General features: G+C 42.2%; 2 protein-coding genes and 1 non-coding gene across 6 annotated transcripts; 1 reads left to right on the top strand and 2 right to left on the bottom strand.

Annotated features, from left to right (window-relative positions):
- Positions 1 to 115841: 115841 nt before the first annotated feature.
- On the bottom strand, positions 115842 to 245049 carry LOC149306417 (transformation/transcription domain-associated protein). Of its 4 annotated transcripts, XM_089476959.1 has the most exons (73): positions 244951 to 245049; positions 241567 to 241730; positions 240800 to 240849; positions 239664 to 239774; positions 239159 to 239263; positions 238103 to 238186; positions 237682 to 237738; positions 237197 to 237322; positions 236311 to 236388; positions 235674 to 235762; positions 234567 to 234663; positions 233662 to 233800; positions 233356 to 233434; positions 232368 to 232602; positions 231391 to 231718; positions 230929 to 231026; positions 230390 to 230584; positions 230104 to 230295; positions 226900 to 227065; positions 225550 to 225806; positions 224566 to 224766; positions 221987 to 222138; positions 220249 to 220448; positions 218703 to 218920; positions 218226 to 218423; positions 216871 to 217131; positions 215695 to 215856; positions 214951 to 215047; positions 213212 to 213333; positions 211986 to 212156; positions 211338 to 211406; positions 206828 to 206881; positions 206658 to 206678; positions 205570 to 205689; positions 203687 to 203806; positions 202600 to 202764; positions 201603 to 201784; positions 200640 to 200838; positions 200147 to 200275; positions 199228 to 199494; positions 197837 to 198043; positions 195850 to 196008; positions 194678 to 194812; positions 194429 to 194539; positions 193793 to 193939; positions 188363 to 188576; positions 187448 to 187573; positions 184827 to 184973; positions 183726 to 183928; positions 183375 to 183496; positions 181166 to 181379; positions 177732 to 177911; positions 176791 to 176937; positions 175724 to 175843; positions 175051 to 175338; positions 173868 to 174005; positions 172314 to 172426; positions 171667 to 171802; positions 165777 to 165968; positions 163216 to 163411; positions 161910 to 162175; positions 160061 to 160161; positions 156046 to 156247; positions 152000 to 152164; positions 148564 to 148654; positions 146651 to 146850; positions 145559 to 145820; positions 131985 to 132210; positions 129476 to 129693; positions 125865 to 126049; positions 123179 to 123382; positions 121551 to 121745; positions 115842 to 117069 (listed from the first exon to the last, which is right to left on the bottom strand). In XM_089476959.1, exons 2-73 carry the CDS (start codon positions 241664 to 241666, stop codon positions 116785 to 116787), a joined length of 11589 nt encoding a protein of 3862 aa, XP_089333085.1. In that variant the 5' UTR covers positions 241667 to 241730; positions 244951 to 245049; the 3' UTR covers positions 115842 to 116784. The 4 variants fall into 4 exon arrangements, with proteins under 4 accessions (XP_089333085.1, XP_089333082.1, XP_089333083.1 ...); XM_089476956.1 differs by lacking the exon at positions 206828 to 206881; XM_089476957.1 differs by lacking the exon at positions 206828 to 206881 and having other exon boundaries at positions 200640 to 200835.
- Positions 240924 to 241094, bottom strand: LOC149306418 (small nucleolar RNA ZL1). Its single transcript, XR_016271746.1, has one exon. It is a non-coding gene; the product is annotated as a small nucleolar RNA ZL1 (small nucleolar RNA).
- On the top strand, positions 244907 to 256440 carry LOC149306416 (transmembrane protein 130-like). Its single transcript, XM_089476960.1, has 6 exons — positions 244907 to 244967; positions 246275 to 246466; positions 248937 to 249021; positions 253602 to 253807; positions 254832 to 254944; positions 255786 to 256440. The coding sequence occupies exons 2-6, from the start codon at positions 246385 to 246387 to the stop codon at positions 255966 to 255968; spliced, it is 669 nt and encodes a 222-aa protein (XP_089333086.1). The 5' UTR covers positions 244907 to 244967; positions 246275 to 246384; the 3' UTR covers positions 255969 to 256440.
- Positions 256441 to 288358: the final 31918 nt, after the last annotated feature.

The following is a 288358-nucleotide window of genomic DNA, read 5'->3' as shown; positions in this document are numbered from 1 at the left end:
TGTTCAGGAAGAACCTTTATGATCAGACTGTATGAATAGCCATAGAAATACAAAACGTATGGGTATGGTGATGAGGTGACAAGTTCAGTTTTGACAACAGTCATTGAGGGATAAAGCCAGGAGGAAAGATGTTGCCTTAGGCCAGGGGTGGGGGGATGACCAGCAAGTCAACCAACCAACCAACCAACCAACCAACCAACCAACCAACCAACCAACCAACCAACCAGTTAGAACTAGCAATGTAAAACTTGTTAAGTCAGAATGTATATGCATTCCAGCAATCCAGTTTCTCTACTCCACCAGGATTCACTATTGAATTTAGGCCATTGATTGCCTTCCATACCAATCACATGCGCCTCCATGTTTTCTGCTCGGTCATCCTCAGCAGTTAAGAGAATATTCTCTATAGACTCACTATGCTTATAGAATGCATTACTGCTTGCAATTCACTGCCTACAAGAGCTCAGCTTATTTCGATGGCCCATTAAAAACCTTCTTTTGAAGCACACTTTCAACCTCCAAGAGTAACCGAGTTTAGTTTGCTTTGTGAAATTCCCCTTGCTGTTAAGATAATGCTGCTGATCAAACCTGCGTTTTCCCTCAGAGGCTTTTGGGTCTGAATTTTGGTTCTGTATATATATATATATATATATATATATATATACTCCCAACCTTAAGAATGTATGTTGAGCTGGAAACCAAATCCAATGAGGAATGGTTGAAAGAGCTGGAGACGTTTAGCCCAGTGAAGAGAAAATGATGGGGAGAAATAACTATCTCCAAATATCTGCAAGCCTCTAATGCAAATAAAATAAAATGCTACAAATTTGCTCTCCGTTGCTCCAGGTTTTGCCTTCAAATCATTTCCAGCTTATGGAAACCCAGAGGTGAACCTATCACTGGGTTTTCTTGCCCAGATTTGTTCAGAGGGGCTTTGGCTTTGCCTTCCTCTAAGGATGAAAGAGCATGACTTTCCCCAGATCATCCAGGGTTTCCATGGGGATGCATGGGGATTCATGTTCTGGTCTCCAGAGTCATAGTCCACCGCTCAAACCATTACACCACATCAGCTCTTAGGATTAGAACTGGAAAATTAATAATGGAAAGGTAGTCAATTTAAACTAAACATCAGGATGACTTTCCAAATTGTAAAAACTATTAACTATTATTATTATTATTATTATTATTATTATTATTATTATTATTATATACACAGATGTGAGGAAGTGTCATATTGTTAGACAAGATCGGGATGATGCTTAGACTGTGTCATATTCCTTGGCCTCCATTTCACATACCCTCATGGTATGGAAAAGAGCTAGCACTCAAGAATTCATCATCCCCTCCATTGGAACCTTCCAGGTTAAAGGATTTTATGCTTTGCTAGACTCCTTGGATTGTTAGACAATTTTAAGGGGTCAAGATCTTTTGCTCTTCCTTTTAATTGAGAAATTGATTAGTCCGTACTAAGTGATCAGTTTATATTACTCTTACAGTCTAAAGCAAGTGTCAGGCCTAGACCACACTTCCATCGAATGATTTGCTGACGCTTGTAGAAACTTTCCGGGGCTCTAGTTTTGAGCTTTTGATAGGAGAAGAAATTATGTCAAGGTTCAAGGCAGACAGGATTGGGAGAAATAAAAGAGAAAATGTTTTTGAGGCCAGATTTGCTGTGCAAGCTCAACGACAGGCATCTGAAGGGAACAAAAATGATGACATAGTGAGTCGCTGGCAGAATAGTTGACAGCTGGGCCAACGTTTGGATCAGACCCTACAAAACAACCGAAGCCAACGGAGGAGGTGGCCTTTTTCCTGGAATGCATTGGTCCATTGGGAACAGTCGAGCAATTTCAGTTTATATTCTAACATAGTTATATAGTTTTTGGCATGTCATTTTGGAAACAGGATGTGGAATTAAGAATTTTACAAAAATCATTATTCTGGAGACATGGGCTGAGATCTTACATCAAGCTGGTGGAGCGTAATGCTTCAGCTTCACAGTTCCATGTCCATCCATTCCCATAAGTACATCTTTTTTTTTTGGATGGGCCGCAAGCCATTATCTTCTAGCTAGCCCTTAGCACCAAGTCCAAAGCCTACCATCACCACAGCTGTCCAGTGCTTCTGTTAATGCTTCCATGGGGAGACTGGTGCATGAAGGTCTCCAAGTAAGATGATAAAAAGTTGGCTGACCTCAACTCAGGGAAGAATCAAATGGGAGTGCACCTCCAGTATCCTTTCCCTTAGAGCTACATTGTCTGCCTTCCACCTTCCTCCCCTCTCCACCAGTAAACACCAGCAGTGGTGGCCTTCCCAAAGTTTGAGAGATGCAAGGCGGAGGCTTTAAACATTTCATAAAGGGCCACAGACTAGCACTTTGCACGCCTTCCAAAAAGAGACCTATGTGTGCATGGGACACACTCACATGTGCATATGTCACCAACAGGATTCCAGTCACTTGGAGTCAGTTCCTAAGAACTATGAATCATTGGCTGAGATGACTGTGTGGTGCATAATGCTCTACCTGCATCCATGTTTGTGCAGTATAATGTTCCACCTACACATTGCATGGGACTGCTAACTTCCATCCCTGCAGATCATGTCTATAGTAGCCAGGGGAGGATGCAGGGCATTTCTGGGGAATATTCAACTGCATGACTGCAGCCAGGACAAAACAGCAGTTGTAATCCTAGTGGATTTCACATGCTAGGTTGGTTAGGGCTGCTGGCAGATATCACCAAAGAATCTCACAGAAGGCCTTCTCTTCCTCTTCTCAAATCAGCTTCTGCACTGTGTTGTCCAAGGTCCTGACTATCTTCAATTAGTCTTTCTTTACCTGATATGACATGGGACAATTGGTAAATGCCTCTGTGACTGTGACAGCTTCCCTTGAGCCTCAACACAGGACTGATCAGTTCAGATGACTTTCAATATGATTAGCCAAATAGATGGAGGAAGGATTTTTCAGGCTGCTCATTTAAAGACACATATACAAAACCTATCAATATCATGTGTAAGGATCAATCATGCTTTTCTTGAGTATTCCTTAGTTGACCATTGTGAGATCCAGAATGCTGGGTTGGTGGCACTTTGGCCTGATCAAAGCGTTGTTTGACATTTCTTTCGAAATACTTGACAAATATCACACCAACAGCAGGCAACATCACGCCGAATTGGAAGCAATTCAGGTTCAAGCTGCCCACGTTGTCCGTAACGACCGTGGTCATTAAACCACCACCGTGAAAACCAGAAGGGAAGGCTGCTGAATAGGCAGAGTTAGCTGGCAGTAGATGAGAATCAAGACAGTCGCAGTTGTGTAGCAAAATGCATTTAAGAGGGAGGCCTCCTTTGAAATTGACCTTCAGTGTTCCCCTGCCGTTTCCCTACGATACACCAAAGTCCTCTTCCTTTTCCCTTTGTACAACAAGAAACCCGTTTTCTGTTTTATGTGCAAATCTCCCTCCCTTGCTAGCTCCTGCTGCCTTTTTCTTTCCCGGTCTCCCCAAATGCACTAACGTTCCACTTCGCCTTTGAAACAAAGGCTATTTTTATTTATACTCCTCTTTTTGGATTTAAGAAAAGCTCAGTTGGGGCAGGGAGGGGGTTGAAGTAATCTTGCTAAGCCTTATTTTTTCCCACTTCTTAAAGATTAGGCTTTCATTCCCCCCCCCCCCCCCCCCCCAATTTCCATTCCATTCTGGAGATAACTACAGCAGAGGGCGACAAGAAAATGAGCCCATGCTTGGCTGCGTTTGTCATTAGCGAGGACATGCTGGTATCTGTGGGATCATGCACCTTTGTGTGCTGTTGCCAAAGGGGAAGGACACACAACGACAGGCATGAAAGGGCCCTTTTGGTAGCTGCTTTCAAATAAATATTTGGGAAGCCACTGTTGTCACTATTTGTGTCTCTATTAGGGACGCCTCTTTCCTGTTAATGTTAAAGCCACTGCTTAGGAATGGTTGTGATTTGGACCCAGCTTCTCTCTGTTTGTGTCACAGAATCATAGGATTGTACAGTCCTAGAGCTGGAAGAGACACAAGGGTCATCCAGTCCAAGCCCCTGCCATGCAGGAAGACACAATCGATCTAAGTGTGGATGGTCTAAGCATGAAACATTCAAAGAAATGTGGTGGGGATCATAGTTCTGCCACAAATATTGCACAGCTCATTTCTACAATGCAAATTTTGCCAGAGTCTAAAAGGGATCAAAGGCCTAGAATCAGTATCATAGAATCATAGAGATCAAAGATATCTTTAGGCCCATCCAGACCAACCCTCTTCCATGCAGTCACACATTACAGGTTTGCAGTCATACATTACAAATTTGTTTGCCAAACAAGCTTGTTTTCCAAGCTAAATACCACAGGCAATGGGATGGCTTCCATGTCCATAGCAAATCTACTCTGGATCTTAGTCTGATCATTCGAGGGGCTATCTAAAGCTCTGAAACTATTTGGTGCAGATGGTGCAGCACTTTGGACTCATTCAGTTTAAACAAGGAGTGAATTCATTGTCTCGCTGGCATGGAGGCCACCAGCTTCCATTCTCAAATATTAATACACTTAAAGTGGCATCCTTCGGGGTCATTTGCGTATGTAGTTTTCTGCTTGCTTGCTTTGATCGGGTGCTGTCATTTCCCGGGTGCTTCCCATCTCTCTGCACACTGTGGATATGGAGCACTGAAAACATCATGAGCAAACCCGTCTGGAGCTGGGAGTCCTCCAGGTCCAATGGCTTTCTGCTATAAACCAGTGAAAAACCTGTTCTGCCACCTGTTCCTTCCCCCTTGCTATACCTCACACATGCCTTGTGACTCCTTAGAGTGGTGTTTACATGCGCACAAAAGCCAATCATTATCTTCCTATGCTCAGAACGTGTGGGACTCTGCCCCTAGCTACAATCTGTCTGCCTATAAAGCTGCAAGCAAGCAGAATTTATACCCTGCCAGAGGGGGGATGAATCAGGTTCATAGAGCATGTGATTTCCAGCTGGGATCTTATACATACTATTTTCAAGGAGCAGCAGGAGCTGTTTACTTTCCCTTTACCGATGCCTTGCTCCGCACCAAAAGGGCTTGAGCACCTGAAGGAACACAAGAAGGAAGGATATTTTGCCAGGGGAGAAAGGGGAGTGTTGCTCAGTGGTCGGAAGAGACAGATTAAAAAGAAATGTGGAATTACCTTTTAATGCAAATCTACCAAATGCGTTCCTTCTTCTGCAAAACCCAGAATACAGTTATACAAGCACAATTTCCACTTGTCTGCATATTATAAGGGATGTTGCAAGGCAAATCTTGCCATAAATGTGTATACCAGGCAAACATATGTACATTGCACTTTGCAAGGCCAAACATGCCGTAAAGGTGTACACTAGGTAAACGTATGTACAAAAAATGCACATATGTGCACATGATTGTGCATTATATTGGGGGAAATCTATATATTCATTTATTATCTAGAATTTATTTCAGACCAAGAAAGCTCCCAAAGCCACGTACCGGATGGAAAAATGTGGGTTTGCATCCCATTAGGCTGTTATGTCACCGTAAACTGACTTGTGATCACGTAATGTTGAACTGCACCATTGTGCAACATTTAGATTCTCAAGAGGAGAGCAGAGACATAGCTACGTGTTCCAGACCATGGCACAAGCCACAGGGATCCCATTGAACAGTCCGTTCCATTGTGCAACAGACATCATGGTACTATGAGACCCACCTCACAACAGGGAGCGCATTGCCTAACAGGGCATCTTGTGCAGTGTCCCATCGCTCAACAGGGCCTTCCATTGTACAATGGGACACCACACAGGATGCACTGATGTGCACCGGATTGTGAAATTGTTTCATATTTTCCTCTCTCTGCTCCCAGGATCTGTAAAAATATTGTTCAGACCCATAAGTAAGATCTGGTCTTTTCAATCCTCTTTTAGTTATACTATCATTATTATTATTATTATTATTATTATTATTATTATTATTATGTGTTTTGCATGATGGATCTTTCATGTTCCAATGGTCAGCAATGCAGTGCACTCAAAGGGCTATGCATCATGTCAGAAATGTAGCCTGCATCTGCACTTCAGAAATAATCCAGTTTAATCTCACTTTAACTGATATTGCTCAATGCTATGGAATTCTGGAAACTGTAGTTTTGTGAGACAGTCAGCCTTCTCTGTCAGAGAGATCTGGTACCACAACAAACTACAATACCCAGAATTCTCTTGCATTGATCCATGGCAATTAAAGTGGTGTCAACTTGGATTATTTCTTCAATGTGGATACAACTGTGGCTGCATCATCATAAAGTTACAAATCACGGCCTCTGATGTAGGATCTCAACCATTCTTTAAAAACAGATTTAACATAATTTTTAAAAGCCAGACTGTAATTCTATATTGTGGTCCACATGTTATTACTTTGTATATACTTCACTATGGAACCCTGCTAGTGACTTGTATCAGGGCATAGACAAGAGTGTCTGAATGCACAATGTACTCTGCTGATGCACATTGGCATTGTCTATCTGGTGTCAATCTAGACTGGTTTGTTAAAGGTCAGAGTAAAACCCAGAGTTGATTCACCACTCCACTGACATTGAGGCCTCCAATTGTCATTGATTTTATGTGTATAATGGGGAAAATGGGAATGGGAGTGTCCAATATGCATCATATTTAATATCCATTGATTCTGATGTACATTGATAACTTCACTCACTTCCCTGTGTAGTAGTGTTACAGCAGCCCCTTGCTGAATATGGACACTGTGAAACTTCTCAATTCTGTTTCACACAGATGTAGACGTAAATCCTATACCAAATTCCAGCTCCAGTTTTTTAAAATGCTTTAAAAACCAAAGGACTATGGAATAGTCCTATTTTGGGCCACCCCAGAAGCTGAACAAGGATAGAGTCGGCCTGAGTTCCCTTGAGAGGCAATTCCATAAGAAGGGTTCTGCTGCAAAGAAAGCCCTGCCTTATATACTTGCTAATCTAGCCACTCAGGATGCCAAGTCACACAACAAGACAGAGGTTGAAGATCTCAAATTTTGGATAGGCTCCAATGCAAAACATGTGTACACTATGAGATGTTTGTATAGCAATATCAGAGGCAATGGCTATTCTCCATGCCATTGGGAATCTGCGCTGCCTCTTCCTTCTAATTTTAAAGGGACTATCCAAGGTACTGAACCTTATCCACAAAACAGATCAATCTCTGGACTGCTTTGGTAAATGTCAGACTAAACCCCAAAGCAGATTCATCACCCCGCTGGCATAGGTGCCACCAACTTCCACTGATATGGGCACTGGGCATTTTTGTCTGAAATGGAAGGTCTGCATTCAATTCAAGGTTTATGAAGCTGTTTATGGAGTAGCCTTGCGTATGCACATCCACATTTGACTGTGCATTCTGCACATCCAGGTGTGCATTCAGTTCCGCAATGTGGCCATTCAATACAAAGGCTGTGTAGCACAATCACTGTGTAGCTCCACATAAGCTACACAATCCCAATGTAGCAGCTTTGTCATAATTCAGCCACCCATTGAGTAGACTATTATGTAGCCTATTGATTTTCTCACACCCCATCCTCTGGTTTATTTGTTTTTATTTGTTTTAATTAATCTTTTTAGTATGATTTTTTAATATAACTGTGATTTAATTGTTATTTTAAGGGGGGAGGCTAGAACTTGGGACTATTGTATATTGTTATTTTACTATGTTCTGACTGTTTTACTGTCATCGGAGTAGTCAGGATATAAATAAAAGACGGTGAAGATGATGGTGGTGATGATGATGATGATGATGATGATGATGATGATGATTCACAATAAAATGACCCCACTCACCCAACCAAGTGATCCCGCTAAAGCAAAGAAACGTTTACGTAACCCAGAATGGATTTTTGCATGGATGGACAATGTGTGCTATTCAGTTCTAGAATGCAAAGCAAATTCACAGGCTAAGCATATAGGCTTTAGCACTAAACTTTGTTTGTTGTACCTCGGGATATTAATGAATAACTAAAAATTAAAAGGAGACTCCGACAGGCCCAAGGTCTGCCCAGAAGCCATGCCTGAAGTCGCTGCTATCCACACCGGGACCGATGCAAATCCATGCCCATTCTCTGATCATCTGCTACTGAAACATGGAACAGAAGCTGAACCCAGCTGAGAATTTTGGCTGGAGTATGTGCATCTGTCCACCCAAGAATGGAGAGTGAAATTATACCCTTTGTTGGTCTTTTCAAGCAGCAGCGCCAAAGACAGTCTCCTTTCTGCATCTTCGCTCCCAGCTGTTCCATCAAGCAGCCAAAATAAAGTTCCTTTCTGTACAACTTTATTAACTCTTTGGATGATTTTTTTTTCTTTTTAAAAGATTCTTTTCCAGGCTTCAAGCTGAAGCTTTATAAAATATCCATTTGCTTTCCCGCACCTACAGTACTCCCATGGCTAAATGTTTAAGCAAATAACCATCCGCTTGGCTCCAAATGTCAGCTAAGCCGCCGGATGTGCTGTGCATCCAAAGGCAGGCAGAGAGAGATGGAACAAAAGAAGGCAAAGGCCAGAATGAATATTTGGTATTGATAATAAGATGTGAGTCTAGAGGCAGACAGAGAGAGATGGAATAAAAGGAGGCCAAAAGAATATTTGGTATTGATATTAACTCGAAGGCATCAGATCCTGCCTGGTCTTGGAAGCAAAGCAGGGCCATGCCTGGCTAGTAGTTGGAAGAGTGACCTCCAGGGAATCTCTGGTGCTGTTAGCTATACTCAGTGTTGTATATACATATACATATACATATACATATGTATATGTGATGATTCTGCCCACCATTATTGTATTATTGTTTTTAGATGTTATTGCTTGTAGTTTTAATCTTTAGAACTGCTTAATCCTTTTTTAAGGGGAGGAGATTGTATATATTGTTGTATCATTTTAATGTTGTACGCCACTATGATTGTTTTTACAAAAAGCGGGATATATATAAAATTATTATTATTATTATTATTATTATTATTATTATTAATCTGTTGCTGTTCCTCACCTCAATCCATGGAGAGGGGTGGCTAAAATTATTATTATTATTATTATTATTATTATTATTATTATTATTAATCTGTTGCTGTTCCTCACCTCAATCCATGGAGAAAGGTGGCTAAAAATTATTATTATTATTATTATTATTATTATTATTAATCTGTTGCTGTTCCTCACCTCAATCCATGGGGAAAGGTGGCTAAAAATTATTATTATTATTATTATTATTATTATCATCATCATCATCATCATCATTATTCAACACCCTTTACCCCAAAATCCCATTTTTAAAATGCACTCTGTGCCTTTTCCTCTGAGCCACAAACTGCATTGCAAAACTTGCAGAGCTGTGAAATCTCGAGGATAATGATGTTCTGACCCATGCATTAGTCCAGAAAGTGTGGAACAGGTCAGTTCACACAGGAATTCTCAAAGATCAAATTCCCCAAGCATCCTTGCACTTCGCAACTGTTAAAGAAGCAAGGGAGCAGTGAAACACCTCTCTGACCTTTAAGGCTCTTCTGCTTGATCTTTACCTAATATCTTATTATTTGAAAAATATAAAAGCTCTCCTTTGGTTTAGGATTCAGCATCCCTAATAAAGAGAAGCAAGTAAGGAGGAGAGAAAGCAAACGTGCTCAAAAATGTGATGTAGAAACAGTCTCTGCTGATGGTAGCACTGCCAAGGAACCGGAATAAGTGTGCTAAAATGCTGCTGGGCTGCAGTGTTAGTGGCAGAGGATCTCTCAGAGACAATGGCAATGGCACCCTAGCAAAGACTTATTAGTAGAGCTTATTAGTAATATTTATTGCTTTAAAATCGGCTTTTTAAAATAAGAGAGTTATTCCTTTGCTAAAGTCCAGAAGAAGAAATGCACTCCGGCCTTTTGTGTGTTGTAGGCCTTCGAGTCATTTCCAACTCACAGCAACCCTATAGTGGGGTTTTCTTGGCAAGATCTGTTCAGAAAAGGTTTGCCATTGCCTTCCCCTGAGGCTGAGAGAGTGTGTCTCGCCCAAGGTCTCCCTTTGGGTTTCATGGCAGAGTGGGAATCGAACCCTGGTCCCCAGAGTCATAGGCCAACATTCAAACCACTGTGCCATGCTGGCTCTTATGACATGGAATTAATTTGTCCTGAAATTCCCCTTATGCTTTTTTAATTGGCAGTTCCCAGAATCCTCTGGAAGTTGTCATTCATAAAAGCCACTACTGGCATCCTGTCGGTGAATCCTAATGCAACTTGGATATACATCTTCATAACTCACATATCTGGGGGTTTGTGCCATTACACATTACTATGATTCTCTCTCTCTCTCTCTCTCTCTCTCTCTCTCTCTCTCTCTCTCTGTGTGTGTGTGTGTGTGTGTGTGTGTGTGTGGATAGATAGATAGATAGATAGATAGATAGATAGATAGATAGATAGAGATTGGGGGGGCTACAATGAGCATGGTGTAGTGGTTTGAGCATTGGATCTTGACTCTGGAGAACAGGGTTCGAATCCCCTCTCAGCCATGAAGACCCACAGAATAACCTGGGGCAAGTCACACTCTCTCATCCTCAAAGACAGCTGGCACAAGATGGTGCACAGGCACCGAAAGTAGGGCTGGGCACGTATGGACACCCAGCCCTACAGAGCCCTGAAATCAGCCCCAGGCCGGTGCAAAGCGCCAGTCTATACCAGGCCTTTGTGAACAGATTTGAACTGGTTTTAACTCTATAGTGATTGTATTATAAATATACAGTATTATGGCTCTGTTTGTACGCTTTTACATCTGTACTGGTTCTAATAATTTGCAGGAGGAGCGGGAGAAGGAGGGGAATGCATTTGGATTTTTTTAAACACAAACACATAAGCAGTGCAGGTACAACGGATGCTAAATCCCAAGGCTTTTTGTCAGTCTAGATGAGCCCACAATTCACTTTAAGGAGGAATGAGACTAATTATATGGTTTACATGAATGCTTAAGAAAAGTTTAGGCACAACAAGGAAGGGAAGATAGTGGGCTCTTATTGCCTCTTTAAGGAGCTGTGTTTTGCATAACAAAGAAAAGCAAGTGTCCCCCACTTTTTTAACTCAAAAAAAATGGCCCTTTTAGCATAATGCAAAATAACATCAATAGGTTCCTTTTAATATATATGATAATGAGTTTGTAGGCAGGGCAGGGGGAAAAATTATAAGCCAAGCAAACAGATGCCTTGTCAACAAGGTTTAGAATTTAGAATCATTGGGGCCTTTTAAAGAAACAGACTTACTGTGACATAAAACTGAAGCGTATTATAATATTTCACATTCACACTGTTCGATGTGACACGTTTGCCTCATTAAAATGAAGAATGACACAGCCGGGGAGACAGTCCCGTTTCCCCAGCTTTGTATCCGGAGTTCAAAAGATGGCTCTGGCAAATTGTTCCAAAGAGACGAAAACATAAAGCACCTTGAACACCGTCCCGCACGCAATTAATTCCGTCGCTTTTTGGGAACGTTGTCAATGTGGCGCAGTGGTGGCCAGAGGAAGAAGACGCGGCAATGGCTCTCTGTGTGCCTTCTCTGGTGCCTATTTAATAGGCACAATACTGATTTTTCTCATGGTGTGTAATAGTCGGCAGTTCGTGATAAATCTGTCCTGGGGCACATATTCTTCCCAGGCTTTGTTGAATGAAAATAGATACACTTGTTTTACATTTATTCAGGGGTGGCGGACAGATTCCCGACTGGTTGTGGGAAGGTATTTCAGCCACAGTAGTTTCTTCTCCCTGTTTGGCTCCAGGAACATTTGACTTCTCCTCCCTTGATGTCTTCAGGAACATCCAAAGGGGTCACTCATGCATTCTGGGTTTTGTTATTCACACCACAGAATGGCATCAATCTGTACCTCTTTGTGTTTGCTGGGCCTTTGCTTGGCCTCCATGGTCTGGGTGGGGAAAGATGCTCCTTTCCTCCCAAGAAGCTGCCAAAAGCCAGTATGGAGCAATGGCTGTGGAAGGAAAGAAGAAAAGAAGGAAGGTCTGCGCATAAAGCCAGCCGCAAGGAGCCTCATCCCCCCAAGGAGTCAACAATGCTAGTCCTGGGTTACTGCTGGCTGGGGATTCAGGGGTCTGTAGTCTTCAAAAGCATCTTCATTAAGCTCTGTTCATTCTTCAAAAGTCTTTAAGAGGCTGTGTAGACTGCCCTCCAGCTGCGCCGGTTGGGGGCCGCGCCAACCGCACACCGTGGCCCCAAGCTAGCCTTTCCAGGGTGCAAAAAGGAGCTGCAAAAAGGGTGCAATAACCGTGGCGCTGCAGCTTTAAGGTGCTCCTTTAGTGCTGCATCATGTGGATGCAGTGCCAGAGGAGCACCGTGACACCGCGCACCATGTGAAGTGACGTGTGGCATTACGCTGCCGTGGGAACAGAGTTGGGCACGTGCCGTATGGACACCACACCACAACTCTTTCCCCAGGCCAGCATTAATAGCCAGTCTGCACAGCCCCTAAGATGCCAATGAGTGTTTTATAGGACCTTCCACTGTCTTAACTATGGAGGAAGAAGAGGACTGAAAATAAAGAGGCAGGGGAGGCAGTGAAAGGCATGGGAATAGGTCAACGGAAAACTCTGGCAGCCAAAGGAAGCTGCAACATGTGGAAAATGAGAGCTGACCTTCCATAAAAGTGAGGCCAGAAATCTTTAGCTGGGTTTATGAGCTATGCTGTTATTAAGTCAAATACGTCGGCATTTTTAACAGCTAGGTAAATGTTATGGCTAAGCTTTTAAAATTAATGGAAAAGTCTCCTTTCTGTGGGTTCTTACATTAAAGCATAAATCTAGTTCTCACCTCCAAAAGCCCAGTCTTTTCTAGCATGTGGGGTGGAGGGAGGGGGTCAGAGAGGCCTTGGATGGTGGGAAAGTTCCTTTTTAGAGCCAAGACGCACGGAACATGGCAGATAGATGCAAAAGCCTGTTTTCTAGATAGAAAAGAAGAAAGGTAGAGGGGAGGGAAAGCAAGAGGAGGGAAAGCTACCATATGAGGAGGCTGTGAATTTGATTGGAATGGTATAAGCAAAAATGGTACTCCACTTTTCCTTGTTGGACAGAGGTGATTTCTGGACAGAGGTGACTTAAATTCCTTGTCTCCTGCACAGAGGTGTTTGCATGCATGCGTTTGTGTTTTGAAGCCATGAAACACATGAATCTGGGGTACAGTGTCTAGTTTTTCTCCCCAGTATGTACACCCTTGTACAAATCAAGTTGCTAATATTTTATATATTACATTTATATTGCACCATTCTTCCAATGAGATCAAGACAGTACCCATGGTTCCCCTAGACCCTAGTTTTTAACTTGCAAGACCCCTGTAAGGAAGGTCAGGCACAGAGAGGACCATAGTGGCCAAAGATGAGTTTTATGGCATAGTGGGAATTCGAACTTAACTCTCTCAAATCCCAGTCTAGCACGCTAATGTCTAACAACTATAGCGCAGTGCTGGATATGCTGGTCTGATATCACCAATGTAACTTCTCTAATTGTAAGGGCAGAACAAATCTCCTTGTTGCCACTGTCCCTCTAGAGTGTCACCCTGGGTCACTGTCTGTATTCATTGGGGTCTTAGTAAATCACCCGCTAAACATGAGCCAACAATGTAATGCAGCGCCCAAAAAAATCTAGTACAACTCTAGGCTGCTTCAACAGGAATATAGTATCCAGATCTCAGAAAATAATGCTACCGCTCTGTTCTGCTTTCTTTAGACCTCACCTGGAATGCTGCGTCCAGTTCTGAAGAAAATGTCCAAGAAGGATATTGATAAGCTGGACCATGTCCAGAGGAGGGTAACCAGAATAGTTGAAGGTCTGGAAACCAAAGAATGGCTTAGGGAGCTGAGTATGTTCAGTTTGGAGAAGAGAAGACTTCAAGGTAATATGATAGCCATCATTGAATGTCTGAAGGGATGCCATGCAGAAGATGGACCAAGGTTGTTTTCTGCATGGAACAATGGAACGGTTCAATGGATTCAAATTACGAGAACAGAGATGCCTCCTAATTCTCAAGAGGAAGAGCCATTTGACAGGAAAATGGATACCTCAGAAGGTGCTGGACTCTCCATCTTTAGAAGTTTTTAAACATTTTGGGCAATTCTCAAGATCGCTTTAGTTCAGTGTTCCTACATGGATAGGGGTGGATGCAATTACCTTTGTGGTTTCTCAAGCTCTCTGGTTGTATGATTCTATGATATGATTCAGTGAGGAAAGCAGGTTGCTTTGGGACCAGAGAGGCATAAGCATTTTGATTCATTGGTTTGCTTTTCCATTCAGCAAAGAGAAGAGGAAGATGCTAGAGGTCTATAAACCTATGGCCAGTTTGGAGAGAAATATCCCACTCATAACACCAGATCTTTGGGTCACAACACTAGTTGTTAAATTTGGAGTGCGCAAAAGATGACATAGCTTCATGCTGCACCCAGTTAACTTGTGGAATTCTGTGCCGTAGATCTAGCAAGGTCTGGGAGACTGGACATGACAGAAGGTAGCATCTTCTAACATGGGAAATATAGGATGAAATCCTATGTCTGCTTGCAAACAAAGAAAAATAAACACAGTCAATTAAACAGACAGCTTGCAGCTACAATCCTGTTTTCCTTAATGAGCAAATGCAAGCATTTTTAGCCTATTCTTCAGCCAAAAAGCTTCCAAAGATGAAAAATAGTCCCTGCCCTGAAGCTTACAATCAAGAAAGCCTAGCGTAAAAGAGAAAGGAACAGGGAGGAAGGAGGCAAAACAAAGTAACACAGGCAAGGAAGTCTTAATAAGAAAGGTAATAAGAATGTTCAGATATCAAGAAATCATACTCCAACATTTTATTAATGAAAACCTGGATACATGTGGCCAAGCAACATCAGAGTGTGGTCCAGACAGCAAAAGCTATTAAGGAAGACTAGACAAGTTAGGGGTCACTGCAGCAGTTTGACAATGACAATGAGTGCAAACTACTTTTGCTCTTTGGATTCAGTTTACAGCATTTGGAGTAAGCTGAAGACAAAAGGTGAACATGGGAGAGAAAAGCTAGGACATTTGAAGAAGTGGGATGACGGAGGATTAATTGGAACTGTCCCTGCCAAAATGGACAGTTGGAAAGTATGGGGAATCAGCAACAATGTGCCATGAGATCAGGGTTTGGCTAATTTGGGAATCTCGGGGGGGGGGGGTATATTTGGCCTAAGGTCCTGATGTACCCGATCTCTGGTCTATAAAGCAAAAAGAAGGGACAGGATGGTCTAGGAAAACTCTAGCTAGTGTTTTGCCTTTCCCATATCTCCCTATCCAGATTCAGGGAGGGGAGAGAAAGCTGAAGGAAAAGGGGGGGAATAACACCTTGTCTTCATTTTTCACAGTTACAGAAGAGCACATCCTCTTGCATTCTTTCCTGTTCATTTTCCCTTATGGAGCCGGTTCTAGCATGGAGCAGCCTGTGAAGATCCCAACAGTTTTGCAAAAGAAGAAAAAATCCAATGCATACAGACCCAGTAGGATTCCCCCCTCATTTTTCTTAGAAAAGCCATTGTGAAGAAAATCTCTTAGAGGAAGGATTGGTTTCCAACAACACGCAAAGCTTTTCTAAGGACCCTGTTCAAAACCAATGCACCGGGATGGAAATCTCTCTATTCAGCAGGTTTTAGATCCTTTCCTAAGCAGACAATTGTCCCGGGCGATAAAAGCCGTACAATCAAACAAGTCTGGGAAAGACTGAATGGGATTTATCTGCCCTCCCGAGAGGACAATGCTTCCCCCCGCCTTGGTGGCAGAGCCAGCTCCATCTTGGCTGCTCAGCGAGATTAATTTCGCAAAGCGTTCAGGTTGGCGGAGGAACTCCATTTGATGGCAGCCTTTAAATAAAGCTTGTGGACTCAAAGCCATGCCAGGAGATTACGGCTTGGTGGCGGACACAGGTACCGAATCAGCTGCAAGGTTGAATTATTCCCTCTGAATAAATTTCTAGTGTCTTTTTACATATATATATATATATATATATATATACGGAATAAAGAAAAAATAAAATGGCTGGAATTCACTATTGCACTTACAAATGCATGACATACAGTTGTGCATCCTTCTTTCCATCTTTCCTTCTTTCTAGTGGCATGATGGCTGGATAGAAATTGAGTAAAGCAAAGCTTGGAAACCCTTTCAAAAGTTATCTGTGTGAGTATGTCCACACTGAATGGAAAATACACTGTCCAAATAGACAGGCCAAAATAAAGCTGCTTCAGGTCACTTTGGAGGCAAGCATGTTTAAATGCTGCATGCGTCCTAAGAGGCCAGAAGCTGTGCCAAAGCCATGCTTCAGTCCTAAGGTCATTGAAGTACCTTCCAACTCAGGCTTGACAATTCCATGATTTCCTAGTAATTTTCATAACCAAATACCATTTCACAATACTTTCATGAATTTGTATATGCTCTTCTCTAAGCATACACCTTTTTGCATGCACTTACTCCTAATAAACACTGCATTTGCACCATCAGAAAAGTGCACATTCTGAAGGATTTGCTCCTTTTGGTTTGGCTCTTGGTTCAAAGTGTGAAAATGAGGTGTGCTCCCTTAACTGTATGCAAAGCTTCCTCATAGACCTGCTTTATGCAGATTTGTCAGAAGGCATTCCGTTCAAGGGAACGAAATATTATAAGAGACACCGCTGCATTACACAAATAAACAGATAACCTGAAATTAAATGAGTTCCTGTGTTGGGTCTCCCACAGACTTAATAAAACCAGTTTCACTCCAGCACATCCCATTATATAACATCCACTGAGATTCAGATTTCTATTTGGGATTATATATGTTGCGTATAGACTGAAACCAAGCAAAACGTTCTCCCTGCTGTGAATGAACAATGTGAAAACCACAGCTACTTCTGCACAGAGATAGCTGTTTCCATGCTGCCATTGAAGCCGGGAAGTTAGCATCAGTTTACAAAGACAGGGAAGGGACCCACGGTTATTAATAAAATGGCAAAAATGAACATTTCCATGGAAATTGGCGATACCTTCAAAGCACTATATTGACTATACCTTCAAAGCACTCTTCCAAGGATGGAGAATATGTGGCCTTCCAGATATTGTTGGACTTCTACTCCTATTATCCTTCACCATTGCCAATGCTGGCTAGGCTGGATGGGAGTTACAGTCCAACAGCATCCGAATGGCCACATGTTCCTCCTTAATTCTGCTTTTTCTTTCTCTCTCTTTCATGCACACACAGTTCTGACAGAGTATTTTTCCATCCCGAACAAGAAAAGATCTCTCTTTTTGCTTCTTTCCCTTTCTTTGTTTTCCACCTCAAACAGGGAGCAGGCATCGATTAGAAACTCTCCATCATTTTGTCATGATCGGGCGCAAGTATTTCGGCTGCTAAAGAGATCAACAAGGGTAAGGCAAAGCGAGAACTGCGCTTGAAACAATATTTTACAAACCAACCCAGCTCATAAATCAAAAGAACCTTAATGGCTTCCTCTGACCTTAATGTACGCCAGGCGGGTATTGTGTCTTGGGCAAGCAAATAAAGGCCATTAGTTCCACCTGTGGAAGCAAATTACAATTAATGCCCCCATGGAGAATCCAGGCCAGAAGCCTCAGACAGGGGTCATCTGTTCAGCCAAGTTAGCACCACTTCCAAGTAGATGGACCTCCAAAAGTTCTCCGATGAAAACTGGGACACATGTGACCAAGCAACATCAGAGTGCAGCTAAGATGATGATGATGGTGATGATGATGATGATGATTGATGATGATGATGATGATGATGATTGAGGAGGAGGAACAAATAGGGTAGGAGAGGCTGCAGCAGTTTGCTTTTGCCTGAGCCTGCAGGGAACGACTTGATTTCACCCTCTCCTCTCCAAGTTTACTACTTTTGCACTTTTGCACTTTTAATCCATTTTCCAGCCATGAAAATAAAGCTGAGAATGAAGTGGAAAAGTAGGGAGGAGGAGAGAGAAACTTGGGACTTTCTAAAAGCAGCTGAAAAAGAGGAACAAGAGAAGATTAACTGGGGCATTCTTTGCAACATCAGGTTAGTTGAAGGTGTGGGTATTTACTGCAAAGGTTGGAAAGGAATCTGCCTGGTTGTTTGCTTTCTACTCTCCACCTTCTTTCAGAAAGAAAGAAAGAAAGAAAGAAAGAAAGAAAGAAAGAAAGAAAGAGCTCCATAAGGACCTAAAAATAATAATAATGGTAAAGTCAGAGGATCAATAGTTGAAGGACTAGGCAGTTAATATAAATTTCAGATTAGTCGTTTATTGCTGGAATGCAATAGTGGTTACAAACCTGCTCTTCACTTGTCTCTAATAAAATTCCCAGGACCAAAGCTAGACTTCTGAGATCTCAGGGCCTGCACCATTGTTATGAATCACACTCCACACACAAACACACACAAAAATATTCACATTTTTCCACTCAAAACCAGGATAAATCTGTATGTTTTCCCCTCCAGATAAAAGCCTTGAGGTGCTGAAAAGGCCCAGATTCGAACCCAATCACACCGTAAACATTTGAACAGTTTGCTGTGAAAACTCCAACTGTTGGATCTGGCTTATGTTGTTTTATTTAGGTGCGGAGGGAGATATAGGTCACCGGGTATAAATAGGTTCCTTCTCAAAACACAACGAAAGCTCTATCTTGTGCCAAGGGCACAAGAACAACACTTCTCAAAAGCGCTGCTCACCACCTTGTCATCATATCTGAATATTTAGCAAAGGAAATGGCTAATTATATGTCTATGAGGATTTGTTTTAGGAAAGCCCCCAAACTCAATAATGTTTTGGAAAAGGGTTTCATGCGCTTCCCTGTCCCTGATTAAATATATATATGCAACTTATAAAAATATACAATGCACAACATACAACTCAATAAATATAGCACAGAGGACCCAACTCAGGTGTTGCTGTATTTAGGTAGCCTCTGAAGCTTTCCCATAAAGTCCATGCTACATCAGTTTCAGTCAATATCATTCACCTTGGCCTTGTCTTCATGGGCCAAAAGGCCAATCCCCCCACCACCGCATGTTCTAGCATCATCTTGTTTGTACAATGCATGTCCCAAACCCTGGTCCTGGTGCAAGCAGTCTAGACCATGTCCAGCAGCCAGAACTAGCCCATACCATACCTGGACTCTAGACAGAGAAGGCTAAATGGAGAGCAAAACTACAGTCTCCAGAATCCCATACCATTGAACCATGGAAGTTAAAGCAGTGTCCAACTGGATTATTTCTTCAGTGCAGATGGAACCTCAGTCTCCTTCCAGTTAGCCCAGTTTGAGGATACTGTATGCTTAAGAAGGGCTGTTGTTCCTAAGACATCTGGTTCTTCTAGACGTGAAGGTAGACAATCTATTAATGGGTGACCACTTCTAACTGTACCTTCTGATGCCAGCATTCCTTGGTCCTTGGGCAATAACAATCCTTTCTGATTTTCTAGGCAAACCAAGGACCCCATACATGGGTCCTGCCATTCCTCTATTATAGATGGGCCTCTACTAGACTCTCTTGGCAGAATGGGTTTAGGAGGTCCAATGAGGACTTTGAAGTTCATAACATCAATCTCTTCTTCAGGGAATGAGTCTAAAGCAAGACAGGTTTCGACTTTAGAATTAACTTGAGAAGGGCACCTTGTGAAATAGAATCCAGGAGGAAAAGGATGGCATGCAGACTGAGTTCATTTTAGGTCTGCAATATGGACACCTGCTTAACTATAGATGGGAAGAACCAACCAAGTTCTTAGCTACCTCAGCCCATTTTGGACCAAATCTTAGTTAAAGACATCCCTTAGCAAAGCACTCCAATGCCCTATGTCTGCTGATAGAGCCCTCTGCAATCTCTAGCACTCACCAGCTCATTTCTTGTGCTTTGTACTCATTGGAGGCATCATCTGCTTCTGAGGAGCTACCTTCCATTTTGATTTCATCACAGCACCTTGAAGTGTGATGGAGCCTCCTTCTTTGGAGGCTTTTAAACAGAGGCTGGATGGCCACCTGCCAGAAGTCCTTTGATTGTGTATTCCTGCATGGCAGGGTGTTGGACTGGATGGCCCTTGAGATCTTTTCCATTACTATGATTCTATTATTATTCTTCATTTGCAATGCTAATTCACACTGAGTATTATGAGGAGGAAAGCAAGTCAGCGGCTGCTTGACTATTTAGTGAAGCTCAAACACTTGCAACAGAAGGTGTGTAGGGAGTGGGAGAGAAAATGCTCAGGTACTTCACGAGAATTAACCTCCGTTCACCAGTTCAAATCCACTTTCTCCAAGGACCATAATAAGGCAGTGGAGAAAATGAATACATTCAGCAAGAGAAGGCAACCTTTCGTTCGGCATACGCCAACCTTAAATTTTGCTCGGCAGGAGAGGAACCTCCTGCTGTGATGCCATGTGGGCTTCCCTGCCTCACCAGCTTTTTCCGTCAAGACGAGGGAAGAGGAGAAGAGGCAGCCGTGACTTGGAAACTAGAATAACAACTGAGTATTTTGGCTGTTCACAGGTGGAGTTTAAGAATATGCAACCTCCCCAACTGCAAGGAGATCTTCTGGCGGTAAACAGGCTGTTGGGAGGGCAATTACAATTTGCATCAGATAGCAAAGGTGAGCATAAGGACCACTGACATGACACCTTTTATTAGAACAACATTGGAGGGGAAATGAAGGGAGGAGGTCAGGGCATGCTTTAGGAAATCTATTACATTGTTAGTTCTGTGAGAAATCCTTCTCCATGGAACTGATCAGGCCATAACATAGTGGGAAAGCACATGCTTTGCATGCAAAAGGTCTCAGCCTCAGTCCTTGATATTTCAACATCAGACAGGCAGCTGGGATTGCAGGTTGTTTAAATTATGGACATGGCCTGGTACAAACTGGCATAAAGTGCTGGCCTGGGGCTGCTTTTAGAGCTTGGAAGAGCAGAGCACCTGCACGCTCCTGAGCCCTACCACACTGTCTGGGTGCCATCATGGCTCACTGCATGGCACAGCTTCCAAACAGCACCACAATGCACATATATCATCGTGGTGCACGAGAGTGGCAATGGTGCCCCATGTGTGGTGCAAAAAGAACCCGCTAAGAGCGGGTTCTTGTTAAGCCTCACGGAGGCTGCAGCATTTGTTTGCTGCAGCCTCCATCTGGGGGAGAAAGGGGCAGCGTCTCCCCATCCATCGAACCCCTTTGTCACACCAGCCTGCTGTACCACCATAATGGTGCTATTTTAAGAATAGAAGCACACCAGAATGGAAGCATCATTTCATAGCAAACTTTCCACCACCATATTCATGATCCCTACATATTCAATACTGTGGGGAATGCATATGGGTCATAAAAGTCCCTCAGTCCAGACTTACCAGGCAGGAACTGCTGCAAGCAACAGGGGTTTATTTTCCTGTCCATCAAGAGGCAACAGACTAACATTTCCATCCTCTTCCTATGCTCAGTCTCTGGTGTGAGGAGGAATTGTGACAAGTAACTTGCTTCTGACTGTTACACTGGAAATCGCTGGAAGGAGAAAAGTGGAAACATCAGTTTGTTGTGTCTTGATTGATAGGAGAACAGACCCCTGTCACTCACAGTGGCTGCTGTCCATTAAGTCCAGATTTGGGGGGAGCGGTATTGCAGGAGATGCTATTTAGTTTATTAACTATGCTAGTTGTGTATTTAAACACCTAATCTGGAATTGTAGTCCTTGTCTCTTATGGTGCAATCCTTGCCATGTCTAGATGGAAGTCACAATTGAGTTCAGTGGAGCCTCCCTCTGAGACTGCGGCTATAAGACAGCAAGTGGCATTGTGTTATTACAATGTAATCGCCTCCTTCAAGTTCTCATTTCCTGGTTGGCCTTTGCATATAATCAATTAAAGAATTGGAGCATCTTCGGTCAATGCCAAGTATCATTAATAAATTAACTCCAATTATCCCAGATGGTCTCTAACCTCTCCAGGCCAAATCCTACTCACCCTTGTTCATTTGAGTAACTCCAACGGATCAGAGGTAATCTGATCTTGTTATCAAAGCGGGCAGAATGAGGCACACTGTCTCTGCTTCATTTGTTAATTACGAACACAAATGCCCCAAACCCAGACATACATTTACATACATTTGGCAATCGCCTTGCAAATTACCATATTTCACTTAATAGCTTTCCTTCACACCCGCGTCAGACCTAAGCGCCAGCATGCGGATGAATATTTCATGAGTCTGCTTCACGCAGCAAGCCCCCTCCCTTCCCCAACAGGTCTTTATTAGCAATTCAAGTTAGCTTTACCATCCTTTTGGGCTGCCTTTTTCTCCCAGCCTGAACTTTCACAGCTTCACTACAAGTGACAGATGATTTATTCTCACAGCTAGGGGCTGCAAGAATTGCTCATTAACTATTATTGATACTATAGCACTTTCTGATACAACACATCCAAGACTTTCCAGCAAGTTATTAAGACTTTTTTTCCCCTGCATCCTTTCTTTAAAAACTTGGACAGAGTTTATTTTCTCCATATTTTGGATAGGTAAATTGGGATGGTCCTGGTTTCAATGGTAGCAGTTAGCAATAATAAGTCACGAAGTTGTGTGTGTTTGCGTTGTGTGCCTTCAAGTCATTTCTGACATGGTGACCTCTCCCTAAACTGCCAGGTACAGGATTCGGTATGTTGGAACTAAATGGGATAATAGTGCTATAATTTTGTTGTGTGAATGGTCCTCTGGTCTCAGTGCAAGGAGAAGCCCTGTGTTTCCAAGAAAGTGGTTTAAGTGTTGGGTATAACTCTGGGAGATGAAGGTTCAAATCCCTCCTTAGCTATGGAAACCCATTGGGTAACCCAGGTTAAGTCACACTCTCCCAGCCTAAGAAGAAGGCAATGGCAAACCTCCTTTGAATAAATCTTGGCAAGAAAATCCCTTCAAGGTGGTTGCTTCTTGAAAGAAGCCACAGTTGATTTGAAGGCACACAACAACAGCAGCAAATAATTGTGTTTCCATTTAAACCGTAGCATTACGTATATGTTTGCATGCATACCTATAACTTTGACACATGGACTTTTTCTACAAGGCTGTGTTTTCTTTTTTGGGAGATGCATAGGTGTCCATCCAATTGCACATTTTGTACATATCAAGCACTGGTAGCAAATTTCCAGACTCTGGCATGGAACCCAAATGTTTAGCTTTCCATTGGTATCAAACATCTTTCCAGTGCTGCAAAACCAGGGCTGCATAGACCTCTGCATCAGCAGAACCAGAATGTTTGTTCACCTGAAAGTACCTAGTGCCTTGCAGAAAGTGTCAGCTACGTGACAGAACTGAAGAAGGTTCCTGGGTCTTGTTGTTGTTCCTTCTTTGGAAGAGTTGCTTGCTTCAGTCCTTATTTACCACATGGACGTAAAGCATTTGTAAACTGCCAAAATAGATTTTACAAGGCGAGCTGTTTTGACCCTGGAGTCTCCCAGACTGCAAGACTAATACATTCATCCCCCAAAATGCACTCTTTGTGGCAAGCTACAGACTAGGTATGTATGCACATCTTTATAGCATGAAATACTGGTGTTGGCTTGCTACCAAAGAGCAAGGCTGAAGCTTGGCTCCGGGACATTTGTGTAACTTAAAGCGATAATTCATGGTGCCCAAGATGCATAGGTCTTCATTTAAACCAAGGCACAGATCTATAACCCGATGTTAACATCAGGGGATGAGGCACCCCTGAGGAAGAGGTGAAATAATGTTATTGTCATTGATATTAATGGCAATGACATTATTCAACCCATTCCTGATATTTATTCCTTGCTCATTTCTCTCCCTCTCTCTGTGATAAAATCTGTAACCTCTTTCATTCTCCCTACAGATGTCAAATACATGTCACACACATTCTGACTTCAAAGTGAGCACCACCAATGGTGGCAAGCCACAGATGTCATGGGACATACTGGCCAATATCCCATTAGTGTCATACAGATGTTGTATAGTCACACACGTGAGGTTGCACTTTTCTGCCCATGATGAAATGGACATATTAGTGGTTGCATTGGATGAGTTCCACAAGTATAACCATTTCACATTGGCCTAAATCCTATCCTTAATCCTCACTAGAGCAGACCTATTGAATCAATGGGATTTATCTATGTGTTGAGTTATCAGGCAGCCATTGAATCAATGGCTCTACTTTAGTTGGAACGAACACACAGAATCCCAGCTATGCGGTCATGCATTTTTAGGGTGTATTCATACTGCGTAGCTGTAGCAGTTTGATCCCACTTCAACTACAATGGTTGCATCCTATGGAATCCTGGGATCTGTGATTCTCTAGTCCAATCCCCTGAACTACAGGAATGGAGCGGTTTTCTGAGAAGGGGATGAAAACTACAAGATCCTACAGGATGGAGCCATGACTGTTAAATGGTATCAAAGTGGTGTGATTACACAGTATGGATGCATCCACAGATAGTGCATAACTAATGAAAGTGTCTTAATTTACCACTTTATTCCTGGTGGTACAAAAACAGTTCCATTTGCACAAGGGGACAATGGTCAGCACATTGACAGATGCAAAATTAACTGCACAATATTGGTGTTCAGCAGAAGGGCATAGCATAACCAGCTTGTAACTACTTAAATGCAGAAGTACACTACACAAGGACAACATAAAGCCTTGGTGTTTTTGTCTTGGTTTTAAAATACATATACATGGCAAGTGGCTGAAGCAGGGAGAAAGGGTATACAACTCTTCAAGTGGCAATGCAACACAATGCCTGTATTGTGTTGGATGTATTCTTCCACAGTATATTACTCTGGGGACTATTTCGTGAAGTTTAAACATTGGAATGTCTTGGTCCATCTCTGGGGAAGTATATAATGCTATTTGGCGTATACTGCAACATGTAGGATGTTCTTCCCTTAAACACACATACACATAGCTCTGAAAAACCAGAGGGTGGATTCTTTCCACCCACTTTCCACATACAGCCATTTGACCACAGACACACACACACACAAATATATATATATATATATATATATATATATGCAGAAAATAAGCAGGCAATAAGAAATGACATTCTTGATATATCACCACTGCTTGAGCATTACCCAGGAGGTAGACAACAAGACTATATTTAAATATGCTGATGAAATCCAATCTTGTTCAGGGCTCTGCAAGATTAAATTATTGCCCTGGCACATGCTCCATAGAATTGTACCTATGCTCCATGCATTTGCTGGGGAAATGCAATTATTAGAAAAGCTGTGAGATCACCGTCAGATTTAAAAGGAGCTCTACTGTGGCCAAGTGGTCCCTCTCTAACGCTTGAAAACTGGACATCATTCCCAACAGGTTTCATCATTAAGGTCTTATTATCGGTTGAATGATACGACTGTTGTGCTGGTCTGGGAACTGAGACTTATTTAATTAGTTACTTGGAGTGTTTCTGCCCTGCTCTTGAAAAGAAACAATCTCCAAAATGCCTTATATACAATCAGATGAAACAAGGTGGTTTCCACCGCAACAGGGACAAACTAGATACTTAGCACATGGTTGAAAGAACGTCTCCCTCAAGTGGTGAAAGATGCATGTTTCTCATGCTTTTCCTTACCTCTGCAATCCTGCATTTAGCATGCTTTGTTTTGTCATTGGTCTTGGGAAGTAAACATGGGCTTCATACGCAAATCAAAGTGTAGTGACCAATATCAATGAGAAAGTCCTGTCTTGGGCGAGGAACGTGAGGGATCACCAGGAAGATGCATTCCCCTAACATCTAGTTTGACCCTAATGGACATGGCACAAAAAGAATAATAATGGATCATTATTGTAGTGACCAGCTAGGAACCATCCAGGCGGAGAAGAAGCCCAAGGAAGTCCATCTTTCAGCAGAGCTAATGGAATGGTTCTTTCCTGTCTCCTTCTGCTGAAGCTTGATGGAAGTATGGCTGTGTGATGACAGTTGAGAGATAAGCCTGATGATCTTTCCACAGAGCCCTTAGAGTATGCACCCACCTCTCTGATGCTACTGCCACATTGCCTGACATGAGATAAATTGCCCGGAGGAGAGAGATGTGGTGGTGATGACAAGCATTAGCAACACCTACAAGCCTTTTGGAAGCAGCCAGGGTTAAGCACCTTCACAACTTTGCTCTTCAGCATCAGAACCTGAGTTGAGGCAATGAACAGAGAAAATCTTCTGAGGCCATTTCTGAGATTTTTCTTCATAGGCCATGAAAGAACATCTTGGAAACATGAATTGAATTTCATCTCAGATACGTTGTTCCAACAAATATCCTGACATGCCAGCTCAAAGAAAACCAGTGAAGAACAGAAGATCACCTGGCAGAATTTCCTCTGAATATTTTGCTTTATTTTTTTCTCCATGTATAAATCTCACTCCACATTTATGCCCTAGAATGACACTAGCTCAGAGATCCTATATCTAGGAGAAGGGGTGTAACTTTACACCACAGATAAAGTAAAGCCACTGAGATGTGTATAGCCCCAAGGGAAACATGGTAAAAATGCCCCCCAGATCCCCCAGAAACTATCTGGGGACAAAAGGACTTGGTGTTTTTCTCAGGACTATGGTGCCGGTGTGGCCTTTCCATGTCCCTGGGAGGAGGTTAATGTGGCCCTTTAGTCTCCCACAGTTTCCCACATCTATTTTGCAATCCGGGAATTATGGATTTTGCATTAGTGAATTACAAAACTGCCCAACTGAATGTGCATACAAATGTGAAGTGCATGATTGCCATGTATAATGCACATCTACAGGCGCAATGCACAATAGCGGCACATGCACAATGGTGCTACATATGCAAGCGTGAACCTTTTACCTTTATCTGAACGTGGACCTCCACAACAGATGAAAATGTTCAACTGCTTCTATAGGGGAATTTACAAATGTATAAGTCTCTAACTGGATTAAGATCTGGAGCTTTGTGGAGCAAACCAAATGGTGTCCAGGCTCCGGTTGTATGCAATGGCACCAAACAAAACAAAAAAGTCCCCCAAATGATTCCCTACCACCACTTTTGGGGAAATAAATGTCTAACAAACTGAAAAAACAGTTTCTCCTTGCCCCTGGAAAACCTTCATGAAATGTCCCCATATATTTTCTCTGCTCGCAAATGAGATGGGCAATTTGGAGAACCTCCCCACCCAACATGCATAAAGACAGTTGTGCTTCTCTGTAAAAGGAGAGTTTGGAAAAGTTACTCTTCTGGACTATTGCTTTGAGAATCTCCAGCCAACATGACCAGCAGCTGTGAACTGTAACTGCTGACTGCAATCCAAAACTCTAGTTTTTCCAACCTTTGCCTAAGAGCATGCATTTGATTTGCAGTTGGACAAAACTGTCCTCCCTTTGGGGCAAATGTTTTGGTAACATCCTTGGTTCCAACTCAGTTACACTACATTAAGGATGAGAACCTCCCCTCCCCATCATTTAATTATATTGTAAGCTTTGTATCTCTTAATGATGTGGACTTCTTATACAGTGATCACTTAGTATCTGCTGGGGTTTGGTTCCAGGATCCCTGAGGATACCAAAATCCATGGATGCTCACTTCCCATTAAATACCATGGCATATTAAATTGGTGTTCTTTATACAAAATGGCAAAATCAAGGTTTGCTTTTTGGAATTTATATATTTTAAAAACATTTTCAAGGCGCGGCTGCTCAATTCCATGAATAAAAAACCCATGGCCATGGAGGGTTGACTGTACTTGTTTTAACTTTGTAAGTCACCTTGGGTATCAAAGCTATGGAAAAGGAAGGAGGAAAAGAAAAGAGAAAAGAAAAGAAACAACATTTTGGGAGGGATGTTTGCTCCAGCCTCCAAAACAGATTCCTGCCATTTTCAGCACCGTGCCAAATCTCATGTAGTAATATTTGTTTTCCAATTGTGGAACTGCTGCAGGACACATCTGCGGTATTGATCAATGGAAACAGAATGCTACAGTAATTTGCCAGAACAGTGCTGGTTATATTCTGTTCTTTTGAGTCCCCCCCCCCTTCTGCCCCACTCTTGTCCAAATATAGGACTAACACGGCACTTTTATCATAGACAACATTGTTTGCTTTCCGAATTACACAGAAGATTTGACTGGTCTTGCATTGAAAATCTGGTCCTGTCTATGAAGCTGCCAGGAATTTTAATACGTGCAGATTTGAAAGATGTGTGTGTGTGTGTCATTAACAACAGAGCCAGACAGCCAATGTTATTTTGGTTCAATCTAACTTGCAACCAGCTTTTCATGTAAAGCATGGCTATTCTTCCTGAGCAAGACATTTGCATACATACGAGGCTGTCCAAAGTTCAGTCCTGGAAGAGAGATGCAAAGAAAGTATTTGTGCTTGTTTTTTGGAATTACACTTTCATGGAGAGCTTGTTAAGGCACCAAAGACCGTTCAGAATGAAGGCCTCTAGTAAGTACTCTTTGGGCCCATACAGACAGGCCAAAACAAAGCTGCTTCGGGTCACTTTGGAGGTATGCTGTTTAAATGATGCATGCATCTTAAGAGTCCAGAAGCTGCGCCAAAACTGTGGGATTGGAGCGTGACTTTGGCATGGCTTCTGGACACTTAGGATGCATGCATCATTTAAACAACATACCTCCAAAGTGACCCAAAGCAGCTTTATTTTGGCCTTTCTGTACAGGATCTTTGATACTTTAGCCCAGAAATGTGATCCTGCAAGGAACTGCACTGTTCATGCTCTATAGCCAAGGGTTCCCTCTAGGATGGAGTCCTAGCCAGAATATAGTCAGCTGAATTTAACTGCCCAATGGGAACTCATGAGGAAAGGTCAGGGATAGACTGTAAGGCAGGAGATGATGACCAAGATCCACCATCACACAAATCTGCTGCAACAAAATCCTTTTGGTGAATTATGGAGGTGCATATCCAGGCAAGGATGCTCCAATGTTCATCAAGCACTTCTGGAGCACACCATATGCTCCCGCTGTGTTCTAGCACTTCCTAGCTGTTGTCTCAAAGTTCATTAGAGAAGGCACATGTGGCCATGGGACCTCAGTCCATTGCACAACAGACACCTGCACATTGTAACATCACAGCAGCTGCTAGGTGAATACAGACATGCCAAACATTAATTCAATTTTGCATACACATTAGGCCATTTGAAAAAATATAAGTCCCAACATCAATTTGAAATGTACAGGAAAGGTTCAGTGTGAAGTGCCTTTGGTACTTGCTTATTCATTTTTGCATCACGGATAGGGACTGCTGTTTCGTGATTGGATAAAATATACCCAGTATGCTCTGGTGTTTTGCTATGTGTTCTCATACCCAGGAACCCCCAAAATTCAGACCCTAAAAAAAGCATATATAAAAGCACATAGCTTCCATCTTACCAATCCTTGAAATATGAACATCAGGTTTCACCATTAAGGTGTGCCAGCAAGCCAGTGGCATCACCAGAACTTTGTGAAACCAGACACTGCCCTTCAAAATTTGCTCCCCGTTGTTTGCACAAGAACAGCCACACAGAGAGTTAACACTCCTAGATCCAGGCTCATCCTTCAGCAAACTGCAAGATGCTTAAAACCGCTCATGGATGAAGGTTAGCACACCTGAACTAATTCATTTAAATGTGTCACTCATAAGAGGCTTCGCTACAGGTTGGTGGCATTAGAAACAGAGAGTGGTAACTCAACCTGTACAACAAGGATGCCCAAAGCATTATCTCTGGGACACATGCACCCCGAGGGCCATTTTTTGGTCCCCAGATCCATCAATGCATCCAAGGATGACTTTCTTCTTTCACCAGCTTCCATTTTTTTCTATGATTTCCATTTTGATGACCAAGTCTGTGCTTTGTAAAAATCTTAGGAGGAGTTGATCTGCTCTCCCCTTTTCTTTCTGTTTAGATGTTCATATTAGAGGCAAATACTGTTCACCTTACCTTTAATATGCAGGCTATACTAGAATAAGCTCTATTAGGATCAGGTAGAGCAGATTCCTATTCTTTCCACTCAAGCTTTATTGCACTGCTTTCTAGAGACACACTGCTGCAAACCAACACTGAAAGTCTGCATTTCTCCAGCTTTACTCTAGCTTTACTAGCAGTGCATAGGCAAAGGAGTTGCCTTCACAACGATCCCCTTGTTTTTGAGTGGCATTTCAGAGGTTCACTGAGTTTATTCTGCTGTGAAAATACAGATTGGATGCCAAGGTGTTTATGTGACCAATAACTCAAAAGACACACATTTCACCGGCTAATCACTACTTTATATATCTCTCTCCTGAAAACCTAAAAATATAACAGAACTTCCCTTATTTTTCACGTACTCAACCAACATCTTCAACTCTTAAAATTATCCAGAGTTTTCTTATGTATTGACATAATCGACTTATGTTATTTCTGCTAAGACGTATAATTTCAACAACCAATCTTCTCATGAAGGGATTGTCAGCTCTTTCCATCTTTGTGCGTACATCATTCTAGCCGCCATTATCATATAGTTCAATATTCTTCCATACGTCTTCCCCATCTAAAAGTCATAATAGAAATAGGCTGGGATCCAGCTGAAGTTTAATTTTCAAAATGTCCTCTGTCAAAATGTGAATTTCAATCCAACTTAGTAAAGCTTATCCCTGTTCCAATTACTTGGTCCCTCAGCCAAGGAGAATGGAGCTTCCTCTATTTGTTAGAACCATAGATTCAGTTTCTTGGTTGCAACTAGCTTACTCTTCTTTTTACAAACAAAAAGAAAGACTGTGATTATTTTAAAGTCTAGCCCTCATTTTTGACTCCCATGGAGCTCGAAGGCAATTCGTGGAGTGCCAAACGTCTGCAATTGTTTGGAGCACAAAAGGTTGCATTGAAGGTTCTTGGCTTTAAAAATGTTTGAAGTACATGCTAGAAATCTCCCAACATAATTCTGAATTGTGACTTTGTCAACAAAGTCTTAACATCGCTAAGATGATGATACTGATCGTGGCAATAAGAATAAGAATAGCAACCTTGTTGACAAAGCTAGAGACTTTTGCTCGTGTTCCAGATGGCTGTTTGTCTTTATGGGTAGCTGAAGGGGAGAAATGTTGATGTTATATATATGGATAATCCATCCTCATTATTCAGCTAATATGCATTGCTTCATCTACTCAGAAACAACCTCCTTGGAGACTCTGCCAGCAGCTCATGGTTCAGAGAAGGGGAAATCTTCAAGGTTAAGATAACTGTATTTTGCTGATGTCTCTATTTTCGGTGTTGCTGTTCCCCGAAGTCCCAAACTTGTCAACCCTCAAAAGTTTTTCACGACAGCATTCATAGGCCGCAAATAGACTTTGGAACTGCAGGGGAGTAAAAGTTCCAGGGAGCTCCAGAAACCTCCCCCAGCCTCTTCTGCAACATGCAACCAATGTTCAAAACCACAATCAAATATACATGTGTAAGAAGAGATGCAAGGAAGGAATACAATGCAGACAAGCAACATACCAGTCTGCCAGAGGAGAATAAAGCAAATATCCAGTGTGTGTGGGGGGGGGGGGGGGGGAATGTGTTGCTATCTTGTACTTTTTCCAGCATCCTCAGTTTCTCAGCCACAATTCTCCAGTGCCTCACCAAACAACAAACTCCAGGATTATATAGAATGCAGCCATGGAAGTTCAAGTGGAATCAGAATGTTGTAATTGTGTGAAGAAGCCTCAAAAGATAGAATGCAAGCTTCGAAAAGATAACCTCATCCTATTGCTTCATAGGGACATTGACTCTATGGTTGAGTGGTGCGTCAACGTTCTACTGATTCAATAAACTTATGCTGTTTGGGATTAACAATATGATTCAGGCCCTCATCAAATGCTTAAACAAGAATAAGATAAACTGAGAAAATGAGAATCAGAGAAAATGCCCTTCCCGAAACCGCAAATCCTGGGATTCCATCAGTTGCTGATGGCATTTCAGGTAGAATCATAATGTTATAACTGTGTCATGGGACCCAAGCTACAGCAGGGATGAGGGAAGAGCAGAATGGTGGTTGGTGGCTCCCACATCAGTGATAAGCTGTATCCACTCTGGGTTTTAGTTTGAACTTTAAAGGTGTGATTTGAAGTTGCTTGACCTATTCCAGGGAGGTTTCAACACTTTGGGTAGCTCCTTCAAATCTTAGACTTAAACCCAAAATGGGTTCACTGCCATACTGACACTAAGAGGCACCAGCCACCATTGAAAGAGCACCATCTTATACATCCTTCCTGTCCACTGCCTAAAAAAGCTTGTGGGCTTCTCTTCTAAGGGTTCACTCAAAGATCAGAAAGATGCAGAAAGAGGGAGGAAAGTTCTGTAGGTCCCATATGTGGACACATGCCATGTCAGCACTACACAATCCCCATGCAGAGTAGCAACATGGTGCAATGCATGCCAACAACTGGATGTCACTGCATAATGCACAGCGCACAATATGGGATTACGACCACAATGTAAAGTATAAGATGCACAGCCACAATACATAATCACAATGTAAAGTATAGGATGCACAGCCACAATACATAACCACAATACAAAGTGTAGGATGAGAAACCAAAGGAACCCAAGTATAGACGGCACAATGGAAAGTGTAAGTGTACAACCACAATACAAAATATGGGATGTGCAACAACAATGCAGAGCATAGAATTCCCACATGTGGACATATCCAATGCACAACTCCATATCCAATGCACAACTCCACATATTCTAAAGACAAGGCATATATTAATACACCGTCTTTGTATCTATGCATCTGCTGTTATCAGCAGAATACATCCATTGTGCAATCATGATTTTTCAGCCTTGCATGCATAGCTAGACTTATATGTATGTATATCCCTGATTGATTTTCCACCAATTGCTATAAGCACAAGCCTCCTCACTGTTCTCATTCCACAGCCAGTAGCTGCTGGAGTGGAAGGATCAGATGAGCATCTGGTGATGTTGGATGCACTGGAGGCAGACCAGTGACATTGTTCACTGAGATCTGCCAGGGTGCTCCAGAGGTCTCAGCACCTGGCAATGGAGACATACATACACAGGCACCTCTCCAATCCCTCTTGCTCTCCACCAGCCATTGAACAGCTGGGGAGGGAGGATACAGCAGCAAGCCCATGTTTAATAACTGCAAAGAGATAAGCACTTGAGTTTGAGATTTGACTTCCTCCCTCCCAGCCCATGCTGTCATATCCACACTCCTGCATTCTGCCATGGGAAATAAATATTTAGGTATCTCTGCCGACACAAATCTTTTAATTATAATACTCCGAAGGAGACACAAACAACACACACGCACTCCACAACTGCAGAGGACGGTGCTGCTAGCATCGAGAAGCTGCTGTCTCCATGGAAACTCGCCACGCCACCCAAGAGCATTGCAATTGCTCCGAGACGGCTTCTCCCTTGTGGTGAGCCGTATTGTGAAAGCAAAAAAATCGTTCCTCATGCTTTTCACTGACACATGCATGCACACAGAGTCGCCTGTTTGCTATCAGTTTTTGAAAATAAAGATTCTGGAGTTCAAGATTTAAAAAAAAAAAAAAGCACATGACAAGTTTATTAGAGCCGTTGCAGCATCTCAGTGGTAAAGGAAAGGTATACCTGTGCACAAAAGTACACTTTGGCCTGGTACACACAGGCTCTTTATGGCATGGCAGCAGCGATTTTAAGGTTCAGGAGCATGCAGCAACCGCACACTCCCGAGCCCTAATAAGTACGGAGACTGGCATCATGGCAACCTCCCATCCATACAGGGGCTGCCATGATGCTGCCACCGTAAATCGACCAGACATCGCTGGCAGGAAGTGGCGTCATGGCAGTGCCCCTTCCTGCTTCTGGCGTCACAAAAAAGAAGCCACTATCACAAGGGCTGAATGGTACATGATACATAATGGGAGGGGATTCATTTTTGGCTGAGTGGTTCTATTCCGGAAAGGCCTACTGGAAAAGATCCATCTTGATAGGATGTCCATAAACAGCAAGGACAATATGAGTTTTAGTTCCAAAAACCTGGAGGGTACCCTGTTGCCTACCTCTGGTCTAAGCACTGGCAAAGCTCCCTCTTTATTTATTTCTCTCTCTCTACATAGGCTTAAAACCCACAGTGATTGAAACAAATTGGTGTTGAGTGACTGGGATGTTCACAAGCTTTCCATAACACCATCACAATAGAGACAGAAGAGCTTATTTCAATATACTGATGTTGGCGCTCTCATGTTTTATTTTATTTTATTTGCAACTCTTGTCACACAAACATAAACTTTTCCAAACAGCTTACGCTAAGTATAAACACAATTTAAATAGATAATCAACCATGAAAGCAAGTGGGGAAAACAATAGGAATCAAACGACAGAAAACTAAACTGACAGCAACCTTCGTACCAATCCATAGAGTTTAAAACGGAGAGGCTACACAAATTATTTAAGGGATGGTGATACACAGAAAGGTCTTCTCCTGACCCTGAAAAGACCACAGAGATGGCACCTGGTGAACTTCTCAGAGGAGAGCTATCGTGATGATGGAAAACAAACCTGGTGAGAAATGGTTGAGGGGAAAGGGTATGTTTAGCTTGGAGGAAAGAAGACCGAGAGCTGGGAAAGATACCCTGAAGCGCTAAAAAGACAAATAAATTGGTTGTAGAGCAAATCAAGTCTGAATTCTCCCTAGAAGCCAAGATGACTAAACTAGACTTCCATACTTTGGGCATATCATGAGAATACATGACTCACTAGAAAAGACTATGATGTTTGGAAAGATAGAAGGCAGTAGGAAAAGAGGAAGAACATATTCCAGATGAATGGAGTCTATCAAAGAAGCCACAGGCCTGAGTCTGCAAGACCTGAGCAGACGGAGCAGAGGATAGGGTGAGTTGGAGGTCTCTCATTCAAAGAGTCACTGTAAACTGAAGTCGACTTAAGGGTAGTTAGCAACAATAAATGGTAGCTATCTTCTTTCTAAAGGGCTGTTATTTAGAAGAGGGAGCAACTTTGTTTTCTGTTGCTCCAGAGAACCCATGGATTCAAATTACAAGCGCTGAACTTCAGGGGGACTTTCTTGATGGTGAGATATGCTTGAAAGTAGAACAGACTGCCTTAGTGGAGTCTCCTTCTTTGGAAGTCTTTGAACAGAGGTTAGGTGGCCATCTCTCAGGAGCTCTTTAGATGTTGCAGGGGATTGGACTACATGGTCCTTATGGCCTCTTACAACTCAAATATTCTACTGCTCTAACCACGTTTATGCCTATGTGTTTTGTTCTCCTTTGTTCTCCTTCCACTATTTACTGTTAGGACTGAAAAATCACTTTCCAAGCCTGCCGTGTCAAGCATCATCTAAACAAACTGTGCTTTTCTTACAACTCTTGTCTGAAGTAACCATACTATTGGGATGGATCCTTGAACTTTTGCTATAGGCTTGTTTGGTTTCTTTCAGTATGAGTCAAATTGCTTCAGGCAAACGTGAATGGGGCCTTTGAGATATGATATGGAGTCATCTTCAAATATATAAAGGGCTGTTATGTAGAAGATGGAGCCGGCTTGTTTTCTGCTGCTCCAGAGACTAAGATGTGAACCCATGGAGTCACATTACAAGAAAGGAAATTCTGACTAAACATCGGGAAGAAAGTTTTGACAGTGCAAGCTGTTTTACAAAGGAATGGAGTAATTCAGAGGATGGTGACTCTCCTTCAGTGGAAATTATAAAGCAGAGATTGGGTAGTCACTGTGAAGGGAGAAGCTGGGCAAGCCTGATCTGTGTCTGGATGTTCCTATTATGTTTTGATAGAGTTTAGAAATCACTTACTACAGCAAGCCCACAGAACAACATATCTGCTGGTCCAGATCGTGATTACCTTGAGGCTCAAGTACCTGATTCAGGGAGAGGAGGCAGGTAAGTGATAGGAGCCCAAGGGCTGGAACTGCAGGGCCACCACCTTGGAGATGGGATCTATCACAGTTAGGGATGCTTTAGCTGTGGATTTCCACACTGGTGGATGGTTAGAGTAGATACTCCTGGGTTCCCTTTCCAACTTTATGATTGTCCAGGAAGTCAAGTAATAAGGGTTCAGCTACCAAAAAGCCTTGTAGTCCTTCTCCTCTCCTTATTTGTTCCAGACATTCAGAAGATCCCTCTGAAGATCTTTGTCATGGACTGCCCTGGGCCTGAGTTAGAGGCACAGTCAGAGGACTCAGACTCTGAAGACATGGAGAAGGCTGAGATAGGAGCAGATCTGGGTCCCAGATGAGGCTCAGGAAGCTGCAGAGGGAGAAGCAGACTCTATGGACTCTAGGCTGCAGGTTCTAGGACTTGTGGAGCAAAGACAGGTCAAGGAATCTTTGAGGCATTCTTCCAGGCTTAAAAGCCAAGATGAGAGCTAATAGGTTTCAGAGAAGCAGAGGTCTTTTAAAAGACTTGCAGCTGCAGAGGTTCTTTGCAGCCAACAACCAGTCTTGCAGCCTTGTTGTGCCTGTGTTCCTTGCTCTTTGATTCATGACTCTGGTTATCTGACCTCTGGACTTGCCTTGTGACTACATTCTTACCTCTGCCCTTTGCTGTGACTGACTGGTATTGTGGGACCTTTGGACTGGTCTCTGGGCTATTCCTTTTTATACTCCCATGCTGTTCTGACCTCAGTAGAGGTAAGCAGGACAATCTTAAGGTTCAGATAGGTGGAGCTTCAACAAATTATTTGGACCTACCTCTTAGGTTATTTTCTATGGTGGAGATTATTTGATTAGTATTGGGTGCAGAGTGAGGTATTGACTAGCCTACAACAACTGTTGTTATGCTTCTGTGTGCCTTTACGTTTTTCCAACTTATGGTGATCTTATGGTGAACTTATCATGGGGGTTTCTTGGCAAAATTTGATCAGAACAGGGTTGCTTTTGACTTCCCATGAAGGTTTGACTTGCCCAGGGTTACCCACTGGGTTTCCATGGCTAAGTAGGGATTTGAACCCTGGTCTCCAGAGTCATAATCCAGTGCTTGAACCACTACATCATGGTGGCTCCCACCTACGTCCAACCTACATGTTCTTTACTTCTGTCCAGTACAGGGTTGAGGAACCTTTGGATGCCAGATGCTTTGACCTAAAACATGCCATCAGTGCTATGCTTCAGGGCCAAGGATACTGGAAACGTTTGGAAATAAAGTTCTAGATCTGGGCAAACTGTAGAAATGTTATTCCCATGATGGCTGGAAGATTCTGAGAGTGGTTCTTTTTAAAAAGCAAGTTTTCCAGTGTCTGCCTGGAGTGTTTCATGTCGTTCTTCACAAGGAGAAATGTGCTACCTTTCCCTCTTACAGGATTGACCTTCCTCCAGCAGAGGCCCTTTCATGCTCATTTAATGGCTGTTGGAAAACAGTGATGTCAGAGACGTATCTGGCTATGTGCTTGTAACCAGATGCAGAACAATAGTGTCATCCCCCAAGATCTCTAAAAGACTAGGTAGGTGCCTTTTTCATTCTGCGTCTGGGTGTAGTTACAAAGCCAGACACCTTTCTAATATTTTCCCATTCTATAACAGCTACTACCTGGATGCCCCCATGCAACAACCCTCAGTCGTTCAATACATAAGTGTAATTTTTAGTTAAGAAGCAGTATAATGTATAGGCTTGAGTCTTGGACTAGGACTTTAGGACACCAGGGTTCAAAACCCTGCTTGACCATGAAAAACCAATGGGTGATCTTAGGCAAACCACAGTGTCTCAGCCACAAGATCGGAGTGAGAGGGGAGGATTGGGACTACCATCTCTAAAGTTGACCCTAACTTTAAAGATAGATTCATATCACCAAAAAATTGTAAGGCTTAAACAAAAACCAACCTGATATGATGCCAAAATAAGCATTCAGATTTACAAGTATACAGACCTCTGTAACGTTACAGATTTGGAACACCCATGCGTACCTTCAGAGATAATCCTACGCACCCTACTTTTCCTGACCTCAAAACATGTTTTAAAATTCACCCACACATTCATCCATCCGCTCATCCCAAATCACTATAATCCTTTGGATGTCTTCCCAATAGTTAAGCCTCAGGCTTTAAGGTTTGTCTTGTATGTGTTTTAAAGTGAAGTCAGTTTTTCCCCCTATAGTTTAGATTTGTTCACTGATGTTCGGTTGTTGCTGTAGTGAAGAATTCAATAAAGAGGTCCTAGAAAAGAGGGCATATTCTCCAACTGTACATCATTAACGGTCATCCCATTTTTCTCCACTATTTGTCTCAGTCGGCGGTGAGTATTGATGTTGTCCTTTATGAGTTCTGAAGGATGATCTGGTGTCACTCAATACCTAGGAAATTGTAAGGAGCCAAAGTAAAAGATCTAAACAATAGGCTTTCTATAAAAGAATGCATCTCCATCTTTGCTGCTAAGCTAAATCTGTCTCATCTCTGCCAGATGGAAAAACATTTGAGGCATAAACACTAATGCTTCCAAAAAAATTGGAAAGCTTGCCAAATGGTCCAGCCAAATTTTCAACTTCTCTATTTTAGTTCGGAAGCTGAATTAGGGTGTGTGAATGCTTTGCTTTTATTGTGATGCTGTGTCCTCTATGATGACAAGATTTGGGGACAGAAGGTTGTATGACTTGTGATCATGAAGCGCTATGCAGAAAAAGTCCAAGATGTCAAAAGGTTTAGGCCAAGATCTTGCACTGTCAGATGTAACTACAATACTGGAACTCAGTCATCATAGTTACATCGGATGATGCCTACGTTCCCAAATGCAACACAACTGCTTCTGCCTGGCAGTGTCTCAATGGAAGCGTGGCATGCCCACTTTATGTTTATTACATCAGGTATTTTTATATTAGAGAAGAAATGTATTTCTTTCAATAAAAACCAGGTTTAGCCTTGATGCAACCATTTTCTTCTTCTCTTTTTCACATTAACGTTCCGCCGAATTAATTTGTTTTGTTTGTCTTTTGTAGATGAGTTCTCTTTAATCACATCTGAAGGTAAAAAAAGTAAAATGAGCATCGCATTTGCTCATGTATTTGCTAGGTCTTGCAAAAGCACATTCTGGAAATGCAGCATTGAGTGAACGTTGGGAGGCAGGTGCAAAAGACATTAGAGGATGCTCTGGCCAGACTGTTCCATCTCACATAGAAGGACATTTTGAACCCATCTCAGCTTAGTGGAACATGCAGAGCTTATTTTCTTCTGAGAGCCTTCTAGATGCGTTGGCAGAGTAGGATTTTGTGCAAAGTCTGTATTTTTTCTTTAAAAACAAGAAACTGATAATTAGAAATACCAGCCCCTTCTTTCTTCGACCGTGCCGGCCTTTAGGGAGAAACTCTTAAAATAGTGCGCACTGTTTTCACAAATGTCTTCCTGCGCAGCCCCTGGGTATCATGTGTGGTGACTGAAACAGTGACTCCTCAGAAAAATTTGAGATGACTGTGAAACTTATGAACTGGATCTGATGTGCTGGTTCCGTTTCAGTGCTTTTAATGAATCTCGGGAAGGGATCCCTCCCCTCTCCCTTCCTGCTTCCATCTTATAATGTGCACCTGCATAACATGCCTACAGAAAAATGTTGCACAGGGCAGAGATGTGCAGGGAGAAGAATACAAACTGAGGCCTGATACAGACAGGCCAAAATAAAGCTGCTTCGAGTCACTTTGGAGGTATGATGTTTCAATGATGCATGCATCCTAAGAGTCTGGAAGCTGCACCAAAGCTGCACTCCAGTACTTAGGACTGAAGTGTGGCTTTGGTGCAGCTTCTGGACACCATACCTCCAAAGTGACTCGAAGCAGCTTTATTTTGGCCTGTCTGTATAGGGCCATAGTCATGTTTATTTGCACTTGAACATGAAGTTAAAACCTTTCTCTCTGTGGGTGTGTTCTACCTAAGGATATGAAAATCTCTCCATCCTGTCTTCACTCAGAAACCTACTTGCATTTTCTTCCAAACTTGTTTTGAAGAGATCCTTGTTTATCACCTGGCATCACTGCTATGGTCACAATTAGGTGCCCATCCATATTACTGATGCTGGGCACCTTGTTCTGACCTCAGAGTGATGATTTGCACCCACAGCGCTGGCACATAAATATATGCATTTAACTATTTATTTATTTATTTATTTATTTATTTATTTATTTCACTTGAAAAATTGCTGTTTAGGGGAGTGTTCCTGGGCCTTACATGATAGTTAGCCTATGCTGTTTTAACCTGTGTTGCTTATTTTATTGCTTCTAATTTAATATATGTATTAATCTCCATTGTTCTTTGCAGAGCGTATGCCATTGGCAGCTCTTTATTTTATTTTATTTTATTTTATTTTAATTGATTGTACATACAGCGCTGTGTAAACCTACAGCGCTTTACATATACAGTCCTCTCTCTGAGCTTTATCACACTAGCGAGATCCTGCGGGAAAACAGGATTTAAACAAGAGTTAAATCCGAATTTAAACAGAACCCGCAAATTTGGAAAGTTTATCATACCAAATTGCTGCTAAAGTGAAATGACATGAAGTTAAACTGAAGTTAAAGTGGTGAAAAAGTAAAAAGCTGCCATTTTTCTTCAGTTTAACTTCATGACATTTCACTGTAGCAGCAATTCGGTGTGATAAACTTCCCAAATTTCCATGACAAATTTGCTGTCGTGGGATAAACTTCGGGTATTTCTGGATTTTCTCTAATTTAACTCTTGTTTAAATCCCGTATCTCACTAGTGTGATAAACTCCTCTGTTCTTGTGGTCTTCAGACTTGCATCCCTCGCTTATGTGCGAGGGATGGACGGAGGGGGAAAGAATAGAGCTCATACCTGCGGCTTGCCCCCACATGTTCCCATGTGCCCATGCATGCCCATGCCAAAATTCAAGCCAATGAAGCGTGAATATATGTGAAACTCCATTTTCACAAGGGAATCCAGAACGGATCCCCACGAAAAAGGAGGGGCAATTGTAAATAATAATAATAATAATAATAATAATAATAATAATATCATCTTGACATTTGTATGGAAGTCCAAAAAATGCATCCTGGTTCATGTACATGTATTAGATCATTTTATAGCAAAATGCAAACCTAACAAATTTCACCCCATTCATTCTCACCTGAAGGCTCCCGTGTCATTGGTCAGTCAATTCACCCCAGTATTTCCCCTAGACTTTAAAGGAGATGTCAGAGGTTCTAATTCCTCCCTTCAATAGACTCAACACATGAAAAAGCTCCTTCAAAATTAAGGCCTGTTACAGACTGCCAAAATAAAGCCGGTCTGCCAAAGGTCACACCAAAGCCACACTCCATTCCTAAGCACTGGAGTGCAGCTTTGGTGCAGCTTCCGGATTCTTAGGGTACATGCATCATTTAAATAGCATACCTCCAAAGAGACCCGAAGCAGCTTTATTTTGGCAGTCTGTAACAGGCCTAAGACTCATATGTGCAGTGGGTAATGGCAGCCATGCCCCTGGCCTCCAGTGGTTTACTGGTTTGCAGCCTACAGCTTTCCATTCTGGAAGTCAAAAACACTTAAGTACTGTCTGTATACTATAATACTATGAACTCGTCTCATCTGGAATTACAAGTAAAGCCTTCATCCAGCGTTAAAGTCCAAAAGCCTCCAACGAGGTTGGCAGAGAGAAAGAGCCGAAGCCTTGGAAGGTATCTCTCCTGCGTAACCTGAGCTTTCAGCCCTCCTCGTTCCTATCTTTCAAGGAGAGGTGGGATTATATTTCTTCCATCTTCTGAAAGGTGATTTCATGCTTCAGGAAGTAAAGTAAGTTTGGTCCTTGACAATATAAATGCAGATGGCTCGCGGTAATGATTGACACCGGAGGTCGTGCGCGAGGAGTTGTGTTCTGCCTCGGAGTCGATCAGGCAGCCGTGCGAATTAACGGCTGTTCGGGAATTAGGAAGTCAAAGTTTTGACAGGTCCATCTTCCGTCTTGTCTCTCTTCAGAGGCTGAGGGTGGAATTGCGCAGGCGACCAACGTGAGGTTAGATCTTTTCCTCCCAATTATCTCTTTTAATAGATAACATGAAAGGAAGCTGACAATTCTCCCAAGCATGCCGTCCCATCATGCAAAGAGAGATAGGATATATCTGGCAATGCAGGAGAAGGCGGCGGCGGGGATGCAATAACTGACTTGCATATATAGTGGAGAAAGCAAGGTTCCCAACAGAGCTGTTAATTTTGGGGGGCCCTCGAAAACCAACCCAGTGAAAACTAACCATTTCAGAATAAGGATAACCTTCTAACCTCAGAATCACTAAGAGCACTAAAAGGTGCTTAGTAGGTCTTTGGAAAGCAGGACAGAAACTGTGATCTTCAAAGAAATGGCTCTGTTAAATAGACTGCCTTATAATATGAAACAACATCCTCATCAGATGGGGAGCAGTAGGCTGTTTAAATGTCCATTGAAGAAAGCTCTAGCAAAGCAATGCCTCCCACCAAAAAGAAAAAAACTCTACAACAGGTATTTTTATATTTTAAGGTTTGTTTTAATATTAATAATACTACTAATAATAATAATACATTTTATTTATATGCCGCCTCTCCCGCAGGATCGAGGCAGCATACAATGTCGAGTCAAACACAGTATGAAATACAACATACAGTTAAAATGCATCCCATTAATTCCCTCCCCCTCGTCCATATTATAATAAAATATCATTAAACAATCATTATTTATTTAATTTATGCTATTGTTTTGTTTTCTTAGATTCTACGCCTTAGGCAGGTTTTAAATTTTGGTTTTAATTTTCGTAGACACAGTATGTACAGAGACAAAATTTGCAGTGCTTTATAAATAAAATTTAATACTAATATTATTACTAATAATAATAATAATAATAAGGCACAGCTAGTGGGCTGGAGAAAAGCAAGATCTATACCAGAGATATAGATACAGTGGTAAAATGGCAAAATGGGTTCATTGCTCCCCAAATTCTTTCCCTGACTTTGAGGCGCCACTCCTCTGCTTGCCTTCCCTTTGACTGATGGTGACATTGCAGCTAAGAAAACCCCTGCAGGCATTTCAATATTGCATCCATATTTCAGACTACATCCCTAAATGGATCCTAAAAGCAAAAAGATGTTTTACGCCGCCATGAGAGGAAAAAGCTGAGCCACAAATTGAAATCTTTATTCTCCTGATTGGTAAAGTGGATGCTATGGGCTTCCTGTTAGGTTTCTTCACAGAAAGGAGCTCGGGTCTTGAGTGTCCTGCCATGGCTCCATCCTATGGAATCCTGGGATTTGTAGTCTGTTGTGGCACCAGACTGAGAAGGCTAAATATCTCACAAAACTACCAATCCCAAAATTCTATAGCCTTGAGCCATGGCAGTTAAAGTGGTGTCAAACTGCGTTGTTTCTGCAGTTCAGACGCATCCGGTTCAGACGCAGCCAGAGAAGGGCTTTTCCTGAAGAGCAGCTGTAATGAAACCTTGTTTTAAAAGATAGGAGACTTCTTCTTGGGGCTGGGAATGGGAGCAAGAGACTTGATTTGAAGGACCATACCTGACCCTTATGATCCAGCCATGCTTTGAGATCTGATAGGTTGATCCTTCTCTCTGTTGAACCACCAGTGGTTACTGGTGGATACTGGTGGGAAGACAATAGAGGGTCTCTCAGTTGCTTTCCCAGGATCTGGAACTCCCTCCCTACTTTCTTTTTGCAGACAAGTAAAGAGTTTTCTGTTTCGACAGACATTTGACAATTACCTATATAAGGCCCGTCCTATCATAATAATGCGCTGAATCTTGCTTACTGTTGTGCCGGTGTATGTGTGTGTGTGCATTTGAATGATAAAGATGTCCACCCAACATCTTGGAGGCTTTCTTTTGTATACCACAGTATAATATCCTAGCACACCTCGCTCAATCAATACTCTGCCTTCTTGCATGTGCGTATATGTGTACAAGGAATAGTACTGATGGAGGTATAATTTGGTTATGGGCATAATAGATAAATGGTGGTGTTAGCAAACATTTTTATACAAGCCACGGGGGGATTGTTTGGCAGAGGTTCAGTGAAGCACTCATTGAAGCTTCTTCTTTTTTAATAATAAAAGAAGGAAGAGGAAAAATAAATTCCCTCGTCCTTAGGGGATCTTTGCAAAATTTGATGTTTGCACTTAGTCTGCTTGAATGAGGCTTGCTTTAAATTATGGTTTCTTCTAAGCTACAGAATATACAGGGGCTTTGAAATGAATGCAACGATGCTGTCTCAGCACTGTCATAAAGAGATGCAACAATTTGGGTCACAAAGTGGTTGCACTTAAATATTAAATGATAGTCTCCTCCTCCTCCTCTTTCTCATCTTCCTCCTTCTTTTGTGCTTTAGTTGTGCAATGCTCAGTGACATTGTCCTTGTTATTCCTTCCAGCTCTATAACCCTATTATTGGCCCCATACAGACAGGCCCAAATAAAGCTGTTTTGGGTCACTTTGGAGGTGTGCTATTTAAATGATGCATGCGTACTAAGAGTCTGGAAGCTGCGCCAAAGCCATGCTCCAGTCCTAAGGACTGGAGTGCAGCTTTGGCACAGCTTCTGGCCCCTTAAGATGCATATGTCATTTAAACAGCATACCTCCAAAGTGACCCAAAGCAGCTTTATTTTGGCTTGTCTGTACAGGCCCTTCATTCTGATAAAAGGAATGCAGCTTTCTCAGTTCAAAAGTCATAGGCCAGCATCCCATCCCATATCAAAGAGGAGTACATTTGCAACCATGTCAGTGGTTCTCAACCTTTGGCTCTCCTAATGTTTTGGACTTCAACTCCCAGAAGTCACAGCCAGCTTGCCCAAATGATCATGGATTCTGAGAGTTGAAGTCTAAAATGCCTGGAGGACCAACGGTTGAGAACCACTGATGGAGTTGCTCGGCGGTTGTATAATGTTGCCTCCTTAGAGAATTGTGATGTTGCACAATCAAAAGTGCAACCCAATGTACATATGCATCTGCATGCAACCTGTGTGGTGCACCATGCTCATCAGTGTGGTTAGTGCATAAGGCACAATGGCCCTACATGCACAAACTCCACTCCTGGAAACGTAAACACTAAATCTAGATGCTTTCAGACAAAAATGTCCAGCTGCTTCTTCAGGGGAACTTTATACATTTATACAGGGTTCAAGCCATGATCTTGGGTTTAGTGAGCATACTGAAACACTACAGTGGCCGTGGGCAACTCTTTCAGTTCACTGTTGGCAGCGGGGAGCAAATCTACATGTAGTTGATAAGAGTTGCATGCACAGTGTCTTCCCAACATTTAAGTTAATGGAGTAGTCTCTGCTCATGAGGACCTCCTTCTTTGGAGGTCTTTAAACAGAGGCTGGATGGCCATCTGTCAAGGATGCTTTGATTGTGAGTTCCTGCATGGCAGAATAGGGTTGGACTGGATGGCCCTTTGGGGTCTCTTCCAATTCTATGATTCTATGGGGATTATCACACAGAGGCACTTACATAGACGAAACAGCAGAACTGTTTCAGAAGCTCGAAGGTGGGATCATCCCTCGCACTTCTAAAACGTAACTGAGGCTTCCCACTTTCCCTCTGTCAATGAAGCGTTCGCAAAGGAGCCATTTTTTGAATAATGAGATATCCTCCGCAAACACTTCATTGACGGAAGGAAAGCAGGAAGCCTCAAGTACGTTTCAGAATCATGACGGACAGTCCAACCTTTGCATTTCTGAAACAGTTCTGAACATTTCACCCATGTTAACTGCCTCCGTGTGATAACCCCCTACGATTCCATAAACGCCCATATGGCCTGCCAATGCATTGCATGTTAAAACAGGGATGGATAAGGTATGGCCCCCAATGTTGTTTTGTGGTACTTGACCCCTGAAGAATCATTTACTTCACCAGGAGCAGCAATTCACCTTTTAAATAAGCCGCAGGTCCCTCTGCACTGTTTAAAAACAAATGGGTCCTTGAACAGATCAAGCCTGAACTCTCCCTGGAAGCCAAGATTATCAAATTGAAGTTGTCGTATTTTGGCCGCATCATGAGAAAGCATGACTCACTAGAAAAGACAATAATGCTGGGGAAGGTAGAGGGCAGTAGAAAGAGAGGAAGACTGCATGCCAGATGGATGGACTCAACGAGGGAGATCATGGGCCTGAATTTAAAGGATCTAAGCAAACCAATTGAGGATAGGGCATCATGGCAGTCTATAGGGTCACCCTAAGATGGGGTTGACTCAAGGGCCGTTAACAACATCAATGTACATGGTGCCTTACAAGTAAAACAACCAAAAACAGTGGGTCCTGTCAATGGCATATAGTCTAAAATATTTGTACACACAAACACACACACACACACATAAAGAGGGAAAGAAGGAGTTATAAAAATATAAAACTCTGCAATACATTTGTAAAACAAATTATCCAGATAAAATACAAAAGAATATAAAGCAAACTGACAAATACATATAATCAAAATGTACAAGATTACAAAAGAATATTGAACTAAAATTACGAAATTATTATGAAAGTAAAATTAAGGACATGAAGGAGGGAACGTAAACAGATTTGAAAAGGGCTGCCTCTATAGAGTCCCCTAAATGACCTGACACTCGTCTTCATCAAGAGGAGAAAGCAATGCGCCAGATCATGCTGCAAACTCTCAATTAAAAGTGCGACTTCTCAATAATGATTGGCTTGGCATTATTTCTAAATACAGCAAAGGGAAAAGTTCTTTGAAAAGTAATGTGCAATTTTGTCCATGTTACTCTGTAATCTTCTTTGATTGAAAGCTAGGATGAATACAGGGTTGGAACGTCTCTGCTTCAAAAGCAAAGGAAGGAGGATTAGAAATATATATAGCATTAACTCTAATAAACAGTTGGAGACAATACAAATTAAAGTTGTATACCAGCCCATTCATTGGCTTGCCAAATATAGACATGTGAAGCTGATGGGAAAGTAATCCAACGCTTGCAGTAGTGTCCCCATTGCCGAATTTGTCCCCAAGGGCTTGCATTTGGCATTGGCGGAGGGCTATGCTTAGTCATGTGCATGTCAACAACACATGCACATATTGGTACATGCTTCCCCATTTCAGTTTGAGGCGATAGGGAGCTTTAATCAATGGTGGCTGGTAGCTCTCCTTTCAATGTGTTGGAGAATCCACTCTATATTGTTGTGCAAACTTTGAAATAGCTTTCCAAAATCCTGAACCTACTTGGAGGGGGGTAAAGAGCACAAAATATCATACAAAAACAGGCTCAGAATCAGTAGATAGAGGAGTGACATTCAGAGGAAGTAACATCAACAATGTAAGATATGCAGACAACACCATACTACTAGCAAAAAGCATAATAGGCTTGGAACAATTACTAAATAAAACGAAAGAAGAAGATGAAAAGGCAGGCCTACTGCTGAATATAAAGAAAAGAAGCCCAGAATTGAGAGAGCAAAGCAGTGAGGGATGGATGTATGTTTGCGTGTGTCAGAGCTTGGAAATATTAGCCAAGGTTCTGCATCATGGTCATTTCCAAGCTGGCCAATGGTTCTATACCATTTCATAATTTTATGAATCCACGGCTACATTGCAGAAACAAAACCCGGTTAGTGAATTCCCAAGATGATGCGCACTACAATGCGCACTACTTCTGTAATGTGCCAGGCACTCCTGCTGACCACTGAGTACTCTTGTTGTGCTCCAGCACTTCCTAGATAGTGTCTGGATGTATATCAAAGTGGGCACATTGGTGTCCATTGTTCACTATGACATGCCTTATCAGTCAATCCACTGGCTGCCATTGTGAAACTGATGTCTGTGTGTTGTAACGTCATGGCACCTCCTAGATGACTATGGATGTTGCAAAATTACTCAGTTTTTATTTTGCAGACATATAAGGCCATTTACAAAGGTGCAAATCCCAAGCAGAAGGCCAAGCGTTGTTTTTTCGGAGTCCAGCCAATAAAATACTCCAGTGAATTGCTTATGGATTCTGGGAACAGTATGCATTTTTTTAAAAAATCATAATAAATATTTCCAAGCCCCTCTGTTTTCCATAAGACATAAATGGAGTGACAAATCTACGTCCCTACAGATCAAGGATTCTAACAGCCTGTCACCGCACAAATAAATCAGCAATAGCAAATGAATGCCAAGTGTCCAGGATTAAAATTAAGTGGGTTTGGAGTGCAACAGCAGTTTTGCTTCCAACGGCTTTGACCCATTTGTCTTTCAGATGAGACATTCCCCCCCCCCTTCCTGGTTTTCAAAATTGGTAGGCACACCCTTATGGTTTAATAGCAGTCTCCTTTGGGGAAAAATGAATACAACACCCGCAGCATATGCTCCCTCTTCTTGAATTGAAATGACTACTGTATGATTAGCCTGGGAATATATTTCTGCAATGGAAATGAGACCAGACGTATTTGGACAGGAGAACTAATTCCCAGTAGTAGTTGGTGGCTCTCACCTCTGTGGAGAAGCGGATCTGTTCTAGGATTTAGTCCAAATGCTGAAGGAGCTGTCCCAGGTGCTGGTGCATTGGAAGGGAAGGGGTCAGGACCGTAGCTTGCTGCTAGGAAGTGCATAATAAACGCAACCAGGGCTCCACCGCCCCACACACAGAACCAGAGGGTTGAAAGGTGACACAAGGGCCATATAGTCCATCTTCCTGCCAGGCATGAATGCAGAGCTAAAGCACTCCTGAGAGACATCAAACAACATGAATTTCAACAGGGAGAAATGCATAGATATAGGATGAAAGTTGGGAGGGGGGGCACCTGGCTTAACAAGATTATGTGTGCTAGGGATCTAGGAGTCCTAGAAGACCACAGGTTGAACGTGGGGAAGAGAAGGTTAAGAGGTGATATGATAGCCCTGTTTAAGTATCTGAAGGGGTGTTACATTGAGGTCGGAGCAAGCTTGTTTTCTGCTGCTCCAGAGAAATAAGCAGTCGTGGCTGCCAACTGCCTCCCAAAGCTGGCTGCTGTGTGAATGGGGGGCACCACTGCTATGAAAGGGATTGGGAGAAGGAGAGAATCATGCCCACTCCTGGTGCGATTGCTTGAGAAGCAGAACTGCAGCAAAAGGGAGGTATTGCACAAACGCAGCAATGGAATAGCAGTGGTATTGAGAGCCTATTGACAGGTTTTGCCCATCAATGAAAAGGTGCACTGCCATAATGAATGGACAAGGTGGCATCAGGATGGACGCAACATTGTGCGATAAACACCAGCCAATGACACTTTTATACTGTTAAAATTCCCCTTTTATAGGCTGGTGTGATAAAGTCCTGGCAATCTTTAAACACACCAGGCAGATCTCTACCAAACAACTCTTCCTCATATCTCATAGTAGCTGGTGGCTTCCATGTCCCTCATGCTATGAATCTATTCCCAGGAATAGTAATCTAATAATAATAATAATACATTTTATTTGTATTTTCCCGCTTCTCCTGATGGATCGATTAATGGTACTGAATTTATTGGGAAGGGATGATATGTTCCAGCACCTTGGAAATCTCCTTTTAAGCCTGGCTTGAATCCTGAATTCACCACACACTGACATGGGAACCACCAGCAGCCATTGCTCAGGCATTAAGAGCTTTTTAAATTAAAGATCTCTCTCTCTCTTTTTTCCAGACCGATCAATGAAAAGATACAGTCCATGTCTTCAAGCAGACTCCACATGCCTTCCTGATGGAAAATAAACTCTCCCCATCCCACTGCCTTTCTCTTTGATACATCCAGAAAATACCACACCTAGTGCTAAAACAGAAGTCAAATTGTGCAATTTCATGTGTATTCAGGGGCTACTTTTCTAACTTTTGGGCACTGTTATTTCACTATTGATTTCTCCCCTTTGTTGTTTCCGCCTCTCCACACAAACCTCCAGGGCCAGTATCCTGTATATAAGTAAGAATGGCAATTTCATTATTGTTATTGTTATTGTTACTATTTAATTTAAAGAGAGAAAGAAGGGCATGTTAGATCAACGGCAACACTCCATCAACTTGGCGATGCCACCTTTGGTGTCAATAGGAAAATAACTCACAATAGCAAAGCTCTTGCCCACTGTACAGGGGAATGACAGAGCATTTGTGACCCTGTTAATGATCCATTCATATCCAGGAGCATTGCAATTGATTTTCTTTCTCGAGATTACATTACTGCAAATCTTAGCATGGTTTCTTTTTGGAAGAAAGAAAGAAAGAAAGAAAGAAAGAAAGGGTATAATAAGAAAATTCCCATAGCATATGCATGTGCATGTATGAGGGGGGCAGAGGTGTATCTTTGGGGCAGAAAAATGAGGATATTGCCTCTTCCTAAGATTGCTGCCCCAATGTAATTTTGCATCAGTCCCCAAATTTCCAGCACTGCAGAGAGCAAAAGACTGAAAATGGTTCTCACCTTGTTGTTGCTGTGTGCCTTCAAGTCATTTCCAATCTATGGCAACCCTAAGGCGAATGTATCAGGGGGGTTTCTTGCCAAGATTTGTTCACAGAAGGTTTGCCATTGCCTTCCCCTGAGGCTGAGAGAGTGTGACTTGCCCAAGGTCACCCAGTGGGTTTTATGGCTGAGCCGGGAATCGAACCCTGGTCTCCAAAGTTGTAGTCCAATGCTCAAACCACTACACCACCCTGGCTCTCACCTAGTACTCTTCTATTTGCAGTGTTCCTTTTCCCCTTGCTAACTCTGCCCTTTCGTTTGGATGCTTAAACTCTATTTCCAAATGTTTCATTGAAGCTTGAAGTTGATGCTGTGCTAGAAATTTGGGGACTGATGGAAACATTCATTTGGAAGGGACAGAATTCATATGTGTTGCGGGGAGACAATGCCCTCATTTTGCCCACCCCATAGCTACAACCCCAAATGCATGTCGGGCTAGTAGGTTGCAGAGAAGATTCAACAAAAGACAAAGCAATTTTCCTGATCTCTTCTCCTGGGATCACAGTCTCCTCCATTCTCCTTTCTTTCTTTTTCCCCCCACTTTGAGCATGGGGCAGATGTGTTCTCTGTGGCTCATCAGAAGAGGATATCCTGATCCATTTAATGCAATTGTGGATTTTCATCCAAGCTGGTGAAAAATTCAACTTGTCCTTTTCATTCAGCCTCTAGTGGTTTCTGTGTTGGATTAGAATTCCAGGAAACAAGGGTTCGAATCCCAGCTCAGCCATGGAAACCCACTAGGTGGCCATAGTAGCTTCCATAGTAGCCTTTGAGGAAACTACACTTCCCAGGCCTAGCTGTCCCTGGCAGAGTGCATAAGAAGTTAACAATAATAGGGGTATACTTATTTAAAACCAAGATGGTGGAGGCAGGAATCAATTCTTCCTCTGGTCTCCCTTTTCTCCCCACTTCCACAAACTACATTTCCCAGGTCTGCTTGCAACTGGCAGGCTGCATCAACAAGATAGCAAAAAGACAGGACATGGCCTTATCGAAAACAAGAACCCAGATAACACAGTCTATCCCTGATAAGAAATCAGGAACCAGCCTTGCAACTTCAAGCGGATGCTCTCCACCTGAATCAAGGGTACAAGATTGATGTGTGTAAGAGGAGAAAAGAGAGGGAAGTGAAAAACCACAGGGAGCCTTTACAGTTGAGCTGCCATTAAGCACAGAAAGCAAATGATCCAGCAAGCTGTGTGTGTTTGTGTTTGCTCTGTGGAGGAGGAACAGGAGAGAGATTGTGCCGGAGGTCAGCGCTTCCCTCCCCGCCTTTCCCCTAAGTGATCTTGAAATGAAATGAGATTGATGCCACATACATTATGCAAAAGTGGATGGATTGATTTTGTAGGTCACGCACTTCCAAAGACCCATTACATGGCTTCCGTTAAATAATTAAGCGGGGCACACACAGCCCTTACCTCTGCAAAGCTAATCAGCAGAATTTGGCCTGTTCCATGCAAAAACTCTACAATCCCTAATTGCACAAGATGCGGCCATGTCTTTCTGCAAAGTTCGCTATCCCCTGAAGAAAAGTTGATTTGTGATTTCCAGATTTCTTCCTTGGCCGGCTCTTGAAACAACGGACCCACACGTTCCCATCTGGAGCTCCGACGCAATCGTTGCTTGCACCAGAGTTAATTGTGAGACTGGGGTGGACAAGTTTGGTCTTCCGGATGGACTGGAGTTCCCTGGTGGTACAGGGGTTAAATGCCGGTACTGCAGCCACAAGGTTGTGAGTTCGATCCCAGGGGCTTCAAGGTTGACTCAGCCTTCCATCCTTTTGTACGTCGGTAAAAGGAGTACCCAGTTTGTTGGAGGCAATTGACTTGCATGTAAACTACTTAGAGAATGCTCAGTTCATGATGAAGCAGTAGAGAAACGCTATTGCTATTGCTATCATCCTTCACCATCCCTTGCCACAATCCTGACAAAAATTCCTGCCACCATAACCACTTTGCAGTGATGGCTGCCAGTTCAGAACAAACCACAGCCCTCCAGATGAGCCATTTAGGATCCTGGCACCATTTGAGCCTCTGTCACAAAAGCGGGAGTTAAGGGACTGCATCACTTTTGCACCTCTCTCACCGCAAAACAAATTAAACAATGAAAAAATAGGTCATATGTATCAAGCTGTTTTAATAGGCACAATATCTAAAGCACGGCTGGAAACCATGCAGCTAGCCAGACTGCAACACCCAGCATTCCTTACCACTGACTGTGCTGTTTAGGGTTGCTAGCAGATGCAGTCTAACAACATCTGGAAAACTGCGTGATTCCAGCACTGATCTGATAGTGACACAACTGAGCTTTCTGGGGGGGAAATTGATTCTTCCAAGCCCAGTGCAAAGTTGGCCCAGTCCTTTACTGGAAGCACAGAAGCCAAGGGAAAAGATCTCAACCAGAGCTTGGAAAGGATCCTTTGCAGACTACAAGACTCAGAGGAAAACCAGAATTTGGAAATGTTATTTTGCACTGCAACAACCAGAATCCATTGGCCAAGCATGCTGGAGCATTCTGAGAGTCACAATCCAAAAAAGGAACTTTTCCAAGCTCTGGTTTAACCCCATCTGTTTGCCCCTAGAAGCTGGTCATAATGAGCTTTCCCTCATTAAAGAAAACAACTGTTCAAGTCTCCCTGAGCATAACTAAAGGCAAAACAAAAGCAGATGGTTTGCCCACAAGTGCTTGAACTGGGGACAGGCTGCTTCCACTCTCCAGTTCTTTTGAAAATATTTTTGCTTGAGCAATTAGAAGGTAGCAGGGGCTTGCAGAAAACCCAAAACAAAAATAGTCGACAATTTTGCCTCATTGATTCCTTCCGATCAATTGCAGTCACTGCAGGCCACGGAGCACTGTTCAGGAGTGAGCAGACGCCAGAGTTGGAGGATCAACTTTTGTTTTCTTAACTACAAACTAGAAGTCCATGAGCCAGAGCCTGGTGCAAAAGAGGCACACTTGAAAACTGAAGAACTCGAGGCCTGGGAATTCTGGAGCAGCTGTCGGCTCCCAAGTCAACACAAGCAGCCAATTCAATTCAGGTTTTCATCCAGGCTTGAGTGGCACTAGCAAAGATGGTGAAGCTGTTTTGCAGGTATGGATTAGCACCTTGGATAGCTCTTTCACCGCTTAAATTAAACCATGGAGAAGATTCACCATCTTGCTGATTGGACTGTGACTCTGGAGACCAGGGTTCGATTCCTAGCTCAGCCATGAAATCCATTGGGTGACTTTGGTCAGGTCACATGCGCTCAGCCTCAGAGGAAGGCAATGATTAATGTGGCCCTAGACCGACTAACATTTACACACTCATATTGTAATCTAAAACTAGCTTTTTAAAGTTATACAACAATTGTGATTCAAGGGAACTATAGAGCCCAAAGCAGAACTGGGGTTGTTTACAAGGAAGGAGACAGAAGGTCATATAAGCACCGATGTCCAGAACCATGGCTTGACTGTGATACTTGAACCCGGCAAGAGGGCTCTGTCTGTTTTCCTTGCCCCAGCACAACTTGAATCGAGCTGTTTCTGAACCTTTGAAATTGCCCTTCAGTTCCTGACAATGCTAATAAGATTAAAAGATTAATATATGAACAGCGTCGAGCAAGGCTCAAAAGAAATGAGATCTTTGTGATGCATCTGCTCCTGCAACCTTACAACGGGGTTTGGCTGTCCTTGTCAATGCCTTTTGATGCCACACTGGAGTTCACTTCCTGAGTGGAAGTTAAATTAGTCACGATGACAACTTTCTTCTCCCGTTAAAAAATCCCCTAGTTCCAACAAGTGATCGTGCAACTGGTCTTTGGAAACTGGCGGCCATGAGGACATAACAAGATCATTCCTGTATCAAACCATGTAGCCCAGTATCTCTGCTCCCAATAGTGGCTAGCCAAGTGCTCCTGGGAATCATGTAATTCAAGGGTCCTTAGAGGTCATCTAGTCCAGTACTCTGCTCAGTGCAGGATACAGCCACAACATCCCTGTCTAGCATCTACTTAAGACCCTCCAGCAAAGGCGACTTTGACATTTCCCAAGGCAGTCTGTTCTACTGAACAGCTCTTACCATTAGAAAGTTCCTCCAGAACAGCGGTTCCCAAGCTTTGGTCTTCCAGGTGTTTTGAACTTCAACTCCCAGAATCCCAATGAGCTTGGCCAACTGCCGGGAATCCTGGGAGCTGAAGTCCAAAACATCTGGAAGACATAGTGTGGGAATCACTGCTCTAGAAATTTAAGCTAAGATGTGTCCCCCTGTCATTTCTTCATTTCATCTTCTCCATCTTTGTATAACAGCCCTTCAGAGCTCTGAAGATAGCTGTCAAGTGCCTCTTTGAGCTTCTCTTCTCAGGAGAATTTTAGTATGTCCTCACTACCCAGGGGTTATCTCTCTTCTAAGCAACAATAATATCATCATACTTTGCCTTTTGGAGGGCCCTCCAAGATGTTTTGTTGTCTAAAGCAAAGGTAGTGCCCTCTTTCCCAGTCCCACTTAGGCTTTTCTAACTGCATCTGAAAAAGTAGACTAAAGTCTACGAAAGCTCATGCTGCCAACTTCTTTCTTTCACTTACTCTCAAAGGTGCTACAAGATCTCTCTACATACTAATGAGATAGCTGTCTCTGGTTTTTGCTTTACTAGAACTGTTGTTGCTGTTGTTAACTGCCGTCAAGTCAACTTCCATTCATGGTGGTCCTATGAATGGGGAACCTCCAGGTTATCCTGTTATCAATAGGTCTTGCAGATTCAGAGCTGTGGTTTCCTTGATTAAATCTATCCATCTGGAATGCACTAGTCTCCATCTCTGCTTTCCACCTTACCAAGCATTATTGCCTTTCCCATTCCAATACAGGTGAGGCACTGTACAGAAGCCAGCCTTATTATCCAATGATGCCTTCGGTGCAAACTGATGCCAAACGCACAGAAGTAAAGACTGTTCAAGAAAGCTGGAAACCATTTTTTTAAAAATCCATATCCATAGTACCTTTCTGACCACCCTACTTTCTGCTCTGAAATGTTTCTTCCCATATAGATATATGCCCCCTCCCCCTTCAAAAGTTGCACATGCCATTTAACTTTAGAAGTTGTTTTTATTCTCAGACTTGTTTGTATGTCAGGCCAGAAATTACCGGTGGCAAAGTGCAGGGATGGATCCTTGGCTGGAACATATCTGTTTGGCTGTGCTGAGTTGAAAGGAGCAAAGCTAATTTACCCGGCGAGAATCCAGGGCCTAAGTAGCAATTTATGGCAGGAAAACTCTTCCTCCACTATAGAAGAGAAGGAAAATAGATTTCCTCTTTTGCAGGCCTGCTGTGGGAGGCATAAGGCACTCAGCAGTGATTCTGGAAAGAGCGAGACAGACTATCATTTCAGCCAAGCACAGGGAGATTTTTCAAAAACCAAATGTACAAAAACCTTGCCTTCCTCCCCCTCTCCTCTTCTCCATTTGGGCAACAGAGTGCTTGCACTGAGAGTTAAAGGCAACCAATCACTTCCTCAAACAAACCCAGCTGCGAAAAGCCATCTGCATTCACCTTCCCGGGATGACATGTTCCATTTTTGAGGAGGAGATGTGTGACGGAGTGGAGGGGAGCAGGAACACAACCCAGGGGAAGATATTCCCACTCAAATTCCATTTTTAGGGCCTTTTTTGTATCCATAGCAGGAGTGGAACATTGTGTTGGTGTTGGTGCACTCCCTGCAGGGATTAGAGCTCTGTGTCTGAAAAATCGAGGTGGCTCCTGATGCTTCAAAAGTTGTCTAGAATCATAGACTCATAGGACCTTATCTGGCGCAGGGCGAAACATCATCCAAATGTCATGCAAATGTGGCAGAAATGTTGCAGAAGTGCCAGGGATGTGATCATCTGTGGCGCTTCTAAAGTGTAATTGAGGCTTCCCGCTATGTTCCCGTCATGGAATCATTCTTGGGGAAGCCATTTTCTGAATAACGGGATATCCATGATGGGAACATAGCGGGATGCCTCAATTACACTTTAGAAGCGCCACGGATTATCACATCCCTGGTGCCTCCACAATGTTTCTGCCATGTTTGCATGATGTTTGGATGACGTTTTGCCCTGTGTCTGACAAGCTCCATAGAGTTGGAAGGGACCACAAGGGCCATCCAGTTGAACCCCATTCTGCCATGCAGGAACTCACAATGAAAGCATCCCTGACTCTCTTTAAAGACCTCCAAGGAAGGAGACTTTATCACACTCCGAAGGAGTGTGTTCCACTGTTGAACATCTCTTACTGTCAGGAACTTATTCCTAGGATTTTCTTAGGCAAGAAATACTCATAGATGGTTTTGCCAATTCCTTCCTCTGACATCTGCCTAGTCTTTTAAACATCCCTTCAAACAAACAACCAGTCCAGTCACTCCCAACATTCTTTACTCTTACACCTTCCTAACAGATCCTTACCTTATTACTATTACTATATCTCACACATTATTGTTGCTGTGTGCCTTCAAGTCATTTCCAACTTATGCAACCCTAAGATGAACCTATCATGGTTTTGTTGTTGTTGTTGTTGTTAGTTTCTTCAGAGGGGTTTACCATTGCCATCCTCTGAGGCTGAGAGAGTGTGACTTGCCCAAGGTCACTCAATGGATTTACATGGCCGAACCACTATTCAAACCTTGATCTCCATAGTCATAGTCCAACACTCAAACCACTACATGCTTATTTTTACCTTAATTTTCTAAAAGCACAACATTTTTACACAAGCCTACAGCGGCACAGAAGCATCAACAGACATAACTACAATGTTATAGCTCCATCATTGTAGTGATGTCTGCCGATGAAGGATCTTGGCTGTAATTTTGGAAAAGAGCATGTTGGAATGAGGAAAAACTTGCCTTATCGTTAACAGTCATAATTTTAAATGCGTACATACCCAAGTACGCGTGCATCCGCACATGATCAGCGAGGAAGGCATTAAATCTTAAGTGGTTTGGAAATGCTCTCCAGCCTATTCCTACAGGAATAAATAAAAATCTCCCTTTGCTGAAGCCTTCAAATTGCAGCTGCATAATCTGATGTCTCCTGCTTTTAAAAAGGCAATTTGGCTCATTGGATTCAGTGTGACAATCCCAATTTATCATTCCCCTAATAAGAGCCTTCAGCAATTGTGTGGCTCATGAATTATCATAGCTAGAATAGCAATCGAGGCAAAGGGGGTCTAAAACCAGCTCTCTAGCCGACTTCACACCCTGCGAAATCGAGGGAGTGACCATAGCTCAGTGGTATAACACTGCTATGTTTACACCTAGTGATCATTTTTCCATTTAATCCATTTATGAGGTTGTGTTTTGCTTGTTATTGCTTTATTGGCATTAACAATAGGGGAAATTACTAATGTTGACTGGCATCCTGCTCATGATATATGGATGTATAAGTCAGGCTACGCATGTGGGGTGAATTATTCACCATGGCGTGGTAGATGTATTCTGCTGACAGTGGTGGAAGTAGAGTAGCATATATCATAATGTTGTGCATTGCACAATGGCATCCAGTCATTGGTATAATGTGGCTCTTCTGCATAGTACAGGCGTAGCATTTCTCTTGCATAAGAATATTGTTGCTATGATCAGGGGATGTTGGAATGCATTCTATGGGTATATCCACACAACAGCATTATAAGTAGTTTGATAACACAATCACTGTCATGGAGGCTTCCTACAGAATCCTGGGATTTGTAGATTTGTGAAGCATTTCAAAGAGAGAGCTTTGCTGCTATCATTCAGTGGAGTACATCTGAGCTATCTAGATGAGAATATGAAGTAATTCACCAGACACTCATCCCAGAATTCTACAGGATGGAGGCGATTAAAGTGGTATCAAACAGCTCTAGTTCTGTAGTGTGGATGCAACTAATCAAGGACTCTTGAAAACTTGGAAGGAACTTGATAACAGAATGGATACTTTGCATACAGAAGCTGGAATCTTGCTGGTGCACTAGTCTAGTGCAACAATGGTTTTGCCAGTGATTTCATTTTCTCAGAGACTGAGTAAGAGTTGTGCATAGTGCAGCTGATCAAGACTGCATCAATAGAAATGCAGTATCTAAATCATTGGAAGTAATAGCGCCACTCTATTCACTCTATTTTGTCAGGCCTCACTTGGAATACTATGCCAAGTTCTGGGCACCATGGTTCAAAAAGGATGTCGACAAGATGGAGTGTGTCCAGAAGATGCAACTAAAATGGTGAAGGGTCAGGAGACCACCTCTGAAGAGCAACTTATGGAGCTGAGTATGTTTAGCCTGGAGAAGAGAAGGTCAAGAGGTGATATGATAGCCCTGTTTAAATATGTGAAGAGATGTCATATTGAGGATGGAGTGAGCTTGTTTTCTACTGCTCTAGAGAATAGGACCTGGAGCAATGGATTTGAACTACAGGAAAAGAAATTCCACCTGAGCATTAGGAAGAACTTTCTGACAGTGAGAGCTGTTTGACAGTGAAACACACTCCCTTGGAGAGCAGTGGAGTCTTCTTCTTTGGAGGTTTTTAAAAGAGTCTGGATGGCTTTGATCCTACATTGCAGGGGGTTGGACTGGATAGTCCTTATGGTCTCTTCCAACTGTATGATTCCATGATTCTCTAACTGTAGGAACACAGCCAGACACTTCTCTGATCCCCTCCAATCTCCACCACAACAGAACTGCCATTAAAGATAGCAATCATAGTGACACAGTCTTGGGGCAGACCTTTGGTCATTGTGAAGGGAGGAAGGGAATACCTACACCACCACCACCAACAACAACAACAACCATAAATGCATAGGCAAAAGGTGGAATCATGCTTGTGTGTCAGTCACAGGATGCCAGCCTTTTCATTAAGTATTAACAAATTCAAGTGACTTCCCCATAGCCCATCACTTAGACAGAATAAATGTATTTCTATCTGTTAAAAAGATAATTGATTTATTTTTAAATCACTGAGTTCCTTTTTATTCCATTCAACATTTTTTTTGAAATGTATTTCTATTTCCTTAAATGTAAGAAACTAATTCTAAAATAAATTGCTCCATCAAAACTGATTAATTTTGAGCCTTTACATTTCATTCAATTGCACTGTCATCTGGATGGAAGCCGCTGGAACTTGGTGTTTGCTGGCGGAGTGATCATCCCAGGATCATAAAGGCTTGGAGATGGCTATTCAAGAAGCTGGCATTTCAGGGAGACTAGGAAGCATTTCCTCCTCATTTCCTTGTTTAATGAAGGCTTGCTTGTTACACAAAGGCAAAGGCTCCATTGCTTCCTTGGTGGTAATTGCTCAATACAATTGATTGTTTGTGAAAGTAATTGCTTCACTTTTAGCCTTTAGCTTACACTTTAGCACAGTTTCCAGCCACTGACTGCTTGCTTTTGGGGCACGCCATGGGCACAAGTGCCATTCATTCTATTGCAGCACAGCTTCAGTGTAAGTTGAAAGCCACCTATAGTGTGCCCACATATGGCATGGGCACACTGTACTAGGTTAGGTTGACTAAAAGTCTGACCTAAAGCCTTGGCAAACCTCTTCTGAAGAAATCTTCCCAAGAAAACCCATGGAATAATCACCTTATGGTTGCCGTAGGTCAGAAATGACAGCCAGCAGCTGCAATGATTGAAGGAGGTACATTCATCGGGCAACTGGGCACAAGGAGGAGGGTGTTTCTAGCAATCTCCCTCCAGCAAGCAAGGCGACAATGAGGAATTGCAGTGGAGGTGCTTCTTCTGATTTGATAAGAAGCCCAAATGGTGCAGTGGTTAAATACCTGTACTGCAACCACTCACTCATAAAACAACAAGGTTGTGAGTTCATTACCAGCCAGGGGCTCCAGGTCAACTCAGCCGGGCATCCTTCAAAGGTTGCTAAAATGAGTACCCAACTTGTTTGGGACAATAAGCTTACACATTGTAAACTGCTTAAGGAGTCCTTAAGTGCAGTGATAAGCGGTACAGAAATATACTTGCTACTTGCTTGAGGACAGGAGGTGGGTAGAAATATCATCCTCCTTAATGCCCCAATCACCAGCTGAAGAGACTTCTTTCAACTGATGTCGTTGCTGGCTGTTAAAGTGGGTTGGGCATGCAACACCGTTATGTGTGCAAAGGTGTGCGTGAGTGTGCCTGGACACTTGGCTTTGTTTTCGGTTGCCCAGCTTCACCACTGAACATCTATGTAGCACAATCAGTGCATAATTCCAGATGGCAAGATTTACACAACCTTAAGGTTAAATTTTGGCCCAAGTGAAAAATTCCTCCTACCTCTTCTCCATCAGGGATGTTCCATTTGAGGAGGAAAAAAAGATCTGGATCCATCCCGTCTGTGGGGTGTATTTGTGTGTGAAAGATATATGTAACCATACAAGGGACAACCTTGAGAAGGAAGGCTGTCTTGACTGAAAAAATATCCAACATCTCTCCTGTTCATCCCCAGCTCTTCACCTAATGAGCAGTGCAAGTTCTTTGTTTGCTAATGCTTTCTAGATGATGCTCCACTGTTGTTTCAGCTGCAAAACTCACTCTGTGACTTGGTAGCTGTCACCAAACAGATTGAGACAACTTGGTTCAAAGGCTTTAAAAAATAACTACTTTATCTGCCAGGCTGCTATGTCCTGCTCTGCGCTGTGAATTCAGCAACAGGCAAATATTTGCTCTCCGCCAATTTGTCTGATCAACCAACAACAACCCAAAGTCACCATCACTTCACTGGACTTTTATCACTCTCCATTTTTTAAACCCTGTTTCTCAAATGATTGCATAAACTCACGCAAATGCACATGGCTGATATGCATTTGGAGCTCATGCTGCCGAGAAAGGGGCTTTGAGGAGAAGGGTGCATTTCAAAATGGGTTTTCGTTCCATTGTGCTTTAAATCCATAATTTGTGTTTTAACCTCACAACTTTTTATGGTTTTGTTTGGAATAACAGTCCCCACAATATACTGCTAGTCACCATTACAACATTTGAAAGTGAATACTTTTTTGTTGCTGTTTCAAAAGTGCATAACGCATCTACGGCTTAGTTACTTTCTATAAAAACATGAAAATACTATGAAGCATATCCTTACTACAAAAAGATCCCCCCAAAATGGCACATGTAGTTATGCCACAAAAGGACTGAGGTTACCCATCATTGTATTATAATAATGATACAATCCTTAGGTATTACAAATAGACACTTTTTTTAACCTTGGAGTTTTTACTTCTTCTTTCCTCCCCATTAATCTTTACAGTTACAGAGGAAACCCAATGTACAGCGCATTGCAAAAGTCCAACCTTGAGGTTACCAGAACATGCACCCCATCTTTAGGCCCTCCAGCATTTGGTTTTAAATGTTGTGCAGAAAATGCATTTACTGCACAAGAAGCTGCTGCTCAGAGCCCTCAAAGGACTGTTTATATCTCCCTTGGCCAGATCTTTCACTTCAAGGTCTGGAAGAGTGAAATCTGCACTCCGCTCCCCAGATTCTCACTTGTCTTCTTGAGAAGACCACAAAATGTTATGTGAGCTTCTGAGAAGGAGACAGGCTCACGTCGCAACAAAATGGTGCCCTCCTTATTTCCCAGGACCTCACCACAGTCCACAAATGGGCTTTACTGGTAAATCAGGGCCCTCGCCGTTTGTGGATCTCATTAAAAAACTTTTGTGTTTTACTTTTTGAGCAGCGGAAAGCCAAAGAGTTAGAGGCTCGATAGGCCACTTGCAGGGCACCACCAATCCCACACTATGTAATTAGGGCAATCTGTTAGAAAAGTAGTTGAAAGTATCATTAGGTGTCTGATTAATGTAGTTTCCCCGCACACGCACACACACACCTACACACACACACTGCTTTCACGAACCCCTTGCGTTTCCAACAATGCGCGGCATTTCTCCTCCTTGCCCCCACAGCGCCAGATTATTAAGCTTAATTGGATTTCTCTGGACACAACTCATTTCTCAACATTTCTTGCAATTATACAATACCCATAGCTCATTTATTTTTTGTTTCCTGGTGATTAACATTTAAGACACTGAAAAATGCTGTGTGTCTTCTTTTCCTTTCTCATCGCTAAGTCTTTCTCTTTTCCACTCCCCCCCACCCAGCTCTTCTTTTCGTTTTTGGTTCTGGACAGATTCAATAGCGGCGGATCAATAAAGAAGAAGGATCGGGCTTATCTCCTTCGTTTTCATAGCTGTTTATTTGCCTGCGAACATTTCTATACTCTGTGTTTCCTCCATGGAACTCTAGGTGGCATATGGGGCTCTCCTCCACATTTCATCCCCTATAACAGTGGTGGTGAACCTATGGCACACGTGCCAGAGGTGACACTCAGGGCCCTCTATGTGGGCATATGCACCATCATCCCAACACAGAGTTCACTAGAGTTTGTCACTAGAATACCAGAGGGACGTGGCACTATGCAATAAATAAGCGGGTTTTGGGTTGCAGTTTGGGCACTCGGTCTCTAAAAGGTTCGCCATCACTGCCCTATAAGAATAACAACCCTTTAAGGTAGATCAGTCTGAGACCAGGCATGGGTCCAAGAGGACTTGCAGATACATCTCCCATTGTCCAGCCCAACCCTTGACACACCACATGGACTCTCAGTGTGACATATTTGTTCATCCCTTGAATGTGTGCATGAATACTTGGGTAGGAAAAATGTGGCCTCCAAGTCGCAAGTGGCCTCCCATAAACTTGACTTTCTCTTGCAAAAAAAAAAAAGAGTCCTGTTTCAGACCTAAAGTGGACCAAGGGGCCAAAGGTTCACAAAATTGCCACATACACATTTCAGGCTCAAAAAGCAACCTCCCAAATTTAAAAAGAAAATCATGGAGAGAAGAAATGGCAGGACAGTGCAACCTTTTCATTTTGGGGTCCACAACAATTCTGAGCATGCTCCATAAAGCCCTGCATGACACAGTCCCTGAATAAAGCGGGCTGCGGTTGTTTTGGGATCCGGACTGTCATCATATATATTTGTTACTGCACTGGTGGGATGGTTTCTTGGCATTTTTAAAGAGACTGTGTTGAGCACATTGCATATTAAAAATGCACCATCAAAATGACTAATAGTCACTATAATGATGTCATCTTGGCCCAAAGAAATATCCCATACCGCTATTTAATAAGAATCCTTTCTCATCCTGCTTCATTAATATGTCTTCTTTAAAAAAAAAATAGGTTCATTTTAATTGGGTTGATACAGTAAAATAACACAGTCCTGCCTGCAGGACTGCATGAAAAGACCGTTTTGAGGAAGGCTGGAAACCGATCAGAGCAGAAAGGGAAAATCGTTGCCTTTCTTCTGTAATACCACAAATTGGTGAACATTTCAAATACCTTTCAGGCGCAGACCCAAAGGCCAAAATATTAAGGCAGAGAATGGTAGGATACACGCTAAGAGCAAGACTCGTGTAGCAATTGATCTCTAAGCCTTTGTTGTTATGTTATGCCTTCAAGTTGACTCTGACTTCTGATGACCCTATCATGGGGTTTCCTTGGCAAGATTTGTTCAGAGGAGGGTAGCTATTTGCCTTAGGCTGAGGCTGCTGCCACACTGAAGAATTAATGCCGTTTGATACCACTTTAAATATCATGGCTCCATCCTATGGAGTCCTGGGATATGTAGCACCAGAGTTCACGGATAGAGAAGGCTAAATAGTTCACAAACCTACAAGTTTCATAAATCCATAGCATTGAGCCACAGCAGTTAAAGCAGTGTCAAACTGCGGAGGTATAGATGCAGCTTGAGAGAGTGTGACTTGCCCAGGGTCACCCAATGGGTCTCCATGCCTGAGTAAAGATTCACATCCTGGTCTCCCATTGCCATGGTCCATCATTTAAACCTGACTTTTTCATAGATGACAGAAAGGTTATCCATTACCTGGATCTGGGCCTCATAACCAAGTCAACATTATATTCAATAAAGGATTCAATAAAGTTGTGCATTGGACTAGGACTCTGGAGTTCAAATCATTCCACACTGATCCTGGGCAAGTCACACTCTCTCAGCCCAAAGGAAGACAAAGGCAACCCTCTCTGAACAAATCTTGCCAAGAAAAACCTATGATAGCATGACCTTAGGATTATGGAAGTGACTTGTAGGCACACAACAACAACTTGACTACTCCAGTATTGAAACCACTGCACCACATTGGCTCTTGCTAAGCCTGCCATATTATAAAATCAGCCACTTCCACTGCTAACTGGATTCTTCATTTTTGCATGGGCAATTCGTTGGACTTTCTAAGCCTCGCTATAGGACGATAGTATGGCTCCCTTAGGCAACTGAACTTCAGCTTCTGAGACATTTTCTCCTTTTGTCCATGTCTGAACATTAATGCAAAGGCTCCTGCTCAGCTCTAGCAATGGGGCAGCTTCCATGCGGTGTCCACAAAACCTCATTCAAGATCAAGGGGTTCACATATGCTAAACCTCTTCATTAAGCCGACCGCTTTCCACATCCCATGCTCAACCTTCTTGGTTACCAACAAAGCCAACAAAGGAAGGAAGGGACCCCTCCAAAGCTGGATGCAAATATTATGCATTTCAAAGCATGGGTATTTCAAAGGAGACTGCCTGGGGCCCCTACTGCTAACCATCCCAAACATTCATGTTGGGTTTTTGCAAGATCCTCGCATTTAATCAAAAGCGAGTTCAAAAAGAAGCAGGACGGCATGCAGCGAGCAAGGTGTTCTTCCTGCAGGCCTTGCCATTAAAAGACAGCCATCCAAGGAACAAATTGAACATTTGATAATTAAAAAGCAAAAAAGAAGCCTTCCTGTGTGGGTTCTCTAAGTACCATACTTACAGAAAGGAGGCATTTGAGGTTTGGGAGGAGGAAGAACGTTGGGCAGAGCAGCAAGTGTGAACTTGAATACAGGGCACCGGTGGCTGGATTTTCATCTGCTACTTGGGTTTGGATGGATCAAAGAGAAAGCCTTTATCCAAATGCTTCCGATGATGAACAGAAATCGAATGGAAGGCTGTCGCAACACTGAAAAAGAAGGACCAACTTCAGCCATTTTTTTCTGGCTGCAGTGATGGAAAAGATGGTGCTCACACTCTCGCTCCCTAGGCATATCTATGATCAGTAGCAGCTGATGGTTCCAATGGAAGTGGATGGTGTATCCTAATTCTAGCCCAGACTTTAAAGAGCCCCCAAGAGGCTGAACTTTGGATCACTATTTTAAGTCAAGAATAAAATCAAGAATGGGTTCCCCATGCCTTGGCATGAGAGCCACCCGCTTCCATTGTCCGCACTACAACTATATCATCTTAACACCACTGTAACTACCATGGCTCCATCCTAAAGAATCCTGAGATTTGTGGTTTGGAGAGGGGCTTAGAATTCTCTGGTAAGGAACCCTAGTGTACTGCCTGGCCTACAAGTCCCATGGCTTCAAGATTCAATTCTCAGCCTCTCTTCGCAGGATACCTTTGGAACTGTAGTTCAAGAGAATGCAGTGCTGCTGCTCTCTAGAAGGGAATTCTAAACACTTCATTACACTGCAAATCCCAGGTTCTTTAGGATTGAGCCATGTCAGTTAAAATAGTATCAAGATTAATATAACTGACCAGTACAATTTTGCCTCATGTACAGCAGAGAGTGTTGTATAGTGATCTGAGTGTTGGACTATGACTCTGGTGACCAGGGTTCAAATCCCCGCTCAGCCATGAAAAGCCACTGGGTGGCCTTTGGCAAGTTCCACTCTCTCAGCCTCAGCAAAGGCAACTGCCCTCTGAACAAAACTTGCCCAGAAACCCTCTTAATAGGTTCACCTTGGAGTTCTCATAAGTCGGAAATACCATTGTAATTTCCTATGGAATCCTGGGAATTGCAGCTCAGAGAGAAGCATTGAAAATGTTACTGCCTTGTCAAACTACACATCCCATTAATCTGCGGGATGCAGCTGAAATGGAACCATTGGCCTGTTACAGACAGGCCAAAATAAAGCTGCTTCGAGTCACTTTGGAGGTATGGTATTTCAATGATACATGAGTCCTAAGAGTCTGGAAGCCGCACCAAAGCTGCACTCCAGTCCTTAGGACTGGAGCGTGGCTTTGGTGCGGCTTTTGGACTCTTAGGACGCATGCATCATTGAAATACCATACCTCCAAAGTGACTCGAAGCAGCTTTATTTTGGCCTGTCTGTAACAGGCCATAGTGCTATAACTATGTAGTGTGAAAGGGTTCCCAGTTCGCATCCTAGCACTGCCTGGTTATTGATGCCTTCTGCAGCCTATTGTATTGATCCTGCCTAAAAGTAACTTTCCAAGCTTTAAAATGAATGAACCAATTCTGGATCAATGAGAAAATAAATGTCATTCTAATAAACGAATAATGAAGCCAATGAGACATTTAATAATGAAAATGAATGGGGTCAGTGTTCCACTCCAGATTAACTAATGGGCAGATACTCCCATACTCTGAATGAGAAATGGGTTACAGAAGAGGGAAACAAAATAGAGCCAGTGCTTACCATGCAAGCTGGAGACTGGTATGGGTACAGGAGGGGCAAAATAGGGGCACTGTACCCTTAAATAAGAATTAAGGCCTCCCCGTGATATTTTCTTCCATTCCCCAAAAGTCTCTAGCATTGCAGTAACTTAAAACTTCAGTTGGGCATTTAGAAATAAAGGAAGGGATGCTGCATCAGAGGCATAGCTACCTCTCTTTGCTGTCCTCCCTTTGCTCCATCCCTGTAGCTACAGCCCGCATTGCTGATGATCTCCATTTGAAGCATACGGATGAAATAATTCCAGGGACACCAATCAAAGATTTGAGCTGCAGCTGGGGACATTAGGTGCCGACAGCAAAGTGTTTAAGAAAGCACCCAGCCATGCAGTTTATGAGACTTTAGAGACCTCCCTTCCCATGAAAGAGGGGCACTGTGAAAACATCTGCAGACAGCATTTTACTGAGTCCAGCCTAAGGCTGGCGAACAGGGCCATGCAAAACTGCTGCAGCCAGCAGTTTGTTATCTGTAGCCGAAATTCAGAAAGCTAAAGAAGGTTTTATATGCACCCATCATTTTCTGCTGACACAGTCCTCAAGAGCGGGTCATTTAATTAGACAACTCATCACCAATCTCCTGGATATTTTTTTTTTAAATCACCATAAGCATAATTACGCTGTTAAATTGTGAAATAGTTTGGAGTTTACAAAGTCTCTCACAATAACACTGTAAAATAGGTAGTCAGACAGGGAATTCTGCAGTCATTTCTAACCTACTTTTCAAACATGGTGGACCATCTTCCCACCTTGAACACACCTAGGCTGCAATCCAGCATCTCCTCAGGATATCACAGATAGCGCTGCACAACCTCCATGCAGGATTGCAACATTGCACAACACACGTCAATGATTAGATGCTGTTGTACAATGCACAACAGGAATCCATAATTTGCTGTAGCAATGCACAATGTGCCACAACCATACACAATGTGCAACTGTAATGTGGAACATTGCTGTATTCACAACTCTGCTTCCACCACTGTCAGAAGAATACATTTGTTGCATCATGGCAAACAATTCATGCATGCATAGAGTAGGTTATGCATGCATTGTTCTGTCTGCACTGGACAGGATACTCCAGATTATTATTTAGGATCCAAAGCTGCCTCAACCTACCCCTATTATCTAGGACCCTCCGTTCCGACACTGGGCAACTGTTCTCCTGGGTGTCCCACTCTTCTGCCTGGCAAGTAAAGGTAAAAGGTAAACGTAGTCCCTTGACATGAATGTCTAGTCACAACCGACTATAGGGGGTGATGCTTATTTCCATTATTAAGAGCCATGTACAGCCAAATCAAGACAGACGTCACGCATCCTATATTTGTATATTGTTGTCTGAGGACTACTCTGGTGGCCATGTGGCATGATTGCACCAAATGCTGTTACCTTCCCACTGTATCTATTTACCTACTTGCATTTGCATGCTTTAAAACATCTAGGTTGGAAGAATCTGGGACTAGTGATAGGAGCTCACCACATCATGCAGCACTCGGGCCTCGAACTGCCAACTTCCAATCTTCCGATCATCAGAACTGGTATCTTAACCACTAAGCCATCGCATCCCTTGAGAAAGTAGGGCATTTTAAAAGCAGCTGAGAGAGTGGGTTCCTGCATGGCAGGGGGTTGGACTGGATGACCCTTGTGGACTCCTCCAACTCTACGATTCAATAACAGGACACTGGCAAGAGTGTCCCAGTGTGCATCATAGAATCATAGAATCATAGAATCATAGAGTTGGAAGAGACCGCAAGGGCCATCCAGTCCAATCCCCTGCCATGCAGGAAATCCAGATCAAAGCATCGCCGACAGATGGCCATCCAGCCTCCGTTTGAAGACCTCCAAGGAGGGAGACTCCACTACACTCCAAGGAAGTGTGTTCCACTGTCGAACAGCCCTTACTGTCAGGAAATTCTTCCTAATGTTGAGGTGGAATCTCTTTTCCTGCAGCTTGCATCCATTGCTCCGGGTCCTAGTCTCTGGAGCAGCAGAAAACAAGCTTGCTCCCTCCGCAATATGACATCCCTTCAAGTATTTAAATAGGGCTATCATATCACCTCTTAACCTTCTCTTCTCCAGGCTAAACATCCCCAGCTCCCTGAGTCATTCCTCATAGGGCAAGGTTTCCAGACCTTTCACCATTTTAGTCGCTCTCCTTTGGACACGCTCCAGTTTCTCAATGTCCTTTTTGAATTGTGGCGCCCAGAACTGGACACAATATTCCAGGTGGGGCCTGACTAGAGCAGAATATAGTGGCACTATTACTTCTCTGGATCTAGATACAATACTTCTATTGATGCAGCCTAAAATCGCATTGGCCTTGTTAGCTGCCGCATCGCACTGGTCCTACCAATGCACATTGATATTCCCCAGCTGGTGTCCAGGTGCACAGTGAGACCAATGTGCATTGGGACTGATGCATATTGGTCCCCTGTGTAGTAATGTAACAGCAGCCTCTTTCTGGATATAGATGTTTGTTATATGACTACCCAGTTCTAATTCTCGGAGACATAAATCCATGTGCAAAAATTTAAGTCCCCAACAAGATTACAATCCACATTACTAATTAGTAAGTTCAGAAACCCATTTTCAGCTGAAGAGCATGACCCAAGAGCTTGGAATGCGTGAATAAGCAAATTTGCATTTAATCAATGGATCTATTCAAAGCAAATGATTAATAGGATGAACCAAAAAAAATGCTTTAATTATGGGTAGCCCTAATCATTAGATCAAAATGTGCTTGAACCTCCTTGGAAGTGAAATATTGTCAGCTGGGCTTCAAACTGGCGTGAGGAAGATCTTAACTCTGGATCAATAATAAAATATAGCTGCTTTATCCATCATTAATACTTCTGTCTAACCTCCTATCTCAGAAGTTTCTGGTTTATTACCAAGGAGATGGATCTCTTTATCTTCACATGCCATTCTTATCGCGCCAAGCACAATCTATTTCATTCTTAATATTTTTCTCCCTGCTACCCGAAGCTTGTCATATATCTTACTATTAGAATTTCGGTGCTAACTCAACACAGATTGGACTCCGTGATACATCTTTGGCGTTAGCAGTGTCACTCCTTTCATTTCAAAATTGTCACTGGATATTGTGAAAAAGGCTTTGTCATCACCTTCATTGCAAGGAATCCAAAAGTTAGACAAAGCGTTTGCCCAGGTATAGGAAACTAGGTGATTCGGATGGTCCTCGACCTGGAGTAGGAAACTATGCTGCACCTCCAGGCCACAAAACAGGCCCAATATGATATCACACCACTTCCAGTTTCATTTTCAGCTTAGTCTTTCTTTTGTTCCCCCTTTTTTCCAGTTTAAGGCTACTTAGGGGGTCTTGGAGGGATACTAGGAGGAAAAGTACAGTATTTTATGGCGAGAGGTGGAATAAGTGTTGGCAGGCACTAGTGTAGGGAAAGCAAAGTACAGTGCACCCTTGGCTTACGCAGGGGATCTGTTCCGGATTCCCCCACATAAGCCAAATTGCGTGTATGCTTGAGCCCCATTCAAGTAAGCTCAAAGCCACATATAGCGCGCCCGCCTACAACGCGGGCACACTGTATAAGACAAGGTGCGTCCCTGTTAGGATCCATGGGTTTCAACAAATGCTCCAGTATTGGGGGAAATGACATCAAGTCTGCCTAGTTTTAGAACTTGAAACATAGAATTATAGACTGAATGTGCACACTACAGTTTATCAGTCCCACTTGATGCAGCGATCACATGGAAAACAGATAGAAATTCCTCAGTCTAGAAGTGTCCCCAAAGCCTACAGGGAAAGCAGTAAAATATGCGGAGATACATGCATGAAGTTAGGCCTAAATATCCTAAAGGCGTCAGATCCTGTCTGAAATCTAAGCAGGATCAGCACTGGTTAATACTTGGATGGGAGACTACTAATACCAGGTGCTGTAGGCTATATTTCAGAGGAAAGCAATGGAAAAACCACCTCTGAGTATTCCTTGCCAAAGAAAACCCTATGAAATTCATGATGTTGCCATAAGTCATCGGGGGATTTTGTTATCCAAACCCCAGCAGATAACAAGGTCCCACTGTACACAACGTAAGTGGCATGGTACATGCTATATTTGTGAGGCTGGAAAGAGATGCAGATTTCAGATTTTCAAACTAAGGATGCTCAGCCTATGTACAGATATAGATTATAGGGCTTAGTGCCGATCTCAGCAGTAGGCTCTGCTAGGATACCAGGGCCAAGAGACGACTGTCCACGAAGATCAGCTCTTGGTGCCAGCTTCAAGTATGATCATTGTACCTGCTTTAGAATGAACTCTTTCCTTGTGATAATCATATTATGTACAGAAATGGCAGGTGTTCCAGACTTCCACAGTGGCAGCCCACAGTTCACTATAGGGATTGCTAGGGAAATTACTTCACGCCCCTTTGAAGTCTGTGCAAAGGAATCCCTTTGCTTTCAAACGCATTCCGGATAAAGGCCTACCTGTGTTGGTAAGGATCTTTGAAGGCGACTGTCACGCCTTGCCATCAGTATATACAAATGTAGTGATAAGCGACGCATTTGAGCATCTTTTAAAAACTTGTTGGAGAAGGTTAGAAGATCAATAAGGAGAATGTCAGCGCCTATGAGGCAATTTAATTGGATTTTTTTTTCTTCCCTTTCTGGAAACACTTGAGGGGCCAAAAGCATACCCGCGCGCACTCTATGATTTAATACAAATGAAGGGCTGATGGAATTTGGAGAGGAGGAAAAAAAGAAAAGAGAGAGAGCAGAACATTTGTGAAAAGAGTTTGAGGTATGCTATAATTATCCCAGCTGGAGTTCTGCAAAGAAATGGGTTGCAGACACATATGGAGAAAGGGAGATGAGAATGCATTCCTTGCTTCGGGCTGAACTGCTTAGTTTGCTGCCATGCTGGAGCATAGTTCCTTATTGTATTTTTAAGTACTGCACAGGATAACCAGAGCCAGAAACACTACTTTTTCTTGTCATGTTATTCTTTGGGATGCAGAACCACGTTTTGTTAGCTTTATCCTGGTCATCGGGTAACCTGGGGCATAGCTATGGATGGAAGAAATGGGAGCATTAGAGTTCTTCCCCAAATAAATTTTCCTTCAGCCCTCAAATTTCTAGTATTACAGTACAGTAAACCCTTTGTATCCACTGTGTTTTGGTTCTTAGACCCCCCGTGGATAACAAAATCTGTGGATGCTCGAGTCCCATTAAAAACAGTGGTGTAATAAAACAGAGTCCCTTATATAAAACGGCAAAATTAAGGTTTGCTTTTTGGAATTTATATATTTTTGGAACATTTGCATGCTCTTGATTTTAGGATGACTATGACTGACAACTCAGCGTTTTGCTCCTTATTGGCTTCATTTATCTGGATTACTGACTTGCTGTAATGGTTTCTGGACTAGTGGATGGCTTCCTTCTTGTTTCTTCTTTCATCTTGCTGGATAACCTGTGACTGATCAGGACTGGATGAACTACACAACGCTCTTGCCTTACAACCTTCTGACTCCTGGGTCACTTGCTGACTGGAGAATAGGACAAAGAGTGGCCCAGGAAGTCCAAATAAGAAAAGTAATCCTGAGCAGAACTGCTAGAAAGATTAGGCTGAGGCATACACCAAAGTGTGTGAATGAGTGTCCCATGCTGGTGTGATGGATTTGATGGATTTGACTACAACTCTGGAGATCAGGATTTGATTCCCCACTCAGTCACACACTCTGATCCCCAGCAAAACTGGTGACAGGCTCGCCGTAGGGTTGTCATAAGTCAGAAATGACTTGAAGGCACACAACAACACAAACACTAAAGATCAGATATCCTCAGTGCCAGACACACCAGACAGGGTTGGAGCTGTTTGTCTGCAGCAATGGAATGGTCATGGCTAAGCCAACATAGTCTGAAGTTGGTCACCAGAGTTGGCCTCAATAGTTCATCATCTTCCATTTAAAGAGAAGCAGCATCTTTCCTGACCTTTTTGTCCCAGCATTTTAGTGCCTCTATACCCTCCTCTTGGTTTGCAGATGGTGCCTGGATGGACTGGGTTCTGCTTCTGCCAGTGCCATGATAGGTCTGCCATTTCCTCTAACTCTGGCTAAGACCCATTATCTCTTTCCCTTCCTTGTCAGAGGAGGTCTTCTCCAGGTAGGACATGACACCAAGGGCCAAAATTTAAGAACCACTGACCTATCTATGGACATTTCACTATCAAAGGAAGGACATTTCACTTAGGCATTGGGCCTGGTAAGTGACATTCACCCAATACTTTTGAGAGGCCCAGGAATTGGCAGCAACAGAAGGGAGGTTGTAGTATGAAAGTTGTAGGCCAGATCCAAAGCAACCATAACTTATGGATGGAGGGTTTCCCGCCCTTGCCCTACACCATGTAATCTTTTTTGCGTTACTGTTATCACTAGGCTTCCACATCCTTCAAACAGAGGCATATTATACTAGCCAATTTATTTTAATTTTGGTCACAACAAATTGCTGCGGTGAACAGCTGCAAAAGGATAATGTTTGCCTCCTATTTAAATCTGTGCTGAGCATTTCACATCGCCCCATCATGACTTAAGTCAGAAGTGACAAAAGTGATGAGTAAATTACACTGCATTTTCTCCCACGGCCTCTGCTCAACGTGGCGTTAATTGTACATCCCACCGTCTTGCCTTCTGCCTTTTTTTATATTTCTAATTTTTTTTCCAAAGGAAGCAATTATGGCCACGGTTAACACTGTATGTTTTCATTTATCTAAATTAGATTATGGCTGCTCTGTGTACCTGAAAGGGGGGGGAATCACTTGGATCCCTTTAAGAGGGCTACTGAATTGGGGATGACAGTTTTAAGAAAGGGAAAGCATGTTGCCAAAAACAATGTGGACTCTACATCCACAACAAATACACCGGATAAGTCTTCCCCGACCTGGTGCCCTCTGGAATATATTGGACTACAATACCCGGCACATCTAGAGAATTGGGAGAGGATGGTTTATGTATTCATGGATCTCGTGAGTTTGTATGTAGAACTGTTGCTTGGCTTAAGCTGCATCCGCACTGCGGAAATAATCTGGTTTGATGCCACTTTGACAGCCATGGCTCAATGCTATGGGATTCTGAGAATTGTAGTTTGCTGTGGCACCAGAGCAAAGCTCATTTGTGGAACCCCAACCTCCACAAACATACATTTTCTAATCAAGTTCTCCCTAGTCTCTGGGCAAACAGAAACTGTGGCCCACACAGACACCCATCTCTAAAACACTCACACTTTCTATTTAACTTTCAGGTCACTTTGATCTTCCCTAGCCAACCTCAACCGTTCAGCTGTTGACTCAGAAGTACCCTTCAAGGAGGAGATGACAGGATACTTATGAAAGGCACACTGTTGGTGCAGGAAAGGCATTTGGCACAAGGAGGGGGGACCACGCAGACAAAAACATCTTCAACATTCATCTTCAGCCGAGACTTCTCATTTCTTCACTTTAGGGCCTGAACAGACAGGCCAAAATAAAGCTGCTTTGGGTTACTTTGGAGGTGTGCTGTTTAAATGATGCACGCATCTTAAAAGGTCAGAAGCTGCCCCAAAGCTGCGCTCCAGTCTTTAGGATTGGAACATGGCTTTGGCGCAGCTTCTGCCCTCTTGGGTCGCATGCATCATTTAAATAGCACACTTCCAAAGTGGCCCGAAGCAGCTTTATTTTGGCCTGTCTGTTCAGGCCCAATGAGACAAAAGATATACTTAAGACTTCGCATGGAAAGACAGTCTAGATCAGTGGTTCCCAACCTGTGGGTCGGGACCCCTTTGGGGATCGAACAACCCTTTCACAGGGGTCGCCTAAGACCATTGGAAAACACATATTTGCATGTAGCAATGAAAATAATTGTATGGTTGGGGGTCACCATAACAAGAGGAACTGTATTAAAGGGTTGCGGCATTAGGAAGGTTGAGAACCACTGGTTTAGATAATAGTTCCCTTCACCTTTGATGACTATGTGGTTTTGCCACCAGTGACTACCCACCTGATGATGAGCTAGTTTTAATTGTTAATTGCTAATTGTTATTTAATTTTATCAGTGTGTTTTTATGTGTATTGTAATGAGCTGTAATCCCACCTCGATCCATCGGGAGAGGTGGGATAATATAAACTAAATTATTATTATTATTATTATTATTATTATTATTATTACCCCATCCCCAGTGGCCATGCTAACTGGGGGATCCTGGGAGTTGGGGGAACCTTTCTTAGCTCTAGACCAAACAATGGTGGGAAAGCTGGGCTTGCTTGAGTCAAAGCACGGAGGACTGCAGAAATGCATCCCGAGATCTGGCACCATCTGCAGTATCAGCCCCCAAGCCAGACAATAACACATCTGAACTCACCCTTTCTGAGCCATAGCCAACGCTCGCTATAAGCTCCAGCCAAATCTGTCTCTGCAAAGCCTACCGTCTTCCATAAAATCAGACAACAAGCCACAGGAACACGCCCTGCCTCCCAGCTGCACAAAACCAAAAAGGCCTGGCCTGTTTGGAGACATATGGTGGGATGGCTCTCCACAGTGGAGTGTTTACAGAACATGCTGCCAACTCAAGATTCCCCATGTCTCTGTAATTACCTTGTTTTCTACCGAACAGCCAGATGTTGAATGGAAATGAGTACATTCCAGAGCGTCTATTTCCATCTTGGCATCACTACAGGGGTCAGGAAAACATGAGTGTCAGTAAGGGCCCTCCGTTTAAAGTTCATTGCGTTCACCTCTTAGGAAAGAAGGCAACACGTCTCCCATCCTCAATGGTGTTGTGTGAGAGAGAGACTGCCTTTTGTTTTCTCACCATCTCCTTGCCTTCCCTATCATTTCTGTCTCAGTTTAATTTTAATTTTGCACAAAGCATTTCCTGTGTGCACTTCGCTGCACTTCTCAGTCCCTTCTGTTTATTTGTGGCTTACACAAACATGTGTGTACATATAAATGTGTGCGGGCAAAGTTATATGGCTACTACAAAAAAAAAGGCTCTTAATTTGATCATATCCCCAAATGTACAACAAAATTCTTTTTGTGGGTATGTAGTACTTAACCATATTGTGTCTCTGTCTGTGTGCACAGTATTGGCATGGTGCAGTCTCCCTTGACTGGGCAACTTCAACCACTTTTGTTTTGCAAAAATAGAGCCATTTCAGCCTTTGGGAAATGAGATGTATATGGAAAGGAGATGTGTGTGGAAAAGCTTCCCTGTGAAAGGCATGAATTAAAGCATTAGATGCCCTGTGTAGCTGTTATCAGAGTGTGTTCAGGATATATTGCTGTTTGCCTTCAAGCTGTTTTTAACTTATGGTGACCATAAGACGAACCTATAAAGGCATTTTCTTGGTACATTGTGTTTGGGTTGGAGAAGGTTGCCTATTGCCTTCCTCTGAGGTTGAGATGGTGTGACGTGTCTAACATCATCCAGTGGGTTTCCATTGCCAAGTAGGAATTTGAACTCTGGTTTTCTAGAGTCCTAGTCCAACACTCAAACCACTACACTAGGCTGGCTCTGGGATTTCTGGTACTCTAGAAATACACAATCCCTTTGAAGGAGCATGGAGAAGGCACATGAAACCTCTCCAGCCCAAGAACAGGCATGCTAAAAGTGCTGAAAGGATTAGACCCTAGACTCCTGAGTCTGGGAACCCTGGGCTTGACTCAGTATATGATAGTTAATAGTTTTCTGTGTGCCATGTTTCCAACAAGGCAGATCTGGGTTTAGCAGTTAAGAGCATTTAACTAGCAGGCCACCTAGCCTGCCCTGTGGTTGAAAAACCATAATACAAATATTGTAATCAGATATGTAAATAATCACTACCCAGTTTCAAGAACATCCAGTTAAAGAACTGTGCCACAGAAGTACCCACTGGCTGAACTGTTTGGGAGACATGTCCCAATGTGTTTGGGGGATACAATTTGATGTGAGTTCTCTCACATAAAGAACCAGTAGAAATAGCATGCTAACTTACAGCTGGATTTGTAGTGTGAAAAAGAGGCCTGGATTTATTAGGCAGTTCACTCTTTGCAGCACTTATTTCCCCCCTTAATAACTAATAATGTGGAAAAGCCAATAAAGATAAAACACTCCCGAGGCTATCAAGAAAAGCTGTCAAGAAGGGAACTCAACAAGATCAGGCAGAGATATTAAGCAAATCCATAACAGGCTGTGCTGATCAAGGTGCCCATCAGCAAGTCCCATGAGCTTAACCAATTCCAGTGCCAAGATGAGGTTTAAGCATCTGGCATGGCTAAATCACTGTCTCTCAGCCTAGCCACCTCACAGAAGGGTTGGGTATAAAATCGAATAGAAGTACAAATCTTTTTTTTTTAAGTGTGTTTTAATGCAGGCATGTTATTTGATTGTTTTACTGGCTGAAGTTAAATGGCCATGCAGGAGTAGATCAGACCTCTAAGGAAGAGAAAGGCTCCAGTGTACTTGCCTCCAGTGGCTAGTTGACCAGGGTATCTGAAGGGACTATCTCTGTTCCTGGTTGTCACATCTACCTGCCTTGTTTGCAAATCTCAAAAGGGTCCAGGTGCCATTTGGCAAAGGGAGATGCCTCCAGGAGTTCATCATGACATGCTGTAACCATCCCAGCTGGCCTCCATGCCACTTCTGGGAAGGTAGATTGGGTCCTTACCAGGACCTTCAGTCTCCAGAAGTACCAGTCTACCCACATAGAGATGCAGCAATACACTCAACACTCGAAGGCAGACACCTCCCTCTGAAGTGTCATCTGATGTGGTTCACACATCACTAGAAATGCCCTTGGTTATGCCCCAGACAGGAGAGCAGACCTCTGCCATTCATAGTGGCTGATGCCCAGTTAAACATAACGGAGGGGCTTTTACAATCGTGGCAATAGTGCCATGATTTTGAATATGTAGGCATTCTGAATATGAATCAGCTACAGATTCATAACACTAGGTTACCAATCTGTAACTGCAGTTGAACTCTGCAAGACATGTCCCCAAACAGGCCACTTGGAACATAAGAGGTTTAAAGCATTTATGTCTACCTGTGACAACAGAAGCACTAAATACAACCCTCTCCCCACTTTCTATTTTTACCACCAAAGTGTTTTTCACAGCCTTGTCCAAAAGTCAACTGTGGTGCCACTTTCTCATAATGGGAGCAATTTTTTTGACACCGATTTCCAAGTCATTCGATCCAGCCTTGAATGCCCCCCTGTATCTCCCCAACAAAAGGAGCCTTTCCACACACAGCCCTGAGGCTTCTGTCACCCGCTGCGCAGGTGACACAACTTGGAAATTGTCAAGGGAGGGAGAGAAAGAGGTGGTTGTTTTTATCTTGGTGTGTGGATGTTAAAAAGAGGGGGGACCTTGGCAGAGAGACACACACACAAAGCCCAACAACATTGTCTTGTGGCCATGCTATGCCCTCTGTAGGAAGCATAGGTCATTTGCTTTTGTGTAGCAAGTAATGAGAATGCAGCACCGACATCGCCACAGTGCAAGGATACAACCTGAACAAAGAGATGTTTTGCTCCCAGTAAAGGTAGCTCATGCAGCATCAAAATAGTGTTTACAGCATGCTGGGGAAAATGGGGCTGCATGTGATCCTCCCCGATTTTCCTTTAAACAGGGATGGGGTGGGATAAGACTTATCTTCAAAGGGGTCCTGGAGACTTTCAAGAAGGGTTTATTAATATATCCATTCCCCATGCAGACTGTCCTGGACACATGGCTTCTGTGGCAGAAAACAATGGTGCAGTCACTTCTGGTCACTTTGGAGGTGGAGGTTTTGCTGGGGGGGGGGGGGGGCCTTGCCAACACCTTTGTCTCATGACTTCCAGCAAATCTTCACAGAATCAGTATATTGTTCTTTCTTGGGCTTCGTTTCAAATGCCACTTTCCTTACTACCTGGTGATGTCCGATCTTGGATGTTAAGACAAGGTGAGGCCTGCTTAGTACTTTGGTGATGACTTATCTGGAATGCTGTGTCCTGTTTTAGGCATCACAGCTCGAAAAGGATATCAACAAGCTTGAATGTATCTAGAGAAGGGCAACCGAGATGTTCTGGAGACCAAGCTATATAAGAAATGACTGAAGGAGGACTTAGATTCGTCTAGATGACCTTTGTGGTCCCTTCCATCTCTGAGAATCTATGGCCTGTTACAGACTGCCAAAATAAAGCTGCTTTGGGTCTCTTTGGAGGTATGCTGTTTAAATGATGCATGCATCCTAAGAATCCGGAAGCTGCACCAAAGCTGCACTCCAGTGCTTAGGAATGGAGTGTGGCTTTGGTGCAACCTCCGGACTCTTAGGACCCATGCATCATTTAAATAGCATACCTCCAAAGAGACCCGAAGCAGCTTTATTTTGGCAGTTTGTAACAGGCCTATGATTCTATGTGGATAGAGAAGAAGAGATGGAGGCATACCATCATGAAGTCTTTGGAATATAGGTGGAATACAAATGTAATAAATAAGAAATGAAGATAGGAAAAGGGAGGAAACTATATATGAAATATGTCTGAGTTTGACATATAGAACAGCAGTGCTTTGCTAATAGTATTATGAAAGATTATGGAAGGAAGGAAGGCTTAGAACTATAGGAAGAAGAAAAAGAGAATTATTGGCACAGAGGTTTTCTTTCTTTCCCTCCCCACATGCTTCTTCCAAGTATAACATAATGAAAAGGGTTCAGAAAAGCTGTTAAGGCACCCTCAGAAGCATATATATTATAAATCAGTAGCACCCTAAGGCGTCATGTTTATATAGACACTTAAATTTAAAATAAGAACACTCAGTCTTCATTGCAATGAACAGAGATTCAATTACTTTGAGCTTTACAGTCTGAATAATATACAGCATAAAGCCACATTTTGTCCCCAAGGTATCTCTCACTCGCAGGTCATTTAAATCACCTAGCAAACAAAACAAATTAAACAGGCAAAAAAAAAGAAGAAGAAGAAAGGATAAGAAAATTAGTCCTTTATCTTTGATATGACTTGCAAAAGCGAGCAACCTTCCATAAATACTATGTATCTCGCCACCTCCAACAGTCTGCCTTCCCCTCTTTTTGTCTCCAAAGACAAAGGTAGGGAACTTTTTTTTATTGCTAAAGCTGTTTGACGAGTCGATTGTAATATCCTTATTGCTGTCTAGGTGAAAACAAAGCCAAGGGAAAGGAGGTACCTAATGAAATTGCAAATATTATGCGGCACATGTTATGACTTTGGCTTCGAACAGCATGGAAATCATGCTGTGGTTGAAAGTAACTTTTTCCTGGCAATTGCCATGTAGATACTGGTCCATTATAGGGTTCGTAACCAGGGCTATGGAACCCATTTCTCCCCTCAAGAAACTGTGTCCGTCTTGTCCAACTTGTCCTTCCTTTCTTCTGAATTTTATTCAGACAAGGTTGGCCATACTCATACTCATGCTCATAGCTCATGCTCAGAATCAGTATTCATGCTGGAAAATGGCAGAAGGGTGTTGGGAAGAAAAAGTTGGGCACTCTTCACTCTCTTCTACCTTCAGATGCAGAAGAGAGTGCTTCAAAGAAAGCTGTCAAAGAAACGTTCAGACTAATTGGGTTGTTTGTTTTTAGAGAAGGCCAAGTCTTGCAGTCAAGAAATTACAAGAAGGTTGTGAAGGCAGCTATGAAAGAAATGGCTAAGATCCTAAAGAGCAAAGACATAACTCTGAACATTAAAGTGAGGACAGTCCAAGCCATTCTATTCCCCATCAATATGTATGGCTGTGAGAGCTGGATAGTGAAGAAAGCGGACAGAAAGAAAATCAACTCTTTTGAGATGTGGTGCTGGACAAGAGTGCTGAAGACACCATTGATAGCCAAGAAGACAAATAAATGGATTCTCAAACAGATCAAACCTGAACTATCCCTGGAAGCCAAGATGACTAAACTGAGGCTGTGGTATTTTGGCCACATCACGAGAAAGCACGCATCATTAGAAAAAACAATAAGGGAGCGAGAAGCGCATGCCAGGAGGATGGATTCAATCAGAGGTCATGGACCTGAGTTTGCAGGACCTGAGCAGCACAGTGAAGGACAGGAGGTCTAGGAGATGTCTCATCTACATGAGTCAAGGTTGACTTGAAGGCAGCTAACAACAACAAGAGACTTGACCGAACCTCAACTTTATCATCTTGGCTTCCAGGGAGATGATAAAGTTGAGGCTGTCATACTTTGGTCATGTCTCTTGTTGTTGTTAGCTGCCTTCATGTCAACCTTGACGTTCTAGGACCCATTTGTTTGCCTTTTTGGCTGTCCATGGGTCCTAGAGCAGATCAAGCCTGAAATCTCCCTGGAAGCCTAGATGACAAAGTTGAGGCTGTCGTACTTTGGTCACGTCATGAGAAAGAATGACTGGAAAAGACAGTAATAGTAGGAAAGGTGGAGGGATGTAGAAACAGAGGAAGACCACAAGCTAGATGGATAGACTCTATTAAGGAGATCATGGGTATGAACAGGACCTAAGCAGAGCAGTAGAAGATGTCTCATCCACAGAGTCGCCATGAGTCAGGATCATCTTAAGGGCAGTTAACAACAATAAACATAGAAGGCAATGAAATAAAATCAGAGAAACAACACAATGGGTGGATTGACTCAAGCAAGGATGTCACAACCATGAATTTGCAAGATCTGAACAGGGTTGTTGATGATTAGAAATCTCTCATCCATATGCTTGCCATAACTCAAAATTGACTTGGTGGCAACTAACAATGAAGAGTGCTTCCTAACCCAACATACTTGAGAAGTGACATGGCAGGTCTTCTGTTCACCCCTAAACTACAGAGAAATGAGCTGACCTGTCACATATTAATCTCCTAAATCCTACAATTTAACCCTTTGTTTTATGCCATCCACATTTTGTTCAAATAAAAAGATGTTGCCTTCCTTGCCCTGTCCCAATATGTTTGTGTTACGAAACGCCTCCATGAAATACTCAACATCAAAACACTTATTTTTCTTCCTGCTTAAAGGTAATTCTTCTTTTGTAGTCAGGTGACACTTAAATGGCTTTTTGGAGGGGAAAAAAGAGCTCGAGAAGCAATGATAAAATGTTTAATAAAATTTACAACATTTTGTTCAGATGAAAGTTAGAGGAGACCAAATTTATGAGCGATGTTTGGCTCAGAGCAACGATAAATGTCAGCTCAATAAAGGGATTCTTTTTCTTAACGTGGACCAAAAGAAGAAGAGAAAAGGGAGGAAAGAAAATCCTGCCGGTACAAAGTGAGGCCATAAAGCACCAAGGTAGGAGCTCAAAGCATATGAAAATCAAGTTAGCTAATGAAAAAGGCAAGGGGGCATTTTTCTCTTGGAAGGTGAAGGATGCCAACAAAAGGAAAATAGACAGCCTCTCCGTAAAAAAATAAAATGCTCTTAAAAAGGTCAACCACTATTTAAAAAAACATAAAATGCTATTAAAACAGGTTGGTCTAAAACAATGCAGCACCCTCAGCCCATTCTTTAAAAGGCTACCATTTTAATAGGCTACTGGAATAAAAGGATCTTGGTTTGGTGATGGAAGGACTGCAAGGAGGTCTTTTCTGGCCTCCCTGGGAAAGGAGTTATGGAGTTTAGGGGCAACCACTGAGAAGGTCCTCTCTCATGTCCCCAACAGCTGTGCTTCTAATGACTGAGAGAAAGGTCCTTCTTGATGATCTCAGGGCTGGCGCATATAGGGAGATACAGGGCCCATACAGCCAGGCCAAAATAAAGCTGCTTCGGGTCACTTTGGAGGTATGCTGTTTAAATGATGCAGGCGTCCTAAGAGTCCAGAAGCCACATCAAAGCCACACTCCATTCCTAATGGGGAGGCGCACTGTTGTTATGAGCCAGCTTGGTATTTTTGTATTTGTATTAACCTTTACTGTTTCCCACCTCGATCCTCAAAAGGGAGAGACAGGATACAAATCTTATTATTATTATTATTATTATTATTATTATGGTGTAGTGCTTTGAGTGTTGAACTATGACTCTGGAAACCAGGATTCAATTCCCTGCTCAGCCATGAACTGTAAAGGGATTATCCAAGATGCTGAGCAATATCCCCTAAATAGGTTCAATATCTTGGATACCTTTTACAAACTGCAACTAAAACTCAAGGCGATTCACTGTCCCACTTATATATCTGTCTCCCAAATAGATTCAGTACCTTTAATGGTGTATTCAAATTTCAAATAAAACCCAGAGGAGATTCTCAGTCTCACTTGTATATTTCAAGGGCCACACTTTGCCTACCTCTGATCTACTCCATAGATCATCAGGAGGCATGGAGACGCACTATCCACGATGCTGCAGCCTTCTTCGAAAGCTCACGCCGAACGAGCCTCGAAGAGAAACGACAACGCAGAAAGAACCACAACCTGGAAATATCACCCAAGGAGACTTTCTGCTGTGCTTTCTGCAACCGGACCTGTTTATCCCGAATTGGCCTTTTTAGTCACCAACGCGCTGCTTCTACAAAGCGCGGGATGAGTCCTTCCTGAATCTTCGTTCGCGAAGCAAAGCCAGAGAGAAATAACTAACTACAAAAGGAAGTTTTATTTTCGGATAGATTTTTAGCCCAGAAACAATCCAATGAGATGTTCGATTGGATTTCTGCAGTGAAATGATTTCATTCATCTCCAAATGTTCATATACCGAACATATGAAATAACCGTTCTGAAGGTCTTCAGATTGATAATTGCTGATTTATGAACGCCGGTTTTGATGAACAGGGTATGTACTGTGTGTGTGTGTGTGTGTGTGTGTGCGTTTCTGAACAAATAAGATTTATAGGATGTATTCAGGCCAGAGCATTAATAAAGATCAGATTAGACGGTTCTGCTTTTTCAGTTAGATTACAATCTGCCACCACAGAGAACATTCCCACAGATAGAGTCTATCTATTTTGTTGCCCGGTGTTATAGACATCCAATGGATTATATGTCATAAAGCACAGTCTACAATGCCATTAAATAAATGAGCTCTGCTACAGATCGGAAGATAGAGGTGACCTCTGATCTGTCATGTTACAATGACAAGGGATGCTACGGCGTAGAAGACAAGAGGTTCAAGCTTGAAAAAGGAAGGGATCCCATTTAGAGGGGGGAAAGCAGGTGAAGTTAACCAAAAAAGAAAATGCCAATCATGTTTAGAAGGGCCCCGAGGAAGAAGAAGCAAAGATGGAGTGTGATCATTGTTGATGACACTCACTGGCAATGGCATACATATCAATATTTCAGGGAGAAGGTAAGGCCATGCTGGTGTGAAATTCAAAAGCTAATGTCATTGGGAAGAAAGGAGAAGCGAGAGAGGACCTCCTCCAGTGATGCAGATTGATAAGCTAGAACAAAGATTGAGATGTCATAGGGTCCAGTGGAGGAATGGTCTTCAAAGTGGTGACTTTACAAGGCGAAGTCAAAGGCTTTCATGGCCAGCATCCATAGTTTTTTGTGGGTTTTTCGGGCTATGTTCTTCTAGAACATGGCCACATTAGACCAAAAAACCCACAATAAAACTATGACTTTGCAAGGATTGATCTCCTTGGAAGCAGGTGGTGACTGAGTGCTGTATCATGTGGTTGGGTTGGTATTGCATTCTAGGTGATAGCCTGGCAACACAGAGGTTACTACTCTTTGTAGAGAATGGGATGGTCATGCCCCTAGTTCATTGGAAGATGGACCAGACTTACCTTTGAAGGAGCCACATCAGACACCTGATAGACACCCAAGTCCTCCTTTGGTTCACCATGTCAGGTCAGGTTCAGAGAAGGAAGAGGAGTTGGAGGAGAGAAAGGTAGAGGCTCAGGCATCTGGTTCAGACCATCCCTTGCAGATGATGTGAGAAGATACAATCAAGGCATCAGGAGGAGTACAGCTATGAGCTATGTACACTCTCCCCAGGTATTGCCTGGTGTTGGCTGAATATGCTGCCTATATAAGGGAGCTCCAAGCTGCTTTGCTGAGTACAACTTCAGTTTCCTTCTCAACCGCTCAACTTGTGCAAGTGCGTTCATTGGATTTACAACCCTTGGGTTGTTTCACCACTTGCCTACCATGACTCCCTGGAAACCTGACTCTGATTTACAGCTTTCATGACCCTGGACTGTTTTGGCACTGGATACCTTTTGCTTCCACAGCTTACTGACTTGGGAACGTTGTTGAGAGCAGGACAGTGAGGCAACAGACATATAACAGCCAAAGCAACAACAACAACAACAACAAATGATTAATCTGAATCTGAATTTTGAAGCTTACAACCCCTAAAATATTTTTTATTATTTTTATTTATTTCTCAGGCTAAGTGGCCATGTTCTAGAAGAGTTTATTCCTGATGTTTAGCCCCCAAAACCCCCACCAAAAAATAGGGATGCCGGCCATGAAAGCCTTCGACTTCACTTTATTTCGTTGATACGCTGCCATTCTCCCAGAGAGGGACTTGAGGCAAGGTGTATGGTAAAAGAAAATCGCTTAAACCTAGCAACACAATTATTAAAACAACTAAATTCATCGCATTTAAAATAGTATAAAATTATTTTAAAAGCATGCAAGACATATATATATATATATATATATATATATATATATATATATTTTAAAGCATACACTCAAAGAAGAAACCTCCCTAGGAGCGACTGCATATTAAAAGCCCGCTTAAACAAAAAGGTCTTTGCTAGCTGGAAATGCATTCCACATACATTTCCTGGAATGCATGCGGTAATCAGCAATACAGTAATGAATCAGTTATAATTATGAATGCTGGGGTTTTTTCAGCTTCGTTCATCAAGTCTTTTAGTGCATGCCTTTAACTTAAATTTACAGGGCATTTGAACATAAATGGAATGGCTAAATGGTTCCCTTCCAATGTAAATGCAGTTGAATTGGATTTTTTTTAAGCTTATAAATGATTAACTTCCAAGTGGATTGATTCGATCAAGGCAACCGCAACTCTCAATTTGCAAGACCTGAGCAGAGCAGGAGTTAACCCATGCTTTGGGAGGTGTATCATTCACAGCATCACCATAACGCAAAGTCAATGTGATGGCAAATAACAACAACAAAATGGTGACCTGTACAAATTAACCCTTCTTTATCACGTTATGACCCTTCTTTATTAGTTTTAAAAGAACTCTTTAAAAACATGACTATTAAGGAGAACAAAGTGTGCCTCAAAAGTCAATAAATTTCATGCAACTCAAGAGAGTAATCAAAGAAATATTCCATGTTGTCTTCTTTTCCTTCCTGCTTTCTATTGAAGTCCGTCTGTTAACTTATACTATATTCTGATCGGCCAGTAATATAAACTATACACTTAAATATAATAAAGATAGACATAGACTTACTTCATCTAATAAGAAGTATTCATAACCTTAACATGATTATAAAGTCCATTCGATTCTGATATCGTAAATATCATTGTGGTTTTTTACCACTTTGATCTCCCAGGAAAAGCGGTATAGAAATAAAGATGATGATGATGATGATGATGATGATGATGATGATGATGATGATGATGATTTAAGCAAGAAATTATCAGACTAATTCTCCACTGCAAGAATTATAGATTTAAAACACGGATACGGTTTTATATAAATATAAAAGAAAATAACGTTAAGTGTGTTCATGTTCCCTTCGCTGCATATATGAAGGCAGACTCGGCTTCCTATCTGCTGGGTTAGTCTCTGTTTATCTACTTGGAAGCTACTTGTACATGAATCAATAATATGTAATTTGCATGTTTATCTGTCCTGATGAAATCTTGCATGCTTCCGCTTAATGAGTTCACATCAGGATATCCTCTGCCACGCCTGAACTCTTCAGTACTATGAACAGGGGGGGAAGCATCAAAATTCTCTGTTGATCCCTTAATCCAGTTGGCTTTTTCATATTATAAAACATTTAGTGGTCATTCTAAATGATTTTTCTTATGGGACACAGGGTCACCTTGTTTTAAAAAAAAAATATTTGCATTATACACACACACACATAGACACACACACACACTAAAATGCGCTTGCATGCATTCTTTTCGGAGGCCGCAGCGACACGAAAGATTTCCTTGTGTCGTCCCGTGAAATGTGGTTTTGTACCTTGTCCAGAGAAGCCAAAAATGGATTTTTAAAGACATAGTGGATTGAGAAATGATTTCCTATGAAGGGTGTTCAATAGCTTGGGGATTACTTTTATTTCAAAGAAGAAAAGATACAGGGGAGCATGATAAAATGTTGCTGATACCTGAAGATTTGTCTCATGGAAGAGGTTAAGGACCAAATGACTGGGAATGCAGTCAGCCCTCTGTATCCACCAATTCTTTATCCATAAGCATTCACAGCTTGAAAATATTCCCCCCCAAACAAGATTATAACTTCCAAAAAGCACACCTTGATTTAGCCATTTTATATAAGAGACACCATTTCACTATGCTTTTGTACTTAATGGGGCTTCAGCATCCATGGATCTTGGTAACCTTCGAGGGGGTCCTGGATACCCCAGCGGATATCAAGGGCCTACTGTATTGCGCTATGATTGTCGTGTCAATCCTGAGACTTGTCATTTGGGCTGAGGCACTAAAGATTTCTGGCTAAAGACTCTAAAATGCCCCTTGATAGATTATAAATCCCAGGATTCCATTGGATGTTGCCATGTTGGTTCAAGTGGAATCATAATGTTATAGCTGTATAGTGTGAAAGGGTCCAGGGACGAAATGAGACTCCATCTAAAGATTAGGCAGAGCTGTGTAGCAATGGGATACACTGCCTCAGAGAGCAATAGATTCTCCTTCTGAGAAGATCTTCAAACTGAAATTGGCTGAATTCCTACATGGGCAACCATTGGACTCTATTATGGCTCCACTATCACCTTTCTAGATATTTTGCCTATCAGTCCTTGGAGATGAGCTAGATCAAGACTGGGCCAACTTCCTTCATCTTGGGCAGATTTTGCCCTCTGCGCCAAAGCCATCGCCTCCTCATTTGCTTTGCCTGTGTCTTGAAACCACCTTCCTAGCCTGAATTGGACGTGGAGGCAAGGTGCAGCTCTGAAGTTTTGCGCCGTCACAATGTACGCCGTGTACTTTCCATCTGTTCCTCGCACGCCGAAAAAGAGCCTGACATTTTAAGGGAAGATTTATGAAGAGAAACAAGGAAATTAGCCTCCGTGGAGCAATCCTGCCTTCATGATTAAAATGAAACCTTGGGCGATACCGTCAGCCACGGAGCATGGCCATGTGTGGGGCGGCTGGCGGAATAAAATAAAGCCAAGAGATTGGGAGAAGGCAGCAGCTCTCTCTTTCTGTGTGTAGGTGGGCAAGGAACAGCCAGTTCAGTAACTTAATCATCCCTGGGAGAGAAAAAACCCACAGGTCAAACCATGTCTGGCTAAGCAGACATAGAGGAGGAAACAACAACTACAGGAATCAGTCCGTCTAGTCCCAACCTCTGCCTTTTTTTGGCTTCTGCTTGGCTGGAACCTTCTGCCGGATTCAGTGTGGCCCACAGTCCCTTGTAGTCTTGTGTATCACCACATTTCACCATAATAAAAAGACAGATTTGGAGATCCTTGTAGGAAATCAGATGGGGAGGTAGCTAACACACAGTTTGCTATATGGATGCCATACCCTCCACCTGTCCCAATTTGGCAAGGACAGTCCCCATTAACCCTTTGCCATCTCACTTTTTCAGCCGCTTTTTAAATGTCCCAGCTCCTGCCATTTGTTCTCAGCTTACTTTGATAGGTGAAAAGTGGGAGAGTGCTGGGAACCATGCCCTTCCCAGTAGGCTCAGGCAAAAACAAACTGCTGCATCCTCTCCTAGCTTGTTTGCTCTTTTTCATGAGTACCTTTTGTCATGTTCAACACACTCTGATGTGTTTAGCACACTGATATTAAAAATACATTGAAGCATGGTCATTGAAGGCTGTTTGTAAAAAGGTTTCTGAAAATCAAAAGACACAATCTCAGCCAGAAGATGGAGTTTGCCCCAGAGTGGATCTGATGCGTTGAGTAGAGTGTTGTGCATTTCTTATGGCTTTCCTTGCAGCCCATAAGCTAGGATGCTGCTTTCAGTGAAGGGCTTGGGCCAGTAGTGGCAGTGGCTTCCATATCAAGAGGAGAGGGGGCAGTAAATCCATTCCAGGCTTTATTGCAGACTCTAAAGGACCTATCCAATGTGCTGAACTTCTTTGGGGGTTGGAAAGCTTCTTTATGGTATGAAAGAAAACAGATTCATTGCACTCCTGGGAGCCACTGCCAGTACCGAACATGGCATGTGTGAAAAGATATCACTGCCTATACAGTGACCCATGGACCTCAAAGATGCCCATCAATACCTGGAAAGCAGAGATAAGTGTGATAGAGTCTCCCTGCTTGGAGTTCTTTAAACAGAGGCTGGATGGCCATCTGTTGGGGATGCTTTGATTGAGAGTTCCTGCATGACAGGATGGGGTTGGACTGGATGGCTCTTGAGGTCTCTTCCAACACTATCATTCTATGATTCAGAATAAGCGGGTGCACGGGTCATCTGGCCACTCTCTTCCTCACTATGGTGAGACTTCTTTCTAACTAAATGACCATTTACTGTTTCTACTTAAGTCACAGTATTGACTGCTAGAGGTGGTTTTGCACCTACCAGCTAGCATCTGCTGACTGGATCCAAATATGTGCCCCCTTTCCATTCTGTTTTTGGCGATGTATTTCCTCTTTTGGGGAAATGCATATATAGCCATCCCGGGGGCATGCCATATGTTTCCAAACAAGTGGATGAGTATGGAAGGAGCCGTGATAAGTGGCTATTTCTGCAACCGAGGGTCTGTATCCTCTCCTTTGGGTTGTATAGGATAGCGAGCTCAAAACGTTTCCCCACATTTCATACAGAAAGAAATTAACGTGGGTAATTCCTCCTCCTATGCTGTCAGAGAGAAAGAAAGAAAAATCCCATTGCAAGCCTAATAAACCAAAGAGCTATCAATAGGAAGAAAACTACAACACGAGGAAAATAAAAGCAAAGCGTGGAATTAAAAAAGAAAATAACAATCCAGCCTCAGATGACACATTAACAGTGAGGCGCATGGGGAGGAGGGAGGGAGGCGGGTTAGAAAGTCTGTTTTCACAAATTACAATGCTCAATCCCTCTGAGATCTCTTCTGTGTTTCTGTCAACATTCCCGAATGTCGACTGATGTAACTGTTAATATAAAAGAGTAGTTTTTCAGTCTGTTTCCATCTTGAACTGGGAGCAAATGGGGACAGAGATTGCTTGCTGTTGTGGGACAAGTGAAAGGATAAAGCCATATGTGGAGAATTCAGAAAGGGCTGGGGTCCAGGTTGTCCCCACCACCACCATTTCTGTGCACAACAATGGAAGGCAGGGAGCCCTAAAAGGAACCCGCTCCCGCCTCAGTCTTCTATCAAAAGACAAATGATTCTGGGTATGTTTCACTTGGAGAAGAGAAGACTGAGAAGTGACATGATAGCCATTCTTAAATACCTGAAAGGCTGTTATGAAGAAGGTGGACCTTCCTTGTGCCACCCTCATGTCCACGCGGCACGGTGCCATTTGGACACTGCGCCACACATACGTCATCATGGCGGCCCCCATTTGGACAGGGGAGAGCTATGATGGCGCATGGATGGCACGGTAGGGCTCGGGACCATGTAGGCACTCCGCTCTCCTGAGCCCTAAAATCAACCCCAGGCTGGCGCATATCACCAGTCTGTACCAGGGCTTAGTCTCTGGAATATCAGAAAATAGATTTGGTCCACCTTCTTTGTGACATCCTTAGATTAGTTAGGAATAGAGTTTAAGGTCCCATGCTATTTTATCCTTCTTTTACTTTGACAAACCCCATTATTATTATCATCATCATCATCATCATCATCATCATCCTCTCGAGCAAGCCCAAATTCTTCTAATTCTTTTTCCCTAAAAATACTGCATTCCTCTTTAGTGATGTCCCCCTTCTACCACTTCTTTTCCATGTCCTTCTTATATCTCAGCTCATCTGAAAGTTCTTGATACATCCACCATGGTTTCTTTTCCTGATCACTGGAATGACTTGCAATCCTACTTTCCCTTCTCACTGGAATGACTTGCAATTGCGCTTCTGGCATCTCATGAGCAGGAACACTCCCGATAAAGGGTAGCAATGGATTGCAGTGTTTTCTTGCCGTTCACATTTTGTGCCATCCACATCCAAATGGCGATGGCAAGGGGCTTGCACATCAGGGAGACAATGAGTCTTCTCTGAGTATGAGTCTGGACTTTAAAGATACTGAATCCTCTCTCCCCACAAATGGAGTCTGCACCTTGAAAAGCTCCTTTCAAGTTTGGACTTAATCCCAGAGGGGATTCACCAACCCCCCAGAAATGGGAGTGACCAGTCACCACTGTATGATCAGTCTAATAGGAACCATATGAATTTTTATCCCCCACAGAAGTTAATACTAAAGAGAGAATGGATGGCTGCACATTGCAGTGTTAAAAAGAAAGAAAGATCTTCACATCTGCTTGGTTCCAAACCATAAAATTTTAGCTGCATATCTTATTTTCCTAAATACAGACATTTCTCCTCCCCTGAATCCACAGTCTTCACGAAGACTTCCAGTTTGGACCGAATCCTTTCCAAGGAGATTTTTTCTTGAGGCCTAAATATTTATTTATTGTGGTGGTGGTCATCAAACCATGCGATGCAACGGCTAAACGGAGGCGAGGGAGGGAGGGCATCCACCAAAGAGTAGCGTCTCCTCACGCCGCTTTGCAGGGGATTAAAAGGGATTAGAAAACATTGCTACAAAGTCATATCACTCCAGCCCCATTTTTCTCAGGCACATTGTGTCGTGCTTGGCTGAGTCCATTCTTCCCCTTCGTTGTTTCTCTTATTGAAAAATGTAAGTCATTTTTTATTCCCTCTGTAATTGTTTTTTTTTTCATCCCTCTGGGAATGTCCAGATGGCACAAGGTTGGGCCACCACCAGTGTTGCGCATCTTATGAGCATCAGAGAGGTGCTCTCAGGTTGGTTGTGCTCTTTAAAGATAACCAGGGCTGGCCTAGAACGTTTTTATTTATGGAAGGGAGGAAGAAGAAATTGGGAAAGTTACTCTCTTGAGCAACCACTCCCAGAACCTTTCATCCAGCAAGGCCCCATAAAATTGTTGTGTTGTTGTGTGCCTTTGAGTCATTTCCAACATAAGGCAATGTTACCAGTTATGCTCAAGAAATACAAATATTGCACTTTGAAGCATAAGACAGGAAAGCTGTCTGTTGCCACAATCTGCATAAATGGTTAAGAAGAGCCAACTGTTTTCTTTCAGTTCGTCTCAAAGGTGCTGCAAGATGCCTTTGCATACTAAACAATAAGGACTTTGGCTGCCAGCGAAAGAAGGACAGCGAGGTGATATGGCTATCCTTTTGTGGAAAGGAGTTCCACAGCTTATGTCTTCACCAAATATGCCTATAAGGGACCAAAATTAAGCCTTCACTTGAACATCTCAGAACTCAGGCAGAGACGGATTGCTTTTCAAATAGTCTCGATACAATCTGTAGTGGCAGATTACTTGTGGGATATCCTACAAAGCATGACTGCTTGTGGAACAGTATATACACCAATACTAAAAGGATCCCAGCCCCGCAAAACTAATCTTCCCAAGCTGTCATGTCCTTCCTATGATGCTAGCTATTTTTCCCCTCCTAGTACCTGGCTAGGAGAGATTTTGTTTCAGCTCCAGGGGATGGAAGAGGTGTTTCTCAGCTCCCTTGAAGACCTATCCAAGGCCATGATTATATGTGACATGTCTTAAGATCAAAGCCTCAGATGTGTGTACATTTGGCCAGTCCCTGGTGAAAAGAGCCGTCTGTTAATTCATGGAGAAGGGCTGTCAATGCCTAGAGACAACGGAGCCCTTGTTTCAGACCTGTGGCTTCGCTCAGCAAAGAGTCTCTCATTCAAAACCAACTCCCGTCACCACCAGCCCCATATACAGGAGGGTTGAGGAGAGCCACAGAATATTACACCAGATTACACAGAAATGCAAACATTCAAGGAAGCGCATAGCCAATGTGAAAACATCTAAGCCTCTCTGTTTTGCCCTCCGGGACTGGAAAAGCTTACTTTTGGACTACAGTTCCCACAACATCAATTAATGACCATGGAGATTCCAAAACAGAGATCGTCCATCAGGACCGTACAGTAGAAACTCCCAAATGTTGAGTTATGCATTGGTGTGCTATGTGAACCTTGTGCAAATGAATGTGCAGCTGAATTGAATGCGTAGCGATGTATAAGAAATGACACACAGGGATGCTCAAAGGTGTCCTATGTGGAGCTCCATTTTCATGTTCTTGAACCCAACATACAACTACTTCTGGAAGGCAAACTGAGCATGCATAAGATACCAGCAGGATTCTGTCCTGAGAGTTATAATCCCTCCTCCCCTGCAAACTTTTCCCAACCTCTATACTCTCATAGTCTCCCCTCCTTTTTGCCTTCACATGGAATCCTGTATCTAGTTCTGGGTATCTCTGCTCAAAAAAAGATATCGATGAGCTAGAACATGTGCAGAAGAGGGCAACAAAGATGGTTAAAAGGTCTGGAAACCAAGACTTACAAGGAATAACTTAAGGAACTAGGTATGGTTAGCTTGGAGAACAAAAGACTGGGGATGATCTGGGGTGTGTGTGTGTGTTTGTGTGTTCATGTGCCTTCAAGTAACCTGTTGACTTATGGCGAACCCATCAATTGCATAGGGTTTTCTTAGGCATGGTTTTGTCATTTCCTTCCACTGAAATATAGCCTACAGCACCTTGTATTCCTTGACACCCTCCTATCCAAGAGCTAACCAGAGCTGACCCTGCTTAGTTTCCAAGATGAGATGGGTATTTATGCCTTTAGGGCAGTGATGGTGAACCTTTTCGAGACCAAGTGCCCAAACTGCAACCCAAAACCCACTTATTTATTGCAAAGTGCCATGTTCCTCTGGATTTCTAGTAACAAACTCTGGCAAACTCTGTGCTGGGGCAACGGCACATGTGCCCACAGAGAGGGCTCTGAGTGCCACCTTTGGCATGCGTGCCATAGGTTTGCCATCACTGCTTTAGGGTATTAGGATAGCCATCTTTAAATATTTGAAAAGACGTCATGTAGAACATGCAGAACAGTTCTTAAATACCCCAAAGAAAACCAGATCCCATCTGACCTTGGAAGCAAAGCACAGTCAGCCTTGGTTTGCACTTGGATGGGAGACTGCCAACAAAACATGTTTCCCAGTTTACAGCTGAGACATATTGGAGGGTATGATTCAACAACAGCAGGCCCCACACATGCAGCCTGCAATGGAGTAGCAGTTCCTCATCACAATTAGCCTCCCAGGACTGCTTGCAAATATTGTGTTTGGCAGACATGGGGAGCCATTAAATGACTCACCTCCTACTCCTGTTGATATATTGGCAGCCAGGTTTTAGTAATGCTAAGCCAGAGAAAGAAGAGACTAAGAGAGAGAGGAGGTAAAAATGCTTCCTAGACATTTTGCAGCTGGGTGAGTGCCAGTGCATCCCTTACCTGCCCAAGGCATTCTCAGGAATCATTCAGTCTGCCCTGAGGTTATTTACTTCTCAGCAGCTACAAGACAGTGAAAATGTCCAGGGGGTATGTGCTATTCACAGGGTCACCTATACGTCTCCTCAGAGGATCTCAGTCATTTCACTCCGATCCTTGCAGGAATGTTGCATTTGCAAGCTGGGCCCAAGGGAAACCTCGGAGATCCCTTTGCCTTCTGCTCATGATGAGCCTCCAGGAGCCATGTACAAAATGCACCAGATCTGGAGCCTTGTCACTATAAACATGTATAGTGCTGTGATTCCATTTTAACCATCCTGGGGGATTCTGGGACTAGCAGTTTACCAAGGTCACATGACTTCCAATCTTCCAAATATTTAAAGAAGCTATTCAAAGGGGTTAAGGAAGCCCTTAGTTTGAGCTAAACCCCAAAAACAGTCCAACATCCCACTAACATGGAAGCCACCAGCAATTGGGACCATCTACTAGCCACTGCTAGAGGCACATAGAAAAGTAGCAATCGGTGCTGGTGGGATGCCATATTCTAGCATTAGATTTGCTTATCACACGGGAAGGGCCTTCCATATAGATGTTGTTCAATGTGGGCTCAGTTATTCTCCATCTCACCAGTGTGGATGAGAGCAAGGCAAAGACAATTCTGAGCATAGATTTGTACGCAGTCACACACACAAACACACAGGGAGAGCTTTCCTCTGCTTTCTCCGATAAGCATTTATGAGCCTTAAATGATAGAGCGATTCAAAAATTCCCAGACAGTACAAGGCTAATGACTGTTATTGCCATGCATTATTCAACAGGAAATATACAATTAGTTCCTTATGTTCAATTTGGTGTTCGCATTAGCATTGAGTTATCATAAAATATAATTATGTGGAACTGTAAATATGTCTCCTCTCTATCTCTTGCTCTCTCTGTTCCCTTCTGGAAGTGAGAGAAATATATATATATATATATATATGCACATAATAAGACACAAGGACGTATCTGCAATTTAAGAGCAGGAGGCAAAACCTAGCGAAATCATCTGGCAGGAAGTCTTCCCAAGTCATTTATGTTTGGAGAAAAGCAGAACAGCCTGGGTTTTTCTCTTCCGCAGCCTTATCATTTCCCTATATTTCCAGTCTTCCAGGTTGTGGATCACATACAAATCATGTTGCCACCCGGACATAGTTGAGGAATACTGGGAGATAACAGTCCAAGATACTGGTGGCCACTGGACAACGAGGAAATCAAAACAATTAAATAATTCCCAAACCTAGGGTCAAATATTGATCAGAATGGTGACTGTAGTCAAGAAATAAGAAGATGCTTAGGAATGGGAAGGACAGCTATGAAAGGACTGGAAAAGCTACTGAAGAGTAAGGATATACAACTGAGCACAGAGGTTAGAATTGTTCCGGCCATTATATTCCCCATCATTATATATGGATGAGAGATCTGGACAGTAAAGAAAGCAGGCAGAAGGAAAATCAATTCATTTCAGATGTGGTTCTGGAGAAGAAGCCATGGGAAGCCAAAAAGACAACCAGGTGGGTCTTGTAACAGATCAAGACAGTGATCTCCTTAGAAGCCAAAATGATCAAATTGAGGCTGATGTATTTTGACCGTAGAATGAGAAGGCATGGATCACTGGAAAAGACAATAATGCTAGGAAAGATGGAGGGTAGAAAAAGGAGAGGAAGACCACATGCCAGATGGATGGACACAATCAGGGGGAACATGGGCATGGGCTTGCAGGGAGTAAGTAAAGAAGTCGGGGTTCTTGGAGGTGTCTCATCCACAAGGCCACCATGCCAGCCACAGATGCTGGCAAAACGTCAGGAATAAACTCTTTCAGAACACAGCTGCATAGCCCAAAACACACACACACACACACACACACAACCTTTTTAATTCACCCGGGATCTGGAGATCTCCCAGTTAGTACTGGTATATATTGGTGCACATGGTCCATAGGTTACCCAAGTCCTCCCATCTGTTCTTTGGTTAACACAGCCGAGAACAAACCTTCATCCTCCTCTCTGTGGCAGCCTTTATATATTGGAAGAATTCAATAATGTCGCCCCATAGTCTACTCTTGATCAGGCTGAACATGCCTAACTACTACTAGTAGTAGTAGTAGTAGTAGTAATTTTCATTTATATCCCGCCTCTCCCTGCGGATCAAGGCGGGTTACAAAGAGAAACAAAAATAACAGTAAAATACATTATACATTTAAAATTCAGCACGATCCCTTACCCCTATCTCCCTCCCTGTGCTAAAAGACATACCAAAATAAAACAACACAATATAAAAATACTGATTAAGACTAATTAATATATTGTTGCTGGAAAATCCATCTAAAATATAGATACTACTGAAGATTGCAAAGAATCTCAGAAGGAACAGGACAGCCTGAAGGGACGGGAGAGGACGTTTCGGTCTGTATTCACCAAAACGTCTGGGTGCTTTGAGCCTCGGAGTCCTGGTTACACAGCGTACGCTTCCCCGATCTCTTTAATGCTAATGGGTCATTAAGTATTTCTTTGTTTGCGTATGATTGGGCCACGATTTGCGAGGACAGGGAAGCCAAGCTTAAGCGAACATGACGCAGCAAGTCAGACGAAAACCCAGCCCAATTACGCTTTCATTCCAAATAATTTTGGACCAGGCATTAAAAATAAAAGTCATGTCTAATCATTATCTTGTTCCTCGACTAGCTAATTAATTTCTCTCTCTCTTTTTTGCATGGTTGCTCTGCTGCTCTCCTCATGTCCACTTCATGTTAGCAATGTTTAATTGGCAATGGGGCGGGGATGAAATAAAAGAGGCATTTAAATCGGTGTGACCAGAATCTCTTTTCCAGGGTATCTTAAAACCTCGAGTAACGGACGAGCTGCTGTGTGCGTAGATACCGTCTCCGTTATCAGCCACTTTCCTTGTTTCATTACAGAAGGGGCAATAATGCCTATTTTACATTTTTAATCATTATAACTGCATTTTTGCAATATATATTTAACATTGGTCTTGAATTATTGGAGGGTTACATAGGTCCAGTGTCCACCAGGCATCCAACTCGGACTTTTGCACTACAGTCAGCCCTCCTTATACACGGATCTTTATACACCGATTCAAGCATCCACGGTTTGAAAATGTTCAAAAAAAGTATAAATTTCAAATATCAAACCTTGATTTTCCATTTTTCATAAGGGACACCATTTTGCTATGCCATTATATTCAATGGGTCTTGAGCATCCACGGATTTTGTTATCCACGGGGGATCTTGGAACCAAACCCCAGCGGATAACAAGGGTGCACTGTATTTAGAGTTTACACTGACTAAAATCCCAAAATATCCCTCTCCTTATTCTATATCTATAATCTATTCTATTCTATATCCTTATTCTATTTCTAAAGCTCAGGACTTGGGTTGCTCTTCATCAGGATGAGCAAAAGGCAGCCCTCCTGAAATCATTGGACTGCAACTTCTATACAGTCTGGTTCCTATTTCCCTGTTTGCAAATGGGGGACACTTGTGGGGGAAATGATTCAAAGATATAGCCATGTTAGTCTGTAGAATCAGTACGTAGAGAGATCTTGTAGCACCTTTGAGACTCACTCAAAGAAAGGAATTGGCAGCATGAGCTTTCGTAGGCTAAAGTCTACATCCTCAGATGCTTTTGGTGGAGTGGAAGCCAGGCATACTGTAGATACTCATGCATAAGTCTAGAAATCTTAGTCAAAAAATTGACCCCCATAAAACTGGGTCGACTTATCCACTGGTCAATGTAAGTACAGTGCGTCCTCGCCTTACGCGGGGGATCCGTTCCGGATCCCTTCACATAAGGCGAATTCCGCCTATGCTCGAGCCCCATTGGAAACAATGGGGCTCGTGCGCAGCAGCGTGGCGGCAAGGGTGCGCGCGGGGCGCAACGGGCGCGCATGCCCATTCAATTGAATGGGACGCGCTGCCCCTTCCGCCCCGCGCACACCGCGGCTTGAGCGCATATGCTCAAGGCCGCGTATGGCGCGCCTGCGTATGGCGCGGGCGCACTGTACTACATTTTAATTCTTCCCCTCCTCTAAGTAGAGTGGTGAAAGGTAAGGGTTTAGTTCATCCCGGGAGCACCCAAAAGAAGCACCAAACCCCTCGATTCTTTCCACCATGATGCCTTTTGGATTGCTTGGGTGGGAAAATTGTACTTCTCCTCAAAGGAGTGTCAAGAGGAATTGGACCTAGAAGGTTCTAAATAAGACATTTCTGTACGGAGACCGTAAAGTTCATCCCTTATACCTTTTGTTACATGTCCCTCAGTTTTATCCATGAGTCATAACAAAATCCATAATTTTGGCCCCAAAACTTGCACTCAACTTATACATGAGGTTGACTTATAGTCAAGTACATAGAGTATATATGGCATTGGTATGTGAGGATGTCAATTCAAATGACAAATCCTCTCTGTATGTGCACAAAGGCATAGGAAACATGGAAAGATGGTAGTCCTGGAGGTTTTGGGGGACCCTGAAGAACTGCGGCCTTCATCATGCTCCCAATGGCAAGCTTGCAGCTTGCTTCCACCATTGTGTCCACCGTTTCTCCTCCGCCACTGGCGTTTTTCAACGCAAGGGACTCCATTTTGGCGCGGTGCTTTCTGCCTGGGAGCTTAGTATTCTGTACAGGGCATGGTAATTATTTCCGCAACGGGGAGCCCTCTATGACACTCATTACCATAATGCCTGTCTCCATGGAGACAGGGCTTACTTTATAGTAATTCACGCCAGGAAAGGTAAGATGAACCGAGAGTGGAAAACTCCAATTATTCCGCTCTTCCTTTCCTGGTGCATGGCTCTTAATTTCGCCGCTCTTGTGCTCAATAGGAGGCCAAACACTCTTTCCAATCTTGGAGTTGTTACGGATCAGACCAAATCATGGTAGTGTATCCTGCACCATCTGCCCCGAATGAGCAGTGAGAATCCCAATTAATCCTCTGCCATCCCATTTTGCCAGCTTTTTAAAAAATGTCCTGGTTCCTTCTCCTCCTACGTTCCTCCTTCATCCTCAGCTTATATCAATTGCTGCAGACTGAGTCCAAACTGCAGAAATAGTTTGCACTCGGTTAAACCAACAGCAGGGAGAGAATAGAATCATCGGTCCGAAACACGCTGCGAAAATGGCAAGGCGACTGTACAGTGAGCTCTCCATATCCTTGATTTTGCCATTCAATATAAGGGACACCATTTGGCCATGCCATTGTATTTAATGGGACGTGAGCATCCACGGATTTTGGTGGGTCCCTGCAACCAAACCCCAGTGGATACCAAGGGCCCACTGCAGTTTAATATTCAATTTAATATTTAAGAAAATGTCAATGATCCTTTTGTAGGTCCAGCGTAGGTGGGAGAACGCAGTGTTTGGGGATCGTCTCACAATCCGTCTCTCCCTTTAAATTTTCTTCTAAGTGTATTATAACATACTTTTTAAGAAAGAGTCTGAAAAAAGTGTACATGGTGGGGTTTCCTTCGAATGTTTTTTGCCCAGTTGGCAAACATTTTCCTTCGTGTTCCTTGCAGAGTCTGAAATGAACTTGGCTTTTGTGTTGGCTGTCGTGTTTGCACACCATTATCGGGACTGGCTGGGGGTAGCTTTGAAAAAGGTGTTTGATTGTTAATTGCTGCCAAGCCATCAGAAGCGGCTCAAGAACAAGCGGCGTTTTCATTTAGAGGGAAAAGCCACTGTTCGCAAAGACTAGCAAGCCATGGGCTTTTAAGAAACCAAACCATTTTGCAGCCTGTTGCTTAAAGAAGAAGGGGCCTTTTTGTTTGATTTTCATCCTGTCTCTTACAGAGTGACTGTAAAATGTCAGATAAAGACAAGCTTCAGTCTTCAATGTACCCAATGGTATATCCTGCTAAAATCATGCCCTTCCAACTGCCCCAGTTTGCCAGGGACGGTCCTGCTTAATTCGGTGCCATCCCACTTTCTCAGCTGCTTTTAAAATGTTCCAGTTTCCCTCTCTGGCTCCCTCCGTCCTCAGCTTATTTCATCTGCTGCAAACTGAGTCCAAGTGCAAAAGTACTTTGCACTCAGGTCCAAAACACACTACAGAAATAATCCACTTTGAGACTGCTTTAACTGCCCTGGCTAGGGAGTTCTGGGAACTGTAGTTTATTGTGTACTCAGAGCTCTCTGACAGAGAAGGCTCAATGTCTCACAAAACTACAGTTCCCAGAATTCCCAGAAGAGCCAGGGCACTTAAAGTAGTCTCAAACTGGATTATTTCTGCAATGTGTCTTGTACATCAGTGGATGTACATCAGCGGATGGATCGGAGATGGAGGCAGAAAGTTGCCCTTCACAATAGGCTGAGGCAAAAGCCAACTGCTGCAACTTCTTCTGGCTGTTTTTCATTAATAACTTTTGCATCTTCAGCATACACTGATTTTTCTGGGCCAGACATGTCTTGGTTTTTGTTTTATTTGTGAAATATTGAGTGTATATGAGAAAGGCAACACTTTCTTGCTCTCAGCTCTTGAATAATTGAATAGCCCAAACTTAAAAGGAGCTATCCAAAGCCTAACCCCAAAACAGGTTCAGGCACCCTTCTCCAGCACCACATTTCACATGAGTTGTTTTTCTTCTTGTCTGCTTTCTTCACTGTCCAACTCTTGCATCTGTACATGGTGATGGGGAATATATTGGCTTGGATGGTTCTAACTTTAGTGTTCAACTGTATACTTTTCTGATTTTGTCTAGTTCTTTCATAGCTGCCCTTCACGTTCCTAATCTTCCCGATTTCTTGACTGCAGTCTCCATTCTGATCACCATCTGATGCGGTTTTCTTGGCACGATTTGTTCAGAGGTGGTTTGCCCTCGCCTGCCTCTGAGTCTGAGAGAGTGTGACTTGTCCAAAGTTTCTGAGTGCCATGTCCTTTTTAGCTTCATGGAGGAGGATAGATAAAAGCAGAAGCATAAAGTTTCATAGCTGGAAACGAATCAAAAACAAAAAACCCTGTGTGTATTTTGATACTGTTTCGTTCCAGCATGGTATAATGGTTTGAGTATCAGACTAGGTTTCTGGGAAACCAGGGTCCAAATCCTTGCTCAACCATGGAAATCCACTTTGGGCAAGTCACGCTCTCTCAGCCACAGGGGAAAACAATGGAAAAACCTCTCTGAACAAATCTTGCCCAGAAAACCCCATAACAGGCTCACTTCAGGGTCACCATACATTTAATTGAAGACACAGAACAACAACAACAAACCATGAAACAGAAGAGATTCATATAGAAAATCACCTGGAAATCAATTCAGATTCCTGGAACATCACTTCTTGCTATTAAAAATGGAAGCAGTGCAACCCACACAGAGTTGAAGCAAAAATGGCTCTCCATCCATCTGTCCATGCTCAGCCCAATGTAGAGCCCAATGCGATAGGGAGGGAGGTTGCAATGTGGCGATCCTTCATGTTGCTAACTGAGTTGTGCAACCACCAATTTGCATGGAAATGAATGGAATGGAATATTGCTCCCCATAAGGACTCCCAGAGCATATTTAAAACACAATCTCTTTGCATGCCTCCGTAATTGAGTTCCACTTCAAAGCATCTTTGTGCGGTGACCTTATTCCTTCCCCGTCACTACAATGAGCATAATGTTTCTTTTATATGAATGGATGGCGAAAGAAGAAGAAGGGAGAGAGAAGATGGGGAAAAGCAAGACAGTCAACCTCTAAGCAGATAATATTCACATCCTAGAGATGAGAACTGTAATAGTAGCTTCATAGTTCATAGGATGGCTTTTGAGTTCCATAGCATTCGCTGCTTAATTGTGTTAGCTATTAGTTTGTGTGTGTGTGCACATGTGCACACATGGAGTATACCTATTTCTTCCTTCTTCCATCTCCAAATGTATATTCCTTCCTCCCATCTCTCCTATGTATTTTCATCCATATAAATATACAGCCAGACCGCCTGCACCCATGGATTTCACCATCCATGGTTTGAAAATATTCCCAATTTACCCCCCATAAAAGCAAATATTGATTTTGCTATTTTATATAAGGGATGCCATTTTACTACATCGCTGTATACAATGGGACTTGACCATCCATGGATTTTGGTATCCATGAGTGGTCCTGGAACCAAACCCCAGTGGATACAAAGGGTCCACTGTAATGGTGTTTCTTTCTCCATGTTTGGTATCATTTCATGTGAAAACCACTGGATGGATTTCGCCCAAATTTGAAAGACATACAGAATACATTGGGAGGGGGACAATGGCTTTTTGCCTCTCCCATCCCCATTAGCTACACACTTGGAAGATATGATTAGGATGGCCTGACCCAGGCTGTGTGTCATGCAAGGAATCCCTGAGAGAAGAAGCATATGGGCAGCCAAAAATACCAAAATGCAAGAACCAGAACTGGCCAGAAGTCCACTTCTGGTTTCAGAAAATGGATATCCCCACCAATGGCGGGCAAAGTGCATCCCTGTGCCCTCATGTGGCCCTCTGTCCTATGCCAATGGAGAGTTAGTATCCAAAGGGACAGAGTCCCCTAAGCAAAGCAACTACAGGGAAGTCAACCCAATCCAGGGCTGCAGCTGGACTGCAGAATTAATGTAGTTTAAGACCACTTTAACTGCCATGGCTCAAGGCTATGGAATTCTGTGATTTGTAGTTTTTTGAGATATTTAGCCTTTTCTGCCAGAGAGATCTAGTGTCACAACAGTGGCCTGCAATCTTTTTTAAAGTGAATGCGACTTAGGAGAATATTCACACTTTGGTCCAGAAAAGGGTAAATTTGGGTAGTCAGAAGGGGCCAACAGCACAAGGGGTGCCTGTTGCCCACCCAGCCCTACCTTTACACCTCAGGTGAAGCTAAGCCGAAGCGGTTTCCATACAGTCATGGCAAGGGCCATCTGAACCTAATTAGGAGTCAATCTGTTCCCTCTCCATCCGAAAAAGGTTTGCTTCCTTTCTCTCGCATCTGACATACACGCCATATGGTTCATTTTCCAACTGGGAAGCCTGCTCCATAAACCAACAACGGCTCTCCCAGGTAAAATATTGTGTTTACAGTTTGGTGACATAACAAGGCTGAGTGATGGGCACACAAACAACTGGCGAGTGGTAAGAAAAGTTGGGGGCGGTGGGTGGAGAGGTTTTTTTACATGAGTATATTGTGCTCGTCGGATCCAGGAGGCCATCAATTGTGACCTGTCCCCCCTCCGAATGCCGGCAATCGTTTGCTTCCATTTACCTATGAAGATAGGAGAGATAGAGCTGCATTGCTCTGCAATGGAAGAAGGGTAGCCAAGACCAGGCAATGGGAAGTGGCTGACCCAGGTGAGGCAGATGTTGAGAGTAGAGATCTTGACTGTTTTGATCTTGCATGCAGGGAAAGAGTACCAGGTTAATACAATGGCACCCAATATTGCAACAATTTTATGCTACCAAAAGTGGACATCCGGGGGCAATGGCCATTCACCCCCATCACCTGCCCTAACTTCAGGCTAGACCAGCACTTTATCTGAGGATAAGTGGAAGTGACACAGTAGCCTATCAGCTACTAGGATTGAGTTGAAATATGCTAGGTTTTTTGGGCATCTATGTGTGTGCTGTGCTGTGCATTGCATTGCATAGCATAGCATAGCATAGCATAGCATAGCATAGCATAGCATAGCATAGCAGGTGTTAGTGGGTCACAAGAGGACTCAAACTGCACCATTTTTGTGGAAGGTTGCACATTTTGTCCACAAAAAGTCAAGAAAACGTTATGGCTTTTGGCCAACATGGTTATGTATTTTGTCCAATTATTATTGTTATTGAGGTAGGTCAGAAACCTCTGCTGTTGTTGTTGTTGTTGTTGTTGTGTGCCTTCAAACCACTATGCGCACACTGGCTCTCCAGAATCCTCTATGCATAGCCTGTAATAGAGATGGTTTTGCCAGTTCCTTCCTCTGAAAAATAGCCTTTGGCACCTGGTATTTGTTGGCAGTCTCCCATCCAAGGGATAACCAGGGCTGACCCTGCTTAGCTTTCAAGATCACATGGGATCTGTTGCCTTTAGGGTATTTAGGATTACAATGCATATCCAGATCCCATGAAAGCAAGCTTGTGTGTTTTGGGTGCAAAGATGTATAGAAAAAGTCAGGGATCGGCGAAGTTTTGGGGGCAACCACATGTGGCCCATTGGCATTACTTTTCACATCCCTGGCTTAAATCATGTCAAGGGATGGTGGTTCCTCAATTTTTCTGCAACATGGTTTCTCAACACCTACAATCCAAGAAATATAAGCATACTTTAGATGGGTCGGGGAGGAATTACCACGGTTGGCAGGAGGCATCATCTCTCTTTTGCTGAACCAAATAACCTCCAAACTTTCTAAAACAAGGCCTGCTGCTGGCAGAAGGTTGCAATGGAAGGCAACGATTTTTAAGTTAAATCATGGCATAATATGATGGTAATGAGATTCTCTGGAAAATCATTATGTCTCTGTCAGGTGGTAATAAAACGGCGTATTTGTCTCCCTTCTCCGTTCGCTTGGAGAATATGCAGATCTGCCAGTCCTCATTATATCTTGATGGAAACAAAACCCATTAGCATAGGTGCTGTAGGTTTTAATGAGGGAGACATGCCGGAAAGTAATCCAGGTCAGTGATAATGAAACAGTTACACCTAGCTGAAACTGATAAAAATCTAATTATGCCCGTATCAATGGACTACTTCAGGTATGTCAGATGTTGATCACTCCCCTACACACAACGCATGCACACTTCGCTTCGGGCATTGCATTGGGCAACTTATCCAAAACTGGTTCTGTATAACGGATGTGGAAAGGATATTGAGAGGTCTAGGAAGGGCGTATTTCCATCTACAATAATAGTGCATCAAATAATATTTCTTTGCAGTGAAAGTGTGTGCGTTTACACACAGCATTTCGGTCCAGTTCTGTCCATTTCGAATTGCTGAGCAAACACATTGGGGGCAATTGGTTTATATGTTGTAAACCACTTAGAAAGTACATATACTTGGTCTCCATTTTTCAGAGTTTGTAAACCATACATCTTCTTTAACTTTATTTTTCTGTCTCCCTTCCTTAATTCCTTCTTTGATTCCTACTCATATTTACCTCCTCTTACCTTCATATCTATCTTTCCCATTTTGTCTTCACTTATTCATCCTGATCCATCTCACTTTCTCCTATCTCCTCCTCCACTTATGTCAACCTTAGTTATATTTCCCTACTCATCCTTTTCTTCTTTATCTATCTTTTCCTCTTTTTATCTTTCAAGGTACGCTATCATCTACTTGCTTATCGCCTTCCTTCTCACTTCCCAGAACTATGTTTTCCAACAGGTTTAGTCACCAAAGACTACTTCATTGCAAGTTTGTGCTCCACAAAGTGGTGGAGTGGGATGTTTTGAAGCCAGGCACTAGTTTGCATTACAATCCTCATAGTACCTATGTACATAATGCTCCACTTGAGGGTCTGCAAGTGTCTTGAGGCCTATTTGCAGACCCTCCAGTTGCACCAATTTGCCAAGGACAGTCCCCATTACTGTCCCACTTTCTCAGCTGCTTTCAAAATGTGCCAATTTAATAATAATAATAATGATAATAATAATAATAATAATAATATTTATAGCCCTCCCAATCACACAGAATCAGGGCAGGTTACAGCAGTGAAAAATACATCAAAAATTACAGTAAAATTCAAAATTAATCCCTTTCCCAACAATATTAAAATAATCACAATATAAAAGCATTAAAATACCATTAGCTACATTTCAGATCCTTACCCCATGCCCTTTCCCATTTTTCCATAGATATACTATGTCCCACATTTTTGCCCACTCCAGCATATTTGTTTTGACAGAAAGAGGTGCCAACGACAATCATATATTAAGTTCATATTCGTTTTCATATTTGGATTCATATTCATATCCAGGGAGGGGAAGCAAAGTTGGAAGGCCTGCTGGAAGAGATCCATCTTAAGAGCCTTCTGAAAGGCTGTAAGAGTCAAAATGTGGTGGATCTCCTCCGGCGGGTCATTCCATAAGTTCGGAGCAGCGACGGAAAATCCATATTTTGCTCTTCCCTATAGGCTCAGGCAAAATCAAACTGCTGTAGCCTTTCGTAACCTATAAGTTCATCATAATTAATAATCATTTTTGCCATCATGACCATACATGTTCTGATTTCCAGCTGAGAAATGTTGCAGGGTATGCATTTGTATGGAAGATCTCAGGGACTGGCCACTAAGGAGCAAAATCAATGACTCAAGCATGGCAAACTGTAGTCTGCAAATCAAACTTCCAAGCTCTTGAGACATACACACCTGTCCTTATTTAGGACCATCTCTCATCACTAGCCTTTTTGGAAATGAATCCTTTTCACTACCAACAACCTTGTTTTGTATCCAAACTCTAACTGGAAGAGCAAGTTTGTGTTTGTGGATTAAACAATTTGGGCCGTGTCTATGGGAGCGCTGACCAATAAATGGCTCCCGTTGCATATTATTTGCCTTCCCTAATCTGTCTCTTGCTGACACAGAGGAAACAGCCAGGCTGATTTCTCCTTGACAGACCTCTCTTTATCTCTCTCTCTCTCTCTCTGCTTTTCTCCTCCTCTTCTCATACGTTCTTTCAAGCCGAAGCTTGCAATCTATTCATTTCATGGCTACCTCTAAGCTGACGGTGGCTATGTATGGGTCTGGGGGAGCCATACAGACTACCAAAAATGCAAAAGAAAAAGAAAGGGAAGGGTCCTAAAGCCCACTTCTGGTTTTGAAAAATTAACTTTATTCCCCCTAATGTTATACAGAGTAGAAGGGCCAGCGTGACATAATGGATCGAGTCTTGGACTATGACTCTGGAGAGCAGGGTTCGATTCCCAGCATGGCCATGTAACGTAATGGATGCCCTTGGGCAAGTCACACACTCTTAGCCTCCAGGGAAAGCAATGGCAAACCTCCTCTGTACAAATCGTGCCCAGAAAACCCCAGGATTTGTCTGGCTGACCCAGGCTGCAGTTGTTGTTGTTGTTGTTGTTGTTGTTGTTGTTGTTGTTGTGCCTTTAGGTCATCTCTGATTCATGGCAACCCTATTATGGGGTATCTTGAGATCTGTTTAGAGGAGGTTTGCCATTGCCTTCTTCTAAGGCAGTGTGTGTGCGATATTGGCTCTCTACTGGGATACAGTCATCCATTGGATTTCCATGGCTGAGTGGGAACTCGAACCCTGGACTCTTGGAGCCCTAGTCCAACACTCAAACCATGACACCATTTTGGCCCTGTACCGGGATGCAGTCTTCTCCGGAATAAATTATATTACCAACCCACACCTTACCAAGACTCCAGGTTTGGCCCTTTGGGGCATTTTTCAAGAAGGCATTGCAGAGGTATCTCATAAATCCTTAATTAGTTATTTATTAGACTCTGACAGGTTGGTTATTACTCCATTCTGGAAAGATTTAAAGGGTATATCGGTGATGGCCTGCTATAATAAGGTCTGGCAGTTAGCTTCCATTTCTTAAAAATTAACTAATAAACTCAAGGCTAAAAGGAAAGAAAGAAAAACAATTTTTTTCTTTGATATGAAATTGTCTTATTGAGTATATGAGAAGAAGTGGAAAGATAAAACCAGAGTTCCAAAGAAACACTTTTGACATCTTATAATTATGTATTGGGGCTGTGTGCTTTAATATGAAATGTAACTTTGTGTAGCGCTGTCTTTTTTATCATTCATATTATATCACAATACAGTTGTTTATAGTACATAATCAATTTAACTGTTTTTAAAAGGGAGCAAGGACTGTATGATGGGGAGGTATTGCATCGGCTGCATCCTTGCATTCATCTACCAGCTTTAAAGTGGGATTCTCATTAGGAGCAATGAAAAGGAACTTTGGATTTGATGAGAAAGCATCCCCTCACTTTCTCCAACTCCGATTGGGGTGAGACAACAGGACTTCGAATGTGATTCATTGTCCGCCACATCATTCCCATGCATCACACCATTCTCCCTTTCTCAGGGTTGTTCTGTGTCAGCTGAACCTGACTCCCATTGAAATCAATCAGTCTGAACTATCTTAGTTCATGTGAGTCACAGTTCAATTAACTATGGAATCCAATCCAATGTCCTTTCAGATGGTACCATATAGCATGAGAAGACTGCAGTGAAAAGTAGGGCAAGGTAGTGGTTAGAGCACTAGAGCAATCACAAGGTGATCCAAATCTCAGCCTAACCATGATGCTGGCAGCTACAGTTCAATGGTCCCCTATATGGGGCAGCTGGCCATAGATCCCTCTGCTGTGTCCAGTTCTGGGCACCACAATTCAAAAAAGATGTTGACAAGTGGAGGGTGACCAAAATGGTGAAGAGTCTGGAAACTAGAAAGCCCTATGAGGAGAGACTTGGGGAGCTGGGTATGTTCAGCCTGGAGAAGAGAAGGTTAAGGGGTGAGAAGATAGCCTTGTTTCAATATTTGAAGGGATGTCATATTGAGGATTTGAAAAGATGTCATATTGAACAAGCTGAGGTCAATAGGTTCACTTAGGGAGCTGAAGGCAAGCTATATACAGTTCCCTCCTCTATTCCAGCCTTGACTTGATCCCTCCAAAAACCTGCTGCCTGAGATGACTACTTCACTTGGCTTAATGGTACGGCTGGTGCACCAGAAAGAGGGACCAATTTTGTGTCTGTCTTAATAGTTAGATACATGCCTGCACGTTTTCTTGACATCTTCAGATGTTAAAAGAAAAAGGAACAATTTTACAGCTCCAGAAGTTAAAAGCAGTATATATAGTATATATGAATGAGAGAAGAGAACATTTAGGAAGATCTCAAAGAAACAGAGATGCCCAGCTACAGTCCTGCCAGGAGAACCTATTGTCTGCCAATTTTTCCTCCTGGCGTATGTGTTGGTTGCCTTCAAGTTGTTTCCAATTTATGGCAATATCATAGGGGTTATCTTGGCAAGATTTGCTCAGAGGAGGTTTGCCTTTGCCATCCCCCGAGGCTGAGAGAGTGTGACTTCCCCAAGGTCACCCAATGGCTTTGGTAGCCAAGCATGAATCAAACCCTGGCCTCCATAATCCTAGTCCAATGCTCAAACCACTGGCTCTCTTTTCCTCTTGGTGACTGATAGGAGTGATTCCATCAAGCTTCGGATCGCTCTCTATTCCTTCTGTACTGGAATAAAGAAAAACAAGGGGGGGAAAGGAATAATTATGGTAAAGATTATATAATAAGCATTAAAGTTATCTTTTTAAGAAGAAGCCAATACCACCCACGCAGTTTATACCATTTTAAAATAACACATCTATCATCTTTCCCACTCTGTTTTATGGAATAATTGCTCTGCTTTTCTAAGGGAATGCAGGAGGTAGAAGAAGGCTTGCCTTTCAGGTATTAAAAGCAGCTTGTAAACTTCTGCAATGACATTGCGGACCTCAATTAAAAAGTGACTGGAACTGGCCATTGAGGCCCGTCGAGGATTTTGGGGTCTGTTCTTGACCTGGCTTGAAAGTCCCCAACTGAGCGGCTCGGCCTGATCAAAAGATCTTGCTGAATGCAGCGATTTGATCCATTAACGCCAAAGTCTTATAAATACCACCGGGCAGCAACGAGAGACAAGAATTAATGTGCTCGAGAACAGCCAAGCGCCTGCCAAGCTCTCTCGCCCTCTCTCCGCCATCCGCCCTTCCCAGATAACAGACTCAAGCTTTCCTTAATAAAACGGACGAAGCCAAAGCCAACCAAGGCTGAAGCAAGGATCAGGCCTTGATGGATTGACGACAGAAGGGTCCTGACAGCATCGGAGCCGCTGTGGATAAATATCCTATCTCCCCGAGGGAAATGGCCATCAAGCATGGCTCGGTTGTGTGAGCCTTAACTCGCTGACTCTATCAAGCTAATGTCACCTCTAAAAATAATAAATGCTGGCGCCGTGACCCTATGCTCTCCCTTCCTCTAGGAACCTACGGGTGTCTTTTCCTCGGTGGTGGCTTAGGAGAACAGATTGGCTAACCCTGGGTTAAATGGATCGCCCCGGCAGAGATTCTAACAAGCAACAGTCCCACTCCCTTTGTGCAAATAGCGGCTTTGATTGGATTGTTGAAGGATAAAGGAGCGGGATCGGCAGCCCTCCGGATATGGCTGGACGAAGGAAAATGAGGTTCTCAGTTGGCCTCCATGAGTCCGATGGAGTAACCAGAGATGACCTGAGACCTGAAAGCATCACCTGCCAGAAAGTGGAGGAGAATTAGTAAATGTAAGAGAAAACATAACAAAATGGTGAACACCATTTAAAGAGGTTAGTCGTTTCACGGTTATTCGTTTATGCATTTATTTATATCCCATCTTTCCCCCAGTTTGGGATTCAAGGCAGCTGACAAAAAGAGACTTTAGAAATGCACAGCACCCAAAAGTTAAAAGAACAGCAACAACAACCAAACATTCAGAAAATTGAAACCAGTTAAAATGTAAGCCATTAAAACAACAACAACCAGCACATTATACTTGGTGTTACCCCAACGTTGCATCATGTAGCACCTTTGAGACTAACTGAAAGACAGACGCTGGTAGCATGAGCTTTCGTAGGCGTGAGTCCTCAGGATATATTGTTGCTTTAGGATGGAATGAGAAGGTCGTGGCCCACCAGATGTTGAACTGCAACTCCCAGCAGCCACAGCCAGCATAGTCCATGGAGAAAAATGCCGTGAGCCATTGAAAGACAACTGGCACTGAGTGCCTCTGTGGTGTCAGCACACGAATCAAGGCTGAGAGTGAATTTTCACACACAGCTATACTATAGATGAGTCTTGCAGTGTACAAAATGTACACACATGGAAAGGCTAGTATTAAGTTAATGACGTGTGGAAGTTTTGCAAGATTCACCTCTCTCCGTCTAAGACAATCCAGCTCAGGAAAACTCCAGTTTTAAGTTAGTTCACTGCTAGAAGTTTGGGAAGTGGAGGGACATTTTATTGGGGAGGCAGAATTCTTATTTTGGGGTGCAATGCTCTCATTGCCTCTCACCATCACATGGGGCCATATAGAGGTTTAGCAGCTCTTGCCGATTCAAGACAAAAACACAATGTTCTCATATAGCAGGGGAAAGAAATGTGCACCTCTCCAGACGTTCCCAGCATTCTCCTCCATGGGCTCTGCTAGCTGTGGCTGCTGGGAATTGCAGTTCAACATCTAGTGGGCCATGGCCTTCTCATTCCATCCGAAAGCAACAACATATCTCGAGGCAACGCTGTGTGAAGTCCTATTGAATGGGGCTGTTATGCTTTCATACTTTTTAATCTATCCATCCTGTTGAAACAATTGCAGCTTTGAAAGCAACTTGTTGTTGCTGCTGCATTTATTTATTCCCTGCTTCTCCAAAAATCGGAACTCAACGCAGCTCACCATTAAAAAAAGAACAATACAAATAACAACATGCAAAAAGTTAACATTGAACTTTTTTACTTTCTCCCCTTCCCTTTCTGGCTATCAGAAAACAAATCTCTCCTTGCCAGACAGACATCCTCTGAGTCATCTCAGCACCCATTAATTCTCCCTCTTTCTCTTTGTATCTGGCAATTCGTGAGGAGCCCAATTACAGGGAAGGGTGGGGATGGGGAAGAATCAGGCGTCGGAAAATGACAAAAAACACTCAGCCCGAGCTACATATTTCGCTGGGGAGCCGTGAAATTCATTCGGAGCGGCTATTCTTTCAAATGAGAGCAAAATGCAATTAGCAAAAATGAAACGTACACAACGCTTTACCAAACCTGACAGCATATTGTTTTGCAAGGTCCCCTGCGGATGCATTTGAAAGCTGCATTTCTGGGGAAGGAAGGAAGGAAGGAAGGAAGGAAGGAAGGAAGGAAGGAAGGAAGGAGGCAATCTCGGTTGTATTTCTTTCTTGCAGAAATGGCTCATTGGCACCTGGGTGATGGTAAATGCCTGTTGGTGGGCCAAGGCGGGCATAAAAAGGCACCGGACCTCAGACAGAAAAGGGAATTATAGGGACACTTTCACACTATGCACATACCCCTCCCAACTGTCCCAATTTGACAGGAACAGTGACAATGAATCCTGGTGGTGCAGTGGTTAAATACTGGTCCTGCAGCCACAACGTTGTGAGTTTGATCCCAGAGAGCTCCAGGTTGACTCGGCCTTCCATCCTTTTGTAGGTTGGTAACATGAGTGTACCCAGTTTGTTGTTGGAAATTGGCTTACGTGTTGTAAACCATTTAGAGTGCTTGGTTCAATATGAAGCGGTATAGAAATGGAAATGCTATTGCTGTTTGTCATCCCACTTTATCAGCTGCTTTTAAAATGTCCCATTTTTTTTGTCTCCCCACTTTTCCTCTTTCTGCTCAGCTTACTTCAACTGCTGCAAACTAAGTTCAAAATGCCCAAGTTGCATCCTCTGAAGATGCCAGCCACAGGTATAGGCGAAACGTCAGGAATAAACTCTTATAAAACATGATGACATAGCCCGAAAAACCCACAAAAAAACTATGTTTGTACTCAGTTAACTTAGTAGGGGCGAGAGGAGAGGAGTGGGTGGGATTTTGGCCTTCCAGTAAAGGTAAAGGTAGTCCTTTGACATGAATGTCTAGTTTTAACTGACTGTGGGGGCAATGCTCATCTCCATTTCTAAGCCGAAAAGCCAGCATTGTCTGAAGACTTCTCTGGCGGTCATGTGGCCAGCATGACTTCACCGAACACTGTTACCTTCCCACTGAGAAGTGGTACCTATCTATCGACTTGCATTTGCATGCTTTCGAAGTGCTAGGTTGGCAGAAGCTGGGACTAGTGGCAGGAGTTTACCCATTATGCAGCACTTGGGCCTCGAACTGCCAACCTTCCAATCTTCCAATCATCAGAACTGGCATATTAAACTACTAAGCCATTGTCCCATTTAATACAATTAGATAGTAAAACGATGGTCTTGGCTGCTTGAATCCATGGGGAAAAAATCCGTGGATATGGAAGGCTGACTACTTTTTCTGGGTATGATGATGATGATGATCATCATCATCATCATCAATATCATTATTAATTATGGTCTTCTTTAGTATGATTTCAGTTCAATATGAGACACCCTTCCTCCAGCACACCACGCGGCAAGTTCAAGAAACAGTAAATTCTAAATAGATATATAAACAGTAATAAAACACCCTCCAGAAGATGCACAAAGCTTGAAGCATTTGAAGTGGAGTTGATTCAGAATTGGACTAATTAATAGGAATCGCGTAGGAAGTGGGGAAAAGGCTCATTAACACAAAGGCAGGATTTAAAAGACATGTTCTGCTTTTTAGCAAGTTGTTATCTTTCTCTTTGAGGACAGGTGTAGACTGGAAGTACGAAATCATAGTATTAGTTTCCAGAGCTCTGCATTGTTTACTGTATGTGCATGGCAAACGGCACAGAATTAAGCAGTAATTCCCAAACTTTGGTCCTCCAGATGTTTTGGACTTCAGATCCCAGAATTCCATACTCTTGTCCAAGCTGGTTGGGGCTTCTGGGAACTGAAGTCCAAAGCACCTGCAGGACCCAAGTTTGGGAACCACTGGAGTCTGGGTTAGCAGAAAGACTTGGCTTCAGTGAATGTCCCACACTTCACATGGAAGGATGACAATATTGAAAGGTGGGTGAAAGACCTCTGGCCTTCCCGATGTTGTTGGACTGAAGCTCCCATTAGCCCCATCTAGCCTGGACCCTGGTGAGGGCTCTTGGGAGTGGCAGTTCTTTAGCAACCCTGGCCCTGAGGTTCAAGACTTTTTTCTAAACCAGGTGTGGCCTTCCAGTTGTTGAATTATAACTTCCATTAGTCTTAGTATAAGCAAGTGGTTTCCACGCTGTGCTCCTCCAGGTGTTTTGGACTTCCACCTTCAGAAGCCCCAGCCAACTTGAGCAACAGTCAGAGATTCTGGGAGCTGAAGTCCAAAATACCTGGAAGACCAACATTTGGGAATCACCAACATGCGCATGGGTGAGAGATAATGAATGTTTAAGTCTATCGGTAGCCGAAGAATAACAATTTGCCCACATCAAGTTTTAACTGAAGAATTCATGGAACATAACAACAAGCCTGCTGATTTAGACAGAATGAAGTCTTCCCCATAAACTCATGGATATAGGAAGGACCTCAAGGGTTAGTCCAAGACCCCAAGAAATCTATCAGTCTCCCTGACCGGTGGCCACTCAACCTCTGCTTAAAGCCTCCAATGAAGGAGAGACAACATTCTGAGATAGTCTGTTTCAATGCTGAACATAAAGTCCTTCTTGACACTTAGTCCAAATTTCAACCAATTATAGATCTATTTAACAGTTGCATTGTCCAACCCACATTTTACTAGCTTGTTTGCAAGAATACCTCGGGGAACCTTGTCAAAAGCCTTACTGAAATCAAGATATTCCATTAGTTGCAGCTTCTTTACCATTCAAGAATGAGATTGCAAGAACTCAGCGATTAATATGATGGAGAACCTTTGGCCCTTCATGGACCATTTTACACTGCGTAATTATAGTGTTATGAATCCACTTTAACTCTCATGACAACATCCTCTGGAAGCCTGGGATTTACAGTGTGACTGTGTCTATGTATGTGCATATGCCTTTAGGTCACCTGTTGACTTGTGACAACCCCATATATTTCATAGGGCTTTCTTTGACAAGGAATACTCAGAGCTGGTTTCTTCCTCTGAAATATAGTGTACAACACCTTGTATTCATTGTCAAGTCTCCCATCTAAGTATTAACCAGAACCGATGCTGCTTACTTCCAAGATCAGATAGGATCTTAGGGAGAGGAATTTGCAAATTCTCAGCCAGAGAGCTCTAGTGTCTCCCCAAACTACAAACCCCAAGGTTTCAAAAGATATAGCCATAGGTAACTGTTGTTAAAGTAGGATATGGTGCTATAACGGTGCAGCGTGAAAGGGTCCCAGGCATTTTAAGGGACACCTCCTACAGTCCTTTACAACTGACTTCAGGGGCTTCGGGGAGCCGAAGGTCTCCAAAAGGCCCCACCTTTGTCATACGGAACGATGGTTACTAGAGTGCCAACTGCCACCACGTATTTCCAGCCTCTCTGTATTAATTATGCAAATGTTAATTATCCAGCAGGCATATGATGTTCCAGGCCCTGTTTCAAGCAGCACAAATGGCTAACCAATTAATTACTGCGCCAGGCACTCAGAATGTATGCTTCTTGTTCTCAGGTTGATTTAATATCCGCTGTCCAAAGAGAATCACAGAACGGAATGATTATGAGCACACAGTCGAGTAGGACTGGAAACAACTCTCGGTGGCACATCGCTTCTTGTTATTTGTTTTGGACATCCTTTTTTTCCCCCTCAATTTTGGCCCTCGCTCATGACAATTTACTGCTGTTAAAGAGTCCACTTCAAGGGAAATGAGCACCATTAAAGCAGTTTACAAAATATTTATTCTGAAAAAAAGTTCACTCTGTACAAATTTCGAACCAGAACATTCCCAACACTGCAAGGTTTATAAAAATTGCTAACATGGACGCAAATAAAAGCAATTCTTTTTTTTCCCCCGTTTCCTTTTTTAAATTACAAAGGTAAACACTACAAAATGGTTCCTCTGGAAGCTACTTAACGGTAGAAATACAAATGAATCAAACCTAAAAAAAACGAGAGGGGGAGAATCCCAGTTCATCATATATAATCTTTGATTTGCCCTATACTGGTTCCATCCAAATATGTATCTTTATGGGTAACAAATTCACTTTTATGGTCTTCCATTTATGCTTAAGTGAGTCACCAAACTAGATTGCAAAAAGGAGTCCTTTCTTCTGCTCTGGTAGAATAAAACTTGCCAAATTTGATCCGTTTCCTCCGACTAATGACAAAAAATAAAATAAAAATGATTTTCTATACATTGCATTACAAAAAAAAAAAATCACTGTACAAGCCCATTTAAACTTAACGTCTGAATGGTTTAAAATGGTATTTAAGCAGTGTTTGTATCAACTGGGAGGGAAACCATAAAGACAACACTTTTTGTATTTAAAAAGAAACTTCATACAGTAAGAACCACAGTGTGGAGATACGAATTTCTTACGGGGTTAAAAAACAAACCAACAAAAGAGTTCACAAGTAGGAACTGGAGAAATCTGAGTCTTGCAAACATTTGCATTCTCCCTTCTGGCATAAAACATGATTGTTCTATGCAGTTCTCAAGCAATCTCCTTTTCGGATTCCTCGCACCCTAAGCATGCAATACAACTTGGAAGGCTGTAACAGGAAAACCAGTGCTCCTGTAAACATGGCGACACCAAACAAGGGGTCAAGACAGATGTGGAGGAGCGATGGAGGCAAGGCATTGTTCCAGACAAAGTCTTCACCTTTTCTCTCTGTCTCTCTGCTATGGCAAGCTAGAGCCATGGGTGCCAGGCGGGATCCATGCGACAGAGGTTGTCCAGGCTGTTTGCCGCAGCGACCAGAGTATTGACTTTGCTCTCCCCTCCTTCAAACTGAGCCAGATTATGCAGTCGAGTCATGATGGCGGTAACTGCTTTCTGAACCAGCGAAACCAGCTGCTGGCTGTCCATGTTCTCAGGCTGTCCAGCTGCCGAGAGCGGGGAGGAGGTATCCTCCTGGGTTTTCTTGTGCCAAGCAATTATTTCATCTCGCAGCACTGTTTTCAGGATGCCATCGACCTGCAAGGAAGCCGGGATGCGGAGAGGAAGGGAGAGCAAAAAGAGATAATTATGTTTAACTACGAGGAACTGTCAAGGGGATTGCAGGTTTAAGAAAACTGTAATGAAAGTATGCCGTGGCATTTTGACCTTCTCCATAAATCAAAAGGGGGGGGGCACTATATGAGGGCAAGTTCAGAAGGCAATGCTACTGGAAGCAGTAGTCCATGGCCCTTAGCAGTCCATAAGTGAACGGCCGCTGGCCTGTAGCGAGTTTTCAGGAAAAGAAAGAAACAGTTGTAGTCAATGAGCCCAAATATCATGCTAACCTCTAGAACAGTGATGGCGAACATATGGCACGTGTGCCAGAGGTGGCACTCAGAGCCCTCTCTGTGGGCACATGTGCTGTCACCCCAGCACAGAGTTTGCCAGAGTTTGTTATTAGAAAGCCAGAGGGACATGGCACTTTGCAATAAATAAGTGGGTTTTGGGTTGCAGTTTGGGCACTTGGCCTCTAAAAGGTTCACCATCACTGCTATAGAACATTGGAGGGGATCTGTCAAATCTCCCACATCAGATAGCTTAAGAAGCACTGGTCTAGAGTGAGCTGTGTTTATTAAAGACTGTATATTTGATTCTTTTTCCTTTGTAAAAACAACTTATTTTAGTATACCTCTGGAAGGTTAATTTCTTGTTTTTTAAAAAGATGCAGAGCATCACAAAATACAGCAGGCCCTTGGTATTCGCTGGGGTTGGGTCCTAGGACCCCGCGTGGCTACCAAAATCCGTAGACGTTCCATTGAAGTCCCATTAAATACAGTGGATAGTAAAATGGTGACCCTTATATAAAATGGTAAAATCAAGGTTTGTTTTTGGGAATTGGTATATTTTAAAAATATTTTCAAGCAATAGATAGTTGAATCCGTGGATAAAGAATTGTGGCTATGTAGGGCCAACAGTAGATTTTCCACCTAGAGTAAATAACTGGTAAATCCGAGGTGGTACACCCCATTTGTACCTCCTTAGTATTTAAGCATAGGTCCAAAACGCACTATAGAAATAATCCAGTTTGAGACAACTTTAACTGCCCTGGTGCTAGGGAATTCAGAGAACTGTAGTTCTGTGAGACATTTCACCTTCTCTGTCAGAGAGCTCTGGGGCCATGATAAACTACAATTCCAAGGATTCCCTAGCACTAAGCCATGGCAGTTAAAGTGGTCTCAAACTGGATTATTTCTGCAGTGCGTTTGGGACCACAGTCAAATTCTTATTAGTCTTTGCCAGGCTGGACAAAGTTGAGGATGGTGGGAGTGTTAGAGTCTCAACATTTGGAGGGCTACATATTCAAGAGATCTAGAGGAACCAAAGCTGGGGTGGGCTTACTTCTCTAAATGCTTTATCAACATTATCATTATGGATGCACTTAGTACTTGAGGGGGAAAAATAAACCCCCATGGACGCTATCTTGTAATCCTTTCCACTTTTCAGACTTTTTGTTGTTGCTGTTGCTTGCATTTAAACAGTTGGGAGAGGATTTAGTGCAACGGGAGGTGGAGTCTTAAGATGCCTAATTACAAAACTCACACGGCACACCATGCGCACTTTTCATGTACTATGCGGCAACTGCAAATTGCCACCCAACAGTGAGGTGTTTCGTCCTGGTGAAGTCTCCAAATTCAAAAGAAAATAAGCCCACTTCCTTTAGCAAGCTGCACCCTGCCAGGCGCTGAAGTCCTTCAAAAACATCCTATATCTTTGGCTTCCTACCCTGCTAACAAGCTGCCAAGACAGATTCTTATTTGTGGCATTATTCAAAAGGAACTCAACAAGGCTGCATTTGTCATTCACATCATCCTCCCTCAAATTGCAAAAAAACATTGGCATTGCTGGAACGGGAAGATAACTGTTGAGGCAAGTTAATTTCTATTCCACACAGCAAGCAGAGAGCAAAAATTATCTTCCACTAGGCTGCAATTCTGCCCAAGAAGCTGGACCAATGTGGCAACAACTGGACTTTCATGGATCTGCTATTTAGACAAGGGAAAGTTAAATCACTATCAAATTGTCTGGAAAATTGTTGCCAAAGAGGAAAGAACTAGAGAAGTCCTTTTTCAAATGTGCTTCAGCTCAATGTACAAATCCAGTGTGATGATTTTAGAGACAGTGGTTTATTTATTGTAGTGATAACCTGCCTTTCTCGGTATATGGGACCCACGGCCACTCACAATACAAGTTAAAAAGAAAATATCGTTAGAATCATAGAATCATAGAATCGTAGAGTTGGAAGAGACCGCAAGGGCCATCCAGTCCAACCCTCTGCCATGCAGGAAATCACAATCAAAGCATCCCCGACAGATGGCCATCCAGCCTCTGCTTGAAGACCTCCAAAGAAGTAGACTCCACTACACTCCGAGGGAGTTTGTTCCACTGTCGAACAGCCCTTACTGTCAGGAAGTTCCTCCTAATGTTGAGCTGGAATCTCTTTTCCTGCAGTTTGCATCCATTGCTCCAGGTCCTAGTCTCTGGAGCAGCAGAAAACAAGCTTGCTCCCTCCTCAATAAGACATCCCTTCAAATATTTAAACAGGGCTATCATATCACCTCTTAACCTTCTCTTCTCCAGGCTAAACATCCCCAGCTCCCTAAGTCGTTCCTCATAGGGCATGGTTTCCAGACCTTTCACCATTTTAGTTGCCCTCCTTTGGACACGCTCCAGTTTCTCAATGTCCTTTTTGAATTGTGGTGCCCAGAACTGGACACAGTATTCCAGGTGGGGCCTGACCAGAGCAGAATATAGTGTCACTATGACTTCCCTTGATCTAGACACTATACTTCTATTGATGCACAATATGGGGTAGTTGCCGTATTGCCCCTCACCCTAACCCTAATGGGAAACATGGAAACTCCTAGAGGCCATTAGATTCCAGCTTCCACCATTCCTCCCCATTGACTGTGCTGGACAGAGTGGTTGGGAGCTGCCCTCCAACAACATCTGAAGATCTGCATGATCTCCATACCCTAAAGGCACCAGATTCTGTAGATCTTGGAAGCTAAACAGAGTCAGTCTTGGTTAGTACTTGGATGGGGAATTGCCAAAGAATACCAGGTGCTGTAGGCTATATTTCAGAGGAAGGAGCTGGCTAAGCCATCTCTGAAGAGTCCTTGCCTAAGAAAACCCTGTGAAATTCATAGGGTTGCTATATGTTGACTGGCAACTGGACAGTGAGGCACCTCCTTCATCAATGCACTTTTGAAATGGCTTTTAATTGAATCATGATTATGACTCTGTGTGTTTTATACCTTTTAAAGATCTTTTCAAAAGCTGTCTTAAATCTCAGATTAGGACAAAAGGTGGGATTTTTAAAACCCACAAAAACTGCAGAGGGCTGTCAGAGAGCCCCTTTCCTTCTGCAGCAGTGCGCTGGGTTTCTATGTTTGGTGTTGCAGGAGGGAGGCAGAGCACTCTATCCCTCCTCTCCCAGCCCATTCATTTTATTCTTCATTGGATTTTAATGCCACTTTTTCCCAAAGAAGGTCACTCAGGATAGCTAATTCTGATAACGTCAAATCAAAACCAATAATGTGAAAACCAAGAGATTAAACACACCATTAAGAGCAGAAGGAAAGAAGCACCTCCACGTGGTTAATAGCCTCTTTCTTCCCCATCCAGTACAAACTGAATCCCTACTCCCTGCTCTGCTCTGTGACTGATCAGAAACATCTCTTGGGTCATGGAAATCTTTCCTATGGCAGCTCAGCTGGCCCTCTCCCCACTCCCTTTCGGCTACTAGGCTTTTCGGCCTTTTTGATTTAAATTATGGAGCAGAGGTATGTGTGAAGTGGTGTTCTGTGCTGTATTTCTCATTTTTTAAATCAGTAATTATGTTTTAAAGGTGTTCTTAACTGTTTTAACCTTTAAAAAAATACAGCCAACCCGCCATAATCACAGATTGCTTATCCACAGATTCAATCACCCATTGTTTGAAAATATTAATGTATATATATGTAAACTCCTCAAAACAAGCCCCGATTTTGTCATTTTATATAAGGGATACCATTTTACTATGCCATTGTATCTAATCGGACTTGAGCTTCCATGGACTGTGGTATCCATAGCAGGTCCTGGGACCAAACCCAAGCAGATACCAAGGGCCAACTGTAATTATTTTTTAAATTTTTAATTAATTTAAAATTATTTTTAATGACACCCCCTTCAGAGTGAGTAGAAGCAGCAGCTAAAACTTCAACCACTATCAAAAGAAGCTGCAGCAATGAATAAAAAGCAATATAAAATCAGAATTGGTTAAACTTTTTCTTAACAGTTCCAGGGAAGAACAATGTGGGGCCATAGTGAGAAAGGCCCTGTCAAGGTTGAAAAGGACTATGCTAATGGATTAGCATGGCAAAGTTCAACAAGACAACCAAAAGGAGTTTCATGATTTTTTTATTTGTTTTTAATTTGAAGTCTCAGAAGACACATTGCAGCATCAACTATACACATACCTTGAAGTTTGGCTGCGCAAAACAGCGAGCGACTGCAATCATAGACGCAGTGAGGGGACCAGAAACACCAATGGTGGTGAGGAACTCAGAAATATTTGGTGTGAGCCGGAATGGGACGGGTCGGTTGGCATCCAGATCCCCTGTGGCATCGTTGATATCAAACCGGAAGTATGCCACATTCAGTTTGCCGGTATCCTAATACATTCAAAGAAAATACAGGCACGTGTAATTCTACATATGGAAATTGGTTCTGGAGTCTGGGGTGTGGGAGCTACCCAAAACCAAAAGCATTCAATTTGTGCCCACCAGACTTCCCTAGAGTTCAAGGTGTAAATGAGATCAGAATAAAACAGTGAGTTCCCAGTGGTCCTTCCAATTCTAGTGGCCTCCAACTCAGGCAATGCAAGTCTTGAATAAGGTTAACAAGAATTTCAGATACTCTTTCTGATTAACAGGGATATAAAGATGACAGAGAAGAACATTGCTCCTGCAAGGTGAAAAGTCTGTACCTGTGCAGGAGCAATGAAAGGTCCACCCTTTCTCAGTACAGAAGCTTCATTGTCCGTTTTGAGTGAGCATGTGAAAAGCCAGTGTGCATGTTATGCATGTGCGTCAAACCAAAGAAGAAAGAAAATAAATGAGGGTCAATATTAAATTTAAATTTAGACAAAGTTTGGCACCTTTTAAATCAGAGGTAGGAAAGCACTGGGTCCTGGAAGACTATTTTCCCCAATGCCAATCCCCATGCGGGGCACATTATGACTCACCAGCTGTTGTTTCTGGCAACCAGAAGGGATGCTACGGTGACCTTTTTGCTGCTTTGGTGGCAGCCTTCCCAAAATACAATTGAATCACAAAACCGAACCCTCAGAAACCCTTCACAGACCCCCAAACACATTTTTTCAGGTAAAAAAAAATTAAGAAGAGGTGGGACAGTTTTGTAGAGTCAGCCAAAGACCACATGAAACCTCCTCTCACTACATTCCCCCTTTTCCTTAACATTTGAATTGTAACTATTACATTTGGAACTTTTCATATCTGCACTGTACAAGGGTTACAGATAAGCTAATTGATCTTATTGTTTGCATTACCCTTAAACTCTTAAGCCAATGTGATGTAAATACTTACACCCTCCAGACATTAAGGAATTCAGTTACCATCAGTCCCAGTCAGTGTACCTATCGGTCAAGAATCATGGGTGTTGTAGCCCAAACAATATCTGGAGGATACCCAGGTAGAGATATCCAGTTAGGGAAGGCTGAGTTAGAGCCTGCAAGACACAGGTCCAAATCGCTTTCACCCAGAAGGCTCAGTAGGTGAGCTTTGGGAACACTCACTTTGGAGGCAATGGCAAACCCCCTCTGAACAATTTTGCAAGCAAACCTCTTCAGCTGGAAATGTGCATTAAACCCATTACAGCTATTAGTAATGGTAACAACTATTAAAAATACCTCTTGTCTTGAGAGACCAATATGTATGAAAAGGCAGAATAGAAAAAAATTAAATACCCAAACTTCCCTGTGTGGCATTGTATTTATGAAAGGCCACTCAACATGCGTAAGTCAACCTTCAATGGAAAAGTCATCAAGCGACATCCATGTAGTGCATGAACCAGCTTTAATATGTACCTGAGCAATCTGAAGCATCTCGGGATTCAGTCGGTTCAAATGGAAGACAAATTCTGCAAAACCGATCAGGGCCAGCTGAATGGTGAACATCTTCCGGAATGTCCAGTAATCGGTGGCATTTGGAAACGTATGCAGTGCCCATTCCTTCAGCATGCTGCGTGGCACCATGTTGCCCTGTACTTCTTTCAGAATGTCACGGAGAACCTACAAGGGAGAGAGGAAAGGTGTTAGGAAGGAAGAGTTCTCTACAGAAACGACAGGGAATCAGTTTCAGCTCAAGGGCCACATTCAATTCCAAATGGGTCACATTTCAGTGGTGGAGTCAAAGACAAAAGGATGAGCCGCATTCCAGTGGTGAAGCCCAAGACAAAAGGATGGGATCCAAAATACCAGCATATATTAACTTAAATCTTTTACTGCCAGAATATAAACCTTAAAACAGGCATCTCAATCTTACGCAATTGTGTGTGGGGGGGGGGGGGGGGGAGATACATAAGTTGTGAAACCAACAAATGATGTGAACATGATGAAGAGGTGTGGTCCTCTGGAGAAGGCCAGAGGCTCAGACTGGGTCCCCAGGTGGGTCAGATTTAGGATTTCTTTATCCACAAAATCAAGCATCCACAGCTTGAAAATACTCAAAAAATATAAATTCCAAATAGGAAACCTTGATTTTGCCATTTTATATAAGGGGCACCACTTTACTATGCCATTGTATTTAATGGGACTTGAGCATCCATGGATTGTTGTTATCCATGGGGGATCCTGGAACCAAATCCCACCTGTATGGTCCCTTTGCCGTAAAGATTAGAATAAAGCACCTGGGCATTACTGTTGCCCCACAAACTGCAGCCACACTGTCCCTCCCATGTACACATCTGAGAACTACCTCCATACTGAACTACTACAGCATGAACTAGACTAATTAATAAGAAAGAGAAATAAAGTGGGGACTCACTCCAATGCACTAGAAAAGAATGATAATCACCCTTTGCTGAAATTAAATTACTCAGACTAAATTTCCCTAACCTGAAGGTAAGAGCCTCAAAAAAGAGAGACGTGGGAGGAGGAGAAGAAAGGAGACAGATGTTCCATGTCACTTAATTTTATTTTACGCTGTTCAAGGCATGAAAGGTTGTTTATTACAGAGAGAACTTTTGGGACTCAAGGCACCTGGAATTTCATCAATTACGAGGAGGAAAGAGGATGGCACTAGGTCTGACATTATGTATTAAAGCTTTTAAACTAATCATTTCCTGCTAGAAATGGACATCTCAGAACGATAATGGAACATTAAGTCTTATTTGCGCCACTTCAGCAGGATTTAATCTGTATCTCGGTCAGCTCTAAGACTCCAAGTAAAAGGTGTTGGGACAGTGTTTTAGATTGTAAGCCTGAGGGCAGGGAACTGTTTGAATAACTATCCGTACGCCGAAGAGCAGGGCATAAATACCATAAATAAATAAATAAACTGCAAAAGACTCATCATAGACTTCCCTACAAATCAAAAAAGACGCCAAGGACAGCATTTGGACAGAACTTTCAAGCCTAAATCTACTTGTGAATCCCAACCAAAGTGGACCCATTGCATCAATTGAACTTAAAAATCACTGGAAAACAGCTCTTGGAAACTCGTGAAGCTAGGATGGCGGCTGTATGTAGCAGGGCTCTTTCTCTGAAGGGGTACCTTGACTATGGATCTCCCCACAAAGAGAAGTCGGGCTGCCTCCATCTCTTTTGAGCTTCCATCAGGAAGCCAATACAGTGTCGTTCCACATGACCTTTGCTATTTGGAACTGCTCTCATTGTTTGCTTTAAAATTATTTTTACAGACATTTTTCTAAAGATTGTTTCAAAAAGCTCTTAAAGAGTATTTTAATTTGTTTTTTAAAATGTTTAGCTCCGTATTATTTACTTTATTCATTGAAACACTCCTGCCTCACCCTTTATCGCAGGATCTCAGAGCAACGTACTATACAAATAATTTAAAACATTAAAAGCATAAATAATTTTGACAAAATAAATACAATGAACGCCACTTTAAACAACAATTTACACCACTTTAAAAGCAACAGTTAAAACCACATTAAAAACGGCAATGATGTACATGTACCCTTGAAATAAATACTTCCCCAAAAGCTTTAATAAAAAGCCAGGTTTGAAATGCTTTTACCTGTTGTGCATTATCTCAAGGGCCCTTGCAGGCTGGGAGTAGATACTTAAATGCAAGGAAGGAAGGAAGGAAGACTAGGGAGTGCCACTGTTGGAGTGCTGCTATAAAGAAAGCCCTGTTTCATGTACCCATCAACTTAACCCCATGTACCTATCAACTTAACTTTAAGTGATGTTTGAGCCAGAAAGCAATTTAAAATAAATCTTATAACCACCTAACAATGCCGCTGTGAGGCACACCTTGTCTTTTTATAATAATTATGCTCTATTAATCATAAGGTGGGGAGGTAATGAGTCTCTTTGGAGGGTTGATGTTTTCAGAGGTTTTCCACAATATTAATGTGCTGCTGGTGCCTGCTCAGTCCTCTCTGGTGGTTCCACTTTGAAATATTATTTTACCAATAAAAGAGATGGGTGAGGGAAGCATAAGAAGGATGCATCCAATATGAGATGAGAAAAAGTTAAGGCCTCGAAAAGGGTGAGCCTTCAAACACATGAGTCGCAGCCCCAATACCTGATGGCTGGCCTGGGTCCCTCTCGCTTGGACGGTTGCCAGTCTGTCATAGTAGCGAGAAATCGGGCTGTCGTGCTCAATCCCCTTCTTGGCACAGCGCTGCTTGTAGATCTCCACAAGGGAGAGAGAAGAGGGGTTGTCTTCTACCAGGCGCATCTGCGGGGACACTGCCACAACTCGAGGGACTAGGGAAGAAAAAGAACAAGAGAATGCCATGAAAAACAAATGTTTGGAAGGATCACTCTCACCAAGGCCATATTTTCATCCTTTCATGGGTGGTTGTAATAATCACAACCTGTAGTTCCCTTCAGAACTCTCCTTGGAGATATGCTAACCTCCTCCTCGGCCCTGATCTCCTTCTATGTCCTTGCCTGCAACTCTTCTCTGGCGATGGGACACTTCAACAGTGACTGAAAGGCCGCTTCCTCTCCCAGCTGGTTCTCACACTATAGTATTTCAAGGGTTGAAAGGCCAACCCCCCAAATTTTTTACCATCTGCCATTCTGGTTGAAAGCTCTGGAAGTTGAAGTCCAAAATATCTGGTTGGTCAAAAGCTGGAAACTGCTACTCTCCACCAATTCTAGTTAGCCCACTTGAAACAGGCCGACTCTAGGTGTATTTGGGATGTAAATGCCATCATTCCCAGCCAGGACATCTGGGCTACTTTCGCCTTGAGCTTGGAACACCTTTCTGGCTAAACACATCTATGTGAAAACCAGAGATGCCTGCCCCAGATCTTGCTCACTGACCACTAGCACCTCTATGCTGTTTAATACACTGACAGCGCTGTAACAAGGGGAGGAGGAAAAAAGGGGGCATTGGATTAATAATGCCTACAAATACAGCAATATACCGGCTGTCAAATTAGTATGCAGATATCAGCTCTCCCACGGCTGCGACAATCAAGTGAAGTGTGTCAAGTGGCACTTTCCGTCCCTCTCAGCACACTCAAGAGCGCCACTATGAAAGGGAACTCACAAGAAAGCACGGCTTGTTTTTGCTAGACACCAGCCCTCACTCTCAAAGGCATTTCCAAAGGAGGATGTATGACATGGAGGGGGGAAAAAGAAGGAGGATTTCATGTCTCTCCTCCTGCCCACCCACCGGCCATTGTTCCCACTCCATGCCAACTGCAAACCTGGAGATCTGTAGCTTCTCTGCTCGTTTTTTATTTAGCAGACAAGGAGATTTTTTTTTGCTGTGATAAGAATCTACCTACTGCTGACATGGGAGCTTTATCCGATTAAGCCATGAAACTGAGTCTTTCATTCCAAATATGAAAAAAAAAGCCTAACCAGACAGGAAAATCCTCAAAATGGTGAGAAAGAGATCTTCAATAGCAAGGTTACTTCCACTCCCCTGATATTCTGCCAGGTTGCTTCCAGCTTGGCTTCATATTCTATATGTTATCAGCCAAGGAGTCTAGATCAGGATGAGAGCCACCAGAAGATTCCCAATTCTTTTTGACTTTTTAAAGAATTCAAGAACACACACCTTGACATGCCACATTCCCAATGCCACTCACAAACTATGGGCCGAAGTAGATGGCCCAGAAGGACTGCTTCCAAAGTGGGCAGCTGCCATGGTCCTAGAAGGGCCACTGGCAGGAGCGGATTAAATCCACTTCTTTTTGGGCCAGCTTTTCCAGCTTGGCAAGGCCTCCAAGTGGCTTCCAGCCGATTTTGGGGCATGCATCATTTGAACCAATATTTAGCAGGATTTCTTTCTGGAAGTTTTATACATTGCCCTTCAGAAAAGCTATCCGTGAGAAGCTTTAATTTATCTTCATTGGAGGCCTGTTTCCACTCTGTGACACTTGCTTGGCTGAGATACAAGTTGCATCCCAGGTGGCATGAAAAGGCAATCCATAAGCAAAGTGGAAGAATAATATAAGATAGGACATAGGTGGCTGGCCTTTACACATAGAATAAAAACGAAATATATATATATACACACACACACGCGCAGAGGTCAAATTTGGGCAGGAATTGCTTGGAAATCAGTTTGGAAGTAACTTATTACAGATAATTCTAATTAATTCCTTCTCCAATATTTATTTTTAAAATTAAAATTACATTATTTTTAGATTATTTCATGAAAATATTTTCATTTTCCAGTAATGAGGATGGCTAGCTACAACCTGTAATGTAACAGAAAGATGGCTTTTGTGAAGCAACTGTAATTTTGTATAAGTTACTTTTCTAGTTATGGGGTGTTGCCTCATTAAGCGGTGGAGGAGGCACATCTCATGGTTTAAGTACTGGTTTATGCTGTTGTCTCATGCTGTGTTGGGTGCACTTGGATACACAGAGGGAGACTGCTTTTTGTGCCACAGAGCAGAAACTCATAGCATTTAGATGCAGACGTTTTTAAGAACCAGAAGGCCCCATACAGACGGGCCTTCGGGTCACTTTGGAGGTACGCTGTTTAAATGATTCCTGGGTTCTAAGAGTCCGGAAGCTGCACCAAAGCTGCGCTCCAGCCCTTAGGACTGGATCGTGGGTTTGGCACGGTATCCGGCCTCTTAGAATGCATGCATCATTTAAACAGCATACCTCCAAAATGACCCGAAGCAGCTTTATTTTGGCCTGTCTGTATGGGGCCAGAAATCAACGTTCTCAGTTACCTGTAAGTATCAGGAAACAAGAAAGAAAAGATTTTGTAAAAACTAAACACAGTTCTAGAAGGAACTAACAGCTTTGGGAGACCTTGGAACTATAATTGTATCTCTTTACTTTTAAAGTAGCTTTTCGACTTCACATTAGCTTTTCAAGGTCTGCTAGAAGTAGGGATTAGTCTTGCAACCCAAAAGCAGGGAAGAAAAACAGTGGTGCAGAAAGAACGGGAAAGCAGAAATGAAGCTCAAATAGGACCCATTCAAAGGAACAGCTGTCGATACAATTTTGATTTGTGTGTTGTGTGCGTGTGCGCATGAAAGACAGACTCACAGACATATCTAAAGGTTTGCTGTGCACCGAGCGGTGGAAGGAAAGCGACCTACTGGCCTCATCTTTTTGTTTTTAATTAATGAACAGCAAAACTAACCTGGACCAGAAATATATTGATGTATCCATCTCCAGTGTACGGATAATTGGTTTGCCTTACCAACCAGCCTGTTATAACAATAACAAGCCTTCTGTCACCTTAAAGATTAACCATTATATATGGAATAAACCAGGCTGTATTTATCCTTGCTAAAACCTCCCATCCATCAGAGGGCTCTGAGGAAAAGTAAGATCTCTCATTGGGGCATACAAGAAAAAAGAAACAGCAGGAGAGGCTTCTGCACTTTCTTACTTTCTCCAACCTGCATTGCAGATGAGCAAACAGGCCGCCTTTCACCTCTCTGGATGCAAAGGAGCTTGAGAGATAAATCTAAGAATGTTGTCTCATTTACACCAAAGTTTGCAAATGGGATCCGTAACATCCTTCTCACTGGGCTGCCAAGAGTCTGCATGTTAGGGGCCCACTGAAAAACCAGACTTCCCTGAGATGTCTTAAAGCTGCTCATAAGAAACCCAGAACGTTGTTAAAAGTCACCTGAAGGGGCGACCGTTCTTGAGAATGTCCTGCACAAATCTGTGGTTCTAGGATGTTGTTGCTGTACCCACCTGTGAAGAAGAGATGCCTCTTTGTGGTTTCTTTCCTCTTCTCTAAACAGGGGTTCAAGAGGCGAAGGAGCTGTAATACTCGCTCTTCTCTACGTGACTCGGTCAGGCAGGCATCGTTCATAACGAGATATGGGTAAATCTTTCCATTATGGCCTCGGATATAGAGTCTTCTAGCTGCAGTGTTATGCTTTTGTACTATCTCCACTCTGGGCATAAATCTATCAAGAAAAAGAAGGAGAGAGAGAGAGATAAAAGCACCTGAGCTTTCAGAATCTAAAGCTTCATTTCTCTCCTCCAAGATGAAAGCTAGATTTAAAAAGGGGGAAAGAAATTGAAATGCCATATTTAAAGCTAACAAAAGGAAGCATATTAGCAACTGAGCTTCTGTAAAACCAACATTTCCATTATAAATTTTTATAATGATGCAACCTTTTAAGCATCTACATTTTCTATTATGCGGCTCAGCCAGGATTGATATTTTGCATGAAAAGCCTTCCACAGATGCATTTGCGCCTTTTGTCTTCTCCAAATTGAATGACAAAAGTTCCTCTTTTATGAACATAGGTTGTTTAGTGTAGATGAGGTGCTGATTTTCGTACTGCTGACAGAGAAACCCCGGTGGGAGTGTAATCCTAAGCATGTCGTGAGATGGCTTTGGATTTAAAAACTGAACCCCCCCCCCCCTTTCCTCTTCCTTGAAATCTCTCTCACAATTTAATCTATCTAAAAAGACGGTGAAAGAAAATCAAATGCACAAACATACTTTAAAGGCTTTTTACTCCAGTTCTGTACAACTTGGAAGCTTCCAAACTGAGAGTCAGCATGGAACAATGGTTACTGGGACTTGGGAGATCCAGATTCTGACTTAGGCCCGGTACAGACCAGCACAAAGTGCCAGCCTGTGGGCCAAGTCACGGCGGAGCGTCCGCACACTGGATGCTGTGACTCTGCCCCTCGCACCATGATGCCACGCGCCATTCTACATGGTGCGACTCTGGCGCTGCATCTAGATGATGCAGCACCAAAAGGGCATCAGAAAGCTGTGCTGCCACGGCTGTGCTACCCTTTAGAAGGCGCAAAAAGGAGCTGCATTTTGCGGCTCCTTTTTCCGTCCTCCAGAGGCAGGAATACACAGCTCCTGAAAGATGTCCATCCAACCTCTGTTTAAAGACTTTTAAAGATAGAGAGTCCTCTGTCCTTCAAGGCACTATTCCACTGTTGAGGTTTTTTTTTACTATAAAGAGGTTCTCCCTAATGTTACGGTGAATTCTCTTTTCTTGTAATTTGAATCCATTGGTTTGTGCTTTAGTCTCTGGAGCAGGAAAAAACTTTTACATATATTAACTTCCCTGCACGTTTTTAAAGACAGCTATTATGTCATCTCTCAATCTTCTTTCATCTAAGTTAAACATATCCAGCTCCCTCAATCATCAAAAAGACTGCTTTCCAGACTTTTGATTATGTTGGGACCCATACAGACAGGCCAAAATAAAGCTGCTTCAGGTCAATTTGGAGGTATGCTGTTTAAATGTTGCATGCATCCTAAGAGACCGGAAGCCATGCCAAAGCCACGCTCCAGTCCTAAAGACTAGTGATGGGATGAATATTCAAAATTATTTGGCAAATGGCTGAAAAATATGACTCCCAAATGCCAGGAAAGCCAATGAGAAGAATCCTGGACTAGTGAGAATCTTCAGAGTTTGGGACTTAAGTTTGCACAAAATTCACAGAGGGGTTTCTTTCCTTTTTTGAAACACAGTATTTTCTGCACCATAAAAGTATTTTCTGCTCAGAAAATAATATTTATACAGCGAAATATTATTTTATGCACAGAAAATGCTGTTCCCTATGCAGAAAATGCTGTTTTCAGTGCAAAATTACCACTTGTGAATTTTGTACAGACTAATTCCTGAACTGTGAATAGTCTTCAAAAACCAGTTTCTCAAGAGTTCCTTGCAGCGGCAAGAAAATTACTCACTGCTTCCTTTAACAACACAATATACAAAGAAGTAAATTCCTCTCACATCAAAACAAACTTTAAATAGAGAGGAACTTTACAGTACAGATTAAAGACCTTCAGCCCCTATCGATTGCATGGGAAACAGAAAAACCATTGAACTTTACTGATAGTCTCCAACTAGAGCAAACCCACTGGATCAGATGCAAGACGGAGACAACATCTATATAAATCCAACAGATTCAATGGGACTACTCTTGTTCAGATAGAACAGATTCAGGTCACAGTGTTTGGGCAGCTATAACTAGAATTAATGCAGTTTGAGACCACTTTCACTGCCATGGATCAATGGTGTGGAATTCTGGATCTGTGAGCTACTTAGCCTTCTATGTCTAAGAACTCTGATGGCACAACAAGCTATAAATCCTAGGATGGAACCATGATGGTTAAAGCCAGTGTCAGATTGCTTTAATTCTGCAGTGTGACAGCAGTCTAGAACTCACACCAGACCATTTCCCAGTAACAGTTTCCATTTTACCAACTCCACTTTACCGTGCAATCTTGATATAATAGTGTGTCGGCTTCGGCATGAGGAACTCTCCAGGAATTTCCACTTCAGCCGTCTGGGCAGAGAAGTTGCTCAGAAAGCGACATTTTTCCTCGATGAGAAAGAACTTGGGAAGCTGTTTGGTTTTCGCCTCAAGGATTTTGATCCATTTCTTCAGCTTTGAAATAAGATTGTGAAGTTTCATGGAGCCTGGCACGCTGAAGTCAAAGTCTAGTGAATAAAGGAATGAATAACAGAACATCTTGCTTGTCAGAAACCAGAAATATACGACGGCAGTTGTGGTACAGAAACATAAGAAAACTGTTAACAGAATCACAAAATTGGAAGGGTCATTGAATGCAACCCCTTGCTCAGTGTAGGAACTCCAACTACAATATCCCTGTGCAGCCTTTTTTAAAAGCCATCCAGAGAAAGAGACCCCAGCACCTCTCCAATTGGTTCCACTGCCAAACAGCTCTTACTATCAAGACGCTTCTTCTAATGTTCAATCAAAATCTTGTCATTTTGCCTTCAAGTGATTTCCAACTTATGCTGACCCTAAGGCAAACCTATCATGAGCTTTTTCTCAGCAAGTCATTGCCATTCTCTGAGGCTGAGAGAGTGTGACTTGCCCAAGGTCACCCAGTGGGTTTCCATGACCAAGCAGAGATTCGAACCCTAGTCTCCGACACTCAAACCACTATACCCCACTGGATCACAATCAAAATCTACCCTCCTGTAATTTAAAACCATTAAACCCGGTCCTACCCTAGAGAACAGCAGAGAACCCTCCTCTCTGTGACAGCCCTTTAGATATATAAAGAATGCAGTTCTTGTTACCTCTCAATCCTCTCTTCATGCCCAACTCCCTCAATGTTTCATATGTTTTGTTTTCTCTTAACATCCTTGCTGCCCTTCTTTGAACCCACAACAGTTTGTCTATATCCTTAAAAAGGGACACCCAGAACTGAACATGGTCCTCCAGATGACGCCTGCTAAGCACAGAATATAGTGGAGCTATTACTTGTTAACAATTACAAGTCCAGAATTGCATTTTCCCTCCTTCCTCCTGGGATTTTTATGGATTTTATTTTTTTTAAGGGAGGTCGCACAATTGTAAAATGATGGGCAAGAAGGGGAAAAAATGATTATTACATACATTTCAAATTATTACAGCAGTTACACTTTAGCCGAACACAGATACTGCCCAGCAGATTCATGTATAAAATAGATGAGCCACTGGCAAAAACCATTCAAGATGATCTGTTCCAATTTAAAATGAGCCAAAATGCCAGAGATTACACATTAAATAAGCTTGCTTCGCCATTTGTTTTCATATTAGGCGAGAGTTATTTCTTCTCGGGCTATGTCTTCAGTTGATTTTTTAAACTAAAGGCCATAAGGAAGCATTTTGTTCTGTACCAGTGTAACTGTGGGGTAGCTGCCACACATGGGCCAGAGATCTCCTAATACTTCTGATCAAATGTGGGTCTGGAATCGGTTTGGATTCTCAGCCAAAATTCCCACAGCCTTCACCCAAAGATCAATCTGTTTAGAACTGCCTTCTCATACCACTTTCCAGGGCAAATCAAACACTCAGTTGCATTCAGAAATGTCATGCTGAGACTTGCATGCATCAAAATATTCCAGACTAATAATGTGTGGCATAGTGGTCCGAGTGTTGGGCTGTGACTTTGGAGACCAGGGTTTGATTCCCAGCTCCGCCATGAAACCCACTTGGTAGCCTTGGGCAAATCACATGCTCTCAGCCTCAAGGAAGGCAATGGCAAACCTCCTCTGAACACATTTTGCCAAGAAAACCCCAAGATATGGCCTTAAGGTCACCATAAGTCGGAAATGACTTGAAAGCACACAAAACACATAAACAATGATTATACATAAATGCTTGCAAATGAAGACAGAGCCAAGTTAGAGAAGGAAACCCTGTCCTGGATCCTTGGTCTTGTTTCTCCATCGTTTCAGTTTGATGCTCGGCAAGGAGGGGACTTGCGCACCAAGGATATGCTGCAGCATTCTATTGCAGTGCCTCCTTCTAAATTCTAATAGGAATCTCAGTATTCAAGTGCAAGTTCTTATACATCTCATATACAATAAGAAGGTATGAATTGGGTACAGGCAATCACTCTGAATACTCCTCTGATATCAGAAGCTAAACAAGGTCAGGAATGGTTAGGATTTGACTGAGACCATTAAGGAATAAAAGAGATTTCTGTATTGGGTTAGATAAAGAATCCTTACAGAAACTCTGGAGGACAGAGTCTACAATACTATGCTTAATGAACCATTATTCTGACTCGGTGCAAGTCATTTTTTCGAGCCCCAAAGTCTACAAAAGTACAGGAAATCTTTAGGGCAAGGGCAGAGAAAATGCAGTTCATGGGTGGCACATAGCTGCCAGGCTTTTTGTGGCTCCCAACCAAGAGTCCTCATGCTTCTATTCCCTATTCCCTTCCTTAAATCCAAGCTTTTTTTCCCTTGTCTGAAAACATACAATAGCACACCCCAAGGATACAGTGGGACACTGTTGTTGTGTGCCTCCAACTCACTTTTTACTTATGGCAACTTTACGGCAAACCTATCATAGGGTTTTCTTGGCACGTTTCTTCAGGGGGGGTTTCCCATTACCATCTTCTGAGGCTGAGAGGGTGTGACTTGCCCAAAGTCACCCAGTGGTTTTTTTTCCATCAAGTGGAACCAGATCTCCAGAGTTGTAGTCCAACACTCAAACCACTACATCATGCTTGCTCCCAGTGGGACATTATAGCAATTCTATTGCATTGTAAAAGTCTAGAGGTGTGGGGGCACTACTGGCCATTTTCAAGTGAAAACAAGCCAAGCTTGGAACCAGGGTGACTAGATGTCCTCCTTTTCCAGGACATGTCCCACATTTCAACCTTCTGTCCAGGAGAAATTCCAAAATGTCCTCCATTTCAAGCATGATTAAGAAGCATGGATTTATATTTATATTAGCGTTCTTCACTTTTAGTTGGTAAATGGCCTACAGTTTTCTTGAATGCCGTACATTTTGTAGTGCTTTGTCGTCCTTTGCGGTTTATGACATCTGGTTGGAACCCAGGGCAAACTGAGTGAAAATGTGTGAACTCATTCCTATAGGAAAATAGCAGCCCTGCACCAGTACTTTGCGGTTGTCTGTATTTTCCTACCGTAGGAAACACTCCCTAGAGAAACCTACTTATGTCTCTGTGTTTTCAATGCCCAAGGAACTACTGGGAAGGGGAATGACAACAGGGGATGTATGGAAAATGGAATGGAACGGCTGAAATTTTGAACAAGGACCACTCCACCCTGCAAGATTTTGTTGCAGGCTCCACTTGTTTTCACTGTTAAGAACCTATCCCTTTCTCCACTACTGCATCAGTTTTCATATGTCAAAGAGAGGCACATAAAAATATAATTTACAAGCAGTATCCAAAGGAAACAGTTTCAAACAGCATGACAGTCTTCCACATTTTTAAGACCTCGTATTTAATGTTCGAGCACGCTCAACGGGGGGAAAAAATCCCAGCCATTTCAATGAAAAACTGCTCCACCCCACTCGATCCAGAATGGCAGTGTCCACTGTTTTTCAAATGCTTTCCCAAATTCAGGGTAAAGCAATTTCTTCATTCCCCATAAATCTGAGAGTAAGTGTTTACCATGACCCATAAGGGAGGAGGAGAATCAGTAGAGACTCTGGTGATAAGGAGAAGGTGATACGTAATCTGGGGCACCAGTTCTCTGACTCGGTCCTCGGAAATTACTGGTGATCAATCAGAGCAGTATTTGAGCATGTCAATGCTCAAAATATGGCCTGTTACAGACTGCCCAAATAAAGTTGCTTCGGGTCTCTTTGGAGGTATGCTATTTAAATGATGCATGGGTCCTAAGAGTCCGGAGGTCGCGCCAAAGCCACTCTCCATTCCTAAGCACTGGAGTGCAGCTTTGGTGCAGCTTCCAGACTCTTAGGATGCATGCATCATTTAAACAGCATACCTCCAAAGAGACCCGAAGCAGTTTTATTTTGGCAGTCTGTAACAGGCCAAAGTTTTGCTATTGTACTAGATACCAGTATGACAATTCATACTAATTTTGCAATATATTTAAGTTTAAATGTATGAAACCTATTTAGTTATTTCTTGAAAAGACAACTTTTCCAGACCACAAAGGACATTAAGAATAAGACTAAATATCAGGGCCATCCTTCTGGGGCAGGCTATTTCTGATTTTTAAGTAGCCATCAGAATACCTCTTGCACTGACTATGACACTAGGAGCAGCGTGATTTTACTTATTTCCTTAAAAAGAAGGGATTATAATTCCGAGTCTACCCTCTAGTGAACAATCTGAGTAAATCACCCAGCGAAAGGGAAGAGAAACATGAAACACGGCACTGTTTGCTGCCTTGGGCTCCCCAAAGTGCAGGAAAAAATGTCACCGAACGGCAGGAACAATATTCTTGCTAATGATATGCAAATAACTTCAGCAAAAATATTGAGGAGTGTTCGTTTAAGACCAAAAAATAAAACAAAACAAAAAACCCAAAACCACAGATGTAAAGTCATTCATTGCACCACACGAACCACTCCAGTTTGCAGAAAATTCCTATTTTCAGACCATCTTCTCCTTGCTTTTGGCTTCTCAGTAGCAGATGGAAATGACGGAGAGCACTCGATTAATTAGCTGTCTTTGTTCATGTTACAGGGCTCCCATGCAGAGCCTGCTTAAGGAAATCCAGGCTCTAGAAAGGGGCAAAGAATTACCAGCCATCTGAATGGCACAGGATGGCTTCCCCATTTTGCAGACAGCTTCATTAGGGCAGGGCGGAAATCTTTTTGATATCAGCCCTGATTAAAAACCCAACTCTTATTTCCTGCACTGGTTTAAGATCATTAGAGTTCCTTTTAGAAAAGTGGTTCTTTAAAATGGATTTAACGGTGAACGTTGTGGGGTGGGTGGGAGGAGGCCAAGAACAGACAGGCGGATTAAATTTCCCTTTTTGGTCAGAAGAAGAAACACCTATTAAAGTATGAATGAAGTGAGATAAGTTTCATAAATGCATAAGTCAATCACCAAAGGAGACCAGATATGTCAGACCAGTGCTTTTGGGGCTGATGTGAGGGACTGGCAAATACTTCCTTCTAGTATGCCAGGGATGGCATAACATTTCTGCCCATTGGCTACCATTGTTTCTTTCTATGTTGGAAACTCCAGGGACTGGCAACTGATGGCTTGGTGAATGGCACCAATCCATGGGCCATCACTTAGAGTAGCACTGTATTAAACCATCTCTCCATCATCACTGCTAAACACAGTCCATTCTGGCTAGGGATAATAGCGGCTGTAGTCCAACATAGCTGAATGGGGTACCTTACTGAGGAAAGGTTGATATCAACTATCAATCCAAAACTTGTAAATGATATTGAGATTTCCCTTGGTGAAATGTCACAAACTAGTTTTTCTAACCTAGTTATTTCAAATAGGAATGCTCTGCTGATTGGCTTGCTTGTTCTTTTTGGGAGTTGCTCATCCTTGGTAAATTAGGATTAAGGGAACCTGTGCATTGATAAATTCAGGGGAGGAAAACACCAGCCAGTAGGGAGGACAAACCCAAGGCAAAGATGGAGCACCAGTGTGGAAAAGTGAAGGGTTGCAGCTCTTAACTTGCTGAGTATGCAAGGTGTGAAGAAGTTCTGCCAAGGAGCATCTTCAATAGTAAGTGCCTTGGTTATGTTCAAATAGTGCAGTCCTAATTCAAGGATACGCTGGCAGTAGAGAGGATAAGGCACAAGCCTCTTCCAATGTCCTTCTCCCAGCTGATCAGAGATCTGTTGAAAGAGCAATCAGGTACCAGAGTGGATAAGATGGCTGAGAAATGCTATCTAGAAGGACCATAAAAACGTGGGAGCAAGGTGTTAACAAGCAGGGACATCACCATCAGGAGAATCTGCAATGGGAGCTACTGTACAGCCTAAAACTAGACCAAAAAGAGTTAGTTTTCTGTTTAGCATAAGCAAGAGGCTGCATTTCACTATTCATCCACAGCCTAGTATTTCAGTGGATAAGGTGACATGAAATCATGATCATCTTGTAAAAGCCTGAAAGAGGTGCTTCTAGAAGGATGGAGGGAAATAGCTTCTACACAATAGGGATTTTTTGTTGTTGTTAACCTTTCTAAACCTTTATCCTATCCCTGCTTTCAACCACACTGTGACCTCTTCCCAAAGTGTTAAGTTTGCATACACACAGATACTTGGGGACCTCAGGGCTTCTAGAGCCTATGTAGCTTGCTTGAGTTTGAATACCACAGTGTGGAGAAGCACGTTTTCTCTGCTATAAAATACCTGCTGCATCTATAAAAACCTGCTGTAAAATACCCGCTACATCCATAAACCACTAACAAATCATTTCTGCAATAATGGCTTTGTTTCATCTTGATGACTTTTGGATCTGCTTGAGGGAGATAACCCTGATCAAGTCACAACCCATCTGAAAGGTAGCAGTGCTGAGTTATGCCAGATCCAAACATCACAGGAACACAGCCATAATGGCAGGGCAAAGTTATGCCAGGGCAAGGTAGTCCTAAGTCACTTCCAACCATCTGGAAGCCATTTGCAAACAGCACAGCTTCTAACCAACCTAGCCTTTGGCCATTTCAACCAATTAGGATTGCCCTGCTAATGAAGAAATTAGGATTAGGATTAATGGGGAAATAGGAAACCTATAAAATAGATTGCTTTCTTTCTGGAAGAAGCCTAACAGGAGAGTTTGAAGCACTTCATCTCACAAAAGTCAATTCTATGAATTAGCCATCCTGAATCCTAGTTTTGGAGGAAAGGTGGGATATAAAGTAAGTAATAGACTGTGTTTCATCAAATAAGGTGTGTAACAACAGTGCAACTGCACAAGCAAACCAGGTTCCGAATTACCAAACACCATCTGCCCTTTGGTGCCACCTATGCTGTCATTCACCCCATCCCTTTCCTAGAGCATCATTCCAGCCTATAGGGCTTAGTCCTCGCACATTCAAAAAGGGTGAAGCATAATTCAGACCTACAAATCTGGACCAAGTGAGCAGGGATGAATCATTTTAGGGCGAAACTACATCTTATGCTTAATGCATGACCTGAAGCATCTTTGTTACACTTCAGAAAAGATATCATTTTCCTTTCATTGCACTTGCTGGGGGTGGTATTAGTGCCCGAAAGAATAAAGTTATTCTTTCCCTCACCAGTTGCAGGTGCCCCAATGCATGAGTTGGTGCAGGACTTAATTCAGCAATTCCCACTGGCACCAATGGGAATGGGTTTTTTAAAACCACAGTTTTATAGCTGTGTGGCAAAAGGAGCATGGGTGTGTGTGACCTCCTCCCCATGTGCTGTGATTCCAGCAATAAGTGGAGCAGCAGTAGAAGTAGTACCATTTGTGTACTCCATATATTAAGTATAACAAGTTCTCTGACCCTCAATTTTCAACCAAGTTTTTAGATGCAGGAGAGTAAAAAATTAGCCAGGCAATGCTCCATGCAATGTTTTTTGTAACACATAAGAAAATTTAAACCAGGGGTGGGAATAGCATAGCCAGTTCCTGAAGCCTCCAAAATCTTTGCCCCTTCATAAACATTTTGAGGAAGAAGAAACAGAGAACCATGCTTTCACATGTGCAGTTTTCTGCTAAAACAAACCATCCTCCGTGCTTTGTTTTTGTTCCATAAAACTGGAAGTGGAGTGGTTAAGGTCCATGGGCTGAGAAACAGGGTGAGACCTGGAAGCCTCAGTGGCTGTGCCCCATTGGCAATAAGGAAAGGAAGCTACATTATGTCTGAACCATGTCCAAGGCCCTAGGTTTTTCAAACAGCATCCAAATGAATGTTTCATATTGGCTGGAAACTGTGTGAACATTCAGAAGTCCTTGATCACCATCCATAATGCAAATCATCAACAACCCTGACAATTCAAAGACTTGGAAAATTACACCTGTAAATCCAAGTTAAAAAAATAAGATTATTTTAAATACAGGAAATTCCCTCTCCAGAGATTTATAGCAGCAGCCAGTTTCAAAGGGTGGCAAGGGCTCAAATGCCTCTGACTCAGTGGGTAGTGATCCAAAGCACATAAGGACAGAAATACAGTCAAGACTAAGAGACTGTAGAAACTGGAGATTCATTCTCAGCCATGAACTAGTATGGTAATTAGCTTGGCATTAATTCAGCAGCATAGATTCTATTACTGTGGAAAATTAATCAAAAACTTATTTCCAGCAAAACGAATTACATCCTGGAACTCCAAAAGGCAAGTGTATTGACCAATTTAATTGCAGCCATCTCCCGTCACCCTTCAACTTTAATTCAAAGTCCAACTTTAACAGATTAAAGCCATCTCATCTTGTGCTCACTAAAAATGGCTGCTTTAATCCTGTTTTAATTGACGGAAATCCCTCCCGCTGTTTAAAGGTTCTGCCTGGTTTTCATAAAAACGGGAACGTCATCGGCTTTGCATATGGTACACACGCACACATACTGCTACATATACAGACAAAACATATTACGGAGAGTTTGTTTCCAAATGGGGATATAATTCAACAAGGCTGGGAGGTATGTGGCCCTCTCTATATTGCTGGATTTTCACAAAACAATTCATATTATCCCCCATTTACTGGCTATGCTGGTTAGGGTGGAGGGGAAATGTAGTTCAAATACATCTGGAGAGTGATGTGCTCCCAAATCCTCTTCTGCCATATATTGTCATGGAATCAAAGCATTTCTCTGTATCCGCTCAGGACCACTTCAACAGGAACAAAATGTTCAGTTATTGCTTTGGCAAATTAATGCTGTAATAGGATTGACCAAACTCTCTTTTTACTCTTTCCTTTGTGTTGCGTTGGAGGGGACAAAAAGGTCTTTTAGCTGCTCAGTTAACAAAGTACAGTCCTCCCTCCATTCTCACAGTCTTTGGATTTGCGTCCCTTGCTTATGCGGACAAACGGAGGGGGAAAGAATGGGGTGCGCACCCATGGCGCACCCCACACACCCAAGCACACCCAAGCCTATATTCAAGCCAATGGGACTTGAATATAACTGAAACGCCATTTTCAGAGGCGGTCCGGAATGGATCCCCTGCAAAAAAGGAGGGGTGACCATAGATGTGTTCCGGGGCATTACACCTTTAACAGAAAATTCTGATCCAAAGGCAAAAATAACATATATTTCAATGGTAACTAGCATTGCTGTGCTTCTGTTTGGTTTATATTTGAAGACACAGAGGCCTGTTACAGACTGCCAAAATAAAGCTGCTTCGGGTCTCTTTGGAGGTATCCTGTTTAAATGATGCATGCATCCTAAGAATCCGGAAGCTGCACCAAAGCTGCACTCCAGTGCTTAGGAATAAATAGCATAACTCCAAAGAGACCTGAAGCAGCTTTATTTTGGCAGTCTGTAACAGGCCAGAGTTGCTTAATGTTTCCAAAGTATCAGTGAATCCAGGGGAAAAAATCCATGTGTTTCTGGGGGTGGGTGAGGCAAAGGAGCAGGGAATGCCTCTTTGTACTAACTGCAGCCAGATCCTTCAGAAATTTCAGACAACCAAGAAACAAGCAGAATATGTCAACCACTACGTATTTTCTTCCTCAACAGCTGCCATGCACTAAATCCGATCATATGGTTCAAGGCTTCCATTACCTACTGTCATGCAACTGTTGTGCTCCAGAGATTATTGTATGCAGGGCTTCACATGCTCGCTAATATGTAGGGCACATGTGTGACTTTGAGAAGAATCCTGGAAACATCACTTCTCTGACATTCCCACAAATTCTCTCTCCACAAGACCCCCAACCCCAAATTATTTCAGAAACTCCCCTCAGTTTCAACCCCCCCCCCCAAAAAAAAAACCAATTTATCATGCAGAGTGTGACTGCTCCAGAACAAATACCAGTTGCACGGTTCTTGGATTCTTGCTATAGGCAATTCATTGCATGAAAACGACTCTGTTGGAATTTAAGTGCTCAAGATATCATGGGATATTAAAGGCCAAGCTCTTCTTACAAACATGCCTATTTAAACCAGGAGTTCAATTCTCTTGTGGATAGACAAGGGCGGCAATACTAAGCCACAGCCAGTACTGAGTAGGGCCAGTTAACAGTAGGGGAGCCAACTCCTTTCTCTCTTATTCCACTCACCTTTTGTCCTTCCTGATGCTGAGAAAGGAAGATTTCACTCTTCCAAGGATCTTAACTATTTGCTGTGGGACACAGGAGATCAAACCAAAATTTGCCCAAGTTAGATCACTACAACCCCTCATTCACATGCTGCCACCTTTTCCATGGTAGAACCTCATCACCGGATACACCAACCTGGTGCCTATCTCTGTCTTCCCTCTTCCAAGAGAGGGTAAATGTTACTTTTGATGTTTTCATCAGAATGCCATTTGGATCTGCCCTTACTGGAACTGTCCCTGGGAGCAGCCTCCAACATGGATATGTCAGAGGGAGAGGTGAAACAGCAAGGACCCTTCGACCACCTCTGTTGAAAGAGCTTCACTAGCAACCAGTGAATTCTAGGCACAATTCAAAGTGCTGGGTATGACCTATAAAGCCCGATATGGCTCAGGTTCAGGTTATTTGGAGGATCTAGCTCCATATATGAATGTGCCAGTCTCTCCAATGTGGAATTCCCTTCCACAAGAGGCTCAGCTGGCCCTCTCTCTAACCTCCTTTTGCTGGGAAGTAAAGATTTTCTATTCAAACAGAAATTTAGTGTTCGATATTAAGACGGATTCAGCAAGTGTGCAACTTCAATTTTCCCAATCACTTGAACAAAACTCCCTTCACTAACCCACTCACTTAAAAATGGCTATCAGAAAGATTGTATCTGTTTGGAAGAGGAGAGATCAAGAAATTACTCAACTTGCTGCCCATTTCACTGGGCAGTGGAATACAGCTCATCTCTTTTGGGATTCAGATTCATTTTACAATCCAAAGTCTATTTATAAAATATTTACAGTCTTCCCTATATCATAGGTTCTCAGGGCAGCATATAAATAACATCAATTTAAAAAATGGAAATCATCTTAAAATTTAAGACAGTAAACAAATCATTTAATTAGACTAGAAGTCCATTCCATCAAATTCACTGGAGCTCAATGTAAGTGGACAAAGAATTTCACCATTATGGTAAGTAGGAAGAGGGCATATCTAGACTCAGATTTTAGACTCAGCTTCCGTCATGTCTTCCTTTTTAAAAGATGTCCTGCTAAAAGGCCAATTGTAGCTACTGATTTAAGCTATTCAGCTCAACGGTGGGAAAGCCCAGGTCATTTCATGAATATCATATGCTCCAAAGCTTATTCTTTTTCTCAAATAATTTATTTATAAGTTTTATGGTCCATAATACAACATATATAATATATAAAAAAGCTTAAATTATGTTCCTTGTGCTGATGCTGCTAGTTTGGTGTGGGAAACATCCAAATAATTGTTGAGTTCTCACAATTCTCACAATTCAAGGATATTCTTCTTGTGGATTTTAAAAATAAACCAGAACTACCTGGAGATTATTTTCTTATCCACAAATGGATTTTTATAATTCTTTCCCTAAGCACTTAATGCATTAAGTCTTTTGTCAAATTAAATCCCCCACGCAAAAATTATTCCTAAAATAATTTCATGACATTTCAGAGATAGAGTAAATTAGCTGCCAGCTCAAACTTTCATTCACTCGCTATGCTGTTGGCTACTCCCTCCTCCCCTAGAATACAGTATTTTTTAATGTCATCCCAAAGTAGAGACAACAAGGAGTAGAGCTGGTTTAGACGCAATGAAAAACCATGGTTATCTGACAATGGGCTCATCCACACTACACAATCATAGTGCTTTAATTCCACTTTAACTGCCATCCTAGAATTTTACATGCCCTGCCTTAAACTGCAAATGCCAGGAGTCTATCAGCTGGAACCGCTGCAGCTAAAAGTGGAATGATAGCATTATAATTGCATAGTGTGAATGGGCCCTATGATGATAAGCAGCTGTGAACTTATTTGCTCTCTCCTTCCTCCTGTTTTGGGCTGACTATGGATACTTCCACCTTTAAACATACCACTAGGTTTGCTTCATGGCCAAGTACAGCTACTCTTAAATGTGTTCACTGATTTCCTGTGATGTCTGAACTAAATGTAGTTTAAGCCAAGGGTAGAAGGCATATATTTCATGCGCAGGAGATCGCCCTTGTCCCTCAAATGATCATCTCAATTTTAGAGAGAACTACATTCTTGCAAAGCTCGAAGAAGTTTGTTTGGTCCCTTAAAAGAATGTGCAGCCCAACCTGTGCTCCAGTTTTAAGGAAACTGGAAGTGGATTCTGGTCCTGGTTTTGGGGAGTGGTATGATCCACCACAGGTCTTGCTGGACAGATTTGTCCATGGATCTTGTCCACTCTGAGAGGCAGCGTGGCATAGCGATTTGAGTGTTGGAATGTAACTCTGAAGACCAGGGTTCAGTTCCCCCTTCAGCTGTGAAACACACTGGGAAACCTTTGGCAAGTCATCTGCTCTCAGAGAGGAAGGCAATGGCATACCTCTTCTGAACAATTCTTACACATACCCCCCCCACACACACACAAAAAAACCCCATGATAGGTTAGCCTTAAGGTCATCACATGTTGGAAATGACTTGAAGTCACACAACAACAACACAGATGTGTCCATTCTTGTTTAGGATACAGTTAGTGAGAACAAACCAAGATCCAAGATTACAGTTTGATTTTGGCTTGTTATATTTAAGTTTGGTTTTTTAAAAACAGGCTAGGAAACCTGCAGCCTTCCAGGTTCTGGAATTACAACTCCCATCAACCCTCACAATTGGCCAAAATGCTGGGAATTGAAATCTAACACCATCTGGAGGGCCACATCTTTCCCAAACATATTTTGGACAAGCCAGTTTCTTCCAGTATGAATATCATAAGATACTGGTTACTATAAATGGGAAACAGGTGCTTTCAGTATCATTTCCATGGTTATCAAAGAACAGAAAAGTGGCCAGGGAAGCTTGGTTTACTGAGGCTCATCCTCATAGAAGAGAATCATGGTCTTCTATAACATTTAAATCCCACTAAAGCCTCGTCCAGTAGTTTAAAAGAAAAGCCATATCTTTCCTTAAAAGAGCAACAGGCCTGTTACAGAATGCCAAAATAAAGCTGCTTGGGGTCTCTTTGGAGGTATGCTGTTTAAATGATGCATGGGTCCTAAGAGTCCAGAGGTCGCGCCAAAACCACACTCCAGTCCTAAGCACCGGAGTGCAGCTTTTGGTGCAGCTTCCGGATTCTTCGGATGCATGCATCATTTAAATAGCATACCTCCAAAGAGACCCGAAGCAGCTTTATTTTGGCAGCCTGTAACAGGCCACAGCATTCTTTTTTCTCATGTGAATTAGGGCTAGAAAAATGTTTCGAATATGCATTGTCCTTTCTGCAAATTAGTCTGTTCCCTTGAGGCCAAAGGAGGACGTGCCCTGTCTCTGCATTGTGAAGAATAGGGTGAAAAATGAACTTCAAATTCTGTTTTCAATCTGACTCACCTGTTGTGAACTGCCCTTTCAGTTTCTGAAACACAGGATCTTGAGCCGTAGCCTGAGCTCTTCTGGCTAGTGACTCCGAAGCAGCACTGGAAAACATGGTGGAGACATTGGAGACATTTTCTAGACCGACGCCAAAGGTGCTGACCAGTTTCTTGACAAAATTCAATGTGTGTGGTGTGATTTTGGCATCTGAAACTGCACCACTCTTCTCAAAGGCAACAGAATAGCACTTGGCCAGCCCCTGCTGTAGCTGTCGGAGGACCTTATGGGATAAAAAACACATACATAAGACAAATGTCACCTTTGGAAATGAAAGAACAAAATAAGCAAGCACACTGTATTATAATAAACTGGATCTGAGATGCAACTATACCAAAACAACTCATAGAACTTTGGAAGCCAGACATTGGACTTCTTCATTTTCTAGCCAAACTGGCCACAGACTCCCTCCATAAACAAGCAAGCTTGCCACACTGCTCTCAGCATGCCAAGAAACAGGAAAGGACTTATTTTAGTCAACACACTTATGTCTGACATGTATATTGTACCATTTGGTGACAGAACCATTAATCAGGATTTTATAAACCATGGTAACAGTCTTGCTGTCTGACCAATCAGGAATGGGGAACATGTATCTCTCCAGATATTGTTGGAGCGCAGCTCTGGTGACCATTATTCAACATCGCCAATAGTGAAGGATTATGGGAATTACAGTTTAATAACATGGGGAGGATGACACCCTCCAATTTCTGCAATATAAAAATGTTTAGCTGGAAAGGAAGACCAGAAAATTGGTCCCAAGGGCGCATGGAAGAGAAAAAGACTAAGAATAAGGAGGGGGGAAAAGGTTTTAGGCAAGGAGTCAACCTTCCAGGCTACACGCTCTAGGGCAATAATCTTATAACAGGTCTCTCCACAAAGGTATCCCATGCTCCACTGAATTTATGGGTGAAGGATACACCAATATGAAACAAATGCAAGGCATAACAGGAAATCATCAATATCTGTCAGGGGATTGGAAAGCAGGCCGTTGATAGTGTATATATGGATTTTTAATTTTTAAAGAATTCCCATTAAAAGAAAGAAAGATACCTCCTCATGCCAATTTTCTCTGAACCAGACCATCTGATCGACAATCCCCTCAAGAGAGGAGAGAAGCGTTGGATGCAATTCCCGCTGCATGTGCATAATTCGGCTGCAACGCCACATTGGCGCAGTCGCTCGGATGGGCCCAGGATCCGAAGCAGAGTGAGACTGGTTTCCAACAGAACTTGGCTGCTGCTGCCCAGAATCTTATCAGGGTGGCAAAGGCAGAGAGAGAGTATCAAGAGGAGGAAAAGAAATTTAATAGTACAAAGCATTCCATGGCTTGAAAAATAAGCTGCAATTTCATTCTAAGTTAGAAAAGAAATTGCCATCCCGTTACACATTACAGGCACATTATTAACAGAATCATTTATGGGAATTTGTTTAATATTTTTTTGCTACAAATAAGCACTTCTTGTTTCCACTTCAATAAAACTGACAAAGAAAATATTTCATAGAGGACCCAAGCTGGAAAACATAACTAGTTTTATAGCCCTCAACTTCCTCTCTAACAGTCTGATGTTTACCATAAAACCGGTGTACCATGAACGGCTAAATGCCTTTCCAAAATGAACATTCGAAGTAGCCTTTCCATTCATAAAATCCCATGACATGACTAGGCTTAAAAATCTACATTAACCACAAGGAAGCCGTCATTTCCCTGAAGGACAGCCCATAGAGAATACAGTAATAGCGTAATTGGTTCAAGCAGAAGGACAATGCTATCCAGTGTGCAAAGAAGAGTGGAGCACAGGAGCTTGTCCTCCATCCTCTACAACAAAACTAAGCTGTATTTTATGTTTAATCTCTTAAATCCCAGCACATATAAGTGATTTGGTTTTAATTCTGCAATGCAAGTGTGATCACAGATTCAAACCTCCTATAGGAACATTTACATAGCACCTTTATGCCTAATCTATACCAGTACCCATTTGGTATGTTCTCCTACAATATGAGACTACAACAGTTTTATGGTACTGCAATCCTTTTCCATTTTGGTGTATGTTTTAATGTTAATGGAAGCAAGGGAAGTGAAAATATTGCATACCTCAGGTTATTAGGGGTCCAAATGATCCAACATGGTGAAATTTGCATTTGAATATAATAGCTATTTTAATGTCAACAGGGAAATTACAACAAAGCTACGTTAATCATTTGGAGTTTATTATCATCACTGTCCTCCTCAATATGTTTTGAGGTAAAGGGAAACATATTTGAGGTGCAACTGTCGTAGGTTTGGGGACCACACTGAAATTTTCCTTGTCACCCCTGTGAAAAAATTGAGGGTTTATTTTTGCCTCTTAATGGGTGTTAAGACAATTTCACCATGTTTTTGGATGTTGATGGACCTTTGAGGCCCAGTAGAGGTATATAAGTCAACTTCCAGGCCAATTCCTACTGGAAAAAAGTCCTTCCCAAGTCTAAAATGGGGGGTGGTTGCCAAAATTGACATCTGAAACTCTCTAGAGGTGCACTTGGGGGAAATTTGGGGGTTCCTGCGGACCTTACAAGAAATATGGTACATGCTTTTTCCACCCCTTCACTACTGGAATTAACAAAGGAGTGACACTGAAGTCCTCAATTATCATCCCAGTATGGTTGTCCACTGCAGTACAACAATCCATAATGCAATCTCACTGTTAAGTATTAAACTGGAATCAGCATCAAAACAACACTATGCCTTAACTGAGGTCTAGTTGATTCTATTAATAGATAATTAAAGAGGTTTTTTGAGCAACACTTGTAAAACTTGCAAGAAAGAATCTGCCTGCTGGCCACGTTGGCCAACTCTTAGGAGACCAACTCAGTTCTTCACCTGTTCACCCACTAGCTAGCACTTGGAGGCCAAGTCAACTCAGCTCTCCCTGGTCTGGGAATGGGGTGCCCCAAGTACGATACTGCAGAAGTTTCTTGCTTACCACTTTTGTAGCGTTCCCGTTGTTCTATCTTCAGTGTCAAATAAAGGGTTCGAATAGGAAAGTAGACTGCTTGGGGATAGACTCGACCAACCTGTTTGATGATTCGAAAAAACATGCACAAAGCCCAGTGAGAACTACTGCAAGCCAACAAACCTGCCAAGTGACGTATTCCTAAACCTGCTGCTGCTGCTGTTGTTGTTGTTAGGTGTCTTCAAAATGACTCTGATTTATGATAATCTCATCCCAGAGATGTCTTGGCAAGATTTATTCAGAAGAGGTTTGCTGAGGCTGAGAGAGTGTGACTTGCCCAAGGTCACCCAGTGGGCTTTTATGGTTGACTGGGGATCCAAACCCTGGCCTCTCAGAGTCCTAGTCCAACACTCAAATTGCTATACCATGCTGGCTCCTTCCTGAATACATTCAGGCCATTTCCCAGACATTATTTGGAACGTTGAATGCATATCCTAGATGTAGGCGTTCTGAGATTAATGTAAGTGCACACCCAATCAAATCCAACACACACAAGGTCAGATTGTGCTCCGATGCCATCAAGGCATTTATGCTAAACATCTAGATTGCTTTTAAAATGACTGCAGTCACTATACACTGCCATGAGATCTGCTGATATTGGGCAGGTTAGAATCTTTTTTTAAAGAAATGAATAAAACATGCATGGATATCATCTCTTTGAAGGCAGACAAAACATCAAATCCAACACACATTGGCCCAGATTGCAGGCCGTTTCCCAGATTTTATTTGGAATGCTGAATGCAAATTTTAGCTTTAGAGATTTCTATGAGTGCATCCCCTATATATAATGTTCTACCACCCACCCATCACATAGAGAAGGAAGAGATAAGCGCAGAGCAGGCATGGAGGGAATGAATGCCCTCAATTCTTTCCTACCTCCATATCATGGAGAGGTTGGATCCAGATAAGGGCATAATCTGATCTGGCATAGAATAACTCTGAACGGCTGCATTTCCCCTGTATTGTTGTAAGGGGAAGCCAACAAGGATTCTATCATATTACTTTGTAAGCTAAGCATCTGCATAATGAGAGCGCATGCAGAACAGTGAAAGATCTTACTGATGCAGATAAAAGGAGGGAGAGACACAAAAAAGACACCAGTTAGTCTTTAAATAAGACCGCAATTCCCAGTGAACCTAGTGCTTCATGTTAGCTGGGCCCATTAGAGCGTAACCTTACTCCACAAAATTGCAACACTAAGGGTGAAAAATAGCCACTTAATGGAGAGGGATACCATTTTTACCAGGCAGAGGTTTCTTGACTCCTCCAGAAACAAAAATGCTGAACACACATTAAGGAGCCATTTTCCCCCCTTTAAATCTATCATTTTTGGTGCTCATTAAATGAGAAAAGCAATATATCTGATTCTGTGAAGCAAGACAGGTGATGAGCTATGGGAATAAGTTTTCCTTATCATCCTTATTTTTTCCCCACCAAAAAGACATGCACCATGCCTGCACTTCAAAGAGCTAAAATATCACTTAAAAGCTTTGCAACAAATTATTCATAACAGGCCACTTGAAAACTGGATAAAGTGTACAGTAACTACATTTACAGCCATCTCATCATAAGAAGGCTTTTGGTTTTCCCCTTCTTTCACACACTGAAATAGAGATATTAGCTAAGTTGTTTTTTGTAAACCAGGGTTTAGGCCTCAAAATAGATTAATCTGCAGCTGGCCATGGTTAAATGGTCCCACTTGTTCCAATACAGCATTATTGACTAATATTCTCTAGATTGCAATAGTAGAATTCCAAGTAACATAAGTTGACAGTTACTGCTTTATCATGACCATACATGTCAGCTGTATCATATGTTGCATGAAGCACAGTTGGGAACATAGTGCACACAGTGAATTTCCAAGCATACTACAGGTAAGCCAGTATATAAAGAGTTGCCTGTCTGATTTTGTTTTCCATTTTATCAATGTTTTGCTTTCAAAACGTTTACTGCTATTCCCACAATCCATCTGCCTTTAGAAGTAGAACCATGGTCTGCTCATTCAAGCATCATGCCCAAATCACAGCAACACAGACCACAGTTCACAGAGCCAATTCACATGCTTCTGATTTTGATTCTTCAACTATAGCTCACCAATTCAGATGCCAGGACAAAAAAACCTTTAGGCCCCATACAGACAGGCCAAAATAAAGCTGCTTCACATCACTTTGGAGGTATGCTGTTTAAATTATGCATGCGTCCTAAGAGTCCGGAAGCTGCACCAAAGGACTGGATCATGGCTTTGGCGTGGCTTCCAAACTCTTAGGACGCATGCATCATTTAAACAGCATATCTCCAAAGTGACCCAAAGCAGCTTTATTTTGGCCTGTCTGTATGGGACCTTAGTTTCTTTAACCATAATTTAGCACAGTCTTTTAAAGGGCCACCTAATATGCTCCAGCTGTGCTGCACGGCAATTTCCATCATCCCCAACCAGTATGTCCAGTGTATCTAAGAGTACCAGTTTAGAAAAGGCAGATTTAGCATGACGTGTAAATCAGAGCAAAGTGACATTACTTGCCTAGACTACAACTTCCAAGATTGCTCATCCCATATGGCCAGTGCCCATGCTGGCTGAAGGATTCTGGGAGTTCAAAAATGTTACTTTTTCAATCTGGTCTTAATTGAGCAATGAGATTACAGCATAAGGAGAAGGGCTCTTTGGCATGAGAGTGAACCAATAGTGCCTTCAAACTGTCAAATATTTAATCTCCCTTTTGGAAAATTACTTGACTTTTTCAGTCCCTGCTCCTCAGACTCAATCATGTATGTTTTCAGTGAAGGCAACAAATGAATAGCAGACCAGGATTATATTAAATTAGATTTACAGTTCAGGAAGATGACCATTGTGACTGCAGTAGATGAACAGCAGTTGACTCAACTCAACCTTTTATCGAGGTAGACAAGTTGCGGCCCTGTAGTTATTGTTGGACTACAACATGCATCAGATCTAGCCCATATAGTCAACAGTAAATGATGATGGGAACAGTGATCCAATGGCATCTGAAGGGACAAATATTGCCTTTCCCTGTCTTACTTTATACCTGCATCTTGCATTGTTTTGTGTAGCTCTTGACAAAGATGTCTGCAAAAGTTACTTCATGTGTGATAGAACTAAAAACTTCATGGCCCTTGCAGTCTCTTCAAACTCTATGATTCTATCTTTCAAGGTAAAAAAATAAACTATGATTTCTTTGTTAAAAATATATCTCCCTTCCAGAAGAATGGCATTCTTTGCCCATTTGTCATCACTAAATCCACTCAACATCACATAGGAGAATGTGTGTTGCAATCTCTGGAGTACATTGTTTCCCATTTATGTTCCAAACAAAGGTTATACCACTAGAAACACACAAGAAACAACAACCCAGATGTTACCCCTGCATCACAAAGCCTCCATCCATACCTGACTAATAAGGTTCAAGAGAAGTTTGCCCTCTGACCCAACCAAACAGGTTAACAGCTGTGGAATCCAAGCCAGCCACTGGATCGGCGGGACACCAATACAGTATTTGTCAACAGCATCTGCCAGAGTATTCTTGTCATCATCAAAGCTTAGCAGCCAAAGAACCTAGAAAAAAGGCAAACAGAATCCATTTTGTCAGTGTAGCATTCACAGATGTCATAGAGGAAGCAATTGCCACGTTTCAAGATGCTCTTCATGGGGCACAGCTATTGGAAGGGAGCAAAATGAGGGCACTGCCTTCTCTCAATAAGCATTCTGCCCTCCAAATGAAATTTTCCTTTAGAACCCACATTTCTAGCATTGTAGTGACTTTAGAAATACAGTTTAGGCAGGCATCCAAGGAAAACAGGCAGGCAAAGTGAGCAAAGAAATGTGAACATAGCAAATAGAGAAGACATCTAGGTGTGAACAGCTTTGACTCTCTCACGCTCTCCAACACTAGAAATTTGGGGATTGAAGGGAAATTTCATTTGCTGGGGCAGAGTCCTTATTGGGACAGCAATTTATTTATCATGAGTTATACCCCTGCCCTCAAAGGCAGAAGAAATGTTGTCAAAGGAGAAGAGGCAGTTGCCTTCCTTTTCCAAATTTCCACATTAAGCATTCATTTAAGAGATTTGTCCACATTCTTTAACCATACTGAGCTGGGCAACTTCTTCAGTCCGGGAGCCAAATTCTGCTGGAACCTACCAAGGACACCTGTTACCAAAATCATGATCGCTTAAAAATGAACCTTTGTTTCTGTCTTTGAACATTCAATCAAACTTGCAATAGTTTGCACACTTTCCTTCCAAAGCCAGCAGCACTGCCAGCAGCACTCTTTTCTCCAGAAACAAAGCATAAAGGCTGGACGCACTTGAAGGTTTCCAGGAACACCGTTAGCCTCTGAATTTAGCCAAGCGAGCTACATAAGTCTTGTTTTAATGTTAGGAGACAGAGATGAAAAGAGTTAGCTTTTGGTGCTACCACAGCATTTCAGAGGAAGACTTCGGCAGCTGGGTAAACAGCGATAGCAATCGTAGTAAATGTACAGGGCATACACACCTCTAGACTGTATTTTGCAAAGTGGTATGGGACCAATGCAGTTCACTAAGGCCCAGAATGTACCCTCTGATGCTATTTTCCCCCTCCAGGTCAAAACAGCTATCCTAGGAGCCAGAGAATACAGTTCTCCATTTAAAGACTATCCTTCCTCCTGCACCCGCAGAATGCTTTTGGGTTCAAATTTGTCTCTTTTTTTTCCCCATTGCCTTAAAAATTGGTCATTGCTAGTTTTTAAGAAAAATAATGGTGGTCTGATTGTAGGCACAAAAAATGGAGCAGCTATGATCCTGGGAAAAGCGGTTTATAAATAAACAATTTATTATTAATTTATTAAAGCTCCTCCATAGTTGCTCTCCTCATTGTACAGGCAATAGAAATCAACCCATAGTTCAAAGAATGACAGAACTGAACTCCAAAGGCCATCTAGATGTCATCTTATCCTATAGGAATCAACAGAACCTCTCCTGATCTCTCCTGCAGGCATGAGGAACATGTAACACTCGTGAAGTCACTGGACTGCAAAGTTGCCTCAGTCCTAGACAGTACATCTCATGGTGAAGGACGATGGAGTTGTAGCTCGACATCTGCAGGGCCATGCTTCACATCCATGCTTAATATCTTCTTCCAATCAAATTGTATGTAAATCTGGTCTATGAAGAGTTATAAGTTGTGGTTGTTTTTCAAGTTGTTTCCAAACTATGGCAACCCTAACGTGAACCCATAACAAAGTTTTCATGGGAAGATTTACTCAGAGGGGAGTGTGCCTTTGCCTTCCTCCGAAGCTGAGAGAACATGACTTGTCCAAAGTCACCCAGTGGGTTTCCATGGCCAATTGGGAACTTGGACCCTGATCCCCCAGAAATTTAGTCTAACACTCAAATCACTACACTTGGTTGGCTCTCCTGAATCATAAATATATGCCCATTATGTCTAATGTTCCTAGGGATCATCATTCCAACCAATGAGTAGCTTCTGAGATACGTTACAGGTGGCAGGTGTAAAATTATTTTTACAGCTTTACCAAATATTAATGTTTTGTAAACACTAAGCTGCCACAATTAGATATAATTTACAACAGCTGGAGACTTCAAATCAGCTCCCTAGCCAAACATGCTGAATTATGTCTTCCCAAAGATGTGAACAAAGACATATGGATGCATTTAACATGGTGAAAACTTGGCTTTCCTCATTTTACATACCAACGGGTTCATGTTTCACAACATTTCAGATTTTAAATGAACGTAACACTGAAAAGCATAGGAGCCCCACTGGAAATTGGTTAGTGGCTTGCCAAAAGAACTCTGATCTTGAACTGCAGGAGAAAAGGTTATCCATTTGTCAAGGATTAGGGGGGAAAGTCCATTTTTGAATCCTCTGGATTAAGCAGGAAATTCAACCAGAGTTCAGGTACTCACTTCTGTAATCTATTATTAACTTTTAATTTCAAGATAGAACAGGAAATCTTGCTGGATCTGCTTTAGTAATCATTGTCATACAAAAGTATTTAGAATAGACCAAGAAATCCAACTGCTCGATCATAATTAGCAGAAAGAGAAAACGAAGTCCCTTCCTTCAGCATGAGTAGCCCAATTGGTTCTGAGATATGCCATGTTCCAATACAATGCCCAGAATGCAGCTATTATTATTATTATTATTATTATTATTATTATTATCCTTTATTTATGAAGCGCTGTAAATTTACACAGCGCTGTACATGCAATCTTTTTAGTTAGAGGTTCCCTGCCCTCGGGCTTACAATCTAAAAAGACATGACACAGAAGGAGAAGGGAGTGGTGGAGGGAAAGGGTAAGAGGTCTATTAAGCAAGGTCACTCTCAATCCCTCAATAGTGCACATTTTACTTCAGGGGTGGACCAACTGTGAGTCTCCAGCAGTTAGACCGCAACTTCCAACAAACCTAGCCAACACAGCTAGAGGATAATGGGAGCTACCATCCAAAAATATCTAGAGAGCTGCAAGATGCACCACTGAGCTACACAGTTAGAGCTATGTCTCCACTATCAGTTGTTAAGTCTGAATGTAACCTAAACAAGTCTGTTTGCAAGATTTACATGACATCTTATAGTTCTAGAAGTACAAGAAGGATCCAAATAGATTTCAGGCAGCTTCTACTGAAGAGCTTTTATACCAGAGTCATCAACATTCCTGTTTGAAAGCTTTCAGCTGAATACATAAAGGAATGGAAATTTGTGATCTGAATAAACAGCTGGCTCCAGTTTTGCATCTGCCTGAGTATACAGATCCATCGCTCTTTACAGCAAGAATTCAGTCATTAGGGAGGGCAAAAAGTGATTTTCAAAGGGTTTAAATCAATGGGAAATGAACTGCTACCCTCTATATTTTTTGGACTGTCACTCCTTCCAGCCTGACAGCATGAGAAATAGCTGGTAATTATGGGAGCTGTAGTCCAAAACATTCAAGTTCATGGATCCTATTTCATTCTGCTTTTATTGCGAATGGTTAGTTGACTGGTAATCTCCATCTCCCAACCTAAGTCAACTTTGGCTAATGACAAACTGAAGAGCAAGCATTCAAGAACCATTTCTTTGTCATGACAGACAGAATTAAAAGGGGTTGCAAAAGCTGACAACGTCTGTGGTGCACCTGTCTTTGAGGGTGACTTATCTCAGAATGAAGAATGATGTTCTATTTTCCTTGAACTTTAGCAAACTCTGCTAGAAAGCAAGAGGCCCTGACAACCTGCCTGGAATTTAATGCTTATGCTTAGCAAGATTTGCTGAAGCCTCAAGCTTATGTTTAAAAATGTATGAAATGCACAGTGTGTCTGTGTTCTTGTCACAACAACCCACATCCAATGGTATAATCTGGATGTCAGGCATAAGTGCAACAGCTTTTCACATAAAGCTATACATACATACATACACACACCCTACCATATATGCATGCACTCATAATACTCACCTTTGCTAAATACTTCCTAGACTTGCTTTCATTTTGATGGCGGCAGGCATGCAGGTAACAAGTGATAGCTGACACTCCTAGATGCAGCTGGCGCTCCTTCACAAAGATATTCTCCAGGTAATCTCCCCACATGGCCCAGGCCTTCACTAGAACATCATGCATCTGTACAGCTGCTGAAAAGGCTTTGTTTGCTTCTTCAGATCTGAAGGAAGGATGCAAAGGGACAGAAATTTTGCCACCCTTTAATGAGTATCACAAAGCAAAGAGAATGCAGTGGAACAGCAGAACTCCAAATCCAAACACTTGGCTGGAAATGCTGGATGTTGTAGTTTATTTTTTACTATTTATTTATTTGATTTATATCCTGCCTTTCTCCCAAAATGGGACTGAAGACGAAAAAAGTAACTTTCTAACCTCTGTACCCCCTTCCTCACTGTGGTATGATTCGCATCCAGACTGATGGGTGTTTTTGTACCTACTGATGACTTATTTAATAAAGCACTTGTTAATTTTAAATACCTAACACATTGTATGGTATTTTGCCCTCATTCATTGTTGCACTCATATTTTAACCTGGTCATCATTTTAATGAATTGTGTATACTGCCTTAAAATCTGTGACCAAAGGGTAGCATTTAACCAGTCTAAATAAATACTAAAACCATACACAGAACAAATTTCAGTTCTTCTTTCCTAACTCTGGCCGGAAGTCTAACGCAGATCTTCAACGGAGAATCTGCAAGCACGAAACCCTGGTGCACTCTGTCCCCTTCGTATCGGAGCAGCATCAGGCGCCAGTCTCGGTTTTACTTAAGCTTGGAACGCACAGCCCACAATTACAGCACGCGGCAATAAAAAAATTGATGGGGCCCAGAGAAAAACATGGCAAATGGAAAATAACCTTATCTGTCAAAGAGCTTATTAAACAGCTAATTAGCTTGGATATTACTCAGGCACTTTTTTCCTCTCTCTCTTTTTTGCTAACAGCTTTCTGCGTCCTAGATTGGCACAGTACTGCAACTTATTACCGAAGGGAAGAGCTGATAAATGGCAGGCCGTAATACTGCTTTCTCCTGCTAACAATGGGATTTGTCTTCAGACTTCCCATCTCCCCCTTTTTTCGTGGGTTATCTATCAATGACACCTTTGGTAGCTTCCTTTTCTTCCAACGCACAATCGGTCCACTGCATAGGTGACCTTTCCGTCTTCGTTCAGCCAATAGCTAGGGAAGGGGCACAGCTCAATCCATTTTCGGCACCCCTTCTAAGAATGTGCAAAAGGAGCATCAATTTTACAAGATGCATATTATTATTTTTTGACAAGAGGACAGCTAAAGCTGATGCCTGAAGGCTCTATTCCTACCCAAATCCTTAAGAGCAGATAGGCAGTGTGAATTATTTAACCCACCGGTCTTCGCAAAGAGAAAACTTCTGAAGGTAGACTTGCGGCTGTTAAAAGGATAACGTTGTACTCCTCTGCTAAATTAATTACCTTTCCCCTATTTAAAATTCTCTCTAGATTTTCTCTGAAGAGGAAAGTGATCCCATCTACTGTTAAGTGTTTGTGAAGCTCGGCAGAATACATTTCGACACCAGATTGAATTCCCTTTTTTCCCTTTTCTTTTTGGCTTCCGAAGCGGCCACAGCCCAAGCGGCACTGAATGCTCTGTAAAACGGCACATGTTGTCTCACATTCAAACGAGAGGCATTCTGAAAAGCACCCAAATTCAATCCGCAGCTGGTGTGTACATTTTAATTCCTGACCTTACGAAAACAACAACACAAGAACCATAACTCCATTTCTGTGAGAGCAGCCAGCTATTAAAGAAGGCAAACTAACCTAAGAAAAGCCTCTACTCCCAGTTAAGCTTTCTCTTCTGTGTGGTTTTTAAAGAAAGCTACCGAGGGAGAAGTTGTGATATTGTTCCAGGCATGGCTTCCGTAGAAAATAAGCTTAAATTCAGGACTCTGGTACTCTCTATTTGAGCCATGCCCTATAGGTTGCTTCTGATGGGAACAGACCTGTCAGTTCAGTGCTCAGAACTGTGACTCAAAAGCTGTCACTTGCTGGTCTTGATTTTGCAACAGTAGATCTGTGGACTCTCACACTAGACCAAAATAATCAGTTCCTGCCTTGGTGCAAAACCCCATAATCCTTTGTCAAAGGAAAAAATGGTCTACCCAGGTCACATGCACCAACTTTTCGTATCTCCCTTTGGTACAGTGTGCCTTGCATACTTGTTTGATTCAACTAGACGCACTTATGTAACTGTTAGTTTGCCTGCATTGTTCTGAGCTGACTCGACATTTCTGAAGCTCTGAAAGATCTGCAGGCACATCCTACCAAGAACATTTTTATCCATTAGTTTTCAATCATTTCGGACACTCAAGGCTCTGTGGTGTGTGTGTGCACACGCATCTGCATGTACCTTCGAATTGCCTGTCAATTTATGGCAATCCCATAAATTTCACTGGGTTTTCTTATGCAAAGAATACTCAGAGGGAGTCTTACCAGTTCCTTCTGAAATATAGCCTACATCATCTGGTATTTGGGTCTCCCATTTAAGTACTAACCATGGCTGACCTTGCTTAGATTTCAAGATCAGTCAGGATCTGGTTCCTTCGGGGTATTTAGGCCTAGCCTCCAATACATGAGCCAGTCTTTTCTTAAATTCAGGCTATGGTCCTCAACTCATTATACCCATTTTTGTACACTCTCTCTTTTATGGCATATTTCCACTGCTAGTATCCTAGTTTAACTTATTCCTTCTCTATGGAGGCCATGGGAATTATAGTTCTGCAGGAGCAAAAGAGATGAACAGAGAATTCTTATCATCCTAATCTAACTACAGATTGTGGGTAGGGGGAACTCCTAGACTAGCACAGAATCAAGATAGATTTGTAGACACATCCATACCTGTCCATCTCTCAGGTCCTTCTTCCTCCTAGTCTCTTTGTTCTACTTTTCTCCTTTACAAACTGTAAAGGTAGGCTGCAATCCATATATAGGTCCCAACCCAATAGTCTACAGTATTTTCATTCTACAGTTCTGCTTGTGTAAGTCCAATTAATTCAACAAAACTTTAAACTAAACATACATAGCCAAGGTGGGCGGTCTACACCTATTCCCATGGGTCACGCACACTCCCTACGCCGCCACCCCCAAATAGTAAAAACAGTCTGTAAAAATGTGTTTCACGAAGAATGATTCTCCAGAAAATGAATTGCACAGGTGTGCATACCTTGGTTTAACTAAAAAGACACCTAATTTGAATGAGGGCTTGAAAACAGCTATGACTCAGTTTAATATCCAGGGCATTTTGGCACAGGCAGCCTAGCTGGGAAGGAACTGGCTCCTGGACTTATCAAGTTGCCCACCCAATGTATAGGATCGCTCCTGTGACTTGCTCTGCAAAATGGTAAGGCATTCAAGTTCCTTGACCCAAAAGCAACCTATAGCAATCTGATTCCGTCTCATTATTTTTGAAGTAAAACATTCAGAATAACTGAGCATGAAAGGCTCAATTACAGGACAGGAACAACGATCCAAAACATTGGGAGAATACCCCATTCAACTTACAACTATAACAGTTTATAGGGCTGGAAGTAGAGTACTGTACTTAAAGAGATGGGGAAGAACTTCTGTTTAGCGGGTTCTGGCATTTGCATGCTAACTCTCTGCAAGTCTGGAGTGGGAAAATTAATTATTCCTCAAGATCAACATCTCAAGTACTTGGGTATTATTATTATTATTATTATTATTATTATTATTATTATTATTATTCCCACTTGAAAACTAAGCAAAGAAGTGGGCAGTACAAGTCAGTATTCCTACAGTGCTATGCAGGATGTAGATGGCAAGTATTATTATAACTACCCACACAGAATCTGTCTCTTTGTATACATGCCTATTGTGGGTTTGTGGAGGCATGTTGTTTATTTAGCCTCTGAATCACTGTGCGTTCTTTATACATGTTCCCAGATGTGCGCCCGCCATCTTAACCAGCGCATACGTACTTGTTAATCTGAGCTAAAAACATCCCCTTCAGTGCGTAGAACTCGGCAGTCATCTCCTTGGTAAAATACTTCAGGTTTGTTGATTCAATAACCTCAAGGCCCTGTTAAACAGATTGTTACACAGCGAGATTGGTAAAATATTCATCATCCCCAGATAAAGAGTTACTAAAAAATGAAAGCAAATAAAAAGCAACGTTTCTAAAAGGATTCAATCCCTTTTGTATGCTGGCAAATGCCAAAGAGCTGCAGACTGTTCCAAAGAGAATTTATTTCCGCTTGGAATATGAAATCCATAACTTCCACTAAAATCCACACTGGGCTTACTCCCTTAGAAGTCTCTTACACACTTTAAGGACTATAGTTTTTTGTGTGGTTTTCAGGCTACATGGCCATGTTCTGGAAGAGTTTATTCCTGACGTTTCGCCAGCATCTGTGTCTTTAGAACTTGGGGCCAGGATTTCAAACACTTTGGCTAAAGGCAAGAGGCCTCTATGCAAAAGGACAAAAAGTCCCATATGTTTGTTGTTGGTGTGTGCCTTCAAATAATTTCCAACTTATAGTGAACCTATCATGGGGTTTTCTTGACAAGATTTGTTTAGATGGGGTTTGCCCTTGCCTTCCTCTGAGAGAGTGTAACTTGCCCAAGGTGTAAAAAGGATCTTCACTGTTAACTGAGATATATTTGTATTTATTATTTATATTCTGTTGTATTTATTGTCTCTGTACAGAATACCTATCTTGGGGTTTAGTTTTGCTGCAGATCCATGGTCACACGAAGTGGCTAAATTTCAGACTTTTAAGAAATCAACATACAAAGGTAAAGAATAAAACAATGAAGCATCAAGATAAATGGAACACACATGCTTCTCAAGTTTTAAATCAGATTTTAAATCCTTCCAAAAGCAAAGCAAATAGAAAGTGGTTGAATGCTACCAGAGTTGATGTCAACATATGCACCCAAAACAAACTATGGCCTGAGTCACAGTGTCAAAGTAGGCTCACTGAATAAAAGTGATTTACACTTGTGTTGATCCATCATTCAACAATTGATTCCATCAGTCTACTTAAGTTGGGTCTATTAGTTGAACTGGAACCCATTTTTTCAGTTAACAGCTGACCCCACACCATTCATCCCAAATTGCACAGTTAGGCCTGTTACAGACTGCCAAAATAAAGCTGCTTCGGGTCTCTTTGGAGGTATACTGTTTAAATGATGCCTGGGTCCTAAGAGTCCAGAGGTCGCGCCAAAGCCACACTCCATTCCTAAGCACTGGAGGGCAGCTTTGGTGCAGCTTCCGGATTCTTAGGGTGCATGCATCATTTAAACAGCATACCTCCAAAGAGACCCGAAGCAGCTTTATTTTGCCAGTCTGTAACAGGCCATGGTTCTCTCTCAATGATTTTTTCTCCCTTCCTCTGATGTTTTTCTACTATCTAGCCCCGGAATGAGGGAATATGTGATCCCACCAATGATACTGGAGAACTCAAAAGCCCACACTTTCATGACATTTTGATTGAACCTAATAACAAAAATGACTGAGTGCTGACTGTTATTTTAAAAATGTGTGCCTTGCACTGTGCTGTATTTCTGCTTCTAAAACTTCTAGAGCAGCTCAACAACATAAAAGGAAAATAATAACATTCCAAGAAAGCTGTAACCTCACACCGAAAGCTTGGAAAAAAAACTACAGCCAGAAATCCACAGCCAAAACAGTGACTACGGATTCTGGGAGTTGTGGCCCAAAAGATAACTTCCAAGCTCTGCACACACAATAAAGTTATAACCAGCCAGAAAAGGAAGTAAAACCTGCAAAAGAAAGCAATAATTTAAGTATCATAGGAACTCTACCTGCATGCATTCATTTTTGCCCAGGACTCCAGCCAGCTGAAGGTAGCATTTGACCTGCTGCCGAATCTTCTGGAAGCAATCCACAATCGGTACTGTTGGGATCGTGTGAATACGACTCAAGATATCAAGTGCCACATTCACCAGCCCTTGTTTCCGGGCGATCTTTCCATACTGGATAATGGCCGAGGCTGAAGCATGAACCCCCAGCATGGCATTGTTGGAACTGGGATCATGTTGCGAGCTGTTGTCATATGCACCTACAATGGCTAGGAAGACCGAAAGGGGGCAAAACATTTTACTTAATGCAGGATGGTACAATTTATTTACATATTCTTGTTATTTGGTTATTAAATTTACAGCCATCTTTTCTTATGGGATGTAACACAAGTGGTATGCACATATGGTTCCCAGACTGCCTTTGCTCTCCAATGAATGCTTTATTGTTCCCATTTTCCTTTAAAGAGTATTAAAAAAACCCAATGCTGTTATTGGTTACAATATTGGGAAAGTAACTTGCTAGTGTTACTTGTTGCTTTTGATCATGTTTTTAAGGGAAACACTTAGGATTGCAAGAGCATGGGGAAAAATAGTAAAAAGAACTGTAAAAGGGCTCTTAAAAGTGAATTTAACATGGCTATAAACTCTTACTTGTTACACAGATAAACTTCACTCTTACTCATTACACTGCTTTGGAAATGCAACTTTGTTGTATCCTGATAACCCTCAAACATTGTGGTAGGTAACTATTTTATTTCTTAACACATTACTTTCAAGCTCTGATTTTACTGTCGCTGCATTTGTTTGCAATGCACTATTTCAAATATGATCTACTTATAACTTGACTGGAAGATTTGTGCGTGTATATCTTGCACAAATACCCAATCTATCTTGGTTATGAATGCTTAAATGTCCAGGTTGCTGAACACTATGAAATATACATCGCAGTATCTCATTACCTGGGTTAGAAAGAACGTTTCATATACTCTAAACCCTAGCTTTGTATAGAGCTCATCTGGAGGAAAAGGTCAAGTCACAAGAGTGAGCCAGCACCAACTGTTTTGATACCAGGGATTTTTACTTTCCAGACCTGCGTATAAAAATTGAATCTGAAAGTCACATATGTTGCCGTTTGATACAGACCCTGAGAAGGAAGCCTCAAATGCAAAAGCCTCCAGATTTGTGTGAAAACAATGCAATTGCCTCCCCCAAGAATTTCATACAAAAATGTATACTTCTGCACTTTCAGAAACGGGGGATTCATATTGGGTTTCGCCAGAAGATCGCACACCAGAATTGATGTTCTCACCTTGGTAATGATGTTGCCTCCACATGAAAATGCTGCTCCAGTGGGATAAGTCATCTGATACAATTGGTAGCCTGTTCCTCCAAGTCTTCACCACGGTCTTCATGTCATGCAGACTATTATTCCGTCCAAGATTGGCCGGCTGTAGCCCTGCATTTATTTGGGCGGCTTCTTGAAGTTCAATGATCTGTTGTGCTGCCTAAGAAGGAGGATGAAGGTTATAAAAAGATCACCATGTGTGTATTCTTCATCTCATAGAGAAACCTTCTCTGAATCACATACAACACCAAGACTAGGACACAACAAGCTGACTGGATTGTTTCATCTACAGTCATACAGCTTATTTTTATCCTAGTGAACAAGTATCAAGCATCACTATTCAGAGACAGCCAAAAAAATTATCCTAAACGAAAATTCATATTTTGGACCCCAAATAGCCTGTAGATGTTTTTTTAAAGGCCTTTCTTAGGCCTATACTGGGAGAAGGGAGCTCTCCCTACCAACACTCATGGGTCATTTGGGGACATTTTGGAGCAAATAAATTTGGGGGGGAAATTGCTATCTATCTATCTATCTATCTATCTATCTATCTATCTATCTATCTCCCCTGTGAGCCACAAAAATGGTCCATAGGCCACATTGCCCACTCTGGTCTAAAAACGCTATCCGTGTTCCTCTATGCCTCCATTGTGCCACTCACACATTTGTTCAGCCTCACCTACTTCTCAGAACATCCAAAATCTCCAAATAATTATACCTTCGTTGGACCAACCAAAATACATAAAATACATGTTGCAAGCTTTTCAAAGCTCCACTGGATCCTTCTTCAGACAAAGTTGATAAAAATCATACAGGAGGGGAAAAGTGATCTGCATTATGTCAAGATATTGTTGGTGTTGTTCTACGTATGGTGGTATATCTATGCAGGCAAGTATAGCACCTGGGCAAAGCAGCAGTGAAATTAAAGTAAGCTCTGACAGACCTACCAACTTTGAGGGAATTTAAACCCTTTGCAAAAGGGGGGAAAAACTGGTTTAAACCATTTGCAAAGACACTTCTCGAGAGATAAACACATGTGTTAGCTAGCTATTAATCAGCTAAGATAACTGTTCCTCATGGAAAGAGGTCCACCTATGCTTCCGTACAAATCTCCGGAAACAAAATGAATTAGGCAAAGCAATATTCTTTCTCTCTTCCCCACCTTGGCCCATAATCACCCCAGTATCAGCTCTCACAATAGTTTCACCTTCATCTTACTCCCATTCATCATGTAAATTTAATTTCCTAGCAGGTATTTAATCACTCACTATCTGATATAGCAGAAAAAAAAGTAATTACTGCTGAGTAGCTTCATTGCTGTGTTGGTAACTTTGTCATTCACTGCCTATTTCAGCAATTTGACAACGAGCATCTACTGGAAGGTTTTCAGCATGAATGTACACAAAAGCAGTAAGCATTTGTTTTAAATAAATGCTTAGCGCAACAATTATTAAGTGCTGTATTTAACTACGGTCCCTTTTCACTGAGAAACGGAAGATTTAAACCTTTTTTCTTTTTGTTTAATTTAAACCTTTTGAAAAATGTAATCTCCAAACTAGGAAACACAGGCCCCTGCCTATTATTTATCTTACTTCTCTCCCATGCACTCTAATCTTTAAGGTGTCAGAAGGCTCAGGAGTCAGAAGCAGATTTGATGTTCATATCATTAAAATGCATTGAGCATTTAAAGACTGAAACATGGGGATGATCCACAGACTTAAGTGTGCTTGAGCCCGCACCCAATAGTATACTTCGGGTTCTTAAAAAATACAACTCCAATGGTATTAAAGGAGATGTCTTCACACTCAGCACCTGCTGCTTCAGGTGGCTGCCTCACTCTGCCTTACAGTAGAGCTGGTCTTGTTGTGAACAAGGAAATTCCATTCAGATTTGTCTATCAATTCCAAATCAGTGCCATGTTACTTGGCTTTATATTTTGCTCTTTGCATAATCCTTCACAGCAGACCAAGGAACAAGCTCCTTTAGAGAGTGGTGCATTTAAATCGGTAAAGTAACCAAACTAATAGGCGCCTTACAGACGGGCCTAAGCGGCGCCGTTGTTCCACCAGGAATACGCGTGAGGGGCGGCGCTTCCGGACGCACCTTGCCCCTCGCGCGTATTCCGTATGGCAAGATGGCGGCGCCCTATACAGACGGGCGCGGCCATCTTGACGTAACAGACGCGCAGCGTCCGGACGTCTAAACCCAGAAGAGCCGTCGCAAGTGCGCGCTTTGGCACTTGCGGCGGCTCTTCCGGGTTGCCGGAAGGAGTGCGATTTCTGCACTCCTTTTTTGCAGCGCGGAGGAGTCGTGCGGTTTGGCTGCTGCGGCTCCTCCGCGCTGCAACCGGCAGCGGCCCAAGACCACCCCTTTTGGGCGGTCTGTAACGGGCCTAAGATACCAGGGGTATCTTACGGAAGGGAAGAACATTCACCATAGTCCACGCCATCTGCTTTGTAATCACAATATTAAGAGATGCATCACAAGAAGAAGAGTTGTGCACCTCAGACCTCTCTCTGTCTCACCTGTAGAAGGGGCGTGTGGACATGGGAAACCACCTGGGGAAGTCGTCGCCATTCCCGAATCGCCAAGCCACTGGCCATCTCAACCAGACGCTCAATGAAGTTCAGTTGCTGTTCTTCTGGGTGGCAGATGGCCAAGTACCCCCGGTACATGTTGACCTTCCATGCCATCTCCTTAGGGCAACTCAGCTCCACCTTGAGAGACAAAAAGGATGGCACTAAGAGTTTGGTTTCATACCCATCCCAAAGAAAAAGACTGGCTACTTTCAGAATGAATGAGAAACGGAGGTTTGCAGGAGGTAAGCCATAGTAAAGAACTCTTGCAATAGTTTAAACCTGCTCATCTCCTTTCATTTTTCATTTGCTCAGTCAGGATTGAACTTCACCAGTTCACAGCAGCCAATTCTAAAGGCACAGCAATGGTACTAACTGTGACTTGACAAGGGTCTGGAGATTCAGATGCAACAGCAATTCACATTTAGCACTGACAGTTAGAAAGCTGTCAAATCCTAGTTTGTTGATAACAAACAAATCAAGGATCGTGAACAAGCCCCAGTTGAAAGGTACTTAAAGAAATAAAGCTTTTAATGAAACAAACACTGGATTTTCTGTTAGGGCCCAACCCAGTATATACCATATATGCATAAGCACTGGAAACATACACATCTAATTCCATTGTTTACTGACACATCAAGACGCATTACTAGCATGCCAAGATACCTTAATACAACAGTTCTAATTCATGCTCCATGAAAATGTTATTTAATACCTCTTTAGCAAGCTGAACCTATAATAAAAGGAAGTCATCCATGACATGCCAGGTTTACCATTTAATTTATTTAAATATTCACAAGTCATCCTTTTGGATGAAGCCCAGCCACAGGAACAAACAAAACAGAAGCAGAAACATAAAAGATATTATAATAACCAAGCTTTCAAATTAAACACACATACACAGAGGATTGTATTAAATGTTAGTTCAAAGCACCGGGGGGAAATACATTTCTAGGGAAATGGCAAGAACACAAACAAAATAACAGCATAATAACAAAAGTGTCCATTAAAAGCCATTCACATTTTCAAAAGCCAGCAGCTAAATGGGACAACTGCATCTCTTTTAAGAGAACCTATTAAGATAGGGACCTGTCCCAAAAACCTATCAATCTGGAAGTGATCTTAAAATGGCAAGTCAATGGATAGGGTCCCAAACCATTTTAAAAACATGGCCAGGTTCACATGAGTGTGTGAATATACATGTATCAAATAACCTTGTTGCATACTGACAACCTATAGAGGTTCAAATGGCCAGATTCCACTTTGGAACTGCTAAGGTCTTAAGATCTTAAATCACGCTGGGAATGTCTTGCTTTGAGAGGATTCCCACTTTACTGTCTCTAACATATGTATGTGTGCGCATGCGTGTGTGTTTGCATGTACAGTACACACAGTCATGCAAATAAAAAACCAGAATTTGCCCACAACAGCTTTTGATTAGTTCAAATAAAATTAATAGTTCATTCTTTCTAGAATCGGACTGCTGGCTTCAAACAACAGAAGAAAAGCACTGTCTGTTTCCTCCTTTCTCTGTCCTTTCGTATAACTGATATTAAATTTTAAAATGGTGCTTTTAGGTCTGGGCAAATAAGGAGTTGGCTATTAGCCCCATTGCCTTCTGCAAAGCAAATCTCTTTTTGATGGCACTGTTTGCAGGACCACTGAAAGCAGCAGCAACCTGAGTAAATACCAAGGTGTCTGGTGCCTTCTAAAATGGCCACCTGATATTTTAATACCTTAAATGTGCATGGGATTTAAGAAATTGATATACAGCTGCTCATTTGCTCTCCTAGCCTTTTCAGAGCAGAGCAGTCAAGCCATCCTCATTTTATATAAGCTGCTTGGAAACACATTAAGCGACACCAATGTGGTATAACACCACTAAACAACAGCCAGTAAGTCTAGCCGTACAAGTAGCCCAGAGGTAATTATGCAAGAATCATCCTTGTATTTATGAAAGACATGTTTTCCTGTCCTTTTTGTTTTCCAAAGGGAAAAAAAAATACTAATGTGACAAAAATGAGAGCAGCTCAATTTACAGTTTCACTGTTTTCTCTTTAGTTCATTAGGAAGGGCCTCATTATCGAAAAATCTCTCATGCGATCCAGCTCCGGCTCCAGCACATCCACAGTCGCTGGTTACTGTCACGTCGATTCAGCCGGCAAGCCCTCACAAGGATAGGCTGTCAGACATGATCAATTCACTTGGCTGCAACTCAAGGCTTCAACTCTACCCTGCAATTTATTCTTTATTGCTGCAGGGGAGGGGAAAAAACCCATACAGACACATACATGTGCAATACCCAGAACTAAAATATGCCTGTTATAAAATGATTGCATAATTATCGAACAAATCAGGATCCTTCAAATGGAGAACAGGGTCTTACAACATATCTATAAAATGCCAAAAAGAAAAACAGACACAAAGCAGGAGTTTGAAAATCAAGGCCCTGCAATCTTGTAAAGATGACTCTCAGGAAGAAGGACTGCAGCAAGCCTGTTGTATTAAAGCAGGGATGGGAAACCCTTCTTTGCAAGATCCATGAAGCCCCCACCCATTTTGTGGACTCCAAAAAACCCCAAGGGTCTCCTGCCACTGCCATGTTTACTGTCATAGCAGTGTATTCACTGTGTAGGTGGCACTTCTCCTTTCTGCCAGGCAAATGCTTTCTACCATGCATTGTTTATGGGCAGTCTTGATCTCTCAGACGCATGAATCTACTTGTCAATAAGACAAGCAGAAAGCATACGTTTGGTTTGGGGGGAAAAGACAAATGCCACTTTTTAAAGGGAAAATGCCACCTCTCTGACACTGCTGCAGCAAACTCAGTGGTAGCAGACGGAGCAATGGATGCTGCTACTGGTTCACAGGTCCTGATTCGACTCCTAGAAGTTGTCCAAAGAGAAATGTCAAACCGAGAGCCAGTGTTGAGCTCTTAACACAGAAAAAAACATTTCCATTTCTACACCACAAACTCAAGAACTGGGCTTCCCTTTATAGATAAAAAGGACGCCTTTCTCGAAGCAATCTTTTATCAGGACATGTTTATTTCAATTACCTCTTTCACAGCTGAATGGGAAAGATAGGCCGCGTAAGTCCTATGATTAATCAAGCTTTTATTTTTTAATCCCAAATTGTCCTTCAGGACTGTAACCAACATTAAATGAGCAGAGCACTCTTGACCTCAAGTGCTGTTGCCAATTATACAAAAGTATACAAGCAGCGAGGGAAGGCTGCCAGCAAACCCTCCGGCTTAATTTTCACCAAGAACGTTGCCCGTGAAGCTCTCTCAAAAGTCAGATCAAAAACAGGATAATATTTTTGCAGTCGCCTGCGCCCTGGTGCTGATTCCGTCGCAGAATCCAGATTATAAGCCCCAATAGGAATTCTGTCATTCCAATTGAATGGCGCAGTTTTGCTCTACGGAGTCCTTGAACTTGTTTCTTGCATTTGTACCACGTTTTGCACACATTTCCCCATCACCTTCAATCCCTAGCTTTTACTGTGAACACACTCTCTCACTTGCTCCCCCTTCCTCATAAACCCCCTTTTTCCAGGAACCAGGGAGGCATATCCATCGCTGGAGGCCCCACTCCCTATTATTTTGGCTACGATCTTTGAACAACGAACAGCCTGAGCCATTCCACTTCTGCTGTTTGCTCACTAAAACCTCCAGCGCATTGTATTGATTTCTTGTCCTTTGGGTTGCCAAGCTCTGCAGAAGTTCTGCTTGGCAACACCATTAAAGACCAAGGCAGGGTGCTCTGCATTTGAATAAAGCAGAGGATGATGGATCACTAATGCATTTTTTATTTGAAATTATGCCGTCTGAAACTGAAATATATCTCAATTAGCCATCAGAAATGTTTTATACTTCTATTCCCAAGGCCGGCTTTATGAAAGTAAACTGAGTGAATTAGGAGGAGGAAGTACATCAGACAATACTGCATTTTCATCCACTTCACAATTTCTGGCACCAGAATTAAACAGACAAGAGCCCAGAACTATAGAGAGAAGTCGGAGGCTTTCACGGCTGGCATCCAAAGATTTCTGTGGGTCACATAGCCAGAAAAACCCACAAAAATCTATAGAGAGAAGTATTTGCTGTTGCTTTGTGCCTTCAAACTGTTTCCAACTTACGCCAACCCAAAGGCAGCCCAGTTATGAGGTTTTCTTGACAAGATTTGTTCAGAGGAGATTTGCCATTGCCTTCCCCCGAAGCTGACAGAGTGCCAGTCATAAAAGGGAAAATGTTTCCTCTTCTCCCAATGCTATTTATATAGGGATATCTTGCCAGCCATTTCTCTATAGCACTGATGGCTTATTATCCCTGGTTTCAGAATCACATACTCTCTTTCACACCCCTCCCCATTCTGGGGAGTAGGTTCTTCCATCCAGCCCAACTATGGATAGCTGGTACATCAGGAGTGACATCAAAGTTAACAAGCTGCTTCAAGTCACAGTGGTGGTATGGTGTTTCAATGATGCATGCATCCTAAGAGTCCAGAAGCCACACCAAAGCCATGCTCCAGTCCTTAGGGCTGGACCGTGGCTTTGGTGTGGCTTCTAGAATCTTAGGACGCATGCATCATTGAAACACCATACCTCCACTGTGACTCGAAGCAGCTTTATTTTGGCTGTCTGTAACAAGCCTAAGGGACTTATTTAAACTCAAGATCTGCAGTCATGGTGTGAGCCAGATTTCAAACTTGTGCTTCTCTCTCAAGCAGCTAGGATTATGGACAGACTGTTCTTGATTTGGGTCACTAGCAGACCCTCATCTCACCTCCACGTTCCAACTCTCTGTCCATTTTGGCTTCCACCATCCCATCTTTTCCTACTCCTTCCTCCCCAGATGATTTCTTCCCATTCTCATTTTGGGCCCTTCCCTCATCTTTACTCATCTGTGCTCCCCCATAACCATATGGCATTTACCTGCAAGCCACAGGTGACCCAACCCTGCAATAGGTCACAATGCATCTTGAGAAGACTATAATCCATAACACTTCCATGTATTTATTTAAGTGTTTAATTTATATTCCACTTTTCCCTAGATGGAACCAAGGCAGTTCACAACATGAATGGCCCACATTCTCACTCTGCTATACAGATTCACAAAGAATGAAGAGCAGCCTCCTCAGCCATGGAAGACAATTAGTCACTAGTATCCTGAGATATACAAGAAGAACCTTGAAGGAATAAAACAGGAAAAGCAGATTGGACTTCCTAGGAGGCATCTGGTGGCCCAATCTCAATGCTGGGCAAAGGGACTTGCTAAACTAAAAAATACTTCACTATCATGGAGTGATTTTACTATCACTGTCAGGTATGCAGAATGGACCTAAGGAGCAGCATACCTGGACGACTGAGCCAAAAGAAGAATAACAGTTAGTTTTTGCCTTCACTGAGGCCAGCAAAATTAGGCCTCTAGTCTCTTCGTATTGTTCCACTGGCTGACTATTTTTGAGCAGTAGGGAAATGCAGCATCTATCTCCACACTTGGTTTCCTTCTTTTTTCCTTTCCTCAGCTGGAAAAGTTCCCCAGACAAAAGGACATGAGTGATTAGCGGCAGAGTTGTTTGTCCGCGTTACATGTGCAGATGCTCAATCAGCATTTTCTTCCCTTGAAGAAATTGCTATGACAAAGTCTCAGAATCCCTCATGGAGAGCATACGCCTCAATTGCCAGAGAAGCCAGCTGCTCACTCCATCACAAGTAATCCCCCAAAAGCAAAGCACGGTTTTGTTGATACGGGCGGCAGGGCTGCCTTTGAACAGCTGGACTCTGAACAATCAAGGACAGAACGGGAACATCCACAGCAAAAAGGAACAGCACTCACCTGCACCAGCGCTTCCTTCACGGCAGTCCAGTTGGAGACGCGCCATGCACATTCCAGGACTAGATAGGGGTTGATGTGTCCCTTCGATTGGCCATACTCAGTCAGAGCTTCCCACTGATTCAACTCTTTGGAGCACCTTGCAAATAGAAATGCAGTGCCAATCGAGACAGTTAATGAAGCATAACTTTAAATTGGGGTGTGTGTGTAAAACTACACAGTTTGTTTTCCTTAACACCCTAAGGACCCCCAAATGTCCCCAAACATAACAAAAGAAAACAAATTAGCCAAAATGGGAGTCCGAAGTAACATCACATTACTTCAAGCGCAAGGAAATGCATTACTGTGGCTTGCTGGAAGGCTGCAGGGAGGAAAAATCCACACACATCCCACACAGTTGCTCACCACTGCTTTAAAGTAAAGACAGGAAAATGAGGAACTGTAGCCAGAAGGATTTGAAAAGAAATGATGTTCTTTATACAAATGACAAAATCAAGGTTTGCATTTTGGAATACATATATATAGTGCTCCACTTTGTGATATTTTCCAAATTTTAGATAATGCCTCATGTTCAATCTTTTCAAGATGTGAGTGTTCTTATTTTGTTTGGTTTGATTTACCTAGCAGTAGGTCAAATTAATTTAACTTACCGAATCCAGTGGTCTTCCCAAAGTTGATACTCAGGGAATATAGCAGGGGAAGCATTATTTCTTTCATGCTCTTTCTTGGCTTTCTCCATTGCTTTTTCATAGGTTTCCTGAGCCTGGAAGAAATCGAAGATACTTCACCACTCATTTCTAGACTTAAAATCTAACAGTAGTGCACAGATACAGTCCAGACAGACTGTCATCAATAGTACCCATCACCAATTCAAAGAGAAGAGAGCTAAGGGCTACCATTATTACTGTTATTGTTGTTATTGTCATCGTCGTCATCATCCCACCTTCCCCCCAAAATTGAGACTCAAGAGCAATACAGCTTACAAAAAGTGCACATTAAAATAGAATTAAACTAGTCACAATATTGAAACATTTCAAACCTCTAGTTAAAAGAATAAAATTCAATTTAAAAAGCTATTAAAACAGTTCCATTTGTAACAGCTATAATACCTTTAATAGCACACATACAAATACACGCACACCCTGCATTTGAGCAGCTAACTTGCACCACTGATGTAAGTGTAATGGAGCTGCTCGTGTATAGGTCACACTCATTGATATGGCCGCACAGGCTAAGGCGAGAAATACATATAGCACCTGTTTGTCAGCTGCTGTGATGTGGCTATGCAAGACAGGGCTGAACCCTGTATATCTTACAGGAGGCTGGGGGACCTCTAGTAGCACTTGTGGTCAGAGCCATGGAAATCATGCTGCTTTCACCACATATCATCATGTTTCTGCAACTTCTTCCCCTGGAGTGTCACAAATGGTGAGGTAGGCTGACACCACCAGGAGCCCATCCCCTGGCTCTGCCTGTAGTAGGCATGGATGCTGGGCAAATAGCTTCCCTTCCCACTTTCTTCCATGTGAAATGAATACCCAAAATGTTCCCTCAATCCCTCCTGATTCAGGCAGTCACCTCTGTCTTGCTAAAGGTAGGGCCAGCCATAATTGGGGATATCTCTCCTGCTGGATTATGAACAGCCAAAGGTGAGAGCTCTGAGCATATTTCTTCCTGCTGAACCAGGGACAGAAGAAGAAACCGAACGAGGAAAGTAATTTACTCCAATTACATCTGAACATGCCTTCGATGTTCATAAACACAGGATGAAATATGGGCATCCTATCTCTAGTTCTTGATACAGAAGAGTTAACCATTTCAGACTTGGTTCACAGGTGATTAAATATCACACAGTTATCTGCCAGATTGGTGTTCAAACATAGCACATGTCTGTCTAAAGGGTTTTAGCTATAAAAGGCTACCTAAACTGATATAAGCAAACAACGGAGAACACTGCAAAAGTGATTCTGGTGGCCTCTATCAAGCACCTACGCTTTTGAAAAATAGCTTTTAATTAAATCCGCTGCTGCACTGCTCAGATATAGCACTGGCTGTAAGATGTTACTATATCAAGTTCATTGGCAGCACCCACCCCACCCCAGTTTTTCAGCAAAAAAGATGTTTTTGGAGGCTTATGATACAAAACGAACAAGGCTTCAGACTCAACCGTATTTGTAGGGTTCGTTTCTAATCTAAAGCAGTACCTGTTCGAAGAAGCCATGTTGTTCATAAGCAATAGCAGTTGCCGTTTCTGGGAATTTGCAACGCTTTTGCCACAGGCCAGCCCACATGTCCTCTTCTTGTAACAAAGAGTACAGCTCAGCAAGTGAATCAAGGATTTCCTGGAAGGGAGAGGAAAAAGCAAAAAACAAAGGGAAAGAGAAAGATAGAAATGATTTTTCTATGGCGCAGAACTGCTCATTCTGAAGCAGACATTATCTGCAATAGAGTCATCATATGGAAACTCAGGCAAATGGAATTCTTTGGGATTCAGCCAGACAAAGCCTATATCGTACTGGTGAAGCCTGTCCTAAGTTCCTCATGCAGCTTCCAGGATACAGAAGATGCATTTTTACTTGCAGTCAACCAGCCGTGTGTCCCAATTTGGGCAACTTTGCTGGCTTGAAAAAGGGTTTGTGTGTGCTTTTTGGCCTTTGTGACCTTCCAGATGCATCATGGGCAGCCAGAAATGTGCAAAAAAGGATACCAGAAGAAGTTGAAAGGTCAATTCCAGTTTTGAAAGACAACTTTTTATATGTGTTAAATGAACCTGGAGCATGTTTAAAAGATGAACACAGGCTTCCAGGAGCTTCAATTAACCATTTTTTTGCTGGAAAAAAAATGCTTTGGTGAAAACACTTGGGGAAATCTGAGGGCTTTGGGCATTGCGTATGACGCCTGGCCACATTTTGTACATCCCTGATATAAACAGTGTAATAAAAACTTAAAAGTACCAGAAGAAGTGGGAAATGGTTTGAACTGAATACCCTGGGAAGGTAGCAGGCATAAATGGGGACTATGAAAATAAGAACCTATATTCAACACACACACCCTCAAATATCTTTAAAATCAATGGGTTAGCTGGGATCCATGAGAGTGAGAGCAGAATTCTGAAAACCTGCAAGGTATCTGGCAGCAAAATCCTCTTGTTTCATCCCGAAACATATAGTGACAATAAAATCTGTTTGAATTGACCTGGAAACCATTTTGGAAGAGGGTGAATTATGCATCTCTTAATGCCCTGATAAAAAAAACTGCAGTAAACAAACAAGCAAACAAAAAAGCATGAACCTGCATGGATATGAGTTGGAAATCAGGCTTTAAAAGTAAATGTCCATGTGCATGCATTTTCATAGACACTACTCAAAATAAAAAATCGTTCCATACCTGTTGTGGCGGAGTGATGCTCTCCTGCTCATAAAACTCTGTGGTTTGCTTGGGCTTAATCTGGAGACTGAGCCCTTTTTCAAAGGCTTGGTGCTCCAGCATCAGTGTCGAACGGAACCACAGGTTGTGAGTTTTACCAAGGTACTTCAGGACACAGGGCCGGATGGGAATAGGAGGGACGCACTGTGACATGGCTTCTACAAAGCAGTTGAGTGCACTTGGTTGGCAGTCGCGTTGCACTTGGTGGCTACCACTACACAAGAAAGGGCTGATTTCACCAGCAAGAGCCTGAGAGATGGCAGACAGAAAAAGAAATCATAGCCACTTTTAAGCCTTCAAGTATATATCACAGCAGCTGGTTTATACAAAAAATCAACTCAGATTTCATTAACTGGCTGCCCAACTACAGTTTCCTCCTAAGTATGTCTCAGCTGCTTCCTCTCCCCAGATACAATACTTTCCCCCTGAAGTTTAAATCACTTCTTTTAGCAATTACAGTGTACATTATAAGGGTCTACAAAGACCTGTGGTGCCCTGAACTGGAAAACTGGGTGCCACAATTCAAGAAGGCTGTTGACAAGATGGAACATGTCCAGAGGAGGGTGACCAAAATGGTAAAAGACCTGGAAATCATGTGCTATGAGAAGGGGCTTACGGAGCTGGAACAACTTACATGTTGCTGTCTATCAGTTAAGATTTTCCACAATCTGGAGAACAGCTGGATCCACGTCTTCTCAGCTAAAGGTGTGGAAATGTGGCACAACTGCACGAAGGCACTGAGCAGTGCTCCAGTCTTGAAATAAAGGAAACCAGTTAGGCACAATAAATAATTGTCTCCCCTACTATCATCACTGCCCCCCAGAATTGAGCCATACAGACTAGAGACCAAACACCCCAATCTTACATTCAGCAGTGCAACTCATGGATAGGTGCAGTGATAGTGTAAGGAAAGTTAACTTTTTGAAAAATGATGGCCCATCTTTTTACCTAAGCTTTGCAGTATATGAGGCCTGGAGTGTTTTATCTGTTTATGGAAAACCTATCTTTTTTTTAACCTTGGTTTTTTCCAAGCCAGCTCTTTAAAACTCTCTCCTAAGTCGGGACTGAGCATTTTCATTAGAGTCATTATGCGCTGTTTTAAAACTGTAGGACTTGTGCAAATGGGAAGCAGTACAGAAATGACACTAACAAAATTAGTATTAAAATAACAAAATATTAAAAATTATTTACAGACTATAATAATAATAATAATAATAATAATAATAATAATAATAATTGTTATATGTCTTCAAGTTACCTCTGACATATGGCAAACCTATCCTAGGGCTTTCTTGGCCAGATTTATTCAGAGGAGGTTTGCCACAGTCTTTCCCTGAGGCTGAGAGAGTATGACTTGCCCAAAGTCGCCCAGTGGATTTACCAACACTACAAACACTACAAATTTTGTTATCGTGTGCCTTCAATCAACTTTGACGTATGATAACTCTATCATAAGAGTTTTCTTGGCAAGATTTGTTCAGTGTGGGATTGTTATAGCCTTCCTCTGAGGCTGCAAGAGTATGACATGGCAAGGTCACCCACAGTCAAGCAGGGATTCGAACTCTGGTTTCCCAGAGTCCAGTCCAACACTCAAACCACTACACCATTCTGGCTCAATCATTATTACATTCAAATGTGACCCTAAATTAAAATAAAAACAAAAATCAGAAGGAGTCACCCCCAAGGTAAGCATTGACATACCTTCACTTCTCGCAGAGAGTCCAAGAATTTGTCGTGCCGATTAGTCAACATGTGCAACTGGTTGCCAATGTCCTTTTCAGAAAGCTCTTTGGTTTTGGGTGTACTAGTCTGATCACCTGGAGCCAATTCAATGTCTATTTCCACATCCTTAAGAAAGGAGGAGGGAAGAGGATTAACAATAGATTTTGCAAACTTTAGAAAACATCGTTCTCTGTTTTGCAGTTTTGTGTGATATTTAGCTTTCCCTGTCAGAGAGCTGTGGTGTCACAACAACCTACAAATCCCAGGATTTGTTGTTCCTTTCCTTTTCTCATGAGTTCAGGGCAGCTAACAATTCTGACTAAAAATGCAGTACAAAATCACTGACCACAAGTATCTTGTTCACCATCCTTCTGCCATTCAAGTGCACCTGAATGGTAAAACAACACAATCTCTAATAAAGTGAATTCTATCATTAGGGTGTTACCACTGAGAAAACCCTGCCATGTAAGGTAGCCTGACAGGCAACATTACTCTGGGCTCCACAAGTCAATCTTATTCAGTTTATGATATTTTCATCCTCCTCAATCGGTGTAGCCAATTGTTGGGAATGAAGGGAATTTAACTCCAGGGTTGGAAAGGTCTTGTCTATGGACATGAGCTTCATTCTTGCTGAAAAATATGGACATGTTTTTTTCAAGAAGACAACAGCCCTGTGAAAGAACATGTCTTGGCATGGCTGCTTCAGGGGTCAGAAGACCAGTTTTGCAAACAGAAGATCCCATGTCCAGTCCCACTACCTAAAAGGATTCAAGCATGAGGAATGCCTAAGACCCTAGAGAGAGATAAGAGTCGACAATACTAAGCATTACAGACTTACAGTCTAAAGCAGAGCCATGTGTCGTTGCATATTTTAGAACACAGGGGAATAGTAAACTGCAATACAAGTAGTAAGGAATTACCTCCTCCTTGGATTCACTGTTTTCTCTTTCACGGGGCTCTTGCTTGACGTGGGTCACCATAGCAAATGCTGCCCGGTCATGACTGTCGGCAAGGTTGATAACATTTGTGATGGATGGGAGCATGGCGCCTTGACAGCTGGTTCCGATTGTAGTGTTTCTTTCGCACACAGCCAACAGAAGCTAAACATGTTTTTAAAAATTGTTTTTAAATCTATGTGCTTTCAAGGCCAACACCTTTAGCAGCTTCTACATTCTTTTTAATTTCCATCTGAAGCAACCCTCCTCCAAAGATATAAAGCTGATATAAATATGGATCATTTACACACCCATGGGTACCCTACTAAGCATGAAATTTGCTATGGAAATCCACATACCAGAGATTGGTGCTTCATCCTCTGGAGTTTTTGTTTAGCAGAACACAATACATCAAAAGTAAACAACCTTTAACCCTTCCAATCTTGTTGGACTTCCATTGTGAGGAGTCCCAGTCAGCATGGGTATTTGTAATGGATTGTGGGGGTTGCAGTCAGACATGTGGAGGGCTAAATATTTCCTATCACTTACGGAAAGCCAGTCATAACATGGTAGATTTTTGCCTTAAACCCAGCATGGCCAAGGATAGGGGGCTTTCAGACTTGTAAGCAACGATCACTAATGTGGAAGGAATGGTGTAAAACTTCTGGAGAAGGATCAGCATTGTGTGAAGGAACCTAGAGCTTGCACACTCTGCCTCCTCTCTCCCTCCTAGCATAGCTGCAATGAAGACAAGCATTCACTTCACTTTTTAAATTCATTGTTACATCTACACTTAAGTGTGTATGGCCATGCCAAACTGCATTTTGTGACCTCCCTAGAAACACTGTTTGAAACTAGACTCTCCAAACCAATGAGAGATCCTCTGAGTTCACACTTACTGGGGAACTTCATTTAGTTTGAAAATGGAAGATACTTCTGATATCTTCCTCACAATTGCATTAGGAGGAAGAGCATGGATGAGGCACAAGAGTGAGGCTCTTTCAAGTAACACCTGAAGTGGCCACGTACGGTGACAGAAAGAATTCTCAAGGCATACTAATGGCAATAACACAGGCAGGGCGTTTAGTGTGGCATTCACCATTCTCTCCACCCATCACTATAAGCATACTTCCGTTTCTTAAAAAGTAACCTATTAGTTGGAATTAAAGTTTTCAAAAGTGGAATGCTTTTATAGGTTTCCTTATCCCTCCTCTGGGATTATGCGCACTGCTTCTTTGGAAAGGAAGGAGGGAGCTTGCTACATAAAAGTAATTGCTTCCCATTTGGTCTTCTTGTTTAGTGCTTAAGTAACTGTTCAGTATTCACACAGCAAGCGTTTGGGTTATGTATTGCCTTCATGTTATTTTATCTTCAATCAGGAAGTGCTTTGTATTCCTGTAAGCGTTAACCTTCCGCCTTATTAACTTGATTTATCCTTCATTGTTCAACCCAGATGCCTGTGCTACAGTGAATATATGAAAGGCTGAGGTTGTCAACAAACACAAGACAAACAAGGAAATCCTGCCTGCATCTAGATGGCACAAAGGACCGGAGTTACATTTGTGAGCAATGAGAATGACTAGCAAGCGTGTCTCCACTTCAGTGGCCTCTCTTTCTGCGCATACGTCAGATACATAACATACTGTCAACATGTCAGCATTTACTCCAGTCAGCCAGGATGAGGTTAGCAACTGTCAGCCAGAGGACTTTTTCTTCAGCTGCTCCCAGACTGTGGAATGACCTGCCGGAAGAGATTCAACAGCTGACTATGCTGTCCGAATTTAAAACAGCATTAAAGGCCAGTCTCTTCCAACAGGTCTGTCCAGGTGATTCTTAAATTGTGAATGTTAAACGACGAATTTTTAAATGTGCATCGTTTTAATATGTGTCTTATTTGTTCTTTAAAATGTGCTGTGTGATTTTAACTGATGTTGTGTATTCATTAATCTGTTGTTATTCCCTTCCTTGATCTATGAGAAGAGGCAGGTGAGAAATAAAAAATGTTGTTGTTTATACTATAATGCATATAGAATGCATGCAGTTCACTTCACAGATGGAGCAATTTGGACTTGCGGCCTATTATTGTGCCCCTCAATACTGCAATGTTTATGTTCTGCCCCCCCACTTCTTCCCACAGACTACATTCATTGCCTTCCTTCTTTTGTCCTTCACACCTCGCGCTTCTTCCTTTCCAAGACACAGCATAACTGCCTTGTTTTTAGCCCACTCTAGAATAAGGTTCATGCTATGAATGATCACTCCAGGTGGCCAGCTCCACATATTCCAGCATTCATTCTAATTGCTTCCTGCCCTTCCTTTCCCTCAGTTTGAATGCAGGAAAGAACAATCTTTGGTTCTGAAGATTTTACACATCTCCATTCTAATATCATGTACTGTTCCATTTACTGCATGAGTATTCCGCAAACTGCTCAGGGTTGCTCCAGGCAAGCAGATTATCCCACCTTGTTTGTGGGTAGGACACCCATAAGCATGCTCCACCCAAGTTTGGAGAGAATCATCAGTTGTTGCCCATAATCAATGCCAAACTACCATTTGACTCTTGGAGTGACAATGATTTTTTTTTTTTGAGGTCTTATTACTACTGAAGGTTTACTCTGCGCACTCTTCTGGAATGTATTATCATTTCAAGTAGTAGTGATATTCCGGGTAAGTCAGAGCAAACAAAAAATAAATCCTACACCAAAGAAACTTTTACCTTTACATAACCCATATCAATGCCTCCATCCATCCTGGAAACAAATCTACTCAACATCTTCCTAGGATGAGTTCTTTTTTAAAAAAACTACAGAGAAGCATCTAAACTCAAAAAAGTGTTCCTTTTCTTTTGGGCTCCCCCCCCCAAAAAAAAAATGAAGGAAGGAAGGAAGGAAGGAAGGAAGGAAGGAAGGAAGGAAGGGAGGGATTTGCTGTTGGCCCTCCATACCTATGGATTATTTATCCATACCTATGGATTATGTATCCATAGATTCAACCATTCATGGGTTGAAAATATTATGTGTGTGTGTGTGTGTGTGTGTGTGTGTGTGTGTGTGTGAGAGAGAGATATATATCCTGAAAAGCAAACCTTGATTTTGCCCTTTAATATCAGGGACACCACTTTAACAGGACTTCAGCATGCATGGATTTTGGTATCCACAGGAGCTCCTGGAATCAAATCCCAGCAGATAACAACAGCTCACTGTCTTACAAAGGTAGGCCAGACTGTCTAACACTTCAAGAGGAAAGTGTACTGTGTTACTATGCAAAATAAAAATGAAAGAAGATCTAACAATAGGTCTAACTGAGCAGGTGTACTCAGGTGTACAGAATGAAAATAAGATAGATGCAAATTTGATCAACACATGATAGCAAATATTTTTTTTAATTATGTTTTTAAATAATGTTATGCAAGTATCTACCTCAATGCACTGTTTGATCCAAAAATGGTTTCCCATTGCTTCCCAGTTTTGAGAACATGTGATGTAGAGCAGGCGTTCGTAGACGCGACGCTTCATGGAATTGTCAAAAACCTCGAAAAATTTGGCTCTGATGAGTGGCTGAGCACAACGGAGTCCCGAAAGGAAGGCTGGTTCAAGTTTAGCAGTAAGCTCACTACCTGACAGGCTTTCGTCCCTATGAAAAAAGCAGCAGCTTAAAATACTGTACCTAGAAAAGCAGGAATGGATTTCAATAACGAAGACAGAGAAACAATTGGATACAAGGCACAAGATGTCAGATGAAGGAAGGCAGATGAAAAGAGTCTGAGATTATTTCTTCACTGCTTACACACATTTTAAGAACAGGGAGAAAAAAACTGGGTATCCCAGAATATTTTCACCTTTAATTCCAACAGTGCAAGTAACAATACTATCATAGAACAACACAATAGGAAAAACCTTCTAGGACTTGCTTCTATAATCATCAGATGGATCAATAAGAATCCAGAAATTCAAATGAGTATAAAAGGAAAAGTTGTAACTCAATGACAGAACAGATGCTTAGTATACAAAAGGCCTCAGATACATCTCTGGTATCTTCATCCAAAATAATCTTAGGTGTCAAGGAAAGATCTTGTTTTGAGAGCCTGGAGAGAGCCTGTTAGCCTGAGCAAACTATACATATCTAGATGGAATCAGTTGCCTGATTTAATAAAAGGCAAGCACACTCGTCCCTCCCAATTCGTGGGGATCCGTTCCACTGCGCCTCCCTGCAAATTGGAAATATCTCAGATATTTAAGCCCTACTGGTTATAATGGGGGGCACTCTGTCGGGCGTCTCGGTTTGTCCCTCCCCGCTTGCCATCAGCGAAGGACCAAACCCACAGATCCCATGTCCGCGAATGGGGAGGGACGAGTGTAAATAGGTTTTATAGGCTTTATAGAGAAGGGCCACAACAAAGTGGAGAAGCACATGTTTGGCAAGTAAAGGAGACTTGTTTTCCATCTCCATCATCTTTTTAGATGATTCAAAAGTCTGTGCAAGAGAAGCTTTTGAGAACAGTTGCCTACTGCAATATGCAGTAATTTGCCAAATGAACTAATGGAATGACTCAGAATGATGCAGCGTCATACATGCTCAGGGTCTCCTTGCACCAATGTGCCACCCACAGCTTGGCTGCTTACCCTCTTGGGTATCCAGACTAGGAAGATCTACACTGGTCTCATAAAGAGAGCCCTCTGTGTCTACTGTTAGAATCATAGAATCATAGAGTTGGAAGAGTCCACAAGGGCCACCCAATCCAAACCCCTGCTGTGCAGGAACATACTAGCAAAGCTTTGCAACCTTATAAGTACAGCAAAGATGGGGAACCTCTTTCAGCATGAGGGCCAAAATCATGTTCTTGGGGGCAATGTTCCTGTGGTAGGTGGAACCAAAAAAAACCCACAATGCATGGAACCAAAAATACCAGTCTATTTTAGCTTATTGTTCTTACTGCCAGTAGTTAAGCCTTAGAAGAGGCATTTCAATCTTATAGAATGGAGAAAAATCCATACAAAAGCAAGAAAAACCATCAAAGAATGGGGTCATGGGTAAGGAGGTATAGTCACCTGGGCAGATAGAGATCCTAGAAGGGCTGAATTTAACCCCAAGACCTGAGGCTTCTCACCACTTAAGGGTGTGGGATGCTCCTTGCAATGAGCTCCACACGTTTTGCAACAGGCAAGAGGGATGGAAATTTGACCAGCCAAGTATTTGTCAAATAGCAATTAGAGTTTTTAAAGAACTCCATTAAGGGCAAACAAAGAAGTAGATTTAACCAATTACAAAAATCCAATTTAGCGAACTATTAGGAAATGGGGGAAAATAACTTCTGTAATCCATTATTATTTATGGCACATACTGTATAATTCTGGCAGCTATAAGTACACAGAAAATGTGTTGCAATATTAAGACTGCACAGAATAAATGTGCTTCGCTTAGAAAGAGACTGACTTAGGATCTGAAGAGGGATAAGCATGCAAATGCACTTATTGAAGCCTTGGAGAAATGGACTGTTATTTTGCCCCCTTGCTTCTCCCACATGCCCTTACATTAGCATTAAAAGATGGATGGCATGTTATTAAGGTCATATATGGCACAAATTATGAACCAGTAAGCTGAACCAGTTGATTAATTGCTATAATTTACCTATAGACATAGTTAACAAGGTCTAAGAATTGGGCATTCAATTCAAGGTCCTCTGGAAAACGTTTTTCAATGTAGGTCATCATTTTTACCAGTAAAATGGACTTCTCCCGGAGTGTAGGTGTCTGTTGTAAGAGGGAGAAAGACAACATTGTTAGTTTTTGACATTCCGTTTTCAAATGGAGGAGCATCAGCAGCCCAAAACCCATTTCAGGTGACACTTGCAACATGACAACTTTAGCATTCAGCTGTAGTGTTGATTAACATGAAACCGTAATTCAAACATTCACAAGATGAAGATACAGTAGATGGGTGCTTTTTCTCAGCACGGAAAATGTTAACTCTTATGCTCACCTGGTTGGCAGCTAATGAAGAGTTGTTTTTCACCCACTCTTCCACTATTTTCACCACAGCGCGAAGGATCTTAGCATCATTTGACTTTTCAATCAGAGATGTCAGAATGGCTTGGATGAAGTTTTTCCTCATTTCCATGCTCATCACAGCAAGACGGGTTTTCACCAAATCCAGACTCAGCATGACCAGTTCACTAGTACCAGCTATAGAAAGAATCAGAACAGAACCATGTTTTTCTTATTTGACCATGTAGAACGTGAACAAAGGCTCTCAACAGGACACCACACTTGTCTCTTCCCTTGCAAATAAGGGAAACAACTTCAGTTAAGAAGACAGTTCACAAATCACACGCGCCTCTGTACAGGTTTGAAAAAAGGGTTTACAATGAGCTACATAGAAAGACCACCAAGAGAATACAGGTGTAAATACTGCTCAAATATCACAAAATCCATCCCCTACCTAACTGAAGATTTTTGCTAGTAAAAGATGACCAAATATAGCTATCATTTCACTTGATGCATGGTAACCAACTTGGGATGGTGGACGTTGTAGGCTGGGGTGGAGAAAGCTTGACCCATGGGGTATATGTGACTTTAGGACACCCTTGAAAGCCTGAGGACTCAAGATTTTGAGGGCAAAATTTGGACAAAAACACCTGCAAACCCCTCGCTACCCCATCCTGAAAACATACCCATCAAAGGTAAAATAAACCTGGCTGTATATTGGCCTAATTCCACAACTAGAAAGGATGTGATGCTACTTGAGGTCATGCTGGGAGCTGTAGGGGATGATGGGACAGTGACACCTTTATCCCACACAGTTGTCCACTCCTGCTGTCACCTGACAAATCCAGAGAGCACCCAGACTGGGAACAGCTGGACTAAAATTTCCTCCCTCCCATGTTTTACAATATGGGCTCTTCGTCATTCCCATGTCATTCCAATCGTGAGCATTGCCTCTGAGCAAGGTTTCTTCATTTTCAAGGCAGCTCTGGCACTCTTACAAAATTTGGGGCTTTCTATAAGGCATTCTGATCCCTGACATTAGGAAACAAATCTACAGGTAATTCCATCTCAGCAACATGGCAGCCCTGAGCATTACCTGTGTTTGCTTCAGCAGTCCCTGCTTGAGACTGTTGGTTTAAGTGCTCCCTCACCATCTTCTGAAGAGACCTCATGAAGACTGAAATCAACCTGTCAATGTAGCTGGGGTTATTGCTGCATGCTGACTTCAAAATCATCAAGGTACCTGTAACACACATGAAAACAACATAAAACAGAAACTGCATTACAGATGGCAATTTTAGGATCTGTCACTGTGTCATTTTGAACAAGCCAGTAATGTCGTATTTTTACTGTAGTGGAAAAGCCCAACTGTCTTGCTTTAAAATTGAGGATGGGCAACTGTGTAGGGCTGGGGGCAATTTGCCATCCTGGTTCCCTCCCACACCAGGTCACACCTATGTCACCAAGCACACAAAACCCCTTGTTTCCACATTTCTCCTTCAAAATGATAAGAACAGATTGGATCAAGCACTGATCGTAGTAAAGACTATAGTCAAGGCATAAGAAGAAGACTAGGACTGGGAAAGGCAGCTATGAAAGTACTGGACAAGATAGAGAAGTGCAAAGATATAACACCAAATACTAAAGTAAGGATCGCCATTGTATTCGCCATCATGCCAACATTTTCCACAGTGAGGTGGCAATACAGATGTTAGGGTTGTGAAACTGAAAACTGCAGAAAAGTCTTGTACCTTTAATGATTGTGTAGAAGAGGAGATTTCGGCAAGAGGGGTTATATGACCAGCAACACTTTCCTTTTCTGCATACCCATTAAAGGTAGAGGAGCAGTCTCCAGTTTTCTCTCTGGCAACCCTCTCTGACAGCTGTAGGTCTCAAACTTGATATATCATGGGGCTATACTGAATGTAAAACAACACACTGCAATTCACAAAGTAACTCCTGCCCCCCAGCCTGCATTGGGTCAAATATGACTGGAGTCCTTTAATCTCCAAACCTCTTTCTAAAAAACCATAATTCATTATTGCCCCAAATACTCCAAGTGATTTAGATGTTTGAGTAGCTCTGGGAATAAGGAACTTAGTCCAATGACATTTTCGCAGGATTCCTGCTCTCTTCACCATCTTTATAAAGCATGTTTGATATTTTGCATCTTTTAAGAACCAGTACTTGCTTACTTTGTGAATTTTGAGCAGGGGGGGGGGAAGGATCTTCAGTAACATTGTGTACTAGCTTCAGGGAAAACAACAACAACAATGGTAGGCTGTATAACCTTGGAGTGTTCTGGACAAATGATAAGAGGTATCTTTCTTGGTTAGTGTGTTCTACAGCACAACCTGACACCTGACAAATAGGCAATTCCCAAAGTGAAATTACATCTGTCTACACAGATCACAGGCTGGGATAGTGAAGGACATTTGCCATTTAAAGCAGCCAGCTCTCCAAGCCCTTGCAATTTCAAGCCTGCATTATTGACAGAAGCAATTCTGTGGCAAGCTTGAGATGGGCCTAACTTGCCAAACTGTTTAATCATTTCAGCACACGGCGCAACCACCTCCGGCTTTACGACAACCTCCAAAGAGAACCTGCCCGCATCCCATCCTAACACAAGGAAAGCTTATGGCAGATTTGAAGGATAGAGAGAATAAATTCTCAACTGTCTCCAAAATAAGTCAACTGTATTAGGGAAAGGAGCAGGAAATTATCTGTAATTCATGAGTAAAGCACACTTTCTGGTGTAGTAGTTTAAGTGTTGGACTAGGACTCTGGGAGATCAGGGCAGGAATCTCCATTTAGCCATGGAATACCTGGACAAGTCACACTTCCTCACGGCCTCAGAGGAAGGCAATGGCAAACCTCCTCCTCTTGCCAAGAAAATCCTAGGATAGAGTCAACTTGAAGGCACATATAACAAGAACAACTTGTTTAAATGAGAGAGAGCGAGAGAGAAAGAGAGAGAGAATGAGCCTACCCTTCATCTGACACCTTCAATAGGGGCTGAGTTGCATGTTCACTGCCCCAAAAAGTTAAGATTTGTGGATACATGACAAAAGACTTCTTTTATGGGAGCACTCTCACTGTAGAAATCCCTTCTGTCATTACTGAGTTTTCCACAGGCAGTGAAAACTACCTTATTTTGTCAGAGCTTTTGGCTTGTTAAACCAGTATCATGTCCCCCTGTAAGTTTCAGGGGGCAAAAATCTTCATTTTAAGTTCAACGATGCCCACATGTTTTCTGGACCTCAAACAACCTTTTCTTTTTCCATTGGAAAAGTGACCATCTGGTCCCTTCTGGTTTTGGAAAAATGGTTGGCTCCAGTCCGAGGGCATCTATGAGGATGGAAAATAGGTCGGGGGTACTGCTGAACCCTACATAGTTGGCCATCCTTCTTTTAGACATTGCTCAACCTATTTTTATTACCTGTTTTGTTTTTAAGCTGTGTAAAGTCTTTCCTACAGTTTATACCATTGTTTACAGCAGTTACGTGTGTAAGGATCAAGCCTAATGAATACTATCTTCTTTGCTGGTTTTAACTTGTTCTTTGATTATTTATAGCTTTACTGTATTTATCTCCTGCTTTTCTTCCAACGGACTCAAGAGTGGTTTCAGCAAAAACGTTGGGACTGGTCAATTGATCAGACCCTTTGTGAATGATCAAAATGTCCCACCCTAATGATGTGATGACTTTGGAAACTTACCAAAAAGTTGAGAAGGGTTGGCATTAGTCGCCTTTTCATAATTAGTAAGTCCTTCATAAATAACCTTCCCAACAGCTGCATAAAGACACTCCAGTTCTTCATACTTGGAGGCCACACTTGAGGTACCTACACCAGAATTAACAAACACCAAGTCAAGACAGAACAGTACACATTTATTTCTACTGTCCTTCATTTATTCAGTCAGTGAACTTCTATAGGGGTTCTAACAACTGATAATGTAACATTTCACTGCAATCAATACATTAATTTTACCTTCATTATTCTGTTTCTCTAGCAGCTCAACAAATCCCATCTACGCTTCCCATTTGACATATACATTATTTGCAGCTTCTCAATCAATGGGGACTTCTACTAGGTTTCAATATACAGATTACCTTCTAAATTTAGTTGTCCCAAATGTAGTCCTATACATTATCCTCTAAAGCAAGCCTCATGAAGGACAACAGGCTTACTCTCAAGTAAGGTGGCCCAGAATTGTGGCCCTTACCTTCTTGCTTGTTCTTCCCGCTTATTTCCTGTTTCCTAAAAGCCTACCTTTCCACCCAATTTCCCTCTCTTGTCTTATTAAAAGAGCCATGTTCAACAACTGAAAAACTGCACCTTCAAAGCAGAAAAATGGTAATTGCAAAAGACATTAAATTTACGACATGCATTTCTTCAGCCAAACTAATAACTGACACAGGTTATTAAGTTTTCATGCCACTGGATAATGATGTATTCCTCGTGATTACTTATTTCAACTTTTCTTTTAATTGGGGTTGAAAGTGCAAGTTGAAAAAAATTGTTTCTGAATACCAACACAAATGACAAGATCACGGAGTTAGAGATATTGCACCCTCTTTCCTCCGTCAAGAGAAGGAGGGTAAAAACAGGAACCCCCCTACCCAAACATACTTGGTTCTGTAGGGAAGTTACTCATTAAGCGAGACAGCAGGGTATGGACAGCTCTTAAAACCTTGGTGTTTCCACATGTCATGCAAGATGCTATTCCACGCTGCAGAGGTTTGAAGCTACTCAGAATAGCTGGTGACTGGAGTACGGTCAGGAGAAAGCTGAGAACCTCCAATCCAGTGCAGATGTTGGCAAAATTGGCCTGGTTTGGTTGCTCCTGAAATGAAATGTCAAAAAAGAGAGCCTTGAAACTAAGTGGACAAGCACACTTTTCCCATCTTTCTCCCAACAGGCAGATACAAAAGAGGTCCACAATGAAATGGGCTTCAATACATCTCAAGTTCCATCACCAACTGGAAAGGTGATGGGAAAAGACCTCTACATAAGATCCAGGAACATTTCTAAGAGTCAGAGCAAGCAACCTTCAACTGTTATCAGGGATTGCACCACGAACAGCCTACAAGCCACATATGCCTCCATGCATTATTGTGGCTCTCAGACAACACCTGGGTCACTACCACCATGGTGCAAGGCTTTGTTTTTGTCAAGGGGCAGTTTTTAAAATGCTTTTCTTGTAACAAGAAGTGAACCACCTATGGTGGTAAGGAGAGCATCCAAGCATAGTGCCATCATGCCTGGGCCCCAGAAGTTGGTGAGACTCCCATGTTCCAATTGTCATTGGTGTGGTTCCTGGAGGAGAAGGCCAGGAGCTGATGAAGTGAAGTACCACCCCTTCATTCCTTTTTCCTTGCAGCAGTGAACTGCCAAACTAACTGTAAGCCCGTCTGAAAACCTTTGTGGCTGAAGGGTGGGATATAAATACTTTAAATTAATTAATAAATTAAGCCTCATTTGGGGCAAGGAGCAGCTACTCAAGCATGGCGATATCCTTGAGGTGTCCATCAACACAGGATGAGACTCAACATCCTAAGCAAGCTTGGACGTTTTGTCAATCATCCCTCACACCAACTGCCCAATGTATGCCAGACCTCTAGTAAAAAGAACCAAAAGGCCATTTTCTACGACTCCCAATGCGGGCTGCTTTTGCCAAGCAACTCAAGAGCCTCTGACAAGTGTTGGAATAATAGATTTGCACTCAATTACTCAGAATGCAGAAGGGAGGCCAAAGATAATTCTTACAGCACTATGTAATTCTGCTTCATTTGTAAAAAGGAAGACAACGTGAAGAGTAGCTGCTAAGTAATTCAGCTTGATCTTCCGCAGCTCTTCAACACTAAGTACTGAATTTTAACAAGAATACTCTGATTTTACAGGGGAAGTCAGAGGATGATATGAAGAAAGCCATGATTTTCTTTTCAAAGAAATAGGCTAACTACAGCAAAGGCTGCCATGCTGTAACAGAGGCTGCCATGCCTTGCCATGTGGGTGAAGGGCATCTTGTTGGCCTCAGGCAGCCACCAAGAACCCCTATGACCCCATAACAGCAGAAGAAAAATTGGCCCAAAATAGCAAATTGCACCCCCAGAAGTCTCAAGAGGTGCACTTTGCTATTTAAAAGGTATTTCAGCAACCACCCAGACCTGTCTCAAAGTTAAAATATAATTTTGTTTAGAAACCAGATTTCCTGTTTCTAAAATAAGCTATTTTTTTCTACCCTAAAATATGCCCAGGGCAGCATCCCAGTCCCTTGAGTCTTCCTGTGATGATATTTGCCTTTTCTCTCCCTGGGGTAAAAGATGCTTTGAGGAGGTGCAGCTTGCCATGGTACAGATGGGTACAAAAATGACCCTCTACAACTTTAAACCCAAATGGTAAACTTTGACACACAAACCTACACACATGCGCATACACAGAAACATCATATGCTGTAAATGGAATCATAGAATCATAGAATCGTAGAGTTGGAAGAGACCACAAGGGCCATCCAATCCAACCCCCTGCCATGCAGGAAATCACAATCAAAGCATCCCCGACAGATGGCCATCCAGCCTCTGCTTGAAGACCTCCAAGGAAGGAGATTCCACTACACTCCGAGGGAATTTGTTCCATTGTCGAACAGCCCTTACTGTCAGGAAGTTCCTCCTAATGTTGAGCTGGAATCTCTTTTCCTGCAGTTTGCATCCATTGCTCCAGGTCCTAGTCTCTGGAGCAGCAGAAAACAAGCTTGCTCCCTCCTCAATATGGCATCCCTTCAAATATTTAAACAGGGCTATCATATCACCTCTTAACCTTCTCTTCTCCAGGCTAAACATCCCCAGCTCCCTAAGTCGTTCCTCGTAGGGCATGGTTTCCAGACCTTTCACCATTTCCTTTGGACACGCTCCAGTTTCTCAATGTCCTTTTTGAATTGTGGTGCCCAGAACTGGACACAATATTCCAGGTGGGGCCTGACCAGAGCAGAATATAGTGGCACTATGAATAAGCAAGTCCAGAGGTAAAGAGGAAGAAGAACTGCATTCATGGTAGCAAGCTAAACCATTTCTCACACTTTTTAAAACAGCTTTTGGGGACTGCAGAGAACTCCAGTAACTGAACTGTTGAATCATGTTGATTTCTGAAGCTGATTAAACTATTCAAATTACTTAAACTGCTGAAATTACTTAAATTGCTTAAAATTGCCTAGATTGGTTAAAATCATTGTGCTGAATTTTTTTTTAATATTTCACGTTGGCCGGTTTTCTGCTTGCGCTTCTGCATCCTTTGCTGTAACTCTAACTCCTTCACTGTATTTCTTAACGCAAGTATATTGAAGTGTGAGACTTGTGCTGCTGGACCAAAGTCTTTGAGATCAATAATATTTTCCTGTGCCTGAGAAGCATTCTCTGCCAATAAACAAGAAAGGTACTGAAGAAATTGATTCTGTGTACCCATTGACTGGTGTCAGTGTAAAAAAGCACTTTTCTCCTCCACAACTTGCCGCAATTGCTTTGCTGAAATGCTTAAAGTGCCGATCATGGTGTCCTACCACCCACTTGATTCCATTGTCACCTTCCTAGGTCTTGCCCCATATCTCTGGCTGGAATCTGACTTTTCAAGACGGTGCCCATGAGTGGCGCCTGTGCTAATGATCTCCATAGATCCTTTACTGCCATGCCAATGTTCAGTATCTTTGAAACATACCACATTTGGTCACTGCTGTGAATGACAGCCTTCACCATCACTTTCACTTGAAGTTTTGAATATTTTCTTGAAGATGCCAGCCATAGATGCTGGCGAAACGTCAGGAATACACTCTTCTAGAACATGGCCGCATAGACCGAAACACCCACAAAAAACTATTTTCTTGATTATTAACTCAGCATCTGCCATAGGCATCTTTCTCACTAGTCGGGTAACCTTTGATACCAATCTCATTATGCTTTTAGCCTTCTTCAACCTCCAATCTTGCGGTGTAGGTTGAGTTCACACAAGCTATATTGTCCTCCGCTTGATGCTTCCTTTTCTCAGAAGGCAAGCAGGGCTCCTCTTTCTCTCTGTCTGAATCATTCTGCTTACGCTTCTTTTTTGCTAAACCAGAAGCCATAATCAAGCTCTCTATTTTAATTTTACCCTGCCTATTTAAGTATGATTTTTAAAGATTAGATTTAAGCGGGATTAAAAAAAGAGGAGACAAAATTTGAAAACTTGACCAGTTGAAAAGGCAGAAGAAATTAAACTAAAGAGGTAGAGTAAGGATCCAATGGATATACCCATTTAGACCTTTGAGTCCTCAACTAGGTTGGTACAAAGGATTAACCCCACTAGTTGTGCATTAGTCCTTCAGTTTATGTAAGAATAAATATTCCAGGCAGCATCTTATAACACAAAACGTGGCAATTAGCATCCATACACAGCAGGGAGCAAGGCCACTTTTCATATCAGACGCATTTGTCAAGCAGCTGTTAAGGGGTAATTTTGATGCAGAAAACGCTTAGCCAAATCCAATACTAGAAGGGATACATATTCAGAGAGACTAGCTTCCCCCACCATTGCAGTTGTCTTTTTTGCCTTCTTTTTTAACAGTTTTGTATGCTATACAACCCCCAAATCAGTTAGCCTAGTTCCTAAACCACTTCCAGTGCAGCCGCACCAGTGCTGGATGAGACCATTCTCAAAGATACGGAAACGGGTAAAGCAACAAGGATGTCACAGAACTCCTACACAATGTCCCCATTTCCTTATTAATATTAAATCATGACACAATTGATAATCCACGTTTCCTTTTCAAGCTACTTTTTAAAAATCTACACCAAACGTACTATCTATAGTAACAAAACTGGTAAAGTGCAATGACAGGCACAAGAAATAATGCACCAAGATTAAAAAAAACCAGTGTTAAACCAAACCAAGGGAGCCAGAGCTTTCATTTTTTTTAAATTATCAAATCAATAATGTATGTAACTGAGGAAAACACTGGATAGATTAAATAAAAATATCAGTCTAACCTCTCCCCAAATCCTGCTTTTCACTTGATGGCTACCAAATAGCTAAGCAGTGCTCTCTATTTTCTGGGGGAGTGGGGTGAGAAGATGGAGAGACAGATACAACCCTGTTGGGATTTTGCTATGGAGATGGGATTTAATTCACACATGGCTATAGAAATACAGCACCATCTCTGCTGCAGCAATCTGGGGGGAGACCACAGTCACCTAAATCTGCTGGGAAGTCAGTGGTTATGAAGTACAGTGGCTAGAGTAGCCTTCTCCAATCTGGTGCTTTCCAGATGTGTTGCCATGATGTCTTCCATTGTTCGGACTAGCTGGAGACAACTGGAGTTATCATTCAACACATCTAGAAGGCACCAGACTGGGACACACTGAGTTAAACTGTTGAGATTTAGAAGGGGAATACCCAAGTTCAAGTCCCTACTCAGACATTAACCTAACGGAGTAATGATGAGTAGTCCTAGACTTTGCTTTCAAAGTCATACTCAGAATAAAAAGAAGTGGGCCTAATTTCACTATATTGACCTTCTTGAAGGATGACTGGGATAAGCTAAGACAGGTAAGTAATGCAGTAATTACTTGTAACAGTAATTCAAGACCAATCTTGGACAACTCTCTAGGAATATAAAAAATCCTACTTGCATAAAATACCAACATCTCATCAAGCTTCCAATGCAAAACCTGTCACTCATTTCCAATTCTCATCAGTTGCCTTTTTTCACCTAAACCCAGTGTCAAGAGACTGACAAGACTAATTATTTCGGACTCTAAATCAATTCCATTAGTCTGAACATTCTCCAAGTCATGGCACCAAATTAAACTGGAAATTAAATAGGCTAACATGACATTTCAAGTTCTCTAAGGCAAGCACCACACTGTTTCCTTCAATACATACAAACACTGTTTCATCACATTGTTAAAAAATGAATCGACACATGGCGGTGTGACATGACAACTCGTAAAGCACCCAAATAATTTTATTAAGCCTTTAATTATGTCGTATCATCTTGATGCCTAAGATTTTTGAAGGCTGTAACTGTTAACTTACCACAGTCATTAAGAGCTTATCAAACCACTGCAGTTTGAGCTCTGATTTTGGCCACATATCTGGTCGTAAAGCTGTCTTCAGAAGGTTAACACAACGCCGAGAAAGCAGTTCTCCTGGTGAGCCAGCAGTGTTTGAGTTGTCATTTACCTAGCAATTAACCAGAATAATTACCAAGTAGCAAACATTTATCATCATAATCTTTTAGAACTCATTAATATTTGAATGCCAATGTATCTCCTGTGAAAACAGTCACCTCATTTCACTTCTGGAAGAAGGCTTTGCTTGAAAGTAATTTAGGGCAACACAGTTAAGGGCAGGCTGCTGACAATGGTCCATTGAGCAAAGTGGTCAACACCCCATGCACACATTTTGTTGTTATGTGCCTTCAAGTCGATTCTGACTTATGGTGACCCTAAGGCAACAGTGCAGTAGTGGCACCCTCTAGTTTCCAACAGTTGCATAGTGCTATATTGGAAGAACAAACCTAACCCATAAGAATCTTGCTCCCTCAATCTCTCTCCTCCCCACCTGCATTAGGACCAGCTCAACCCTGCATATCTCCTTCAATGGAGCAGTGAGGCTGACTTTTTGATACTAATCAAACCTTACCACTGTCATTTCGGAAGTGCACCGTACCTGGCAAGCAATTCTAATGAGGAAGTTGATGACCGTGTCCGTGTGTTGTTTGTCAATGGGCTTCGAAAGGAGGGCATCAGCTCCAGGCAACGACTGGCTGCGTCCAAATACCTGAGAGCACAATTGATGTCAAAATGGATAGCAAGTGGCTGACCAGCAAAGTCAATGTCATAAAAATGAGATATTAAAAAAGGTATAGAAATGGAAAACAAGGTATGCAAGAAAGGAATGGCAATCTCTGGCTCTTACTGCACTTATCCCGCCAGTTGCTGTCCTGAACCGCTTCACTTCTTGTCCAGAGTCAACCGACAGCCCCCTCTTTACAGCCGATGAGGTGGAACCAGATCCTTCACCACTGGTACCTGCATCCATATCAGAATCTGGCTGGGGTGGGATAGAAATCAAAGAGTTGGAATTCAACACATCATTACCATTACCATTATTATATTCATTTCTATTTTGCCTTTTTCCCACGTTGGGACCAAAGGTTGCTTAAAACGGATTAAAACAGCCATTTCCAGGTGCAATTCAAAGTGCTGGTTTTGGCCTATAAAGCCCTATATGGCTATTTGAAGGACAGTATCTCCCTGTAAAAAAGCCAATGGCATGTATTAGTTTGAGCATTGGACTATTACTCTGGAGAATAGGGTTCGAGTCCCCACTTAGGCATGAAACCCATTGGGTGACCCTGGGCAAATCACACTCTCCCAGCCTCAGTGGATGACAATGGCAAACCCTCTTGGTAAGGAAAAACCCTCAATAGGTTTGGTTTGCTTTAAGGTTGTCGTAATCCAGAAATGACTTGAAAGCACACAACGACAACATCATCTCCCTATACATTAGGGTTTTAAGATCATCTCCCTATACATTAGGGTTTTAATATCTGGAAAAGCTCTGTTCCACCACCTTCTCAGGCTCATTTGGTGGGAAAGGACCCACTCGATGGCTGCTCCCAGGCTCTGGAACTCCCTCCCCAGAAAGGTGAAGCTGGCCTTGTCATTGTTCTCCTCCAGCAGCAGGTTAAAATATTTTTGTGTCATCAGGTCTGTACAAATATTGCGGTTGGACTCTTAATGCTGTGTGGTGCTGGTTTTGAAGGGTTTTTTTAAGGGCCTGTACATAGTGTTTTTTATTGTCTAATGCTTTTTAATATTCTAATTATTTTAACAAATAACTGTTTAATTATATATTTTACACTTTCTTTTAACTTTTGTGTTTTTCATCAGTATCGTTTTAAAACGCTGTTAGCTACCTTGAGTCTCACTATGGTGAGAAAGATGGGATATAAATGAATAAAGTAACAACAACAGTATTAACAGTAACAGTATGAGTATGGCCCTTCAAATTATTTATTTATTTAGGTAGGAAAGCTGATAATTTTGCTTTCCTACCTAAAGTCACAAACACTAGAGTACTCTTACCTGCTGATCTTTGATTCGTTGCAGTTCCCATTTGATAACCACTTCGGCAAGATCCACAGCAAGTTTTCTCTGCTCAATAGTAACACTGGGAGTGAAGCCCAACCTCTGCATGGCGCTCACCATGTGCTGCACTAAATGGTGTCTCACTGGATAGTAAACCTATGGGGAAAAATCCTCCATGGTTATTCTCCTAGGTACAACGTGCTTCCTTTCTCTACATATTAACCATTTACAGTTAGAGCAGAGTGAAATATTTCTTTCCATCCCTTCAAAATCCTGCAGCTGTGGAACAAAGAAAGGTAAGTCTCGGGATTAAGAAGGAGATGTGATGTGGATCAAACAGACGGTTCTAAACCCTGGTTTACCTGATACTTGGAAGTTCAAACCATGGTTATAAAACTAACACATGCTTAGAGCAAACCACAGTTGAGGGGATGTCTGAACAAGCCTCTGCATCTTGTACCTCACTGCACAGAATCAGTATTGTTATACACAGAGATGGCACGTCATATATTCACGGGCAAGAGAAGCCCACATTACCTTAAGCAATGGAGCATAAGGATGGATTTTTCCTGTATTGATAAAATATACTTTGCAGATTATGAGGTTGGAGAGATTAGAAATTCACTAGCATTTCCGATTCAATTCAAGCTGTGCTAAGTACACCTACTGACACACTTATTCCCCCAATATTATTTGAAACCTAGCAGGGTCAGAGCATTACAATGCAGAGAAAAAGCAAGCTTTTTTTAGTTTAAGTATTGTATTCTAAGTGCCTCTGGCCAACTGATTATAGACTACTTTCATCTTCGTTTGCAATTCTCTCTCTCTCAGCCCACTAATAGTGTTAAACCTTTGGGGCATTATTCGACAATGACAAAACCAACCAAGCTCTCTCATTCATGCTGCAGTCCAAATAACTAGGTACAGGGAAGGAGGGAGTGTTCACTGGACCAAGACATATAGCAGTTTGCATCCTACACAAAAATTACTCCCCTGACCCTCAGGCAATTCCAGCCTAAAAAATCAACACAAACTACCATTTACGAAGCACTTTGTCCTGAAATAAGCCATTCCAAATTTGATTTGTGCTCTCTGTCATTTATGAAGGTCTCACAGGGTTCCTATGTGAGCTGTTTGATACCATGCAAACCCTCTTCAGGACGTTATTTGGGTCAAGATTAAGTTAACCCTTTGTACGAGTGAAGAATACCACTCAGAAGCATTCCTTTCTTTGAGAAAGAGAGATTTTGAGTGGTTTTGCAAAAAGGCCTAGCAAGATGCAAAGGTAGAATTAACAATCAAATGTACTGTTTTTTAAAAAAAGAACATGACACAGCACAGTAAAATGGAACTGAAACTACGACCTGTTACAGACTGCCCAAATAAAGCTGCTTCAGGTCTCTTTGGAGGTATGCTGTTTAAATGATGCATGGGTCCTAAGAGTCCGGAGGTCGCACCAAAGCCACACTCCAGTCCTAAGGACTAGAGTGCAGCTTTGGTGCAGCTTCCGGATTCTTAGGATGCATGCATCATTTAAACAGCATACCTCCAAAGAGACCCAAAGCAGCTTTATTTTGGCAGTCTGTAACAGGCCTACATTTAATATATTAAGATTGTCATTTCACAATACAAAGTTGAAGTCTGGCCAGCATGACCACTGACTAACTACCAGAGGGGTAGGAATCATGCAGTCCTCAAAATGTTATTGAAGTGCAAGCAACTCCCAGCAATCCTAGCATCAAAGCCAATTCTGAGCCAGACTGGGAGTTGTAGTCCAACTACATCAGGAGGGCTGTGTGATACCTAACCCCAAATGAGCAAAAACCTCACTCAACAGATTCTCAAAAAACATATTCAACTGCAATCAACACAGTAAAACCATGTTGTTGTTTTTTAAAGGAGAACAAACATCCAGAGACACCCATAGTAATGGGAGAATTTTCTATCCTATGACACCTTAAGAACATCATCACGATGCAAATACCTTGAAGTGCTGGACTATTAAATGCAAAATGTGGACAAGCTGGGGAACTGTATGACCTTCTTCTACTATGATCTTCCTCGTCCAGTGAGTTAACATCTGGTGGCCATCCTCCATCCGAGCCGGCACAGCTGGTGTCAGGATAGCCATAGCTTGCCTAACAATAGCCCGAGCTTCCATTGCGTGAGCCTTCAGGAGACTGTGAAAGACCTAAAAAGAAGGAAAGAATGAACAAAATTATTTAAAAAACATAGGCAAACATGTCAGAACCAATGTGCGGTACATTTGTAAACCTACCATGAGAATAGCATAAAGTAGTAGCTAACATCTTCTTTCACGCGATTAGGCCATACTTCCATATCTCCATGTCTAACATCTTCTACAAGATTTCTCTACCTGCTGCTCCCGGCTATCCTCTCTACTCACAAGAACCAGGCTTTGAAAAACAAACTTGCTCAGAGGATTCAGAGATCAAGAAAAACCAATTTGTTCACCGTATCATTGTATGCCTTTGGCTCTCTCCGCTCAACTGAAAGCTATACAAGATATATAACCTCCTTGCCATTTTCATCATCACATGTCTCAAAACTCACTTACCTTTGTTTTTGCAGCAAACACTCTCATCTCAGGCTCAGTGTCTATCAACACTGCTACCAAGTACATTTACTATCTTCCACCTTCTTCTTTAGGTGGGTTTTTGAACTCATTCCTACAAACTTACTTCACAGGTAAGCAACTGCCAGAGTTCGGGGACTGCATCAGCCCACCCAGTTGAACATCTTTTGCTTCTAAATGCCCTCCAGTGCTCTCTTTAGGGAATGGGGAATGATTTCACAGTGTTTGGGGCCATTTCTGGAGTCTTTTAGACATGTTTACTTGGTAGCTAGCCCACAAAAAAACTCAGGGTAAGCTGCTTTCAACTTAAATATTAAGAAGAATTTCATGATGGTAAGAGATATTCCACAGTGGAACACACTCCCTTGGAGTGTGGTGGAGTCTCCTTCTTTGGATATTTCTAAACAGAGGCTGGATGGACATCTGTTGAGGGTGCTTTGCTTGTGTCTTCCTGCATGGCAGAATGAGGTTGGGTTAGATGGCTCTTGGGGTCTCTTCCAACTCTAGGATTTTATAAAGGAAGCACCCATGAACACACTTTGCAATTGCTTCCTGGATGAAACCCTGCATTTGTGTTGGTGGATAATAATAATAATAATAATAATAATAATAATGTTTATTTATATACCGCTTTTCCAAATTAGATCAAATGTGGATGCACAACAACAACCTGCCTATCTCTCCAGAATGTATCCAAGCCCAGCTCAAAGGGAAAACTCAGCATGGGAAGATTCAGAGCATCTTTTCAATATTCATTTGTATATGCATAATGGCATTACCTGTAAGACTATCTTCTTGTGAATGGCAAATTTGGCAATGATGTGTGCTAGGAGCAGGTGCCCACTGTATTTGCATGCTGGGTCCACACAGGCCTTTGAGAGCAGACAAGGCCAAGCAAAGGTCATGAGTCGCCGCAGTTTGCTATTCCGGTTCTTGTTGTTGTCGTGAATGTGGTGTGGAGCATGCTCAACAAGAAGGGTGGCAAACTGTAGGAGATAAATCCTGAGGGAATCTAGCATGTCGGCTTGCTTTTCAGGATCAAGTACCTGTGCCCCAAATGGGAAGGGAGAAGTAACGTCAATCATACACTACCAAACAAACAAACAAACAAACAAATCCATAATGGGCATGTTCCATCAAAATTGGCTGTTAGAAGTTGTCAGAGCAAGAACCGGCAACCCATAGTTCTGTGTGGCAAGCCATTAAAACTGCAGGATAGAGGATTTCTCTGATCAGCAAGTACTGGCATGCTTCTGACCACCCAGGCTGACCATCAGCTCTACACCCCAAGAAATTAGGGATGAGGAATATGAAGTCTTCCAAATGTTGCTGGACTATAATCTCCCTCAGCTCTAACCAGTGTTGCCAACTGCCAAGAGTTTATGGGAGTTGCAGTCCAGCTACCCATTTCTCATCTGCTTGAACTCTGCTTGGAAGCAGAACTCTTCACTGACGTCTGGTTTGACAAGCCAAACCCCAGTTCCTGGTTAGGCTCCCAGACCTGAGAACTCTCTACAGCACAGCTCTCCCAGTTCAGCTCTTTTGATTCCACTGATCTCAATGGAAAAGTTAAGCAAGCACTTAATATCTCTTGCAATGAAACCAAGGGTTTTAAAAGTGTTAGGTTTTGGATAGATCAGGCCCAAGGGCTGTTGTTCCCCACCCTTTACTGCTGTCACTGCTCTAAAAATGAACTACCTTTGTTATGAATACACTAGTGATGCTTTCAGGGTTGTCTCCTTCTGGATTTGGAGGACCCAGCAACTGTTCTCCTTCACCTTTTTCAAAGCCATACAAGAAAGCTGGATTTAGAATGTGTTGCAGAACCTGCAGATCAAAAAAAAAAGAAGAAGAAAAGATAAAAGCATACTCTTTCTAAGTGTCATTTACCTCCAATGAATGTGCAATATGTCACAGGACACTACAAATCCCCATAGAAATTAAGTTTCTTTCTAATGGAATGGCTGCAGGCAAACAAGTCTGCCAATATTCAAGATGAGGCCCATTCAAAACGGAGTTTGATGAATTGCTGACTTCACCCATTACTGCTCTTCTTTAGGCATGGTATTTTCACAAAAGTGGCCTCGCCAATTATTGAGCTCCTGTTGACATTTAAGCAAGCAACTTTTGTTGCCCAAGGAAATGAAAACCTAAATACCAACCTGGTTTCATTTAATTTATTTTAGTTTACCTTGGCTTTCAGCTCATCTCCAAAGTTGGGATCAGCAAAGTCGACAAAACGGAAGAAGAGGGCCCGTTTTTGGGCAATGGTGTAGTTTTTGGGGATCTCTTCCTCCATGTATTCTTTCAGGAAAGTCATGTTGCAGAGGAAACGGCCTGTAAAGGCTCGCAGAAGTTGGAAGAGCAGTTCAATGTCACCGTAATTTCTCCTGAGAAAATGCAAAAGGGCAAAAACTAAGAACCAGCCAGCTGAGGAAATATAATAGCTGTTACAAGATGTGCTATTTTAGACCTTGGGGAATGCAAATATTGCACAATTCCCAAAATCTTGGTGGGAAAAATCTAGAAGTCCTATATACAAAAAAGGAACTTCTCCCAAGCTCTGGCTATATTTAAAATACCCAAACTTCCAAAGGTCTATGCTTCCAAAGCTGGCTCACCAAAAATATTAGTGGCTTGTGTAGACTAGTATTATCTGTTTTGACTGGGAGCACCTCTTTCATCACTAACTACTTCATCCTCTTTTTAAAAAACCAAACAAATCAGTTTGAGCAGTAGATGCCATCTATTTTAGTTTAAATGGTTTCAGGAGACCTCTCTCTCTCTCTTCTTTAGGTACAAGTTTGAAGAACAATGTACAATAGAAGCTGAAAATATTTGAGTGTCGCAAACAGTATGTGGCAATGCATCTTCAGCTCCTAACAAGGTATCCCTGCCTAAGGATCTATGCAGTCAGCCATGCCCTCCCTCCAACAAACCATTCCACTCCTGAATTTTCCTCCACCCTTTTCAGGTTTTCATCTTCAACAGTAGGCTTTTTTTTTTTTTTAAGGGCTTGCCCTCCAATGTTTGGGGAGCTTTGGGGGAGTAGCTAATTCTATTGCTTTTTGTCTCTTGGGGATCCTGTTTTGATCAGCAATTGCAACCTGAGCTCACTTTCAGAGACAGCAATTCTACACACAGATCTACATACTTGCAGTAATTCAATAAGCAATATGCCAGGAGTTTGGGCTCTTTCCAGTTGGTCGCAGCCATGTTTTCCTTCCGGTGCCTCTCCTGAAAAGCTTCACTGACCCACACTCGCCGGAGCTGGCTCACTAAGGAATGCTGGTTTGCCAGCCAACATTCATCGTTCTTAACTATTATGCTTATGATCTGCCAAAACAAAACAAGGACACTCGTGTGTATTCAATACCCACATAGCCTTAAGTGGGTGATTACTTATGTCCATTTAATGTTTTCTTTCCAGTAGTTCCAAAGAAAGATGTTAAGGACTTATTAACATAAGGCCAAGAAACAGAAAACCAAGGGAGGAAACACAAGCACACAAAAATGCCAAAAAATACCAATACCAAGCACACAAGAACTCCAAAAAAAGGCCAGGTTGCGGGTGTGGTGCAATGTTCTGAGCGTTCAACAACAACTCTGGAGACCAGGGTTGGAATACCCCTTGGCCATGGAAACCCACCAAGGTACCATAAGCAAGTCAACCTCTTTCAGCCTCAGAGGAAGGTAAAAGCAAGCCCCCTCTGAACAAATCTTGCCAAGATAATTCCAAGAGGTGACCATGGGTGACCTTGGCTGAGTCACACATTCTCAGCCCCAGAAAATCCCGTGATAGGGTTTTTCCCTAGGTTTATTATAAGTTAGAAATGACTTGACAACACGGAACAGCAATACTGTTTAAAAGATAGTATTTTCCACATGCCAAACACCATAGATAGTAAAAAAAAAAAAAAAGGCAGATGCTGAACCCCATTGTTTCCCACATTTTTTACTATACCTGGATTCCCTGCACATAGCAAGGGCACACTGTAATTCTGGATACAATTCCCCACACACACACACACACAAAAATTGATGATCAGTTCTGAGGGCCACAAAACTGGCCTTGGAAACTGCTTGTGGACTGCTTTCCCCCTACCCTGGGAACCCTTTGGGGAAGTAACTTGCTAGAAGGAATATCCTACCTTGATAGCCTGAAACTGGAGATCGAGCCGCATTGTGCTTGTGCTGGGAGAGCCAGGCCGGACAGCCGCTTGCGTACCGCCAGGTAACAATAATGTGATGAAGCGATTGGGATTGGCTGCCAGAACATCACGCAGAGGTTTTGCATCTTTGTGTTTCAAAAAACTCTGGTTTCAAATTAAAAAGAAAAACAACACCAATTAGGGCAAAGGAAGGTGTCCATAACTCCTGAAATACATCCTTGTAATTTTAAGCTTAAAACCTGTTGCAACAATCTAGTGCATTCTGGAGTCAAAATATTGATGGGACAATGGCAGAATTGTTTTGATTCTTCACTTAGGGCTGGGGCATGTGCAAGACCGGCTCGCACATCACGCAGAAATCTTCTTGTCATGGTTAAGAAACTAATGAAACTAATAATGTTGTTTAATGTTCATGGAACAATTTAAGTGCTGAAAGCATTTCCTGTACATTACCAAGTGTAATTCTCAGAAGCACATGGTAAAGTAACACAGTATTGCTATCTCCCATTTTTATATGTGTTTATTATCGGTGTTACAATCACTGTTATTATTGCAAACACACAATACACATATACCAAAACATTATTTCAGATATCTTGGTCTTGAAAGGACTGGAGCGTGGCTTTGGCGTAGCTTCCATACTCTTAGGACGCATGCATCACTTAAATAGCATACCTCCAAAGTGACCCGAAGCAGCTTTATTTTGGCCTGTCTGTTTGGGGCCTGAGTTAGCCACTAGGTTAGGAAACCAATGTGGTTACAACAGGATATGAACTGGTACAATCAGGAACTCTCTGGTCTGAATCTTTTTAAAACCCTACATTTGAAGTGAAATTTTTAACGCTGAGTAACAGGCATGGTTAGGCAGATACAAACATGATCTTTAATGTTTAGGGCTAAGGGAGGAAAGGATGGAGGAGAGGAACATATGCCCCAGAAGGGACAGAGAATACCATTTTGTGGTTCACACCAACTACTCTGATCACATTTCAGGAAATGGGACTGTTTGCATTTGTACCACTCCTTCGTGCCTGGAAAACACCTTGATATATAGATGTATACGTACCATAAACATTCTGCTCCATTGTGGATCATTTAAGGTTGCTTCCATCATAAACAACTCAACAGTCTGGGAGGGGTGGCGCGTCAGAAACTTTATTAATGGTTCTCTGAATGGACTGCCGGCCTGAGAAAACAAACCACAAAGAAAAATTCATCTTAATTTAGGATGTGGGCAAGCTCAGAGTTGCACAGCTTTGCAGTTCTTTGTCTACGAATGTCTCTGGACTTGTAAACAGGCAAGAAAATCCTGAAACTAGAATTTCAATTTCTTTAGTGCGTCTGGAGCTTTCCTGTTATTTTAAGGAAGGAATGTTTGAAACACCAGGACAGGCTGAAGGATAATATTTCTAAACTTTCTTTACTTAATATATATTGACAATGCCACCCATTAACTTTGTTCTCTATTTGGCTTACAACATAGTATGACAGAATATAATTAATAAAGAACCACAAAAAACCCATGCAGATTTCTGGTTCCAGAATAACCACAAAGGTGGCATCAGGCAGGTCTCTCTGGAGAAACCATTCCCACACTTGGGCTACCATGATGCACATCCTCATAGCCATCTGCCTCACTTCAATTGGCAGTGGCACTCACAGTAGGACATAAAAATGGCTGTCAAGGGTAAGTACACATAGCTGTGCTTGTTGCCCTGATCCAACTGCATGGTTCTTATAATGCATATAAAGAGCAAGCTTCCATTTTGCAAAGGTTTTAGTCCCTCTGAAGCCTTTCTCCTTGGAAGGATGGTGAAGGAGGGGCTAGAAATGCACTGACATTTAGAATTGTACTGCAGCAACATATCCAGCAGTAAATTCAATAAACAAAGATCTGAGTTGGGAAAGAGCGGGATTCTACTCCAGCCAATCCTGCTATAATCCTGTGAACCTGTCGACAACAGAAAAGGTAAAAAGCAGTTGTTGTGCCCTTAAAGAGCATGCAAGAACAACAAAACAGAGAAAAGGGGATAGCAGATAGGCCTATCTCACAAGCTATTCCCAGGATGCTAAAGAAGCATAGCTCTATGAGATAGGCCACCACCACAATGGAAGTCATAAGAAAACTGGAGGCTGCTGGAAGAAAAAGTCCTCCCTGGATATATTCTGGAAGAGTTTTCAAGTGGTCTCTAGGTTCAAAATGTTTTTTCTTTACTTATGCAAGGCTTACCTGACCTGACTGTTTTATTTCACATGTGCATATTGCTAATCTTAAATAAAATGTTTGATCAGATATGTTGGACTGCTCTTGTGTGTGTGGTGTGGGAACATATCTATACTCCTTCCATTTTATTTATTGTATTGTACTTCCTGTTGTACAACACTTTGATCTAATTTGGAAAAGCGGTATATAAATAAACATTATTATTATTATTATTATTATTATTATTATTATTATTATTATTTCTGCCTCTGGTAACTAATTTTCTGCTAAAGAGTAGTGTCCAGGAATTTCCTGTTAATGGAGTAATATCCGGGAATATACCGTCGGCCCTTGCTATCCGTGGGGAATCCACTCCGGACACACATACCCACACCGTGGATAGCAAAAAAGGCAGATGCTGAAACCCACTGTTTCCAATGGGTGCACACACACCCATTTTAAAAGCCGGGGCTTGCCAAGTCCACAGTTGGCGCGGGCACACTGTAGCTACTTTGTTAACAGAGGCATACCTGTATTACTGTCTCACCTGAACCTTTGGAACCTGTAAGAACCATTTCCAAACTCTCAAGGAAAAAATGGAAGCGTGTGCAAACAGTAGCGTCCACAAATCAATGTTTGAAATCAAATGTATTACACAAGGGAGCTGGAACCATTCAAAAGACAATTAAAGCAAATATTACAAATGGAAGAATGGAAGCAATTAGGGAAATTAAGTGCCACTTTACCTCGATCAGCATCGCCCGTTCCGTTTTCATCACAACTTCGAGCAAGGGTTTAACGAGCGTCTGAGGAGCAGCCGGGATCAGATGAAATAGGTTTATAATTGCCGAGCAAATCTTCATTTCCTACAGATAAAATGGAAATGTTAGCAAGCATCCATCTGACTTGTATTTTTAAAAGCCTGCGTTTGAAGTCGGCACGCCACAGACCCTAACTGGAACTAGATTTTCCTCTTTCTAGATGTTAGCATGGCTGGCAAACCAAAGCAAGGAGTTAAACCACTGCTACTTACCCCAGGGTATAAAGAAAACCTTTTTTCTTGCATAGTGGCATTGTATGACTTTTTTTAATGGAATGACAGCAATGTCCAATGTTGTGTGACTAAGCTGGGAGTGACTCTCAAAAGTAAAACCTGACTTGGACAAAACGATAACAGTTGTCTTGCCTTCAGTCTCCACCATTAGGATTCGACGGCTCACCTGGGCTAGCTATTTCAACAAGACAACTCTGCTGCTTCTGGTTTTTCATCTAAAGATACTATGGTTAACTCCTCTGCTGACCACTTGGATAGCTTTCAGTGTCAGGTCAGGACAAATGCCAGAGAGAAGAGGGAAGGAAAATGTGCATGCACAAACACTGTACACATCAGGTCCAATAAGGTGGTTACACTTCCAGATATGGAGCCTACGGGGACAGAAAGGAGTGAAGTGGGGATCTTGAGGTTGCTTTTAAATCTGTCCCTTTTGACATTAGCAACCTGAAACATTTTGACTCAAGAGGTGGAAAAAAACTGCTACCCAGGCTTCCTATTTTCTTGTTTAAAAAAGAAAGAACATGCTTTAAAAGTCCTTCACAGATCACAGCAAGTGTTACTCAGACAACTCCGCCACAGACGAAAAATAAAAATACATAGGACAAGTCACAGCACTGCACTCAAAGGCACAATGCATTCTGCCCGATACGTAACAAATACAGCTAAACAAACCATAGCAAAAGAAGGGGAGGAAAGAACCAAGAGATACAAAAGGGGGAGAAGAAAAGAACTGAAACGAGAAACGAACAACCTCCTGGTGCCTCCACTGAAAATTCTCACCTCTACCCCTTCCATGGCAGGCTGAACCAAAACAAGAACAAAAATTCACAGCATGAACAGCAATGGACAAAAAGAAACCCACAAATGCAAAAAGAAAAAAATTATGTGTATATGCTGTGCTTTCAGGACTGGAGTCAGAAACTGACTTTTTAGTAGGGATATGTTCTCACCTCAAACTGAGAGAATGGAGACAAGGAACATCTCCCGCACTCGGAAATGCTCTCCTGAGGATGGGGAGGAAAAGCATCTTTTTTTTTCAGTTTGCTATTCATATACATGCCGAATAAATACAACTTCCCATAAAGATTTTTTTAAAATGTAAACTTGCGCACAAGGGAGGAAAAATAAAGAAGATTAAAGATGAATGAGACAGTGAAAGCAGCTTTCAGATTATTTGGGGAGGCAGACAGGGCCCACATGAGACAACAACGAATGAAAAAGAAATTCCTTTCAAGACATAATAGGGCAAGAACTGTTTAAAAAAAACAACAGACTAACAATCTTTAGTCCAACCATAAACACAGCAAACATGTCTGGGAATACCTTAATAAAGCTTGTGCATTAAAAATAGTAACATGGGCCCCATACAGACAGGCCAAAATAAAGCTGCTTCAGGTCACTTTGGAGCAGCTTTGGTGCAGCTTCTAGACTCTTAGGACGCATGCATCATTTAAACAGTATACCTCCAAAGGGACCCGAAGCAGCTTTATTTTGGCAGTCTGTATGGGGCCATAGTTTTGAATGCATGTGGCATCACGAATGGGCAGAGGACAGGGACAATTTATATTTTTTAAAATCATCACCTTGATCAATGTCCTACACAGGGATTTACATTGCACAGAAAGAGCTACCGAATGAAAGTAGTTTTCTGTGTTAAGCCTCTTGTAGCATAAAAAGGGGGAAAGAAGGCAAAAAGGAATCTAGCAGCATCTGAAAGACCGATTTTGCAGCATGAGTTTTCATGGACACCAGTCCACTTCTTTCATGTGATACAGAATGATATTAAAGCCCTCAAGTTACCATATTTCTACAATTGTGGGAGTGGGAAACAATGCAATAGGATCCAGAAAGATCCCAATTATGATCCTCAAGCTGAATTTTCAAAGGGTGACAAAGGGACACCTTCTTCTAAGGTGACAAGAGGTCTTTCAGAGCTTCACAGAGGTCTAGTGTTGATATGTGATAGTGATAAATCTGCTTTCCACAAAGCACTGCTTCCTTAGAATGGGAAATGCAAACCTCTTCTATGCAAATGCATATGAAGCCATAAAGATTTTGGTTTTTCCCATCCGTTGGTATGAATGGAGATCAGAGCATTGATGTGCAAACCGCCATACAGAAAGGGGAAAAGGGGTAGGGAGACAGAGAGACTTAGGCTGCATCCATGCTGCAGAAATAACCCCCTCTGGCACCACTTTAACTGCCCTGGCTCAATGCTATGGAATTCTGGGAACTGAAATTTGTTGTGACCCCCGAGCAGAGCTCAAACTGGGTTGTTTCTGCAGTGTGGATGCAGCCATTTAATTCTTCAAAGTGACAGAGGAACGGATGATATTTTCCATTGCTCTACAATTTTGGTTTGGCTTGTTCAAAGACACTTTGCTCATAGCTTCGTAGATGAAGAACAAGTCTGCACAAGAGCAAAGCCAACTGGAACACCACCCCTGGATATATCATGGAGGCTTATTTAGATACATGGTGAGGAAATAACAGCTATTCTATTTATGATTCGCTCCATCTAAAAATAAGGAGCTGCTTCTCCTGTAACACAAGAATTTTCATGATCCAATTCACACAGAGAGAACAGACAAAGTCATGATTTCCAACAGCTTTTATGGCAAGGAGACAAACTCATAATGGGATGCTGAATGTCACCCCCAAGGCAAGCAATAACTTTTGGAGCAGCTCTGTCACACACAACTGTATCTTAACCCATTTAAAATGGCTATGTCTACTATTAGTCTGTTATTATGTTCAGCAATGCCCCACAATTATTAGCAGTGAAACATCTACTGTGGAAGCATGTTAGAATCATACAGTACAATCTATATAGCTCGGCAAAGAGAGCACTTGGAACCCACACAGCTGGTTTTGTGGCCCTGGGCTTAATATGTGCTGGGTTTTTATTTTTAGAAAAACACAAAATGGAGATAATTTTGTCACGATTTTGCCCCATCTAGGTCAATTAAGGCCCTGGAGAGGGCTTTTTTCCCCCCAATAAGAAGAAATAACCCATATGTTACCTCCATTCCCCCCACCCCACATTACATAAAGTGTACATATTATGGTTGTCTAGACAAAAATGCTTCCCTCTAGGCAACCATTTATGTCCTCAAGAATTTGGGGGATGTTAGAAATTCCAAACTGTAATAGCCCCTTTCAAAGTGTTTTGTAAGTGGGCAAAGTGCATTCACCCAGATGCTGTAGGACTGCAATTCTCACCATTCCTCACTCCTGGTTAGGATGTCTAGGACTGATACAAATTGTACACTAACATCATATGGAGGACTATACAGTCGGCCCTCACCTTACGCGGGGATCCGTTTCGGATCCCTCCGCGTAAGGCGAATTATGCCTATGCTCAAGCCCTATTGGAAACAATGGGGCTCGTGCACGGCGGCGCGCAACGGGCGCACGCGCCCATTCAATTGAATGGGACGCGCCGCCCCTTCTGTCCCACGGCTTGAGCGCATAAGCTCAAGTCCGCGTAAAGCGCACCCGCTTATGACGCGGGTGTGCTGTATTTTGCCCAGTCCTGCCTCAGTATACTATTTGATCATAGATTGGGAGCTGGGAAAATCTCCACTAATGTGAACTTCAAAATCACAGCAGGCCAAATTTAACAGATTATTACCCTACCCACCCCTTTCAACAGAGTGAGCATGGTGTTGTGGCTTGAGTGATGGACTGGGACTCCAGGAAATCAGGTTCAAATCCCTGTTCAGCCATTGAAACCCCACTGGTGACTTTAGCCAAGTCACACTCTCTCAGTCTCAAAGGAAGGTAATGGCAACCCTCATTGGAACAATTGCCAAAAAAGAACTCTATAATTGGTTGGTTCAAAGTTAGAGTTGACTTGAAGGTCCAAAACTGTGCTTCAAAAGAGATTTTAACCATATTAATTACTGGAACGCAAGGTTCAGAGAAGGCGTACTTCTAGATGCTATTCACTCCTGTGCAAGAGTTGGGAAAAGGTGATAGCTTTCATGTCCTTCTTCTGGCTGGCTTATATGAAAGAGATCCTGGAGAAAACAGGACTTCAGTTTGCATCAACAAAGCTCCATAGACACCTACTGGGAGCAAACATGATGTTCCTATTTCCTTGCAGTCTCATTAATGTTGTTAAAGGGAAGAACACGTGGCCCTCTATACATTATTGGACTGCAGCTCTCATTAATGGCTATGCTGATATGGGGTGATGGACATTAGAATCCAACATCTGGAGGGCCAACCAGTCCCAACTCCTGGTTTAAATCATTGTGCCTCTGCTTGTCAGAAATAAAAGATGAGTGAATGGTGTCTCTCAAAGAACTGCTAACTCCAAGCCTTGGTTGTACTACAGTAAGGCTTCAAAGGCGGCGTAGCACATGCTCTACGACTTTACTAACTAGCAGTATATTCTCCTATGTGCGAGTATGCTGCCATTGTAAAGTGATCTTAACACATACCAAGTATTCACACTTCAGGCCAGAACTATATCCCCTTGTAAGATTTTCACTCCTCTTTTTTTAAAAGAATTAATCATATATAAGAGTTTGTGACAGAAAAGGCTAATTAAGCAGAGAGATCATTGGCGCAAAGAAGTTGTTGCTATTGTCAACTACTGTGAGACCAATGGTTTTCAATTTTGGGCTCTCAAGACACTGCAAAACCCGTAGAACATCTAATTGTTGGCGATGACAACTAGTGCTTTTCTACTTATGATTCTAATTTGAGAAAAATTAGTGTTTTCCACAAAAACCCTGAAAAATCTTTACAAGATTTGAATTTTCACACAATCCCGTTTCCAAAGTAGTCTTGTTTTTATTTCCTATAACTCTGTAAATACAAAATGTATGTACTAAATCTAGTACAATATGTTTGCACTTCAAAGAGAGACAGAGAATATTCCATGCAGCATAAGTTCTGTGCAAGAGAAAGAAAATTCAGTGCATTAATTTAAGAGGTGTGCTCCTGAAGGATGGATGTTTTTCTTAAGGACCAAGATGTTTTTTCTTGGGGATGTATTACTGTTAAAGACAGGGTCTTGGCTTCTAATTTAATTCAACGAACATTGGATGTGTTTCCAATGAAATTTACAGTTCTCTTGGCTACAGAGCACTCATGGCAAATACATCTTGAATTCAATTCACTCTGAAAAAGAGGGAATTCCTGAGATGTTCTTTCACACATTCAGAAGCAAGGGTCCTTCTAGACGGCACATCAGTACTATGGTGATATGTCAGTAATGATACTACAATATCAGTAATGGTAAACACCAATTCTTAAATAACACAAGAACACTACCCAATGTTTCTTTATTCAACAGCACCTCTCTGTTTCTCTCTCACACACATACACAGCGCATGATACGGAGTCAATACACTGGTAATTCAGAACCAAAGCAAACAATTATCAGTTGCACTTCCCTAATATTCTGCTCCGTTTGTCATACCCAAGAACAAAAAACTGCCAACTTACATTTCCATCACTCCTCTGTCCTCCTTTATGTGTAATGACTACTACTTCCATCCATTTACGCAGGTGTTGCTGTAAAAAAAATTCAATATTGAGTGAACATGATAATTATTTACAATAAGAAAATCTTATATGATAATTAGGAGCAAATTGTCATTTTTGAGATTTCAAATTGTTGTGTTTTTTGTTTTGTTTCTTTTGTTTTTAAATGGGGGATGAATCGTTCCAGAACCAAGTGTTGTTACAAGTCTCTCCAAGGGTTATTTTGGTGTTGAACACTGAAACTCCCCTCTGAAATATTTGGTAAGTCCTATCTGTAACACTACTATTAGCAAAGTTTCCAAATGTACAACCACTGATCAAGGCAGTCACCCATCTCTCTGACTTCTTGAAAAAGGGGCATGTTTTTATGCCAACATAGCATTTCTCTTACGCGAATAATTTCACATTGGCAACCAACTGGATCTGTTCACTCCCGCTTTCCCTCAATCTACCCAAAATGCCAACTACAACTACTACAACTACAAACTGCAGAGAGAGAAAAATTCCTTGCGCAAAATCTATTCAATGGCTTTTAAGCCTTTTCTCAGAAACATTTGCTTTCAGGGTGCCTTGTCATAAATGGTAATTCAAGCAGACTGATGTCCTTACCATCATTTGATCGCAGAACTTGTCATTAAAGGAGTTAGGGAAGAGTCTTGTTACTGAAGTCAGGCGGTTCACAACATTCAGTGTCAAGCTTCGGTAGTCACCCAGCATCATAAGCAAAGGCCTCATGTGCGTGTGAATCTGGTCGACCTCAATTGTAGCACCTTCCAAAAACTGCAAGGGAGTAAAACAATCTCCTTCAGTCCAGAAGTAGTTCTATTCAAGCATTTACCATATCCCTATTTTACAATGCATACTTATGCCAAAAACGTATGTGCTAAAAACCTGTTGCAATAAAAAGGTCTGTCTTTGATGGAAGGATAGCAAGGGGCTGGGTGGGGTGTCATTTGATAGATCTTTTCATTGCAACAGGTTTTTAGCACATAAGCTTTTAGACAGGGTTTTAAGAGAGTGCTATTTTGTTATGTAGGCTATAAAGATGATGATAATGATGATATTATTATCATGATGGCCCTCTAAATGTTTTGTACTGCAGTTCCCACATCTCTTACGCTTTGGCCATGATGGCTTGTACTTCCAGGTGTTGGAAGCCCCAAACATCTGGAGGGCAAAAGGTTCTCCATCCTGAATGAATGCTCCACTTTCATGACTAGCCAATGTCATGAATAATTACAGCGTCATCTTGTTCACACAAACGCTATCATCAAGATGAAGGATGGTCAACAACACCTACAACAAACCCACCTTCCCAAGTTCCTTGAAAGCATTTCAGCCCTGCCAGCAGGAAAAACAACGATTATCTACAAAATGAGCCCAGGGCCTATTTTTCTTTGCCTTAATGCCCTTTTCAGCCCTGCCATTCCTTCAGAATTTGATGCAAACTATAAGCAACAATCAATAGTTACATGAGCCATTTAGGCACTATAATTAAATGCATTAAAGTTACATTATAGCTACCACATCAACAACCCACTCCCCAGATTATGGGGCCAGTGGCAGCATGACACCAGGAGAGCACCTTAGGGGAAAATGTTCTCTGCCTTGGAGGGGGGGATGCATCTGAGATGTAGTGGAAAAGCTAATGCCCCAAACTGAGCCATTTGCAAAAGAAAACAGAACAACACCCAATTACACCAGCACCATGCGAACACAGATATAAACAGAGCAACCATTAATCCCAGTGGCAACACAGCAGCCTTGTTACTTCTACTCTCCAGAAAAAGAAAACCAAAGTCAATACAAAGGTGCTTTGTCTCAGTGCCACAAACCTTTCTCATGCAAGCCTCGCCTGCCTCCTGGAGTTCATTGTTTGTTGAGTTAAGTGCCTTGAAAAGTGCAGCAATGATTTTCTCTCTGGACTGTGGCAAGTAATTGCAAGCAGCTAAGGCATCTGCAAAAATCAAAGAGAAAACGGGCTTCCTTATTAACTGGAAACTCAAAAAGGTGAGAAACAATTCTTTGTTTTTACTTCTATGTCACACTCCTTTGATTTCTCCCTAAATTACTGAGAGCTTAACATGCTTTGCCAAGAGCAGCAGGCTGCAGAAGGAGGAGGTCAAAACAAAATATGATTATGTGTAGTTTTATAAGCTGGCCATTTCCAAAGAACATTTGGAATTCCAGACCATCAGTGTGGCTGAAGAGCGGAAATGTTCTCAAGAGAGATGAGGACAATAGGTTGAAGAGTCAGAGTCAAGAGCAAATTTATTGAAATCTGCGTCCCGAGCAAGTGGTTTTCATAGACATATTGTTCTGAATATATACAGCCAGAAGGACTATAGCCACCTTAGTGAATCTGTTTAATACATCTAGATACAGATATAGTCTCTCTCTCTCTCATTTTCACTCTCTCTATAGCTATAGCTTCTGTACTTGTCTTCAAGTCACCTGTCAGTTTAAGGCAACCCCATGAATTTCATAGCATTTTCATAGGCAAGGAACACTCAAGAGGTGGTTTGCTATTGTCTCCTTCTGAAATACAGCCTACAGCACTGGGTATTCTTTTGTGGTCTCCCATCCAAGTATTAACCAGGCTTGACCCTACTTAATTGCCAAGATCAGACAGGATCTGGTAATTGTAGGGTGTTTAGGCTCCATCTATAGCTTAAAATAAACCATGTATTTGCACCCATCTATAGTTTATTAAACTAGTCAACAGTTTAATATAGCCCTTTTTAACACTCATGAACCATAGATCTAAATTTCTTTTAGTCCTTTTTAGAGCAGACCCGCTGCATCCATTAAATTTAATTATTTATGTGTTGTGTCACCATTGAACAACTAGCTTAATGGGTCTAGTCTAGTTGAGATTAACCAGCAGCATTCCAGCCATGCCCCCTATGTATTGACCTACAATGAGAATGCAACATGCTGGCATTTAGGGTCACAGCTATGGTTACCATTATGGTTTGATGCAGTGGTCCTCATACTGTGCCCTTTAAGAGATTTTGGAGTTAAGCTCCCAGAAGCCTTAGCCATGTTGGTCAATAGTCTGGGATTCTGGGAGCTGAAGTCCAAAATCCCTTAAAGAGCACAGTTTGGGGACTATTGGTTTAATGTATATTTCCTACACTTTCCTGCTTCTCCCAAAGATTTCCCATTTTCACCCAATTTCAATGGGAGGAATTTCAATGTCCCTCAAGAGAAGTCAAACTACTGGCAACCAGAGCATGTTATTGTTGCTTTAAAACATGGCAAGGGGGTGAACTATTCGGAGGTGAGAACATTGCAAGAGGCCTACACTGGAGGTCTATTTTTATATGGATTTCTCAACAAAACATGACTCTGAAAGCCTAAGGCTACATGTGGGGCATGGACTGCATGATTCCCACCCTTGGTTTATACAGTTAAGTTGCCACTCAGCCGATATTACAGTAAATAATATAGCACTTTACAGCCTTCTTAGAGGTGCCCACTGTTTTTGTATTAGGGCATCCCAAGTGTCAGATCTGCTGCCATCCAGACAAAGCAGCCTATCACAGCTAGACTCCAAGTGTTATGAACTTACTTAGTGCAGCAATTCGAAGAGGTACAAGTGAAGGAAGACTCTTGTAGCAGGGCAATTTCATCAAGGCACTATCTTCAGCCTCACACAAATTCAAAAGCTGGAAGTTAAGACAAAATGTTTAGCCTATGCACGCACTGCTTTGAACAGAGACAGACAACAGACAACCTGGGAAGAAACTCTTCAATACTGACATTGACTCTAACTTTCAATTACTTTGCTAATTGTTTTAATAAGGCACCTTAAAGCAGAATACAAGCCAAAACATCAACTTTGACATTTCAGAAGGCTCCCTTGTCACTGTTTTAATTTGACTAGGCGAACACAGCCTGACTTGTAAGCAATTCCAGATGATTTAAAGTTTGCATTCTATCTTACCCTAGACTTTGAACAATAAGGAAAGATAGCACAGGCTGAATAATCCAATTTCAATTCACAAGTGAATCTGAACAAGATCAAATGGTTTCCAAAACTCCTGGTCTTTTATTAAAATTGAATTCCATTTCACCTTACAGACAATTTCACAGCAAAGCAGGACAGCAAAAGGGGAAAAATGAGCTCTTAACAGAAAAATGTCTTCAAAAATAAAGGAGCCTTAGCAAAGATGTGGCACAAACATAATCACTACACCTGATTGGCAGACAAAAGATACAACAAGATAAATGCACTCCATTTTGCTTCCCAAAACTGCAGTATGAATAAGCTTTAAGCTGAAGGTGTATGATCATGTAAGCCAATGCCAAGTACCTCCGTATAGAATACTTTGTGTTCGACAACGTTTAGATCCATGGTAAAAAGTCTGGGTTGCAGAGTGGTACAGAAGGTGTTCCCCTCCATCAAACCAATCTGAGCATTTGCTGGTTGATGCCTAAGCAGGTGTTTTTTTGGAGGAACCATGTCTTGGAGAACCTATAAAATAGCACAGTGCATAAGAAGTGTGGTCATGGTGGCATGTAACCACCACCCTGATTTTTCACCTCACAGAGAATTATATAAAGGCTGACGAAACCCAGCTTCTAAGTATTCATCCACATCAGGAGTACAAAAGAACCAAGAATGCTGAACATAAAAATTCTAGGCCACTCTGTTAAGCTAGTTTTCTACTACCAAACAGGATTGGATTGGACTGGTGGGGGCCTGAACTCAGTAAAGCATTTACCAGTATTTATTTATTCAAAAGAATTATACTTTTCCCCCTATTAAAAAATCTCAGTAAACAGACTAAAATATATATATTAAATATCCTTTTAAAAGTTAAAACAGCTTTAAAAGATTAGAACAAGTTTAAAAGTAGCATTGAAGGCTGAAGGCTTTAAAAGCTTTGGACACAATGTCACATTACAGGCTGTGATGACTTTACAATGACAAAGATATCTTACTGAGATAATACAGAACAATGTTAGAGAACTTTAATGGATGTGCAATGGCGTCCCTTTGTGCAACGGGGGGTTCCAACCACATAACTGGATTCCACAATTAGATGATCTGTTACGCAATGGGGACTCCTACTGCACAACAGAAGCACCACAAAATGAACCTTTCCGGACATGCAAGACACCCATGACTCTGTTGCTGCCCTTTAATCTGGATTACAAGTGCTCTGTGACTATGCTAGGGCACTGTTGCCATGACATTGCACAAGGTCAGCCTGTCCTACAACGTGCTGTGCCATAACACATCATGACCACTGTGCCATGACCACACTGCACTTGTGAAATTATCATGATTGTATGTCAATAACAATGCTCCCCACTCCTCAGAATACAACCATTGTGGAGCACCGCAATTCTAAACTGTACAAGTGTAAATTCCAAACAGGAGGTCAACTTTTATTTCCACCCACAACCTGCAGACTCCAATGCTCTAGTGCACTTTGTTGCAAACATGTCAACCAGATTTCAAACAATTCACCTTCAGTCTCACCTCTTTGTGTGGTTCCATGATCACCGTGACACTTTTCCCTGTGACTTGAGCAAGCACTTGCAAGGAATGCATGGCTTGCTTCCGCACAGTTGAGTTTGGAGAGGTCACTTCACGCACCAGGTCATGGGTCACGTGGTGGAATGACTTCTCCTGGGCTGTGAGGATGTCTTCTGTTTTCTCTTCATCCTTCAGAGGGGTCGCACATCTGATCAAGAGCTGCTCAAGGGTGGTTTTGGCCATTGCAACAGCTCCGTTTGACACCTACACAGGTTACAGATGCATTAATGCACCAATAATACAAGCTTCAGAGTGACTCCAATTCAGCAGTGGAAATGACCATTTTGCAAAGAAAATCCTAGTTTGTGGACATATTAGAAGGCTTTGCAATTCAATAAGAGAGATAAAATACTACCCAGATCAATTTTAAAAGCTAGAGTGAATTTAGAAGTGAATACTTCCAAAGCAAGAAGATTCCAAGAACACCTTGAATGTAAAACCAAGGTTCCTGGAAACTGAGTCTATCACTAAATTGTATTGAAGACATTCCAGTTATCTTTAAAACTCTAGTTTATCTTGCCTCACTGTAATTTCCTGCAACCAGCGTTAGTCTTCAAATCTGTAGTTCTTAACCTTTTCGGGGTCATTGATCTGGTGGGAGCTACGACCCCCCCCCAAGAAAAAAGTAGTTAAGCATAATTTCAAAATAGGACTTAAAGCAAGGGGGGGTTGCCACTAGTGCCTCATTGATGGTGACACATGGACCTCCCCCACAGGTCCACACATTACATGTTAAAAAGGCCTAGTTTAGATACAAACTTTTCAGAACAAATCAACTCTTCTTGCTTTCAGTGTGATTAAGGAAGCAGTGACACAGATGTTAAGGCCGATCACGGTTCCTTTCTTGCCAGGGCTTGGAGCTATGGTTTATGATTTGGTTCAAGTCCTGGTTAGCTTTAACCATGGTTAATGTCACTGCCTATAAATTCCTAGGACAAGGGGGAGAAAATTAGACCCAGGATCTCTCTGGTATCGTTAAAGGGCAAACACATTACATCTACACTGCTCTACATGACTTCAGATAAGTAAGCACAGGCATACATCCATACCTGTAAAACTATTACCAACTACACTCACTGTGATCGTCTAAGACTGAGAAAGACAATGCAATCATTAAACAAATGTACACAGAACCAAGTCTTGTTCCTTAAAAATGACACCAGTATCTCCATTCTCTGAAGGTTTCACACAGGTTTTAGACTACAAGAGGGTTGCGTGGAGAAACAAGAAAGCAATAAGTTACAGACAGCCGACATCAGGACACTAACAATAAGCAATTTATAACTGTGTCAAAATACCTCTCCTGTTAGGTCCATCATGACAAATAGCAGTGCCTTGAGGAATGTCTGCTGGTTCTGAAGAACCCAAATGAGAGGTAACCTCTCCATGAGAAATTTGATTGACACAACACCTCCTAGCTTGGCATACCAGGCTTGCTCATAACAGCAGGCACAGAGACGTTCCACGATGTATGAGAACAAGGGAAGCTGGCAAGCCTAGAGGATGTGAAGAAAACAGAATAGAATTCGGTCAGCCAAGCACAGAAAAGCCCAGCTTCTGTTCAGAAAATAAGATCACATTCATAAAACAGAATATTTTATGAAGGAATGTACATAATAACATGGCACGAACCTGTGTTAGTCTATGACAGAATATATGCAGGTGATGCACATTCCATTTGCAAAATAAATAAACAAATTAATAAAATATGCAAAGAACAGAGTGATTTAGGCTCACCATAAACCACACACAGATATGAGAACTCTTTTCATTACCCTTTCCTTCGATCCCAGAATGATGCTGGCAACGTCAAATATCACAGCGAGCGCCACCTCTCCTATTTTGCAGAGCTCCTTCTCTTCATAGGCCATGCAGATAGCAATGGCATCTATAAGGACCAAGGGATCCATGCCTTTAGATCCATTTTCTTCACTGTGAAACATGGCTGTGCTGGGCTGACTTCCAACCTGATAACACTGAAGCAAGAAAGGACCTGGAATTGGCAATAAAGTAAAAAAGACAAAGAAGCAAAGAAAGACCAGGAATATTTGATTAGAAAGGGACACAAAAGCATCAGAGAGAGGATCTACCAAGTTCAGCACCCTGTAATCTGCCTTCCCTGCAAAGGCCAAATCTAATGATTCCAAGAAACCCATAAGCAAGATATGAAGGCATTAACCCCGCCTGTCTTATTGCCTCCCACTCCCATCAACTACTATTTTAGAGGCATTCTGCTTCTGAACATGTGAGATTCATCCTATCAGTCTTATTTATCTTTATGAGATTTATGCTTCACCTCATAGCTATCGTGGCTAGCAGCTGTCAACACATATTTTCTCTACAAAACTAGGCAGTCCCCTTTTCAAGACATGGAGGCCAAAGATCATCAGCACCACTTGTGGACATGAACTTCATTAAACAGTTCTGTACTTCTTTTGCTTCTTGCAGATCTCTTGCCTATCAGTTCTATTAGGTGACACTGCCATCCCTTGTGTTTTCTACCATTATACATAGAAACATATCACACTATCCACTGTCTTCACATACATAAGTATTAGGACCTTTTTTTCAGAGGGGTGGGCAGCATGAACCCCAAAAGCCCTGCATGGCCCTCAGCATGATTCCATGCAGTCCTTGGCCTAATTTGAGACATCCTTCAACAAGAATTTGAGACATCCTTCAACAAGAATTTGAGACATTCTTCAACAAGAACTTGTTTCAAGATTCAACTAGAGGAATCTGTGGCACAGACAGATGGAGGGAAGAAGTGAAAACGGGTGGCATGGAGATGACACAGAGAGAGTGAGAGACACACACAGAAGGAGTGATGCAGAAAGAGAAATAAAGAAAGGGCTGCTCTAAAAGAGAAAGGAAGGAGTGGAAAAGTGAAAGAAAAGGTGTCTTCATCTATTTTTTTCTCTGGCCTCACACTCTGCTTGCTTTAGTCTCATCTACTTCTATTAAACAGCCTTCAACAACTGCGGAAAGGCAGGTGGACAACTGTGAGAGGCTGTGGGCCCCACTGTCCTATCCAGGGACCTTAAAAGTCAGCACCCTCTCACACACATATGTATCCCCCTCCCTAAAAAATCTGTCTCCCCATGTCCCATAGGGAACATGGGGAGTGTACATTTTGCTACATTTTAGGCCCAGGAGAGGACTTTCTTCCAGCATGGAGTGTTCCAGCAGCCAAGCCTAAGTGGCATATTCATATTCTACTGTGTCCTCCCCACGATCCCCAAAACTAAAATGACCTACAGTTTTATTTAAATGTATAAAAAGGTATCTTCTTCCTGACTACATAAGCTAACATTTACTCACCACACTGCTGGGCTACTGCCACCATGGTGTAATGCCGAATCAAGCTGGCCACGAAAGGAAGAGCACTGGGGCGCAGATCTTTGATCACTGCAGACATGAATGCCCCTGTCAATGCTTGCTCAAAGGTTTTTCGGGCAGGTGTGTCCTGGGCTTTATACCGATGAGAAATGATCACACTGGGAATGGACTTCTCTGTAAAACTGCAAAGACCAAGGTGACATCTGGAGACGCAATGCATACTTTTTGTGCATACTTTTCCCCCCATAAAGAATTACGTGATAGAATAAGATTATAGTGGTGTGATTTTTTAAAAAACCTTTTTAGTTTCAATGTTTTTGCAATATACATTTTATCCAACTTTTTATTTTAAATGCTGGGCCCCTTAGTAGGAGAAAGCTGGGGTATAAACTAAATGAATAAATAAACAATATCTTGCTCTAATCCAATTCAGTGGTCATTTGTCCAGATCAAAGAAAATAAATGTAACCTAGGACACATCAGCAGAGAGGAAACCTAGCCTCAAGGTTCATATTAGGCCACAACCCACATCCACCATTTAAATTGGATTGTTGTAACCATGCCAGACATGTCAAAGCTTGCAACCAAAAAGGAAATATTGCAGGCCAGAGGTGGTGTGTATTCTCTTGACCACAGCTATTAGATGTCACTGAGGATGCATCCCAAGCCTTATATGATAACTTAATTTCATCTTGAGAATTTTCAATCAAAATGTTCACAGCATTACAAAAAAATGTACTGGTTTTAGATGGGTGAGTCATTCTCAAGAATCCATCAAATTTCACAACACAGAACTTCAATCTGTTTCACACTAACACAAGCTCTGAGGCAGATAGAATGAGTTAGGAACTGGCTCAAGTCTTGTCTCTGAGACAAACCACTATATCTCAGCATCAATAACACTGGGATGATGGGGATGTGTCCCAGGCTACATTTAGTTTAAAGAAAGAAAGAAAGAAAGAAAGAAAGAAAGAAAGAAGGAGCAATGCAACCAGCACCTCTTCCATAAGGCTTTGGCAAAGATTAACAAAGCAATGACTGAATTTAATTGAATATTCCCAAGTGAATCAGAAGTACTAAGTCACAGCCAGTCCAATCTTTAGGCATATTGAGCAGACACCTCTGGGCAAAGAATTTGGGCATCATAAAAAGGTAGCAACTAGCTAGTCATTTAAGTTATTGTTGTATTTTACTGCAGGGCAGAAGGAACAGGCATACGTATATGGGATTTCTGCCTCAGGTGCCAAAATTAGCTGCCTGGCATTGGCTATTGTGAAACCTCACTCAGGTTACAGGTGACACTTGCTGATCAGCTTGAAGTACCAAATCTGGCTTGTTGTGACAGTCTTTGTTATTGGGAACCATCCTCTGTTCTTGGTTACCATAAACATTTTTGAAGGACAATATCAAACATCCCAAGAGATTAAAGTAGTGGAATATTGTTTCAGTTTTTATGAAGTCAATCAACCCTTCATCTGCTGGGCAAATAATGGTATAAGCAACAAAACCCAGTTACTACAGACCATCACTTATGTCACACGGACAGGCACAGTATGTTTGCCTGGTTTCCCGTGTCCACATTTCTCAACCTTTTCGCTCACCAATTTATTTCCTTGCTTCCTACACTATCCAATTGAACTACAGATTATCCAGCACACCCCAGAATTTGATCTCATGGGCTAACCTCAAGACTTTTTTGAAAAACAAGAAATAAGCTTACTTGGGGTGTGCAAGAAGCTGATACAAAGCATGCTTGTTATCGTCCAGGCTCATCATGGCCACCAAAAAGCACTTGATCACCTCCCAAGCCTGCCTCCGATAGTATGGCTCTGTGTTTGCACTCTTCAAGCAGTCCAAGGCAGTCTCAATGGCCTATAAAAAGCAGAAAGCATTTGCTTCAATAAAACCAGAAAAATGGCAGAGTTTCTTGACTGTTGGGCTATTACACAGCCTAAAACATGCCCAAGCAGCACCTGCTAACTTACTTTGTTTTAAAGAGACAGAGGTAGTGTCCAGAGTATAATTAAGGATGGCCTGCACAGTTAAATGAAATGTGTAATACCTGTACATGCATTATTAAAAAGTCACAACAGCTTTGCTTTATTAAAAAATAAAGATCTCACAATAGGAAATAAATAATGCACACTGGCTAAGGCTGTATAGCCTCTCCTTTTTGGATTACAATTTTCACAATTCCTGATCAGCATGGGCATTATGGGATCTGCTGTCGCAAAACTACATTTTCCAAAGCTCTGTCCACCTGTTTCCTCCCCTGTAAGGCAAATGTATAAGGAATGGCATCTTAGACCCTGAGACCAACTTAATGACAATTTGTGTGAATCCTTTAATGGCAATCACTCTGTGAAGCTCCAGAGATCACGGTTTTGCCAACTGAAGGCGGCCCAATAGAAGTTATCCTCTCTTCTCACAAGCGACCTACACAGCCCTTTTCTTTGTAGGCACACACTGATACAGTTTGGCTTTAAAATGGAAAAAATAACAATAAGCAACAAAAAACCCAGTTCCCTCTCCTCCAAATAGGGCACTGATCAGATGCTGCCCAACTGCAAAATTCAGCTGAGAGCCATGAAATAAGAAATTTTGTTGCCTAACCGATTGCGAAAGGAAAATTCAATCATCCATACTTAAACGCTTGATTTAAAATTATGTAGATAAAGTGACCTTTGAATACTTTGGATGCTTATCTTCCTCCACCCCTTCTCAGCTTTGTACCGAAATATCTTTCCAGCCATGAATTAAGCTAGCCATTTGTACCTCGCACACCATCTTTATCAAGTTCTCAGTGGAAGAAAACCCAGCACAATGAGTTTGCCACAGACCACTGGGGTGGAACTTCTCTCACTACAGGATTAAACACAATAGATGGATTTCTTCTGTCGGCACTCCATTCCAATTGCGCCGAGTTCAACGGCCTTTACTTCTGGCTCCACGGATGCATGGTCTAAAGTGAGATTGCTTCCTAGTCAACCCCAAGAACCTGATACCCATTTTATTTATTTTGTGCAAGCATATCTAAAAACACTTCTCATTTGCTGACCAACTGGGCAAAGCAAGAATCCTAGTCAATAGGAAAAAATATTATGCATAAAAATATCCTAGCTGTTGAATCCAGAACTAGGTGGGAGTGAAAAGGAAGGGAGGGGAAGAGATTCAGCCAGAGGTTTCACCGACTTTGAGGCAAGGATAAAAAATATCCTGCCTGAGTATCACATGTCAGAAAGGTCTATTTGTACAGCGTTAAAGGGAAGGAAAGGTAAAGGCCAAGTTGGATCAACACTTAAACACTGTAACTTGTCAAATGCAGGCCAACAATTCAGGGGCTCACAGCTGGGATGGGGGCACAATGCCAAGACTAAACTAGTTGCCCAAGACTGCCCATCGTACAAATGGAAATACTCTGCGAAGAAAGCACACACAGCTGAGTCAAGATTATAATATCCTGGAGAGCAACACAGGGAGATTTAGGTTCAAGACTGAAACTTTGGTATCCAATGCTTGTGGAATTGGTGCCTCAATCCCTCCCTGGTGCTAAACTGGAGGGTTTCCCTCTCCACAGCACATTTTCAGCATGCACACGACAAGGGGGCTAAAAAACAGAAAGGGACATTACCAATTTTAAAAGAAGAAGAAAATCCAGTAGAGGTACACCACTGAAAGCTGGTCACAACCCAAAGTATAAATACAATCATTAGACAGTAGACATACAACCTTAGACTGTGATTCTAAACACACTCAATAGTGAGTAAACCTCCCACTTTAACACAAGAGGATTTGCTTCTGAGTAAACACGTACAATTGCACGTAATGGTCCTAATGACTTCATTGTAATCTCATATAGCTTTACAAAAAAGAAAAAGGAATTCAGTAATCCCTGTTATATCAGAGAAGGGGAACTTGAAGCCCTCCAGCTGCTGGTCTCAACTTGGGATAGAGGATTGAGAATGGGGCTATGCTCTTGAATGGAGTAAATATGCTCTTTCCTTCCCCCAGCAACTCAATGGAGCTGTATCTTCATGGCCTGAATTGCCTCCCCACCACCAAGAACCACAGCAGCAACCAAGTGGAGTGTAACAAATGCTGGGAGTAAGGGAGCACAAGGGCAAATTAATATCCTTCTGTGGTGCATCCAAACTGGGACATATGTGCATATCAACTGCACTTTTGTAGGTGTAAATCACTAACAGGATGCTGGGCAATGAGTAGCACTGAGACGCCGTTCCATAATTCATGATCCAAAAGGACATTAATTTACTACAGGCAGAAAAAAATCCGCTTTACCTTCTCCATTGGGAGCTGGATTGAGGCTTTACAATCAGAGAACTCCGCTGTAATACTGGGCCCTTGAACCTCTGTCACAACATACTGCAACTTCTGTGATTCTTTCAGCATCTTCCGGTTACTTCCACCAAACTTGCCCAGCACACGATAGGCAACATGGGAGATGGTTTCGGCAGGATTACGCAGGGTCCGCCACAAAGCCTTAGGATAAAGATTTAAAATGGCCACATTTGGTTTAGAATGTGTCCATGTTCTGTACTGTTCTCTACCACAGTTTTTTAAATGTTCTAAACTGTCCTGGAATCAAATCTGATGGAGGGCAGTAGGATAAGATCTTCCACCAAAATAATACATTCCCAAATAATGTATCCTAACATACATTCTTTCATATATTGAGATTATGGTGGAAGAGATAAGAACAAACACATAAGGGGGGAAAGCTAGGCTCTTAGCTAAATCAAACAAACAAAAACAAATCCAGTTCTCTCTTTTCCAACCCTGGAAAATGGTAAGTATTTCTAGCTTTGTATTTATGTGAGATTACTTTCCAAGAAAGCTCTGGCTTCTGAAAATCTCCAGATCAATCTGAACAAGTGCTTTCTCTACTGTAGCACAGAGGTAGGGTATAGTCCAGAACCTAAAGAATCACATCATCCAATTCTTTCAACACTACAGCGGGCAGCAGGAGGTGACAGGGAGTGACATTTTGCCTCCAGTCACCTCTCAAAGGTTTGATGAAGCTGTTTCAGAGTGGGGAGCCCTCCCAAAAACAGCTGGTTATAGGATCACAAAAGGATTTTTCTTTATGTAAAGGTATTCTTCAGGCCAGTCAGGGTCCCAAGGGCCAAACTGGATTCATCAAAGGACCACAGGTAGCCTACACAATTCCTACTGTGTAGCACAAAACAGAGAGAAGACTGAAGTGAAGCAGCATCTGAGTGAACACTGTCCTCTAGTGACCATTTCTGAGAACGGTATATTTACCTGCATGAGTTCAGCACGCACGGGTTGAATGTGATCGTACAGAAAATCCGGCTGTAAATTATCCACACACAACTCAAGAGTCCGCAAGCCTTGGCTGACCAGCGTTTGAGATCCATTTAAAGCTGACACCAAAGGATCCATCAACATTGGCAAATAAGGAAGGAGGGAACTCAATCGAACCGGGACAGTCAGGCAAAGCTCTACGAACAAATCCTTCATGTGCTGCTTGTGCAGGCCACTCTGCAGCATATTAAGACCTGAAAGGCAACCGGCGGCATCAATCAAATCATAGACTTCCCACCAGCGACTATTCATTTACAATTTTCTATGCCTGCCAAGTAGTAAATGTCCTCGGGGCAGTTTACCACATACATAAAAAGGGCAGATCAATAAAATCACAACCCAAACAAATAGATCAGCCCCAAACAATATCAAGAGTGTTAAAGGCCAGTAATAAAACTTACATTGTAAAATCTAAAATAAAATAAAATAAAGGCCTATATGCCTGCTGGAAAAAAAACATATGAGCTCTGTGGCTAAATGTTACTAATGAGAAGGCCAGGCAGACTCTCTTGGGAAGATATGCCACAGATGAGAGAAGCATTACTAAGCAAGTTCTTTCCAAAGCAACACTGTGGGTAGGGCACCCACGGAAGATGCTTCAAAGATCATCATAACACAACAAGAATGTATTGCAGAAGGGACTCCTCCAGACAAAATGGTCATGAGCTATGCATGTGTGTGTCTTCAAATTACCTATCAACTTATGGCGCTCCATGAATTCCATGGGGTTTTCTTAGGAAAGGAATACTCAGAAGTAGTTTTGCCAGTTCTGTTCTCTGAAATATCACCTACAGCACCCGGTCTCCCAATCCAAGTAGTAACCAGGGCTGACCCAGCTTAATGTTTAGGTGACTTAGGCCCTCCTAAGTCACCTGCAGTTGTGTGCCTTCAAATCGTTTCTGACTTACAGATACCCTAAGGCCAACCTATTATAGGGCATTATTGGCAAGCTTCTTCAGAAGGGTTTGCCATTGCTATCCTCTGAGGCTGGGAGAGTGTAACTTGCCCAAGGTCTCCCAGTGGGTTCTCATGGCTGAGCTGGGATCTGAGCCTGGGTTTCCCAGTGTCCTAGTCCAATGTTCAAACCATTAGACCACACTAGCTTTCTCTTTAGTCACCTACTGACATTTAAATAAATGCTTCGGTGGTGAACTTTTTCTTTGGGAGTCCAGAGCTTGGATGGGCATCTTTTAAGACTCTTTAGTTGTACATTTCTGCATGTCAGGGAGTGAGAACAGATGGCCTTTGTGCTCCCTTCCTTCTCTATAACTCTATCTTTATTCTGACCTTGGAGTAAGTTTGGTAGCAGAGGCAAGAATTCCTGATACAGGAGATCGTGGCTCCCTCCTCCAATAGATCGGAAGAGCGCTCGAAGCAGTAAGAAGTAATTGTAGGGTTCCTTGGCAGTCTGGGCAAGTTCCATGGAGCTGTTCACTATCTTGTGCAGATGTGGCTGTTTAAATAAAAAATGAAAGAGACTTAATTGAGTTTCAACAATTCATTCTGTCAGGTTGACTAAATCGGTGATTTCTCAGATGCAAGGTTTCTTCTGGGAGTCGATAGCGATGCAGTGGGTCTATTACAGGAAAGATGGAGGGAAATGTACAAGCATAACATCTTAGGCCAGTGATGGCGAACCTATGGCACGCGTGCCAGAGGTGGCACCCAGAGCCCTCTCTGTGGACACATGTGCCGTCACCCCAGCACAGAGTTTGTTACTAGAAAGCCAGAGGGACATGGCACTTTGCAATTAATAAGTGGGTTTTGGGTTGCAGTTTGGGCACTCGGCCTCTAAAAGGTTCACCATCACTGTCTTAGGCTCTTTCCATCCATCCCTTTATTTCTGTCCTGCCTCTTTTCCACAATGGAACTCAAGGCAGTTCAGAAAAGACAAAATAATTGCAATAAAAACACAATAGTTAAAACATACAAAATCAATATTAAAACAGTATTAACCACAGAATTAAAACCATATCCATCCAGCTACTGAGACAAAAAGTACACTCATCCGGCTATTGCGACGAAAAGCCACTCCATAGACATGTAACCCATGTCTGGCATTTGGCATAATGGGTACAGGTTGAATTGCCGTTATCTGAAATGCTTGGGACCAGAATTGTTTTTGGATCTTTTAGGATTTTGAAATACTTCATATACATAATGAGATATCTTGGAGATGAGACCAAGTCTAAGCATGAAATTCATGCATGTTTCATACACACATTATACACACAGCCTAAAGGGAATTTTATATACAGTATTTTAAATAATTTTGTGCATAAAACAAAGAAATATCAGAGAGCAAAAGGGTCACTGTCTCTGCAACCTATGTGGACAATTTTGAACTATTTCAGATTTTGGAATTCCAGCTAAGGGAGACTCAACCTGTAGCAAGAAAAACATGCTACAGCAACTTATCTACTATGGTCAAACATCTTTTGACCCAGGCACACACAATTAACTTAACTTAACCTCCAAACTGAGTAAGAGTGTCAATGACAGCAAAACTGTTTGTTTAATATTTATTCTATAAGTTTATAGCAACTTTTTGGGTTCTTATCAATTTAATTAAATTCAGGAATCTTTCCTTCTGTAAAAAGAAGTCTGAAAACCAGTTATAATAAAAACCTTTACAAAGCAAACTTTAAAAGTGTAGGTCTTTTGATGCAAATATTTTTCTGTTCTGATCCCTCAAGCAATCATAGTGTCAGCCTTTGTTTTTCCTTATATCCTCTGACAGTTGAGCCTCACCAGACGAACACATAACACTCAAATAGATCACTGTCATTAAAACGCTGACATTTGGATTAAAGTGTCCTCCCAAATACGAAGTGGGGGGGGGTATTAAAAGCCTTGCGCAGGCTATTTCAAAGAGAGTGGGTGGGAGAAGACAGGGAGACTCATCCCAGGTAGGAACTCTGAAATAATTATGGGTTTTATTAACATCTAAAGGCCCTAGACCTTGCTCCGCAATTGCTGTGAATAGCTTTCATCGCTCAAATTAAATTGTCTACTCAAGGCCACCCCATCAATTCCTGAGAATCAAATAATTTAACAGGCAAGGAGCGGTGATGGCAGTATATCACACCATTTAAATTGGATTTGCCGTTTATGAAATGAAAGTGACCTTGATTCAGGATGGAGGGGGAGGAAGCTGAAGAAAGGGACACAATGCGCCACGTGGCGGATGCCTTACACTTCGTAGAATTCTCTCCAAGACAGGCAGAATCGGAGTGAAATGAATAGCCCACCAACAATGAGGACTTCCCAGAAGATGAACAAACACTGTTGTCAATAGCTGGAGTCCAGTGGAGGGCATCTAGTGATGCAACTATCTGTGTTCATGGAAATGGGAGAGGGGAAATCTCATCCCCCCCGCCCACACACACACACACTATAGCTGCCCATACACTCCCCAAAACAGTTCCAGTGAGCCAGAAGCCCTCCCAGAGCTGATTGTTTGGTATTTACAAGCTCTGCAGAGATGGTAATATATGTATGTATGTATGTATGTATGTATGTATGTATATGGTTGTGTTGGTAGTACAGCACTAGTGCAATATAGGCCAAGACTTATATGTTTTTCATAATGCATCCTTCCAAAAGCTACAGTCCTATAAAGAGGTCCAACCAGAGGGAAAAGATATCGTGCCAAGAAACACTACTGAAAATAAAGCTGCCAAATACTGGCTAGGATTCCAAGAAGTACTCCAGGTGCCTCTTTGGAATGAATGCAGTGAATTGAGTGGAATTTCTTTTTTCCTTTTCCATCAGCTTGAATAGTGAATGGCCCATGGCCTACCAAAAAACCTGAGTCTGATTGTCCTTGCTATTAATGTGCCTTCAAGTCAACTCCCAACTTATGGGGCTCCATCAAATGGTTTCCTTGGCAAGGAGGTTTGCCATTGTCTTCCTCTAATGCTGAGGGAGTGTGACTTGCCCAACGTCTCCCAGTGGGTTTCCACTGCTGAACAGGGGTTCGAACGCTGCTCACCCAGAGTCCTAGTCTAAAAGAGAATTTCCTTTCTTGGTAATTCGAAGAAATTATAGGCTTGAAGAATCAAGGATCCAGCTTTATGGAAACAAATGCATTTCTGTCCCACACCCAGATAGACCTGAATCTGAACAGAATGTTGCTATGAGTTTACACCCCTTACATTCTGACCCTGAACATCTGCAGTCCTATTTCAACACTATGGCACATGTACTCTGCTAATAACTCTATGATCAAAGTAACTGGTCTTACTTGTTCTGGCTTTAGCACAATTTTGTGTTAAATTTCTTCACTGACTATCCTTTTTTATTTTTGGACTAGTTGCTATACTACATGTTACAGGCAATGCTTAAAACAGTAAAACTAAGATGAAAACTTCCTTCCAGAGTAGGTGCCTTCAAGGGATTGAGGAAAATGAATAATATTGGCATTCCAGAATATCACACCTGGATACAATAAAGAGGAAATCGCTACTACTGCCCATTTTCCAGCTTTACCTTTAGCATCTGTTCATTTTCCGCTGCAAAGAGTGAGACGGAGCCAAAGACCAGCTTGAACAGTTTAAGATACAGGTTGGACAGCTCCACATTGGAGCCCATTTCGGGCAACCGGTCCAGAAGATACTCCACCAGGATTGTGGCAAATAGAGCTGAGGTAGTTGGGTTGGCCAAAAAGGAATTGGCAACAATCTGTCAAAAGAAAGGCATACAGACATTAGGAGCAGCCACCAATGGCAGTACAGCTGATTTTTAAACTTGGTGGTTTCAGTCCCAAAATCACTACCTGGAGAGCATAGTTCTTAGAGATCCTTTCAACCATGTAAGGAACTGTCGTCTGAAAAATTTCTTTAAAAGTCAAAGGATTCATCATTGTGAAGACACCAGCAAAATGCTCCAGGACTTCCTTCTCTTCTTTCATCCGGACCGTCTGACAATTTGCAACCCGAATGTACGTCTGCCCATTCCCGGCAATTTGAACCTTTTGTCGTGGAGAAATATAACAGGACCCAGTCAATTTTTGATAATTATATTACACTTGCTGTTATATATTTATGTATTTATTTGATTAATTGATATCCCACCTTTCTCCCAATAATGGGACTCAAGGCAGCTACCAATATAGTTAAAACAATACCAATTAAGAACAATACAAAAACATTCATAGTAGTATAACTATAACATTTTAAAAAAACAATTAAATAATTCATAAAGTTAAAACCTTACGCATTAAAATATTAAAATTCATTAAAAGTCTATATACAAGCCTTAATAACAACATCATACAGCATTAAAAGCCCAACTTTAGACAGATTATACAGATACCTGATAAATATCCAACGCCTGCATTGCATATTTAACCAGTTTTATATAGATCTGTGTCTCTTTCGGTTGCAGCTGCTTATTGGGAATGAACTGTGCTTCTAAAAGAAATCCAAAGTGGAATTACTTTTCGCAATCCAAGCGCAGACTCAAGAAATCAAATTGCAACTGTTACGACTGCCACAATTATGACTGCAGTGGGTAAATAATAATAATAATAATAATAATAATAATAATAATAATTTTATAGGATCGAGGTGGTTAACAATGATAAAAACATAATAACATAAATAACAAGAATTCCTAACCCCAATTAAAAACAGAAAACATCAAAATGCAGTCAGATTATTAAAATTAATACTCATTAAAATGAGGCAATTGTGGGAAGAATAGAACTGCTTAACACTTCTACAAACAGCTGGGGATGAGAGGAATGGGTATCAATGAGCTTTCATGCAACATTACCACCAGGCGCTTTGCAAGAAGTGATGCCCCACGTGATTGTCTTAACGCCGCAGACCAAGGTTTTGACCAAGCTTCGGCAATCGGTGACTTGGAATGTTTGCTTGTCTTCCTTCTCCTTCTCCCCTTGTTTCTCAAACACAGGCCCCGAGGCAGGGGCCAAGGGGGTGGCAGGGGCAGGGGAGGGTACAGGAACCGGAGCTGTGTTTCCTCCAGCTGGAACACTGGGCAAAGCTGCTTCTCCTGCCCCAAGTTCCGACTGCGGTTTGCACTTCTTAAAGATAATGGAAAGTTGATAGCGAGCAATGGTGTGAAATTTGAGGACAAAAACCTGAAAGGAAGAGAGAGACACATCCATAGTCATAATGAAATACTCACTATATATATTTTTGGCTATTCTACTTATTTCAATTGTTAGATTCATTCCTGACTTTCTTCCAGTGTTCTCAGGAAAAAAGAGGTGCCTGTTCCCACTCTGAAAGTTTATCCCCCCAAGGCAGTAAAACAGACTTTTTTCTGCTGCTCCAGAGACTACAAACAAACAAAATAAGCTTCCTTTATATACCACTTCATACCACCTAAGTAGTTACTTTCACTTCATTTGGATTTCAGTCACTTAAGAACCTAAGAAAATCCAAGGTGACTCATGTTGGGGACCTATCTAATCCAAAATCCATTCACATAGGAACTGATCAGATGTCAATAGGAGGACTGTCAGATGGACATGAATGCACCTGCATATCCCCTCTGATACTGGCAGTGATACCGGAGGCCTCATTCTGCATGGATTTATCCAACTCCTTTTTCAAGCCATCCAAATTGGCAGCCATCACAATGTCTTGTGGCAGTGAGTTTCACAGTTAATTGATGTACTAATCCCAGCCTAACCTCCTCAATATCTCTGGGTAAAGAGGTTTTATGTTCAAGTAGATATGGCCACTTTCTGATTTCCCACAATGCCAAAGAAAAATTCCTTCTACCTCCAACATCCTCATAAGGATATCTCTGCCATTTCCATTTTCCTGTTCGCTCTTGGAACGAATACAATCCACCAGGTTTAGCAGAAGCTTGCAGGACATGGTCTGGATACTGCTAGGTAACGACTCATCATCAATGTTCTTGGCAAATAACTGGACAGCAAGGGAGAGATCATTCAGTGGCAAGTGCTGCCGGACATGATGCACCAGATCTGCCAATGTACTATAGGCAAGGGGCCTAGGAACACAGACAAATGATAGACAGTCCAGTTACACTAGCAGAATTATTTCCAGTTTGTTTTGAAAGGTAAACAGCTTTGCAGGTTGGGCTCCTATCCATGCAAGCCCTTATTCAAACACGATCATGCCATGGTATATAGACTGTCAGTTTTCTGTAATTTTTTACCCCATAGATTCTTCCATTTTTAACAAAAACACTGCTGTAGGAACATGTATAATGAAAGTTAAGTCTAAGAATAGCATAAATATAATACCAGTTAAAACATTTAGCTGTTTACCTAAATGGCATACGCATGGAGAAAGGAATGGAGCTAGGCATGCTCATTCTCTCCATCCTTCTGTGCCTTTGTTGTCTGGTAAAAAAAGTATGCCTATCTGCATAAAGCTAATTGCACACATTACCCATACAGTTGGAACAAATGGGTTTTGGGACACCAAAGCCTGTGCTAGCCATAAAGTTTAATGCACTATGTGCTCATAGCTACGTACACATGGGCTCTCTATTCCAACAGATCACTGAACACACAGAAGCTGGGGAAATAGCAGACAGCAGTGTGATTCAGGTATGGCCCTGTGCTGCCTTCCAAAGGTGCATTATATAAATCAGAGAGCTAATTATATGTAATAGCCCATACTGCCTTCTCTCTTTTCAGCCAGTGTTGATACTATCCTACAAAGGAGCAAGCAACCTCACTGTAATCTTGTACACCCATGACACAGATTACACCAAGGAGTAGGTTTCATTACAGACCTCAGAGTTTCACGGGCTGTGTATCCAGAGCCTATGAGGATGGATTCATCAAACAGTTTGTCCATGCATGGAATAAATTCTGGAACAAAAAAACAAATTACAAAAGAATATTGTCAAATTGAAGAGAACATAACAAGAATCACTAACTGGTTTTAAATGCATGTGGAAGGTAGTCCAAAGATCACATAGTGAGTATGTTCATGGTTTAAATGGCTTTAAACTCAATTTATGATTGCAATATCAAATAGAATCTAAATATTTTAATTACAGTAATAAACAAATATGACAGAGATAAAAATGACATACGGCTCCTCAAGTCCGTGGTAAGAATGTGCTTGGCAGCAATAAGAAGCTCCTTTCTCAGATGAGCCGTCTCTGCAGGACAGTTTGACAGCAACTGCAACATCCCTTTCACCATCTGCTGTGAATACTTTGCTACCAACTCCTATGAAAGTGAATGGTAATAGTAAATATATATTCCAAATATATGATAGCATCTGTCATTTAATAACTGGGCCCTTGGTATCTGCTGGGGTTTGGTTCCAGGACCCACTGTGGATACCAAAATCTGTGGATGCTCAAGTCTCATTAAATATAATGGCATAGGAAAATGGTGTCCCTTATATAACATGGCAAAATCAAGGTTCTTTTTTAAAAATTTATGTATTTTTAAATATTTCAAGCTATGGATGCTTGAATCCATGGATAAAAAATCCTTCCTGACCATGAGCCATGCTGACTGGGGCCAGTGGGAGTTGCAGGCCAAAATATCTGGAACAGCAAACTGGGGAAGGCTATTGTACAGTAAGAAAAGTGTGGCGCTCCAGATGAAGATGGACTGCAGCACCCATCAACTGCAACACCCATCAACTTTAGCCAGCACAGCCAATGGCAAAGGATGATAGGAGCTGCAGCACAACAATACATTGAGATATATTTATTCCCCATAACCATTGCAGAAGGTCTGGAAGGAAGCATGTAAGGAGAAATGGAAAGAAAGAATGGCTAAAGCTTCTTTCTCTCTTCTATCTTACTTCTCCAACCCTCATGAGGCCTTGGAAAACCCCGTCTGTCTCATATTTAACTGGTGGGAAACAGCTATAGCAGTTTGGTGGCTTTTACAACCTTTCCACTACTGGAGAAGTTGCACACATGGCTGCCTCCAGACACCCGCCACCAAAGTTCCAACATCAGCCTCCACTGTAGCTTACCTGATAAATTCTTATGATGTAAGCCAAGAACGATAACGTTTTTATCTGCGCAGCAATGAAGTCAGCATACAGTTCCTTATTGTAAAGTTTATGCTGCCTGAAAATGGGAGCAAACTGTGATTTAGTTTTGCCTTTAAAAGAAAGTAACTGTGCAAATGGTGGCAGATTGACTGTTAAGAAATAAAATGCTTAAAACAAGTGTAGGTACCCCGATGCTCTCCAGGAACGTATTTACACAGCAGAGTCTATTTTCATAAAAATGTCCATGCCTGTTTTTTTCTTGGCTCATTTTCATAAAATACATTGATTTGTGTGCAAAGATATTTTTTGGCACAAAAAAAAATGCATTACAAAATTCTTACAAGTTAGTCCTGAAGAGAGGAAAAACCTCATAGAGGTTGATCATATTCTCTATCAAATGCCTCAATGTGCCAACAAAATTTGTCAATTTTTGCCAATATAAGATAAGCTCTTTTTATCCCTAACCTTCACGCCTACCAATAATTTCACAAGTGAAAACAAAATTAAGAGTAAACGATATTTCAGCAGAATACACACAGTTAGGAGAGGATTAATATAAAATAAACAAATGACTGCAAGTGACTACTACCACCACAACCCCAAGGAAAGAAGAACCGTGTGCCCTGAGTACTGGGTGTTTTAAGTAATATAAATAGCACAGCCCTATTAGAAAAATCAATAGGTAAGTGAACTCTCAGGAATGCATGCAAAGGATCACAGCCTTATACAAGTTAGCCAGAAAGCATAATGGAAAGCTATGGAAGAGCTCTGTAGCTATTAAAGAAACCAGTGGTTTACTGGAAGCACACTATAATCCAGCCTTCTTCAGCTAGGAACCTTCCAGATGTTTTATACTGCAATTCCCATCAGCCCCAGCCAACAAGAATAATCCAGAAGGGTCATAAGAACTGAAGTCCAGGACCTTAAGTTCCACAAGGCTCATTGCAGCTTTTGTTGAAATGGATCAACAAGACTACTGCTCTGAAACTGGAGGGTAAGAAATTCTTCTTAAATTAATGATGTTCTGTTTCAGCAATATCATATTGCAATTAAGATTGGGCAAGTGATTCTATTTTATAAACTTACCTTGCTTGTGTGGACACCTGAATTATAATAGTATTCATGATCAAGGGCACAAACTCAGCCACCACATTATGAATGTTCAGTTTGTAGAGCTAAAGAAAGATAACAAATATATACGTGACCAAAACCATTCATTTTTCCTCTTCCGTAATTTCGTAACAAATCAGAACTGTATACAAAGTCAAAGCTTTACCTCCTTAAATTACATTTATCTCAGCCAACAAACAAGAACATGGAGTTTGGTTGGGGAAAGCAGAAGTAATGAGACAGGAGTAGAACTTGAAAGTATCTAGTTACTAAGAAAAGTGTAATTATACTGTGTTTAACTGTAAGAAGAGACAATGTCAAACTTGTGCAATGTAATATGTGAATTCTTGTACCTGTAACACTCACTATATCTTCTGCCTTGTAAATAGCTAATTACTTTCAAAACAAGGTTGGGCCATCTGTATGTTTCTGGACTATTACTTCCATAATCCTTCAACCTCTCATTATTGCCTAGGAATGATGTGACTTGTAGACCAAAAACATCGGAAGAGCCACAGGTGCCTACCTCTGCTTTGAAATTTATTTCCAAGCTCTGACATTAGTTATTATTCACTATTATTCATTATTCATAATAAAAAAATAACAAACTAACCTGATACATGAGGACAACAATAATGGGCAGTTCAGCTAGCACCTTCAGAGAGAGAGAGCCTCGAGGAATTATAGAATGCTGTAAAACAGAAGTAAACGTCAGAATGAACTCCTTCCAAAACTTCTAAGAACCTAATTTTCAAATTTGATCTGTGATTTACCACAATGATTTGTGCTATTTTTTTTGCCTGAACCTATAAAAATATAATCTAATTAATGGATTCTACCACCTTAGGTGATGATGCACAGTGTAAAATGGTTGAAGAGCATGACACTAATATCTATAGACAATAGTATATTTATGTATTCCGTGGAGAGGGTTCTTGTGAAGGAAAGAGTATGTGGTTGTGATTGTTGTCAGTAGAAGATAAAATTCATGTACTGATTTAATGCTCTGTTTAAAACAATCTTAGAAACAATCATATTTATCCTTTACTAAAACCACTGAAGGGAAGGTCAGATTTTGTAAAGCCTTGTTTTTAGTTGTCCAATGCAGAGAAGCATGTATCACTCAGAGCATCAAATTTTCTTGCCAAGGCTTTACAAATACAAGCTATAAAGGGGGTATGGACAATTATTCCATTTTTGAATGTTAATTAGCAGAAATGTAAATTGTATTGATCCCCGCTCCATATTTGTGTATAATGGCTGCTTCCTAAAACACAATAAATTGGTATGGTATGGTATGGTATGGTATGGTATGGTATGGTATGGTATGGTATGGTATACCATGGCTGTAGGACTCCTCCAAGTCACTCATATTGGCACTAACCAAGTACCAACTCTGTGCCAAGAGATGTATGGACAGACAGGGTTACTTTACATGGCAAAGATACTTTACGAGCTAACTTTTTTCGCTAGGCATTCTGTCTTTGTGTTATACATACCGTTCTTGTTTCACTGTCATCTCGTTCAGGATTTACTTTCACTACAATTGTGGTGATCATGCCAACCATTTCTGGAGTGGGCACAGTGTTCTCAGGAATAACCTGGGGATTCTCGAAATATCGATTCTACAGAAAGAAGCAGGAGATGAATGTTATGAATGTTATTTCCTAAGCACTCATAAGTTTACAGTGCAATTACATCAGTTTGCTAGTGGAAATGGCTGTATCAGCAGAATAAGGTGCAGAATGGTGTTTAAAGGATCCCTTTAAACTCTTATCATTTTGTGACCACAGCAGGCTCTTTGAATAATCCGGAGAACCATGGTAATCCAGAGAAACATCTTATTCTCTTATGGGAAAGAACAGCAAAACTTTCCAAGTAGACCCATGCAAAAGGCATGGGTTTGGGGTATTTAGCAATTCCCAACCAAGACTATGGAATTCAAAATTCATTCATATATTATAAGAACAACTACAACACCTACCACTACTTTGGGAAGTTCTTTGTAAATCTGTTTAACAAAATCCAAAAAATGATGGATCTGTGGGAAAGAATAAAGAGAAAGGAGTCCTTTAAAAAAATGAAAACCATTGCCTATCAGTTCTTTCTATTAAACATTACTAGCAAAGCAAAAACAAAAGCAAAACACAGAGCTTCATGGGCAGAACACTGCAATTCCTCACTGCTTGATGTCAGATCTTGGCCTAGTTTCCCTAAACCTTTCCAATACTTCATACTATGGTAGCAGCACTGGCACAATTCTTCTCTAATGTGCTAATTCAATCGTAAAAGTTAAAACTAGAGAGTGGATGTAACGGTATGACCAAACAGATGGCATTACTCTAACTGAACAAAAGGTATCAGGGATATATCACCAAAAGACTATAGAAAAGAAAGTAGTTTACCTCTTGTGTGATCGGTGGCCTGAATTGTTTGTGCAGCTCAATAATGATTCTCAAACAGATGAGTACATTTTCTTCATTTTCAGTCTAAGCATCAGGAGAAAGAGGACACAGCTAGTTAAGTCACTGCTAAATTTCTGAATACCTTCAATACTAATTTATGTGCATTAAGTTATATAGGGCAGTGTACCAGCTACTGTAAAGAACAGGAATAATTCATCTCTTTTGCATTTACATGGGCAATTAAAAATCTGTATTTCTATTGCATCTTATGAACATTATATAAGGCACTCACAAAAATTATAATCTGCATCTTAGCTGGTTTGCTTCTTATACAGGATAACAGATACAGTATGTATTACTTGCTCTGTGATACTAATAAATATTAAACCTGCTCTGAATGTACTGGAAAATCTTTCCTAATAGAAGTATGAATGACACCAAACTAAACTGCGGTAATTATCTCTACCATGTATAAGCAAATTAGTATTCTTTAGATTCTGGACTATTTGTTTCTTCATTCAAAATATTTCTGTCCTACCTTTCTGTCTCATGGCCATGGTTGGGGATTATGGGGGTTTTAGTCCAAAACATCTGGAGGCACCAGGCTGCCTACCCTCAACTTATTAATACTAGAAATGGAACTATATAAGAAATGAATTCTGGTTTTTGGTGTCACGAATTAGGTTACATTCTGCAAACGCTTTCTTGCCAAAGCCCTGATATCAAAGAGTCTATCACTGATTTCACTTTCTTGCTGTTCCCATTTCCAGCCAGAGCTAACATGGATGAAGTAAGATCCCTTGTGAAAGAATCTATATTGTGTGTTTAAAAAACAGACTGAAGTGTTAATCAAAGTTCTAAGAGCCAATAAATGTGACAATATAACATCAATGACATGTATAAGAACCCCAAAATGAAAACACCCCCATAGTGAAGTTTATTCAATGGCTCCCTGTCATTTATTTTTTCCTATAATGAAGCTGCAAAGACAAAGAAATCCCTGTTGGAAGTAATCCTTAGAAAATATTGCAGAGGTTATATAATAAAGATCAGTACCTCTAGAAATCTGAACATGACAGATAAGACATTTTTGGTGTGAGGACGAAGATGTTCGTTTGTGGGTATTCTGTGGATTATTTCCAGAACTAATTTTCTCAGTTGCTGCAGAGGGGGAAAATAGTGAGAAAGGTTAAAACTTTGAAACTGAAGATACAGTATAGTGGAGATAACTATATTGAAAATGGTTTTTAAAAAGCAGTATACATGAGACACAGTCAGAAACCCAATATTTCCAAAATATTGTGTGTGTGTTCAAAAAATTAAGGCTGGCATCCCCTTTCATCCTGCAATAGCACTTAAAACTCTTGATTATAAGATGTGTTCAACAGTGGAATAGACTGTCTTTGAAGGTGGCAGGTCCCCCTTCTTTAGAGAGCAGTCTTTGTAGTGTTTCAGTTGTGTATTCCTGTATAACAAAGGTTTGCACTAGATGGCCCTTGTAGCCCTTCCTGCCTTATGAATCTAGGTGCCTTGAAGAGAAAAGCTTGTTTTAAAAGTATACCTGTGCTGGCTTTTCTTGCAGAAACTGAACCTCTCCATCCTGAAGAAAGGTGAGGAAGCGAGGGATGATGTGTTCCAAGAATGTGGAATACTGAGGGGATGAGGTCACATTCTAGTATTTAAAAATAGAAAAGAAAAGCCTTTTAAGCCCATAGGCATCCAAGAAGAAAACACAGAAATAAATATTTTAGCAATTATCTTAGCAACAGCAACCTTCCAAATTAGCATTGCCCAAACTTTGGTCTTCAAGATCTTTTGGACTTCAGCTCCCAGAATTCCTTACTGTTGGCTGGGCTAGCCAGGACCTCTGGGTGTTGAAGTCCTAAATATCTGGAGGACCAAAGTTTGGGAACAAGGTTTGGGAACACTATTCCAAATCTAGAGGAAAGTTCTGAGGGAAAAATTAAAAGCTGAAAAATGAATCTGACATAAATTGTTTAGATAGCCTGTGGGCTAGGATTCCAAAGGGTTGTTCTGCTGATGGAATTACTATCACCAGCCAAAGTGAAGGTCAGGAGTTAGAATCCTTCCCATCTCTGAAGACCCCTGAGCCCCCTCCAATTCTGCTCTAAATGGCAAGCAAACTGGTGTTCAGGTGGCACACAGGGCTGTTAGAGAGAGGGAAGAAAAATATATGCTTTGTTGTGCTAGCAGAATGCTCCAGAATTCGTTTTAGCTCTTTGAAGATTATTCACATGCTAGATCCATACATAACTGAGCAGTGGCAGGACAATGCCCTGGAACCCAAAGCATGATTTCAGCTGGCCATGCTTTATGGCTTATATGTAATCATTCCATTAGTTCAATACTGTAGTGATCAAAGTCAAAATGAAAAGCATGCATTTCGACACAAGTGCAGGTACAGGCTGTGTGCCAAGAGGTCTTCACTTCAGTCAAGTCAGGGGAAGCTGTGGCCCTTCAAATGCTGCTGGACTTATTTTCCATCAGCCACTACTAACCTGGGCAGTAGTGGAAGATGATGGGAATGCTAGATCATCAACATCTGAAGAGCCATCAGTTGCCTAGCCTTCACTTAAATGGTTCAGCAACCCTAGGTTTGAATCCCAAACAGGGAAACCCTTGCAGACAGGGAAATTTCACATCACATCAAACTCTAGGTTCACAAGCCATTTTTACCTCAAAGTTTTCACTGACTTCTTGCATCATCTTCAGCTTTGTTTCATCAGCTGCAAAACAAGATTTTAAAAAGCTAAATAATATGCAACATACCCCTGCCTCTTTATTTGAAACCTCTCCTAAAGAAGCAGTCAGATCTTATCAGTTTGGCTCTCATAACCCAAAATGTAAAGTCCATCACTCACAACTCTCAGTCATACATCTGCATTCACTTATCTCCACACATTCACACACACACACACACAGATGACTTTTGTAGGGTTCAAGAAAATATGTCTCATCATTTTGCTTCTTTATTAAAGCAGTGCTCCAGGCAATCTCAGATCTTATTGAACCATGGCAAGCTATATATATGATCCTTGTTCCCTGCAAACCTTATTTGCCAGTCAGAAGCCAACCTCAGGAACACATTTTCCTCCATCTCCTGGATACAGAAGTGGAGAAAATAACTAGGAACTTACCAAGGAAGAAAAGTATAGATCTGATTGTTGCTGATAAATCCAGCCTATTGTTAAATGGGGATTGTGGTTACCATCAGACATGCATCATACTGAATGCAGCTGAAATTCTGGTTTTAAGCCATGGTTAAGACCAGTAAGAAATAATATGTGATAGGGAAGAGAAATGATCCATGTGTTCCCAAGGCCAGCACCATATCTGTGAAACAGAATTTGCTTGGAGCCCTTGTAAATACATCAGGTCAGTATACAAAACTGAACCAGCAGACTGATCAATAACAGGAAAAGAGCCGCAAAAAATACACTTACGCGTATTAACATCCGTGAGAGCTGCCACAAACTGGAGGTATTTCTTCATTAAAGTGGTTTGGTCAACCACAGTGGGTCCTTGCGTTGACACAAATGCCATTTTCGCTCCAAAAACGTTACCCCTTATGCAGACAAAAGATGTAAGACCTCAAGTATCAGCCAGCCTGCGAAAAATAAAATGCAGACATACTTTATCATCATGATTATACAAGCCCCACACAGATACACAATGGCCAAAACCCTGCATGACTCATTGTACTCTAGCAGTTCTGCATGCAGAAATATGCTACGCTGAGCCATTTACCACCTCATGGACCTACTGTATGCTATGCTGGTGGAGCCACTTCTTCTCCATGCCATGAGTGGAGAGTGAAGGGGATCACAGAGTTATGTTTCTATCACAAAGCAAGTATAGGCTCATCTACAAGTCAAGAAAATTATGCCCAAAAACTGACCCCAGAAATGTCAACCTATAAATGGGTCAATATGGTAAGAAAGGTCCTGATAGAAACTCAGCCCCATTCTCCCTATTTCTGCAGCTACTGCTCAGCCAGGAAGAGAGTGTGCAAGTGTCCCTTTGCTTTGCAAAGCTGTAAAATAGGCATTGGTTTTGCAAGGAAGGGGTGTCCGCTCACAGACGGGGGCTTCGCTGATGCCTTCGCGTTGCCCTTTATGTCCTTTGTTACATGCCTTTAAGTTTTACCCTCGACTTATCCATGGCTCATATCAAAATCCAAAATACGTGAGGTCGACTTATACACTATATCGCTTCTACAATCCGCAGAGGTCCTCCAGAAGCATAAGCACCTTATGTGGTCATTTTGCATCTGGCTGCACAGCCACACACTTCTTCAACTCTATGGCACAGAATGCATGTTCCAACTTCTGGCCATGCTTACCATTCATGCCCTGAATTTCACATTTGCAGAGACTTACAAACTTCAGGCAGAACATGCAAAGGCCCCAACAGTGCTAAAAACACACCTCAGTTTTCTTGCACGGATATGATCTATGCTTAACATGGCCACTTTACTAACAGTAGTAAAACGCACAGCACTACCAAAAGGGAAAATGAATCGCATCTGCCATAAGCTTTCACAGATTGTAAACCTCCTTCACCCAATGCATATGATGAAGTGTATGATATATACATAAATACTGTAACATGTTACTCTTTAAGTACTAGCACTTCTTCTATTACTGTTTGTGCCGCAACCTTATGATACAGCTTCCTCCAGAAATACTTACTAAATGATATGTACCCTTTGCTTTCTTATATGTTTGTGTAGATGCTTTGAATCATTCAGAGTCAAACTGAATCAAGATACTGGGACAACTGATGTCCAGAATGTCTTTATGAAGCCAAAATAAGAAGGAGCAAACCCTAAATACTCAGTTTGAAACCCCTTCCTAAAGCTGCTGTCCGCTGAAAGCACATGCAAACCAGATTCTCACTTCCTTGGAAAGCCAAGTGTGAACCATATGTAAAAGGATTTAGACTGAAGGTCCCAAATACACTGCAGAAAGAATCCACTTTGCGTCTGCTTGAACTGCCCTGCCTCTATGCTAGGGAATTCTGGGAACTGTAGTTTTGTGAGACATTGTGAACCTTCTCTGTCAGGAGCTCTGGGGCCACAATAAACTACAAGTCCCAGCATTCCCTAGCCAATGAGCCAGGGCAGTTAAAGTGGTCTCAAACTGGAGTATTTCTGCAGTGCGTTTTGGACCTGAAGGTGGCTTTACGAACACTTGAAGGTATTGGAACCAAGATTAATTAAAGTGCAGGACATTATTCTCATAGTCTCAGACTGTCATGATATTTTTAGCAACACTCTACTCAATTTCTGCTTCAGCTTTGGCTGCTGTTCTAATGACTGTTGTTTCTTGTATGAAATCAAAAAGCCAGGATCGCTCCTGACTCTTAAACCCCATCAACTAGAAAACACTCATTCTCTGCTCCCCATTTCCAGGAACCATGTTCCACACGGTAAGCTTTGACTCTTTAAAAACTCAAGAGCGGACATTCGTTTTGTCACACCTGTCTCAAACCATCGTCCGCACTGAAGCAAAATACCTAAGGAATATCGACCCCAGAGACACAGTTCACAAAACCTCACTCAGCCATGAGCTTTGCGACATGATCTTCTGGGGTCAGTCGGCCTTGTATTCGCCCAACCAAGCCAATCTGACAGGAGTGTCAGGCAAAAGGAAGAGGAAAAGACTGTGCATCATGCACTCAGCAGGTTATAGGATCACAGAGTTGGAAGAGAACCCAAGGGCCATTCAGTCTAACCCCATTCTGCCATGCAGGAACACACTGGATCATAAGAGTTTGAAGAGACCCCAAGGGCCACCCTGTCCATCTTCATTCTGCCACGCAGGAACACACAGAAGCATAGGGTTTGAAGAGACCCCAAGGGCCCTGATCCAGTCCATCTTCATTCTGCCATGCAGGAACACATAGAATCATACCATTGGAAAAGATCCCAAAGGCCATCCACTCCAACCTTGCTTTACATGCAGGAACACACTGGATCATTGAGTTGGAAGAGACCCCAAGGGTCATCCATTCTATGTTCATGCTGCCATGCAGGAACACACAGAACCATACAATGGGAAGAGACCCCAAAGGCCCTGATCCAGTCCATCCTCATTCTGTCATGCAGGAACACACTGAATCATTGAGTCTGAAGAGACCCCAAGAAGGGCCCTGATCCAGTCCAACCTCATTCTGCCATGCAGGAACTCTCAATCAAAGCATCCCCATTGACAGCTGCCCATCCAGCCTCTGTTTAAAGACCTCCAAAGAAGGAGATTCCAATGCTTTCCAAGGCAACTTATCCCACTGTCAAACAGCTCTTACCATCTCCCTAAGGTTTAAATGGCATCTCTTTTCCTGCACCTTGCACCCATTGCTCTGAGTCCTGTTCTCTGGAGCATCAGAAAACAAGCTTGCTCCCCCATCAGTGTGACACCCCTTCAAGTAATGAAACAGGACTGTCATATCACCTCTTTAACTTTCTCTTCTCCAGGCTAAGCATCCCCAGCTGAGTCACACACTCTCAGCCCAAGGAAACAGCCCCCTGAGAGTTTACCTCCCTGCAAGGTAGGCCACCCCAGAGAGAGGAAACTCATTCAGGACTAGAAACTTGGCTCCTATTGGACGCCCCGCCCGCCCATCACTGGCTGGCCACCAATGGCTGGGCGCGCGCGCGCACCCGCGGAGCCAATCAGCGTCGGCCCCGCCCCCGAAGCCCCTCCGCAAAAGAGGCCACGCCCCTCCTCGCCGCTCCGAACGGAGCGGCGAGGAGGGGCGTGGCCTCTTCTGCAGAGGGGCTTCGGGGGGCGGGGCCGACGCTGATTGGCTCTCCCTTCCCCTCTCACCTGTCCAGGCCTTCCAGGTAGCAGCAGCTACATCGCCCTCATTCCTCGCCTCGCCTCAGCGCCGCAGGGAGGGGGAAAGGAATGGCATGGGCGCCTCAGTCCCAATCCGCCTTCCTTTGCCCGACCCTCGCGGCGGAAGTGCAACTCTGCGTCACTTCCGGCTCCTCCCCTTTCCCCTAGAGATAAGTCAGTACGGTGAGAGCGCCTACTTCCGGTTCGAAACGGAAGCCGGGTTTTTTCCACTCAAATAAATAGTATATAAACTATAACACAATATATATATATATATATATATATATATATATATATATATATATATATATATATATATAAAATATAATATTACTTTATATTATATATATATATATAATATAATATTTACATTGTAGTTTATATTATATTATAATATAATATATAAAATATAATATATTTATATTATAGTTTATATTATAATGTAATATAAAATATAAAATACGATATAAAATAAATATAATATAATACATTTAAATTATAATTTATATTATAATATAATATGTAATATAAAATGTAATATAACATATTTATATTATAATTTATATTATATTATACTATTTTATTTTATGTTATATATTATAACATAATATAAAATATAACATAAAATATGATATAATAAAATAAAATGGTAAAATAAATATAATAAAATAATTATTATAGAAAATAAATATAATATTGTAATTTATTTTATATTATAATATAATTTTAATATAAAATATAATTTAATTTAATATATTTATATTATAATATAATATATAAAATACGATATCAAATAAATATAACATAATTATATTATAATTTATGTTATAATTTAAATTTTATAATATAATATAATATATTTATATATATTACATTATAATATAATATATAACATAATATATTTAAATTATAATTTATATTATAATATAATATATTCAATAAAATATAATATAATAAAATAAAAATAAAATAAAATAAATATAATAAAACAGTATAGAAAATAAAATGGTATATAAAATAGCTTGCAACATGTATATTTTGGTTGGTCCAATAAAGGTATCCCTGTTTGGCGGGGGGGTTTTTTGTTGTTACTGAAATATTTTAACATTGTGCTGTTCTTAAATGGTCTTGTTTTATGGTTGTTGTTCGCCGCCTTGAGTCCCTATATTAGGAGAAAGGTGGGATATAAGAAAATAATAATAATAATAATAATAATAATAATAATAATAATAGAGCCTTGTGAAGGATGCAATGCTTGCCAATGACCGTTAGGTGTCAGCATTCTCCCTGCCACTGTTGTCTCCTCCTCAAGGTAAAAGCAAGCCAGCTCAGAGCATCCTCAGACTGAGGATGAAGGCAGGCTGCAGAGGAGCAAAGCAGACAGCTGGCAGTGACATTTCCTACTCCAGAAACTGTTCCTGAATGGCTCTGGCATCTTCCTCCCTGAATCTCCCCAAGATAGTTTGCTGGGCGCTGTTCCTTTCCCACATCACATCAGCTGCAGGTAAGGTGCATTTCTTCCAGTCTCCCAAGGTAAGGTCACCCAGACACTGAAACCTTTCAAGGCGAGTCTCTTTGGCTGTGATGGTGTCCAGCGAAGATCTATGGCTTCCCAATCCATGAACATGGAAATTAAGATCAAGGTGCCATCACTGGTCCAGAAGGCGTTTCAATTGCCGCCTCTGGCCCCAAGAAACCAAAGTGCTTCGGTTCCATTATTCATTCCAACCTTTATACATGGAAGAAGAGACAGTTTCTATGGGGCCTCTCCTTTCTCCTCCCACTGAGCTTCACTCCACTCCCACCATCTCTTAACTTAAAGCATTTTAAAGGGAAGCAGATGAATGACAAAGCCTTTTTCTGCCAGAAGGTAGGTGTTGGAGGAGAAGTGCTGTCACCCCTCTTTAGGGTGTCGCCTGGTGTGGCCCATACACCCCGCACCCCCTTAGTGATACTACAAGGATACTACCTACAGTGGTTCATGCTTTGATTACCTCCCCAGATTAGACTACTGTTATGCAGTCTTTGTGGGGCTGCCTTTGAAAAGCGTTCAGAAGCTGCAGCTAGTGCAAAATGCAGCTGCGGGAACAATGTCAAGCATGTTTCATCTGCACTGCAGAAATAATGGCTCAGTGCTATGGAATCCTGGGATTTGTAGTTTGCTGTGGCACCAGAACGCTCTGAAAGAGAAAGCTAAATGTCTAAAGAAACTGCAATTTCCAGAATTCTATAGCATTAAGTCATGGCGGTTAAAGCAGTGTCAAACCGGATTACCTCTGCAGTGCAGATGAGACTCTAATCTTCTGATTTCTTCAAGGTACACAGTAGCTGCACTCCCCTGCTAGAGCCTCCGATAAATGCTCAAATAAAAATGCATAGTCCAAACAATTTAGCAGCAATAGGTGTGCAGGTTTGTTGGGCATGGACTATGGGAAGACTGATGACCATGCATCTTCAGTAAAACAAGGGCCAGGCTGTGCCATTGACTGCCATCTCATTCAGTGGCTAATATTAAAGTTCTCCTGCCAGACAAGCACATTGGTGCTAAATTCCTCCCAAAATAAGAGTAAACATGCCTCTTGCCATTACTACCCCGACCTTATTCTGGAAAGAATTCCTTTGATTGTCTGACAGATTTATTTTAACCTTCTCATATTTGTTTCTCTTTCTCTCTCTCTCTCTCTCACACACACACACACACACACAAGAGAGAGAGAGCTTGCATGGTGTAGTGGTTTGAGCACTGGACTTTGACTCTGGAGACCAGGGTTTGAATCCCTGCTCAGCTATGCAACCTCACTGGGTGATCTTGGCAAGTCACACTTTCTCAGCCTCAGAGGATGGCAGTAGGAAACACTCTCTAGAGAAGTGTGCCACGAAACCCCTGTGATAGGTCCAAATGCATCTGAGGAAATAGGCTCATCTCTACAAAAGCTCATGCTACCAACTTCTGTCTTTCAGTCAGTCTCAAAGGTGCTGCAAGACCTGATTTTCCAGACTAACATGGCAATGTCTTTGAACTCTGTGTCTTATGGCTTGGTTTCCAGACCTTTGGCCACTTTGATCACCTTCTTCTGAACCCTGAGGGCATGTTCTAAACCCTTTCCTATGATTTATGGGTTTTTTGGGGGGAGAAACCTAACACAGGTGAGTTGTGCACATCTAAGGAACAAGCCCTTATCTGAAGCAGCATGATTAGCAGATGCTGACATATAAGTAAGGAAAGCGGTGACAGAGTTCATCTTGCAAGGGGCTCAATGTTATATTTTTGCTTGCACTGGTGGTAAATGGGTTCAAATTTGCTTTTAAAGAAAACAGATTCAGAGTCAAATAGATTTAGAGTCAAATTTGCCGCACTATTGCACTATTTCTGATGCTCATACAATAACCTTACATGTGGTCGCCTCACTCTACTAAATATCGACTCAGAAATTGGAATAGGGATCAGAGCTTGGCAAAGCTCAGAAGTAGTTAGTTGGTGTGATAGTTACATTTTTTAAACTCCAGAAACACAAGGGCTTGGCCTTAGATCTCAGAGTCTGGGCCTGAAATCTCAGGGCTTAAGATAGTACTGCCTGGCAACCCTGGAGACTACATATAATAGTAGTAAAAGGGCTTCCATGAATTTGTCTTGAATTCACGGAGGATGCATGAGAAGACTTGCTTGGTGGCTGCTTCCACATGGAGCTAAGCTGATCCTTTCCTCTGCTCTTCTTCTGCCAGCAGGCAATAACCATTTTATTTAGGCAGCCCTTGGCTAGTGACTGGCCATTGCACAAGGTTTTATGGCCACATTTATACTCACACAACCACACACTTTGACAACAATAGAAGAAGAGAGAATTACCTATGCCACTTCTAGGGCTGGTTCTTGTGCAACAATGGGCTGCTGCACAAGGGGCTTTTAATGGCGGATGCTGTGATGCTGTATCTTTCCAACTGCACATTTATGGCTGTTGACTGTTCCTTTCCAGATGCTGTGCAAAGTATTAATATTATTGGTTCCACAGAGGCTCATGTCATGGAAAACTTAAATTTCTCTCTGCACATCCAAGGCAGGTAAGCAGTCAGACAAGCACATTGTATAGTGTCTGTTCCTGATTTATTTTCCAATGGCCATCGTACTCAAATAGAAGCCAGTCTGTTCAACTCTGAACTATTTATCCAGATCTATTTACTCAGGCTTGGAAAAATTAGGTTTTGGACTACAGCTCCTAGAATCCCCCAGTTGACATGACCAGAATGCTCAAGTCTCATTAAATACAATGAAGTAGTAAACTGGGGTAGAACAAGACAAGATCATAAAGTGTAGAGATATAACCCTGAACATTAAAGTGAGGATCATCCAAGTAATGGTATTCCCTTCACCATGAATGGATGTGAGAGCTGGACAGTGAAGAAAGTCAATAGGCAGAACGCTGCTTCATTTGAGTTGTGGTGCTGAAGAAAAGTACTGAGTATACCATGGATAGCCAAGAAGACAAACACATGGTTTGTCTTCTAGATCTAGATCTGTTCTTGATCTGGAACAGATTAAGCCTGAATTCTCTCTGGAAGCCGAAGTGATTAAATTGAGGCTATCTTACTTTGGCCGCAGCATGAGAAATCATGACTAACTGGAAAAGGCAATGAAGCTAGGAAAGGTGGAAGGCAGTAGAAGGAGAGGAAGACCACATGCCAGGTGGCTGGAATCAATCTTTTCTCCGTCTTCTCTCCAGCATTACTTTGTTGTTGTTGTTGTTGTTGTTGTTTGCCCTTGAGTCAATCCTGACTCATGGAGACCCTCTGGATTAGACACCTCCAAGACCCCCTATCCTCCACAGCTTTGCTAAGATCCTGAAGATTCAGGTTTGTGGCCTCTCTCACAAACCTGAACCTTCAGGATCTGAGCAAAGCAAAGCAGTGGAGGATAGGGGGTCTTGGCGGTATCTAGTCCAGAGGGTCTCCATGAGTCAGGATCAACTCAAGAGCAATTAATTAACAACAGCAACAAAGTAAAATGATGCCCCTTATATAAAATGGCAAAATCAAGTTTTGCTTTTTGGATATAAAGATATATATATTTTCAAGCCGTGAATGGTTGAATCTGTGGATACAGAAGTTCAGGCTAAAGAAAGCCAACTGTATTTATATCTTTCCAAACAGGGCAGAGACCATTTTTCAGGTTCCTGTGAATGCATCTCAATGGGTGATTGTTTTGATGCAGAGTCATGGCATTTCAGGAGAAGAAGCTTTATAAGAAATTAATAAAAGACATTGAGATGCCTTGTGGAGGAAATAGTGAACTGTCAGGGATTTATTTCAGCTTTTGGGACTGTTTTGCAGACAGACATTCGGCCAAAAAAAATCCCCAAACTTTGATTTTTGTACAGAAAAAAAATGTATTCTGTGCAAAATGCACTCCTTTCTATGCAGAAATGTCACTGACTACAAAGATGAAGGTTTGGCCAAAAACATAGTCCTGAAGTGTGAAAAAAAATCATTTTAAAAACACATAAAATTCTCATAATTTTGCACAGCGAGGAAAAAAAAATTAAGACTATTTGCTCTTGTATGTGAGAATAAAATTAACAGAGATCTGCATCCCTGTGGAAAAGTAAAAAACCAAAAGCCGTGCACCAAATATTGAAAATTTTGTAATGTACAACAATGGTGAATTGATTTTTAGAGCACTAAAATGAGTAAAAGAGCCAATTTTAAACATAACCTGTTCTGCCACTACATCTAGTCAATTTTGGGATGAAGACTGTGGTGAGCAATGCCACAATATACTACTGCAAGGAGCAGCTTACATTTGAAGTCCAGGAATTGGATTCTTAGACTAGAAGCACACAGAAACAAGGACTGCCCTTGACTGAGCAGACCAAGTCCAAAGCAGGGGAGAAACTAAGGGTCCAAGGACAAGGCCATTGAAATCTGTTGGCAGAACTGAGGTTCAAAGAGCATGAGTTCAGTCCTGAAGTTATCAGACCAAAGGTCTGTTGATCCTTCTTCAAAACACAGCAGAGCATAGCCAAAAGTCCCATGCACAGGCTAAAATGGCCACTTTTTGAGTCTAAAAATAATCTGGGAGATAAGATATCCAGAGCAAGGGGCTGGTTTTGCTTTCTTCAGTGTTTACACAACTAGCTGGGTTGTCACACAACTGATTTGGTGAGGACCGGAGGGACAGTAGTAGCATATTGGAAGTGTACAAAGACTAATGCAACAGGTGACTGGGTTCACTGTTTAATGCTGGTCTTTACTTGGAAGAAACCCCAGCCAAGATCCTATTCAATTGTCAGTAGAATGAAAATCCCACTAGAAGAGTCACACACAGGATTACATAGAGAAGGAGGGAGAAGGCATCTAGCCAATGTAGTGGGCAGTGCCACTGGTGGCCCATAAGCTGTACTTACGTGCTCAATTGGAGAACAACTGGCATCTCTGTTACTATATGCCTTTAAGCCAACTCCAAGCTATAGCAGCCCTGCTGTAGGGTTTTCTCAGGAAGAGAAAAGAGTGTGACTTGCTTAAGGTCACCCAAGGGTTTCCACGGCTAAGCAGGGATTCAAATCCCAATCTCCCAAGACCCTGGTCCAGCACTCAAACCCCTACTAGACAATACTGCATCCATCAGCTGCCCCTGTAGTGCCGCAGCACACCTTGTTGCCTTGTTTTGCAGGGGCCAGGCACAATTTGTTTCACATAGGCTAACTATCAAAATGCTTTTGCATTGCCTTGGTCTTCCTCCATAAGGACAAGCTGGCACTGAGAAAGTTACCTGCTATATCTAGTTCCCTAGGAGAGCAAGGGACTGGGAAATCGGTTATGTAGCAAGGACTAGGGAAAGGTTGTTTAGGAGGCTTACATGGCCAACCTACGTTTAGGCTATATTATGTTTAAAAAAATCTATGTGTTAGCTTAATAGAATTTCCCCATCACAAGCATTTTGCCGCAGTGACTTAGCCACCTTGAAAAACTCTATTAGAATATATGAATTCAGGGCTACCATTCTTTTCAGACTCTGTCTGTTGGAGTCGGAGGCAGCAATTCATTTCTTTCTCTAGATAAAGTCGGATCTTTAATTCACCAGGCTTAGCATCGTAGAATCATAGAGCTGGAAAAGTCCACAAAGGCCATCCCATCCAAACCCCTGCCATGCAGGAATGCACAATCAAAGGACTTCCAAACAGAGTCCATCCAGTCTCTGTTTATAAACCTCCAAAGAAGGAGACTCTGTCACACTCTGAGACAGTCTATTCCACTGTTGGACAGCTCTTGCTGTCAGGAATATTGAGGCGGAATCTCTTTTCCTGTAGTTTGAATCCATAGCTCCAGGTCCTATTCTCTGGAGCAGCAGAAAACAAGCTTGCTCTTCCAATTTCTCCTAGAATTATGCAGGAAGGAAATTCCCCTTCAGTTCTACCCTAGGACTGATAAACGATTGCCTGCCACCAAAAACAGAAATCACATTGAACAATTCAAAATACACGTTAACATGTTCTTTAAAAATAACTTGAAAATTAAGTAGAAGACATTGCTGAGTTAACAGTGGGATGCAGTGGCCCAAAAACTAATGCAATTCTAGGCTGCGTCAACAGATGTATAGTGTCAAAGGAAACAAGGGTGCCATTCTATTCTGCTTTGGTCAGGTCTCACCTGGAATCCAGGGTCCAGTTCTGGGCATCACCGTTCAGAAAGGTTATCGACAAGCTGGAATGTGTCCAGAGAAGATCAGCCAAGATGGTCAAAGGTCTTGAAGCTATGAGCTATGAACTATGAGGAAGACCTTAGGGAGCTGGGTATGTTTAGCCTGCAGAAGAGAAGTCTCAGAGATGACATGGCAGCCACCTTTAAATATCTAAACAGAAGTTATGTAGATGATGTAGCAAGTTTGTTTTCTGATGCCGCACAGACCAGGACATGAACTAATGGATTCAAATACAAAAGAAAAAAAGATTCCACCTAAACTTTACGGGAAATGTTTTTATTTACTGTAAGCACAGTTAGACAGTGGAATAGACCTGTCTCAGAGTCCTTTACTGGACTTTGTAATCAAAGTTTGGATCACCGTCTCTCAAGAGCTCTTTAGTTGTATAAACCTGCATAGCAGCAGATTTGACCCTATAGTTCTTCCCAGCTCTATGATTCTGTGATTATTAATTGTGCAAATAAAGTATTCTCTTTACTGCTCACAGAGTTTCTTTCGAAGTATAACTTTGTTCTGTCCATGCTGCAAAACATAAGATAGAGATCATAGGGCAGTGATGGCGAACCTATGGCACGCGTGCCAGAGGTGGCACTCAGAGCCCTCTATGTGGGCACATGTGCCATCACCCCAGTACAGAGTTTGCCTGAGTTTGTTACTAGAAAGCCAGAGGGACATGGCACTTTGCAATAAATAAGTGGGTTTTGGGTTGCAGTTTGGGCACTCTGCCCCTAAAAGGTTCACCATCACTGTCATAGGGTTTTCTTAAGCTTGTCATAAGTGGGAAACAACTTGAAGACACACAGCAGCAAGATTTTTAAAATGCTTTAGTGAACAATTAAAACAAGTTGCTGTCCAAATGATTTAACAAGTACTGGCAGCAAGTTACATTTCAAAAGTAACCTGCCAAACTCTGCTTAGACTTGTTTTTGTGCTTGTTTCTTTCCAGTCCTCCTCTGAGCCTTTGCTGGTTAATCAAGAGCGAATGCATTCCCCTTGAAGGAGACCAGTGGTGCCACTTGGCAGCGATCAATTCAACATCCTACCATCTCAACCACATCTTCAGAGAAGCCGGACAATACTGCCTCAGTGTGCGAGTCCAGAACGGGGCAAATATATTGCAGTCGTACCAGGAGATTCAGGTCAAGCCTATAGGTGAGAGCGATGAGAACCTGAATGGCACATCTGGACTGCCTTGGTGTCTACACAGAGGCTCCTGTTTCACTTTGGTCTTCCTCCTCCTGTTACCTTTCTCTGGGTATATAGGTAGACACTGAATTTACGCACGCAAAAACTGAGAGTATTGGCAGAGGGGAGAATGAAGCTCCAGGATCTTTTTTGAGAACAGGAGCTATGGCACTATCTGGTAGGACTAGGGCAGTGACTCCCAAACTTTTGTCCTCCAGGTGTTTTGGAATTTAAGTCCCAGAAGCCCCAGCCAGCTTGGCCAATGGCGAGAAAGGATGAGAAGTGAAGTCCAAAACATCTAGAGGACCAAAGTTTGGTCCTCTGTTGCCAGAGATGATGAAGCCACCTCCTGCAAAAGATGCTGGGGCGGTGAGGTGGGGTGAAAAGCAAAGCAGTTGCAAGATGTTTGGAGACAGAGTTGCTGATGTCCTGAGTCCCATAGGCTAGCATACTTTTTCAGATACAGTCCAAGAGCTGCTTTGGTCCAAAATGTTGAAGATGAATTCGACTGCCGGTCTAATCAGCCTCTGTATAATTGGGGAAAGTGTATGTTTTGTTCTGTGCATCACACAGCCAAATATTGTGTGCCAGCTCTGGTCAGAATGGCACGGTAAATGATAACCTCTCTGGTTTCTTGCAAGCAAATATGGTAATAACAAGGCTTTCAGGGGTGTGTGTGTTATTTGCCTTCAAGTCACTTGTCGACGTAGAGTTACCCCGTAAATTTCATAGGGTTTTCTTAGGGCAGGAACATTCAAGGTGGTTTTGCCTATTCCTTTGCCTGAAATAAAGCCTGATATTCATTGGTGGTTTTCCATCCAAATACTAACCAAGGCTGACCCCACTTAGCTCTAAGATCAGACAGAATCTGGTGCCTTGTGAGTGATTAGCTCAGTGATAACTCTGGCCTTCCAGGTTTTTTGGACTTTCACACACATACGCAGATTTTAAAAGGCTCATCTAATAGTGTTCTTGTTCTACTCTTCCCCAGGCCTCCATCCAGCTTTCTTTGTCCTGCCTTGCATCACTCTCTTATCGGTCGTCCTGGGATTGGCCGTCTATGTTACCTTCCGAAGCCGTGCCCAGTCAAAGGATCTTGTAGAGGTACAGGCTTGAGAGAGATGAGAACATTTTATTTTATGGACTATATCTCTTCATAGTCTAAAAATTAGTGCAACAAAGTCCCAGATCCACAAACCAATGATACTGAGGTAAGGCCAACTTCGAAGCAAGCTTTCGAAGCTTCACTGGCTGCGTCATCAGGTAGAGATGTTAGAAATCATTTAGAACAAGAAAAGTGAAGATGTTAAAGTCACAGGCCTACATTTTGTCTCAGAGCTTGCTTCACAATTACAGTTGGACCTCCGCATTTCCAGATTTGACTTTTGTGGATTTGATTATTTGCAGTTTGATTAATACGTTCTCTCTAGGAATCTCTAGGTCCTCCAGCGCAACTCTGCCAGAAGCTGACCATAGAGTTATGCTGTAGAATTTAGAAGTTCCTAGAGAAAACACAATGGAAACCCATTGGGTGACCCTAGGTGTGTCACACTCTCTCACAGGGACGTAGCTAGGATTTTAGGAAGGGGGGGGGGGTCCAGACTAAGTGCCACCATTATAATGGGGCTTGAGTGCGGCAGCGCAGCAGCACACACCATTCATTTTTCTAATGGAAGGGGGGGGGGTCCGGACCCCAAGAACCCCCCCCCCTTGGCTACGTCCCTGTCTCTCAGCCTCAGAGGACGGCAATGGCAAAGCCCCCTCTGAAGAAGCTTGCCAAGAAAATCCCGTGATAGCCTTAGTGTCACCGTAAGTCAGAAACGACTTGAAGGCACACAGCAACAACGCTAGTACTAGTTATTTGCTGCCAGTTCACATTTTTCTTTACCATTTAAAGCATTCTAGCTTTGGAACTGACCCTGTCTTCTTTGTTGCTGAGCTGCAGGTTGCCGACTTTGACTTTTCTCCTGGCTCCGAGAAAAGGCCTGCCAGTCCTGGCTGGAGCTGCAGTCAATTGTGTTGCCAGACATGCTTCCTTTGGCCAGCTCAGGAGACTTGCCACACGGTTGGGGAGCATCAGCGCCTCCTGCACCCTTTGCGCCAATCCGTTAAGATGTACACTGCTTGAAGACTGCAGTCGTGTTTGTTTTGCCTTAATGGCCAACAGTTTGCCTTGCCTCCTCCACTCTGTGCAAGAGTGGATTATAAACAATCATCCCCTCTTCTTTCCTTTTGCTAGTTCACCCAAAGCTTAATTCAATATTAGGCCCAAGGCAGAGCTTGGGAAAGTTCTTTTTTGTGGCCATGTGCGATTCTGGGAGCTATAATGCAGAGACAGATTTCATCAAGCTCTGCTTCCATCATGCATATTGACAAAGATTCACATGGAATATTAAAAATACAAAATGGGAACTTTTAGTGTTCTTTGCAATCATGATTGAAAAGGAAGAAGCCATGTGGAAGTGTCCTTAGCTCTTACTTGTAAGAGGAAGCAAAAATGATCATGTTGGGAATATGATGAGGCCGAAAAGCCTGCAAGTTCTCAGCACACTGTTTTGCAAACATGCAACATCATAATGGCATGTTTCAGGTATAATAGGCCCTTGCTATCTGTTGGAGTTTGGATACCAAAATCCATAGATATCAAGTCTCATTATATACTATAATGAAATGGTGTTCCTTATATAAAATAGAAGCTGTGGATGGTTGAATTCATGGATAAAGAATCCATGGATATAGAGGAATGACTGTATGTCCCTTAAATTCATTTTTGGGATATTAACTTCTAACCAAGTTAGCACCCACCAGACATTCTTTTCAGCAACTAGAAAAGCTTCTGTTTTCATCACATACTGTCTTAATAAAGCAAGTTCTGGTTATCTAAAAATGTGGTGTGAGTACAAGTTACTCCTTAAAGAAAGACTGTTGTACCTCTGGTGTCAAGCTCACATTTGTAAAGCATCCCAGCATTCTGCCAGATGTATAGCTGTGATCTGTAGAAGGGAGAAATGATTGAATAAAGGGTTAAAATAACAGATATTAATCTATGGATTCATTTATTTGCAGCTGAAAACTCTTGACATTCTATCTTTCCGAAGGGAAGTCAAAAGGATAATGGAGCAGTCGAGGGTGAGGCGAAGTGAGATATACTTGGACCTCTTCCCTTACCCTCACCTCCGCCAAAAGAAAAGAAGAGAACCATATCCAGAGAACTGCTTTTGTTAACCTTACAGATCAGTGACCTGGATAAAAGTAATGTTCAATAGAAAGATGGAACATGCTGATTTAGGACGCGGAGCTTGCAGAGAGGAGAGCTATTCAACTGAAACGATAAGCAATGAGTACAGAGAGATGAAGTGGTTTATTATGCAACTCACTGAACGAAATTATGAGGAAATGAATCTGAGAATGGAGGTATATTATATACTTACAGGACGCACCTGCAAAACCCACAGAGGGATGCCCATAATGGCCATTAAGGTAAGAGTTTAAACAGTCTCGGCATCAAATAACAGCTATTTGCCTTTAGGATTAATGACTGAGCAATTGGAAAGCACCAACTTGTGTTTCCTTCCTTCTTAAGGCAATGTTTCATACCTTGAGACACTGTCCCTGTTTGCAAGAATTTGGTCTCAGCAGAGGCTGGGAAAACTGTGACCCTCCAGCTGTTGATCAACTACTACTCCCAGCATCCCTCACCATAAGCCAGGATAGCAAAGGGAGACTTCCCATCATCCCCACAAGGCACAGCATCTGGGGGGGGGGGGCACAAGGATTGGAACCCGCCTCCCATCCTGAGGCTCTTTTGGGAGCTGTGATCCCCAAGGGCCATGTTTTCCAGTTTGTTCTCCAGGGCAGCAGGGAGCCCTTCAGGATGCCCAGGACCAAAGTCTTTGGCTCCCCTGCCTCATTATTATTATTACTATTGTTGTTGTTGTAAATGTGGACCCAAAGATGCCAGCTGCCCTAAGTCTCCCAAACCCAGGAGCCCCTTGGAGCCTGAGAATGGCCAGCAACGCTCCCTCTCTGCCACCAGAGGGCACCCCAGGACAGGGAAGAATCCTCACCATCATCATAAACGTCAAGGGGCCAAAGTGCGCCACTTGAGCCACAGTATAAGCTGGCTTTTGGGCAGCCGCAGTTGCCCTGTAAACTTTTCGACACTCAGCAACTCCAGTTTGCCGTCGGAGGAAATGAGAGCAGCCCTGTGCATATCCAAGTCTGACAACTTCCTTGGTTCAGTAGGCATCGTCTTTGCCAAGAACATCTTGAAATGCATAACAAGGAGATGTCAAAAGAGTTCCCAGCGTTTCAAGGGCGAGAAGGTTGCCAGGCCAGCCTTCCTGGATCTGGCACTTGGCAAAAAGCCTCTTTGGTATTATCAGCCTCCCAAGTCAACAAAGAACTATTTGCATCTCTTTATGCAAACAAAAATTTCCCGGCAGGATCTTTAATAACAGGATAGCAGAATCCTATCATGACATCCCCTGACAGGGAAGGCGTTCCATTTCTGGGTCTTCTGTTTGTACATATGCAAAAGTACATAGAGGCAAAGTAGTTTGCACTCAACTCGGCACGGGAGATCGAAGAGAAGGGATGGGATCTTGCCCTTCCCAGGAGGCTCAGGCCTCTCCAAACTTGTAAGTTCATCTTCATTAATAATTTCTGCCATACTCTGATGTGGTTCGGTCACACATCTCCCAGTTTCCATCTGCAAAATGTTGGAGAAGATGCAATGAATGAGAGGGATTTTTCAGTATGCCAGAACCATGGGTTTGGTGCATAGTGTGGAAAATGTAGTCTTCTGAACATCACTGTTCTGCTAGCAAACTAGCACAGTATGGCAATAGTGGCTGGCTGGTGAATTCTGGGATCTGTAGTCAAAACAAACAAAAACACAAACAAACAAAACCTTCCTCCACAGCATCCTATATCCCTAATGCGAAACATAAAGATATTTAGAAATCCAGAGTTTGCCAATTGCAATGCAATGGCCAACTCCAAATCTTAACATTAGAAGAAATTGTTCAAGAGCCGTCTCCTCTGTTCATGATATGGTTTGAATTCAGTTGTGAGATGTATGTCCATGCAATCGGCTTTTCAGACAGTAGATGTCTCCCCTGCATAAGACTATAGGAACGTTACACTGAGTATTGCTACTTTTCTTTCTTGCATTGCATCTATTTGAAGTTTTTGTGAAAGTATTTATATATATATAAGTTCTTTAACATCATCTTCCTTTCCTTCATCCTTTAGATCCTTTGCTACATGTCCCCAAGTTTTACCCTTGACTTATCCATGGGTCACATCGAAGTCCATAATTTTGGCCCCAAAACATGCGCTCAGCTTATACATGAGGTCAACATATAGTTGAGTATATATAGTGGAAGTGTTGCACCTGGGTGAGTCCATAAGACCACAATAATAGCCAGTGAGGTGTAGAGGCTGAAACAATAGTTGCCAACCTTTGGTCTTCCAGATATTTTGGACTTCAGCTCCCAGCAGCCCCAGCCAGCTTGGTCAATTGAGAGGGATTCTGAGAGTCGAAGTCCAAAACTTCTGCAAAACCAAAGACTGTGAACCTCTTTGTTAGAGTCTGTATCTATACTTCAGAATTAATGCAACTTGATGCTGCTTTAATGACCATGGCTCAATGCTATAGGACTCTGGGATTTATACCTTTTGTGAGATATTTAGCCTTCTCTGTCAGAGAGCTCTGGGGCCTCCACAAACTATGAATCCCAGGATTCTGTAGGATGAAGCTATGGTCGTTAAAGTGGTGTGAAACAGCATTAATTCTGCAGTGTGGCAAGAGCCAGAGTGTGTGATTCTGACCTGGGAGATCGTGAAACTCTCCGCCAGACCTACCTCACAGGTTCGTTGTAAGAATAAAGTGGAAAGACCCATGGAGGCAATTGGAGAAAAAGCAGAATAAAAATGTAATCAATGAAAGGGATGATGACTGAGATCCTCATTTGGAAATGGGAGAAGAAACTTAGCTGACATCCTTGAATGTCGGAGGATTAATGGGGACTTTCAGTGCCAAATTTGGACAATTGGAAAGGTATGCTTTTTTTTTGGGGGGGGGGGGGTCTATAATTCCCAGAATTGCCCCTATGGTCATACTAACTGGAGAAATTCTGGAAGCTGCCCTCCCCAAAAAAGTAACTCTTCCAAGCACAGGTTTTGCCATCCTAGTGAAGTGTATGTGGAGAACAAGTCAGATGAGCCAAGTAACTTTATGCATTTTGCATGAACCGGAGGAAGACCTCTGTGCCATTCCTAACGAAGTGCAAAAAAGGAGAAGTGAGTTAACCTCTCAGCAGGAAAATGCTAACTGGTAAATAGTGCCAAAGGGGGATCAAATGACACGGACAATCGAGAGACTCTAACTGCCAGCTTACGCCACAATTGGCACCAGCGGGTTGCCTATTTGTACGGCTCGGGGTCTCTCTGGTGCCTTTTGTTACAGTGAGATGGAAAAGGAAAGGAAAGTAATTCTGACATTTGCAAGCTTGGCTGCTCAAAGTCCACCTCCAGGCCCCTGCAGTCTTCATCAACTTGGCGGCCTCCCGATGCGTTGGACTTCAGCTTCCATCACTTCCAGACAGCATGGCCATTAACAATGTTGGCATGGAATGATGGGAATTGCAATCCAACACTTTTGGAGGGTGTTGGATTTGAAAAAGGTGAACAGGAGTCTTCACTCAGATCCACTGCCTCACCTTTCATGCACTAGAGAAGCCCTCGTCATGATGGCTGGGGATGATGGGAGCTGTAATACAACAGTCTTTATTTTGGAATCATGATGAAACCCAAGGGTCCTTCCAGTTCTTTAATATACTTTCCCATCCAATCTTTCCATTCTTTTTTAGGGTGGATGAGTTAAACTTTATAGCAATTACTTGGCTCTGCATTAGGGCTCTCCTAAAACATATTTTAAAATTGGGTGCAGTTTGCTGAGGGATTCCATGGTTTGAAAGCAATTTTTCTCTCTCTGATCTTTTTAAATGGTTAGTTATAATGCTATGGTGCAAAAGTGCCATTTCACTGATGCACTACAACACTATAACTCTGCCATCTGTGTGACATACACACTGCCATGTGCAACGTTGCTGCATGCACAATTCTGCTTTCATCACTGTCTCAGCAGAATATGTCCATTGAACTAGGGTGAATAATTTGCCCCAGATGCACATCGCTACTTATATGAATGCGCATTTCACTAACCGGATGCCAGCCTGAGATAGATTGGTAGACAGATAAGCAAAATCTTTCTAGAGGAAAAAAATATTGCAAAATATAAAAGCAGCTAGAACCAAGCACAAATAAAAAGATGATGGAAACAATACACTGAAGGACCATATAAAAGAGATGAAAGGGTGACAGATTCATTCAAGGAAGAACCATTTGAAGATGAGCCTACAATTTTAGAAAGTGGAGTGGAAGCTGCACTCAGGGCACTTGGGAGAAATAAACCACCAGGAACAGATGGCACACCAGCAGAAATGCTTCAGGCTTTACAGAGAGAATCTACTCCAACTAAAATCTGTCAGCAAATATAGAAAACCGAAGAACGACCCGCAGATTAGAAATGCTCAGTATACATTCCAGTCTCCAAGAAAGGGGACTCCAGGGATTGCGGTAACCTCTGGACCATTGCATTAATTTCCCATGTAAGCAAAGGGATGCTTAAAATTCTACAACGAAGACTTTTACCTGATATGGAGCAAGAGATGCCAGGTGTCCAAGCTGGGTTCAGGAAAGGAAGAGGCATGGCGGATCATACTGCAAACATGCTTTGAATAATGGACAGCTCTAAAAAATTTCAGAAGGAAATCAGCCTATGTTTACAGGTTATAGCAAAGCTTTAAAGTTTATTTTCAAGCCACATATCCCCCAGTGATCCTGCTGGCTGAGAGATTCAAGGAAAAGTAACTTCCAAACACTGGGGTTGGACAAATTCACTGGTTGCACACCCTTCAACAATTACATTTGTGATAAATGGATAAAGCTTTTGGTGACCTGTGGTTCTGAAAAACATACTGAAATGAAATTCTCACCTATTGCTGAGGTATCTATCCCCAAATAAGTAGACTGGAAAGACAGGCAGTTTGCACAGATCGGAACACATATTTATATATGTGTTTAAAAACAACAAACCCCACTTCTGAGAAGTCATTCTGGGTCCCAAAAGGCTACAATTAATGACTTAAACCACACATTTATACATTTATGAGAGTGATTGACAAAACAGAAGTATTAAAGTGCTGCAGCAGGACATGTTGGCTGCTGTCGTCTCTCGCCTCTCTCATGTATAATTAAATATTAAATTATATTAAATTATATGAATCCATAATTAAAACAGAATACTGTATAGGAAGAAAGACCGATACACAGATGAATGCATAGACAGTTACTGGTAGCCTGAAACGTTCTCGGGGGAGAACAACTGTGAAAGAGATGCCGCTAGGAAATCAAGCTTTAAATAATCAAACAGGCGGACTGTAATGAGAAATTGGGACTGCCAAAAACAGCTGCAGGAAAGATGACAGAACTCTTTGGGGAAAGCGTGTGCCAAGCTTGAAGGATTAGGAAGCCCTGGAATCCTCTCTCGATGACAGCTGCCATTTCCTTTAGAAGCGTTTCCAGTAACAGACAAGAAGGGAGACACAACGGGAATCAAAGCACGGATGCCACATCGCCAAAACCTCACCATGAAAGGAAGGCATGCCCCTAATTGGTAGGGCTAAGTCAACTCAAACCGTGGCATTGAACCAAAATACGTGGTAATTTGGAGGTACAGTTGCACCAACGCTGTGCACATGCATGTTGTCTTTGTGTGCATGGGATTTGCTTCCAAATGCACCACTGACATCACAGGTAGCTCCTTGTATTGTCGGGGTGGTGAATCCACTTTGTCCAAACGTCAGAGGAGAAACTCAAGGTGTCTCGTTGAAGGGCAGTTGTAACCTAGAGCAAATTCATCTCCAATTCTCATTGACATAGAAGCCAGAGACCATCATATTGGCAACAGCTGTTCAGATACACCATCCCCAAGAGCATAAAGTAGGAACACTTGGAACTTACAGCAGTTGCAGTCCTGATCCCATTGTATTTCTTTTTCTTTAGCAAAACAAGAGTTATGTATTATTTATTTATAATGGCTGGCATTCATCATTGCATTTCTGTGTAAATGCCTTCAAGTCACCTGTCAACCTAAGGTGACCCCATGCATTTCTTAGTTTTCTTAAGCAAGGAATACTCAGAGGTGGTTTTGCCAGTTCCATCCTCTGAAATGCAGCCTTTCTTGCTGTTGTTAACTGGAGTCGACCCCGACTTAAGATGGCCCTGTGGATGAGACATCTCCAAGTCCCGCTATCCTCCGCTGCTTTCATAAGTCCTGCAAATTCATACTTGTGACCTCCTTAATTGAGTCTATCCATCTGGTCTTCCTTTCTTTCTACTTCCTTCCACCTTTCCTACCATTCTTTTCTTTTCTAATAAGTCATGCCTCCTCATGATGTGACCAAAGCATGACAGCCTCAGTTTGAGCATCTTGGCTTCCAGGGAGATTTCAGGCTTGATCTGTTCTAGAACCCATTTGTTTATGTTTTTGGCTATCCATGGTATTCATAACACTCTTCTCCAACACCACATCTCAAATGAATTGATTTTCTTCCTGCTGTCTTCTTCACTGTCCAGCTCTGACATCTATACATGGCGATGGGGAATATGATTGCTAGGACGATTCCAACTTTAGTGCTCAGTTGCATATCTTTGCTCTTTGGGATCTTTTCTAGTTCTTTAATGGCTGCCCTTCCCATTCCTAGTGTTCTTCTGATTTCTTGACTGTAGTCTCCTCTCTGATCGATGTTTGATCCAAGATCTGCCTTGGATCCAGCAGCAGACAATTAATACTCAAAGGCCTAAATGAACAGAAAAGCCTTTCCCTGCCAGTGGATAGAAAACACAAAGGGACCCAACCTAGCTTCTTCTAGCAGTCTGGGGGACAGCTACCAAAAAGGCTCTCCCCAAATATTCCTTTGATGGTTGTAGGATGAACAGAAAGGCTTCCCATGAGGGTCTTAAAATTTGGGCAGGGTCATATAAGGCCACATCCACAGCGCAGAAATAATCCAAGTTAACACCACTTTAACTGCCATGGCTCAACACTATAGAATTCGGTGATCTGTGTTATGACACCAGAGCTCTCTGACAGAGAAGGCTGCATATCTACCATCAGCTACATATCTACGATCCAGAAAACTACAGTTCCCAGACTTCCATAGCACTGAGCCATGGCAGTTAAAGTGGTGTCGGCTTGTATTCTTTCTGCAGTGTGGATGCCGCCTGAGTAGATAAGGCCTTTTGGGTTTGTTCCTTGACTCCCAGCTCACCTTGAACAGCCTTCCACCCCAGTTCAGTCCTTGGCAAAAGGACAAATGGGATCAAACATCCCATTTCGTTTTGTCTCTGCAAAGAGTCGAAACCGAAAGAAAGAAAGAAAGAAAGAAAGAAAGAAAGAAAGGACTGTGGCTTTCTCCTTGCACCACTCCCCCCAACCACACATTGCAGGGGCTACTTAGAAAAGATCAAACCCCACTGTTAGGTAATGCTCAAAGGACTCAGAATTTCTGTGCCAGCGAGAGGCCCAGAGTTCAGGTACTCCCTCGATGCTCCTGTGATCTCTCCGAACGTTTGTCATGAGCCTGCAGAACTGGCAGAGAATTTTAAGAGGAGAAAAAGCTAGTATTTCAGCAGTTCTCATTTCCATGAGGGACCCAGAAGTGTAGAGGTAGGCAGTACTTAAACTCTTTTGGAAACTTCAGGGGAAGTGGCTTTGAGGCTTCTGAGGATGACAGTTTTCAAGGATAACAGGCGTACATTCATGGCTTTCCTCACTCACTGGAAGGTGTGGGCAGAGAAGCCTCAATCTGTCCCATGAAGAATATTGCAAAGGGTAGTGCAGAGCTAGAAGGTAGTTCTTTTTTCCCCTTCTAGTGAGTTACTTCGGGAATAGATTACATTTGTTGTAATGAACTAGAATGGCATTATTTTCCAGTCTGAAAATTTACTTTCCAATAGAATAAAAATGAGTAGTTTTCTACTCAAGGGTGTAGCTATGGAAGGGACAAAGGTTGGGTGAGGGGGCAATTCTGACCCCAAATTTTCCTTCTGTCTCTAAATGTATAGAATTGCAGTAATATAATACACTTCGATTGAGCATTTAGCAATAGAGTTAAGACACCCAAAGCCAATGGGCAAGTTCAGTTATCAAGGAAGCATGAATGCAGCAAATATGAGAGCTCTTGTGCTTATGCTGCAGTCTGGAAGGATTTTTATTTGGGGGGAGATCTTTATTTTTCCCATAATTTGCAAAGTGCTGTAACTGAACTGAGCATCTGGAGTAAGGAAAATCTTGTATGTAGTGGAAACGAGAGACCTTTTGGGACCAATTTCTGACACGCAGCCAAGCCGAATCAGAAATCGAGTCATCCTTCCAATGGGAATGAGTCCTAAGATATGATAGATTGCTTTTAGCATGAGCTTTCGTGCATTGGAATCCACTCCTCAGATGTCTGGTGTGCACAATTCAAGCTTTCAGTTCATATGTGGAGCATACACATTCATAGGTGGGAGAGAGCAAAACTAGTGGGAGAAAATGACAGACTATTCTGAACACTGGTGCCATGTCCTACCTGGATGAATGGTCCTTAGATGAATAAGGGGGAAAGGAGCTGGAATGGAGCTGGAAGGCTGTCATGGCACTGGCAGAGGCAAAGTCTGATCCATCTCAGGCAGCAAAAGTAGATCAAGAGGAGCCAACGGAGGCATTTTGCCCTGTCAAGCAATGCAAATTAAAGTGCTAAGAGCAAAAGGTCAGGCAATACCCTGCGCAACTTAAAATACAGGACAATGAGCTAATGAGGCCTGCTGGGATGGTTAACTGCTGGCTATAAATTAGCTCAGTCCAGGCCATTCTGTTGCTTTAAGACAGCAGCTCCCAAACTTCTGTCTGACATCTCTGGCTTTCTGGATCATGATATATGTTTGGAATATTCTTTCTGGCAACCCCTCTCTCAGCTTTGGACTCTGCTTAGGGCCGCATTGTGCATTTGAATCTCAGACTGCCTGGACCTTGCTTCTGCTTGTAACCCTGTGTAAACTTTGGGACTGGCCTGGTTTTCTCCTGCCAGTTCCTGTTGACTGTAGAAGTCCTCACTGGGCACTTGCAGGCTTTTAACCGGACAGCTGGCCATAAACTATTGGCACAGACATCCAGGCAATAAGCAAAGCGGTTAACGCAAAATAAGCATCTGTTATCTGATCCAAAAGTCCGCTCAGCCGTTTATTACCTATGAAACGATCGAGGAAATGTTTGCATTGTTCTGTTGGGCTGAAAATATAATGCACTGTTGGTCTTGTGGGCTTATTAACATTCAGTTGTATTCAGCATTATTGTGAAAACTAGCCTATAATATTTGTAGGCCGGAATCTTATTGGTGGTTTCTACATATATATAAATTCCCCTATAGAAGTGATTGGGCATCTTTACATGAGGCTGGACGTCTGCATTCAGGTGGTGGAGGCAGAGTTACACATTGACTGCTATTGCGTATGCTGATGCGCATTGTATATGGATACCCACTGTGCATGTGTTATCTCATTTGGTCCCTTTCCTGCGTCTGCTGAACAGGTGTGGCATTCTACACATTGTGATCATTCTACACATTGCCACCACCCATTGATTTTAGTCCATTTTATAATATAATAATTATTATTATTCTTTATTTCTAACCCGCTTTTCCAATAGATCAGTAATTCTCCAGTAATTCAGTGGGAAATTACTTGGGGGGTTCCACTTGCACTTTCTGTCCCCTGACATACTCCTCCACTCTCCTGTGGGGAATTGAAGCCAAGCAAACGGCACACGGAAGAACTGTGGAAGAGGAGAAGTACTTTTAAAGGAAGGCTTTATTCTAGCAAGAAATCTACATTTGCACAAAGGTACCTCTTTTCATTTTGGGCACATTCCCTTCAGGTACATTTGGAGAAAGTTGCACAAGAGGCTAGATCGTTTCATCCAACGTCACCAAAATAACCATATTCCTTGATGCAACTGGCTATACAGTTCCCAAGCTACTCACAACTACAGTTGGCCCTCCGTTTTTGCGGGGGATCTCTTCCATACCCCCCCCCCATGAAAATGGAGACTTGTGCATATTCAAGCTTCATAGGCTTGAATGGGGTGCACTCCCATGTGCGCAGCATGGGTACGCGTGCCAGAGGTGTGCGCCATTGGAAATAGCGAGGGCCGCCCCTCAGCAAATATTTGAGGTCATGGATCTCAGATCCATGAGTTAAGAGGGGCAACTGTAGATGGGATCTGGATTCCAGGATGTTCATGGACACATGCATCTCTCCATCCTCCAATAAATGTAAATGGCTGAGGAACAGCTGTGACAGTGGTGATAGTGGCCCATATCTGTCACCTGAAACAGTGGCCTCGCATTGCCAAATGGTAGGAACAGCCTTGTTTTCAGCAACACTGCCTTCATTCAAAGCTAGTGTGTTCCTTCCTTATGAATTACTGCCTTGCTGCTGTTCAGACCAAAGCTGTTCATACCCAAAGGTTTTACGTTGCCACCTTTTTCATCATTTCTCTGAATTTTTCAAGAAGTATAGGGAAGAATATTGACTTACACGGGGAACGGGGACGTCTCCGACTCGTACATCTGGTCTTTTTGATGAATTATAAATCTCTTGTGGCTCACATCCGTCCATATATAGAATCACAGCTTTCCCAACCAGCCCCTGAAAGTGAATGAAACGGAAGAGCTTTGCCTGTTGTCGAAGAAGAAACTGAACGGCTGAGAGTCAGAGCCTTCAGAAATGCAGAAGGATGGCCTTACGCAGAGAGAAAGAAATGCATGAAAGCTCATTAAAAAGAGTTCCCTCTGAATTCTCTTTTTGGAAAAGTCTTGGGGAGATCATCAATATTTTAAAACGTACGTCAGCGCCAGCGCTACAGTGTGTACGTCTGGGGAGAAAACGCTCAACCTTTCAGGGTGAAGAATCTTGCTCTAGTAAATTATAACTGTGTGGGTTGGACCGTAAATCATTACTTTTCATTATCTTCTTTCCCTATTATCTGTGGTGGCAGCCATATTTCCCCTCCTGGAATAGGCTGCATGTTCCATCAGTTAGAGCAGCGGGTGGGCAAAGCGAAGCTCTGGGACCAGATGCTCCCTTTGAAGGCTTGCAGGTAATAGAGGTGTAAAGAATATTTATTAGCATCCATTCCCAGGTTAAAAACAAACAATTGGTTCTTCTGAAATAATAACCCGGCAAGAATTATGTGCAATGTTCTCTTGGTCGATGCGCTTAAGGATCTTAAAGGCACCAGATATCAATGGTCTTGGAAACTAAGCAGGGTCAGCCCTGGGTAATACTTGGATGGGAATGGTTAAGGTGTATGGAGGTAGGTAGGTAGGTAGGTAGGTAGGTAGGTAGGTAGGTAGGTAGGTGCTGAAGGCTATATTTCATAGGACGGAACTGGTAAAACCACCACCAAATAAAATCCTATGAAATTAATGTGGTCGCCAAAAGCTGACACACAACCTGAAAGCACACACACACATCAAATATACAGGAGTGTTAACCTGTGGAGCAAAACACATTTTAAAGCACATGGCTGAGCAGAGGTTTGAACCCCCATGTGGTGAAAAATGCATTCAGAGTGTAGCAGCTATGTTGGCCATGCAACAAAATGCAACAAAATCTCAAACCAACAAAAAGAGTGATACCTTTATTGGTCAATCGAAATGCACAAAATACATCACACATCTTTTATTACTCTTTGTCCCTGGTGCCCACATGGCCAAGAAAGGGAATCCCTGCATTGAAATCCTTCCAGAAGAACTGAACTACAACATTTTGTATAATATAAAATGTCAACCTACGACTCTATCATCGTTATGTTTCTTCTCCGGTACAATTTGAAAACATCTTTTGCCTGATGAAGAAGCCAGTGGAGCTTCGAAAGCTTGCATAATGTATTGTGCACATTTTGGTTGGCCAACTTGAATCGCTATATTCTACAAGTCTCAGGCTGCTATGCGTTGCCAGCAACAGGGAGAAACACACCCAGGGAAATGTTGAAAGACTGCATATTCTGTGTGCGAAGGTTGTTTTTCCCGTCTTTGTTTTTATTTTTCATTTGCTTTCTGAGCTGTGGCACTAGCTTCAAGGTGGCTAAGCTTTTTAATGTGTTGTTTATTCCTTTGCAAACCTGCATAATGTGGAATTATGTCACTCATGACCCACTTTTTCCTAGTGAGAAAGTCATGTGATGTGTGTGTGTGTGTATGTGTGTGCAAGACAGCCAGGAATCCACTTTTGCATCTGCATCTGTTACCATAGTAATGATACACTGCACCAGGCGAGTGAGCATCATTTCAAGGAATTTATACAAATGCTGTCTAGAAAAGGAGCAACTATCAACTATTGCTCTCAGGACTATACCAAACATAATAGCAACAGGCTTGGTTATTTAAACTACATCGTCTCTGTTAATAACAAACACACATACCCGTTTTTTTAAAAAGCAAAATGTTCAGGTGGGTATTGACCAAAGCATGGAAAAGTTACTTTTTGGACTAAAAGTCTCCAAATCTCTCAGCCAATGTCAGGTTTGGGTTCCCAATCTGGTGCTTTGGACATTTTCGCTAGGCCATACCCCATTGCCCACAATACAGGGGTGAGCAACTGTGGAAACCTAGGGGTCCACATTAAACCTTCAGAGAACTTGGAGGGCTGCAAGTGGTGCAAAACGATGATGGTGACGGTGTCCAGGAAGAGCCTTTTTTAAACAACAGGGAGTAAAGTAGAAGTCGCTTCCTATTCACTTCTGGTATTAAAAAGAGGTCTCTCCTGGGCCAAAATTGGCCCAAAGAATTCTTTTTAAAAAGCCACTCTCAGCCGACCAATTTGCAAAGTCGGGAGCTTCCCAGCTTTGCAAATTGGCCGACTGAGTTCGAATTCTAGCCGGGATTTAGGCAAGAGGCAACATCAGCAGCAAAATGCATATGATAATATCCGCTGCATCCTGGAAGAGGATTCAAACAAGGCAAGGTAATATAGATTATTTAGTGTGCGCTAAACTCCTTAGAGGGAACATGGAAGCCTATGTACGGTGGCAGAGGATGTTAGCATCCCTGCTGATCCAAAAGTCCTGGCACAATTGACCCGGTGAGCCCTGGCTCCACTGCTTCACTGACAGTGTCTCCCGAGTTAATTCACTATAGATCAGTGAGGGTTTTTCACACCCCGTGCTTTAATGGCAGCCGCTATAAGAAAAGTCTCCTTCCTCCTAAACTAGGCTGGAGGAATCAATAAAGCTTGGGAGAAAATAGTAGATGGTCTATAAAGTGTGAAATGATTTTTGCGTGGGTCTAGTGCTGGCGCGGAAGACCGATTCTTTCGCTGAGCATGTACTCAGGGGCACCTTGTCCTGCAGTTCATTGCTATGCTTCTTTGGCTACTATTTCTACCTTGTGATCAGTGGGTTTTGGATTCGAGTGAAAGATGTAAAACACATTGTAAAAGATGGATCACCCGGCTATACTATTGTGTTTCAATTTCACATGAACGCTGTCGTACATTCATTTCAAACATTTCCAAATCATGAGAGCCAATGTGGTCTAATGGTTTGATTGTTGGACTAGGACTCTGGGAGACCAGGGTTCAAATCCCAGCTCTGTTATGGATACTAACTAACTAGGTGATTTCAACCATATCACACTCTGTCTACTTCAGACGAAGACAGTGGTCACCCTTCTCTGAACAAAACTTGCATAGAAAATTGTGTCATAGGTTTGCCTTAGGGTCACCGCAAGTCAGAAATGACAACAACAACAACAATAAAATTTCCACATCATTCTGTTTTTGTTTTTGCTTTTTCCACAGCAAAGGAAGAAGAGAGGAAAGTGTTGAAAATATTCATTAATTACTTCTTGACGTGATTTGAAGTGGGACAGGGGATGCATAGTTCATGATGTGTCATGTAAATGCACCAGAGCCTAGCAAGTGCCATTGTTGTTGTGCTTATTAAGCATACCTGGCTCAAAGAGAAAGCATTCCCAATTTGATTAAATCTGATGCATGTTTAATGTGGTGTTTGCACACTTGAAAATGCTACTCTATTAAAAGAGCCGGGAAGGGAGGAGGGGGGAATGGAACCACAGGCTGTGAAAAAGAACAGATCGAGAGTGCAATAAATAATAGATGAACAGAATACTTCCCGCATGAAAAGAGCTCCCCAAATTGTGAGAATCCTGGGCATGTAGCAGAAACAGAGGAGAGGAAGAGGAGAAGGGCTTGATTTTCCAGTAACAGAGATTAAGTCTGGCGTTTGAGCTGATCCAAGGTTTCTCAAAATGTGTAACCAGAAACAAAATGTACAGTTCTGGGAAGGGAAAAATGCAGGTCTTAAAAAACAAAACAACATTGCAACTATCCAAGTAAAGGACATTTGTACTTTTTTGTACTTTTTAACATAAAAAGAACCATTTTTGAGCACCAGAAGTGGACTTCCAACCACTTCAGGGTGTTTTTTTTTTTCACTTTTCTTTGGGGTAGTTAGTAAAGGCCCTGGAAGTTCTGTACTTCTGGACTTCATTTATTTACTTGCCCTTGCTGTAGATAGATACACTGCAAGGATGTCATCTGCAGGTACCTCCCATGAACCCCAGGAAGTCTCTACAGATGTCTGTTGAAGTCCATTCAGCTACAGGGAAATAACTCTCCAATGACATGGAAATGGTCATGTTAGCCAGCTACATCACTGAAAAGATGGATGGATGAAGATGTAATTGTGTGCTAGGGATGCAGTGGCTTAGTGGTTACGATGCCGACTCTGACGACCGCAAGGTCAGCAGATTGGTAGTTTCAGACTCAAGCACCACATGACGGAGTGAGATCCAAGTGCCACATAATGGAGTGAGCACTAGTCCCAACCTTCTGCCAAACCTAGCAGTTCAAAAGCATGTAAAAGTGCATGTAGATAAATATGTACTACTTTGGTGGGAAGGTAACAGCATTCCAAGCATCTTGGCATTTTGTCATGCTGGCTCCATGACCACGGAGTCATCTCTGACAATGCTGGCTCCCTCAGCTTAGTAATGGAAATGAGCACCTCCTACAACTGGACATGACTAGACATTCATGTGAAAGGGGAAACTTTACCTCTTGTATGTGCTAGACATACATCTCTTAATACAGCATCGTAGCCATGAAGTTGCATCAGATGAAGTGAGAGCTGTCTTGAACACAAGTCAGCAAGTGCGTAAGGAAGCAGGTGGCATATGTGTAAAAGACAGTCCAGCCCAGGTCAGTCACAGAATATTGGAACAAGATGAATGGAGAAGCACAAGGGTGGTCTCCAGCTGTTCCAGAAAGTGTTACAGTGAGTCAAAGGTCCAGATACATGCGCCAACAAGGAGTAAACAGAGTAGTCCAAAATGTAGCCAGTCCAAGTTCATGAAAACAGGAGAGCACACTGCCAGTCAACCACAAAAGACAGTCATCAACACTGGGATATTTATGGGCATCTCCTTCCAGGCCACAGGTGTCTTATTAGTTCCTAATGAGGTCAGTATCTATTATTTAACAGGCACTGGGATCTGTGTTTCTCTCTCAGTCACTCAACAAAGGAGAGGGGCATGTGGTCTTCAGCATCTGCAGCACCTGCCAACTCCTGTTGGGAAGCAGAGTCCCCCGCTGCTCCAGCCCCCATCTTCTTGGACTCATAAAGAATTCCACCATCAGGAGCCAAAGCTTTCTGGCAATCTGCTTCATCCTCCTCATCTGAGTCTTCCAGAGGATGTAGAGAGCTCTCATAGCACCTTTGAGACTAACAGGTTGCATTGCCAATGGGGAAATAGGACTTGAGGTCCTACATTTTTTCTTATTCGGGGGGGTCTGGAATGGATCCCCTGCAGATACAAAGGGCCAACTGTACAAGAGTTTACGGGTGTGTGTGACAAATGATGTCCTTGTTTGAGCACATCATAAAGTTCCAGGCCTTCAACCCTGTGATCCCCTGAGTCCACTACATCACTCACAGCCTTCTTGTATGAAACAATTTACATAGGCAGAGAAGACACACCTTGAAGACTTTGGCTCCCCATACAGTTTCCGAAGCTGTGTATGCAGCTAGGCTGACCCTGTTGCCAACTCTCAAGAAGAATCAATATTTGCAGGAGAGAAGAAAGAGAGAGGGGAGTGAAGGCAGAGGGGAGAGAAACTGAGGCTGCTACATTCCCAGGCAATTAGAAAACTATTCCTTTCCATAGGGGAAAGTACTTCAAGAAGCATGGAGAGCAAATAGGGAAATTCAGCATATCACTGAATATCTAGGAGGGGGGGATATTTGTATGAGTTAAAAGTGCCTCATCTGACCCTGATGATACTTGAATGCAAAAAAAGAAGGAGTTTGTATTTACTTAAAGAAACAGAAAGGGGGGAAATAGCTGCTGGCACTAGGGCTTGTCTGTCAAACGAATGCAGCATCTGACAAGCCAGCAGTCCGACTGTTGTGTGATCATTAAACCGTATTAGGAGAAGATGTTCAGATACCCAGAGACACCAACACAGCATAATGAAAGACTGCATAAATACCTGTTTAGAGGTCCATTTCGGAGACAATGGTGGGGAGGTAATACTATGTTTAATATAGTATTAAATATGAGGCACAATGCATGGGGCATTTCTTGCTATGTGAATTCTTTTGTTCCTATTGACTCTCAACTATGATCAGATTTGCTTTTGTGTTTGCTGACAAGATGGAAAAAGGCAAAGCAGTGGCAGCTAGGGACTCCCGTATCAGTGGACTGTGAGACTAGTCTGGGTTTGAGTCCAAAGGTACAGAACCTGTTTAAGGACAGAGTTCAAGCTGTTGGAGAACTCCTTCAGGGTTCAGACTAGAGTCTGGAGTGGATTCACCCTACTGACATGAAAGCCACCACCTGTCAAAGCTGCTACTGCATCCCCCCAAAGCGTTGTTGTTGTTGTTGTTGTTGTTGTGTGCCTTCAAGTTGTTCCCAACTTATGGCGACCCTAAAGTGAACCTATCATGGGGTTTTCTGGGGCTAAGAGTGTGCCACTTAACTAAGGTCACCCAACAGGTTTCAATGGCCAAGTGCAGAATTGAACCCTGATCTCCAGAGTTGTAATCCAATGCTCAAACCCCAAGAACGATGGAAGTATCCTCTCTGTAGAATCAGTATGTAGAGAGATCTTGTAGCACCTTTGAGAATAACTTAAAGGAAGAAGTTGGCAGCCTGAGCTTTCGTAGACTTCGGTCTACTTCCTTCGGCCCACTGCTTATGTGAGTGTGTTTGTGCATGTGTACATGTGTGTGCATGTGTGTATGTGTGGGAAAGAAAGAGAGAGAGAAAGATGCTCCCTCTTTGGTTGCATTTCCAGCAACAGACAAATCCTGCACGCAGACAGCTTTTGCCTAATCCATTTATTCCAAGGATTAGCGAAGTAATTGCCTTGAAATGCTCAGTCTTGTAATGACATTAAGGGTTATTAGGAAATGTGTTCAACCTCCATCTCTTGAGCAGCTCTCTGATATCATCAAACTCCCCGAGGAACACTGAATTGACGTTTTAAAACTGCCACCGCAGCAGCCCCCAGAACCAAACTCTTGGGCACAAACAACTGGGAGCCTATTTGCCAGTGGTGGCTAATAGATTCCACATTCTTGGGGGTACTGAGTCCACTCTGGGTTTTAATTTGAAGTTTAAAGAAGTGCTCCAAGAAGCCAAAACTATTGGCGGAGAGTGATGGGATCCAGCCCTTTGAAAAGCTTCTTTAAAGTTCAGACTGAAACCCAGAAAGTATTGACCACTATAAGCCACTACTGCTATTAACTGAATCTACAAGGAACATTTTTTGTGTGTGTCTCAACAGGCACTGTTCTTGCATGGAAGTCACCATTAGTTGCATACATGTGACACTTTGCCTCTGGTGGATGACACCTCGACACTTCCAGTGACAGCCATGCCATGATAATGAGTCCCAGGGAGACCTCTAGATATGTCTAGAGTTGCCATTACAGCCTTGGAAGAAACGGAGAGTGGACAAGAGACGGAAGAGGAGTAGCACTGCAATGCCACTGGCGACTTTTGATGCTGTTGAAAACCGGACATTTTGTGAGCATTTTATCTAGACGTCATCTTATGTTCTGATGTACTCCCTCGCAAACACTCTCTCTGTGTGTTTTAACACTGAGAACAGCTGGGCTGCCAAATGTAAATAGGCCAAACTGTAGTATACAAAGCCCTAGAATAGGAAAGGGTTGAACCTAAAGCAAAGATGAGAAGCTTATGGCCTATGGGCTGCATATGGCCCACCAAGACCTCCCTGTGCCTCCTTAGAAACCCCTTTATTGACCCATTGTGTCAACAGAAGCACAACCTCCGACCTATACTCCTTTGGCAGGGACAGTCCTGGGTTTTGTTTTTTGTATTAACTTTTATTAATTTCCAACATTAAAAAGGAAAACTTACCATGCCAAATTCAAACTCAATGCATAGTTGTTTAGTTACGTTGCTATAATAGTACTTCCCACCTTCGGTGGATCGGTATTGGATATTTCATTCCTTTCGTTTCTTTCCTTTGGCCTCTACCTATTAATCTATTTTTCTTTCCATCCATTTTATTCATCACCGCACAAAGCTAGAAGAAAAGAAGCAACTCAACAATCAGATAAGTATTATGAGTTATTAAGCTTACAATCTCAAATTTCATACTTCTTTATTCATTATCATCCTTTCCTGTCCCACTTTTTCAATTGTGTTTAAAATGACCCAGTTTCTCTCTCCTCCTCCTCCTCCTCCCTTTCTTCTTCATCCTCAGCTTATTCACAGGCTGCAAACCTAGGTTCAAAGTGCAAAAGTAAAACCTGCCCAAAGGCCCTGAGAGCTGGTGCCATGTTGGCAGAAGCAAGGAGCAGGGAATGAGTAGCTCACAGGCCATGCTTTTATTATAGTGGTAAAATAAACATATGTATTAAAAACAAAAGACCCCTGGGACAACATTTTCACAGCAGGAAGAAAATTGTCAAATTTGGTCATTGCTTCCTTTGAGAGAGAAAAATTAGCACAGAATTGCATACCTAATATCCACATAGTTATCAAACACAGATGGAGTAGGGCTTTGATTCAGGTTCCTAGATTGTGATATTTTAGCTGATACGCTACACTTTGGGACCTTTTCCAGCACTCTGTTAATGTAAATCAGAGAGTGCAGAGGTTTGTACAAGGACATATCTTCCCAAAAGCAAATGATTTCCACCATGATGCCGACAGCGCTTTTCCTCCTGCCAATATATATCTAGAGAGTCGGTGTTGTTAGGAGAAATTTTGAAGGGGAGACTGATGTGGGGATGACAAGATGCACTGAGCATGCTGACATCTCCAAAATGTGTGAATGAAATGAAGGTTCGCAGCAAGCCGGAGGATAAACTTTCCCCTGCTGAGATAGCTGCTGCTAGGGTTGCCACTATCACTGTGTGGAGGGCACCACAACATACAAACATTGTGTGTGACACATTGCTGACACCTCACCGGCTCAGAGGTCCACGGCAATTTTGGAAAGAGCGCAAAGATAGCGACAGAAAGGACACATTCCCAATGCACTCACAGTCGGAGAAACTGAGTGGACTTCCGGTTGGATGTCGATTCAGTACTGGTGATAGGATAGCATTCTGCACCCGAATCGATGACAACGTAAATTAATTATTATCTGTGTATTTTTTAAACATATCTTTATTAACATTTTCTTTTAAAAATATATAAAATATGATTTACTACAATATAGTCTCATGACTCAACTGTAAAAACAAATTCTCTTGACTTCCATCAGATAAGTTCTACTGTACACATTCCATATTGTTAACAAAAAAATCCCGTGTTGTTTTTTTGCTTTGATCACACCCTTGTTTTCTTATTAAATTTGTAGTAGCTTTATAACATAACATAAAATAACAGTCTTTTTCTCAGGTTTATTATGGGTTTTTCGGGCTATGTAGCCATGTTCTAGAAGAGTTTCTTCCTGACGTTTGGCTGGCATCTTCAGAGAATGCCAAGGTGGCAGGCAGGGGTCTGACTTGGGTTGTGGACATTTGGCATGGTAACCCTGGGATGGATCATAGAGTCATAGAATCATAGAGTTGGAAGAGACCCCCAAGGGTCATCCAGTCCAACCCCCTGCCATGCAGGAAATCCAAATCAAAGCATCCCCGACAGATGGCCATCCAGCCTCCGTTTGAAGACCTCCAAGGAGGGAGACTCCACTACACTCCAAGGAAGGAGTGTGTTCCACTGTCGAAGAGCCCTTACTGTCAGGAAGTTCCTCCTAATGTTGAGGTGGAATCTCTTTTCCTGCAGCTTGCATCCATTGCTCCAGGTCCTAGTCTCTGGAGCAGCAGAAAACAAGCTTGCTCCCTCCTCAATATGACATCCCTTCAAATATTTAAACAGGGCTATCATATCACCTCTTAACCTTCTTTCCTCCAGGCTAAACATCCCCAGCTCCCTAAGTCGTTCCTCGTAGGACATGGTTTCCAGACCTTTCACCATTTTAGTCGCCCTCCTTTGGACATGCTCCAGTTTCTCAATGTCCTTTTTGAATTGTGGTGCCCAGAAATGGACACAATATTCCTGGTCAAAGCAGAATATAGTGGCACTATTACTTCCCTTGATCTAGACACTATACTTCTATTGATGCAGCCTTGAGTTGAATGTTCATTTTAAAAACTTCCATCAGGTAGACATATCGGGGGCAAACAAGTTCTCTTCTCCTTGCCACACTGGTTTTCTACAAACAAGGCAGGTGGAGTAGATAGATATTGCATTCATCCTGCCAAAAAAAATTGCATTCCTGTCCTTCTTCTCCCCACTCAAAACTTACTCAAGGTCAGTTAGTGCAGATGGCCAGAAGGCTAACTAAGGAATTGGTTCCAACATCTGGCGTGTGTCATATACATGCTGACTGGCTATGGCATTGATAGAGAGGGATGGCATCCCAGGGCATGGTCTGAGGGCACCATGATTCATCCCCCTTAGAGAAGCTAAGCTGAGTCTGGTCATTACCTGAAAAGTGGACCAACTTATACAACCTTGACTTTTTGCGATATACTGTAAATATAACAATATCAAATGTATAATGTTCTCTTCTCTCTTTCAACCCTGCCTTTCTCTCAGAAGACTAGAAGAAGTTACAAATGAAGTATGGATTGTTTTTGTTAGTTGTGTCTACGGATTAATGTTTGTTCTGTTTGAACTGATTGCAAGTTGGGTTTTGGATATACGTTTTTAACTTTTTGGGAAACATTAATAAAAATATATATTAAAAAAAGCAACAACACACAACAGGAAGGCTTGGGAAACATGCAGAAAGAATGGCTTTCTTTTCCTTGAAAACAGCCTTGCCTTGTCCTTCTCATGCCATCTGCCAAATGCATGGGCATTTACCAAGTGCAGTGGTACTCAGACGTTTTACCCTTGGTACCCCCTCTTTACATCTACATGTGGACATACCCATCCACACAATTGAAATACTATAGAATTAAAAATATTTTGTTTCTTTAGTGGGTCAATTTTTAATTCACACATTCATGTATATTCATATTTTAACACTGTATGAGGAAACAGCATTGTTCAGATTGGAACAGTTTTATCTAAGGAAAGCCAATACTTAATGCATGTGTAAAAATGTTTAGAAAGAGGAAGAGGAGGAGGAAAAGGAGGGATCAGAGCCTCCAAGTCTTGCTGTAATGTATTAGTAATGACTGCTTTGTATATGGCAGGAGTAGGGGATGTGTAGGCCTACAGATTTCAACGAACTGCATTTCCCATCATTCCCGTACCACTGACTATGCTGGCCAGGACAATTGGGAGTTGCAATCCAGCAACACCTAGGAGGCCACATGTTCCCCACCCACATCTTGGGCTGCCGTCTGAGATGGCCCCAGAGCATCATACCTTTAAAAAGTGATGAAAAAGTACTTTCCAAAGTAATTCTTTTAAAAGGATCACCAATCTCTGGAGATATAAGCTAATTTAAGTTTAATCAGCCAGCCCAGCTAATACAATTATGGTGAAAGTGAGCAGATTTTTTTAAAAAGCTGTTAAATGCCTCCTTGGAAAGCTAGTTAACACTACAATGAATGCTCTAATTAAAACGTTGGCAAGCCCCAAACATCACGCAGAGTGATAAAAGATGCTTTAATCTTGAATGGAAAATCCTCCTGGACCAAAGTGGAAGGGGGACGCCTGTTGTGAAGCTTTACAGAGGCAGAAACCATGCCTCTCCTGTGAATAATAATAATAGCAGAGGTGGAGGAATTTGGATTCTTACCCAGCGAGATCACCATTTTCCTGTAGTGAAAGTTCACAACCTGGTTATACGGGACTCCATGGACCAGAGTGGGCAAAGTGTGACCCACGGATCACATGTGGCTCCAACACCACACATGGGTCAACATATTTCACAGGTCACACTCTCTCAGCCTCGGGGGAAGCCCATGGCAAACCTCTGAACAAATCTTGCCAAGAAAACCCCATGATAGGGTCACCTTACAGTCGCCATAAGTCAGAAATGACTAAGAGGCACACAACACCAATGAAAAGTAGAAAGCAGTAGGAAAAGAGACAGACTGCACTACAGGTGGTTTGGCTCAGTCGAGGTGCCACAGCCTTGGATTTGCAAGACCTAAGTAGAGCAGTTGTTATCAATACCAGGGAGCTTGGAGAACTCTAGTTCTTATGGGTGTCATAAGTGAAAAGTGACTGAGAACAAATAACACAGAGAAGTAGAATAGACTGATTCCTCTGAGTTATCCTGACCTTAGGGGCTATACAGATGGGCGGCATGCAGCTGCCCCTTTTCACCCCATATTGGTGCCACAGCAACCGCATGCAGTGGCACCCTGGAGGCAGCAAAAGAAGCTGCCCCAAGCGGCTCCCTGGAAGGGGCATCATAAGCGCTGCGGCACAGTGTTATGACGTCCCTTCCGCACAGCATCATTTGGGCGCTGTGGCAGAGGTGCATCATCGTGGCACATGATGTCTAGAAGGGCACATACCAAAACGGTGCCCAGGCGGTGGCATAAGGGCTTGGAGTGTGCAGATGCTCAGCCCTCACCCCGTGCACAGATTGGCACAAAGTGCCGGTCTGTATAGTACCATAGTTTGAAATAGAGTTAAGGCTTCTTGAATCTGATGAAATTATTAGCCCTGCAAGTGCTTTTGCCTTTGTACTGGATTGTGGTCCCTAGGCTTGGCAAAAAAATCAAGAGCAAGAAAGAGCCTCGCTTTTTCCAACCAAGCTGTTAGTTACAGATTCATTTATATGTATTTCTTCCGAGGCTGCCTTGCTCTCCGCTCAGGCATGTAATAAAAAAACAACAAGGAGCAACATCCACCAATGAGATTATTTGTGCTCTTGTCTCTAAATATTTGCCTGCCCTCTCGGTACTACACAAATAAATTGCTCAAGACGGCAATTTGATTTGGCTCCATATTGTAAACATTTGCAGTCTATTAGGTTTTGTGGGCATTGCAGGAGTACACTTGGAAAACAATATTATTCACAAGCAACAGCTATTCCAAGAAGCTCCTACACACACAGACACAGGAAAACCATACAGTTGGACTGCAACTCCCATCAATCTGAGCCAGCATAGCCAATGGCGAGAGACGATAGGACAGGCAGTCCAACTATATCTGAAGGGCCACATGTTCCCTGACACAGGTAATCTTGTACAGTTTCATGCTCCCAAATTCAATGCACAACGCACACAACGCACAGTGCCAGGGTGCAATTAATCATCAAAAGAATTCATCTTGGATTAATATTTTCCTAGTAATTAATTTGCAGCACTGATAAAAGAGTTTATGAAGGTGCAAAGATATAGACAACAGGACTACCTCTTCAAAGCTGTACACTTTCCACTAAAGGCAGGTGGAGCCAAGGAGGGGATGATCAGCATTAGAGAGGATATAAGCAGGAACTATACAGGCTTTCATTTGTTGGACTGCAATTCCTAGCAGCCCTAGCAACCCAGCCAATGGAATGGAATGCTGGGACTCTCAGTTTTACAACATCTGTAGGACCATATGATAAAAGGTAATGCTTATTGTCCTTGTTGTCTGCCTTCAAGTCATTTCTGACTCATGGTGACCCTAAGGCAAACATATCGTGGGGTCTTCTTGGTTCGGAGGAGGCTTGCCATTGCCTTCCCCTGAGGCTGAGAGCATGCGACTTGCCTAAGGTCACCCAGTAGGTTTCATGGTTGATCTGGGAATCGAACCCTGGTCTCCAGGGTCATAGCCCAACACTCGAACTACTACATCATGCTTACTCTCTAAAAGGCTAAAGTATGTTCCATCAATTCACCTGTTGTCTTCTGTTGTGAGCCATGAATTTTATGGAGATGCAATTCAAGCTTAAACACAACATTCATTTATGTTTCCGATACACCTTATACACATAGCTTGAAGGTAATTTTATACTATTTTTTAAATAATTTCATGCATGAAACAAAGTTTATGTACACTTTGACATCAGAAAGCAAAGGTGTCACTATCTTAGCCCACCAGTCCCACCAAAATTCCCTGTTCCTTTTTACTCTTTCCCCCCCAACACCTACATTAACTAATATATGATGCACTTTTTGTGTGCGCTCCTTGCTAATATACACATAATCAGATCTTGGACAGTTTAGCAAGCAAAAAGGAAATGGCTTGGTTTTTCAAATAAATTTGGCAGCGACAGCAGAAGCGAGATGCCAAAATGACTTGAAATTAATGGCTGAACATATCTATATTCCCTTCAATTCAAAGGCACTGGATTCTCGTTCTGTATCCTTAGTAACAAAGGCTGGGTGCGAGGCAATCCAACCACTTGGGCTTTAATGAAAGATGACAAGAGTTCACACCACAGAAGAGGTGCTACAACAAAGACAAAGTTAATCGCACTTCATCTTGCCTTTTTCTTCATGTATCGTTCCTTCCCCTATCCTTTATTGATTGCTTAAGAGAACAAGGGAAGCGGCACGGCTGCCTGCTACCCCCTGCCTTGGCTTCATTTCTGGATAGATTAGAAAGAAATCCAAACTCCACCTTTGAATTTTTCCTCGATACAACTGTCCCACATTAGATGGATTCAATGACTGAAGCAACACCAGGAATAATCCTTTCTTCAATGGGATGTTTACAGATGTGGAGGGACACTTGGCCAGGCCCTGTGGCCAATGTCACACATCCAAACGGCACCATTCATCCCTCTCCTACTAGCACATTAGTGGATGTTTTTAAAAAGCCACTTTTGCTTTCAAAGAAGGGCTTGTAGCACCTTTGAGACTAACCAAAAGAAGAAGTTGGCAGCGTGAGCTTTCGTAGATTTAAGTCTACTTATTCAGATGCATTTGGTGGAGTGGTAAGCCAGGAATTTGTAATGGGAATACAGAAAAACCAGTGGCTGAATATTTCAGTCTCTCTGGCATTCCATCTCAGACCTCAGAACAGCGGTCCTTGAACAAAAGAACTACAAAGGTAAATTGGAAAGAGAAACAGTAGAATTGGAGTTCATCCACAAACTAGAGTCCCTCAGCAATGGACTCAAGAAAGATAATGGCTTCCTGGCACACTACACACATTGCAACACTTTCTGACCCCATCCTCAGGGGGGCATCCTACACTCATCTATTCTCTTCACCCAGGCTAGGTCCAATGCCAAACTGGATTTGCCGCTTCTAGATAGAGCTGTATACATATAAAATAGGTACAAAGCAATTTGAAAACGGATCTGCAGAGATTTCAAAATAGATATCTGCAGCATGGTATCAACTGTTGGATAATAATAATAATAATAATAATAATAATAATAATAATGTTACTCCAAGCTTTAAAAGATCTCTCCAAAGCGATGAACCAATTTGGGGGGTAGAATTCAGTGCCATGGAAAGCTACCTTCCAGAGGTATTCTGTTGCCGCACTGGCATGGAAGAATCCCATCTGCCCCGGTTCTTGAGTCATCATGGGCCCCATGCATCGGCTATCTTTCTCCTTCCGTAGATGAGTAGCAGTCAAAGCAAGGGTGAGTAGTCAAAAACAGGCTGAGGAGGCTAGGACAAATGTTACTCTCTCATCTCTTTGTTCTTTGTAGGGCTCTCTTTTGTCACACACTTCATCTCGCTGCCAGCAGAACTTCAGTACCTTGGACAAATTCAATAACCGTGACTCAATCGGCAGCCCATACTGTGCCAGCTCCTGTTTCATCCTGCTTATTAAAAATCAGGACATGCTCTTTAATGAGTGGAGAAGGCATTGATTTGGAGCTATCCAAACTCCAGCAAAGTGGAAGCGAGGGGCGAGGACAGAAGCTGGCAGCATGAAAGAGTGGCTGCCTCACTTTGCCTGACGCATGATGGCCTGGGCATCCTTTTGTAAGTGTGAGTGCCCCTGGTGTTTGTTGTCCCTTTCCCCTCTGACTTACCAGAGCCATCTTTCTGAAACAATGTGCCCTTCTTTCCCATTTTCATTTATGATTCATCCAATATGTTTCGTGTTTGAGATGCTACCACCAGGTGCTTTCGAGAAAAAGAAGAAGAGTCTTTGTGCTATGGATTGAGTCACTGGTCTTAGTCAGCATTCAGCAGAAGTGTGTGACTGGCATCAGTTGCAGCTGGTCAATAAAATGGTGATCTACAAGAGATCCTACAAGAGGGAAAACATCTTTACTGTGAGAAGTATTGGACAGTGGAACGGACTGCATCACGGGGTGATGGACTTTTCATCTTTGGAGATCTTCAAACAGAGGTTGGATATGCATCTCTCATGAGTGCTGCCTAGACAGCCTTTGTGGTCTCTTCCAACACAAAGATGCTATGATTCTAGATTTTAGTTCAAACTTTTAAAAAAGCTATCCGAAGTGCTAATTTGAGAATAAGCTCCTTTGAGTAGAGCTCCTTTGAATGGAGTGGATTCAGCCCCATTGATCTGAACGCCATCACGAGCCAGGATAATGTGACAAAATACACAGAGGCAGAGATCCTACATAATTTCAACATGGTGTAAAGATCCACAGGCAGAGTTATGCCATGCTAGCACTGCACAATCCCAGTACTGAATGTCAACATGGTGGCCCATAATCTAGAATGGGCTCCTGGCCCCACAGGCAAGGAAGCCGCCGGCTATAAACCTTACACCACACAAATGAAATAAACTCATTGAACACTATGAAAAGCCAGAAAAAAAGACTGCAAAGGCTGCAAGTGTAGGGTACTTCTATTGCTTCCATGAAATTCCTCTTTGCTGATTGACTCCCCTAACTGCTGCGACTGTGTTTACTCATTACCTTGAAAACTTTGCATCAAGTTAGTCATCCCTTGAGTGGGCATGAGTCACGATTATTTTTACACTACACAAGAATCAGTATTCTGCTGAGGCATGGCGAATGGGGGGGAAATGGGGGGAAATATGTGTGCCTGGTCTTAGCTTTAGGGAACACAACCCCCTCCCACACACAGCCATATGTTCAATGCAGGCAGTTAGCTGTGGACCGCAGCCATTCATCTCCTGAATTGACGGAGACTGGCCACTTTGGTTCCTTGCCAGTCCATGAAACACACTTCCCTCCTCTTCTGTTCTTAACTTTATCTCACCCTTTGAAAGCTGAACTGCACGAAAACCCTTTCCCATGTGGCCAGATGGTTTTGACGAAGCCCATGCAAACGTCACGACTACATGCGATTCCAAACTGAACAGACTGGCACATCTTGGCATCACAACCCGCATGGCCTGTTAGTGCCTCATAATGCCTTGCAGCTACAGAAGTGCTGGGAACAGGTGTATAAGCAGGTGGTCCCTTCCAGCAAGCTGACTCATCCAATGGTTTTTTCCAGTAATGGCACGCATGATTTCTGATTCCAGGGTAAATACCTTTGCTGAGCCAGCATGGTTTGAGTGCTGGTCTAGGACTCTAAGGCGGCCAGGATCTGAATCCTTACTCGGCCATGAAAACCCAACGGATGACATTGGACATGTCACATTTTCTCACTCTCAGAGGAAGGCAAAGGCAAACCCAAACAAATTTGCCAAGAAAACCCCATGATACATTCACTTTAGCCCTAAATTGAAAATAACTTACAGGCACAGAATAACAACCTAAGCCAGACAAGTTAACCTAAGAAAGAGAGAAACATTCTGCTAATGTTCTCTAGAGAGGTGATCAGCAGGACCGCATCCGGACAGACTAAGCATCCTAAATAGGATGCTTAGGCTCCAAAGCAGGAAAGCAACAGTGTTGTGAAGGAATAGATCTGTCTAGAAGGAAGCTAATTTCAGAGTGCACTGTTGCGCCAGAAACTTCCAACTGTGCCCATGTGCCTTCAAGATGCCTGTTGACTTATTATGGTGACCCCATGAACTTCACTGGGTTTTCTTAGGCAAGGAATACTCAGAGTGGGTTTTGCCATTGACACACTTTGAAATTTAGCCTACAGCATCTGATATATTCAAAAGACCATTTCTCCTTAGATGAACCTGCCAGACCCTTAAGATCCTCAGGGGAGGGCTTTCTCTTGATCCTGCCACCATCACAACCCACTAAGAAGAGAGTCTTCTTAGTGGTTGCTCCCACCCTGGGGTCCTCCTTTCCACAAGAAGCTAGGCTAGCCCCCTCCCTGTTCTCCCTTTTGGCATCAGGGAAAGATCTTCTTGATCAAGTAGGCTTCTTATGGAGTCTTCTTACAAAGATGGGTAGGTTCTCTAGTCTTAACCTTTGTATGTTTTTACTTAGTTTATATCATTTAATTTATGATATGTCATCTCTGTCAGAGAGCTCTGATGGCACAACAAACTACAAATCCCAGAATGTAAAGGGATGCTAATACATAAATAAGAACAAGAACTGGAATATCCAGTGAAGCAATATTACATGTCAAATTGTGTTGTGTGTGTGTTTTCTTTTCGCTTATTGGAGAGAGTGTCAATAAGCCGCTCAATCCAGTCCCTTATACTTTTGTCCCAGTTTTGTGGGAAGAGCATTATGGCAACCCTACATGAAACTCACTGGGCAACTTTGGGCAAGTCACACACACTCAGCCCAAGAAAACCCTGTAATAACTTCGTCTTTGGGACACCATAAGTTAGAAATATCTTGAATGTCTTGAAAGCACACAATGATAACAACAAGAGAAGACGATGGCCAGGCAGCATCAGGCTGCAATTCTGTAGCTGGACACGCAAAGAAAATGCCATCCTCCTGGACCATTGGGGACTCCCAGGAGGTGCCAGAGGATGCCATCTTCTCTGTGCATCCAACTTCAGAAATGGATGCTGCCTGGCCACTCTCACCTTCCCATGGCATCTAGGATGGCTAAGATGCAGCAGAATAGGAAAGGAAAGGAGGAGGCAGAGATATTTCCACCTGCAATGACAATGCGAGATCTTGGGCATTGGTATTGGTTTTTTGTTTTAATAGAGACTCACACTGCCAGAGGGTGCACTCCTTTTATAAAAGAAGCTCCCCTTTTGAGCACCATGCTGTGCAGTCCAAGAAAATGACCTCAGGGCACTCCTCAGTTCCTGATACAGAGAACAAAGAGCCTGAAAATAACACTAGCATACTGAGCACCACAATGCCAGAACTAGCCCAAGAGTAACAAATAGACCACTAACAGCATGTGAAGTCGAAAGCTTTCATGACTGGCATCCATAGTTTTTAATGGGTTTATGTGGCCATGTTCTAGATGTTTCACCAGCATCAGTGGCTGGCATCTTCAGAGAATGAAGATGCCAGTCACAGATGCCGGCAAAATGTCAGGAATAAACTCTTCTAGCCATTGTATTCCCTATCACCACATACGGATGTGAGAGCCAGACAGTGAAAAAAGGTCAACAGAAAGAACATCAACTCATTTAAGATGTGGTGCTGGAAAAGACTGCTGAGGCTACCACTGATAGCCAAGAAGTCAAATAAATGGATTCTAGAGCAGATCAAGCCTGAACTCTCCCTGGAAGCCAGGATGACTAAACTGAGGCTGTCATACTTTGGCCACATCATGGGGAAAAATGAATCATTAGAAAAGGCAATGATGCTGGGAATGGTGGAAAGGAGGGGAAAAGGAGGAAGACCATATGCCAAATGGTTAGACTTGATCAGGGAGGACATAGGCCTGGGCATACAGGACCTAAGCAGAACAGTGGAGGATAGAGCAGCTTGGAGATGCCTCACCCATAGGGTCACCATGAATTGAAGTCAACTCAAGAGCAGCTAACAGCAATGTATGCTCTTTTTTAAAATCAAATGTGTGTTCCAATCTGAGGATTTTATGGTCTACTGACTGCAAACAAAGATGATTGACTGATGGATGGGTTGCACAAAAATAGTCATTTTCTCCCACAGCAGAGAGAAAAATTATAGTAATTATTTGTCAGCGCCTGTGAGAGGGAAATAAGTGAGGATTAACATCCTTAGCGAGAAGACATGATATCCAAACAGATACAAGCCCTAGAAGCTCTTCCTTCCCTTAATGATAATCATATGGGTCCTTTGCGTCACCCTCAAAACATAGGCTGAGAGTCAACATTAAAGTCTATATTTTGTACCTTTCTACAGAAATGCAAAAATGAAATGAAACCCTCTTAGTGGCGAATTGTGGAAAAGCACATTGGAGCAGCAGCAAGAATGTTCCGGCCTCTGATACACATCAGGCGCTTCTTATCCCAGAAGAAAGGTGGGATATATATTCAATACAGCCAGCCCTCTGTATCCATGGATTCTGCACCTACAGATTTAAGAATCCGTGGCTTGAAAATGTTTTTAAAAATCCCCAAAAGCAAACCTTGATTTTTGCCATTTCATATAAGTGGTACCATTTTACTTTGCGGTTGCGTGCCTTCAAGTCATTTTTGATTTATGGTGCCGCTAAGGCAGTTCTATCACAGGGTTTCCTTGACAAGCTTCTTCAGAGAGGGATTGGCATTGGCTTCCTCTAAGGCTGAGATGCTGTGACTTTCCCAAGGCCACCCAGTCGGCTTCATGGCCAACCAGGGTTTCGAACACTGGTCTCCAGAGTCATAGTCCAATGCGCAAACCACTACACCACTTCACTTCTAGTGCATATCAGACATTTCTGATGTGTACTGGGCACTTCTTATGTGCATCTGGCACTTCCTAGCCAACTTTGCATCGGGGAATATCCCATTGCTCATTGGACTCCATTGCACTCTTGGCCATGATGCACCAGTCACTCCACTATCACTGCATGATGGATACCTGCATTGTAGTGTCACGGCAGCCCCAAGTGAATCCGGAGGTCGTGAAACTAGTCGACTCAATTTTGGGCACACATACAAAAAAATTAAGTCCCAAACATAATGCCAACCAGGCGTCCTCCTTGCTTGTCTGTTTTACCTTGAGCCGTTTGTTGCTCCT

This window comes from Sceloporus occidentalis, unplaced genomic scaffold (assembly GCF_023333645.1).
Source record: "Sceloporus occidentalis isolate IW3139 unplaced genomic scaffold, rSceOcc1.0.p SCAF_10, whole genome shotgun sequence".
NCBI classification, from domain to species: Eukaryota; Metazoa; Chordata; class Lepidosauria; order Squamata; family Phrynosomatidae; genus Sceloporus; species Sceloporus occidentalis.
Note: the sequence above shows the minus strand (reverse complement) of the source record. Positions and strands in the feature narration are given on the sequence as shown.

Coding starts and splice junctions, on each gene's coding strand:
- LOC149306417 (XM_089476959.1), bottom strand. CDS start 241,666: ATGGCATTTGTGTCAACGCAAGGACCCACTGTGGTTGACCAAACCACT. Junction 145,821..146,650: donor GAGAAAATTGGCATGAGGAG/GTATCTTTCTTT, acceptor TTATCCCATAAG/GTCCTCCGACAGCTACAGCA. Junction 121,746..123,178: donor AGATGCTTCAGATTGCTCAG/GTACATATTAAA, acceptor TGAATGTATTAG/GATACCGGCAAACTGAATGT.
- LOC149306416 (XM_089476960.1), top strand. CDS start 246,385: ATGGCTCTGGCATCTTCCTCCCTGAATCTCCCCAAGATAGTTTGCTGG. Junction 246,467..248,936: donor CCACATCACATCAGCTGCAG/GTAAGGTGCATT, acceptor GTTCCTTTCCAG/ATGCTGTGCAAAGTATTAAT. Junction 254,945..255,785: donor AGTCAAAGGATCTTGTAGAG/GTACAGGCTTGA, acceptor GCTGAGCTGCAG/GTTGCCGACTTTGACTTTTC.